The sequence below is a fragment of the Diceros bicornis genome, chromosome 32, assembly GCF_020826845.1.
Source record: "Diceros bicornis minor isolate mBicDic1 chromosome 32, mDicBic1.mat.cur, whole genome shotgun sequence".
NCBI lineage: Eukaryota > Metazoa > Chordata > Mammalia > Perissodactyla > Rhinocerotidae > Diceros > Diceros bicornis.
In genome coordinates this window covers 37,238,176-37,513,729 of record NC_080771.1, presented here as the reverse complement: position 1 = coordinate 37,513,729, position 275,554 = coordinate 37,238,176, and the positions used below count along the sequence as shown (strand labels likewise).

Below are 275,554 nucleotides of genomic sequence, written 5' to 3'. Positions count from 1 at the left end.
TGGCCTGTCCTTGGGTGCAGGGCCTCCCCGGAGGAGGAGGTTCTCCTGGAGAAACGAGCTGGGTCTGCGGAGCTCGGACACTCAGACTGGGCCCGCACCGAACTCAGGGCCCCGGCTGCTCCCCCGGGGTCATGAGAAGAGTTGAGTCCAGTTCTCCGTCTTGGATCCACAGAGGCTCCAAGAACATCCAGCCACACCAGGGAGCTCTGGGAGACCCAGAACGACAGCCCAAGTGAGGACAAAAGGAAATCCCCCAGAAATGGAACAAAACAGCTAGGGGATGGAAAACAGGAGAGGAAGAGAAGAAAAGGGGCCCATCCAGGAGATCCAATATGGAAAATATAGTAGTTTCAGGAAGAGAGAGCAGAGAAGACAGAGGGGAGGAAATCACCAAAGAAATTCGAGAAAATGAGCAGACCTGAGGGGCTCCCAGGTCGAGGGCCACAGAGGGCCTGGTGCAGTGAGTGAAAGTGGGCCTGCAGCAACTGGGGGCAAACAGCCTTGCAGTATTTCAGAACATGGGGGCAGGGAAGACCCTAAACTTCCCACTAACATCTCACTGGACATCCAAGACAGTCACACACCTAATGTGATCCCACCTGAGCTCAGGGTCTGTCCTGTTATGGACTGAAAGTTTGTGTCCCCCCAGACTCGTGTGTCGAAGCCCTAACCCCCAATGTGATGGTGTTAGGAGGTGGGGCCTCGGGGTGGTGCTTGGGCAGTGAGGCAGAGACACCACGACTGGGACTAGTGCTCTTATGAAGGAGACCCCAGAGAGCTCCCTTGTCCCTTCTGTCATGTGAGGGCACAGTGAAAAGATGGCCCTCTGAGGAAGTGGGCTCCCAGCGGACACTGACTCTGCCTTGATCTTGGACTTCCAGCCTCCGGAACTGTGAGAAAAAAATGTCTGTTGTTTATAAGCCCCGACTCTGTGATATTCTGTTTCAGCAGCTGGAACGGACTGAGACAGTGCCCTGAGCATTTGCCCACGGGCTTCCCATCTCATCCATCACTCCTGGTGCTCAGCCATACAGACCCCTCTCCTCCCTTCCCGCCTCACCTGTTGGCGTCTCCTTCAAAATGTTTCAGAAACCAACCACTTCTTGCCATCTCCACTGCAACTGCCCTGGGGGCCCTGGAAACCCTGTTTCACACTTGGTTACTACAATAGCCTCCTCCTGGCCTCCTTGCGTGCACTGCCCCCAGGTCTGTTCCCAGTGCAGCAGCCAGAGTGGCCCAGTTAAAACCTGAGTCGGAGCGGTCATCCTCAGGAAAACAACACTGGTGGGATATCTGGTGTGTTTGCCCATTAGAGGAGATTTGAACAATTGAGGGAGAGTTTGGGCATCGAAGAGGGATAAGTACATAGAAAACTGATCAAGAAAAGAAAAGGCAATGATGGAATCCTGGGAAAACAGAAGATGTGCAGCCAAGGTGAAGTAATCATGTTATTCTATGAGCCCTGGTCGCTAACAGCATTTACAGAATGACAATAATGTAAACAATGTGCAAACACTGATGTTGATCTAACCCAGTTTATGGCAGACTTTCGGAGGGAGAGATGGGCGTCGGGGGAGTGTGGAGTGGAGCACAGGGTGTGGTGGGAGAAAGTGAACCCTGAGTGTCCATCCCAGGAGCAGAGAGCGACAGCGATGACCGTGAGATTATTTAGACACGTGGGGGTAAATATCAAGAGAATCAGTTGCACATCGTCACCTCCGGTGATCGGGAAGGGAGGGTGGTTCCTTACACTGTGTGGATGTATAACTGTGTGTAACTGTGGTAAAAAGACTGTAACATAATTTTTAAAGGGGAGGTGGAATGAGGAAACACTCCGGGGGTGTCCACATCAGCCTTCAGGTGGCCCCTGCCCAGCACTGTCACCTCGGCTGCATTCTTGCCTCTGGTCCCCTAAACACTCCAAGAGGATTCCCAGGGGTTTGCTTTCCACCAGCACACGATGGAAAGGGAACTGGATCACTGTCTGCGTGCAGATCCTCTCATCATGGCTCCAGCGTCCACTGAGTAACGCCAGCCCTAAGTGCTCCCCTTGGCCTCCTGGTTGTTCACGAGACAGACAGGCGGGAGTTCCTGCAGGTGCTAACTGCCCTGGGCGTGTTCCCGGCATGGGGGTGTAGACAAGAACCCTTCCTTCCTGTAGCTTACACGCTCGTGGGGGGAGAAGGAAAGTGAATAAATAGACAAATAAACAAGTAGTATGCTGTGTGATGAGGTTATGGACTGAATGTCTGTGTCTCCTAAATTCACTAGTGGAAACCCTACCCCTCAATGTGACGGTGTTAAGAAGTAGGGTCTTTGGGAGGCAATTAGGATTAGACAAGGTCATGAGGGTGGAGCCCCCAGGGTGGGATTAGTGCCCTTCTGAGAGCTTGCTACCTCTCTCTGCCCTCCCCCCTGGGGCACACAGCGAGGAGACAACATCGACAGACCTGGAAGTGGCTCTCACCAGACGCCAGGTCCGCCGGCGCCTTGATCTGGGACTTCCAGCCTCCAGGACTGTGAAAAATAAGTATCTGCTGTTTAGGCCCCTTTCTGTGGTGTTTTGTTACAGCCGCCAGAGCTGACTAAGACAGAGGATAAGTGAGCTGAAGGAAAATGAAGCCAGTCAGGGCGACGGAGAAGGCATTCAGACCCGGAGGTGCCAGGGCCCCTCTGAGGAGGTGCTTCGGAGCAGGGCTCTGAGGGCAGTGGGCCATGTGACTGTCCAGCAAAGGGCTGCATTGTAACCATTTTACAAATGAGGAAACTGAGAGAAGTCACATCAGATGTCCACACTCACACTCCTACAAAGTGACAAAGCTGGGATTTGAACCCAAAACTCCACGTCCTGCCCACTGCTACATGCCTCTAAACTCTTCCCGGCTGTGAGATCCAATGAACAGACACGTGTGTCCCTGTGCTGAAGACCAGACACTTCCCTGCTCCATGCCATAACAACTCCTTCCACAGGGAATGGCCCTCTCTGCAGGCTACCTCCCCAGAGGTGTTACTCATGATAGCCGCAAACCAGAGCAACCTAAGTGTCCTACCGCAGGCTTAGTCAATTAGGAGAGAGCAAGATAATGAGAGATTGCATGGCCATCTCAAGGATAATAATGAAGTTGTATAGAAACCCTATAATTGCTTATAACCATCTATGGTTGAATAAAAATAGCATAAAAATAATTCCCTAAATCCTACAGTTTAAAACTTAGAACACAAAATTATGTATACAGTGGAATTTCCCACTCTGTATGTGGACAGATTCTAAGGATAGCACGAAGAATGGGAGCAGCTGTCTTACAAAGAGAAGAACTCCTGAAACTGCTCCCAGCACTGCCTCATGGACCCATGCATTCTCCCCACACCTTCGATTTGGTGGGGAGCTGGTTCCGCATGTAAGATGCTGAAAGCCATCCTGCACCTCGCTGGCTTAGAGCTGGGAGGCCCGTGTTACCTGGAGGAGATGACCTCACTGGCTGAGCTCCTCGCTGCTCCTGGAGCCCTCTGGAGGGAGTCCCGCCTGTTCTGAACTCAAGCTGTTCTTGAATCTTACCTGAGAGGAGAGGTGTCCTTGGGAGGGGGTCTTGGGTGGGCAGGGCCTCCGCAGGGCCAGGTGGTGCTGGCCGCTCGTCTACTCCTGCTTCCCATGGGAGCCCCCGTGAATGTAAGGGAGCTTTGCTGGTGTCCAACTCCTCTCGTCTATAATGACGGGTAATGACAGGTAATGAAGGGTAATGACGGCTCCCTCCTCAGCTCCTAGCTTAATCCTGCTGTGAGGATCAGGGAACCAGAACACTTGAAGCTCTTCATAGATATTAACTGCTATTACCCTTCTCCACTGTCATTATCAGTACCCCGGAGCAGGCCCTCAGTAGATGGACATTGAATGAATGTGATGGCTTGTCCAGAAGGGATTGTGGCCTCTGCATGGGGTGGATGGCTCCCTCCTGCCTCTCCAGGAGGCGGGCTGGGCCTCCTCACCCCGACAACTTGGGCAGAGCTCCGGTGCAGCTCAGTGGCCCCCCCCAGCCCCCCTGTCCACTGCCAACCCTCAGCCTTTCCCAGAGGAAGTCCTTCCAGCTGGAGCATCCCGGGAACTGGCAGAGAGGCAGGGAGGAATCATCTGCCTGCCCTTGATCCGTTTGCCTTCCAGCTTAATGAGCCCAAACTGCTGGGGGTGTGCGGGTCACACCTTTTCATTTGATTAAAGCAAAGCACAGATCTGGCTGGCAGCAGTTTCCTCACAAAGGGAGCTTCTGGGAACTGTGAACACATTACCTTCCCGCTGCAGGCTCTCGCAGTGTTCCTGGGTGCTGAGTCAGCTCTGGAAGGAATTACAGAGGATTGACCATCAGCTGTGGCTTGAGGCAGAGGTTCAAGACCCTGGTGTTAGAGTCAGCCAAGACCTGGTTCTGATCCTGCCTGTGGCCCCAGTGGACCCCCCTCCTGGTATCCGAGCCCACACGTAGTCCAAATGAATAGGGCTGACCTGTGTCAGCAGCAGGGTTTTGAGGAATGGCTGTGTGTGACTTCTGGGTGAGGTCATAAAGAACATTAAGCTTCCTCCTGCCTCTCTCTCTGACCACTCCCTTGGGGGATGCTGGCTGCCACATTGTGAGGACACTCAAGCAGCCTGTGGAGAGTCCATAGAGGGGGCACTGAGGCCTCCTGTCCACACCCCTGTGAGGAGCCACCTTGGACTCAGCTCCTCCAGCCCCAGCTGAGCCTTCAGATGTGACAGGGCAGCCCCTGCTCATGTGAGCCCTGGAGCCAGAACTATGCAGCTGAGATGCACCCAAATTCCTGACCTGCAGAAACTGTGAGATAATAAATACTTGTTACTTTAAGCCTCTAAGTTTTGGGATAGTTTGAACATAGCAATAGAGAACTAATATACTTCTTCTATCAGTTACAGCACAGTTATCACACAGTGGTGTGATATTGGGCCAGGTAATCACGCTGAGTCTCCGCTTCTCACCCAAGCATAAGAATGCCTCCTCCAATGGATGTTATAAAAATTAAATGAGCTGGTCCATGTAAAGCTCTTAGCACTATGCCTGGAATATAGAAAATGCTGAATAAATAGTTATCCTCATCATTAGAAAACATCTATACCTACATCTATCTCACAACATAGGAAGACCTCAGTTCAGACAGGTGGATTCCAGGAAGGTGCAAGAAGCGGCATTTGGACTGGCCCTTGAAGGACAAGCAGGGTGTGGCGAGGGTGGGGAAAGGGCAGCAGGTCTGCTGTGAGCAGGGCGTGCTCAGTGGAGACTCCGGGCTTGAAGAGGTGCTCTCGGAGATGAGACTGTGAGGGGCTGGGGTCAGGTTGGGGGGGTGGGATTAAGGAGTCGAGAATTTACACTGTGGGAAACGGGAAGCCACTGGTTCTGAGTCAGCCATGCAAAGCTGGAGGGAACCCCACAGCATGGCACTCTGTGGCGAGGCCATGCCTCGTTCCCTTGGTCTGCCCAGTGTGCTGGAGGTATTTGGAAGAGATGGATGAATGCACGAAAGCCTCCCCAGTTCTCGTATCTGGTCACCCCAAAGCATAAGCTCACAGATTCTGGCAGGAGCAAATGTTAAAGGGGGTGACTGGCATGGGAAGCAGCTGTTGCCAAAGCCTGCTCCACCAATCCACCTGTTCACCCCAGACCCAGGACCACAACCCTGGCAGGCCTGTTGACGCCCATTCAACAAACACTCACCACTCCACCTGCCCTCTTTCCTCTGAACCCTGATTTTGTTCATGTTCCCACCTTCCCCACAAGTCCCATGCTTCAGGAGGGGTGGGATCCAGACCTCCAGCTGCAGAGGGCAAACCATGATCGGCCTAAGGTGGTCACAGGCCTAAGGCATCTTGTTCTGCCTCCCCGGAATCTGGCCCACAAGACATGAGCGCAAGTCTGGGAAGGTTTTCCTCACCAACGAAAGAGATGTGTTGGAAGAAGCAGCCCCTCATTTTCCATGGTGGATATCGTGTGATGGAGTCAATGCAGCCATCTTGTAACCGTGAAGAGCACTGTCCTGAGAGTGAGTCAACAGGAGAATAGGTGACAGGGCCTGAGTCCCGGGCGACATCCAGAACCACTGCACTTATCATGTCAGGAGCTGTCCTCCCTCTGAACTTCTGCTCAGGTGACCTAAGCAGCTTTGGCCACTTTGAGTTTGGATCTTCTGTTATTTACACCCGAAGGTGCTGAAGGTGGCGGTGGGAGGAGGGATGGACTCACTAACAACCAGTCAACTCATCAGCCTTCCTTGCTGAGTGCTGATTAGGGAGGAAGAAGTGAGGAGGGAAACCAGGTCCCCACACTCAAGGAGCTTGGCCACGCAGCTGGGCTTCAAACCTGAGGCCCCACAACATGGCTAGGAGCAAGTGAATATGAAACCATGGGGCTGAACATGGGTGCAAAAGAGGCCCCACAGAGACGGGGTTTGAGGGCTGGGGAGGCTCCAGGTGGGGCAGGCGGACACTGCGTTGCAGCTGAGGCAGCATCAGGACGAAGGCCGGCCATCAGGGTCAGGCAAGAGCTGCTGGCGCCGGAGAGAGGAATTCCCCACGTGTTCCCTTGGGGAGGCAGTGGAGCTGGGCAGAGAGCTCGAACTGGGTCCTCTGAGCCAGTGCTCCTCACAGTCTACCCCTCTGGGGGCCCCAAGGCTGTTTCGGGGTCTGTGAGGTCAAAACCAGCTGCATGGTACACTCAGAAGTCATTGCCTTTTTCACAGGTTGACCTTTGCGATGATGGGGCAACCCTGCTGCTGCCAGAGCAGGATCGAGGCCGTGGCCCCACGCTGTGTTCACAGCACCGTGTCCTTCACGGCTCACGTTCGCAAAGAAATGTGGCTTCCCTGAGACTGTCCTCCATGTATTAGCAAAAACGATGATTTCTGTTAAGTCTCAGCCCTGCGTGGTCAACTCTTTCACATCTTCTGTGACACATAGGAAGTGCCCACAGACTGCTCCTCCGGCCCTAGTGGTGGATTTCATGCGTTGACTTGACTGGCTTGGGGACACCCGGGTACAGAGCAGTTCAAACATTATTTCTCGGTGTGTCTGTGAGAGTGTTTCTGGAAGATCAGCATTCGAATCAGTAGACGAGTAAAGAATATGGCCCTCCTCACTGTGGGTGGGCACCACCCAGTCAGTTGGGGGCCGAGTAGAACCAAGGTGGAGGAGGATAGATGCTCTCTGCCTGAGCTGGGACCTCCCTCTTCCCCTCCTGCAGGCATCAACACTCCTGGTCCTCGGGCCTTCAGACTCAGATGAATTATACGTACATATACACACGTATGTATGGGCACAAGTATGTACGCACATGTATATGTATTTATGGGCACACACACATGTATGGGCACATACATGTATGGGCACACTTAACAAGCACATCCTCAAGCCTCTTCCTGGTTCCTTCCACCGGCCTCTTCCTTTTCCACCCATGCCCACATGAAGGAGACAAGGATGACCAGGATCGCCTGCCCACCTGGAGTTGGGGAAAGTTCCGCATTAGCCCCAAACTTCCAGGTTCAGCCTCTCTGGCACCTTGCAGAGGGCCTGACTCCCACAGATGTTCACGCCATTACCTAGAGCCACGTAGACCGTAGGGACCAGGCCCCACGGCTGACCTCCCTCCCAGAGGTGTGATAAACAGGCTGACTATTCAGGGCTAACGCCCTAGATGCAGGCGCCAATGGGGGAGGCCCAGCGGGATGGTGCCCCCAGCATGGGCATGCCGCCCAGCCCCCTGCACGCAATGCCTCCCTGCACAGAGCTGGGAGAGACGAAACGGTCCAAACGCCAAAACACGTGCCTCCGGGCAGCCAGGCACTGACTTGGTGTCTGCCCACCACTGGGCCTGGCTCCTTGAAGGCAGCGTGGCAGCACAGCTGCCAGCTTTGCGAAGCAGCTGCAAGAGTGGCCTGGCCTCCCCTGTTGGTGCCAGTGGGGATGTGGCCACCTCTACTTCAGCAACTACCTATGGCTGGGGATGCGTTTCCTGGCGACTGGAAATTGGATCTGTTTCCAAATCCTTCTTCGTCCTGCCGTGCTGCACCTCCTTCTTGGGCTCTCCCTCCTTCCTCTGCCATATTGAGCCCCTGAGCCCCCACCGGTCCCCACCGCGTCCCACGTGCCTCTCACCGTTCAGCACCATCTGTACCTCTCGCCAGGCTGGGCAGATGCAGTGTCTTCCGGAGGGCCCTGGCCGAGGCCCTGCCTGCTGTGTCGGCCTGAGGTCCATGTGCCTGGGTTTTGCCCTCCAGAGAGGGACAGCCGGCAGGAAGGGACCTGAAGCGCCCTGAGAAATCCAGAAGCATCTCATGAGAAAGGAGACCTTGTGAAGTTGCAAGGCTCCTCCTGAGCAAGGAGCCCTGGCCTTGAATGGGAGATCCCCAGGAGCCAACAAGAGGGAAGCCCTGCAAGAAGCACAGCGCGTGCCAACCGGCTGCCGCTCAGCGCCAGGAAGTAGTGGAACGCGTCCTCACTTGGTCCTTCTCAGTTTACAAAGCTCTTTCCCAGATGCTGTGCCACTTGACTAGCTCTTCCCAGCATTCAGAATCACCCTCATCTCCACAGGAGGAGAAAGGGCACGCTGGGAGGGGCATGGGGTCTGTCCAGGGCACAGGACAGCATCCCATGAGCCTGAGTCTGGCCGGGTTTGGAGTGTCTGAGAAGTAAGACGCTCAACTCGACCACTGTGTGGGGCAGGGAGGGCAAGGGTGAGGATAGAAATGGGGTACCGCGTGAGATGGGGGTTGGGCCCAGAGGTGGGTCAGGCCCTGGGAAACAGTCCCATCTGCAGAATGTTCTGAGGATGCCTGTAGCCGCGGTAGAAGCTGGTGAGCCAGACAATGCATCTGGACACCTGGATGCCACGGCCCTTGTACCTGCTGTCGAACACGAACCTAGAGCTCCTGGAGGAGGACCGCAGCCTTGAGATTCATCCACTGGCCACGGTCCTCCTGGGTCCAGGAAGATCTTCAGTTGCCCAGGGCAGATCTGTGGGGATGAGCAGCCGGGGGTGTGGGGGGTGGTGTGGGGAGGTGCTTGGGCTCCAGGTTCAACCCTAGCTCCTCAGAGCACGTTTACTGCTGGGAAAACCAGAAGCTTCCAAACTGTTCTAGGGCCCAGCTCCACCACAGTCCTGACAGGCATTCCATATTGGGGGCCTGTGTGGACTACCGGCCCATCCCTGTGTCCTTGGAAAAGTGCCCTGGCAGGGTGGGGAGCAAGCGTGGCAGGCACGTGGCCGACAGCTCAACCAATAAGGGAGACCCTGGAGGGGGTCCTGCCCAGCTCTCGTCCACACTTCAGGCCCAGGCCAGGTCAACTGAGCGCAGTGTGGGCCCAGGGAGGCCCCGCCCCTCCCCTCCCAGGCTCCGCCCCTAGGCCCCACCCCTCCCGGCGCCCCCAGCCAGTACAGCCCCCAGCGAGTACAGCCCCCAGCAGAGGCCCTCGCAGAGCTCCTGGCCCGGCCGGGTTCAGCTAGGATTTGGTCTCCTCTGCCGTTCTCTGTCAGAATGACTTTTAAATTCAGGTCACTTTGGGCTCAATGTCCCATTTCCAGACCTAGCATGGAGTCCTTAGAAGGTGTCAGCCACATTTATCCATCCAGGCTTCACCCCAGGCGCGCTCGGGGGAGCAGGGTGACGCCAGGCCCAGTCCCAGCACCTGACTGGCTCCTGGACCCAGCAGCTGTGGGTTGTTCTAGTGGTCAGAAGCGGCGGGCAGAGGCGTGTGGGTGGAGGGGTCGCCTGGCATGGGGCCACAGGCCATTGGTGAGAAGCCTGGGTCTTCTGCAGTCCACCACTCCCTCCCCCAGCTCTCCACCAAGCCAGATCCCGGGAACACTTCTCCAGTCCTGTGCTTTTCATTTAAATACTCCCCAGAGCACACTTGCCTCGGTCATAAGGCTGTCTGGATTTAATCAGAACAACAGCTGAGTGGTCTTGGCCCTTCGCCCCTGGTGTTCTGGAGTGGGCTCAGTGCCAGCCAGTCTGTGGCACAGACTCCTGTCCTTATACCCTCCCTGCCGCCCCACTGGGTCCCTCTGTGCCTCGGTCTCCCTTCTCGGAGCACAGGAGGTGGGACCAGATGGTCCTACGCTCCCCCAGGGCCCTTCCTGCCTGGGACCCTGTCCCATCCCCCCAGACAGGAGCCGCTGCCCCTGGGATACCTGCGCTCAGGAGAGAGCACAGGAGCCAGCCCCCCACGCACCCTGTATGGTCACAGAGTGTGGGGTCAGGCCGATTCTTGGCCCAGGAGAGTGTCATCCAGGGAGACATGGAGCAGAGGAGGACGGGGGCGCTGCGTGTGGAGACTGCTGGGCCACTGACAGTCCAGGGCCATATGGACCAGGCCCTCAGGGAACTGGAGAAGGACAGGCAGGATAGGGTGACAGTGACGATGAGAGTGACAATGATGATGAGTGACAAGAGTGGCTCACCGGCTCTAACTCTGGGTCAGCATGGGCCAAGTGATCCCACAGAATCGCCCACAGAAGCTGTGACCTCTCTCCTTCTACAGTCAAGGACGGTGGAGCGGGGAGGCCACACGTGGTAAGAGGCAGGCAGGGCCAGGCGCCTGGCAGACCCTCCTTGTAAGGGAGACACGCGGCACCATTGCGTTGAAGTAAACAAGGCCTGTGATGGGAGGACGCATCCCTTGGTGGAGAGGCGGCAAGGGAGGGAGCCCTGCTGGCCAGGTCAGAAGCAGCTGCAGCACAGCCCAGGACACCCTCAGTGTCCAGAGATGGGAAAGCAGCCCCAGGGACGGGGAAGGGCCGCAGAGCAGAGATGCGGTCGTTGGGGTCCCAGCTCCACCTCTCACCATTCACTCCTTGCTGACCCTCAGTCTGCTCGTCCGCAAAATGGGTCCGACGAGGCACGGATCACACGGGTGGGAGGGGGAATGAGAACATCTGGAGGGAGGCAGGCTTGACCGACACGTGTCATTTCTGACTTTCCTTCTGTCTCTTGAGAGCAGGTGACTAGAAACCAGAAGCTCAGGGGAAGGAACTAGTGGGGCCCAGTGCCCAGCCAACATCCATTTTGCAGATGACACAAGTGACCCACTCTTTCCATCCTTAGGACAAGAAAGGGATGGGGTGGGTGGCCGCCGGGGCAAGTAGCTGACAGCCTGACTCACTGGCCTAAAAGCTGGCAGCCTGGAGACTGCTCTGCCCTCCACCCGGGGCAGCTGGTCCCCTGACTGTGTCCCGGGCAAAAGCAGAGGGATGCAAGTCCCTGTGGAACCCTAAACCTCACTGCCACCCCAGTCCAGCCAGTGGAGAGGTGGGCAGGTGGACATACTGCCTTCTGAGCTGGGGCCAGTCACTCCAGGAGGGCAGATCTGGGCCTTGTTGGTAAGGCAGAAAGAGACATGGCCGGCATTTTGGGCTGTGTAGTGGCTGGCAATTCCTGTGTGGGAGGGGTCCTGGCAGCCCCATATGGGAAAGGGGGTAAGGGCTGCAGCTGCCCCCCTGCAGCCTGGCCTCCAGCTCTGGGCAGGGAGATGGAGCAGAGCAGCCCTGGCGAGGCCCAGCTGCTCTGGGCAGCACACTTTGCAAACAAGAGCCACAGCTGTGGGGTAGTGCTGGGCACATGTCCTCAGTGCCTGGGCTGCCTGCCACATGTCTGCCTGCCACCTGGCCACAAAGAGCCTGGCCAAGGATTGCAGCCCCTCAGCACTGGGACACACACCAGGATGACAGCCCTCCATGGTGGCTGTGGTTCCAGGGCCCGGGTGCTACTGTGGCATAGCTGGCATGGCCTGGTCAGCCCCCAGAGCTCCCCCAGCAGCTGTACCCTCTCCTCCCTCTCATCTTGCTTAGACACAGGGCTCATGGGGAGACCTTCCCCCGAAAAAAACGAGACAAAATTCCCATTGAATGAGCCTCCCCTGGGCCAGCACTTTCACATGTACGATCCATTTATCCTCGCTCAGCATGCTGTCCCATTTACAGATGGGGACACCAAGGCTCAGAGAGGTCCCACAGCTTGCTCAGGGCCACACAGCAAGCCCATGGCAGAGCAGGATTCAAGCTCAGGGCCCCTGGGCAGGTCTGGCCTCGGCTCCTGGTGTGTCTGCCCAGAACATGGGGCAGGCGCCTAACGCTGGCCTGCAAATATTTGATGCTGGCGATACAGCGAGTGAGGGGTGCCCATGTCCACGTGTGGTGGAAGGAGGGCCTCCAAAGTCCCCGGGGTCAGGCCTGAGTGGCAGATCCGGTCATACCCTGCTGTGGAGGCGTTTATTTCGCCAGCACAACGATTACGTTTTTAAATTTGACTTTCTTTGCTAGGGCGTGACCTCCTTCCCCACCCCACTCACCTCCCGTTCCCCACCCCACTCACCTCCCGTTCCCCACCCCACTCACCTCCCGTTCCCCACCCCACTCACCTCCCGTTCCCCACCCCCTCACCTCCAGTTCCCCACCCCACTCACTTCCCGTTCCCCACCCCACTCAACTCCTGTTCCCTACCCCACTCAACTCCTGTTCCCGACACCACTCACCTCCAGTTCCCCACCCCACTCACCTACCGTTCCCTACCCCACTCAACTCCCGTTCCCGACACCACTCACCTCCAGTTCCCCACCACACTCACCTACCGTTCCCTACCACACTCAACTCCCGTTCCCCACCCCACTCACCTCCCGTTCCCCACCCCACTCACCTCCCGTTCCCCACCTCACTCACTTCCCATTCCCCACCCCACTCAACTCCCGTTCCCCACCCCACTCACCTCCCGTTCCCCACCCCACTCACCTCCAGTTCCCCACCCCACTCAACTCCCGTTCCCGACACCACTCATCTCCCGTTCCCCACCCCACTCACCTCCCGTTCCCCACCACACTCACCTCCAGTTCCCCACCCCACTTAACTCCTGTTCCTGACACCACTCACCTCCAGTTCCCCACCCCACTCACCTCCCGTTCCCCACCCCACTCACTTCCGGTTCCCCACCCCACTCAACTCCTGTTCCCCACCACACTCAACTCCCGTTCCCCACCACACTCAACTCCCGTTCCCCACCCCACTCAACTCTTGTTCCCCACCCCACTCAACTCCCGTTCCCCACCCCACTCAACTCCCGTTCCCCAACCCACTCACCTCCCGGTCTGCACCTGGCTGCGCCCTCCTGCACTGTCGCTGTGCCTGGTCCTTGGCTGGCAGATATGGGTATAGTGGCCAGGTGTGAGGGACAAGCTGTCATCTGTCACCTGTCCCTCCCTGACCAGGCGATTCCACACACAAGTCCTGCTCTCCTAGAGGTGACAAGCACCTGGCTATACCGCAACACAATCCCTGCAGGAGTCACACACACAGATGTGGAAGTGCCACAAAGGGCAAGTGGTGTGAGGCCCTGAGTTGGGGACTGCAGGTTGTGAGCTGGAGGGTAATTCCTGAAGAACTTCAGACTAGCAGGGAATCCCTCAAGCCCCTGACTCAGGAGATCAGCTCCAAGCCGTCCAGCCAGGCTCTGAGTGACCAGGCAGGGACCCGGCTTCTGGGTCAGCTCCGCAGCGTCCAGGAGCTCACGTCTGCTCTTGGGGTCTCAGTTTCCCTTATGTGGCAATACAGGGTTGGGTGAGATCCATGGGTTACTTTTTTTTTTTTTTGGTGAGGAAGATTGTCCCTGAGCTAACATCTGTGCCCATCTTCCTCTATTTTGTATACATGGCTTAATGAGTGGTGTGTAGGTCCGTCTCCGGGATCCGAACCCACGAACCCTGGGCCACTGAAGTGGAGTGCGTGAACTTAACCACTACGCCACTGGGCCAGCCCCACATGTGTCTCTTTGAACCACCCTTCCTCCAAAAATAGCTTTTTTTACATGGAAGTCCTATACTCGCTTATTCCAAACAATAATGACCAGCAATATGTAAACTCAACAGTTGGAGCTCCTGGGGGTCAGGGTGGAGGCTGGGGTTTTCTTGGCCACCCCACAAGGCAGCCTCTGAGGGGCCCACAGAACCGCAGTTCTCTAGGGAACCCAGTTTGAGAATGCCTGTACTGGGCTGAGCATCAGACACTCCCAGCTTGGCCTGGGGATGCGTGGCGGTCCGAGCTCCCACTGGGGATGGGGCTGAGCAGGAGCGAGACCTGAGTGCTCGGCAAGACTCATGAGGGCTGGTGCTTGGTCAAGGCTCAGTTGGCACCATCTTGAAATGCTTCATACTTTTTAAACAAGGGGCCGCACAGGTGACGGACCTGGTCCTGTCTCTAGGCCTCAGTTTCCCCGTCTGCAGAAATGGGTGGGTGGAGAGCGAGGACTGAAGCTGTGGGCTGTGCTGAGTGGCATATGCTGGGTGCTGAGAAAAGGCCCGGCGGCAGAAGTCTCACCACCTGGACTGTCTCCCGCCGGCTGCCCACGTGGGGACTCGGGACACGGAAGCCACGCGGGTGCACCAGTGCACTATGATCTATCTGCAGAATTGCCTCTTCCTTGCAGATGGTGAGCCAGTGGTCAGTGGCGTGTCAGCAGGCTGGGTGGGCGGGGGTCTCTTTCCCACCGCCCCTGGCTCCAGCTCCTCTGATCCTCTGCTGAGGACACCTGGAGTCCACCCAAGTGCCCGGGCAGAAGACCAGCCCCCACGCCTGGAAAAACCTGCCTGGTGGACCCTGCCGCCCCTCGGCCGCACTCCCGGTGCAGACCCAACGATTTCACTTCCCAGTCCTGGGGTGGGGGTGCTGCGGGCAGAACGCCCTGCGCCCACACACTGCACGCATCAGCTCAGGCACAGCTGGGCCGGGCCGGCCTCCGGGAGCCACTGCTGCCAGCACACGGTGGGGGTGCTGGAACCGTTCCTCCCCTCTCATGGGCCTGGGCTGAGCCAGAGCAGATGGTCCCTCCCCCAGGCAGAGGGCCTGCTGCAGAGCTGGCCCAGCAACAGGGGGACATGTGGGAGGGGGCTCGGCCGGGGGCTCCAACCAAGCCCTGGGCCTGGACAACCCACTCGGGCCAGCAGGCAGAGTGAGCATGTGATTAGCAAAGCAGGTGGCTCATCCGAGCATGCCTTCAAGTTCATGGAAACTTCTAGAAGCAGCGGCAGAGTGACCTGGTCTGGGGTGGAGTCCTCTCACAGGACATGGCCCTGCCCATCCTCAGGGCTCTTCACCAAACTCCTGCGGCCTCCGGGTCTTCCTGGGTGCTGAGAGTGTCTTGTAGGCCAGAGGGAAAACCTTCCGTGGGATGTGAGGTCTGGTCCACTCAGGGACAGCTGTAGATGTGCTGGGGGACCATGGACCAGCGCTTACTCTCTCTGGTTGCCGCGGCACTTCTGGCTCAGGACGACCATGGAGGGGTAGCAGGGGACTGCCTTAGTCCTGAGTCGCCAGGGGCAATGGTGGTGCAGACACAGGGCAGAGGTGGGGCAGACACAGGACAGAGGTGTGGCAGACAGAGGGCAGAGATGGGGCAGACACAGGACAGAGGTGCGGCAGACAGAGGGCAGAGGTGGGGCAGACACAGGACAGAGGTGGGGCAGACACAGGACAGAGGTGGGGCAGACGCAGGGCAGAGGTGGGGCAGACACAGGGTAGAGGTGGTGCAGTAACAGGGCAGAGGTGGGGCAGACACAGGGCAGAGTTGAGGCAGACACAGGACAGAGGTGGGGCAGACAGAGGGCAGAGATGGGGCAGACACAGGACAGAGTGGGGCAGACACAGGGCAGTGATGGTGTAGACACAGGGCAGAGGTGGGGCAGACACAGGGCAGAGGTGGTGTAGACACAGGGCAGAGGTGGGGCTCTGGGGCCAGGCTGTGCCTCTGATGTCCGCACAGGATCAGGGACTGCAGAGCGAGCGTCCGCTCAGAGATTGACTCGTCCAGCCCTGGGCCTCCGCCCCTGCTGAGGGGTGGGGCTGGGCCCCAGTGGCTGGAGGGGTCTTGGGTTTGATATATGGGCAAAGGGGAGCCACTGACAGGGCTGTGAGTGGGTGTCTTAGTCACAACATTGTGTGGCACTCACACTTGAAGGTTTGTACAGCTTGGAGGGCCAGACGTGACGGGCACTGAGAAGACACTCGCTTAATAAACATTTATCCTTGAATCACCACGTGGCCTCCCCAAAGGGACTTCACCCTTGGGAGAGAGGGGGAGAAGCTTCTCACATCCCTGAAATGATGCCTATGGAGGGTGGGGAGGGAACAGGGACTAGCATGGGGAGCATCTCAGATGGACCAGCTGTGTTAGAGACTTCCATTCCCAGCCAGCAGATGAGGAGACTGAGCTTCAGAGAGGAACACATGCAGCCAGTGGGGAGCAGGTCTTGAACTCCATTACCTGCCCAGCTGAGCCCCACCCTTTCCGGGGCTGGTTAGGGGCCTGGTGGGACCAGCTGGACTCCCTGGTGGCCAAGGCGTCGTACCTTCCTGAAGAGCACCCAGGACACCAGCGGTTGGCCATTCCCCACCCCTGCAGGAAGAAGAGAGGACTGGGCTGAGCTGTGGTGGCTTACGGGGCTCCGTGTCCGGGGCGAGCCAGAAACATGGCTCCTACAGCACGGCAGCAAGACTCAGAGCCACCGGGGCCTCTGAAGCTGCTGGGGCTCGGAGGGGCTGGGGATTGGGGGGAGGACTGAGTGTTGGGGAGGCCCCCATGCCCCTCCCCCACCCCACGCCCCTCGAGGAGCCGACTGGGTCATTGACCCGACCAGGTCAGAGTCGGGGCATTTGGGTGGCCTCCCTTCCCGCCTGGCCATGGGTGCTGCTGGGTGACACGTGGCCCCAGCCTGCAGGCAGCTGTCCTGCTGTCCCATGGCCTAGGGTGGGTGGGCCTAGGTGGGTCATAAGCTTGGCTCGACTGAAGGCCAGCCCACGTTTCCGGGGCCCCACTGGGTGTCTAATAGTGCTGGCTGTGTGGCCGGGAAACTCCCAGAAGCCGGCCCGCCCTGTGCTCAGTCTCCCTTCCTCTTTCCTCTGGCCTGGCCTGGCTAGACCACACCTGGGGGCTATAGCCTGGCTACCTGTGCCTTCTCTTTTCTCAGCTCCTCCAGCTCAGGCTTCCCTCTGGGGGCCCTGTGGACACATCCCAAGGGGTGGTCAGCAGCCTCTTCCTGCAAGTAGGCGGTGTGGGGTGAGGGTCCCTCAGAGACCTCTGTACTCTCATGGTGCCGAAGGGGAGACTGAGGCCCAGGGTATGGAGAACATCGGCCTCCAGCCACACAGCCAGTGAGCGGCCCCACAATGACCATCTTCAGACAGTGTTGGGCCTGGAGAAGCCATAAAGCTCACTGGATGAGGCTGTGAGCACTGGCTGCTGTCCAGAGAGGAGAAGGCATGGCTGGGCCCAGGAGCTAGAGCAGGGGCTGGGCCCTCAGACACCCCTTTAGCCTCCCAATCCCCTTTGTGCCTTTGCTCACTCGGCTGGGCTTCATTCCCACAACCAGGAAGCCTCTGGCATCTCCAGCCTTTGGGCCCGTGGTCCCAGCCCAGTGGGACTGGCCCAGAGACCAGGGCCCCGCCTGGGCACCCATCAGCCCAGTGGGACTGGCCCAGAGGCCCAGGCCCCGCTTGGGGACCCGTCAACCTGGGGGACTGGCCCAGAGGAGCCCCATGTGGGGACTCGTCAGGCCAGGGCTCCTGGCTCTGTCTTTGGGTCAACGCACAGCTGCCCAGGACCCTGTTCCACTGAACATGATGATGTCCTCCAGGACCGGCCTTCCCCTCCTCCACCCCTCCCTGGACACGCTCGGTGTCCACCCCCTGCAGATAAAGCCCTGACTGCAGCCCTCCAGGTGGCTTCCCACGAGCTCAGAGGAGACAGTGACGCACTCCTTGCCTTTTGGCCCCGTTTCCGTGAGGAACCTGCAACCCGGCACCATCAGCTTCTCTCGAGGGCCTTGGCACGCGTATCCTTATAAATGTTCTCAAGGCCCTGGTACCTGGAAGCCCTCCTGGACCCTCCCTCTGTCTAGCTCCCACCGAGCTCACTCCTTCCCTGGACTCGCTGTAGACCAGCTCTGGCCACAGCCCTCTCGGGGCTGCTCTGTCACTGTGGCCCCAATGACCGCACGCGGGGGCCACTTTCGCCATGCTCCTCCCACTCATCTGTGTCCATGGCACTGCCCGCCTCTGGGGCCTCTCTGCCCTGGACCCCCAGGACCCTCTCCTCGGCCCCCTTCACAGCCTCCTCTCCCCCTGCCCACCCATTAATTACAGGGCCGCCAGGCTCCACGCCACCCCTGGGTAGGGGAGGGTGGGGAGGGCGGCTGAGGGCCCAGGGAACTGGGGGTGATGGACGTGGTCAGCATCTCGGTTGTGATGATGGTTTCATGACTGAATACAGATGTCAGGACTTAAGTCATACACTTTAAATACGTGCACCTGATCGTGTGTCAATTACGTCTCAACAAAGCTGTTTACAAAATGGTGTTAGTGTCCTGGAGAGCAGACCTGAGGAATATGCTAGAATGCCGTGACAATGTCAGGGAGAAGATGGACGTAGGCAGGGCAGGGCACAGGTCCTGCTTGGGTGGCTGACGTTCCCATAAAGAGCGAAGATCACGTGGGACGGAAGCAACAACCTACAATGTGACAGAAGAAAACTTCCCGTCTAAAAGTGAAACGGCTCATCTGCGTCTCGTGAAATTAATGAAAGGAAAAAACCTTAGATGATTCTCAGAGGAAAAAATCATTTTACATGTTGAAACTAAAGAAATAATTCTATTAACTTCCAGGCAGAAAAAATTTAAATATTACATTAAACTCATCACTTCCTTAAAATCATAAATTCTGAAAAGAATAGGGCAGTATACTTAGAGTTTTGAGAGAAAATGATTCTGGTCCAAGATTACATATAAAACAAGATATCATCCTGTGTGGTGGCATCGGGAAGACATCTCAATTATGCAAAAACTCCGAAGTCAGGCCACAGGTGAGCCACAATCTAACAAAGATGAATTGGGGGAGAAAACCCCTAAGAATAAGGAAGTGGTTGTATGGAAGACTATCTGAGAGCCAAAAATCTAAACACACAGGAAAATCCAAACAATCTCTATGATGCGATTACAAACAGGATTCAAATGTCATACATATTTTAAAAAGAAAATGTAATATGCTGACACAGATAACATCCACCCACCAAGTCTTCCTTTCCTAATATGCCAGTAAAAATAGGGAAGGGAGGCAGCAGGAGTCAATGTGGGCAGATTTCCTCAAGCCACGGGGTGGGGGGTGGGACTCATAACTGATGCGGTGGATTAGAAAAGTAGGAGGTCAAATATGTTTTTAAAAATAAGGAAGGAAATTAAAAACAGGATGAATATTTCCCAAGCAACTAGTGAAAATAAATTAAATAAAATATAGTCTATCTATAGCAAACACACCCCCGCGCGCGCCCACACACATACACACAGAGCAAAACAAAAACAGAACCAGCATCCCAAGATGACAGGAGCAATCACAGACAGATCCGGGGCTTGTGAAACAATAACTATAAATGGATGTGACTCTTTCTTTAAAGACAAAGCCTCTCAGATTCAGTAAAAAAATCAAAATCTAACCGAAATCTGTAAGAAAATATCTAAAAGAAAGCAAACTAGAAAGGTTGAAATTTAAAAGTTAGATAAGACAGGCCAGGAAATGCCAACCAAAGGAAATAAAAGCTTCAGTGCTAAAAGTGGAATTCCACCTGCAGAGTTGTGAATAAGAGACAAGAGACTGGTTCTCACTGGGGAAGGGTGTGAACTGCAGCAATGAATTCTTCCGAGTCCTCATTAATGTTTCTTAACTGGACAAATGGGGTGTGTAGACCACGTTTCCAGTGACAATCCACATACTCAGAGTCCCCAAACCATCACAAACGGATTGTGTTCAAGGTTTTCCAGTTCTTAAGGCAGTTTTTAAAATTCAACTTTTTATTTTGAGATAATGTAGATTCACACATAGTCGTAAGAAATAAGACAGACTCTGCACGGTTTTTATGCAGTTTCCCCAATGGCACCGTCTTGAAAGACGGACGTGCACCATCACGACTAGGGTACTGACGCTGATGTGGTCAAGATGGGGAATGTTTCCACCCTCTAGAGGATTCCTCGTGTTGCCTGACAGCCTGCCTCCGACTCCCACCTCCTTAACCCGGCAACCACTAATCTGTTCTCGTTTCAAGGATGATACACAAATACAGTCACACAGTCTGTACCTTTTGGGGTTGGCTGTTTTTCACTCGCCATAATTCCCCTACAGTCCCTCTGAGGTGCCTCGAGCATCAATAGCTTGTTTCTTTTTACTGCTGAGGAGCATCCATGGTGTGGACAGACCACCATCGGTTTAATGGCTCACCTGTGGAGGGATGTCTGAGTTGTTTCCAGTTTGGGGCAATTACAAATAAAGCTTCTATGAATATTCACATACAGGTTTTACTCTGAACATAAGCTTTCATTTCCCTGGGATAAATGCCCAAGAGTGCAATTGCTGGGTCATACGGAAGTTGCCTGTCTTGTTTTATAAGAAATTGCCAAACTGTTTTCCTGAGTGGCTGTACATTTTACATTCCTAGCAGCAACGTCCGAGAGATCTGGGTTTTCCGGGTTCTCACCAACGTTTGGGGAGGTCACGTTTTTGTTGCAAGTGTTCCGATACATGTATAGCGACACCATATTGTCGTTTTAGTTGTTGTTTCCCCAAGGCTCAGGATGTTGGCCGTCTTTTCACGGCTTATTTGCTGTGTGCTCTTCCGTGAGACGTCTGTTCGTGTCTTTTTCCCATTTTCTGGTTGGATTGTCCTGTTACTCTTGAGTTTTGAGAGTTCTCTGTGTATGCTACATACTCATCTTTTGTCAGATACGTGGTTTGCGAATATTTCTTCCGGCGTGTAGCTTGTCTTTCCATCCTCCTAATGAGGTATTTCACAGAGAAAAAGCTTTTAATTTTGATGAGGTTCAATTCGTCAATTTTTTCCATTTATGGATCATGCTTTTGGTGTCAACTCTAAGAACAAAACTCTCATGTAGGCCTGAGAGATTTTCTCCTGTGTTTTCTTCTGCAAGTTTTGTAGTTTTACATTTAAGTCTGTGATCCGTTTTGAGTTAATTTTTTTTATTCTGGTAAAATGCACATAACACGAAATTCACCATTTTAATGTGCACAGTTCAGTGGCATTAAGTACATTCATGATGTTATGTAGCCACCACCGCCAACTGTATCGGTACTTCTTCATCATCCCAGACATAAATGTACCATAAGCAGTCACTCCCCATCCCTCCTCTCCCCAGGCCCTGGCAGCCACGCACCCACTTTCTATCTGTACAGGTTTGCCTGCTCTGGATGAATTTTGAGTTAGCTCTGTATATGGTGTGAGGCGTAGGTCAAGGCCCATTCTTTTGCCCGTGGAGTCCAGGTGCTCCAGTGCCGTCTGTTGAACAGGCTGTCCCTCCTGCAGAGTTGCTCTTATGACTTTGTCAGAGGTCAGTCGGGCACGTTTGTGTGGGTCTGCTTCTGGGTCCTCCATCCTGCCCCATTGATTTACGATCTGTCCCTCCACCGACACCACGCTATTTTGCTGCTGTAGCTATATACTAGGATTTAACATCAGGTCGAGTGACTCCTCCACTCTTCTCCTTCTTTTCAGGATCGCTGAAACTATTCTAGGTCCTCTATCGTTCCATATAAGTTGTAGAATAAGCTTGTCTATGTCTGCAAAATGCCTTGCTGGGGTTTTGATAGGAACTGTGCTAAATCTATAGATCAGTGTGGGGGGAACTGACATCTTCATTATGTTCAATCTTCCAATCCATGAACATATGTCTCTCCATTTATTTAGGTCTTTGTCTTTGATGTTTTCTCATCAACATTTTGTGACATTCAGCATATGGATCTTGTGTATGTTTCGTTAAATTTATACCTTAGCACTTCATTTTCTGGAGTAATTGTAAATAATATGGGATTTTTAATTTCAATTTCCATACGTCTGTTGTTTATACATATATAAATGTGATTGACTTCTGTGAGTTGATCTTGCATCCTGAAACCTTGCTGGGCTCACTAATTAGTTCTAATAATATTTTGTAGAATCCTTGGGATTTTCTACATGGACAATCATGTCATCTGCAAATCGGGGTAGTTTTGATTCTTTCTTTCCAGTCTGTATACTCTTTCTTTTTTCTTGCCTTATCACACTGGCTAGAACTTCCAGGACTGTGTCAAGTGAGATTGGTAAGAGTGGATAGCCTTGCCTCATCCTGGTCTTAGAGGGAAAGACTCATTCTTTCACCATTAAGTATGATGTTAGCTGTAGGGCTTTTGTAGATGCTCTTTATCACATTGAGGTAGTTCCCCGTTTATTCCTAATTTGCTGAGTTTTTGTCCTGATAGATGTTGGATATTGTCAAATGCTTTTTCTGCATCTATTGATAGAATCACATGATATTGTTTTCTTTAGCCTGTTGATTGATTTTCAAATGTTGCACCAGCCTTGTGTAGGTGGAATAAATCCCACTTGGCTGTGCTGTTTAATTATTTTTATACGTTGTTGGATTCAGTTTGCTAATATTTTGTTGAGGATTTTGCATCTAAGTTCGTGAGAGACGTTGGTCTGTAGTTTCCTTTTGTCGTATTGTCTTTGTCTAGTTTTAGTAACAGGGTAATGCTGGCCTCATAAAATATGTGTTCCTTCTTCTACATTCTGGAAGCATTTGAGAAGGATTGGTGTTAGTTCTTCTTTAAATGTTTGGTAGAATTCTCCAGTGGAAACACCTTGGAAATTTCCTTTTTGGGAGCTTTTGGATTATGAATTCAATTTCTTAAGTGGTCGTAGGGCTATTCAGATGGTCTGTTTCATCTTGTTTGAGTTTTAGTGGCACGTGGTTTTGGAGGAACTGGCCCATTTCTTCCAAGTTGTCGAATGTGTGAGTGTAGAGTTATTCACAGTATCCCTTGATAATCTTTTTACCAGCTGCAGCATCCACAGTGATGCTCCCTGTCCATTTCTGATATTGGTGATTTGAGACTTCTTTTTTTTTTCTTTCTTTTTTGTTTTTGGTGAGGAAGATTTTCCCTGAGTTTACATCTGTGCCAGTCTTTCTCTACTTTGTACGTGGGATGCTGCCAGAGCATGGCTTGATGAGTGGTGTGAAGGTCTGCGCCCAGGATCCAAACTAGCGAACCCCAGGCCGCCGAAGCAGAGCACATGAACTTAACCAATAAGCCACCGGCCAGCCCCTCTGAGTCTTCTTTCAATTTAGGTTTGTCAGTCTTGCTAGAGGTTTATCAATTTTACATTAATAGACTTTTATGTGAAAAATAACAGCATTCAAATATATAAGGCAAAATCTATGTGAAAAAAATTGATGGATACAATAGCAGAGGTGATAAACTTTAACACACTTCTCTCAATTTTTGACTAATCAAATTAGTGAAAAAATAGATATAGAGGAACTGAGAAATGTTATTAATTAAGTTAATGAAGTAGATCTAAATTTAAACAGTCAGGAAACACATTCTTTTCAAGTTCCCTTGTAGCGAGTACTAAAACAAGTCACATTTTAGGTGACAAAGTCTCAGTGATTAGGGTGACTGGCTCATTCCAATTTCCCCGGGACTAAAGGACCTGCATCCTGAGAACCCCTCAGTCCCAGGAAAACCAGGATGATTGGGCACCCCGGATATCATCCAGGCAGAATTCAGAGACCACAATACACTGACACTAAAAATTAATAATTTAATGTTTGTTACAATTCCCAATTTGGAATTTAAAACATAGCCCAATTGACTATTTTAACAAAAAGAAAACCAAAACTGTGCTTACAAAATATCTAGAAAATAACACATTGAGATTCCTTGGTTTTTAGACTTATAGATTACAGTATAAGCTGGACCAAGAGGCACAGCAATGGCCTGAAATATTTCCATTATTAAATGTGGAGTAAGAGGCAGCCAAACCAAAAGTTAGAAAAGAGAAAATAAACCCAAAGAAAGTAGAAGAAATACATAAATAAAGATAAAGCAGAAAACAAACAAATTAGGAAACAGAAAAAGTCATATTGATGGATGCAGCAGAGAGATTTGTTTCTTGATTAAACAAACAAACAATAAAATAGTTTGACTTCTACTTAATCTAATCCAGAAAATAAAAACCTTGGAAACAAAGTGAAGAATAAGAAAGGGGCTATAGCTACCAATTAGAAGACTTTAAAAATCACAAGAGAGTATGCATGATTCTACATGCATAGAAATACTAAAATATTCTAAAATATTATTGAAATACATAATTTCCTAGAAACATATATAATCAAAATTGACCTAAAGAAGTAGAAAATCTAAACAAACCAATAACTGTAACCAAAGAAGAAACTGAAAAAATAATTTAAAAGTTTCTCCAAAAAGGGTTCTCAGCTCAGAAGGGTTTACAGGCAAATTCTTCTAAGTAGTCAAGGAAAATCAATTCCCAATTTATTTTACGAAGCTAGCTTAACCCCGTAGCAAAATCAAACAAAGATAACACAAAAAAAGAGGAAGACCCTCCAAGCTGATGGAACAGCACGTGCAAAGGCCCTGGGGCAGGAGCTGGAGTGAGTGTTCCAGGAAGAGCACAGAGGCCCTAGTGGCTGGAGAGGAGGAGGCAGGAGGGGGACACACCTGTGGTTCATCTGCGTCATTCATTGCACCTGATGTTTCCTCAGGTCCTTCAGACAAATCAGGGCAGAAATGAGCAGAAGATCACGCCGCCTGAAAGGTCCACTTGCACTGGTCCTCCTGTCCTGTCTGGGGTGGCAGAGACAGGGACATGCACCAAGCAAGGCCCTGCCGAGCAGCATCTCACATCAACATGTCGCTGCTCGCACCCAGGGTGGGGCCTGGGGTACTTCAGGACTCATGACCACCTGCAGAGCTGGATGAGCTGACCCCTGAGATCTCTCCCAACTCCGGGACCCCGATGGTGGAAAGGGCACCCTCTCCCACTTGCTCACCCACAGAGGCACACGCTTTATCCCAGGCGTGCCACACATGAGTCTTGGAAGCACAGGTGCTCACATGTGCACATGTCTATATGCTCGCCAAGGCTGGCAGACATGCACCTCACAGTGCCCCCACTCTCAAATGTAAAAACAGTGGTTTTCACCATCCTGACAGCTGCTCCCACCCTTGTGTCTACAGCCGCACTGAGGCCTCACCTAGCCTTCAAGGAGCACTGTTCTACACTAGGGTAAACTGAGGCATGGAAAGGTACGGAAGGAGCAAGGCCGAAGAGTGGGGAAGCTGGCTCTGGACCGAGGCTGCTGGTCAGCGTGTTTCCGCATGTGTGGCCACCAGACGGAGCTGCAGACGGCCTCCTCCGCCATGCCTCCTGGTTCTGTCCATGGCACAGCCCCAGGGCCAGGGTGGCCCACAGAGCTGTGAGCCCGTTGGGGGATAGTGGACAAGCTGGGGCGCCCTGGGGAATGTCCCTCCCGCAACCAGACCGCCAGAAGCAGTCCCCTGCCAAGGCAGGCAGCGCCGGGTGGTGCCTGGCCAGGGTTCTGGGGGCTGAGGGAGGCAGGTGGGCCCAGCCACCCACTCATCCTAGCTGGGGAGGGGCTGGGGGCGAGAGGCACTTAGTGCTGGCTTGGCAGCCTCTGAAGGCATGTGCTGGGGCCACTAGGGCAGCTGCTGCAGCCGGCCCTGCCAGCAGCCCCCAGTGACGGATGAGGTTCGAGTCCCACAGGCAGCAGGGTGCCAACCCCAGCTGGGGGTCCCCTGACTCAGCCCATCCATTAGGGTGACAGGTGGAGCCCCAGGGAGCTGGAGGGCCAGTGGGAGGGGGAGGCGGGGCCTCAGGCAGCCGCACATACAGGTGTTTCGAGGAGGACGGGGCTCGAGGTCACTCTGTGGTCCCCGGTGCGTCTGAGGTCAGACAGTGGCTGCAGGTCCATCCTCCCAATGGCCTACCCACCCCTTGACCTTGCCCTATGCACAGCCAGTGCCAACCCCACCCTGGACGCCTGGTCCTTCATTGTCCCATGTCCACATCTGCTCTCCCCAGCCCAGTGGTCCGCGTGCTCATTTTATTTCATTTTAGTAGGACGTTCTGGATCCTTCCACCCTTCACTTCTACATGGACTGAGGGCAAGGAAGGGGCACAGGGAGATGGGAGACCTGCCCCTGTCCCGCTCCCACGACCACGCCCAGATGGCACCCAGCTAGGTGGAGTGGCAGCTACTCTAGTGGCCATGGACCTTTGGTCCCACAGCCCCGGGGTGCGCCCAGCCCCATCACGAATGGCAGGGTAATGGCGGCAGGTAGCAGAGTGCAGAGGGCGATGGAGTGCGCGTTCATCCATGGGGCGTGGGACTGGAGCAGGGTGACCTCCCCAAGCCCGAATGAGACGAGCGGACCCAGGGCTTTGCTTTCACGAGCAGGGAACGTGCCATCTTCCAGTCCCTTAAGCCACACCCACAGCTCGTGCAGTCATTTGACTGACCGTGTCCTCTGTGTTACTAAAGCTCTTTCATTCTCATCCAAAGTGAGTCTGGTCCTCGCCCGGCCGCGCCCTGCAGTGGCTGACATGGACGGAGTGCTGGGCCAGGCCCTGCTCCGAAGACACAAGACACGCAGCCCTCCACCTGTGGAGAAGGAGACAGACATGTGCCTGCGAGGAGGATAAACGGCTGGGCCATTTACAAAGGAACCAAATCAACCAAGAAAGGAACGAAGAAGCTCTGACACAGGCCACGGCGTGGATGGGCTGTGTAAACACCACACCAGAGAGAGATGCTGCATGTGGATGATTCCACAGATGAGGCACATCCAGCAGGCAGATCCACAAACAGGAAGTGGATCCATGGTGGCCGGGGCTGGGGAGGGGTGACTGTTAACGGGGACGGGTCTCTTTTGGGGCGATGGAAATGCTCTAGAATCAGATAGAGGTGGTGGTTGCACAACACTATGGATGTGCTACATGCCACTGAATTGTGCATTTTCAAATGGTTACAATGGTGACTGTTATGTGGATTTTACCACAATTGGAAAAAAAAGGAATGGTCAGGGAAGACCCCATGAGGAGGGGCATGTGAGCAAGCTTTGAATGAGGAGGGGGCACTGGCCCATGTGACGGAGGAGCATGGGGCGAGGGAGGGAGTAGCTGGAGCCTCAGTAGGAGCTACCAGAATGTTCCGGAAGCAGTGAGGAGGCTGTGTGGAGCAGGGGAGCTGAGGGAATGTGGGGAAGTGAGGCTGAAAGGCCAGGCGGCCCTCCAGGTGAGGCCATTCCTTCCAGAACCTCCTCCAGCCTGAGGCCTGGGCACACCCTACAGAGAGAAAGACCCAGTGGCCTAGAGGTCAGAGGTTGCCCCTGGAGATCACCTCAGAGCCTAAATGCCACCTGTGACCAGGAGCAACCTGGATGGTGCAGAAGGACACGCCCTGGTTGAGTAGAGGGAGGTGACAACCTGAGGGGGGTGACAACCTGAGGGGGGTGATGACCTGAGGGAAGTGATGATCTGAATGAGGTGACAATCTGAGGGGGCGACAATCTGAGGGAGGCGACAACCTGAGGAGGGTGATGCCCTGAGGGAGGTGATGACCTAAGGGGGGTGATGAGCTGAAGGAGGTGATGATCTGAGATGGGTGAGGATCTGAAGGAGGTGATGCCATGAGGGGGGTGATGACCTGAGAGAGGTGATGATCTGAGGGAGGTGATGGATGACCTGAGGGGGGTGATAATCTGAAGGGGATGATGACCTGAGGGGGTTGAGGATCTGAAGGAGGTGAGGATCTGAGGGAGGTGATGACCAGAGGAGTGTGATGATCTGAAGGAGGTGATGACCTGAGGGGGATGTTGACCTGAGGGAGGTGATGATCTGAAGGAGGTGAGGATCCGAGGGAGGTGATGACCTGAGGGGGGTGATGATCTGAGGGAGGTGATGACCTGAAGAGGGTGATGTCCAGACGGGGGTGACGATCTGAAGGAGGTGATGACCTAAGGGGGGTGATGATCTGAAGGAGGTGATGACCTGAGGTGGGTGATGACCTGAGGGAGGTGATGACCTGAGGGGGGTGATGATCTGAGGGGCGTGATCTGAACTGACAGGGTCTCGATGGGGTTGTGGAGCAGAAATCGCAGGCAGGTGCCCCCTCCTTCTGCTCATAAGGCTTTAGCGACCAGCGGGAGTGGCGGCTCCGCGGTGATGCCTGAGGGCCTCACAGGAGAGAGGAGGCCACGGCTCAGGAGGGAAGGGGCTGTCGGGGAGCAAGTGGGGTCCTGGGCAGCTGGAGCCCAGGCGGGCGTTGACTCTGGGCATTTATCCGAGTTAGAACTTCCCCGCGGTCACTGCCGAGTGTGGTCACCCTGTGGTGACTTTTCCTTCATGTCTGTTTGGGGACTTCAAGGAGTTTTGAAGCTAATTAAGGTTAAGTCCTAAGGAAGGTGATGGTAAGGAAAAAAGTTAATACCCAGAAAAGCAAAGTGACGCCTGAAGACAGAGGCTCACGAGAAGCTCCCACCACCTGCGACAGCCGCCCTGCAAATCACAGCTGAGGTGAGTGGTCGGGTAAGGCTCAGGGTGACCTCTGACCTAGAGCCAATCTGGCCCAAACGGAGGTTCCCAACAGACCCCCAACAGGACGGCCTGGCATGGCCCCGGACGGGAGAATGAAGATGAGCTGAGAGGACTCATCACACCTGCCCCCCGGCCGAGACACCGTCTTGGTTCCTCCCGCCCGCCAGTGTCCGCGGGTGACTGCCTACAGGATCATGGAGGTCCGACTTGGGGACTCGAGGAGCAGGGGTGATGAGAAGGCAGGAGGCAGCAAGTCCAGGTGGAAAACCACCCACTCCCGGTTCATGAGGCCCAGTTCCTTCTGGTTCCTTCCGGCTCCTTGCTCTGCCTGGTGAAGGATCGGCTCTCATGCTCTGGGCCTCAAGGTGCCAGTGTGCACTCAGGCAGGGAGGGGCGAGGGCAGGGGGGCGCAGGACCTGCGTCTGTCCCCATGCCTGGCCCGGACACACCAGAGTGGCCACCTTGGCTCCTGGGTCAGAGGCAGCCGCCTGACCCGGGGCCACGTGAGCCATGTGCTCACCAAGTCGTTACCTCAGCCAGGAGGGGAGCCTGGGCTCCAGGCAGGCTGCTGCCAGCGCCCACCCTGCTCCCTGTCCATCGGACTCTCACCCAGGACCCTCTTCCCACACCCCGCCCTGGCCCAAGGCTGGCCTTGACCTCACATCCTCTTGGGACCCTGAGCTGCCCCTCAGTGGACTCGGTCGCTCCCACAGCCAGCCCCGCCACTGCGGCATCAGCGCATGTCCTCGAAGGGTGGTTAGTCATGTCCCTGCCTGGCGTGGGCTCCAGGAGGCCAGGCCCACGTGCGTCTAACTGACTGCCAAGCACATGGCCTGGAGCCAGCGCTTTGGAAACAGTATCCTTGAGGGAAGGGACAGTCCCCGCAGCACGGGGGACGATGCGGGAGGCCGGGGCTGGGCCGGGGCCAGGGTGCGTGGAGGACCAGGCAGGTGCCTCGGTGGACCCAATCGGGAGGCTCCAAGGTACGACGTGAACGTGACTTCCTTCCTCCCTCCTGGCACCTTACGGACACGGGTGGCGACGAGGGAGGCAGGGGCGAGCCGGGGCTGGGGCTCCCATGGCTGGCAGCCCTGCTCCCCGCCGCCCGCCAGCTTCTGAGCTTCTTGGCCGCGGCTGCTCCTGACAGAAGGGATGCGTGTTGCTGGGGGCAGGGGGCGGCGTGTGCGCGTGTGCGTGTGCGAGAGTGTGTGTGTGCGCTTAAAATACAAAAAAAAAAGAAGCGTGGCTACACTCAGCTGCGAGAGGCTGGCCGGGCTTGGTCGGTGCCAATTCCCTCCGAGCTGGCACTGCAGGGACCGGGAGGGGGAGAGGTGAGGGAAGATGGACGCTTGCCATGGATACGCGGCAGGGCTGGGCGCCTCCTGGGTGTCAGCGGGCACACAGGGCGAAAACTCACAAACAAAACCCATAGCAGATCGCTGGCAGCCCGTCCCGGAGAGGTGGCAGCCGCTTGGCAGAGGAGCCATGGAGGACCCGGACAGGAGCAGGTGGTCGGCGCACAGGTAATGACCGCGTGGGGCTCATGGGGCGGGCGGCCAGGGCTTGGCCTGGGTGTGGATGACGTGGCATGGCAGCTGGTGGGGACAATTGCATCCAGCAGGGTCTGGGCCCTCCTGTGTCAGGGCCAGCATGGTCAACCTTCTTGCCCCAGATTCCCTGAGCACTGCCCTGGGCACAGGAGATGGTCCACCATCCTGGGAGCCTATTTGTGCCGGTGTGGCGGTCTTGAGTCCTCCGGGTGGCACAGGAGCTGTCGCTGCACAGAGGAATGAAGCAGGGGCAGTGGGGGTGTGAGGGGACAGCAGCCATGGCCAGTGTCCCCCACATGGGAGCGCCTCTGGCTCTGGCGCTCGGGCTCCTCCCTCTGGGGTCTTGTGGCTGCGTCACCTCCACCCCACGCCCTGCTGGCTCTCAGGGCTGGGTCCTCTCTGCCTCATTTTTTGGAATGTGTCCCCAAACCGTCCTTGAATGTCTGCTTCTTCTCGCAGGCGAACCTGGGGACGCAGGTGGGGGCTGGGAGGAGGGTTGGAGGACAACACCTGGTGGGTTGGGTGGTCCCAAGAGAAGCATCTCTACTTCCCTCCCACCGTCTGCCCAGAGTCCCACAGCCGACTCGGCACCGCAGTGCCTGCGTGCAGACCGGTGGGACCGCAGCCAAACGTGCCGTCAGAGGGAGCTTGGGCAGCAGTGCCAAGGAGCCCAGCTGTGAGGGCATGGGGGCGAACTACCTGGGTGGGGAGGAGCCATGCCGGGGGTAGGGAGACCCCAAAACAAAGTGCTGGTGGGCATAAAGTGACAGGGCAGCAGGAAAGTCTGCGCGGACACTTCACCCACTGGAGGTGGTGGTAGGAGGGCGTGTGTGGAAGGGTGCCCGCCCAGGTGCCCAGCTGCCCCTCCCTGGGCAAGACCCGCGGTGACGGTGGGAGGGAGTCTCTAAGCGCATTGAAGGGGTGCCGGCTGTATGCCTCGGGCCTGGGGCAGAAGGCCAGTAGGGTGTGGGTGGGGACCCGCGCAGCACCTGTGCTCTGGGCAGGGGCCGTGCCAGCTCTGCCGAGTTGGGAGGAGCTTGGCCTGCAGGAGTGTGAAAAGCTGCTGTAGAGCCGGCTGGGCAGAGGGTCCTCTCCTTCGGGGCAGCGAGGGGTCTCCGAGGTCTGGGCTAGCTGAGGGGCAGTGACATGGGGGTGATCTGGTGCCAGGGGACCCAGAGGACCAGGGTCTTGGGTCAGGAGGGTGGAGGTGGAACGACAAACCCAGGGGGGTCTCGGCTGCACTTTGGGGCTCCAGGTAGGCTCAGACCCTCGCAGAGGCCCAGGCACGAAGTTGCTCGGGCAGAGGAATGGAGCCCCCAGCGACAGGCCATCCACCTGGCCAGGCGGGTGATGCGGGTTCTAAGGAGTGTACCCCCTCAGGGCACTGGTGGGCACCACTCTCTAGGGCTCTGGGAGCACTGGGTACCAGCTGGGCTCTGCCACTCAGCAGGGGTGACCAAGGTCTCCAGGCCTGTCTTGTGGGCTGTGAGGTGGGTGGGTGCCCCTCAGCACGCAGGTTGGTGTAGACCAGGTGATCCTGTGGAGGGCTTTCCAGCTCTGCCGGGACCACGGCCCAGCACTGGCGCAGGTTTGCCTGGGTCTTTGAGGCAGGCGGTCCGTCTGTGCCCCAGGACTCTCCATCGCCTGCACCAGCAGGGCCCTGCTTTGAGCACCCAGCACGGGGTTTCAGAACCCAAGGGGCTGTGGCAGCCGTGACGGTCCACTGTGCCCCCCGCAATGGGGTGCAGGGACCCCCCCACCGCCCTATTCCACAACCTACCTCCCTATCAAGCTCCAGTGGGGCGCTCTCTGCCTCTCCAGGCCACTCCCAGCCCCAGGGCCTCATCTAGAGATTCAGACCCCAGGTCTAGACCCTCTCTGGGTCCCCTGCCCTCCAAATGGCTCTGACCTGGCCATGGGCCTGGTAGGGGCAGGGGAGGCAGTGCAAGCTGTGTTGCGAGGGGAAATGAGGAAGCTGGCCCAGGACGTCCGCCCCCATGCCGGCAGGCCTCTGTTCATGGAAACGGGGTGGGTGGCCCAAGCCAGGGAGAGAGCTGCCCTGAGCAGCAGAGGCTGGCGCCCCCCCACTGCCTCTGAGGCTCCTGGCCCCTCCGCCTCCGCATTTCACAGTCCTGCTTCCTAAATGGGCTCCCAGCCCCCTGGAGACTCCGCCAGATGTTCTTCGAAGCCGCCACATTGCTTTCCTAATGAAATATTCATGGAGTCTTTCTGCCTCTTGACAGAAAAGCCTCTGCAACATCCACCACGGAAACTGAGCAGGCCACCCACCTCCTAGAAGGGTCCCGGGAACGAGGGGGCGCCTGCCAGTCCCCCACTCCCATCTGCTCCCAACCCTGGCCACCTCGTATGGGCATTGGCCACCCCACATGGGGACGGGCCGTCTTACTTTGCAGCCCCAGTAGGAAAGGGATCTGTAGTTTCCTTTGACTATTTGCCCTGTTGTCTGATGGCCCCTACCCCACGCCAATGAGGCCTGACCCATAGCCCACCAAAGGCCCCCCTGTGTGTGGTGGGCAGCAGGGAGCCAGAACCTCTTCCTGGCAGTCCAGTCACCTGCCATCCATCAGTCCATCCGTCTGTCCGTCCATCTGTCCATCCGTCCATTTGTTCAGTATCAATTGAAAACCTACTATGTGCCAGGTTCTGTACATGGAGATTGGGCTTCCTAATGTTGAGCAAAACAGACCCAGCCCTGTGCTCTGGGCCAGACACACATGACATCCTCCATGTGCTGGTCACATGGACACCCCCAGGCCCTTGCAAAGTCCATGGAAAACCCCAACTACTGTCTGTAGCCTCGCAGAGGCCAGTGTCCCCCCAGGTCTGCCCACCAGGTCCCTGAAACACGATGGACTGGATCTCAGTCACTAAGCCCCTCCCCAGCCATGCCTCGTGGGAGCAAGGATAGGAAGGCAGGAGGCCCTGGCAGGGGCCGGGCATGGGGGCCGGCTGGCTGAGTGGCCTTAGCGAGGTCACTTCTCCAAGTTGCAAACAGCTCACACAGGTGGGCCACGTGCACGCATCCCGCCTGGGGTGTGCTGGGCTGCTGTGCCTGGCCTCGCTGGTCCCCTTGCCCCACTGCAGGGTTCCATGAAACGGGAGACAGCTGGGGTTCCAGGCCTGAGCCCCTTGGGATGGCTGGCAGTCCTGCCCTGTGTCAGCACCTGGCTGAGCCCTGGGCCGACACTCACAACAGTGCCAGGTGCCTCCCTGACAGCTCTGAGGCCTGCCACCTGTACCCTCCTGTCTGGCCTGGCCCCTCAGCCAGCACCTCCGCCACTCTGCTCAGGCAGTGACCACGCCTGGGTGCCCACACCCCCCGCCCCAGACTCTGACTCGTGCTCAGAGGCACGACAGTACTCCTCCCACCTTGGAGATTCATGGGGTGTGCGTCTGCTCGATGGCGAGACTCCAGTGGTCCTCACGGCTGAGTTGTTGGATGAGAGGGTAGGGGCTGGTCAGAGAGATAGAACAGGAAGGGCCCCATAACGGTCCACGAGTGTGGGAGGCAGCGCCAGTCCTGGTTCCAGCCCCAGTACTGTGCTTGCTGTGTGACCTCTGTCCTCTCTGGGCCTCCACTTTCTCATCTGTAAGACGGGGGGATGGTCCCAGACACGCTCAAGTCACGCAGGCCGCACTGGCCTTGGTGTCTGGCCCGAATCGCCCAGGAAACGCCACTGCCATGGGCCACCCTGGGTCTAGACACCTCTCTGCCACCTCTTCCCCTGGGGCCACCCTCACGGAGGACCAGGGAAGCCCTGGGCCCAGTGGAACCTTCCTGTCCAGCTGCCTCCACCAAGGGAGGGCAAGGAGCCATCAGTGCTGCTGGCAGGAAAAGGGGCTCAGAACCCTTGAGAACTCTGGACCAGATGTCCCTCTCTGAGGAGCCCCCGAGATACCCGGCCCTCCTGTGGGGGGCATCTCCCTGGTTGGGGACGGGGTGCTGAGACACAGGTGGCTTCTCCAGGCCCGGCTCTCTCCGACCTCACACCTGGGGGTGGAGCAGAACGCGCTCCTCGAGAGCCGGGACTCGGGCAGCTCGGGGGGAGGGGGAGAAGCGGCCAGTCAGGGTCCCATCCAGAGGGGTCCTTGTGGCCCTAGGCCTAAGGAGAGGAAGTCGGTGTGCGGCGGGTCTTAACGAATTCCTCTTCGCACCATCTCCATGGAGCCGAGCGCTGCCCTCCTGCGCTTGGTCCCTCTGCCCGGCCACGGTCTCCTGGGTCTGGAGGGAGGGCAAGTGGGGCAACAGCTGCCCCTGAGACCTCCACAGGGGGCAAGGAGGTGCAGTGAAACTCACTGTGTGAGGGTTTGCGAGACCCCGGGCTCCGGTCTGCAGCAGCCGCGGGGAGGCTATACCCACGGCGCCTGAGTCTGGCCCCACGGGCTCCTGGCAGCACGTGTCCTTGGGCGATCTCAGGGTCCACTCTTGTAGAATCTGCACAGGGTCAGAACCACGGGGCTCCCCGCTCCCCCTGCCCACACGCAGTGGTGGGTACTTCCTGAGAGGGGCTCCCCAGGCCCCAGGGCTCCAGCCCTCCCCTCTGCATGGGGGCCTAGCCCGCCTGCCCTGGCCTCGGGGTGGGTCTTTGTCGTTAACTGCCTGCTCTGACCTTGATAACTGTCACCTCCAGTGACAAGATAAAAACTCGGTGACTGTGCTGTTTACCAAGAGCCCAAGCACTGAGCACGAGCTTTGCCAGAGTGGTTTGTCTAATGGTCTGGGGGGCAGGCGCGGGGGCTTAGAGAGGTCAAGTCACCTCCCCAATGCCACAGATCTGAACGGAGCAGGAAGGAAGCTGCCCAAGAGTGTCAGGCCTGGAGCCCTGGGTGTGGCCACCAGGATGGGCAGACAGGAGCTGGGGTCTTCCGGCAGGAATGATCCTGGGGCTGAGCCCAGCCGTTCCAAGATCACAGTCCAAGGATCTGGCGCCCTCCTCCATGCAGGCGGTGGGCTTGGGAGGCAGAGGGGCCGGACCTCTCTCCCTGCGCTGCCAGCTATGCGTGTAGTGTAGAAATAAAACACGTTCTGCAGAACAAATGGTGTTAATTTGCAGCAAGCTCCGCAGCCTGGCATTACTGAGCGCCTGAGGGGCGGGGGCTGCAGCTGCACCAGAATTAACAGCCGTGTACAGCGAATCAGTGGGGCTATGCATCTTTGTCAGAAGGACAAAGCCCCCAAACCCCAATTCGGGCAGCCCTGCACCTCCCAAGAGGCGGCCAGTTCTGGGAAGGCGGGAGGAGCGGCTTTCCTTCCCCGGAGCTTCCTTCCCCGACCTTCCCCTCCTAGAGGTCCCTGCTCAGAGTGGTCAGCGCTTACCACTGGGCCCACCCACCAGCACCGCCAGGGTCAGGTGGGGGTCAGGGCTGGGATCAGGTGTGGCCGGCCATGGGATCCCCTCCTCTGGGAGCCTGGGTCACGCCTGGAGGGGCTGGTGGCCTTGTCCTGTCTCAGGGGCTGCCCCACCCACTGGGCCTCCAAAATGCATTCGGGGCCAGCCCTGTTCTAGACCCTGTGCTCTCAAGCCCCACTTCCGGTCTTCTTCCTCACCCGAGGTTCGTGCTCCTGGCCTTTCTCCAAGACCCTCCCACCTGGGCCTAATTTATCCGCCTGTCTGTTTGCTCCTATTGATTACTATTGGCTGCTCAGAGCTGCAGGTCCCTATCTATCGGTAGTGACATTGGTGGGTCGGAGATGTGCTGCTTCTCCTGGGCAATTCATCTTCCTCGGCCGCCCCCTGTCCGTCCCACTGACGAGTGTCAGCTCAGGTGTGAGGGGGAGCTGCTGCTCACCTCGGCTTCGTGGGGGATGCCAGCCCCTTTGCTGCATCCACTGAATATCTAACGTCATCCATCCATCCTTGTCGGGACTGGTGGGGCCTCGTGCTTCTGCTTGCCTTCTAGACCCTTCTGACTCTGGGAATCGTAGCTGTTCCCTGGGCTGGGCAGGAAGAGGGCAGGTGTGGAGGGCAGGGGTGTTGCCTGCCCTGCTGGTCCTCGCTGGACCTGAGGGGCCGAGGAGCCCGCATTGTGCTGAGTCCAGTTCCTCTGCCTTCTCATCTTGCTGTGGCTGTAGCTCCTGTGTCCCTTCTCCTTCATGGGGAGGAGGGTCGTTCTGGAGCCACACATCCCCTCTCGGGAACCCAACCCCCTCCCTCTGCTGAGGTCACTGCTGAGCACCCAGAGGCCTTCCGTGAATGCTCATGGGGCACGGATGATGGACAGATGGACACGTTAACTGATAGGGTCCTGGACTCAGAATTTACCCAGGAAGCGTCTTTGGAGGGCATCCAGTCCACAGTCCCATAGTGCAGAAGGGGAAACTGAGGCCAGCACAGAGGAAGTGACCTGCAGGCCCTGTCCACTGCCCACTCCTGTATCCTTCAGAGCCCAGTCCACACATCTGCTTCCAGGTGGGGAAAGTGGGGCGTCCGCACTGCTCTCTGATCCAGAATCCCCCAGGGCCTCGCACAGCATCCTGAGACCCCAGTGCCCCTCCTGCCTGCCCAGCAGGGGTGCCCACACTGGGCCTGCCGTCACCTTCAGGCTGGTCACCCACCCACCCATGTGCCTGCCTCCAGTCTCCTCTGACCTCCTGGAGAGGCGAGGGTCACTCACTCAGGAGCTGCCTTCTCCTCTGTGGCCAGCGTGTCCAGCGGGACAGGGTCCCTGGTCAGTGCTCTCGCAGGCTTCTCAGGGGGCAGATCCTCAAGCACACTGAGTGAGGGCCGGCACCGTGGGTGCTAGAGTCCCGCACAGGTGCTGTCCTGCAGGGGCCGGGGGACGAGTCTAGAAGACACTCTCAGACTCGGGGAAGTTACCCTCTACACTCGACAAGAGTAAACGGAGATCAGGCCTCCAGGGTAAGCGGCCCAGAGGGTGGAGGGAGGGGCAGAGGCTCGGGCTCGGGCACCAGTCTGGAGCTGGGCCTTGGGGTTGGTGACTGAGGTGGAGGTGGGGGAAGGACAAGAAGAGGGAGTCCCATGTGAGCAACCCGAGACCAGAGGGCCACTGGGCATGTGGGAGGACAAGGCTGCAGGATGGGTTGTGATGGCCCCGGAGGGCTGGGACTGACGGGCAGGGAGCTCAGGCTTCATGGGCAGAGAGAGGATGAGGACTTTAAGAAAGGGGATGTAGGGGGGTGTCTGGCCCATCTTCAGCTCCTGAGCTGCCTGCTTCCCGCTGACACCATCCATCCTGGCGTCCAGGCGTGTTCCCTGCGCTCTCCTGCTGTTCAAACTCCCATTTTGCAGAGAAACACCTTTTTGAGATGAAATTTTACCTACAACCGTGATATATAAAACAGCTTGTGAGAGGCGCTCTGCTGAGGGTGTCAGAGGTGAGGGTCCCAATGTCAGCCTTCCCCTGCCTGCCCTGTGTGAAGGCCTCTCTGTGGAGCCTGAAGTCATTGTCCTAGACCCAGCCCAGCGGAGCTGACCACCTGCCCAGCTCTGGCCATCCCATGGCAGCCATCACTGCAGCCCCCCAAGGTCCTGACCACCTGTACTGGCACCAAACCCGCCTCTTGTTTGTAGGGTGGGAACGTGAGGTTTGGCTGGTGGGAAGAGGGACGGTGCACAGGGTTCCCACTCTTCTCTCTCCCCCGACCTGGGGCCAGGGTGCAAGGGGACACTGTACCCCCTTCCTGAGTCTGGGTGGCTGTGGTCATTGCCGGGTCGCATCTGCCAGGCACGCGAGAGTGGCTGCAGATGTACCAGAAGGGCCCCGCTCGACCGTCAGCTCCGTCTTCCCACAATCATCTCAGCGTCCTCTTAGCACCAGAACACAGCCTGCTCGTTTGAATACATAATCAGCCCGAGCAGTCTGCCTCGCTAATTTCGAGGCAGGGAGGGAGTGGAGGGGGTTAGGAATTTGCATATTAATTTAGCCTAGGGAGAGAAAAATTGTTTACCACTTCCTTCACACAGAGGACTTAACTCTTTCCTGCTGGCTGTCCGGAGCGTGGGGAGAGGGTGTGCACGGGGGTGCAGCCAGGCCCCCAAAGCCAGGCCTCCCACTGCATCCCACCCCCGGGGCAGCCCCTGCACACGCCCGGCTCAGCCCGCAGCCCCCCACTCTTTGCCAGGCCACATGGGGGCACCCCAGGGGCCAGACAATGCGGGGACTGGTGTTGCTGGGGTCCTCAGCTGACTCTCTCCTATGCTTTTAAGGAGTTGGAGATGCTTGGGTCCCCACTGTCTTCATCTAGTTATTTATTCCACAACCTCCATGCACAGCAAGTCCACTCTCAGCACAGTGCAGGGGGCCAGGTGGGGTACACACGGCTGCCCCCGACCAGGGCAAGAAGCCTGTACTTCCAGAGTGGTGGGCTGGCAGAAGGTGAGGTGCTGCTGAGAGCCCTCTGATTTCAGAGGGAAGACATGCTTCCACTGGAGTGGTCAAGGTGGGTTTCCTGGAGGAGGTGGCCTTTGCCCTGGGCCTTGAAGGAGGAGGGTTTTCTCAGGCAGAGGAGGATGTCTCTGCAGGTGATGGAGCTGCTGACAGGAAGGGCCTGGGGGGCAGGGGGCACCCTGGAGATGCTTGGGGAACCGGGTTCTTGTTCTGACCGGGTTCAGGGTTGTGAGGTCTCAGAAACCGGGAAGGCATGTGAAAGGCCCCAGTGACAGGCGAGCGAGGCTGGTGCCAGGCCAACAACGACGTTCCACTGAGCCTCCGTCCAGTTGGTAAGGTGGGTGATGATGATTCCAGGGGTGGCTGCCAGACAGGAGGAGGCGCTGGGACGTGTTCCGCACGGCTGGCAGTCACCTCTTCAGTCAAAGATGCCACCGCTGTGCTGTCGTCGGCAGCGCGTTCCCTTAGGAAAGTCACCACGCACCACAGCAGACGTGGCTCCTGATGCCGCACGTGGGACAACTCGGAGCGAGTGGCACTGACACCGCCTATACTGCAGCTGGTCATGCGGGTCCATCTTCCTTAGGACTGGGATGGGTGCCCATGTCGGGAGGCAGCCAGGAGGGCTCGAGGGCAGCTGCTGTGGACACCTGAGGACCCATGGGGCCCGTGGGCATGAATCACAGGATGGGGAGGCCCGGGCAGAGGGCAGATCATATAGACGCAGACCCACATCAGTATGGGAGAGTCCAGGCCATGCCGGCCACTTCCCTCTGGGAGACTCAGTTTCTCTGTCTGCACTGCAAGAGGCCTGGCCCGGTCCTGAGCCGGGCAGACATCACCAGTCAACCACCAGCAGTCAACCACTGTGCCCTCTCCCATAGCCCGGACAGACATCGCCAGTCAATCATGACGCCCTCTCCCACAGCCTGGGTAGATATAGCCAGTAGACCACAGTGCCCTCTCCCACAGCCTGTGGGAGCTCCAGGGAGGTGCTGTCCATCAGCTGTTTGCACCTGGATTGGGCGAGCTCCAAGATGCCCATCTCAGGGCCAATCTACACTCCACATGCAGGTCTCCATGGAGCCCACGTGGCTGCTGGCATCGAAGGGACCTGGACCGCAGACCCATGAACGTCCTGCTCCACCAAGCTTTCTGCAGCCACCAGACCCGCCAGCAGCTGGTGAATGGTGCCCTCCGGGGTCTGCAACCTGGTGGGCTGGCAGATGGGAGATCTGCCCTGCACGCGCCCTAGGCATCTCCCAGCTGCACCCCGCGCCCCCTGCCCCAGCTCGGCAGCGCGTTGTGACCAAGAACACAGGCCTTAGGGTCACAGAGGTCTGGGCTCTCCCACTCCTGTCCTGTGGTCCAATGAGATGCCTTCCATGGGGTTACATGTGGCGCCTGGCATGTGCTCAGTAGTCAGTGCTGGCGGCGTTAATACACGTCCTCGACTGACGAAACTGACAATGACAAGAGTGCAGAGCAACAGGCCAGGACTGCGGACACAGACTGTAGACCTCTCTGCACAGGAGCCTGAGGACACAAGGACATGGCTGAGGATGGAGAAGGAAGGCGATGGGAGCACAGGAGCGGAGCCACTCCACAAAAGCGCACATGGGTGCCAACAGGCCAATGGCCAGCCCGGCAGGATCAAGGACTTGATGACAGCCAGGCCCACAGCTGTTGGCTGTAGTGAGAGGAGGTGGCCCCGGTCCACCTGCCACACAGAAGCAGACATCAGCAGACCCCAGAGCCAGTGCAGGTGAGTTAGAGCCTGGGCAAATCCTTGGTGCCCCAACCCGGCCAGGCCCCAGGCTGGCCCCTCACCAAGGACCCCTCTGCTAGGGGAGCATGGAGTGAGGAGCTGCCACCATGGAGCCCTTACACCGCTCAGCCAAGCTGCCAAGATATGTGCTATGGTGCAGGAGAAACTGAGGCACAGTGGGCTCGGTAACCTGCCCGAACCACACAGCCAGTGTGGAGCAGCTCGGCACGTCTGCCTCCTCTGTGCCTCAGGGTGTCCCCCGCGAGGACTCTGGCAGACGGCGGGTGCTCTGGAGGACTCTCGGGGGCACAGCCAGGAGCCTGGCGGGCACAGAGGCAGAGTCACTGCCTGCCCACCCCGGGGGAACATGGGAGGCCAAAATTGCTGCTGCATCTGGGAGCAGGAGAGGGAGGAGCCCCAGCCTTGTACCCTGTCCTGTCCAGGCCAGCAGTCACCTGCTCCTTCCTCTGTCTCCTGGAGAAGGAAGGTGATGAGGCCCAGGATGCTAGGGGCAGTAGCACTGAAGGGTGGGCACTGCTGATCAGAGGATCCTCCTGGGTGGGTGCGGGCTGGCGGGGGCCTTTCTGTCTTTGCTGGGCAAAGGCCCAAGGACCCCAGGAGTGCGGCCCACAGGGCTTCTCAGGGTGGTCCCGGCGACCCTCACATTGCTCCCCGTGCACCTGCCGAGGATGCCAATTCCTGGGCAGGCCCAGGCCCAGAGAGTCCCAGCCACCTTCAAGGGTCCCACTGCCTGATTGTTGGGGCCTTCCCAGGGTCATTCCCCACCCAGGGTCTGAGAGCACAGTGCCCTCAAGCCTCACGTGGGGTTGACGGCCTCTCCCTCCTGCACCCCTTCCTTCAAAAACAGCAATGGACTCAAAACCTGAGCCACAGCCCAGGGGAGAGGCTGTCGCTGGGGGAGGGAGGCCAGCAGAGGGCGGACCCCTGAGCGTGTGGATGCCCACCAGTGTGGCAGGAGGGACTGTGGCACCCGGGGGACCATGCCCGATTGGGCACTCTGGGAGGGTGGGAAGAGCTTGCTTGGCCCCCTGCTGTCCCTGCTCATCCAAGTGAGCCCAGACAGCTCCTTTGTTCGGATCTGTGGGCATCGCAGTGGGCTGGGTCTGGAGGTAATCTGTCTGCCTCTTGCAGCTGGCTGTCAGCTCACATCTGGAACCAGCTTCCTTTTCAGTCATTAAAAATCCCAGGTCTGACAGGTAGGGAAAATCCGACACAAAAACAACCACCCAGGAACCAACCGCGGCTCCAGGGGAGCCCGACTTCCAGTCCAGGGGCCAAGGCCCTCTGGGAGACGGGTGGGGAGTCTGCCCTGCGCCCCATTGTTCGGGGGTGGGCGGGCTAAGCTGAACAGGTGTTGCCCTGCCATCAGCATGGTAGGACCAGAGGAGAGACATGGAGAGAGAGGCAGAGGGAGGGGACAGAGGAGGAGGCACGTGAACTGGGCAAAGGCAGTGGGGTACGGGGGCAGAGACCCGCCCTGGGCCACATCTGCACATCCATGGGACGCTGGACACCTCGGAGGGTTGCCCAACACTGCCCCATTGGCAGATGAGGAACGGAGACACAAGAGTTTGTGCGACATGCAACAGTCACATGGCTGGAACCCGAGACCCACCTCAGACCGCCACTGGGCCTCCCGGGAGAGGCCTCTGGCTAGAGACCCGAGCCTGCCGTCCTGGAGACTTGAGGCCTTTCTGCCCTTCTGTGGGGGAGGTGCGCCTGTGGGTGTCTGCTAGGGCCCTGGGGAAGAACCCAGGTCTCTCCCTGGGCACTAGAGGAGGCCCCAGTGCCCCGACTAGGTCACACAGCCCCGTGGGCACTCAAGCAGGTCACAAGCACAGACGCCAGCCCTTTTCTTGAGATTTCTCCATCACTCAGGCAAACCCCTCGCTCTTCTGCACCTCCAGGGCCACGACTATAAATGGTGGTAAGTGGGTGGATGTGCCTGGCTCGGGGCACGTGAAAGGCATCGGGCCCTGGCCTGCATGGTGGGCCTGGCTCTGCAGGTCACCCTGGGGTTCTGCCCTTACTTCATCCGACCAGGCCATAGCCTGCAGTGAAGTGCTCAGCTCTCCAGGGAGCCCACCATCATCGCTTCTCTCACAGGGTTGTAGCACATGCTGGACACCAGCCCTCGGGTCGTGGATCTGGGGAGTCCGTCCTCAGCACCCACCACGCGGAGGACTCCTGCAGTAGGATGGGAGTGTCAGGTCTCAGGGATTCTCTGCTGCTGCACTTGGGCCTGGCTAGGGCCACTAGGAGCCTTGGTGAGGCTGGCCCCTTGGAGTGTCCAGGCCTGGCTAGGGCGACTGGGAGCCTGGGTGAGGCTGGCCCCATGCAGCACCCCGGCCTGGCTGGAGGCCCCGGTGCGCAGGGCTTTGGCTGGAGCCCGAGGCAACTCAGAGCCTGGGTCTCCCCACGGTGTTGGCACTCATGTGGTTGTTGTCATCTGGAAAAAGAGGTCATGGAGGCTTGGGAGGACACGCCCCTCCCAGTGTGGCTAGCCCCCTGGCACGCGGGGACAGGGAGACCTCTGCAGGGCCCGGACCACCCCATCCATGCCCTCAGAGCTGAGGAGCGGGTGCCGAAGAGCCCGGCACACAGAGGGTTAAGCCCTGATTATGGCTGTCTCTGCATCGGGTGCATAATGTGCTCATTTGCATACTGCAGTGTGCGCTCAATTAAAATGAACTTTTAATTTCTTCTAAGTAAATTACTTCTTGCCAGTACGTGACGCGCACAAATGTCAGAGTAATGGGAGAGCCTTAATGAGCTGGGGAGTGGGGTGTGGCGGGGCTGCTGGCAATAACCCCAGGAACACGCGTGTCCACATGCTGCACAGACACACACGGCTGGACCACAGACCTGGACCCACCGGCGCGCTCACCCCTCCACACACAGCCCACTCCCTGCACGCCTCAAGTGTGGGCATGCACATTTGCACACATGCGTGTACAGGATCCCACCTGAGGTGGACACAGAAGCCTCATCCTCCCGTCCTGCTGTTTCTTATTTACGTTATAAATAAGGATGTAAGTCTAGAGGAGTCAAAACAAAAAAACAGGGTCCAGAGCAACAAAGGCTAGGCTACTCCCCTGCCCCAAGGACTAGAGGGAGCCCTGGGGCCGCACTGGGGGCAGGCGGGGAGCCAGGGAGTCCCAGGCCTGAAAACCCAAGCAGCAAACGTCACTGCCTCCACCCAGGCGGCCAGGAGCCTGAGCCCCGATCGCCATCATCCCTCCTCCTTGCAAATCTGCGTGGGGTAGCGGCATTATGCCCACTGGACAGCAGGGGAAACTGAGGCTCAGAGGGGATGCAGTTGGCCTGGGGACACAGCTCAGTCTTGTGAGGACAGCGGGGGTCTGGTCTGTCTGCCCCCAAAGCCTGGATACTTTCTCTCCTTGCCCTCTGGGTGCCAAGACGGGAGAATATGCAGGTGGCATCTGCCTTCCGCAGATCAGGCGGGAATAAGGGGCAGTGAGAGGCCTGAGCCCTGAGCCTCAAGCGGGCTTGAGTTACCAGGAGCACCTCTAGAGAGACTCTGGCCTCTGACCGAGTCCCGCACAAGGTCTGTCCCTGTCCAGAGGAGGCAGCAGACACATGGGTGCTGAGTCCACACGGACCTGGGATCAAGCGTTGGCTCCAGCTCCCATTAGCCGAATAGCTCTGGACAAAACATGGAGCCCCTCCACCACCCAGCTGTCTCCTCTGCACCTGCCTGGGGCTGCGGGCTCCCTGAGGCCACGTTTAACCCCTCCCTGTGCTGTGTCGAAGCCAACGCGGGGCAACTCTGCCACCAGCAACCACCCTGTGGAACTGCTCAAGAGCCACTGCCTGACACCCCGCAGAACCACCGCTCAGCCGCCCCGTGGGCAAGCGTCCCTGTCAACCTCCAGTGTTTGAGACTTGGGGAGGCTGGCCCTCTCCTCGGATCCCGAAGAGTCAAAGGAGAGTCAGTGATGTCAATAATGAATCTCAGGACATACGGCCACGGCTCCCGAGAGGATGGAGAACAACCAGGAGCCCGTGGCACATGCTCTGGGCCTGCAGGGTACCTCACAGCATTTGAAGAGGCCCGTGCCCTGTGGGGAGGAGCACAGAGATCACTGACAATGCCGGAGGAGCGCCTGCCCTTCAAAGGGTGGTCAGGGAGGGCTTCCCAGAGGAGGAAGGCTGAGAGCCCGACACATCAGGAAGAGAACTAGCCTGGGGAATGCAGGGGCTGGAACAAACCAGACCAGTGGAGGGTTCGTGTTGGGCACGTTTGAGGTTGAGGTGGGGGGTGACCAGGAGTGCGCCAGGGAGAGGCGCACGGCAGGCAGGAACTGCTCACAAAGGACACGGGGCGTGGATATCCAGGCTCAGAGACACACACCAGTGTGCTTGAAAGGGACATGCTGGAGACCACCACGCTGACGGAAGTGACGGGAAGGCTCAGCGTCATGAAGATGCCACAGGAGATGGGGGCAGAGGTGCTGGGGTCCGAGGCTCAGGCCAGAGCCTCCCAGTTGGGACATGGGTGATTCCTCAGCCGGGGAGGCAGGGTAGGGGGGCGGGGGGGTGCCATGAGAAGGCAGCAGGGCTGCATTTATGAATAACTTGTCATTATTTGCAGGCTGGGGGTGAGGCAGAAGCTTCCAGGCCACCGCCCCCTCTTCTGATGTAGTCCCAGGCACCCAGGGCTCAGATGGAAAGCCCCTGCCCAACCCTCATTGAGCAGACGGGGAAACTGAGGCACAGAGGGTCTCTCAGCCAGCCTAGACTGGTGGAGGGCAGGATGAGAGGGGGCCTGGCCTGGCAGGCAGGAGGGCCAGGCTGATGCTGCGCAGCAGGAGACAGTGCCTCTGCCACATCTGCTGCCCCAGGGACCCACGGTCTCTTGTGAGGGGTCGCTGCGGGGGTCCCAGCAATGAGCTGACAGGTGGGAGGGGAACCAGGAAGGCAGCAAGGACAGGAGAGTCAGGAGAGAAAGATGCAGCCCCTAGCCCGGAGCTCAGCCAGAGGCCTGCTCACACCCTCCCCTGCTCAGGGGCTCTCCCTGGCTCCTCACCGCCGCTGAGCAAGCCTCGCCAGGCACCCGCCCTCAGTGCACCTCATGATCAGCCAAACAGCAACATGTTCCCAACCTGCGCACTCCTGCCTCCCTGCCTCACTCACGGGGCCCCCGCACCTGCAGTGCTCCCGCCCGCCCGGCTGCCTGACTGAACCCCCAGAACCAGCAGAACTGCTGTTTCCCAAAGCCCGCCCTTCCCCCCAGCAGGGCATCTCTCTAAGGGACATCACACCATGCTGGTGGCCCCGAGAAGGGCGGCAGGCAGAGAGCCCGGCAACTAGCTCTGTGTGCATCCATCCTAAGCCAAGGGCAGCAGTGTGATATCGAGGGCAGAGATGGAACCCTGACCAGCTGGACGTCCTGCTAACTTCCCGCCTCCTCCTTGGGAGAGGGCATTCTCCTTCCGCCCATCTGCGTCTGTGCCTTTAAGAGGACGAGCCCACCCTTGGCCCCCTTTCCCCCTGTTTTTCATGCCAGTCTCTCCCTGGATAGGTTCTGACAATTACCACTTCCCTGGCAGCTGGGCTGTGCTGCGTGTATGTGTGCGTGTCTATCTGTGCACATGAGGTGAGTGGAGCCCAGCTTTCCCCCATCACTGAAATTTACACTGAACCACAAATTAATTTCATAATTTTTTTCCTCTCTAATTATGCCAACATCTGCTGCAAAGCCAAGCTGTGCACATGCATTTTAATATTCTCCCCTCTCTCTCCTGCTCACAGCATCACTGTCTGTCTCTGCGCTGAACTTTTCAATAATTACCGCCAAGAGATCTTTACTTCCATTTCTCTTGTGTTTCAAGAGGGGGAGAGAAAGTGGGGAGATGAGAAGGGACAGAGAGAGGGAGAATGAGGGAAAGAGAGGAAGAATGAAAGAGAGAGTGGGGGTGGGATACGGGGAGAGAAAAGATAAAAGAGAGAATGAGGGAGAAGGAGAGGGCAGGGCAAGGCAGGGGAGTGAGGAGGAGAGGGGAGGAAGATCGCAAGTCAACAAACAGGACTGCACATCTCATCTGTGGGGTGGGGATGGAGGGCGGCGACAGTGATTGCTTTGTTGCTGCAGGCAGAGAGGGTGGGTCTGAAGGGAGAGAGAAAGAGGAAAGGACAAAGGGAGAGAGAGGAAGAGAAGGAAGAGAGGAGAAGAGAGAACTGCGGGTGGAGCAGGGAAGAGGGGTGAGGGGAGGGGCAGGCCCAGCCAGGAGGATGCATGTTCGAGGGCACACCCTGCACCCCAAGAATGCAGCCACCCTGGGGCCAGGGACAAAGTTGTTTTCCCCTTCCTGTGAGCACGGGGCCAGGCGCGGTTCTGGGGACCCACCCATTCTTACCCACTTTCCTAAGAGGGCTGGTTTCCCCCAGCCCCAGGCACTGCCGCGTAGCCTCAGCACTGCTGCCATGGGTGCCCAGGCACCTTCACCAAAGACGTCCTGGGGGGTCCCTGACAGGAGGGCTGGCCTGGCATGTGCTTGTGGGCGCCCACACCTGACAGGGAAGGTGCTTCCAGATGTGCACCACCACCCACCTGCCATGCTTTCCTCCCACCCTACGCTACGCGCACCCAGCCTTACCGCCCACTCAAGAGTGTGGGCACATCAGCCCTCTGCCAGGACTCAGGGGCTGGGGCAGCTCCCCAAACGATTCCCCTCCACCTGAACTCAGAGTGAGTGTGTGCACATGTGTGTGTGCACACATGTGTGTTCACGTGCAAGTGTGTGCACATATACATGTATGCATTGCATGCACGCATGTGAGTGTGGGAGTGTGGGTGCACATTGTGAGAATGTGTGCACACACGTGTGAGTGTGCTCATTGTGAGTGTATATATGTGTGCACCCGTGTGTGTGTGGAAGTGTGTGCACATCTGTGTATTGTAGAAGTGAGTGTACATGTGCAAGAATGTGTGTGTACATGTGCGATTGTGCAAAAGGCACGTGAGACTGTGCATGTATTCACGCATGCACGCGTGAGAGTGTGTGCACTGTATTGCATGAATGTGTGTACATGCGTATTCACACATGTCACACAGTTTGAGTGCATGGTTATGCATGTGCATGCATGTGTGACAGTGTGCATTTGTGTGTGTATGCATGTGTTCATACACGTGTGTATGAGTGTATGAGCATGTATGCATGTGTCTGAGTGTGTGACATGGGAGTGACAGTGTGTGTTTATGTGCATGTGTGTGCCCGTTCATGTGTGTGTGCATGTGCAAGCATGTGTGTGGAGTCTGGGCCCACATATTCATCTCCACTCAGCCCTGCAGTGTTGGGATGGACACCCAAAGACAGAGAGTGTGCGGCAGAGCACTGGACGGGAGTCAGGAGGCGGGGCTCTGGCGCCAGCTCGGTCAGTTGTACTGTGTGAAGTCGGGCCAGACACTGCCTGTGTGTGAGCCTCCGTCTTTTCAGGTGTCCGGTGAGAGTAAACATCCGTCTGCCCACACGGACCACCTGCCCACAATAGGAGCTCCACAACACATACTGAGTGAGAAGTTGTGAAGCCCTGCTGTCCTCTGTGCCCTTGGCCTGGGTCTCAGCGTGGGGACAGCAAGCTGACACTCAGTGAGTGGATCTGGTTCCCTGGTCCCCCTGGAGCCCACTCTCTCCTCTCCATCCCCACGGCTTTGTGCTGTAAGAGCTCCCAACGCTCCCCCAACTTCCTAGACTCTCTCTCTTCCAGCCCATGGTGGCCGGAGTGAGACATGTTTGACCATGCTACCCTGGTTTAAAGCTCTCCGCGGCTCCTCACTGCCATCCAGATAAAGTCCACCCTCCTCATTCGGGCACACAAGGCCTTTGCCCCAATCCTCGGTGAGCCCACATGTGCACCCTAGAGGCCACCCTCTTGGGGCCTCCCCCTGGCCTGGCCACACGCTCTTCCCTCTCCTCTCCGTTGATGACTCCATGACTCAGCTCCAACCTCCTTCTTCCAGAAGGTCTTCCATGCCTGCACCAGGCTGGCTGAGGCCCCTACTCGCCCACCTCACAGGGTCCCTGGAGGGACATCACTTATTTATTCCCCTATTTCTCCCACCTCACCCCAATCTCAGAACCTTGTGAGGGCAAAGCATTTTATCTCTAGCCCCAGAGCCTCACACGTGGTTGATGTTCAATGATATTTTGTTAAATGAATAAAGGAATGACACAATTGAAATACATCACTCGACTTCCCCAGGTCGATTTCCCCATATAGAAAATGAAGGGCTGGATCTCCTGTAGCCAAGGATTCTCATCCTAACTCTTCTCCATGTCCACTTAAACCTGACTGAGAGGTCAGCAGTGGAGGGAGAGCAATCCCCTCTGCTTTAGCAGTCACTCAGGTAAACCGCACTTTCTGAAGCTGTGACGAGCCAGACACTGCGAGGGCTTACAGAGCACAGCGCACCCCGGAGCTTCGAGGCACTCACTGCACGGAAGAGGACGCACAACATCCAACTGAGATGCCTGCGAGAATGTGATAAGGCTCATTGTGGGGACTGCTCCACCCCAAGGGACCAGGGAAAAGTTACTGATGGTGTAGCATCCGAATGGAGTCTGGTGGAATGAGGGGGCTTGATGGGACTGGGGTGTCCTCAGGTAGGGCATTGAAAATGGAAGACAGTAGGCTGCAAAAGTAGAGAGTGGGCTTCTGCTTCCGGCCATGATATAAATAATGGGCATCAGACTTGCCCTCCCGTTGTCAACGACTATTCAATAGGGCAGAATATGTGCATGCAGAGAGCTCCGCAGCCACCCCAGCTTCCTGTCTTCCCAAACCAGCACAGGGAGCAGAGCCCCAAGGTAGTGCCGTGGTCTCGAGGCAGAGGAAACAGGTTGAAGTCCGGGCTACAGAGGTGTCAGCAATTTGCAGAGTAGAGAGGAGGAGGCTGTGCAGGAAGGAGGCCCAGAAATCTGCACAAGCATTCCCTGAGTCTTTGATTAGCAAGCTGCACACGTGCAGGGCGGGACTCCACAAGACCCGGCAGAAAACCGATAAGGGCTGTGAGCTGACTGGAGAGTCTGGAGTCGACACAGAGCCAGGAGACACTGCACAGTCCAGACAGCTGCAGTGGAGAGTCTGCACCAAACATCCCAGAGGGGCGTGTCTCAGAAGTAGGACTATCCTAGCCCTCAGGTGAGGACTGCCTGATACCCTGCCCCAGCCAAGCCCAATCCAGCCCTGACTGTCAGGCCACACTGCCAGTGAACTGACTCTGTGCCAGAACAAAACTTAACACTCCTTAAAGAAGATGACATGAGCCCAACCCTCAGCAATATAGGATGCACAATGGCCCGCATACACTCAAAAATTACTGGATACGCAAAGAAGTAGGAAAATTTAGCCATAAAAGAAAAAAGAAAAACCAGTCAATACAACAGACTCAGAGATGAGACAGATGTTTGAATTATGAAAGAAAAGATTTAAAACAAAAGAAATTCATGAATGAGGATATAGAGACTCTCAATAGAGTGGAAATCATTGGGGGGAAATCTAATGGAAAATATAGGACCAAAAAACACAAAATCTAGAATGAAAAATCCACTGGATGGGTCTAACAGCAGGTTGGAATACAGAAGAAATGATTCATGAATTTGAAGATAAGTCCATAAAAAATTCCAAATTTAAACAGAGAGAGAAGAAAGCCTCTAAAAAAACAACAAAGGCCCTCAGTGACCTGTGGGGAAATATCAAGCAGTCTAATTAGATATAAACTAAGTCCCAGAAGGAGAGGAAAGACAGGAGAGCAGAAAAAAATATTTGAAGAAATAACTGAAATTTTCCCAAATTTGAGCAAAAATATCAACCCACATATCAATAAAACCCAAGCAGCATAAACATAAAAAAATACCTAAGTATATACTGAAACCAAAGATAAAAGACCACCTTAAAAGCAGCCAGAGGAAAACGGAGACATCACAAGGGAGCAAGGACGAGAAATATGGCTGACTTCTCCTCAGAAACGAGGCAAGCCAGAAGACAACTGAATGACATCTTTAAAGGCTTAAAACAAAATTGTGAAGCTAAAATTCTATATCCTGCAAAAAAAAGTCCTTCAAAAATGAAGGTGAAATACAAGTATTTTCAATTCATCGGGAAGGCATAAACAATCATACACGAGTACACAGTAAGAGTTTCAACATATGTAAAGCAAAAACTAAGATCAAAGAGAGATAAATCCACAATCATAGTTGGAGATTTTAAGACTCTCTCTCAGTAACTGATTGCATATGTAGACAGAAAACCAGCAAGGCTTTGAGGACTCACACGACACCATCGACCAATGATGCCCCACCCAACAGGAGGAGGACACACATATTTTTTCAAATGCACATAGATTATTCACCATAAAACATGTCTCAATAAATACAAAAGGATTAAAATCATACAAAATATATTCTCTAACCATAGGTACAGCTGGAAATAAGTTACATTAAGATATTTGTAAAATTCTCTCAAATAATTGGAAATTAAAAAACTTCTAAATAACCCATGAGTAAAACAAATCCCAAAGGAAATTAGAAAATATTTTTAACTAAATAATAATGAAAATATGACATAACAAAGTTTGTGGGCTATCGCCAAAGCAGTGTTTAAAGTGAAAATTATAGTGTTCAATGTTTGTGTTAGAAAAGACTAAAGGTTTTAAATAAATGATCTAAGCTTCCACCTTGAAAATCTAGAAAAAGAAGATCAAATTAATCTCAAAGTAGAAGGAGGGATGTAATAAAGAGCAGAAATCAATGAAATAGAAATTGAACAAATAAGAGAGAAAAATTAAAAAACCCAAAGGTTAGTTCTTTAAAAAAACTGATAGCCTCCCAGCTATGTTACTCAAGAAAAAAAAGAAAAAAGCACAAATTACCGGTATCAAGAATGAAATATAGGACATCACCACAGATCCTACAGATATTAAAAGGGAAACAAGAAAATATTACAAGCAACTTTATGCCAATAAATTTGACAACTAGAAGACATGGACAAACTCTTGAAAGACACAAATTACCGAAACTGACACAAGAAGAAATAGAAACTCTGAAAAGACACATATCTGATTTAAAAAATGAATTCATAATGAAAAGCCTCCCCACAGAGAAAAAAGTGGAAGCTGTTTGGTTCTGGGACAAGCGAGTCACGGGGTTTGGCTGAAGGACGTGAGTGTGGAAAGGGCTGTCCACACGGCCATGACGATGAGGGGAATCGTGACGCCATCCACCCTTGTACTGAGCCTGCTGCTGGCACCCTCCACCCGCGCAACAACCTTAGTTTACAGATGAGGAGTAAGAGGCTCAGAGAGACCTGTTTCTTGCCAATGTCACACAGGAGGTGGCAGGGCTCTCTCCCGGTGCCCACGGCAGGGAAGGTACTCGGAGCTGCCCAGAGCTTCCTTCCCACTTCTCCTTTTCCTTCTCATCCTCGAGCCTTGGAGACAAAGGACAAAGGCCCCAAGAGCTGTGCAGTCAACCTGCGTCTTAGGAAGCCAGCCACATCCTGCAGACAGCCTGCCTGCTCTCTGGACTTGTGTCTTGTTGACTCCTTCCTAACATGTGTTCCAGTGGTCAGCGACAACATTTTACTACCTTATTAGCGACACAGCAGAAATACAAACACATGCATCAACACACATAGATACAGTAATCAAATAATTTATCCCTCAAGCCAAGACACTCAGAGGGTGAAGGGTGCTAACAATGTCACATCAGGACAACGGCAAGATGGGGATGGACCTGAGAAAATCAGGAGGAGTGAGCGACCTGAGCCAGAGGAATGAGGGCATCCTTGCTCTCCAGGAACATCGTGTAATACAACAACCATTATAGCCACAGTGCCACGGGCACGCCGCCGTCTGCATTGTGATTCACCACCGTCTCCGAGCCTGCCCACTGCTGGGAAGCAGGCAGCACCATTATCATTCCTGCACCGGCAGGTCAGCTGATCTTCTTGAGGTCAGAGGGCCAGGACCCCTTCCAGGCCTTTCACAGCTTTCCCTTGAAAGCTCCTTCTTCTCCTAGAGAAAAAATTCCTCCTTTCCTGAAAAACTCGAACATATGAACAAATCTATAGCTAACAAACCCCTTTTGCCCTAGGTTCCAGGAAGTTCAGAACAAAACTGAAGGCTGATTTGGATCTAACAATCTACGCAATCAACCTGCCACTTCTATTTCCACAGCTCCATTGTTTTCTTGCATTTCCCAGAACTCTTTTGGAAGCAGAAGGGGTATAAGTTATAATCACATTTTTAAAGGAACCATCTGTGTGCACAGGGGGACCTCAAAGGCCACTACCCAGTTCCTCCCAACACCGAGTCTCCTGGACACTGCCTTCCTGGGGTTCGTCTGCACGGCCGGCCACTCTCTCAGTCGACTTGGCGTCTGCTTCCTGGAGGCGCCCCACCCTCACCGTGGAGAGCTGGTGGGTGTCTCTGGTGCAGTGAATGGGGCACTAGCTTAGGAGCCAGGCCACTCCCCGGAACTCCAGCCCTGCAGGGCTGGGACTCAGGGCCCTCCTGGAGCCACCTCTGCAGAGTGCAGGCTCCTTGAGCAAAAGGATCCTTGGCACCCCAGGCTGTGAGCCCGTCCAGGGGATACTGCTCGCTCTGCGGCTCTTCCCAGCCCCCGCTCCGGGCCCCTTCTGCTGGCACTGCCTGCAGCCCCACTATGGAAAGCCAAGACATCACCGAGGGTAGCCCCTCCGATTTCGCCACAGCAAATCCAGGGCTCTTCCACCCCACTCCCGAAGCACATTGTGTGTGCACCTCAATCGCAGCTCGCGTGTCATTCTGCCTGGACCCTGGGGAGCTGGGAACATGCCTGTGACCTGGACGGCCACACCAGGGCCCGGAAGGCCATACAGGCTTCTGGAGCTGGGCCTCCTCACCTGCAGAGCAGGGCTGCCCATGGCCCATCTCTCGCACAGCGACAGACACAGAGGCACCTGTAGGCCGAGGCCCACCATCCCAGTGGGAGGGATGGCGAGGACTGGAGGTGTCATACCTGGACTGGCCAGTGACAGCCAGGACCTGAGGGTGCTAGGGAGCCCCCGTCCCTGCCTGCCTTTTCACATCCCCTCCTCTGCTATTTGCTATTTTGTTATTGTTGTTAATTCCTCACCAGGTGGCACCTGGCACTGTGGGGCTTAATAAGCTCCGCCACCTGTTGCCAAACACAGGGAATGTGATGTGCGGCAGAGCCAGCCTCAAGTGGTGGAGGGGAGGGCGAGGGGCGACGCAGGGCGGGCGCCTCGGAGGCCCTGGGAGGCGGGGAGCCCCAGGCCCAGAACAGAATGGGGTCTGAGTTTAGGGGACAGGAAGCCGGGTTGACGGGGGCAGCCTCTGGGCAGGTCCAGGATGTGGGTGCACCATGCCCGCTACCACCCCCACCCCCATTGACGCAGAGACCCCCAGCTCCTAAGAACCAAGACCCCAGAGGACAGAGGGAGGCTTTGCAAGGGGAGCTCCTGTGCAGGGGGACAATTGCCAAGTGCTAGCGCTAAGGCTATGCTGCCCAGACGCTGGATGGCAGCCCCCCGGGAGCATGCGGTGTGGTGTAAGTGTGTGTGTGGTATGTGTGCGTGTGTGTGGTGTGTGGTGTGTGCACGAGACTGTGTCCACACGCCCAGTCTCCAGGTGGGATTGGACTGAGTCGGCATTTCCCACTCTCGTTTCACAGAACAGGATTCACGACTTCCACATGACGTTTACAGACGTTCCACAAAACCGTGGTCAGGTGAGTGTGCAAAGCCCTCATCCAATAGAGCTGAGCTGGCCTGTTTGCTGCAAGCCTTCTCCGAATCACTCACGCGAGTTGTGAGCTCCGTCTGTGCACCATGCACACCGAGGAGCCCTTATTTGAGGGCCCTGGTTGCGCACACACACACTGGGAAGTGCTGGGTGCTATGAATGGTCAGTGTCGGGCTGGTGCTGGGCGTGGGCCTGGCAGGGCAGGAGGAAGGACCACCTGTGTCACACCTCCTCCCTCACTCCCTGCAAAGGGAACTGACCTCCCCTCGAATAGCTAACGAACTCCTACAAAGCAGTCAGAACAATAGGCGATAGATTTGAACAGACCTTCACAAAAGATCTCCGAACAGCCAATGAACATGTGAAAGTTGTTCAGGCCTTGCTGGGACACCACTGCTCACCCCCAAAGTGGCTACAATGAAAAAGACCAACAAACCAACTGTTGGTGAGGACGTGGGGCACCGGGAACTCTCGCACGCAGGCAGCGGGGCTTCCAACTGCTCACCCCACTCTGCAGGACCGCTGGTGTGTCCTACTCATGTTGGACATAAACACCCCTGTACATCTTCATTTCTCTCCTGTCCTCCCCCCACACCTCTCCCCTGTCAGTCCGTTCAGGCTGCTATGACCAAATGCCCCAGACAGGGGCTTGAACCACAACCACTGATTTCTGGAGGCTAGAGGCCCAAAATCAAGGCACTGGCAGATTCAGTGCCTGGTGAGGACACTCTTCTTGATTCACAGATGGCCATCTTCTCGCAGTGACCTCACGTGGCAGAAGGGGAGGGTGAGCTCTCAGAGGGCTCCTCCATAAGGGCACTAATCCCATGCATGGCGGCTCCACCCTCATGATCTGTGCCCCACCTCCTAACACGTCACACTGAGGGCTGGGTCTCAACATATGAACCTGGGGGGACACAACCTTCAGTCTATGGCATCCACCTAGTAGACCACCAGGTGCCTCTGCCTTCTCTGCCCCACAATCCCAATGCCCCCCCGACCCCTAGCTAGTTGTCAGACCTCTCTGATAAAAGTTTACCGAAGCGGGGCTGGAGTAGGGCTCCTCCTTCCTAAACTTGCGTTATTTCAGCTGTTGGAATGAAGCACCAGGAAGTGAATTCAGGTCTCAGTCTGCGCCCGGGAGGAGTAGGAAGAACGGAGATAATCGTGTCTTCCTTCCGATAAACTCTGTGGTTTGCCGAGCACTTTGCCAACAGAACTTCACTCGGTTCTCACCACACCCTAGCGAGATGAGCAGGATCTTAATTCCGTGCCGCAGCTCACACTGTTAAAGGCAGGCAAGATAGAGGGAGAAGCAGGTGGCCTCGGGTGCTTTTGGCTGTACACCACAAGCTTCAACAGTAAGGAAATTTTACCTCCACAGAGAAGTCCAGAAGTGGGCAGAAGCCCACACGGGTGGGTTCACCAGCTTCACGGTGTCATCAAAGACCTGTATTCTTTTCACGTCTCTGCTCTGCCATGGTGTCTCATGGGTCTGTCACACTCCTGCACATCCTGCAAGCAGATGCACTGACAGCTTTGGGTCAGGCCATCTTTACAAGGATGCCCAGTTAGCAAGCAGCCATGGTGGAGAGAAAGCAGAGGGCAAAGCTGTTTGTTCTCTGGGGTGAAGGTTGGGCAAGTTTGCTTGCGGCCCATTATAAAAGCTTTGGGATCCCTACCTCAAACACCTGCACGCACAGCATCCACCTGGACCAGCCACGGGACTTGGAGGAGAAGGGAAACCGACACACCAGGAAGCTCAAGGTTCCGGCCGGGCCAGGAGTGACAACATGCTTTGGCTCTGATTCAGGAAACTCGTGTCTTCTGCCAGCATCTTCAAAACCAGGGCAGGCCAACTCACTAGCCTCAGACCTTTCACCTAGCTGGCGTAAGACGGCTCAGTGACTCCGGCCACCACACCAGACTGGGGTAACTAACAGAGGAAGGTGGTTGGTCCTGTGGACCTCCCATACAAGCCAGAAAAATGTTTCCCAGAAGTCTTCCTCCTGTTGGGCCACGTGTCCATTTCTGAACCAAGCACTGATGGGTAAGTGGAGGATGGAACGGGTGAGCGGCCATCAGTGTGCACCGTCCACTGCAGGAGGGCTGGCAAAGCCACGGACCACGGCAGCAGCTGACATCTAGTCCTCGTCGAGAAAGCTAACATGAATGGAGCACTTTCTGTGCATCTCACTCCCAAACACGACCCTCACTCTGAATGAAGCCTAAAAGCAGCTCACGCCAGGTGACAAAGCTGGCAAGTGGCAGCACTGGGGCTGCAAGAGAGGTCAGCCATCCCCCACACCATGTTCCTGCTTTGAGGTGACACAAGGCCACGTGTCTTAAACAGGGGGGTCACCATCACCCTGGGGACAGGGAAGGCCGGGCCAGCAGGCGTGAGCACTGCAGGGTCCCGTGTTTTCAGACATGGAGGCCTCACACGAGGCTCCTGGGAGTGTGTTAGCCATGATTCACACCTTGTCACCTACCATGTAGGCTCCAGTTGGGGGCCTGGGGACCCAGCCAGCTCAGCCTGACCTCCACTCCCTGTCATTGTCTTTCCAGGAATCATCACCCCTGGCCCCAGGGTCTTCTTGGAGACCTCCCCTTTCTTGGGGAGCCTCTCCAGCGGCTTCCTCACCAGGACGTGCCCTGCACCACCCTGGATGTCCTTGTCAGGTGGGAGAAGACAGCAGCCCTGGCGCTGGGACAGACTTCGGACCCCCAGACCCTACCGAGCCCCCTCCCCATTAACCGCGTGTAGCGGAAGGAGCAGGATGGGGGAGAGGGAGGCTGAGGAACCAGCCGCTGACGAGGCCCAGACCAGGGGAAGCCCGTCCCTCTGGGTGCCCACCTAGAACCTGGTGGTGGCCTCACCTGTAACCACAGCTGGGGAGGCGGGCTCTGACCTGTCGGCCAATGGCCGCCTGCCCCACTACCCTTTGGTGTAAGCCCCTCCCCCACATGGGATGATTGACACATCCTGGGCCCAGTGAGCATCAGGCCTGCTCCTGGAGGCACTGCGCTTGCGCGGTGGAGGAGGACCGTCCAGAGCAGGGAGCGACGCGGTCGCGTTGTGTAGCAGGAATGGCGTATTAGGGTGAGCTGCTTTGGGGTGAAGGAAGGCCTGGAGGGAGGCAGGACGCAGGTGTCCGCGCGAGCAGTTAGTAGCAACGCGGCAGTGAGAGGAGGGGGCGGGCAGGGCCACTCAGCGCTGCTCCTGGAGCAGGTTGTTACCGCAGGAGGGGGCTGGGGGACCGCAACCCTCAGCCCGGTCTGACCCAGAGACGCCCTGGCCGTCTGGAGACCAGGGGCACGGCCACTACTGTGTTAGCCCCTGCAGAGTGGTGTGCAGGGCTGGGCAGCCTTCCACATCTGGCTCCTGGCGAGGTCCCACGGAGGCCCGTTTCCTCTCCGTGTCCTGGCCTTCAGGGGCTGACGGAAGGTGGCGAGCAGCAGAAGCCTGCTGAACACCCTGCTTCAGAGACGGCGCCTGCAGGGTTCTGCCATCCCCGCCCGCGGCTCTGGAGCTCTCTTCTGCCATCTGGGTCCTCTGGCCTCCAGACTTCCCTCCCTCTTCCAGAGGCCGGAGGCTTGGAAGCCTCCGGAAGAATGGGGGCTCTGCACTGGGGGCTGCACAGATGGGGCCGTGAGCCCACCTGCCCGCTGCAGTCACTCCTCCCCGGTGTAAGCCTCTTACATTGTACCTTCTGCCCTCCTCTCAAAATACTCCGGGCCTCCTCATTGCCCTGAAAGAAGTCCACTCCCCACCAGGCCCTGCAAACCCCCGGCCCGCAGCAGGCGTCACTACTTCCACCAGTGTGGACACTGCTCTCCTGCCTGCGGTGGGCTGGGGCCATGTGGCTGGCTCTCCTGGGAACTCTGAGGAGAAGCGACTGTGTGCCCTCCTGTGTGTGGCTCTCCCTCACTCCCTCCCTGGTGCCCATTTAGAAGGTTCTGGCTTCCAGATGGCACATCTACCCCCACCCCCAAGCCCTCCCCTTTCATCTCAGTCCCTCCTCTGGTCTCTCCTAGGAAAAGAAACAAAAACCATTTAGGTCTTTGTAGTAAAGATGTGCTGTGTTGACCAAGCCCGGGGCCTTGCCCTTGGGCAGGCAGGAAGAACAGATTTCTGCACCTCATCACTGTTGGGGGGCTGGGCCAAGCTCTGGATGTAGGATGGGGTGAGAAGCATGCAGGCGGCATCTAGGCCTGGCCCCTAAAATCTTGCGCTGGAGACAGTTGTGTCTTGCGACTTTGCTCATGGCCAGGACTTGTCCACCGTCTGTGAAAGCAGTTGGTGGGGCCTCGTCTGCATCCAGGAGCTGGCTGCAGGGAGCCCAGAATTGACGTCGGCTCTTCAGGCTTTCCAAGTAGAGGGTGGAGTGGAGGCTGAGAGAGCGATCTAAAACACCTGCCCAGGCCGCACATGACTGCTCGATGGCCATACACATCCTTATATTCAGACTCGAACTTCCAAACAACATTAGCAACGGAACATGCTCCCAGCGAACGCAGCGCGGCCTTTCCGTGAGCCAGAGAGAGGACGCTCACCCTCTCCGATGCAAGACTAGCCATACTCTTCTGAATAGACTGACATAAAGAGACAATATCTAATGCCCTTCAGTCTGCCAACTCCACTTGCAGGAATTCAGGATGTGCTTGCCCAGGGGCACATGGCGTTGTGTGCAGTGGCAGAGAACCAAGAACCTCGCAACGCTCCTTGCTGAGGATCAGCTGTGGATCAAACACAACAAAAGCTGGGTGATGGAGAGAACTGTAGAAACAGGACCAGGCATGTCAGAAACCAGCAAGTCACACAGGGAGGCCCCATGGGGTTCTCAGTGCTGGCTGAGTGTTGACTTATCTGAGAAGTTAAAAACACAGAGTAGCTCCTGCCCCAAACACCTCCCGGGATGGGCCCGAGCCAGGCCTAGATGCCACTTGCATGCTTCCCACCCCATCCCACAACCTCTGGGGGCGGGGGGCGGGCACTGGGCTTCTTGCCCTGGGGGGTGACAATGCGCGGCCAGAATTGGACGCACTGTTGTGAAGCTGCTGCATTGGGGCAGGTCCAGGATGTGGTGTGCCAGACATGCTCGCATGAGGGCAGGTAGCTCACACACTCAGTATCACGTGATCACACACACATTCGGGTATCATGTGACACTACGTGGTCACACAGATGCTTGCGTGTGCACGGCTGTCCCTGGAAAGGTGTGGGGACACCAAGGCGGACGCACCTGCTCTGGGCTGGGCCCTGGGGAGACAGCCTCGGAGAACTCTCAGCCTGGGGTTCAGCGCCCATAGCGCACAGCTTTGGCCCTGCCTGCCAGTGGACGGGGGAGGAGTGTGTCTGAGATTCCCCAGAAGCCCGTACACAGGCTTGCTCCCTGCTGGGCACTCGGATGCAGAGGCGCCCTGGCTGTCCTCACCCTGCTCTGTGCACTGGCCACTGCCCAAGATCCCTCCGCAGCATGCCACCACAGAGCCTCAGGCTCCTGTGCAGCCGTGGGCCAGGCCTTCTCTCTGGCTGCAGGCTGATCCTCTCTGGAGGGAGGGCACTCAACTGGGCCACTAGCCACCAGCATCGCCTGGGCTTCCTACAGATTAATCGTCCCCAGATCACCAGCCAGGATGAGTGGGGCCAGCAAAGCCGCATTTAACAAGCACCTGGTGATGTGCACGCAAGCGTGAAGGTCACAAACTCAGGGGTCTGGGAGCAGCGCTGAGTGAGTGCATCTCTGACGCTTCTGGCTTCTGGCGTCACTGGGAGAGAGCAGGACTTCCTGGGCACCCAAAGGGGGAAGGGTGGGCGTAAAGGAGCCCCGGGAGGCAGGAAAGGATGGGGCAGGTCCAAGGAGAGCGAAGCCTGGGCCCCCGCAGGTGTTGGGGGTGCCTGGCCTCCTTCGTTCCACCTACAGGTCCAGCTCTCACTCGGAAAACAGGAAAACCACGGCCTGAAGTCCTCAGAATTCCCCCCATGGTTCGTTTTTAATTGGATTTAATTATCTTCCTTTCAATTGCATTTTTAAAAGCTCTCCCCAGCGGTTTCTCGATCTGAGGATCCCTCCTCTCCTCTCTCCTCTCTCCTCTCTGGGCTGGAGTCTTGCCCGGGCGGGGATGAGGAGATGCAGCTGGGGCTGCCATGGGGCGGTGGTCCCTCGAGGCTCCCTGGGGACCTGGGGAGGGCCCACGGCCAGGGCTGTGGGGATGGGAGCCGGGGCTGCCCCGCGTCCCTCCCCGGGCCAAGCAGTTCCCTGAGGGGACCCTCACTTGCCAGCCCGGGCCCACCCACTCCTCCTCTCTGCCATCCTCACTGCCCCCAGGTCAGCCCCCACTGCTCATCTGCCCAATCCTATGTGTCCATCCCCACCCCTGCGCCTCTTGCCCAGAAGACTTCCCCTCCCTGTCACCCTCAGAATCACATCCAGAGTCTTCTATGTGGCCTCCTTTCCTCCCCAAACCACCTCCATCCTCTGCTCCCTCCAGCCCCCGGCTCCCTCTTCTTCTGCACCCCCGCAGGCGCCCACCTCGCCCCTCTTCCTGCAGCCTTGCACAGAGATGTTCAGTAAATGCGTGTGAGCACTTAGCAGACACTGTCCAGCACTGGGCTACTGTGCTCCATGAAATGTGGCCACAAGGGATTTGTGGAAACTCCCGTGAAGAGCTGGCATCTCCCACCCCCCAGCCTGGACGGGCCTCTGACTGGCCTTAGCCAATAGGATGTGGCAGAAGTGATGTCGTGTAAGTTTGGAGCCTTGGCACTAAGAGGCTGTGCAGTCTTCACTTCACCCTTTTGGACTGCCACCCTGAGGACACCATGGAAGGAGGCTGGTCTATCTCTTGGGGAGCCCAGAGGGGCTCCACGGACAGCCAGGACCACCTGCCAGCATTGAGTGAGGTCATCTTGACCCGTCCAGCCCAGCAACCTCTGGCTGAAGCAGCGGCAGGTGTAAACCCAGGCAGAAACAGCCAACCCACAGAGTCATGAGAAACAGTAAATCACTGTTGTTTGAAGCCACTGAGATTTGGGGCATTTTGTTACACAGCAAGAGTCAGTTGATGCACCACCACAGCATGCAGCACTTGACATTTTGTACTTCGTTGAATACTCCTCCTCCCCCAGCAGTGCCAGCCTCCCCTTCCTCCTGTCCCCACGGAACCTCACACACATGCTGATGGAGGACACCTGATCCCCTCTTCTTCCTTCAATGGCTCCTGTCACCCACCAGGGTGGAGTGCAAGCTGCCTGGCTAACCAGCATCCAAGGCCCTGTGGATCCCACCCTGCACCCTCCTCCTGCACCCCCAGTCCCAGCCCTCAGCAACCTGAGCATCTCCCCCTTCTCCAGCCATGCTGAGCCACAGCACATCTTGTCCCTGCTTGTGCTGGTTCTGCCCCTGGAATGTTCTTCACCAACTTCCTCATCTGACAAACTCATCCTCCAAGACCCAAGTGAATCCTCCCTGCACCCTCCTCCTGCACCCCCACTCCCAGCCCTCAGCAACCTGAGCATCTCCCCCTTCTCCAGCCATGCTGAGCCACAGCACATCTTGTCCCTGCTTGTGCTGGTTCTGCCCCTGGAATGTTCTTCACCAACTTCCTCATCTGACAAACTCATCCTCCAAGACCCAAGTGAATCCTCCCTGCACCCTCCTCCTGCACCCCCACTCCCAGCCCTCAGCAACCTGAGCATCTCCCCCTTCTCCAGCCATGCTGAGCCACAGCACATCTTGTCCCTGCTTGTGCTGGTTCTGCCCCTGGAATGTTCTTCACCAACTTCCTCATCTGACAAACTCATCCTCCAAGACCCAAGTGAATCCTCATCTCCTCCAAGGAGACCTCCTAGGTCTCCAAACGCCCTTTGTCCTGCAGCCTCACACTCCTGTCCACAGAGGCTCTTTCAGTCCGAGTTGCTACACTTTCTTACTTACCTGAATGATCTTCCCGCTTGCTCCCTAGACCGCAGCCCCCAGCAGAAAGATGGGGCTGAGCACCACCCCATGTAAAACAGAAATACAGAAGGAGTCATTTAAATGATGAGATGGAATAAATTTAAAGGTGCTAATATCTCCTGCCTGCACCCCAGGGGATCACTTTTGTAGCCCTTAGGGTGGGTGCATCCCTGCCTGAAACCTTGCCTTAGATTGGAAGCTTCAGGGTAGACATGGGTGTTGTTCATTGTTGTACTTCCCAAAGGCTGACAAAGTGCCTGGACACATGGCCCAAACTCAGCAAATATCTGTGGGTAGATGGATGGGTGGGTGGGTGGATGGATAGTGGATGGATGGGTGGATGGGTGGATGGATGGTAGGTGGATGGATGGATGGTGGGTGGATGGATGGATGAGTGAATGGATGGTGGATGGATGGATGGGTGGGTGGGTGGATGGATGGATGGATGGGTGGATGGATAGATGGATGGGTGGATGGATAGATGGGTGGGTGGGTAGATGGGTAGATGAATGGTTAGGTGGATAGATGGGTAGGTGGATGGATGGGTAGATGGGTGGATGGGTGGTTGGATGGGTGGATTGGTGGATCGATGGGTGGGTGGATGGGTGGGTGGATGGATGCGTGGGTGAGTGAGAGTACGGATACTGTGTGTCCATGAGAACAATGCAGAGGGTTAACATCCCAGAATTGTAAACTGTCTACCATGAAATGCTAGCACCCAGCCTTGGACAGGCTGGTTTTAGCTATGTGTGCTTTCTAAGACACAAAGGAGATGAGCTGAAACCACAGTTCTGCAAATGCTCTCCTCTCCCTGATGCAGGAAAAGCAGTTTAGCCCTAGGCCCTACCTGGGATGTCAAGACACACACTGGATTCCTCTGAGCCCAGCCCTTTCCCCAGGGACAGCCTGTGAGCAGGTTCCTTCCAGTGCCTTTCCGGCATTCCTGCCAGTAAGTGCTTCTGGGAATGGCTGAATCAGTCTATGGAGTGAAGCCTGGGGCGTGGGAGTGGAGGCGGCAATTGGAGGGTCTTTTTTCTTTTTTCTTTTCTTTTTGCGAGGAGGACCAGCCCTGAGCTAACATTTGATGCCAATCCTTCCCTTTTCTCTTGAGGAAGATTGGCCCTGGGCTAACATCTGTGCCCACTCTCCTTCACTTTGTATGGGACGCTGCCACAGCATGGCTTAGCAAGCAGTGCGCGCCCGGGATCTGAACCTGTGAACCCCGGGCTGCCGCAGTGGAGCACGCTCACTTAACCGCTGTGCCGCCGGGCCGGCCCCTAGAGGGTCTTCTTAAATTTTATTTATTTATTTATTTTTCCCCAGAGCCCCAGTAGATAGTTGTATGTCACAGCTGCACATCCTTCTAGTTGCTATATGTGGGACACGGCCTCAGCATGGCCGGACAAGCGGTGCGTCAGTGCGCGCCCGGGATCCGAACCCCGGGCCGCCAGCAGCGGAGCGCACGCACTTAACCGCTAAGCCACGGGGCCGGCCCTAGAGGGTCTTCTTAAGCCGCTTGTCTCAGGGAAACAGTTGGCAATGTTGAGGGTGAGGCCCTGGGTAGCAGCAGGGGTGACTGCAGGAGTCCAGCTGTTGGTTTGCACTATGTCCTCCACCCTGCCCCGTGGGCAGGCTGAGCTACATGAGGGTCAGGAATCAGCAAAGGACGGCAGGCCCCGATTTCCATTCATCCCTGGGTCTAACTCACTCTAGAATCCACTGTGATGTCTTGGAAAGAATCTAAATTAGGAGAGAGGAAGGCGATTTCTGGTCTCAGCCCTGCAGATAACTTGTTCCAGAACCTTGAACGAGCCACTTCAACTTTCTGGACCTCAGTTTCCCCATAAGGCACCCACATCTGGCATCCCTCACTCCACACTTCCCCCAGGACTGCGCCTATGCAGCTGTCACTGACGGATCCCTGTTCTCTTTGTGACAGTCTCTAACAACCCCACAACCTCTCCTGACACAGTTTCAGGCGCAATGAACTGACTGGCACGTGAGACGGCTCCTGTTTGCCATCCCTGAATTTCTAGGGCACCGTCCGGCCATGATACTCAAGTGTAACATCCTATTGACTTTGTCCATCTTCCTCACGACACTGGACACCTGTGCTCTGGACTGTGTCTTTGACTCTGCATTTCCCTAACACACTGGGATGGGCCCCAGGAAATGCTGGTGGAGAAAAATGAATGAGTAACTGTTTATAATTCTAAGTCCTTTCGCCTCTGGGCCTGGGGAGGACATTTGTCGTCCCAGCACCCCCACCCACTCCTGATGCAAGCAAAGCTGATGTATCCTGTCAGGAGCCCCTGGTCTTACCCACGTGCTTTAGGTAACTGGGGGATGGAGCACATAATGTGAGCCCCAGTGAACCATCATATCACGTCTCCTTAGCCATATTTCAGCTCAGGGGTAGGCCCACAACACCATCGGAGCAAATGAGGGGCAACAAGTTTCCCCCACCCCCTGGGAATTCTTGGAAGTGGCCCCTCACTCATTGCCCGGAATGGACACTGGGAGCGTAGAAGGGGTCAAATCCAGCATCTTGCAACCGCAAGAGGGCTGAGAAGGTAGAGAGAGAAACCAAGTCCTGGATTAACCTGTTCCTGAAGCTTGATTGATCCCATGATCACCCCAGTATGTGAGCCAATAAATTGGCTCTTTGGTTTAAGCCAGTTTTGGATGGATTTTTCCATCCTTCACAACAGAAGAAATCTGTTAGAGAGCCTGGCTCCCCTGCATCTAGGATGTGGGAAGGCTCAGTCCACTCTGAGTGCCCTGCCCGTTCTGCAGACAAAACAAGAGAAAGGACTAGGTGCCGTTGGTGGCAGCGAGGGCTCAGCCACTGTCCGACTCATCGGCCCATGGGTCTGTCCTTACTGGAGTCAGGAGGAGTGGGCAGAGGCTTCCAATGCAAACTGATGAGCGGGAAGAGGCCGAGGTCCGCTCACCATGATGGGGCCACAGGCTGACGCAGACGGGGGCAGCCTCCCTCACTGGGCTGAGGTTGCAGGCTCAGAAGGCACAAGGGGCTCAGCGGGGTGGGGAGGCCAGGCCTAGCGTCAGCCCCAGAGGGGCACAGTTGGTGGGCACGTTGGTAGTTCCCACCTCAAAGACCGTTAGCCGTGACACCAAGGAAAGCTTGCAAGCCGGGTGCCCAAGGGTGGCCTGCCAGGCCTCGGCTCCCTGTCACCTCCCTTGCTGTGATGGCTTTGTCCCGAGTCAGCCGGCCAGGCTGGGCTGCATTTCCCAGAATCCCATCCCTGTGGGTTCCAGACCAGGTGGGCCCTGAGGGAGGGTCTTGTGAGGATCTGGAGGGAAAGAGGGAGCCCCCACGTGCCGTCCCTGATCTGCAGTTACCTGGAGCATGTGGCCAGGCTTGCCACTGCGCCACCATCCCCTGACCCTCCTTCAGCAACTCTGATCCTGGGCAAGTGCATGTCCAGCTCCAAGGTGTGGCCCTGGCCTCTGCAGGACCCCCCAGCCCCCAGGTCACTACAGAAGCATGAGATAACCTAGGGCTGTCCTCCCGGGGTCACGCGTGAGGTACAGCTGTCCCTCCTGCACTTTACAGCCACATCCCTGTCCAGCATCAGATGACAGCCCTGCAGAAGCTGTTTAACCAGATCCAAACTGTGTGTGGTCAACTCGCTGTAACAAATCCGCAGATATCTGCACTTATATACATCCACACATCCCTAACACACACACCTACACACACGCACCTGCATGGTGGGCCTCCTTCTCTGACTCAGTTCTGGTGGATTCTCGCACAGATCTGCTTGGGGACCCAGAAGTGAAGCATGTGGGAAGAACAGTGGCAAATAACCATACGAAAAATCTCCTTAGAAGCCATGATTGTTGAAAAATGATGTCAAAACAAGACTCTCCTTTCTCAGGTGATGTGTTAGTGGAGGGTCCTCCTTCGTCTGATTCTCAGCCCATCACTGTCTCTTTGTCTCTCTCTGTGCCACTCTCTCTCCGAGTCTCTCCCTTTCGTCTGCTCTCCCATCCTTCCTGACGCTTCTTGTCTCTCACCTGGCTCTGACTGTCTGGGAGAGGTTGGACGGGTGCCTGGGTCCCAGATGGGGGAGTGACGTGTCCCAGAGAAGGTGGTTCAGCACCACGGACAGAGGAGCAGTGTGGCAGGGACCATACAGATGTCCCCAAAACCAGTCTCACAGTGTTTACTTTTCCCACGGGCAACGCATCCTAACAGTTTTTTAAAAACCTCTGCTGCCTGTAGTGGAAGAACTCCACCTGGAAGAAGAGCGCCTGGGAGCCAGAGCCTGGGACACACCTACCTCCCTCCAGGGTCTGTTCTGCTCTGCTGGGGGGATGTGGTGTTTGTTTTGGAAAAACATGCTCCCTTCCCCTTGGTCCACCTCATGGAAACCAGGTTATGATAAGGAGAATCTGGGAGGGTGGAACAGGGAGAGCAGCAGCCCTGGGGAGCAGTGCAGGTGGGCTTCAGCGAGTAGACTCGTAGGTCTTGTCTTTAGGTGCACTTAGTAAGACCACCTTGTCCACTCATTTGACAAACTTCACTGGGATTGGGATTCGAGCAGCTTTCACAATGTGGAGACACCACAGTGCTCTCCCATCCCTCTGTCCCCGGGCTTTTCAGTGCGTGGCAGCTGGGCATCCGCCTGCCAGTCCCAGCGTCTTTTCGCCTGGCTGCTAGAGCCCACCTGTGAACATGCTTCTGGGGGAGCCCAAACCAAGAGAGCTGAGCATGAGTGTGTGCTGGGGGCTGTGTGTGGGGGTTCAGTCAGTACGTTGGGGGGCTGTGTATGTGGGGACTGTGTGTGGGTGCAGTCAGTATGCCAGTGGCCGCATGTGTGGGAGGAGCTGGACATGCTCTCACATTGCTCTTGGGAAAAATCCCCCAGTCGTCCAAGGCCCGTGGTCCTGTCTGCCTCGCGCACTGACTGCTGCCTCTTTTCTCTCATACTCTCCTCCAGCCACCTTGACCACATGAGAGTCCACCTCAGGGCCTTTGCACAAGCCAGTCCCTCTGCCTGGAGGTCCTTCCTTCCACTCGCTGGTTGTTTAGCCTGGGCTCCCTGTCCACTCCGCGATTCCACCTTCCCAGCCCCCAGCATCTAAACCAGGTGCCCAGTGTCCATCTTTCCCTTCACTCAGTGAACATGCATGGGACACCTACTGTGCGCCAGGCACTGTTCCAAGCTCTGGGGTCGTGTAAAATGGACACGAGTCCCTGTTCCACGGTGCTTACACACTGTGAGTGGTGTAGGGGGCACAATGTTGTAAAGGGGGTTCGGGAGGCAAGGGAGTGGTTAAGGAAGGCCTCTTGGAGGATGTGGCAAAGACCTGAAGGCGATGAGGGAGACGCCGAGTGGACCTCTGGAGGAAGAGGGCTCTGGGGAGGCAGCACAACAGATGCCACCAAAGGCCAGGAAGGGAGGCCTCTGGGGGCTATGGGCTTGTCACTGAGGAGGGGAGCCTCGAGGGCTCTGAGCAGCCCCTGTGGACGTCCTCCGCTCCAGCCGCTGCTCTGCCCCGGTCGCATCTCTTACTTTCCCTTTCCCATAATTGTGCATTTGTCTGTATGGTTGTGTATTCAGCCTGCGTCTCTGCCAGCGGCTGACAGCTCGGGAGGAAGAGGCCACACCCTGCACACAAAGGGCTCAGAGGACGAGGCTGCCCGGGGCCCCTGCCCATGCGCAGAGTCCCCTGTGCCAACATCAAGCCGTTTCCCTCTGGAATCACTGCAGCCCCCGTAGCCTGGCTGGGGCTGCCACCCGCCTGCCTCCCCCTCCCCGGGACCCTCCTCCGTCAGGTGTCTGCACCTGCTCTCCCCTCCTGGTCCTCCACCTGCATCTGGAAACTCCCTTCCAAGTGGAATTCGAGTGCCAGAGACAACGGCCAAGGAGAGGGTAGAAAGGGGAGAGTGCGATGGAGTGTCATGCTCCTGATGGCTGAGCTCTCAACTCAGTGTTTTCCACGGCGTTTAAATGCCTGAAGTGGATTCATAAGTTCTCGGCAGCAGCAGCAGTCTATATTTATTCTATCTGGAACGCCAGTTGGTGGGCCTGTGAATGTTGATGGCGGGAGGGAGGACAGGCAACAGCCGGCCTTATCTTGTGGGCACAGGCAGCCGGGCCCTTATCAGGCCGCCCCGCTCTGCAGCTGCGTCTTCAAGGGCCTGCGCCCCGCCTCCCGCTGCCTGCTTTGTAATCAAGAGAGAAGTTGCTGCCTTGATATTTCCATTTTTATCTCCTTTATTTACTTCATTTTAATGTCTTTCAGGGAATATTTTCTTTGCAACAAGGCAAGGCTGCCAGTTGCTTACATCTCTCTGCCTCTGCTGCCCTGACCAGGCTGGGGAAGGAGGAGGAGGGGTGAGGACTGGGGTAAGGGTCCCGTCCCCTCCCTGTCCCCCCATCTCCCAGTCCCTGCCCTTCTCATCTTCCCTCTCCTCGCTCCCGCTTTGGGTGCCTCATCTTCTCCCTGCTCCCCCTCCTGCGTGGGGTGCTTCCCAGATTCACCCCTTCCAGATCCAAGCCCCCGGCTCTCCTGTCCTCACCACTCACCACGTCTTGAATTCCGAGCCCAGCCCCGATGAGGGATCAATTACAAGGAGCCTTAACCCACAGCCCCTGAGGGACCCCGGATGTCGTGGGAGCCAGGGTGAAGAGGAGCCTGTCCCAGTAGAGGAAAAGGCCGGGTCCAAGCCGGCTTCCCCACCCCTGTCTCCACTGATCTGGGGAAATGTGATTATCTTCCTTCCCCAGACGAGGAAGCCGAGGTTCCGAGAGGTTATCAGTCTCCGCCACCTTGCTCTGCGCTGGCGACTCATGAAGGAGAGGAATTGCAGAGTGCCAGCCTTTGGAGCCGCCTCTGCGTCCGGGGCAAGGCTGGTGCCGAAGAGTGTAGAGGGCTCAGTTGAGCTCACCTCACCTCTCTGTGTCTCCTTCCCTCCTCAGGAGCCGGAGGATCATGTCCCTGTTAGGACAACTAACCAAGACAGCAGGTGAAGTGGCTTATAGTAAAGGCCCAGCCCATAGGAGGGACCAGTCCTCCATGTCCCTGGTCTAGTATCATCAATGCCCCTGTAGTGGGTTGAATAGAGTCTCCCAAGAAGATATGTCCACATCCTAACCCCCGGAACCTGTAAATGTGACCTTGTCTGGAAAAAGAGCCTTTGCAGATGTGATAGTGAAGAACCTCAAGATGAGATGGTCCTGGATTAGGGTGGCCCTAGCTCCAGTGACTGAAGCCTTTATAAGAGAAGAGAGCGCTTCATACAGGGGAGAGGCCATGTGAAGACGGGGCAGAGATGGAGCGGTGCGGCCACAAGCCCAGGGGCGCCAGGAGCCCCAGAGCTGGAAGAGGCAGGAAGCACCTCCGCTGGAGCCTCTGGCCCTGTATTTCAGAATTCCGCCCTCTAGAACTGGGAGGGAATAGATTTCTGCTGTTTTAAGCCTCCAGTCTGTAGTCATTTGTTACAGCAGCCCCAGGACATTCATGCCTTCCCCTTCCTGGCTGAGATTCTCTCGCAGGCTTGAATGGCAGTGTCCCCACCCACTCCAGATCCGCAGCAATGAGCCCGGTGCCGCCTCCGCAAAGGCGGTTGGTGAAAGTTTGTTGAAGGAGGAAATTAACCCAAGGGTGGGAATGGGGCCTGAGTACCAAGGAACGCAAGTACGGGAACCTGGGCACGAAAGGCTCCCTGGCGCTGAGCTCACCAACCCCAAAGGCAGCAGCACGGCCGTGCTGCCCCCAAGCCCCATGCGCACCCACGTTTCCCAGCCCTGCATTAGGAGGGCACGAACCACTCCAGGGCCCCAGCTCCACCCTGAGATGCCGAGGTGGTGGCTGTGGGAGGTCTGAGCAGCCTCAGCTGGGAATCCCCGCAGGAGGATGCTGTCCTGGGGGAGTGGGGGGCTCCACTCACAGCCACATTTGTGTGAGAAGAAAATAAAGTTTGCTTGTGCCAAATCGCTGAGATCTGGGGGTAATTTGCTCCAGCAGCAAGCCCAGCCCACCCTGACAATACAGCAGCCGACCCCCAGCGACCCAGGGACTTAGGAGGGCCCCATGTTCTCAGGAGGTGGAACCCCACCCAACCGGATGTGGGCACGTGCTCCAGAGACTTCTTTGCCATCTTCTTCATAAACAGTGTGATAACCAGAGGCCACCCCAGAAAGGGATGGAAACGGCAAGAATTGTTCTAAAAAGTGGAAATCAGAGAATCAGGGAGGAGGGCGGCCGTGTGCATTTGGGATGTTATTTTCCAGTATTCATGCTGAAGAACACGGAGCTGGCGAAGATCAATGTGGTTTCTGTCACTGAAAAAAGAAAGGTCAAGGCTGCAAGGACACATTGCCCTCTCCACCTGGAGACCCGAGGCACCCGGTTAAGCTGATATTCCTGCCAGCTGCCTAGAGAAGTCACGTGGTGTTGGGTCAGCCCCTGCCACAGGCACCCTGGGCCGGGCAGGAGGGACACTCAGGCCACTCTCAAGGGGCCCCGGTGATTGCGTCTGGATTGGGGAGGCAGACACTCAGAGTACAGACTGAGGTCAGAGCAAGAGAGAAGCCCCTGGCCCAGATGGCAGGGAGACCCGGGGGGGATTCTGGTGGGAAATGCCTAGGACCAAGGTATCCCTGGGGCAAGGGGTGTTTGGGGAGTTGTCCGTCTGGCTGGGGTGGACACATGAAGGTGAGAGGGAAGACGGGTCAGAAAGGATGGGTATTCCCAGGTGAATCCACGTGGTGCCAGAGGAGGATCTGCTGCTGGGCTGGGGGCTCCCTGGAGTGGCCCCAGGGGAGGTGCCCCCATCCAGGTTCCTCCCTCCCACATCCGTGGGTCCCGCACCAGGAGGGCCCTGGGTGACAGAGGGGCAGGTTCAGCAGGCCCAGGATAAAGGCTCAGAGGAGGCAGGAGCTGGAAAAGTGTCGAGGAAGCTAAAGGTTGGCCATGTCACACAAGGCGGTGACTTTGTGACTGGATCAGGCCTCCCGCAGCCCAGCAGCAGTGTCGGGAGGAAAGACAGCCCCAGGACCCCACCCACCAGCCTCCCGCTTCCTCACAACCAGCGTTCAGCAAATGTTGTCTTCACCCCATTGTGCAGCCAGAAAGGCTGAGGCCCCGAGCTGGAGAGACGCTGGTCTGCCAGGCCAGGGCAGGCCCTGGGGGCAGCCCTGTGGCTCCCGGAGGAAAGGCCAGGGCCCCTCCGGCAGAGCCATGAGGCCGCTCAGTGAAAAGCCCTCGTGCTCCCATGTCGCGTCATTAGTGGGAGCCAGGACTTCAATCCAGCTCTGCCCAAACTGCGAGAGGCCACAGCTACTACAGCCTCGCCCTCTGCCATCTTCCTCACCCCTTTCCACGACACCCCCACCACGAATGGGGAGCAGAAGCGGCGTGGGTACAGGCTCCAGTCCTGGCTCATCTAATGTGACTTGGGATTTTCTGTTCTTCTGGCTAAACTTAAACCTGCCTGATCCTCCTTGGGAGCCCCGGCCCGTCCACCCCACACCCCTCTGGCCTGGCCCTCTCTTCTCTCCTCACCATGTTTGACCCTAGGGTCTCCCTGGCTAACACTCTGGGTTCTCTCCCCGCTGCCCCTCGCTCCTAGGAACCAAACCGCACTTCGAGGCCCCTCCAACTTTCCTTCCTCCCTCGGCTGCGGGAAACGATGGCAGATGGGGCCATCCAATCTCCTGCCCTGTCTTCTGACCACACCCCGACATCTTGCCCATGTCTCACACCGCAGCCAACAGGCCTCGCTGATTCCCCTTGCACACACCCCTCGGGTTGGCCCAGCCGCTCCATCTCCTGGGCCGGAGCCCAGACCAGGAGCCACTGCTGCTCGCCTGGGCCCCCAACACCTTCCGGCCCCAGAGTTGTGAGAAAAGACATTTCAGCTGCCCAGTTTGTGGTCCAGTCTGCAGCCCTGGCACTCATCCAGTGAGAAGACTTAGCCAGGCCCAGTCTGCTGACTAGCCTCCTGAGCACTGTAGGTGCGGACACCTGGGGCCCAGGCCGGGGTGTGGCGAGGATGACCGAGGCTCAGGACAAGGAGAGATGGCAGTGCCCGCCCCGTGGCTTCTACAAAGGCGCCAGGGAACTCAAGGGAAGGGGCGTTCCCTTCACACCGGGGCCGAGAGGACTGGTCTCCACTGGAGCCTCAGGCCACAGGGAGAATGCTCGTGTGGAGTGGGGCGTAGACTGATTTGTGGAAGCTAATGGTCTGTGACTTTTGGGAGGAAACAGGAGAAAAACCTACCAGCAACGATTCCTTAGTTAGGACACAAAAAGCGTTCTCTGTGGAAGAAACAACAATAAAAGCACTTCATCAAAATTAAAGCCTCTGCTCGTCAAAAGACACCATTGAGAAAATGAAGAGGGAAGCCACGAAGAAAATAAACACCATACATATATATGATGAAGAACTTGTATTGATAGGTTATAAGGACCTCTTACAGCTCAATAATAAAAATGCAAACAACCCAGTAAAAAGTGGCCCAAACACTTAGACGCTTCAGTAGAAGACGTATGAACAGCCACAAGCACGTGAAAAGATGTTCAACGTCATCGTCATCAGAGAAGCGCAGTCAGAAGCCTGTAGGCTATCGAGGCACGCCTGCTAGGAAGGCTGAAATTTAAAACAGAAAACAAGAAACCTGACAGCGTCAGATGTTGGCGAGGACGTGGAGCAACTGGAACTCTCGTCTGTGCTTGTGGGAATGGAACATTAGAACAACTAGCTGAGAAAACAGTTTGGAAACTTCTTCTAAGAGGAAATCCACTTGCTAAATAACCAGCACTTTTACACAGAGGGACGTCGCTGGAAGGAATTAAACTGCGTGCCCACAGAATTAAACTGTGTCCTGTGCACAGACATTCATGCAGCTCCATTCGCTTGTAAAGGTGAAAACTGGAGACCCCAGCGTGCGTCAGCGGACGGGTGGATGCATGGGTGCAGTGAGCAGAAATACTGAGATGGCTCAACAATGGAGCATGAACTGGTGACACACACATGTGTCTCTGAGATGCCGTGAGGAGCTGAGCACAAACAGGGCGTGCCAATGACTCTGCTTGTATGAAGTTCCAGAAACGGTAAGACTTACCTTATAGTGATGGGAATCAACCCGTGAGTGAATCGGGGGTGGTGAGGAGAATTGATTTTAAGGAGGTACAAAGTGATGGAAATGTTCTGTATCTTAACTGGAGAAATGAATGCAGAGGTTCACACATTGAACTGTACATTTAAAATGAATGCATATTATTGTACATAGATTACACTGCAATAAGGCTGGTTTGAACACGTGTCGGTGCATCACAGAGGAAGCTCATCCTGCAGTATATCGGTCAGCTTGGCTGCAGGAACAAACAACCCCACCTCTGCGGCCTTCACCCGCATATTGACTGCTTGCTCACATTTCTGGTCAGTAGCGACAGGTTGGCTGTGGCTGTTCCCAGTCCGGGTCGCAGAATCAGCCCCACAGGTGACGTTCTGTTCTCAGATAAAGGGGTGAGAGTGAGCTGGCAGTGGAGACTCCTGGTGACTCCTGAAGCTGCTGCTCGGATGTGGCGACCGTCAATCCCCCACATTCCACTGGGGCCAGGCCACGTGGCCACACCCAGCACCAACAGGGCAGGATGTATCCCCCTCCAGAGAGGGCAGAGGGGTCCTTGGAGTCACAGGTGGGGTGAGGTGTAATCCTGTTCAGGGAAGGCCAGGGAGCGAATCATTCGAGACACACGACCTGCCACCCGGGGAAGCCACCCAGGGCTCTAAGCAGGGGCTGGGAGGCCGGGTGAGAAAGAGGCACAGTCCGGGTGGAGGGAGGGTCCCCCAGGGCAAAGCCGAGAGGATGAAGGTGCCAGTGGGTTGGGAACGATGGTGATCCCCACGCCTACGGAGCTCGCCTGCCCCAGCCTTTGCCGGGCACTCAGCATATGTCTACTGTGTACGTCCTCACAGGGCGCTTTCCAGAGGAGGAGGAGGAAGCACAGGCAGCTCACAGAACCTGCCCAAAGGTGTGCGGTAAGCAGAAAGGCTGGTGTGAAGCCAGGTGGCCCAGCAGGGTGGCTCATGCTCCACTGGAGGGTCTTGGGGTGTAGACAGTAGAGAGGAGGCTGGGGCCACCCCTAGGGGCTGGCACACAGTGTTGCCACCTTCCTCCTCTGCCATGGATGCGCTGGGGTACACCGGGCCATGCGAGAGCCAGCCCCAGCTTGCCCGGCCTGCTGCCAGCAGAGTGAGCTGCCAGGCTGGCCAGCTGTGTGCCAGGATGCCGGCGGCCGGGGGGGCACCACTTCCCATCTGTCTCCTCTCCCAGGTGGCACTTATTTTTAGAGCCAAGTCTTCGCAGCTGGGACGGAAGCAAGGCTTCTGTGGGGTGGGCTTGGGCTCGGGCACCGGGAGCCTTGGCTGGCGGGGAGCCCACGCTGGAGAGAGCCCAGCCAGCCTGGGCCGCCCAGCCAAGAGGCAGTAGGCTGGCAAGGGTTCATTGCTGGGCCCGCTGCCTCCTTCTCTCCTTGGAGGGGCCTCCATTTCCCCAGCCAGGAGTGTGCCTGGCTGCCTGTGGGTCCGCTGCCCCCTGCTCCTCCTAAACCCCACCTCTCTCCTTCCTGCCCCCCTGCTCCTTCCTTTCACTCTGGAGATGCCTTTGCCACCTGGCCTCCAGGGTGCCACGCTGTCCTGGCTCTCCCCACAGTCTCTTGACTGGCCCCCCAAAACTATGGAAGGTCCGGGACTCGGCCGTTGGGTCCCTTCCCTCTCACTGGCACCTGCTGCCCTGATGGCAGCTAACACCATCTCCCTTCTGGCAACTCCCATAGTCATGGTCAAGACCGGAGCCAGCCCTGAGCTCTGCGCTGCAAGTCCTTCTCTGGGAGAGGCATCCAACCGAGCACGGGGAGCGAGCTCCTGCTCCCCTTCACTGGCCCGTCTCGTCTGGGCAGCCCACCCGCCCACACACCCCGGCACACTCCTAGCCCCCCGCCCCCCACATCCCATCTGTCGGCTCTATCTTAACCCACTCAAGAACCAGCCTCTCCCCGCCCTGGCACCACCAGGTCCAGGCCACCATCAGCTCTGGCCAGGATTCTTGCCACGGCTACCTCGCTCCCTCGTCCCAGCCTGGCCAGTCCATGGCTCCACCCTGGTGACAGCCCCGCATAACCTCTGACCCCACCTCCTACCCACCTCCCTCCCTCCACTCTGCCCACCCTGGCCTTGAGCACCAAGGTCCTCTGCTGCCCCAGGGCCTTTGCAACGTCTGTGCCTTCTGCCTGGGCCACTTGCTCTCTCACCTCCTTCAAGTCTTGCTCCATGTTTGTCCCTGGGGAACCCCTGGCCAGGCAGCCCCTGTGCCCCCCACACCCCCCGTTCCTGGCTGTAAGTTCTCCCATGGGTTTACCACCCACTGGCATCACATAGATCTCACTTGGTCAATCTAGTTCCTGTCTCCCCTCGAGGGGGTTTGTGCCTGTTGTGCTCACGCTGCGCCCCCAGTGCCTGGAACGGCACCTGACACAGAGTGGGTGCTCGTTCAACATTTGTCGTGTTAGTTACTCACAATCACGCAGACCGGGAAGGGAGGTGGATGTGCAGAAAGACTATTTCCACATGTTGCAGAGTGGCAGCCCCCCCCCACCCCGGGAAAGAACCCAGAGAGGAGGGAGCCGGGCAAAGGAGGTCAACCCCAGAGGCTCAGCAGGGCGTGTCCTATGCAGAGGAAGAACCGGGTGGATGTGGACATGGTGAGACCCTCAACCTCCCGGATTCCCCGAACCTGCGGGGCCCACGGGTTGTTAGTGACAATGGCCCGTCCTGCTGAAAGACCAGGCAGGGCCCTCAAGATGATGCCCACCACCCCTATCTCCCCACTCCCCTCCTGGCTCAGAGCAGTGACAAGGGCAGACCTCAGACCCTGCCTGCTGAGGGAGGGGACCTGGCGAAGCAGCTGTGGGGTTCAGCTGACAGGTGCCTATGAGGGCTGGAGTGGGGCAGGACAGGATCGGGCCCTGAGGCTGCTGGACGGGGACGGGGCGTGGGATGACAGGAGCTAGTCAATATGGACACAACCCTGTAACACAGGATTTGTCACCCTGGCAAGGACTCCAGAAGGTGGTTGGTGCTACCCTCCTGCCAGCATGGTGCTGGGCAGCAGAGAGAAGGCAGAGCCACACCAAGTGCAAGAGAAGTGTTGGACCTGCTGTGTGGATGGATCAGAAAGGCATCAACGGCCCCAGAGGAGGGCAGCCGGGGCCGATGACACTCTGTGTGCAGTGACAAGGGAGGCACAGTTGAGGGACACCAGAACCCAAGGGGAGCAGTGCTGGCTGTTCTCTGTGGGCCGGCTGGGAGGTAATGCCCAGAACTGGCCTCCCTGAGAGCCACGGGGACTGTAGGAGCCAAAATACCAGCGGGCAGCTATGGCACCTGGCCATCAGAAGCCAGGTGGGAGCGACGAGGCCGCAGGCGGCAGGTCGGAGCGGCAGGCGGGTCCCAGCTGCAGAGAGCCTGGAGGTCAGCAGGACGCGGCGTTCCGCAAGAAGACAGAGGGATGCCAGCCGGTACTGCTAATTCATGAGGACAGGTGACCAGGGGGCTGAGAGCAGCTGCCCTCCCCCCAAATACGTGGCGCTCCTCTGCCCAGTTTTCGAAGCTGAGCCAGTTCTTAGATCCAGAAGCCACTGACAGAAGGAGCGGCCAACCAGACAAGGAAGGCCCTGCCAGGCCACGGAGAGTGTATCCACTCAAATCTCCCAGGCCTTCCCATGGGCCATCTATCAAGTGCCTGGTCATTGAGGAAAGGGAGTACCCAGTCTGAGGATCATTGGAAACAGAGCCCCCAGCACCACCAGTGCCCTGTGAGGTGGGGACACTTGGAGGCTGTGTAAGCCATGGAGTCCACGCACCCGCCTGGTGGTCATCTCCCTGGCCTCTGAATGTGTGATTGAGTTGCCACACTTAGGAGGCATGGAGCCCTCACATTGGTTCTTAGTGGAGAAGGCCAAGTGGAAGTCTGAATTTGCAAGCCTCTGACTCCGTCGCAACACAGTAACTCAAAGACAATCTCAACGTCTGGGAGAATGGCAGAGATTTGTGCCACACTCAAAGACTTAGAGAATGTAGGCACATGGCCCTGTCTTAGCTCCATTGAACCCACCTGTCTGGTCCCTACAAAAGCCAGATTGTCAATAGCAGATAACAGTGAACTACACACATTTAACCAAGCAGCCAAGTTTTAGATAATGTGCCAGCAGTGGTATCTTTGCCGGAGAACATCACTGCAGCCCGCACCACGTGGTCAACAGCTGCAGACCTGGCTAATGAGGAATTTTTTCACACCCGTCAAGAAGGAGGGTCAAGAGGTATGGATAGCAGTGATGTCTCGGTTCTTCCCCAGGGCTACGGCAACTCTCCAGCTCACTGCCTGTCTCATCTGGATGTCCAGCAGAACACACAGTGATCTGTAGATCAGTGACACCGTGCTAACTGGACCAGAGGAGCAGGAAGCACGCGGGAGGCCAGAGTAAGATTCCTGCACCCCAGAGGGTGGAGATAAACCATAGAAAGATTCGAGGGTGAGCCACATCAGTTGAGATTTTAAGGATCAAGTCACCTGGGGTGTGTTAGGGTGTCCCCTCCAAAGTAGAGAACAAATAATTGTTTCTTGCTCTTCCCACCACACGGAAGGAAGGCTTGGTAGGGCCCTGAGATAAGGAGACAGCACCTTTGACACTTGAGAATCATGCTGTGACCCATGTTCCAGGGACACAAATGCTGCCAGCTTTGAGGGGGGCCCAGGCAGGGAAGGGCTCAGGAGCAGGTCCAGGCTGTGGTGTCAGGAGCCCTGCCACTGACCATATAGCCTGGCACGTCCTATGGCGCAGGGGCATCTGTAGTGAGAGGAAACACTGTATGGCATTTGTAGCAAGTTCCCACAGAGAACCAAAATGCAGACCTCTGGGTATCTGGAGCAAGGACATGCCATCTGCAGCAGAGAACGACACACCTTTCAAAAAGAAGCTCCCACATGCTGCTGGTCCTGAGAAAGAAAGAACAACTGACCACGGTGCATCAAGGGACAATGCAGCCAGAGCTGCCCATCATGAGTGAGGTTGCATACACCCTACCAAGACGTTAGGCTCAGCAGCCATCCATCATCTGACGGAAGTGGTACATCCAGGACTGGGTGTGAGAGAAAGCTGCATGAAAAGTAGACCCCCATCATCTACCAGCGCCCCCCTCTCAGTGTGCATCTACGGCTGCATGGGGGCTGTTATGGTCAGCTGGCAGAGGACCTTCTCAGATGGGTCATTCCAGTGTGTTGTTGTGAGGTGACAGTGGCAGGCCACTGCTCTACAGCCCCACTCGGGTGTCTCCTTCACAGACGGTGGTGAGCAGAGTCCTCCTGGGGCAGAGCTGTGGACGGGGCACCTGGTCACCCATGTAGGGAGCAGCAAGGACATGCGTGAGGTAAGAATAAACAGGGACTCATGCACATTGGAAAATGGCCTGGCCTGGTCAGGGGCCTTGAAGGAGAAAGATTGGAACACTGAGGCAAAGAGATCTGGGGAGAGAAAAGGGGATGGACATGTGGGAGCAGGTATGAAGTTTGAAGGTTTGTTCCCCCAAATGCAACATGCTCTTTTTCTTTGGCTGCTTTCATGATTTTCTTTAGCTTTCAGAAATTTGAGTATGATGTGCCTATGTGTGGTTTTCTCTATATTTATCCTGTCTGAGGTTCACTGAACTTCTTGGGTCTGTAAATTGATGCTTTTCACTAAATTCAGGGAAGTTTTGACCATTATTTCTTTAAATATTTTTTCTGCCCCAATTTCTCTCTCCTCCCATTCTGGGATTCCAGTTACACGTGTATTAGACAGTTTTATATTGTTCTGCAGATCACTAGGCTCTGTTCCTTTTTTTCAGTGTTTTTAAAATCACTGTTCTGGGCCGGCCCCGTGGCTTAGTGGTTAAAGTGTGCACGCGCCGCTGCTGGCGGCCCCAGTTCGGATCCCGGCTGTGCACCGACGCACCGCTTCTCCGGCCATGCTGAGGCCGTGTCCCACGTACAGCAACTAGAAGGATGTGCAACTAGGACATACAACTATCTACTGGGGCTTTGGGGAAAAAATAAATACATAAAATTATAAAAATAAAATAAAATCACTGTTCTTTAGAAGAGATGATTTCTTTTTGTTTTTATAAAATCTCTTAGGTGTTTTCCTTTATTTACTTATTTTTTGAGGAAGAGTAGCCTTGCACTAACATCTGTTGCCAATCTTCCTCTTTTTTTCTTTTTTCTCCCCAAATCCCCAGTACATAGTTGTGTGTCATAGTTGTAGAGTTGTAGTTCTTCTATGCGGGATGCTGCCTCAACATGGCTTGATGTGCGATGAGTAGGTCCGTGCCCAGGATCTGAACCAGCGAACCCCAGGCCGCTGAAGCGGAACGCTCAAACTTAACTGCTGTGCCACCAAGTGGGCCCGGAAGAGATGATTTCTATTGCTCTGTCTTCAAGTTCACAAGTCCTTTCTTCTGTGGTGTCTAATCGATGTTAATCCCACCTAGTGAATTTTTTTATTTCAATATGTACTTTTTAGTTCTAGAATTTCTATTAGTTTCTTTTTTAGTTTTTATTTCTCTGCTGGGGAATCCTGTGTGTTTACTCATTATGGACATCTTTTTGTTAAGCATTTGAACACATTTGTAACAGCTGCTTTAAAGTCCTCATTACTGAGTCTAATCTGTGGGTCATTTGTCATCTGAGTGTCTACCACCGTGACCTGATTTTTCTGTTGACTGTGGATTGTGTTTTCCTGATTCTTCACAGCTGGTAATTTTGTTATTGTGTATTGAGTATTGGGGATGGTGCATTGTGGAGACTTTAGATTCTATTTCTTCCTTTGAAGAGTGTGGATTCCCCCATATTTTCCTGCCTTCTCTGATTTTAATTGAGTATTGATATGATTCCTTCTATCTCCTCCCCTAGCATATCAATAATACTTTAAAAAATTTTAGTAGTTGTTCCAGAGTTGGCAGTACTCATTTTTAATTAATCTAAGCCCACCTTCAAATAACACTATGTTGCTTCATGTGTATGGCAGGGACCTCACGTAGTGGGAGAATTCCCTATTGCTCCCTCTCATCCTTTGTGAAATGACTGCTGTGCACCTCAGTTATCCATGTGCTATAGTTGCCCACACATTATCACTATGATTTCTGTATGCAGTTCCTTTAGATCAGTTAAGAATTAGAGAAACAGTAGATTTTGTTTTACCTTTGTTTATTTTCTTCTTTGATGCTCTTCTTTTCCTTCTGTAGACCCAAGTTTCTCACCTATATAATTTTATTTCTGCCTGAGGACTTTTTAAAAAACATTTCTTGCAAGGCAAGTCTGCTGGTGATGAGTTCCCTCAGTTTTTGTTTGTCTGAGGAAGTCTTTGTTTTTCCTTCACTTTTAAAGGATAATTTCACCAACTTATAGGTTGGTGGTCTCTTGTTTCTTTCTTTTTTTGTGTGTGAGGAAGATTGGCCCTGAGCTAACATCTATTGCCAATCCTCCTCTTTTTGCTGAGGAAGATTGTCCCTGAGCTAACATCTGTGCCCATCTTCCTCTACTTTGTATGTGGGATGCTGCCACAGCATGGCCTAATGAGTGGTGCATAGGTCCAAGCCAGGATCCAAACCGGAGAACCCTGGGCTGCCAAAGCAGAACTCGTGAACTCAACCACTATGCCGCCAGGCTGGCCCCTAGGTTGGTGTTTTTTTTCATTCAACATTTGAAAATTTCACTCCACTCTCTCCTTGCTTGCCTGGTTTCTGGCAAGAAACCCGTTGTAGTGCTCATCCCTGTTCTTCTCTAGGAAGGTGTCCCCTCTGGATTCCTTCAAGATTTTCTCTTCTCTTTGGCTTTCTGTGGTTTGAGTACAACATGCCTGGGTGTGGGCTTTTGGCTGTGGTGCTGCTGTTGTTTTCATCCTGCTCGGTGTTCTCTGAGCTCCCCGGATCTGTGGTTTGGTGTCTGTCGTTAACTTTGGAAAGTTCTTGGCCATTGTTGCTTCAAATACTCCTCCTGCTCTGTCCTCCCTTGCTTCTCCTCTGGCATTCCCATTACTCACAGAGTCCACCTGTTGGTATTGTCCCACGGTTCTTGGATATTCTGTTTTGTTTCTTCTCTTTTTCTTTTTGTTTCAGTTTAGGAATTTTCTGTCGACCTACTTCAGGTTCACTGATTCTTCTCAGCCCTGTGGAGTCCACTACACACGTGTGGACGGCTTCTTCATTTCTGTTACCGTGTTGATTTCTAACATTTCCTTTTCCTTCTTTCTCAGAGTTTGCATCTCTCTGCTCACATTATCCATCTGTTCCTGCATGTTGTCCTCTTTCCCCGTCAGATCCCTTAACATACTAATCATCGTTATTTTAAACTCCCCATGTGTGTCTGAAGCCTGGCGTCTGTGTCACATCGGTGTCTGCTTTGACACCTGCTCAGTCTCGTCAGCGAGGTTCTGCTTTCTTGTTGGTCTGTCTTGTAATTTCTTTATTGTTGGAAGCCAGACGTGCTGATTGATAACTGCTCCAGAACTTCTGGTGGGTGTCTTATCTGAGCATCGGGAGATGGGGTGCTGTAAGCCAACAAGGGCAGAGAAGCACCCGTGTGCCCCGGGACCTCACGCTGCCCCTGTGCCCGATTTTAATGGAGACAGTGCAGCAGCCATGCCCACGAGGAGCCTGGCGGCCAGGGGCTCGTTCCCTTAGGAGTGGGGTCTGGGCAGCAGAGACGCTCAGCAGGGGTGAGGGGTCCAGAGTGGGTGGTGTCAGCCGTGGCCCCGGGATCCCCCACAGCGGTGGTCAACGGAGTCTTCCGCTTCTTCTCCTAAGACTTTCCCCAGAAAACACGACCAACCACACTTCTGGAAGAGTTTTCCTCAGTCAGGCCAAATTTCCCATAAGGAGCAAGTGGATTCAGCAGCTCAAGGGTGGACACTCTGCTTCCCTAAACCCTGTCTGCAGGGCTGACACACTCACCCCCACCTGCGGGAAATATTCGCTGTTGACAACTCACAGCTGTACCAAGCATGGGGAGCACAGGCGACAAAGCATGACAGACGGCGGGCTCTGGCCCCAGAATAGCTGCGACCAACCAACATGGGCCTTGGGCAGGTGCCTCTACTGTCCGGGCCTCAGTCTCCTCATCTGTAAAGTGGCCATAATGGTGACAGTGCCGCCCACGGGCCCTGCAGAGGCCCCAACACTGGGCGGGCTTCCAAGAGGCTTCTCTTATAATTCCCAGTCGTGAGAGAAGGTCAGCTGAGGCAGGTGGCCTGTCAGAGTGAGGAAGGATGACACAGCAACGGGCACTGCAGCTGGGAGGGGAGAAAGTGTGGCAGCGAGAGAGTGGGAGTGGGGAGAGATGGAGAGACAGACAGGCAGAGACAGACAGACAGAGAGACAGAGACAGAGAGAGTTGAGGGAACCAGTTCACACAGAGGTCAGCCCCCTCCTACAGGTGGGCAGGTGTCTAAAGAGCCCCACAGGCCTTTAGAGGGCCCAGAAGGTGGGGAGGCCAGCCTGCTCCCCAGACCTCACAATCAGGCTGTGGGCAGTGTCGTCCAGGGGGAGGGATAGTATACACAACGGTTCGCGATCAATTCTACAGAGCCCATCCACTCTCCACTCTGACCACCGTGGAACCTCCAGGCAGCCTGAGGCGGGACAGGGGGACCTGGCTGACACTCTCTGGAATCCTGGCCTGTCCCGGGCAGCAGCTCCATCTCAGGGCCCAGGGGCCTTAGAGGTCGGTCCTTAAACTGAGTGCAAGCAGCCTCCCTCATAAGGGAGGGAAAATGCATTCGCACACGGCCCCAGGAGGGATCCCACAGGCTGCTGTGCGGCTGGCCTCTCCCAAACTCCAAACTCGAGCAGGAGATCTGCATCCTCCTCCGTCACGTCAGTCCAGGGCCGGGATCCGCCAGCAAGGCTGCTGGGCTGGGGCTGCCACCAGGGATCATGTGCACGGCACCCAGATGAGTAACCTATTAGGGGCACCGATGGGGTAAATTCAATCGATGCTGCTTTTGACTCCGTCTCAAAACCCGTATTATTGGCCCAATAGAGTGTGACCGGCTCCTGAAGGGTCCGTCCAAGCCGCTTGGGTGAGACTAATATGAAAGGCTGTGAGGCGAGCAGCCAGGAGAGCAGCATTGGGCGCAGCGGGTTTACCGTGCCTGCAGCTCAGCTTGTTGACTGTGCTCACCTCCCCCCCCCCGACCCTCCTCCCCACCCCGGGAAGCCCAAGCCCATCCCACCAGCCAAATCCTACCCCATCCCCACTCTGCGTGGACTCTCTGGGGAGCAAGGGTTGGGGCAGGGGTGAAATTTGGGATATTTAACTGTTATGGGTTGAACTGAGTCCCCACCCAAATTCATGTTGAGGTCCTGACCCCTAGTACCTTATTTGGAAATCGGGTCTTTGCAGACGTAGTCAAGTCAAGATGAGATCAGGAGAGAGGGCCCCAACCCAATATGACGAATGTCCTTATAAAAAGGGGAAATTTGGACACAGAGAGACATGCACACAGGGAGCCCCGTGAGAAGATGGAGGCAGAGATCGGGGTGGTGCTTCTATAAGCCAAGGAGCATCAAACCAGTGGGCATCAAACCTCTCCCCCAGCAAACCAGTGGGAGCTGGGAGAGAGGCCTAGGACAGATTCTCCCTCAGCCTCAGAAGGAACCAGCCCTGCCAGTGGGAGAATAGATTTCTGTGGTCTGTGGGACTTTGTTATGGCCACCCCAGGACACTCACAGATACACCATCAGAGCCGTCAACATGGGGCTAGAGCAGGGTCCCAGAGGTCCCCCTGGACCTGGCACCACCCGTTTAGCTACTGGATGGTGGGGGGGTCTTGGAGGGAGGTTCTGGAGTGGTTGGAGCAGGGTGGGGGTACCCGGGGCCTGGGAGGGCTGGGTGCAGCAGCTGTGCATGAATGAGTCAACATGTTTGCACCAGGAGCAGCTCTATCTGGTTCCAGAACTTTTTCATCATCCCAAAAGGAAACCCAGTACCCACTGGCACTCACTCCCCATTTTCCCCAACCCCCAGCCCCTGGCAACCATGAGTCCACTTTCTGTCTCTATGGATTTGCCTCTTCTGGACATTTCGTAGAGATGGACTCGCACCACACGTCGCCTTTTGTGACTGGCTTCTTTCACTCAGCACATGTTTTATGACCAGCATTTTTTTAGTGAAATAGAATAAAATGGAAAACATGAGAGCTGGGAAGTGCAAACCCAGAAGCCAGCCTGTCCTCCCCCAGAGCCAAACCCCGGAGGACGCCCCAGGCACCAGGGGGCGCGCGGTTGGCACTTGTAACAGTGGAAACCCGGCACGACCAGGAACGGAGCGGCAGGGCGAGGTGACTGCTTACAAAGCTTGTTGGGCAGAAATGAACAAACACACACAGCAGCGACACTCATCAACACAGACCGAACACGGGAAGAAGGAGGCAAAGCCCAGGCAGTCCCAGGCACCACCCCACAATCCTGCGCTCTGCCTCTGGCGAGGATGTGGAGGTGGCAGGACTGTGAGACAAGGCAGAGAAGTGAGCATCGTGGAGCCAGAGCGGCTGCGGGAGGAGGTGCTGACCGTGGCCACGTGAGGTCTGTTTGCCTCAATAAAAAGGTTAAGAATCGCTAAGACATGTGACATAGAAGCACTGTGTCGTTTACGCAACGTTTTCAGTGCATGCAAGCATAGACTTTTTATATACGCGTATACACACACACACACACACACACACACACACACACACACGCAGGTAAGTAACATACGTGTTATTTACAAAACATGCGTGAGCATGTAAAGATCAGGCCAATAGAAAATGTGTTTCTCACTATAGATTGTACTCAAAAAGGCTTAAAAACCATGGATCTGGGCAATTCTTGATAAAAACACCAGAATTCTTCCGATTCCCATTTGACAGATAAGGAAACTGAGGCTTCTGAGGGGTGGGTGACAGTCGGGGGTCCAGGTCCCCTGTGTGGGGAGTCCTTGTTCCCAGCCCCTCCGAGGGTCCTCAAGAGATCTGTGTCCCCCGACTCTTGCCTCTCCTGCTGGCTCGGGGCCGTGACCGCAGCCCAGCCAGGAGGATGCAGCCGGGGCGCCTGGTCCTGCTGCTCAGCAGAGCGGGGCGGGCCTGGGACCCACATCTCAGCCATTTGGGGACCAGAGGACATGGATGTCTGGAACTTGGCGGAGGCGCTGGGTTTGGATTCCAGCTCTCCCATCTCCGTCTCCTGCGTGGGAGACCACGGCCCTCGGGGAGAGAAAAAGGTGCCTTTAGAGGGGACTGCCTTCCTGCCCACCCACAGCCCCCAGGGCCACCGCGAGAGCCGCTGGCACATCCACGCCCCCTGAAAACCCACGGCGAGAGCTGAGGGCCAGGGGACGAGGCCCCACTGTGCCGTCCGGGTGCCTGGACACAGGTCTCCCCACCTGTGCAGTGAAGGGCTACGTCCCCGGGACTCGGCCACAGTGGCCCATCTCCCTCTGGGCAGGCCCTGTTCCTACCCAGCCATCCAGACCCTTGGGCCTGGGGCCACACTCACTCTGCTGTCCCTGGAACTGAACAGGCTGTGGCCACAGAGAGCCACGTGTGCAGGTGCCTGGCGGAGGCCGGGCCACCTCCCCAGCCTCCGTTTTCTCATCAGACTGACAGTCCTGTTGTTTCTCCCTCCAGCTACATCACATTCCACCCCCACCACTGCCTCCCTGGTCCAGCTCCATCCTCAGACTCCTGAGTCACAGCCTCCACGCTGCTCTCCCTGCTTCTGCCTTGTCCTCGTGGGAGGGGAGGGGGAAACACCTGCCTTTTTCCTTTCTCTTCCCCTCTTGAAATGACACCAGTGAAGACGTTCATCACATGAAGTAGACAGGTCTTAATGTGAATCTCACAGCAAAATACAAAGTCATATTTTAGTTCCAACCTCGTCTGAGCAAAGATCTGGAGGAGGTCGGGGAGCGGCCACATGCCCCCTGGGGGGAGGGCTCCAGGCAGAGGGACCTGCGGGCGCAGATGCCCTGAGGCAGCCGTGCTGGGTGCCTGGCTGCTGTCCGTCTCCGTTCAGCGCAGGGCCGTGGCCCGTCCCTGCTGTAACCCCATGGCCGGGTTCACAGTGGGGGCTCAGGGCAAAGGCACGCAGCTGGACGTGGGGTCCCAACTCCCAGCTGCGGGGTGAGGCTCCTTGTAGGTCCTACCCCAGGATGCTCCTCCTGGGCGGTGGGGGAGGAGCCACCCTTCCGGAGGAAGGCTCGTGGGGCTGGGAGGGGCAGCGGAAGGGAGAAGGGGGCAGCAGGTGCCTCTGTAAACAGCCCTGACTGCTGCCAGTCGCCTCGGCACTCCGGAGCACATCTGTGTTCATCAGTTGGCCGACAGATGGGCCCCGGTGAAATATTTTTGGATTCGGTTAGACTTGGGGTGGTGGGAGCCCATACGGAGCGCAGGTGTGAGAGCAGAACAGCGTCCTGGGCCGGGCCGGGGGGAGAGGAGGGGAGAGTCACCAGGGGCAGAGGGAGGGGACATGGGACCAGCTTGGGGCACTACCCGGAGGCTGGCTGGAGACACTCCAAGTGCCTCTGGGGGAGGGTCCTCATTTTGCACCTCGGGTTTGGCTGAGGATTTTGGGAGAAGCTTCTAGCAAAGCACTGGACCCTAATCCTCTCGTCCACTCTGGGAGTGATAACGGCGGCCAGCAGGGCTGGGCCAGGGGAGATAAATTAGAAGGGAGGCAGAGCAGGGCCGGGCAGGGCCAGATGGCGGGTGTCGAGGCTGATTTTCCCACCAGCAACTGCTTTTGTTACTTAATCTTGTCACAGGCAGGAAAGCACCCCCCACACCTGGTATCTCTGGGGCCACCCTCATGGCCGCGGGGAAGTTCCCGGGAACCAAGATAAGGCTGCCGGATGCGGCCTCGGACTTCAGAGCTCCAACCAGGATCCTGCAGACAGCAGCCCCACAGCAACTGTTTGGGATGTGAATGGGGAGATGACAGCCACCGAGGTGCCTCGGGAGCCCAGTGCAGGAAGATGGCCCCGGCAGCCCCCCGGCCCGCCCGGCCCAGGGCTCTCTCTGCACTCGGGGCTCTGCAGAGGACAGCTCACTTCCTCTCATGACACCCTGTTCTCCCTGGCTGACGACGGGGAAACTGAGGCCCAGGGTGGTCAGGGAGCCTGCCCAAATCACAGATGTGCAGGCCAGGGCCACAGACGCAGCCATCAGGTGGTGTTGCGTCCCTCACCGACCGCGAGGGTCCTACGAGCCGCGCCTCCTGTGTGCGCACTCCCCTGTTCACAAGGAGGGTGACAGTCTCCAGCGTCAGCCGGCCCGTCTGTCTCCCAGGGCCACGACTGCAGCTGCGGGAGGGTCTCAGGGGTGGGGAGGCATCAGGGGATGAGTTCCTGCCCAAGGGGCTCCAGTCGTCCGGGAAAGAAAAGACGCGCACGGCCCACCACGTCCAGCTTCCTGGGGCTGGTACGGAGGAGGCTGCAGCTCACTCACTCGTTCCTTCGTTCATTCATTCAGCAAGTACTTGTTGATCACCCACTATGTGTCAGGTGCGGCTCCCGGTGCTGGGGACACGGTGGTGAAGGGACAGACAGATACCTGCCTTCATAAATATAAATATCAGTATTTGGTGCATGAATGCGTAGCTACAGGAATCAAGGATGCTTTGTTTTAAAAGTAAGAATTCAGATTTTCAGTGCAAATAATAAAAACTAACCTCTTTTGGGGTCTTAGTGCGCACCAGGCGTCAGACACGCATTTACATGAAGCTGCCCGACCCTCTTGGCGGCCGTGGGAGGAAGACATCGCCAAGGGTCCCCGTCGTATTAAGAAGGGACAACGGGCTCCTGCGGCACCCAGCACATGTCCCCACCCAGCAGTGGCTGGCAGCAGGGTGGAGTCAGGCCAGGGGGAGGGTCGTCCCGGGCCGAGGGAGACGCCACCACAGCTCCCCAAGGAGCCTCTGGAGTGGAGAGCATACGACGCTCACAGGCAGAGAGTTTGCGGACTCCAGACCCCCGCCCAGGAGGATGAGGGCGCCTTCCCTCCCCAGGTGTGAACTTGCTCCCTGGCCTCTGGTACAAGAAACGGCTCACGCTTCACTTGTCTAAGTCCCTGCAGAGTTGCCCTGAGCCCCTCACCAGGACAGGCCCCTCACCCCGTCGTCACCATTTCAAAATGTGCTGTCCATGCCCAGGGCACACCACGAAGTGTCCAGCTCTGAGCCCCAGGGCCCAGCAGGGCCCAAGTGCTGTCCCTGAGGCTGGGGGCCTGGCATCACCCCCTTGACACACCCACAGCCTCCCATGGTTCTGGGTGCTGATTGCCAGCAGGGTCCAGGCCTCCACCTTTCTCTCCTAAACCCAGCCCTGCCCCAGCCTCAGGGAAGCCCCACCTCTCCTTCTGGTCCTGCCACCTCTACCTCCTCTGAGCCCTGACCTCCATCCTCTCCATCCTCTCCCTCCCAAGGTGCATACTGAAAGCTCATCTCCTCCCAAAGGCAGGGACCACATGGGATGTTCCCAGCCTCCCTTGCAGCTGGGCACAGCCACGTGATCCATGTAGCCAATAAGTTGGAAGGGGAGATCTGCCCGGAGGTTTCTGGGAAAGATTTTCCTCCCTGGCAACTTTTCTTCCCTCCTTGATTGAGTGGTCAGAAGTCATGAGAGTTGGTGCTATAGCAGCCATCTTGGAACCATGAGGCAATGAGCCAAAAGACAACAAGCTAGCACAGAGGGGATGGCAGAGCACAAGGGTGGAAAGAGCCAGGGTCCCCGACAACATCGTTGGCTTGCCGCACCTAATCCAGCACCCCTCCTCCAGATCTCCAGGTAACTAAATGTCTGTATTTGTTAACCACTGTTAGCTGGATATTCTGTTACTTGCAGCTGAAAGCATCCTAATGGAAATGCAAAGCTTTGTACCCATAAACCCCTGGGCTCAACCTGGGCCACCACCAGCCCTGCTTTGGGGCCAATGGTGGAGGGGGAATGTGAAGAGAAGGAGACCAGGATGGGTCTGCCACTCACTGCCTGGTGGCCTTGGGCAAGCCACTGAAGCCACCCCCACCAGACCTCTGTTTTCCATTGGAAATTGGAGAAGGCCCTGCAGCCCCCCCCACTGAGCCCCCTCCAGTGTGCCTCAGTCTGGAACCACAGCACTGGGCCCTCTCTGAGGGCTTGCTCACATCGCCCGTGACCCATGACTTTAGAGAGGACCCTTGAGCTGGCTGTGAGGTGAGGGGAAGTGGTGGGCGTTCTAGGGGAGGGGGATTTCATAACAACTGCCTGGAGCCACAGCGGTGGAGGTGGGCATGTTCAGGGCCTGTGATGCTGAGCTCCCACGTAGCCGTGCTTCGATGGGGTGGGGGAGCTGGTGAAGGTTCTCGAGTGGAGGCATCCTCCAGTTCAGTCTGAGTCCTGACTCTGCCTCCGGCTCCCCGGCTCCCGGGGATCTCCAGCTCTGCTGGGAGGAGGCTTGGTCTGGTGGGGGAGGACGCAGGAACTCTGAGGGCCTCCATGTGGCCAGGGGAGGCTCTGAGCTCTCCTTCTGCCCTGAGATGACGACCCCGCGACGGGCCGTCTGGTCTACCCGTGGGGCCACAGGCGAACACCTGGCTCTTCCCTGGTCTGGGCCAGAGCCGAGAGCGAGGAAGAGAAAAATAACAACAGTGCTGCTGCTGGGGCTGCCAGGCATGTGCATCCTGCCTCGGCCGGCACGGGGCCAAGCCCCTGCACTGCCCCCATCTCATCCTCACGACCAGGGCTCTGTAACGCCCACTCGGCAGATGGGGAAAGTGAGGCTTGGGGAGGTGACAAGGCCCCATCGAGAGGCAGGGCCAGGACCCAGGCCCAGGTCTGTCAGACTCAGACATCCCCAGGGCCTGGGGAGCCGCTAACTTAACAGGTGGAGACACAGCCTGGCCTGCGCACGCCTCCTTCCCCACCACGAGGGAGGGAGGGCAGCTTGAAGCGGAGCCATATGGCCCAGATTCCCAGCTTCAGCGGAGCTGGAGACGCGAGGGAACAAGACCTCATCTCCCAGCTACTCACACGGCTGAAAATATTTACATCCAAATACATCCCAATGTGCCATATTTTTGCCTCAAGCCAGCCTGGGAGTCTGTCTTCACCACCTGGGAGGCAGCGACGCCTGGTTAGGGCGGGTCTGGCCTCCCCTGTCTTCAGGGGAGCTGACAACAATCTTGCAAGAAGCCTGTGATAAAGGAGCAGCCAGCACGGGGGCGGGTGGGGGGGGGTCCTCTGGGCCTGAGACACGATGGGGCCAGAGGCCAGCCTGCAGGGCCCTCCTGCCTCGGGGCCTTTGCACGTGCTGCTGGCTCTGCTCAGAGCCTCTTCCCACAGAACAGGCACCTGACACACACCCTGGGTCATTGGGGGCCTGCTCCACTTCTCTTTGGAGAAGCCCTCTGACCTGAAGTGGCGTCTTTGACGCCCTCAACTCCTGTCTGCATGTTTTCCTTCCCAGCAGCCTCACTATGCAGCATGTCACATTTATTTCATTTCTTGTCTTGCTGTCTTTCCCCCTCACGGTCACGTCAGACCCGTGAGGACTTGGCCTTCTTCACCCCGGTTCCCAGCATAGAGAACAGCATCCAGCTCACGGTATGCCCTCAGTAAACACTTGTGCAACACACCAACAGCCGAGTGTGTGGAAAGGAGCGTGCATCGGGGTTGGGAGCTCCCACTAACCCCGGTGTGGAGCAGGGAAGGTCACCCAGGTCACTGGCCTCAGGCCTCCTGTCTGTAAAATGGGCATGACCAGTAACAACAGCCACATGTGCCCATCGTGTCAGAGGGGCCTCTGCAACAAGCTACCACGAGCTGGGGCTTAAAGCAACAGACATTCATTCTCTTGGAGTTCTGGAGGGAAGAAGCCCAAAACCAAGGTGTCAGCAGGGCCGTGCTCTGTCTAAAGGCTCAAGGAAAAATGTTCTGTGCTGAATCGCCTCCCACAAGATTCCTGTGTTGAAGCCAGAACCCCCAGTCTCTCCGAATGTGGCTGTGTCTAGAGACAGGGCCTTTCAAGAGGTGGTTCAGTGAAGAGGAGGCAGTTGGGGTGGCCCCATCCTCTCTGCCCCGTGTCCTTGAGAGAAAAGGGGATTCGGACGCACAGAGAGACACCAGGGGCGCGGACACACAACGCCTGCACACAGATGTTTACAGTGGCTTTACTCATAACTGCCAGAACCTGGAAGCAACCACGATGTCCTTCAGTAGGTGGATGGATAAACAAACTGTGGCCCGTCCAGGCGATGGAATATTATTCAGCACTAAAAAAAAGAAATGAGCTGTCAAGCCATGAAAATGCACAGAAGAGCCTGAAACGCATGTTACCAAGTGAAAGAAGCCAGTCTGAAAGGCCACACACCGTATGGATCCAACTCTGTCACATTCTGGAAAAGGGAAAACAAACTATGGAGACTGTACAAACATCAGTGGTTGCTGGAGGTTAAGGGGAGAGACAAACAGGTGGAACACAGAGGACTTTTAGGGCAGTGAAACTACTCTGCGTGATACTACAACAGTGGATACATATCATCATACGTTTGTCCAAACTCAGGGCACGTCCAACACCAACAGTGAACACTAATGTAACTGTGGACTTTGGGTGATGATGACATGTCTATAGAGGTTCATCAACTGTAACAAACGTACCACTCTGGTGGGGGATGTTGACAGCAGGGAGGCATGGGGAGGGGAGATGTATATGGGAAATCTCTGTACCTTCTGCTCAATCTTGCTGTAAACCTAAAACTGCTCTAAAAAAATAAAGTCTGTTTAAAAGAAAACAAAAAACCAAGCCCCATGGAGCTGACCTTATAAACAAAATTAATAAGCAAACTATTTATCCCATCAGAAAGTGACACCCGCTATTTGGGAAGAACAAAGTTGCGGGGTGGGAGGAGGCGCACTTTTAAACAAGGGGGTCAGGGAGGGAGGCAAAGATTCGAAGAGGGAGGGGGTGAGTCGAGTGGATAACTGGGGGAGGGGCACTCCAGGGGAGATCACAGAGCATGCAAAGGCCCTCTGTGTGCAAAGGGCAGCCCTACGCCTGGCCTGTGCACGAAACAGCAAGTAGACTGCAGGGACCAGAACTAGAGTGAGTGAGGGGAGCACGGCAGCAGATGAGGTCTGAGACCCCCATAGAGAGGATTCCTGCATCCCGCCCCTCCCTCAGCACACCTGTTGAGCCCCTGGAGGCCCCAGGGTCTCGGGGTTTATTGAGAGACCTGCAGCCTTCCTGGGTTTCTGGGTGCCCCAGGGCCCTCGATGCCCTGCCGTGGGTCCCAAGGCCCCTTCCCAGGACCCAGCAGCCAAACTCCCTGGGGACAGCAGACATGGAGGCTTCCCAGAGGAGCTGAGCAGGAGAGGCAGCTGGGAGCTGGGAGAAGCCAGGATCGGGCTGGAGAAGGTCCCGACACGGGGGCAGCTGGAAGGTCAGTTAAGGCCAGAGCCCAGCCTGAAAGCCAGCCTCCAGGTGGCTGAGTGACAAACCCACCACATTCTGTGATAATGGGGGAAGGGGAGCTAGTGGGCGGCACCTGGCCCCCCCGCCGGGCCTGCTGTGGAGGGCCACCTCCCTCTTCCACTCCTCCCCTCCGTCCCCCCTTCCTCCTCCATCCTCCCCCAGTTTCCTCCCACGAAGCCCCTGTGTCCCACCTCCACGCTGAGCACCAAGTGTGCTCAGAGCTCGGCACCTCCTGGGACAGGGAAGGGCACCCAGGGGACCCCAAGGGTGCAAAAGGGGAAAGTCTGGGCCTGACCCCCAGAACCTCATCTGCAGCATGGAGCTCCCTGCAGCCCTGAGGGGCAGAGGCGACTGTGACAATGGAGTCCCGGTGCTGACCTCAGGTTGCCCACACAGGCCCAGGGCACATCTTGTCCCTCCAGGTGTGACCAGCTCCCACTGCAGGGGCATCAGGGCATGATGGGGGCAGAAGCACTCCTGTGGCCCGGAGTGGACGGGAAACTTGCTAAGGTGGAGCCAAGGTTAAGCAGGGCTGGTGAAGGCCATGGAGGCTCTGAGAAGCGGCTGGGACACAGAAGTTAATGAATACGTGAATAGACACCTCACCACGGTATGACACCTGTTACTCAGGGCTGCCTTCATTGCTGTGTCCAGAACATAATTCAAACTAGCTCAACCGCAGGGAGGTTTTAGTGCCTGTAACGCTGATGTCCCGGGGGGGTTCAGGCACAGCTGCATCCAGGGGCTCAACGATGTTGTCAGGATCTGGCGCTCCAGCTTCTGCTCTCCTTGTCTCCATCTTTCCACGTGGAGGATCTCTCCTTGGGGCAGACACGATGGCACTGCAGCTGCAAACTCAGCCCACCACCACCTGGAGGAAAGAGAACGTCTCCACCATGTCTGTGGAATCACCCCAGGGGAGATTGTGACAGGCCACCCTGGGTCACGGGCCCTCTCCTTCGATGGCAGGGGTGGGTAGCATGATTGTGCCACCATGGGGGAGGAGTTCCCCAAAAAAAGAAACGGGATGGGGAGAGAGCTGAGCAGACAAAGTGTAATTTCCAGAGTCGGTGCAGGCACCGTCTCCCAGCTCCTCCTTGCTGCCCTGCCCCATGTTCCAGGTGAGGAGACTGAGGCACAGACAGGATGAGAGTTCCTGTCAGTCACACTGGGAACTATGGCCAGGCCCTCAGTGCCCCAGGCCAGGGCCAGGGTGTCTGGACACAGGGAAACGGCCAGGCTGCATGCAGGTGAGGGCGTGCAGACCTGGGGCCCCAGCAGACCCCAGAGGACTGTGCCTAGACAGCAGCTGCTGGGGGCACCAAAGGCAGTCGGGGCTCATGGGGGGCCAGGGGTGGGTAGTCCTGCTCAGCTCCCTGTGGGTGGGCTTAGCCCTGATGGGACCCTCCAGGGCGTGTATCCACGAGGCCAGAGCCGGCAGCATCCAGGGCAGTCAGGGACAAGTCTCTCCACCGGCCTCTGCGGCCCCCAGAAGTGAGTGGCCGCCTGTCCCAGAGCCCCCGCAAGCCTACCCTCACATCTCATCTGCCAGAGTGGGTCACACACTGTCCCAAACCAATCGCATCACGTGAGGCGAGCCCCTTGGCTCAGCAGTCGGGACCACTCGGGCCTGGGGTGAGGGTCTGCTTTCCCTGGGGTCCAGGGCCACACAGGGGAAGGCTCCGGAAGCAGATGGTGGTCCGTCCCTCAGGAGACAGGGCGGCAGGTGCTGGGGGGCAACCAGCGGCAGCCCCTGTGAGCTGTCTCCTCAAAGGCGTCGTGGGTTCAGCACCCGGAAAAGTGTGCAGCTGCTCAGAAAGTGAGAGACCTGCTCCTCTCCTGGTATTTACCCTGCAGAGGTGAAGGTTACATTCCCCCAAAGACGTGTGCATGAGTGTTCCCTGCAGCTGCGTCTGTCCTATCCCAGCACCGGACACAGCCCAGACATCACCAATAGACAGATTCCAGAGTGGCCACCAAAGGAGGACCCTTCAGTGATAAAAAGGGACGAACTATTGGTCCTCAAAACCTCATGGACGAATCTCAGAAGAACTGAGTGAAGGGAGACGAAGAATACACACTGATGATTCCATGGATAGAAAATGCCAACTACTCTGTAGTGATGGGAAGCCCATCTGCAGTTGCCAGGGGACGGGAGGAAGGATAGTAGAGGGAGGTACAGACACTTTTGGGGTGATAGAAGGTTTACTATCTTGACCGTGGTGACAATACCTGGGAAGCACAGATGTCAAAACTCAGCAAATGTGCTCAGACTTGGATCATTCGTCGTGCGTCGATTATACTGCAATAAAGCTGTTTAAGGGGGGACGTGGTGGGGACTCCCTAACGCAGTGTGTCACTCCACTCCATCCCTGCCCTCTGGGCCTCTTTTTGCCCATCTGTGAAATGGGGCGTGGGCTCTGGCACCAGGGCTCTGGCTGAAGGAGGGAAGGTCCCAGCTAAGAGGTGGGATGGGGGGGCTTCCCCGGAGGGAGGGCCTGTGCCGTAGAGAAACACAGGTCCCAGCTCTGCCACGACCTCCCTGTGTGGCCCGAGTGTGTCCCCGTCTTAGACCACAGCTCCCTTAGACAGAGGGGACGTGGGGCTGCAGACGCGGCCCTCAGACCTCCTCCCCATCAGCATCCTCTCAGGCAGCACGGGAACAGAGGGCGTATGGCCCCCAGGTGTCCCATTTGGCAGGTCCCAGGGGGCTGAGATTTTTCCAGCACGATCCCAGAGGACACAGATGCTGCCAGTCAGGGCCTCTCCCCGGCCCTCTGCTCCCAATGCTGAGGTGTCTAGAACCGGGCTGAGCAAGTGCGGACCGGGGACGGGGTTTTGGGTGATGGGAGCTGCAGGAGCAGAGGCAGAGGTGCTCGCCTCGGGACCCGCAGGCGTCGGCACAGCAGCTGCCGGCCGCACCTCGTGGTCCGGGCTTGACGGCCTAGGAAAAGGCTGCAGCTGGAATTTGAGTTTCAACAAGAACAGTTTGGGTTTTAAAGAAAAATGTAAGTAAATAGTAGCAGAGATGGGGGCCTCCTCCAGTGAACCCCAGCCTCATGGCCAGCACAATAAACCTCCTGTCCCTGGGCCGTCACTTGTCTCAGGTCACTGTCCCCAACACCCGGAGGGTGCGTGGCGCGTCCATGGCTGACGGACACCGGATTCAGGAGGTGCTGCCTCCAGTGGATGCAGAGTCCCCATCTGCTGCAAAGTTTTCTTCCTTAAAAGAAGGAAAGATCTGACGTCTGAGACATTGCCGTTTGGTGAGGCTGAGGGTTGGCGCGTGGGTGCGTGTTATAGTCTCTAAACACATGTGTTTGAAAAAATGTTAATATGAACTTAAATTTAAAAAACAAAGAAAATAAAAAACACCAAGATTCTTTCCTGGCGGCTGCAGGCCAATCTGCACTCCCGTCCAGCTCAAGGCCGCGTCCACATCACGGTGACAGGGGTGCTAACAGTTGTGGTGGAGGTTGTGCAGCCCCTTCAGCACCCACCAACGCCTGAGGCGGCCAGCGACCTGGGGAAGGTCCGGCCTCACGTCCTGTCTCCAGGAGGCTCCCGGATCCTTCCGTGTGCTGGGGTAGCCTGCTCCCTCCAGCCTGGCCTGGCTGGGCCCTCCTTGGCCCCCAACCCCACCGTTGCCTGGAACAGCCAACAGGTGGCGACTGTTCACACTGGGTCTGCTGTGGAGCCGCACCCCAATCTTGGTGGGCGTTGCTACCATGAGGGGGGAGTGGGATGTCCCTGAGCTGGGATGGCAGGGAAGGCCTGTGTACCTGAGTCCACCTGGTTCCACTCGTCACGTACTGTTTACCAGGTTATCGAGATTTTCCTTGTGTTGATGCTGCTGCTTTGGCCAGATTTATAGTTCTCAGGCTCCAGGCTATGTGGGTAGAATGTTCTAGAACATTCTAGAAGGTTGGTTGCTGGGCCAGAGCCAATCTCCTCCCCTTTTAAGTTGTTGCCAACCCCAAGGCAGGATGGAAAGGAGGAAAAGGGCAAAAAGGAAAAAACGACGTCCGTGCCCAGAGGAGGGTTTTCCCTTTTCTGTTCTTTCCAGTTCAGACATGCTGTGCCCAGGTCAGCCGAGCTCATGGCCCATGGACTCAAAGGAAACATGATTAGAGCCAATTGTTGAAATGGGAGGCCGGACTCAGGCTTCCGTGCTGGCAGCAGCTTGGCCCCTTGGGGACATGGGAAACCTCAGCCCAGAGAGTCAGAGAGAAACCGGGACCAGGACGGCGGCCACCGCTGAGGCATCTCGCCCCACCCCCACCTCCACCTGGGGCTCCTCAAAGGGAAAGTGGCCTGGGGGGGGCTTTCCCCCTTTGCAGCATGGCCGCTCAAGGGAGCAGGGAGGGCCACACCCCAGCACTCAGAGGACGCCACTGAGCCGGGCGGGGCCCGGCTGACTGGCCCCCCAGGAGTGTTGGGGTCACACGGAGGTGACTCTCCATCTGCCTGCAGTGGCTTCCCTCTCTGAGCCTCGGTTTCCTCTCCTGCAGAAGGGCCAGACTTACTTGGGCTTGATGCCAAGGGGTGGGGGGCTGGTGGGGAGCAAAGAGGCCAAGGGTGGGGTCCAGAGGGGCTGTGCCGGGAAGTCGGGGTCCTTGTCACAGTGGGATCCTCCACCCAGCACCCCCCCAGCTACCCTCTGGGATCAACCGGGGTCCAGGCTGGGTCCCTAACCCCAGGCCCCCGTGCACCAGCTGGTGACACGGGCAGGTTGCTTAACCTCTCTGAGCCTCTTGGTGATGGGGTATTAACAGTTCCAGTCTCATCAGGGTCTGAGCAGACTTGACAGGACGGTGTGGAGCGCCCGGCATGTCTCGCGCTCAGTAGTGGGAGCTCTGCTGTCTCAGGCATAGCTGTGAGCTCTCCTGTTTCCTTCTGCAGACTCTGCCCTGGCAGGCTCAGCCCCAAAGCCCCTTCTTGCTCACTGATCGAGCGACGTTCAGAGGGGGGACACTGGCCCAGGTCACAGGGCGAGTACTGCTGGGCGCGGTTCTCCTTGCTCCACACCCACCCAGCCTTGGGAAGCCATGCCGTCCTGGCACAGGCCACCGAGCCACGCCTCCTCGACCTCGGGGTTGCCTCCCCTGTGCCCAGGCTCCCGAGACCCACCCTGAGCAGCTGGGCCTGGAGCGCACCCCCTTAGCGCACCATGGTCTTCAGAGGCAACCAATTCAGGGTCCTGGGCCCAGTGACCCACTTCCCCTGAACCAGCCAGACAGCAGGGGGTCGGGGGGCTGAGGAGGGCTGGCCACTCCCTGTGTCCCTCGGACCTGTGTGTCCTGAGGGGAGGAGAACGTAAACGCACAGCAGAGATGTTACAGATGGGGCAGGGGCAGGGTTCCAGAGACGGGCATGTGCACTCACTCAGACACCCATCAGACTTGAATGGAGCCCGGTGCTGCACCAGGGACACAGCCATCACCAGAACGGTGAGACCCCACCCTGGTCCAGGGAGACTAGCCCACAGCAACCACAACCCAAGGCGCTAATGCTGTGATGGGGCATCCAGGGGCTGTGGAAGCACAGGAGGGGCATTTCCTGAGGGCGCCAAGGGATGTGTAGGAGTTTGCCAGGTGAGGAAAGATTCTGTGGGGGGAGTTGGGGAAGGCCCGGAGGTCATGAAAGCACCTTGGGGGGAGAAGCAGTTCTGAACAAGAGAGATGAACGTGGAGGGGAGAGGAGCAGGGTGTGGGGGTCTTCTGTGTTGCCTTTGAAGTCTGGCCTTTATCTTGGAGGCATAGACAGCCACTGAAGGTTAAGAGGAGGAATGGGGTGACCACAGAGCAGTTTGGGCAGATCTTTCTGCTGTGGTGTGGGGGTGGAAGGCCAGAAGCCGGGGGCTGGGAGGAGGGAGGAGGCTGCTGCAGACACGAGAGGGAGGTGATGGGTGCAGCCAGGGTGACCGGAGGGGCTTCCCCACTTCCAAAGGGCCGTCCTGGGCAAGAGGCCTGGGCTGGAGAGGCAGGACCATCAGGGAAACCGACCAGAGCTCAATTAGGAAGAACTTTCTCGTGACAACGTGCCCGCCTTGGAGGTGGGCCTGACCATACAGGCCTTCCCCTGGTGGGCCCTGCCTGGCTGGGGGGTGTCTCACAGGGACCACAGTCGACCTTGACAGCAGGATCTGTGTGTGGGTTGTTTCACTGCATCCTCAGCATACCCTGTGAGGTCAGCCCTCTGGTCCTCTTATTTTCCAGTTGAGGAAACTAAGGCCCAGAGAGGTTAAATCACTTGCCCAAGAGCACTCAGCAAAGACAGCTAATGTGGGGGTGTGGCCCTGGGGGTCTCTGACTCCAGGACCCTCACTGCAGCAGGTTCACCGGGGCCAGAGGGCCCTGGCCCATGTGGTGGATGGGGAGGTCTTTGAGATGAGCTAGAACCACGATTCTTCACTTAGAATTCGGGGAGTCCGTGAACTTGGATGGAAAAAACTGCATCTTAAAGTTCACTGCCCTCTCCCCAAAGTGCAGCATTGTCTTTAACCACCACCGTGGGAGTGTCAGCCAGGCCCGGGACCTCGGCCCTGGCAGAACCGTCTGCACCGGCCACTTTTGCGAGTCAGCAGCCGAGTATTGGGCATTTCACGGGGTTCAGCCTAATATTCCGTGTCCAGGGTCAGTGTGGCGGCGTCTCCGAATGTGGTTCACCCCCATCGCTGCTTCACAATCACGGCCTTGTGAAGAGCCATGTGTCGCAACATCGGAATTGTCTAATGTTTTGGCAGCTATGTTTGAATATAAGGGGTTTCCTTTGCAATTCTATGAATGTTTTTGTGCTCTCAAAAACATTGTTTTGAGAAGAGGCCCACGGGTTTTACCAGAGACCCCAGGGGCCTCGGCACCAGAGGGGTTAAGACCTGCTGACGCTGGCTGGGGATCTCCTGGGTTGTTCCCCGTTCGGGCTCAGCCTCCGGACCCCAAAGGGCAGAGCTGCCCTCCTCCTGCCAGCAAGTGCGCTGTAACTAATCCTGCATCCACCCAGCCACGCGCGTGGCACCTTCCCCGTGGCTCTGGGTTTGCTCAGCAGCACCCTGAGCTGGGGAGAGCAGGTGGGGCATCCAGCCCTGGGCTGGCCTCATCTGTTCTGCCCTGAATGAGCCCATGGGGGCAGGTTTTTTCCTGCCCCATCCCTGTCATCCACCACCATCTGACCACACCTCTTTGGGGACCTGGAAGCAGAAGTCAGCCATCTGCCGGGCACTGGGTTAGAGGGCGCTGGTCTGGTTTGGCTCATGTGGAGCTGCCCACATCTCCCTGTCTGGCCTCCTCTGGGGCTGCCTTGTGACTTGTATCCCTCTTCTGGGGGCTTTGTGACTGGGGACCTCACCCCTGTGGGCCCCAGTGCTTCCTCTGTAAACTAGAGTTGACATGAGACTTGCATAGAATCATGTTTACACTGATCCATCCACCCACCCACCCACCCACCCATCCATCCACCCACCCACCCATCCATCCACCCACCCATCCACTCACCCACCCACCCATCCATCCGTCCACCCACCCATCCATCCATCCACCCACCCATCCACTCACCCACCCACCCATCCATCCGTCCACCCACCCACCCATCCATCCACCCACCCATCTACTCACCCACCCATCCACCCACCCACCCACCCATCCATCCATCCATCTACCCATCCATCCATCCGTCAATCTATCCATCCATCCATCTACCCATCATCCATCCGTTCGTTCACTCAGCAGTCGTGGGGCTCCTATGCACCAGGAGAGGAGGCAGAAATAAGACACTCAGCCTGGCTGACTTCCCCGTCCACCTCCATCCATTGTCGTCTCTCCCTCTGTCCCCCATTGGCTTCCCTCCAGCTCTCTGGCTGTTCTGCAGATTCCTGAAAGCCTGTAGGTGAGACACCTCCGGGCCCCTCTACCTGGAATCCTTTCCCCTCACTTCCCCAGAGGCAGCTCCCAATTGATCCTCAGACACAGTTTCCAAAGGACCTCCCTTCACTGCCCCACAGGCCACATCTACCAGGGGCTCATTGATGGAAAGTCTGTCTCCCACAGGTTCCCAGAGAGCTGGAATGGAGCCGTCCTGGGACCTGGGTAACCCCAGCGTGGGCCCTCATAGTATTTGCAGGGAGGAAGGAAGTGGGGGCAGGGAGGGAAGATCCCTCGCTCCCTCCATGCCCCCATGCAGACGGGCAGCGGTCTCTGGAGGGAGCAGCCCTGGGACCAGGATGGGCAGGCCCGGTGCCCCACCCCTCCTGCACCCCACCCCTCCTGCACCCCCCCTCTTGCAGCCACTTCCTCCTCAGCTCCTTATCTCCCGGGCCACCCAGCTCCGAAAGCCACAGCCAACGTCCGCTTCCCCACAGGCGCCAACTGCCCGGCCCGGGGGGAGCAGGCCTCGGGCAAGCACGCTCGAGATGGCCACCAAGGGGCCAGGGAAGCCCCCACTCCTCACTTGTGGGCAACTCTCTTCTCTTTCCAACCTGACCTCTGTCGCCCCCGCTGGTTAGAGAACCAAGCAGGACACGAGGCCTCCTCACGAAAGTGGAAGTGTCCCGTCTGTGGGGGCTGCTCCCACAGGTGCGAGCTGCCCGGACATCTGCCTGGCGTGGGGGTGGGGGCTGCCCCCCCAGGCTGCCATCCTGTTGCCTTCACAGGGGACCTGGGCCTCCCCAAGACCCTCTCACTTCCCGGCTCTGAGGTGCCCCTGGAAAACAACAACGAGGACCTTGACGAGAATACTAATACCCGCGGTCGGAGTTGCAGCAGCACAGCTGAGTGCTACCCGCATGCCAGGCCACGCTCAGCGTCTCCTCTCCTGGGCACAGTCTGGGACCTGGGGCCACTGCAATCACTGTATCATGCTGAGGAGGAAACTGGCCGGGGCAGGGCTGCCAGGTTGACCCCAGGACTCTGCATCCCGCCCTGAGTCAGAGCACAAGAAGCAGGGAGGGGAGCCATGGGGACAACCATGACGCCCAGGGACTGGCCCCTGGTTCATGGATCCTCCTATCCACCTGGTCCCCAGGGCGTGGGGCAGCCCCCCTGTGCAGGGAGGGCACACACGGGGCAGCCCCCTCCAGGAACAAACACGGCCTAGTTCAAATTGACATGCGCTCGTCCCTGCAGTGACTCTAGAAGGACGCTGTGACGGGATGGCCTCTGGAGAAAGACACCAGGAGACATGGCGGGGTGGGTAGTTCTTACTCTTCCCTGCCCGCCCTTCTGCACTGCTTGATTTATTCACCACGTGAGGCATTCCCTAAAAATTCAATTTGAGTCAATCAAATGAGCACAGAAGCCTGTGCACCAGCCCAGGCCTGCCGGACGCACACCTCCAGCCTGTGCGAGACCGCAGAGTCGGCAGGCAGCCGTGGTTGGGTCCCAGGGAGCCAACTACCAGGCAATCAGGGGGCACAGGGCACGTGGTCTCCTTCTTGGGGCCACTGCTCTCCCGCCGTCTGCCCACAGTTGTCACACCTTCAGTAATTGGCTTTATTAGGGCCTAGGATGTGTCTTGCCTCCTCTGCTGGGTGCCTGGTGAGGCGGGGCTCTAGGACACCCCCCAGGGTCTGAGTGGTCACAGGGAGCTCAGATGTGGTTTCTGGAATCCCTCAGACAGGGGAGCAGCCCCAACACCCCCAGCAAATTCCAGCCGTGGACCCAAATCGGCCACTGCCCCCCCCAAGACTTCCAACGGGAAGTGGGGGAAGGGTCTCCAAGGAGCCTCAGCCAGGAGGCTGACCCCCGGAGCACTGCAGGAGGCCAAGCACAGGGCAGCCCCGCGGGCAGTACTTCCCGGGGGGCCAGTGACCCTAGGCAGCAGCAGGGGAAGCCCAGAGGGGGAGGGGGCCTGGCCAGACCTGCAGACCAGGACCAGCCAGGACTCACCCTGAGGTCTGGCTCAAGGGCGCAGCTGATGCCCACAGACAACTGACCCCAGGCAGGGTGCTCTGGGGGAAGTCTGGCTGAGGGCAGGAGAGGGAGGCGACCCCAGACCACCCCAGGCTGAAGGAAGGTCCGGCCCCAGGGGAGACAGGCGGGTGGGGTGTGTGGGGTGGAAGGCTCCGGCAAGATGGACACTGCCCCCCACCAAGGTCGAGGATACACACCCGAGGCCAGGACGCCCGGGTTTGGGGTAGGTGGGGTGTCGCAGCTGGGCGGTAGGAGGAAGTTGTTGGACAGTCAGACCGGAATGGCCGTGAGGAAGGCCCGGCAGGGCTGGGCCCAGATGGTTCCTGCGGAGGAAGCGGTGGGCACAGCTGCGCGCTGCGTCCCGGCCTGTCGCACTATCACCGTGACACAGCTGGCCGCCTCGCCTGCAGGCTGTGGGGAGACCTCCCCCACCACGGCCTCCCCAAGCCCGCCCCCGTCACATGAGCCCTGCGGCCCCCCGCCCCTTCCCCAGGTCTCAGGCAGCGGCTGCTAGAAGGCCCAGAGCTGCCTGGGGGACGAGGCCTTCGGCTCTGAGGAATCCAGGCTGGCCGCGGCCCCTCATCTTTCCCTCGAGGTCCCACGAGGTTGGGCGAGGCACTCACAGCTGTGCTTGGGCCCCGGCCCCACGTTGGCCCCTGGAGGGCGGCCCGCCTCACACCCAGTGTCGGGATTCAGTCTCCTGGACCCAGCTCCCGCTCCATGTCCCGGGCATCTCCCGGGCAGGAGAGCGGGCCCCTGGCCTCCACCAGCTGCTCGGCGCCCCGGGGTCCCAGGAAGGGCGGCCCAGGTAAGGGGATGGGGGCGGGGGTGGGGGGACAGCCGGAGCAGGTGGCCGGAGTGTGACATCTCCAAGCTGTGGCCCACCGGGCGCTGTTGACAGTGGGAGCCCGCCGTGTTGACTCACCTCAGACATCAACACGGCCTCCCCACAGGGCACAGGCCGGCACAGCTGGGGCAGGTGGCCCAGGAGGACCTGGCAGGTGCCAGGCCAGGCGTGCGGGCCCCACCCAGAGGCAGATGCTGGAGGCGGGGGCTGCTCAGTCCCGTCCAGGAGGGGGTGGGCTCTGTCCTCCTTGGTGGGCAGGGTCCCAGGAGCCGGTGAGGAAGGTGGTGTGCAGACTGGTGGGGGCTGTGCGCAGAGCCCTCCTCCTGGGTGGCCCCAAGACTTGGAGGTTGGATGAGGAAACTGAGGCCAGAGGGAGAGGGTCTGGCCAAGGCCCTGTGGGTGAGGGAGGGTCCGGGACTCGACCCCAGGCGCCCGCCGAGGAGCCATCCTTGGCAGGGCTCCCGCCCTTCGGAACCAGTGTCAGAGAGAAGTGGGGACACGGAGGACGGGGCCTCTCGCCTTCCCATGGGCGCTGGCGCTGGGAGGGGGCCCAGGAGGCTGTGGCTCTCCTGGCACCCCCCGACCCCAGGTGCAGAGTCCTGGGGGCCTTACAGGGCCTTGTCCCAGGGTGTGCGGGCTGGCCGAGAGGCACGCTCCCCAGCCCACGGCCACGTGGCCATGCTCCGAGCAGCCTTGGGAACCTTCTGGGGCTCGCAGACCCAAACCCACTGCTGCAGTCGCATCCAGGGGCCCAGCGGGCCTCTGAGGCCCGTGCCCAGCACCCAGCCCAGGGCAGCCCTGCCTCCTCTGCAACCGGCCCACTGCCCTGAGCAGGGCCCGAGGGCCAGCCTGACCCCACTGTCCTGGAACCAGCATCCTGGTTCTGCCACCGCCCCTATGCCCTCGGGCCAGCCCTTCCTGACCTGGGCCTCAGTTTCCTCATGTGTCAAACCCGTCCTCCTGCTCCCTGATGGAGTGTGGGAGCGGTTTCTCAAAGGCCGGGAAGGGAGGGGAGAGGCAGGTGGGGGTGAGAGCTGCTGGCTGCTGCTTTGTTTGGTTGCGGGGGTGTCAACCGTGGAAGGAGTTTGAGGCCAGAAGGTGGCGATGAACCGCACGGTGCTTGCAATGTCACCTCTTTGGTCAGGCTGCAGGTGCCTGGAACAGATGGTGTGGGTGGACCTCTGACGCAGAATTCCAAACACTGGTTTATTGAGCCCACGGTCACTGCATACCCCAAGCGGGGCACTGCTTGCTTGGGGGGTTCACTGGGAGGAGGGAAAGCAGTGAGCATTTGCCGAGTACGTTGGACATGGGGGTCCCAGCCCTGGGACACTCTGGATCTTAGGAGCTCACATCCTGTCTTTTCTAAATCACCCGGCCCCATGGGACAGCCACAGCCACACCAGGAGACATTCTGCTCCTCATGGCTCCACAGGGGACTAATGCTCAGGCCTACAAGGCCAGAAGGCACCACTGGGGGAAGCAGCAGGCGGGACCATGCTGGAGGGAGCCCTCGGGGGGTTCTGGGGGTCCAGGTCCAGGACAAGCCCGTGGGCAGCGCAGCTCCACCGTGCAGCTTCCCAAGAGTCCGTGCAAACCTTTGAGACCCCAAAACGTGTTAAGTGGCTCTAAACCACAAAATGAACAGTAAGTCATATCTGTTAAAGCTGGAGTATAAGATCCTCTTGTTTGGGAGCAAATGTGGGTGCACACAGCTGCGGCCGCCCTCCTGTTTGGTAGGAGGTGGGGAGGCAGGGGCTTCCAGGCTGAGGATGGGGAGGGTGAAGGGCCTTCACCCTTCTGACTGTCAAATCCCCACACAAAGCACAGGGCAGCCCTGAGCACCTGGCCCCTCCCTGGTCCGTGCCCCTCAGCACCGCATCGGGGCCCCAGACCCTCAGCAGCCCCAGACCCTCAGCAGCCCTGTGGCAGAGGATCCGGGCCCAGTCAGGACCCACAGCATGGAGCCCTTGAGGGCAGGGGGAAACCAGACTGTGTAGCATGGAAGGAAGGGCCCCGTTTAGAGGAGAGTTTGCTGCGCTCAGATTTATTAGGCGCCTACTGCATGCACTAGGAGCTGTGCAGGTACCAGGGGACTTGTTCCAACAAGCCCACTTTCCAGAGGAGACTGGAGGTCAGGGGTGCTGGGCCCCCACAGGAATGAGAGGTGGGAACCAGGACACCCGGCAGAGGATACGAGGATGGAGGCATTGAACAGATTTAGGCTGAAGCACGGGAGGGCCGGGGGCAGTGTACTGCGACCACCCTGGGGGAGAGACCGGGTCGGGCCTGTTTGGTATCGCCTGAGAGGGACAGCGTGGGGTCCAGGAGGCAGATTTCAGCTTAAGCATGACCAGGGTGGTAATGAGTGTCCCAGCACTGGAGGAGTCCAAGCGAAGGCAGGTGGGATGTTGGGGGTGTTGGGATGTGGAGGGTGCCGTCCTGCGAAGAAGCCTGGAGCTGACCAGAGCCCAGCCTTGGGCCACCTGGTTCAGGAGGGTGGAGTTCAGAGGTCACTGCTGTGCCTAAGTGGCATGGGCTCCTCCCACTCACCCCCCCCATCCTCATCCTCTTGCCTCCAGCTGCCACTTGACCACAGACTCTTCTCCAGAATGGTCTCTGCTTGGAATGCTCCTCCCTGCTGTATTCATCTCCTGGGGCCGTGTAACAAATGACCACAAACGAGTGACATAAAGCAGCAGAAATCTATTCCCTCCCAGTTCTGGAGCCAGAAGTCCAAAATCCAGGGGTCGCAAGGCCGTGCTCCCTCCGGAGGCTCCAGGGGAGGGTCCTTCCCGCCTCTCCCAGCCTCGGTGGCCACATCACTCCATCTCTGCCCCCGTCTTCACATGGCCTCTTCTCTGTGTCTCTGTGTCCTCTTCTCTTCTTATAAGGACACTTGTCCTGGGATTTAGAGCCACCCCAACCCCGGTGACCCGAGCTCCAACCGTCCAGCCCGCGTTCCAGGGGGCAGGACTGGGGGAAGGTGCCCAGAGCCTGCACAGCCCGCTCCTGTCACAGCCCACAGCCAGCACTTGGGCACATGGCCTTCACAGGAGCAGGGCTCTCAGGAGCCCGCAGGGTCTCTGCCCCAACCGGCAAAGCCCCGCTGTCCATCCAGCCGCAGCCCCTGGGCTGTGCTGGTGGGGCCTGTCAGGAGACGGGCAGCTATGGACACTGGTGGATTCACACAGGGAGGGCCCGGTGCACCTGGGGTTGTCATGCTCGTGAGAGGAAGGTGGAGTCCACAGCCCATCTCTGCCATGAGGGTGAGGACAGAGCCCCACAGTGACCATCTGACCTGTGACGTGGCAGTGACAGTGTGGTGTGCAAAGTACCGTCAGTGCCATGTGGTGTGACCTCGTCTGTGCTGTCACTCTGTGCGGGATGGCTCTTCTGTCCCTGCTCTGCCCACACCCTGCAGAGGCTTCTCCCCTCGCTCAGGCCTGACACGGACCCGAAGTGATAGGACTCGTCTTCCACTGCCCATTCCCCTTCTTGTTGACCACACAGTGCTGGGGCTTCTGTATCGGGATCACGGCTGGGGGCCTGCCAAGCCCCACATGCTACTGTGACTGCCATTACAGAGGAAGACACTGTGGTTCCAAGGGGCACACAGCAGGCAAGAGCAGAGGTACAATTGGACCCAGCTCTGCTGACCCTGCAAGGTGGATGCAGGGGCAGATTGGTATGTGGGCCCATTTAGAAGCTGGCCCCAGGTCAGTCAGTCCTAGCAGGGTGATGGCGCGGACAGCTCGACAAGGAACAATTCACGAAGGTCAGACAGAGCAGCAGGGACAGCAGGGAAGTCTCAGGGCTGAGAACCCCTGGCCTGAGGGGTAAAGAGGGGAGGAGGGGAAGGAGCTGAGAGAGGGGTCAGGAGAGGGCATGGAGTGGGGGCTGTGGCCATCCAGGGAGTTGGAAAGCCCTCAGGAGAGTGGACAGCAGGACAAACACCCACCTCTCTCCTCCCCCCGCATCTCCCGAGGCCACCTGGGCAGGGCCCCTGGGGCCAGCCTCCAGGGCCCAGAGCAGAGGAGCAGGGACGTAGCCCAATTCCAAGTGCAGAGCCTCCGTCCCCTGCGTCCTGACATCAGGACGGAGAGGAGCCTGGGGGGGGACTCCGATTCACCCCAGATCCTGGGACAAGTGGGGCTCCCCACCTCCCTCATGTAAACGTGCAATGTTCTTCCCCTGAGACCCGCAGCTTCTGCTGGAACTCACTCGTTCCTTCCCTACACCATCCCCAACCCGCGAGTCTGTGGGCAAGACTTCTGGGGCCAGTTGCAAGAGGACATCAGCCACTCGTGTCCTCCCGTCCATTGGACAACAAATCGGAGCCTAGGAAGACAGAGCCACAGGGCAGGTGATGCCCAGGAGACAGAGTGCAATCCAGGCCAGCTTCCTGGAGGAAGTGGTCCAGCGGGGGGGCGGCTGGAGGAGGCAAAGAGGACTTTCACTTCTCGAGAGTCGTCTTGACTGAGAAGAAAGGCATCCGTGTTAATCTGCCTTGGCCGGGAGCCCTGGGGCTTTCTCACACTTTCACTTCCTTGACTGCACTGGACCTGCAGGCACAGCCGGGAAGAGCGGCCCCAGGAGAGGCCCAAGGGGGTTATAACTGAGCTAGGACTCTCTGTCCAGTCCTCCTCCCTGGAGACGTCTGCTCTGATGGAACTCTAGGCTGGCCGAGGGGCCTGTGGGTTCCAGGTCTTTCACACCGATTGTTGTGGAGCCTGGGGCCAGACAGCAGTGGGCACTAACGAAATTCTTGTCAGCAGAGCACCATGTGCGCATCCCGCTGGCACAGCCGGGAGGGGGCAGGCAAACAGACACTGGGCAGGTGGCTGCTTGGAGAGGGATGGTGACCCTCAGACAGCTTCCCAGGATGGAGGTGGGCGTCAGGGGACCCCACCTGGGAGGCTTCCTGGGCCCACAGACGCTTCTCGTGGCGCTTTGTCATTATGTCATCTGTAAGAGTGAGCGATGGAAAGTGAGGTCAGATGGAGTCACGCCTGCGCACACAACCCTGGGGCTTCTCCCCTCTCTGCCTGCCGCCATCCCGCCTCCTCTCTCCTCTCCAGCCCCCTGGCCACCTGGCTGCTCCACAAACATCCCAGGGCCTTTACACGTGCTGTTCCCACTTCTGAACTCCTTCCCGGGTGCCGGCCTGGCTCCCTCCTCACCTGCTTCAAGTCTGCTCAGGTTACCTTCTCGGCCACACCTCCTTCACCCCTCCCTCCCAGCCAAACCCCCTTTCCTGCTTCATTTCTCTCCTTCCATTTATTATTCCAACAAACTAGATGTTTCCTGAGTTTACGTGCTCATTTATCGTCTGTCTGCCCACTGGCGCGGGCGTGCAGGCTCTGCGGTCTGCTCGCTGTGGTGCTCTCAGCACCTGGAACAGTGCCGGCTGGCGGCGGCTCTCAGCATGTGACGTGAGCGAGTGCACCCATGTTCGGACCAGACCAGACCCCCACAGCGAGTGTCTGCTGACACCGTCATAGGGGCCGTGGGAGCGTCTCTGTTGGTTTACAGACCCATCATCACGGCCACTGTCAGACAGGAGCTAAGGCCCAGAGACAGGGAGCAACACGTGTTTGGTCACACAGCAGGCAGGGCCAGGTTGGAGCTGGTATTGGCCTTCAGGCCTGGGGTCCAGACCACCCCGGTCAGCCCTGTGCCAGACTCTAGGACCTGAGGGTAAGGGCTGGGAGACTGACCTGGAGGGGACCTGTGCTCCCAGCTGGGAGCCCCATGGTGGGCTGTTGGGGCCATCGAGCATCTGAGCTTCCTAGAGATGCTGGGATCTGGGCGGGTCCAGGGGCACCTCTGCCCAGAGCAGGCTCTGGGGTCAGTCACCAAGTGACCATGGACAAGGCCCTTCCCCTTCTCCTCCCCAAGATGGCCAGCAGGTGGTCTGGGTCAGAGGTCAGCTAAGGGCCTGTCCACAGAGAGGTACAGCCTCAGCCAAGGCTGCCCAGCCCGTGGGTGGCTGCTGGGTCCCACCAAACCCCCTCAGCTGTGTCCTGGCCAGGTCGAGCCCTCCTGGATTTGGGGGTCAGCCCAGAGCCTGGAGCTGAGGCTGAGGGGGCCCAGGTGACCATGGTTGAACCTTCCGAGAGTGTGTCCACATGGGCCTCAGCATCCCCCCTGGAGATGGGGACAGGGACACTGTGGCCCCTGCCAGCCCCTCCTAGCCTGAGGACATCCCCGCAGGAGCCGGGGTCTCTTGCCTAGAAGCCCAAGGCATCTCGGCGTGGGCGGTGCTGGGCAGCAGGAACACAGGCCACCTGCCTTCCCGTCTTCTCTCACTGTGTCCTCTACAGAAGGACACAGGGCCCAGAGAGGGGAAGTGACCCCCCAAGGCTGCACAGCGCATCCGGGCTGCGGGTAACTGGATACCCCAGACAGGGGGCTTACGCACAGCAGACACACTCCTTGCGGTCGGGCGGCTGGGAGACCAAGGTCAGGTGAGAGTTGGTGAGGGCTTCCACAGCCCGCTTGCTCCCACACCCAAACATCACTCCAGGGGAGACCCAGGGAAGGGGTGGGACAGGGACGGCCACAGGGTGTCGCAGACTGGCGGGAGGACGGGCAGCTCCTCCATCCCATTGGGTCCCAGATATGGGTCCTGCTCTGCCCCTCCGTCCCAGAAACGGAGGAACGGCTCCCTCTCTTCCTGCCCCCTCGTCCCGGTGCCCACTCGGCCACAGGGCCCCGGGTGTAGGCACACCCCTCACAGCTCTAGAGCCGGCGATCGGGACGTATCGGGTGTGGTCCACCTTAGGGCTCGCCCACCTGGGTTGGCGTCTGAGAAAACTGGGGCAGAGTCCCTCCTCAGGCGCGACCCCCTCTGCCCGGGGTCAGAGGGCTCGGCCATCCTCGCATGACGAGGCGGGTGTGCGCCAAGAGGCCTGTCCCTCACCAGCGCAGGTCTCCCCGAGGGGCCCGTGACCTGCCTCAGGACACAGGGCCAGGGGCAGTGCCGGGGCGGTGAGCCCAACGGGGGGGACCCAGGAGCAGGTCCCTGAGGTTGTTCCCCAGGAACTCAGGCCGCTGGGCCCCTGGAGGGGAGGGGCAAATGGGCGGTCCCCTTCCAGACTCCTTCCTGGCCCTGGGGACGGCAGCTTCTTCCTGGCAACCCTTCAAGGCATCACTGGCCTGGTTGTACAGATGAGGACAGGAATCAGAGAGGCCAAGAAACCTGCCAGGGTCACACAGCAAGTCATCTGCAGGGCTGGGGCCTCCTTGTCTGCCCTCCCTGGGAGGGAATGCAGCCGAGGTGGGACCTCAGGAAAGGGGTCCCTTTTGCATCCACTGCTCCACATGTGGAAGCTGCACCAGGCAGCCCACACCCTCGGCTGGACCCTTGAGCCTACAGTGGAGTCTGCCTGCCCCACGCGAGGGAGCCCAAGGCGGGTGCCGCCTGACGCCCTGCAGCTGACACCTAGGTCAAGTGCGTCCCCTGCCGACGCCCGCAGAGCGGCCCGCCAGGCCTGGGGTCCTCCGGGTGAAACCACCCCCTGCTAGCGGCTGCTTTGAAACCTTTTGAAAAGTGGGCGGACACTGCCCCAGTTTAACACCACCCGACACTGAGGTGTAAGCGGGTTTCTGAGCGCCTGGTCCGTGCAGCTGAGGGTTTGAGGAGGGCGTGGGCCTCTGGGTGCGGCTCTCCCTCTTGGAGGGCCAAGTGCAGACAGTGGTCTCTCCCCGAGAGGGAGCAGCACCAGGCCACCTGCCAGTGTGGGGCTCACGGCCTTGAGGGGACACATGCAGGAGGGTGCAGGCGAGCAGGCAGGTCAGACGGCAGAGGGTGGGGCTCAGCCCATCACAGTCCCCCAGCGGGGGAGTCGCCAGTCCTTGCCCTGATGACATAGCCAGTGTCCACGGGGAGGGAGCCCGAGGGCCTGGCCTTTCCGCTGGCCGTGTCCATTCCCTGGCAAAGGCCACTTGGGACGGCTGAGAGGGCGCCAGTGGAGAAGGAAGTGGGGAATCCACCCCACCCTGTGGCTCCCAGGGCTTCCTCCTTCCCTCCCTAATCGGGCACGTTTTGAGTGTGTGGAAAGCCCCGACTTCACAGACCTCAAGAGGGGGGAATGGAGTGGGAGGATGGAGAAGAGGGGGGCAGGAGGACCTTTGCACCTTGTCCCACCTGCTGTGCCCCTCACTCAGGCTGCCGGGACCCTCGGAGCCCAACCCAGCCATGTCCAGGGGCCCTCAGAAATGGGGCCCCTCTGCCGAGCTCTGGGCGGGGCTGCTGGGGCATTCTCACGGTTGGGCTTCCCCCGGCCCTGCCGTGTGCAGGGCCGCCAGCGCCCGGACGCTGGAGCTCAGGGTCAGAGCTCAGAGAGGTCTCAGTCTGCCCGAGGGGTCCGAGGGCCCATCCCCCCGACACTGCCACCGCCCTGCAGCCCCCTTTGCCGGCCATGCACCTGCTCCTGCCAGGCAGCGCTTCAGCTGCGAGACAATGAGGCTTCCTCCCCTGGGCCGTGCGCCCCAGCATCTGCCTCCTCCCACTTGCTTCCCAGGGGCCCTCAGTGAGGGGTGCTGCCTTGACGTTCCTACAGCCTTGGACAGATGGACAGACAGACAGACATCAGAGCCCCTCCAACACCACAACATTTTCTAGACCGAGGGCTGGGACCTCACATCCTTAAAGCAGGTGACAAGCAGGTGACAAAAAATGCAAGTCAGAACCCGTGTGGCTCCCCTGTTCACAGCCCGGGGTGTGGCACCCCCACGTCCCCTGAGGCCCAGGAGACCAGCAAGGGGCTGAGCTTGGGCCTGGCCCCCAGCCGGGGCTTCCTCGTCTGCAGCGTGGGGCCGTCCCCACCTGGGGGCTCTCCGGGCGGGGCTGCCACCCGGGGCTGCGGGGCAGAGAGCGCAGCTGGTGCGAGGGGGACAGAAGCAGGCGGCTTCCTGTCAGAAACCGAAACTGCCAGGTGCTTCCCTCCCTCCCTCCCTCGGTGACCCAGAGACAGCTGGACCCGCTGTGTGCAGCCCCGCCCTCGTGCTGTCCCCAGGCGGGGCATGCAGTCCCTTTCCAGGCAAACACCCACAGTCCACCCGGCTAGGCTCCTCGCCTCTCACCTCGCGTGCCTCTGAGCCCTGTTCAGCACCTGTGAATTGGCCGAGTTGGCCCTGCCCCCAGGGCGGACAAGCGTGGGGTGCGGGCGGGGTGGAGGCTTGTGGCTCTGCAACCTCCTGCAGCTGCCGGTCCAACCAGAGCCACACCCTGGCGCAAGATTTCAAATTCTTTGTGCAAAAACAGGACGCAAAATACCCTAATAATTTTCAACTCGAAAGAATGTGAAAATGATAATGTTTCAGAGAGATCAGATTTAACAGAAAACAGCGTCAAGGCCGATTCTGTTATCTCTTCTCACTCCTTTACTCTGGCTGCCAGGATATGAAACACTGCACATGTGGCTCACATCCACTTCCTACTGGACGGGCTGCTCTGAGCCCACGGGACCCGGGAGACGGGAGGGACAGGTCTAACCCGTTGCTGGCAGCGAGGCGTCAGACGTGCTCCCTGCTGGCCATCCCTTTGTGTCTGCTGCCAATGTTTAATTTAAATTACGAAATAATTCTCACACACCAGAAAAACCCCATCACAGAGCACCAACAGGGTGAGCACGTGCGCCCTCATTTCAGAGCCTGCTCCCCTTCTTCGTAAAATGAATTATTATAGAGTCAGTGCCCCCACCCCCGGAGGCAGCTGTACCCTGGGCTGTGAGACATGATCAATCAAGAGCTGTTTAAAGCCAGCCTGCTGGGGCGGGACACAGCTCCCCGCTCCCCGTCGCCCGGTCCCCGACTCCTCCTCCGTAAACGGGGCCAATAGCACAGTCAGCACACAGAGCCCGCGTGGAGACCACCCAAGAGGCTGTTTTCATCTGTGCGTCGTTCCCAGATACGTTGTGATCATCTGTGTTTTTAAATTGTTGCATGTTCTCTGTATTCCTCTGCAATTTTCTGTTTTCTCTCCACGTCGTCCTTTTATATGGCGTATGTGCCAGTGGTTCCCTCACGCAGTCACTGTGTCCCCAAGAGCCCAGGTAGGGCCAGAGCAGGGAGCAGGAAGAGACCCCCTCCCAGCTCCTGATGAGAAAGGCCTTTCGTGCCGTCGAAGGGTCCGGCCATGGTGTAGGACGTTTCTAGAGGTCATGAGCGCCCCTGGCCCCCGGAGGAGTTCCCTGTTCATGGAAACTGGCACCGGCTGGAGAGGCGAAAGGTGGGGTGCTGGGCGCCTGGGCACTTTTGCTGGACCCACCACTGAGCATGGGGGCCCTTGTTGCTCAAGCCCAATCTTTCTGCACGAGGGCTCCGTGGGCAGCTCGGGTGAGGCCCTGAGGGGAAGTCTGCCTGCGGTGAGCGGGCGGGAGAGAGGCCAGGGACCCCTGGAGTAAACCTGCCCCATTCCGGACTGAGTCTCAGGGAGGTCCCAGTGGTGGAGGGTCCTGGCGCCATGTGGGGCCAGTGAGCAATTTGGCCTTCTGAGCATGAGGCCTCCGAACAAGCTGGGAAACCCCGCCCCACTCCAGGATGCCAGAGACCAGTTCCGAGTGGCCAGGGGGTTGCCTCGGCCCCCAAGACGCTGCAAGGAAGAGGCGGCCTGAGGGGACTTCTGTGTCTGGCCATTTGCTGGCTGAGCCCCTGGCCGCCTCCCCCAACTCACTGCACAGAGGAGGGTCAGAGGTCTGAGCTGTGGAGCAGACACCTCCATCAGTCCCTTGATGAGGCCAGGAATATGTGACAAAGCCGTGCCTCACACTGGGGCCCGACATGTCCTCCTGGTGACGCAGACCTGGCTGCAGAGAGTGGGACAGGGGAGGAACCTCTGTCTCTGGCATCAGAGCAGCCCAGCTTGGGGCACCGGTGGCCGGAGGCAGGTGGAGCCTGGCGGGGACCCAGTGGGGGTCCTGGGGCAGCGGTGTCATAATAATAAACGGTGGCGAGTTGCCGAGCTCTTTGAGAAGGGCTTTCCCTGCATCCTCTCGTTTCGGGTGAGGGGGGCATGGCGGCATCCCCACTTTGCTCCCACTGCCCCAAGATAGCACAGCGGGTGGTTTACGGGGAGGGACCTGTCACACGCCGGACACCAGGGCCCATTCTCGAAGTAATTCGTTCAGGCCTTGTAAATTTATTTTTGCTTGCACGCCCCTGAAACGTTTTTAAAAAACCATCTCCCTTTAAAATGATGTTTCATACAAAACGGCCTCACCCAGCTCAGTCACGCCAGCCCCCGGGGCTGCTTCTTTTTTGGCAGATAAAGCAGCCCTGTGGCCACCTAGGGAACTTTGTGAAGGTGATGGTTGCTACACCCCACAACCTGGCCACGGGGTCACGGGAAGGGCAGGCCTTAGCATGCCCCCAGCCCCATGCGGACATGTGTGAGGCATGCCTCAGCAAGCAGCGCAGAGGGCACACCTGTTCACAAACTCTGCCCTGTAGGTGCCCAGCACACTCGGTGTGAAACACAACATGGCAAAGGCAGGATTCTCAGCCTCTGGGGGGCATCAGGGCACGAACATCCTTCTAAACCAGTGGCTGAGGCAAAACCCTTGGCCTTGGTGCCAACGGGCCAGTTTGGAGCATCTAAACATTGTTGTTTAAAGTCACAAAGGTTGTGTTGTCCAACATACTGTATATTTTATACTGTACACGTGCTTGGGACCTATTTTCATGATAACCTTGAAGCCACAGATTTAGTGGAAATGTTGCCATAAAACCAAATTACCATGCTGTTCTTCACTCGAAACCAATCCACCCAGCTGACGTTTGTCAGCTTTTAACTCATCATGTTATTAAATGACTTGACTGTCTCACTTTGGAATTCCAGTTCTGATATAAGTGGATGGACAGAATGATAGATGGTGGATGGATGATGGATGATGGATGGATGGTGGATGGATGGATGGATTGAAGGATGGATGGATGGTGAACGGAAGGTGGATGGATGGGGGGAATGGATGGATAGATGTGTGGATGGATGGTGGGTTGATAGATGGGTGGGGAACAGATGGTGGATGGATTGTTGGATGGATGATGGGTGGAAGGTGGATGAATGGGGGTAGATGGTCGGTTGATGGATGGGGGAAAGGATGGATGAATGGGGGATGGTTGGATGGAGGGAGGGAGGGATGGGTGGATGGATGGATGGATGGATGGATGGATAGATGGATGTGGGATGCCGGATGGATGGATGGAAGGAGAGATGGTGGATGGATGGATGGCTGGATGGATGGATGGGAGATGGATCAATGGATGGGGGATGAGGGATGGATGGATGGAGTGATGGTGGATGGATAGAGGGGTGGGTGGGTGGGTGGATGGATGGATGGATGGATGGTGGATGGATGGTTGGTGGATGGATGGGTGGATGGATGGATGGATGGATGGATGAATGGGTGGTTGATGGATGGGGATGGATGGATGGATGGATGGATGGATGGTTGGATGGTGGATGGATTGATTGTTGGATGGATGGATGGTGTATGGATGGATGGATGGGGGATGAATGGTGGATGGATGGTGGATGGATGGTTGGATGGATGGATGGCAGATGGAAGGATGGATGGTGGATGGACGGATGGATGGTGGATGGATGGTGGATGGGGGAACGGATAGATGGACAGGTGGGTGGGTGGATGTATGGTGGATGGATGTATGGATGGTGGATGCGGGATGGATGGTGGATGGATGAATGGATGGTGGATGTGGGATGGATGGTGGATGGATGGATGGATGGTTGGATGGATGGTGGATGCGGGATGGATGGTGAATGGATGGATGGATGGTTGGATAGATGGAAGGTAGATGGATGGATGGATGGTGGATGGATGGTGGGTGGGGGAAAGGATGGACGGTGGAAGAATGGGAGTGGAGGGATTGTTGATGGATGGACGGATGGATGGTGGATGGATGGATGGATAGTGGAAATGGGATGAATGGTAGTGGATGGATGGATGGATGATGGATGGATGGATGTGGGATGGGTGGCAGATATATGAATGGGGGAATGGATGGGTGGATGGATGGGTGGATGGATGACTGATGGATGGATGGGGGATGGACGGTCAATGGATGGATGGGTGGATGGATGGATGGGAGATGGATCAATGGATGGGGGATGAGGGATGGATGGATGCAGGGATGGTGGATGGATAGAGGGGCGGGTGGGTGGATGGATGGATGGATGGTGGATGGATGGATGGGTGGTGGATGGATGGGGCAATGGATGGATGGATGCGTGGATGGATGGATGTATGAAGGATGGATGGATGGATGGTGGACTGATGGGGGAATGGATGGATGGATTGGTGTATGGATGGATGGATGGATGGATGGATGGATGGATGCATGGGTGATGGATGTGGGATAGGTGGCAGATATATGGAAGGGGGATGGATGGGTGGATGGATGATGGATGGATGGGGGATGGATGGGGGATGGATGGTCAATGGATGGATGGGTGGATGGATGGGTGGGTGGTGGATGGGTAGATGGATGGTAGATTGATGAGTGGTGGATGGACAAGTAGAAAAGAAAGAAAGCAGGAAGACAGGCAGGAAGGAAAGTTTAAAAAGTTAAAAACATAAGCCTTAAATGAACATATGTGAACTACCTGTCTAAGATGTGTCTCCCTAATTGATGAGGGAACCAGCAGGATGGCAAAGTTGAATCAAGGGAGGACGTGGGCAGTTCTAGATGCTGTGAGGAAGGAATGCCACACTAAGACAGTCAGTAAAGTGCAAACTTTTCTACAGAACAAAACAGTTTACAACTTGTCCATTTCCTGCAAGCTAACCCCTAGCTTTACAGAGTCTGGGACCCAATCAGTGTAAATAGAAAGTCAACGAAGACTCATCCAGCGCCACTAACCTGCGGCAGCCTGGCTGACACCAAGAGGATGCGAAGTCATCCTTTTGCCTCTTTGCACATTTGGGACAGTGGTGTCCTAATAGAGGCAGGTAGGGAGACATGGAGCCTCACTGGGCTTTTATTCCCTGAGGCAGAGCACTGCGCTCAGATTCAGGCTGCAGGAGTCGTGTGAGGTATGAGAGAGGAAAGGAAGACCAGGAAATGTGAGGTGAGAAAAAAGGACAGGCAGACCACAGGCCTGATTTTTGGCCAGAACAATCTGGAAGTTGAGGACTTCACTGGGAAGTCTCGTGTACATGCCCGTATTGAAGACCCCGGCTAGAGACCAAGAGCCTGCTGCCTGGGGGCCAGGCTCAGGGGCGGAAAGTCTTCTCTGATCACTAGAAGACAGACCATCTTCTTTCTAAGGATAAGCCAACTGCCCTCTGTCCTCAATGTCCCCCTCATGGTGAGGAGACAGAGGGTCAGGGAGACTAGGAGCCCACGACCTCTGTGGCTGAGTGGGAGGTGATGTTCATTGGGGTCTGAAGTTAGACTGGTCATTTCACAGCCCAGACAGAGCCTCGGACACCCCAGGGGCTCCAGAAGCACAAGCTAAGAGAGAAACTGGGAGAATGGTTGCGCTGGTGGAATCTCGATGCCTTCAAAGCACCTCCCTGACAAGTGCCACAGCGTGGACGGACTCCGAGACGTCACACCCAGTGAGAGACCCAGAGAGAGGCCACACATTGTGATTCCGTTCATACAAAGTCCAGAGCAGGCAGATCCACGGATATGGAAAGTACATGAGTGGTTGGCCAGGCTGGGGCACCAGCGATACAGAGTGACTGCTAACGGGGACAGGGTTACTTTTGGGGCAATGAGGACGTCCTGAAACTAGATAGAGATGATGGTTGCACGACAATGTGAATGTACCTCCTGCCACTGATTTGTTCATCTTAAAATGGTTAAAACAGTAAAATTTGTGTTCTGTATCTTTTCCCACAGTAAAAAAAAAAAATCTTGATTTTCTTAAAAAAAACAGAAAGCATGCAAGATGAGCACTTAATCCAGGCCTCAAAGCTCCCGCTGATCCATCCAGTGTTCGTCCTGCAGACATGGAAACTCATTAGAGGCCTCACTCCAGGACGCCCTGATTCACATCCCCTCCTGGCGCCTGAGCCCATGTTCCCTCCCTCCCCCTGGGCCTGCGCCCCCTTCCTCCGGCTGCCCCACTCCCCTCAACAGAGGAGTAGGCCTGCATCCTGCCCCCCTCCCCCACCCCAGGAGCTTATCTGCCCAGGGCCTCCCCGATGCCAAGGCTCTGCTTTACCTCCTCCTCTGCAGACCCCAAGAGCGTCTGCTTGTGCGTGTGGTTCCGTCCTCCCAGAAGCTCCTCTGCACACCTGCGATGGCAGGGCATTGGTGCCTGTGATCCCCGGGGTGCAGGGTGCCAGGGTCCACCCCCGTGGTAACACCAGGCTTCTGGGGACGTCTGTGTTGTGGGTGTGCCAAGCGCCACCAACACCAAAGGTCGCTGAGCATGAAGATGCTCCACAGGCCTCACCAAGTGCCACCCCCGAGCATGGCTGCCAGAACCTGGACGTCTGCTTTCCGTCACTTCAAGGGGACCTTTGGGGCACCGGCCGCTGACCAGCCCGGGCTGCAGCTCACCCCTCCAGTGACCTGGGCCCCTGCACCTTCTTTCAGGGCTCACAGCAGACGTGGCTGATGTACCACAGAGCCTTTCTGCTGAGCGTGAATGAGGCCTCCGCACCCTTCTCAACACAGTGCTCCCGAGGGCCTGCAAACGGAGCAAGGAGCCAAGAGGACATTTGCCTTCGAGTCCTGGGCGGCAGCTGCATGCTCTCCATGGGGAACACCCATCCCCCAAATCCACTGACAACTGATCCTTCTGACAAATGCAATTAAAATGTCTCTTGTCTGTGTACCACCCTTAGCTGCTCTGTCCTGGAGGACGAGCCACGTGGCTTTTATGAGTCTCCTTTGAGCATCCTTACAGCAGATTTAAAAAAGCAATAGCGACACGACAGCAGGAAGAAAATAAGGGAGGTCCCAGAACGCAGGGGAGGGAGACTGCACCCAACAGCTCACTCACAACGAGACCTCGGACAAGTCCACAACCTTCCTGGGTTCCCTCACTTTATCCACGAACAGGGTTGTCATTAAAGTTAAATTTCAGATAAACAATGTTTTAGTATAAGTATGTCCCAAATATTGCCTGGACACATTTATTCTGAAAAATTATTCATTGTTTATCTGAAATTCAAATTCATCTGGCACCTGTATTTTTGTTTCCTAAATCTGGCACCCTATCCATGGAGGATTTGAACCCTGTATTCCATAGGATTGTGTTCAGCTGCACATAGCAGTAGACACAAGGTTTGCTTGGTTTTGTCTAGGTGACAAAAGCCGAGAGGCAAGTGGCTCAGGCTGGTGCAGCAACGATGCCATCTGGGAGGCAGGCTTCTTGGCTGTTTCTGTTCCACCATCCTCTTACTTGTGGCTTCCTAGCTGCAAAGTGGCTGCATAACTCTAGGTATTACATCTTCGTTCCAAGAAGGAAAAAAGAGGAGGAAAGAAGGTGCAGAGGACAAAAACTGGCCCAGCCCCTTTTCTAAGGATGCCAACAGGAACACGAGCACCACAAGGATGGGGTTCTTGCTCTGCTCACCTTGTGTTCCCAGCCCTGGATGGTGCTGACACTCAGCTTAGGGTGGCTGAGCAGATAAGCACATGGCAGGGCTCGGCTGGGGTGGGGGGCTCAGAGAGGAATCTACATAGTGGGCCCGTGGCCTGCAGTGGGGGGGGCTCTGACCTGGACACACTGGAGCCTGTGGCCCAGGGCCCTGGGGGAGCGAGTTTGCTGCCCCTCCAAAGGCCACAGCTGGCCAGTGGGAGGACTGAACCCTCTGGCTGCCCCCAGGCCTCAGTCCCCCAATCTGAGAAATAGGAATCTCTCCCTCTGCACCATCAGATTCTTCCACACACAAGTGCCTGGAGCCCAAGGACGTTGAGAACGTCAGCATTTCCGTGAGAGTCCTTTCCTCCTCCATCCCCACCACCCGGCTTCACCCTAACAACCCCCCCAAATAAAACTTCTCCTTTCCCTCCACGAAGTGTTCCCCATTCGAGGCGACCACACCACCCTCAACTTCTCCCCAAAGTTTCGAGTTCTTAGAGTTATTTTCGGTCTTCTTCCCCACACGGCCTGTCTGGAGCCTCTCCTCTCCGCAGAGTCCCCGTCCGGTGGTTTCTGGGACTCTGGCCTAGTCTATCTTCCTTGAGCCTCCTGGACGGATGCCTTGCTGCTGCACCTGGCCCCTCCCGAGGGTGCTGGCCCTGCCCTCCCACCCCTTCTGCACTGGGGGAGCCTCCATCACGTCTCCCTTGAGCGAGGGGAGAGTGCATGCAGCTCAGAAGGTGCTTTAGTGCTGGGTCTACACTGATTTTAAAACAGCTTTCTGGAGATAACTCACATGGCATACAATAGACCCATTTAACAGGTACAACTCAGGGGGTTTTAGTATAGTCACCGAGCTGTGCAACCATCATCACGATTTAATCTTGGAGCATTTTCATCTCTCCTGAGAGAAACCCTGTGCCCCTTGCGGTCACCCCATTCCCTCCCCCAGCCCTGGCAACAGCAATCTGCTATCTGTCTCTATTGGTGGCCTGTTCTGGCTGTTTCACATAAATGGGGCCACACGATACGCGGCCTTTGTGTCTGGCTTCTCTCACTGAGTGTCACATTCTCCAGGCCCGTCCACGTGGTAGCGTGTCAGTGCTTCACCCCTTTTTCTCGCTGAATGGTATTCCATTGTGTGGGTGGCCCATCTTTCGAGGTAACTTTGCTCAGCTGGGTGCGTGTGACAGCCCGGGTGTGACCCAGCCCTACCACCTACACACTGTGTGTGTCAGGCGACTTACCGCCCTCTCTGGGCCTTGGCTGGCTAGCCACACCACGGGGACAATGAGAACAGCCCCATGGGGCTGGGTGAAGGTTCAGCAGGAGCACGTGGGTGAAGTGTCCCACACGGGCGGGAGGTGACGTGCAGGTGCTGACTGTCACCTTCGCCGTCCCCTCCCTGGGCTGGGAGCGGCGATGAGCAGAGCACCGAACTCTGACCCAGTTTGTGCTCCGTGCTCAGCGCCGTGGTCCTCGTCACCTTCCAGCCCCGACGGCGAGTACTCAAGTTTGCTGGCAGCTGGGGACACAGCCCTGACAGGCCGCGGGGTCAGCCCAGGTGCCCGGCCGTGGGGCAGAGGTGTCTCAGGAGCAGGCGATTCTGACCAGGAGTCCCCGGGGAGAAGGCTGGGTTTCTGCACTTGCGAACTTTAGAAACTTCCGGAGCACTTGGGGAAAGCGAAGATTCCTGGGATTCGTCCTCAGCAGGTCTGACCTGTAGTTGCCCCGGGCTCATGTCTGAGGGGGCTTTTGTTCTGGGGGAGAGGGTGACAAATGCCCAGAGGGGCTCCCGGCTACCATGGATTTGGGGTGAGCCTTGTATTCTGTGATTTGTGTTCCACGTTTAAGGTGCCCTGGCTGGATTGCGGTGATGAAAGAAGGTAGACCCCTTGGGACTAAGGGGGACCGTGCGTACGAGGCCCCCACAGAGGCTCAGGGTCTTCCCGTCTCCGCCCTGGATGGCAGCAGGACCAGCTTTGGGGTCTGACTGTGCTCAGCAGGGTGGTCCCTGTGGCCAGAGAGCCAACCCCGAGACCCCCAGGGGAAAGCGAGGGCACACTGTGTCCACGGCGCAGAGGCTGGGTGGAGGCCCCCACTGGGGTCAGACGAGCCGTGTTACCTCCCCCTTTGCTGCGAGCTCTGCTTTTGCCAGATTTTCCTGGGATGAGGGTTGTCGTAAAACCAGCCCTGACTCGATGGTCATCCTGCACCGAGGACACAACACGAGGCTCTGGCCCCCAGGTGTTCTGACCGCACCACTGGAGGTTCTGCTTGGCCTCCGTGGGCTGGGACCAGGCTGGAAGAGCCACAAGAGCCCAGGCAGCCGTCCTCTCAGCCACACGGCTGACGTCCCAGAGCCCCCTCCCCACATTCCCAGGGGACAATACCCTGCCAGGCCTGGGTCAGGGACCAGTGAGCTGTGGCTGAGGGGCCAGGTCACAAGGCGAGCCTTGGCTAGGGGGTTGTCATGATGGGTGGGCCGCATCGTGGGTGGTGGCATCTGTGGGAGGGATGTGACCACACTCAGGCATCTCTGAGGTGCATCACACACAAGAAACAGAAAGAACGGGATGGTTTCGCTCAGAAGATAAGAAGAGGCCTTAGGGGGCATGACAACCATCCTAAAATGCTTGGAGTGACCAGAAGGAGGAGATGTGGCTTGTTCCAGATCGGCCCGGGGGACAGAAGTAGAGCCAGCGTGTGCAGACAGGCCTCCTGGTGCAGCTGACCACTTGTTCCCCCGCAGCCTCGATTCTGCAAACCAGCGCTAGCCCCGCAGCAGGCAGGCGGGTACCGCGGGCACCCCCCTCGAAATCCCCCGCTCAGACACACAGCAGAGGAAAACTTATCTTCCTCGCTCAATATTTGATCCCAGGAAGGTTCCAGGTGTTGCTGGCCAGCCCCAGGGGGCCAGAATGATGGTGTCCTCCGAGTGGCCCTGTCTGGTCAGGGGCCCACCCTGTGGCCAGAGGGCAGGTCTGTTTCCAGCAGAGGAGAGGCCACCATGCAGTCTGGGTGACCCCAAACAACACACCTCCTCCCAGGAGCTGGCCACAGGCCCTGTGACACACAGGGACACTGAGGCTGGGAGAGGTGCTCCAAAGGCCAGAGCGAGGCTAGAGCCCATCCCCTTGAGGGAAACCCGGAGACTCCCTGCTACTAAGATCCACGGGACGTAGTCACAGCAAAACAAAGCTGAATGTGTATTTTCCCAGGAGTAAACTGTGACTTCAACAGGCAGAAATCACGGGCCCTGGGCACCTACCAAGCAGCAGTGAGAGGCGCTCGGCCGTCGCACCACCACACGCGGCCCAAGAACAGAGAAATCTCGCCCCGTCCACGCCCCTGCCCCTGCCCCCAGGTGAGCCCCCACCCCTGTGCCATCCCTGCCAGGAGCCCCCACCTCGAGTTCAGATCCTGCCGGGTCCTCAGGCTCCACCCGTCCCACCATACCCAGAGTCGCGGGCTGGGGGCAGGAGGCCTTCGGCTGTTTCTAGAATCCTGCCGACCGCTGAACACAGCGTCTCAGGGGCGGGGCCTCTCCGGGGGGAACGCGGATGCACTGGACCAGTTTTCCATGGACTCAGGCATTTCATGCATCCTCCAGCCGGCATGGACCCCACACCGGCTCAGGCTGGACCAGGACCTAAGGCAGAAACAAGGGGCCCTGGCTCCTCCGTTGGGAGCGGATCTGTCTGCATGTAGCAGTACTTCGGGGACATAACCAAGCCGGAGGTCTCTTACACAGGAGGAGTGGGTGGGGCCAACTTTGGGAGACCTGAGTGCCCGCTTCTGGTCTTTTCTGCCACCCTTTGTCTTTCGGGTGCCTGGGCAGGAAGAAGTGGGCAGGCGGCTCTCACCGTCCACAACTAGTCTCTTCTGGTGAGAAAACAGCCCTCCTGCCGGCCCTGCGGCCCACCTGGCTCCCGGCTACGCCCCATCTCACAGCCGGTCGCTCGCAGGGCCAGCCACGCTGGCAGGTGAGAGGGCGGGGAGCAGACTGCGCCCTCAGACCCCTGCTGTTCCCCGCGAACACATCGGGGCCTCTTAGCAAGGATAGGCTGCTCGAGGTCCCACTCCCCTCCGGACCCCTGCAGTAACCCCTCACAGAACTGACAGACACGGGTGCCTAGTGGGGGAGCAGAGCCCTAGCCCAGACACGGTGCCCCCTCGCTGAGGCTCAGTCTCCCCAGTCGTGACATAGTTCACTGAAAGACAGCCCTCAACCCGCCCTCCCGCAGAGCCAGGGCAGGGGGCGGGAGCATGGTTCCTTCTCTGTGCCTGCTGTTGAGGGTCACGGACCCAGGACGTGGGGGGTGCCCCTGGACACACTAGGGACACTGGGGGATCCAGGCAGCCAAGGGGAGGAGTGACCACCCCCCGGTGCCTCATCCTCTGTTCTTGCCCATGGGGCAGGGGCTTGTTCGGGGGAATGTTTAACAGACAAATGGGGCACGGGTGGGTTTTTCTCTGGGGGCAAGGATGACCATTCATTCCACCAGCTGCGCAATCAACAGCCAACACAGCAGAGTGTGTTGACAGAGCCCTGTGTGTGAGTTCTGGACATTTCATAGGCAGGACACAGTGGGGCAGGAAGCCATGGCCGTGCGTCCAGGGTCCTCTGCCACCTGGGAGAAGCCCCAGATCCGTGAGTAGCTGTGACCGGCTGTCACGGGGGTGCAGGAGGGCAGGATGGGGAAGCCTCACGAGGAGAACTGAGGCCAGAGGAGCTTCGAGGCAGAATGTTCCAGGCAGAGGCCTTATGTGTGCACGGAGGGGCTGGAGCACGAGGGCGGCAGTGCGGGCGGGACTCTGTCTCTCCGGCGGAGTGACAGCACAGATTCGTCTTGCAGAAAGCTCTCCCAGTGCCTGCAGGAGGAGCATGGGAGGATGTCCTGGATCCTGTGATAATAAACGGCGCTGTGGGAGGGGGAGATGCCTGTGGGCCTGGAGAGCGTCCACCCTGGGGCCTGAAGGGGCTGGGGCTGATAAGTGGACTCCAGCACCCCGGCACCGCAGGGCGGGCCTGTGCTCACCTCATGCGCCCTTAGAGACCTCCGCTTAGCTCTCAGTGGGCACAGCAGGCTGCTGGGGGCCGAGGGAGCAACACCCTCTCCCCACAGGGGCTGTGGGGTGAGGATGCTGTGGGGGCAGGAAACAGAAGTCTCGCTCAGGGGAGCTCAGGGGGGGTGCGAATGCGTTGGCTCAAGGGACAGGCTCCAGGAAGAGCAGGGTGGGACTGCCTCATGGGCCCCAGGGTCCAGCCCTCTCCCGCCCTCCCGCTCTGGCTCTTGCTCTCCCAAGCAGGTGAACTCAGGCAGCTCTGGACACGCCCGCTGAGCAGAGCAAAGAGCCAGCTCCTCCTTCCCTGTTCCCAGTCAGAAACTTCCAGGGAAGGACTGTGATTGGCCTGGCTTGGGTCACATCTTCGCCCAGTCACTGTGGCTGTGGGGTGAGCTGCTAAGAGTGGCCTTCTGAGGCCCATGCCTAGCCTGGGGCCGGGAAGCAGCCTGGATACAAGGGTGAACAGAGAGGCATGCCCCTGCCCTGGGGAGAGAGAAATAGTGAACAAGGACGCCACAGACAAATGTTCTGTAAATGCAGTGAAGGGAAAGGACAGGACCCATGAGAGCTCAGCAGGAGGGACCCTGGCCTCTCTGAGGCTGCAGCAAAGGGCTGGAGAGGTGTTCCTAGTGGAGGGCTCAGCCATGCAAAGGCCCCGAGGGGGGAGAGCAGCTGGGCTGTGATACAGGCAGTGTCCCAGTGTGGGGTGAGCGTCCCAGAGCAGGAACTCTGTCTGTGTCATCACCATCAGACCAGGGAGTGGGGCCCGCTCCCATCACGGGCTAGGGCGACGTTGGAGGCAAACCCAAGAAATGAAGGAGTTCATCATCTCTTTCGTATTTCTTCCTGTGAGATGTGCCTATTCATATACTTCACCCATTTCTATTTTGTGTTTATATTTTTCTCGTTTCTTCATAGCGATTTTTGTATACAGTGCTATTAGTCCTTTGTTACACTTGTTGCTAAAACCCCCTCCCCACCTCTCTCTCACCTTCCCGGCTTCTCTCCGGCCTCTTTTGGCCCAAGGTTGTGAATGCTCGTAGAGCCACGTCGGGTTTCTGGGTTTCCTTTGTTACGAAAGAACATCACACGAACGCCCTGAATTTTCTTCTAACACTTTCCCTGCTCTGTTTTCCACCTTTTTTTCTTTCACACAAGTGCACTTTATTTTTCCCAGTGAAGTGAGGCACATATAACTGTTTTCCCAGCATGAACGGTGAGTTGTCCTGATCATGGATTGGAGAGGGCCTGCTTCTCCAAGGTTTACACGCTGCCCCGGCCCGCTGACGTCCCCTTCATGTGTCATGGCGGCCGAGCCCTCACAGGTCACACTCCCCCACTCGGCCTGGTTCTGGTCTGAGATTGAACAGAGATGAGCGAGATCTCAGGGCTCATCTTCCAGCCACATCACAAAAGTGTGTGCCCGTCAGCCATCGTTACCCTCATCTTACAGAGGGGGCAGGTAAACATCCTGCCCACACTGGATGTTTAGCTTTTAAGATTTGGCTTTTTTATAGGTGAGAAACAGTCCCTGACGAGTCAGCCGAGTCCTTGGGTCACCAGCGAGGTTCAGGCTTCCCCACAGCCTGTGGTCTGGCCACTTCTCAGATGCGGGAGAAGCCTGTGGAAACCTCCCTTCTCCGTCCTCACCTAGGCTCCCTCAGGAGGACGGGGCTGACAGTGCTACCAGGAGCAGGGCACAGAGCCAGCTGCTGGAGCAACAGCGTCCACTCCCTGCAGCCACAGTGCTACCACCCGGCCCACTGAGGCCACGTCCCGGCTTCCGGCCCCTCTGAGAGCTGCCCCCTCCTTGGGCTGCTCATTCTCGGTTCCTCGCCGCAATCTGAAAGGGAGATGGGCTGCCCTTTCGTGTCCTCCTTTCTTGTGACTGTTGCTTGCGGTGTGGACGGTGGGCGGGGGTGGCAGGGTGTGAGTGGCCAGACAGAAGGGCAGAAGCAGGTGGGGTGGGGCCGGCAGGGCAGCAAGAAGGGGAGTGGGCCCTGAGACCCAGCAGGGCTGCCTGCCTCCGTCCTTGGTGTCCCCGGCCTCAGCTTCCTCATCTGCAGGAACGTGGTTCATAACCCGCCATGGGGTTGTTCTGGGGTTGGGATGCGAGCGTGTCTGAACAGCAGCGGCCCTGCACCCACACAGGTGGGCGACGGCAGGTGGCCGCTCTTCGGAGGCGAGCTCCTTCTCTGAGGCCGCCTGGCTGGAGGCTGCATTTGGCCAGCCTGGGACTGGGATTTTAGCCACCTGGCTTCACACACACAATAATTAATGACATAGCCTGGAGAAGCTGACTTCACGATTCTCTCAACGTGACTGCCATCCCAAAGCTTTACTTGATGTTCCTAACTCAAGCTTCAACAGAGGGAGAAACAAATGGTTGGAAACCCCAGAGGCACCTCCCGGGACGCCAGCATCCTCAGGTGCCCTGAGCCAGGTGGAGGGAGCCCACAGAGGAATCAGGAGTCGGGTCTGGGGGGTCTTTCCAGGCACTGCAGGTGCCAGCTCTCCCGGAGCCCACCCATACTGCACGGCCCACCCAGTCCCTCGTCCCCACTTCTGCACACACCCTCTGGTTCTTGGCCACCAGCCTGCCACCAGCCCCCACCACCTTCATCTATGGCCCCCCGTGGCCCCTGCACAGGAGGACGCAGGCGGGGAGGGAGGGTCCCTGGAGCAGCCTTCACTCAGAACGGACAGGAGCTGCCACACAAGTACCCAGACCTCAGGCTTCTCGGGCAGGATGGCTCTGAGGGCATTCCCGAGGTCTCTCTGGGGTTCCCAGACCATGAAGCTCCAGTGGCCCTTGGTGGCTGGGCCGCCTTGGTTGATCCCCTCCCCTCCTGTCTCACTCTCACTCCCCACCCGGGCCTTCTGCAACACCACCCAGCCACCCACTGGCCTCGGCCATGTCCACCTCGGGGGAACCAAGGATGACAGTGCCTGGCCTCTTGTTCACCCCTTGCCCCAGGACAAGGCATTTCGCCTTCTGGAGTCTGTTTTCCGTTCTCAGAAACTGGGCAGGAGTTCAGCCGGCGCGCCTGCAGGGCTGGGCGTGAGCACAGAGAGGGAGCCTGCCTGCGGGTGCCTGGTGACGGGCTTTGGGGCCCCGTGTCCCAAACTGTGGCCTTAGACCACCCAGAATCCCCGGGAGGAAAGGTGGACGGAGGAGCACATAATGCGGGCTGCAAGGCGGTTGGCCCTTCTAGTCCCGTCTCAGGGGCAGGCGTCCGGGCAGGGCCAGGCTGGGCCATGCGGGAGCCTGACCCACAGTGGGAAATCAGTAACAGCGATCCCGCCTTTGTTTAAAGTTTTGATATTTTGCTCATCATGGATTTTTGTCATGGATTCTAATTTTTTTTTTTTTTTTGGTGAGGAAGATCAGCCCTGAGCTAACACCCAATGCCAATCCTCTTTTTGCTGAGGAAGATTGGCCCTGGGCTAACATCCGTGCCCATCTTTCTCTACTTTGTATGTGGGACACCGCCACAGCATGGCTTGATGAGCGGTGCATAGGTCTGTGCCCAGCATCCGAACCTGTGAACCCCGGGCCACCGAAGCGGAGCACACGAACCCAACCACTACGGCACTGGGCTGGCCCCATGGATGCTAATATTTTTAAATATTGGGTTAAAATGTGATTTATCTCGAATACTGAGTTTATTGGTGCCAGCTTAAATTCCATCCCCATCCTGCCGAGTCTTCATTTTCACAGTCGCCCAGGGTAATTCTGATGTATATTGAAGTTGGAGACCTTCTGCATTGTAGGTGATGGTTAATAAGCCACAGTGGCCCTCAGATGGCTAGGATCAAGGCCTTCTGGAAAGGAAGAGGTATAGTCAGGATGCTTTTGGTTGCAAGAAACAGAAACCTCCACTAAAACCAGCTTGAACAATAAGGAAATTTACTATCGAAATTGCGAGTCCAGAAGTAGAGTGGGCTTCAGGGTGGGTTGATTCGGCAGCTCAACGATCCTCCAAGGGGCCCCGTCCTTTCCATCCATCTGCCCCCCATGTCAGCGTCATCCTCACGATGGTAGCCACAGGGCAGGGAAGGTCCAGGTAACCTGCAGACACTGCAGCAGGAGAAGCCAGCAGAGAGCGGTTTGCTCTGGGCAGTGGGAGCCAGGGAAGTCCCCGGGAAGCCCCTCCCCTCACATCTCATTGGCTGGAGTTGGAGCCAATCACTGGCAAGGGAAGGAGCTTCTTTCTGAACCTGCAGATGGGTGTGGGCTGGCCAGGCTGTGCTCAGGGTTGGGCAGGGTCATGGAGTGGCCATAGTGGGGAGTGATGGAGACCTAAGCCAAGTGGGGGCTGTGTTCACGAGGGAGAAGAGAAGGGTAGTGGGGTGGGTTGGTGGGCCAGGGGCCCAGGCAGGCAGGGTTCCCCATGGAGGCCCCAAGAAGGCCTTTCAGATAAGGCTGATGGCAGGCTCCCTGGTGACAGGCAGAGCTGACTTTGTGGGCACAGAGGAAGGCCCCTTTGCACCCTCATGTAGCCGCACCTGCCTTCCCTGCTCGTTCGCTGGTGCTATGCACTCCCTGCACAACCTTATGCTGCAGCCCTGATGCCAGGTGGACAGGATGATCTCACCGCCCTCTCCCTCGGCCTTCCTGGTGTACCTCTGCCTGGGGCTCTGGGAGGGCCTCCCCTTCTTCAAGAGGGGCCATCCCTGGATCGAGGTTGGGCCAGTCTTAAGCCAAGGGCCAGGGGAGAAAGCCAAGAGATGCTCCTGGGGCCGGGAAGCTTCCTGGCTGGAGCCCAGACTCCCTCTGCGTCAGGTCTCTTTCCGTGCCTTCGTGGTCATCTGAAAGCCCTGGAATCTGGTGCCCACGCCAGCTTCAGCGATGGCCAGGGTGGGACACGACACATTTGGTCCCGTGTGCTGTCCCTTTTCCCAGTGTCCCTTGCAGAGTCACTCTCTCTCACTTCCCAAAAAAAGGCCAGCGTCTCGCTGTCTGGGCCCAGCCACGAGGCCTCACCTCCATGCCTCACTCGCAGCAAACACATCTGATTGCAATTCTGCTGGTTTGCAGTCTTTGCTTGCAACAAAATTGAAGGAGGACTATGGATTTGTCAGCTGATAGGCATTAAAGATCATTTTTATGACCAGTCACCATGCGGTTGGGGCAGGTCACTGCCAGAAGGAGGCCACAGTGATATCACTGACCTCTTTACTCATGTGGTTGAGGTTTCTCGGGATTTCACATTAAAAACTCACAATAGGCATGGAATTAATGCCATACCCTGTCATTTCCTAGCAATAAGTAATATTTATGCATGAATACACAAACTACTCAAAAAAAAAACTGCCCATCTCTCTTTTTAGGAGAGGTATTTCCAATAAAAATTTACTTTTTATGTTTAATAATTCTTAAAATGTATAATAAATTCACATTGTTGGTATCACTTTATACTACTAATGATCATGATAACCCAATCCAGAAGACAAACAAATTTTAACACAAGAAAATGTTTAAATCTTGACATTCCAATTTATTTACCTAGTTCTGTATAACAAGGGAATCAAAACACTTTCAAATTGAAAATATATTAGGATAAAATTCTGCTGAGTGGAATAGAAATAAACACTATGAGAGAAAGGCTGTGTGAAAAGTCGGGTATCACAGAAGAGGCTGGATGTCCTTCCAACTGTGCATATCCTGTAATTTATATAAGATGTTTAAAATGTCATAGATATCTCTTTTTTCCTTGATCTGCTGTGTTTTTTTAATTACTAGAATTTATTTTTAGAGTAGTCTTGGGTTTACAGAAAAGTTGAGCAGAAAGAAAATATTCCAAGTATCGTTCCCCCTCCAGTTCCCATTATAAACACCTTTCATTGATGTGATATACTTGTTACAATTGATGAACTGATATCGATACATTGTTATTAACTAAAGTCCATAGTTTACCTTCAGCTTCCCTCTTGGTGTTGTACATTCTGTGGATTTGGAATAACGTATGATAACATGTATCCAGCATTACAGTATCCTACAGAGTAGTTTCACTTCCCTAAAAATATCTGTGCTCGGCCTGTTCATCCCTCCCCCCAATCCCTGGCAACCACTGATCTTTTTACTGTCTCCATAGTCTTGCCTTTTCCAGAATGTCGTATGGTTGGAGTCACAGTATGCAGCCTTTCAGATTGGCTTCTTTACTTGCAACATGCACTCAAGTTTCCTCCAGGTCTTTTCACGGCTTGACAGCTCACTTCTCTTTAACGATGAATACTATTCCATCGTCTGGATGTATACAGTTTGTTTATTTCTTGACCTTTTGAAGGACATTTCAGTCTCTTCCAAGTTTGGGCATAAAGCTGTTATAAACATCCATGTGCAGATCTGTGTGTACAGATAAGTTTTCAATCCTTTGGGTAAATACCAAGGAGCATGAATGCCGGATCATACAAAAGGAGCACGTTCCACTTTGTAAGAAACCGCCAATCTGTCTTCCCAAGTGGCTGCACTATTCTGCATTCTCATCAGCATGAGTGAGAGTTCCTGCTGCTCCACATCCTCGCCAGCATTTGGTGTTGTCAGTGTTCTGGACTTTGGCCATTCTAATAGGTGCGTGATGGTATCTCATTGTGGTTTTCGTTTACATTTCCCTCATGACACATGACGCTGAGCACCTTTTCACGTGCATATTTGCCATCCGTGTATCTTCTTTGGTGAGGTGTCTTTTCAGATCTTTTCCCCATTTTTTATTTGTGTTGTTTGGTTTCTTACTGTTGAGTTCTAAGCATTCTTTGTCTATTTTGGATTACAACCCATTATGGGATGTGTGTTTTGCATGTATTTTCTCCCAGCCTGTGGCTTGTCGTCTCATTCTCTTAATAGTATCTTTCACAGAGCAGAAGTTTCAATTTTAATGAAGTCCAACTTATCAAATTTTTCTTTCATGGATCGTGCTTTTGGTTTATATCTAAAAGCTCATTGTTTCAGCTAAGTTGCTATGTGAAAATTCAGGTGTTGAAGCAGAATTCATTCGTGTATTTTTAAGTGGATGCAATGGCATCGAGCCCGTCAGCCACCCTTTAATACAAACATCCATGTTTACAGGAGGTCAGATTTTATACTCTCGGCAGCCCTTTGAACTTCTGTTGAAGACTACTAGCTACAACAGAAACATGTCGAAGGAGTCCACAGTCACTCAGAATTCCTTTTAAAGACCAGTGGGTCTGTGGTGGCCAACAGCCTGGACTCCCAGGCCAGGCTGGCCTGGTGGGATCCCAGCTCTGCCAGAGAGCAGCCTGTGACATTCAAGTACCCAACCTCCCCGGGCCCTGGTGTCCTCATCAGGCCATCAGGGCTGGTGGCAAGACCCACCTCTCAGGGTGGTGGTGAGGGCCATATGGAACTGGCAGGGGAAGCTCACTGCACCTGGCCAGGGCTCCAGACGACAGCTCCTGTTGGGTGTCAGGGTGAACAAAGGCCCTTTGTTGCAGCAGAGGGAACAGGGATCAGGGACACCTCTGACAAAAATTTGTAAGTTGCATCTTTGTCAAAACCCTGAGCTAGGAGCTGTGGGGGTTGAGAGAGAAATCAAAGTGGGTGCGGCCCTCTAGGGTTCCTCATCCAGAGGAAGGACCAACACGTGCAGAAGCAACGGAAATTGCAGTTGGAGAGGACTGGGTAGGATGGGGTTGTTTTCCTAAGAGGACCCAGAGAGAGGACCTGACTGCAAGTTAGAAAACTTGAGTGCTGGCCCAGCTTTGCCACTGTACACCTCAGGCAAAGCATGTCGGTCTTGCTGGGTGTATGCTGGGGGACTACATGCTGGCAGGGAGCTGGCTTCACCTGGAGAGGCCGCAACACCAGGAGGCAGGCGAGCTGGTTCCTTTTCGGTGAATTGGACTCCTGCCTCTGTAGACACTGGTGCCTTGGAGGCTGCACAGGGACCCTGATTCCCAGCTCCACGGCTCTCTGCTGCTGCAGGCCCTCCTGCTCTGTGTCCCTCCTGCCAGCTCTCAGTGGGGCACCTGGCCTTGGTGCCCACCTGCCCATGGCCTGGGCTCCTGTAGGTGAGTTCTCCGTGCCAGCCAGACTGCCTACATCTTCTGGGCAGAGATAGGATCCTTCTCCTTACAGGTCACCTCGCAGTGCCCAGGAGCTGTGCCTGGGCCATTTCCAGCGTGAGAAACCAGTCCATGGGAGGCAACAGGGAGACCTGGCAGGTGAGGGAGCAGTGTAGGCACCCACCTGTGTGGCCATGCCACTTGCCGGAGCCTCAGTCCCTCCACCTGTCAGACGGGGGGTTCCAGTAGCATCTGCCTGGCAGACAGGTGAGCATTAAGTGGGAAAACGCAGAGGCCCCACTCAGTTCAGTACCTGCCCCCACCAGCCCTCCTCCATGCCGGCTACTGTCACGACTCACTGTGACTATGATGTGGCCACGCTGGACTGGCTGTCGGCTGACCCAGCCACAGCACAAGAAGGAGCCCTGACTCTGCCGCCTTCTTCCTCCCCAGCAGCTGCAGTTCTCAGCGGGGACGAGGGAGCCTGTCACACTGGCACAGGGCTTAGAGCACAGTCTCTGATGATTGCAGTTTTATTCTCAGGGTTTGGGATCTGTCGTGTCTCAAATGGTTTTCAGCACCCTGCTTAAATCAGTGAGGTTGCAATTGGTAATTTAACACCAACAACCAAGGCAAGGATGTGCTGTTTGCAGGGGGTCAAGATGCAAAGGACCCCAGGCCCAGGCTGGGTCCAGCTAATGCTCCATGTGAATGCAGTGGTGGTTTGGGGCTGAGAGCCCCACGGCTGGCTTTAAGGCTCCACCTGGCCCACTTTTTGCATTTTAATGTCTCTGAAATCCAGAGGTATTTTAGGGTTATAATGGGGAGCATATTCTCCTTTCTTAGTGGCTCATCAAATAATGGTGCATTTTAAAATCAATGGTGCCTCCAAGTCCACGAGGTAAAGAAGTCGGTATCAATAAATATTGGTGCATAAAGTCTGTGGACTTAAGCAACACGTCTGATGCTTTTAGATCCACATTCTTTGGTGAAATGGGCTCAGGACCCTTGCCCTTCCCCAAGGACTGGACTGAGTCCGTATTTAAGCACATTCTGAAAGCCAGGGGACGTCGATGCCAGACATTTGTGTTACAATTAAATCATTCACCACACCCCCTCTTATATCCACCAAAGACAGGAGCCCAGGAGGTCAAGGGGCCACATAGGGTGCTGGTGACCAGCTGACCAGACCCTGGCCAGTGCCCCTGGGGATGGCACGGGAGGACCGGGCAGGGGCGGTCCTCCCTCTCCCAGAGGCCCAAATTCCGTGTTTCCATCAGCTTCCTCTGCCCGGTTCTGCCTGAGCGAGCAGAGCTCAGTCCAGGAAGAGGGACAGGGCTGGGGAGAAACAGGCAGGTGGAACAAACCCGAAGGAGAGGGACTTTTTTTTGGCACATTGCTGTATTTTTATACTTGGGAATTGGAGACCTTGGACCTTCACATGCAGATTTATGCTAAATGAGATGCAAATCAGGGCCCTGCTGTTCTGAAGTTCTGGCTCCTCTGTCTCCTAAGACCGCGACCCTGGGACCCCAGCTGGTCTCTAAGAAATGAAGCACGTGCGGGTTGGGGGAGGAAGGAGGGAAACGGCGCCGATTTTACTAAAATGTACTAACCGGGCAAACGCATCAGATAAGCCACAAAGCGCTTTAGGGAAAGAGGCGCCGTGGTGAGGTGGGCGGTGGCCGAGGGCTGCAGGCTGGAGGGAGCGGAAGGTGCGGAGAGGCGGGGCGGTCCCCGAGGTGACAGGTTGCGCGGTATCCAAATGAATGCAAAGCGCGTGCAAATACCCCGGGCGGGCGCCGGCCCAGTGGGCGCGGGACCCGGACGCCGCAGGCGGGAGGGGAGAGGGCGCCCCCTGCCGGCCGAGTGCGGAGACGCCCCGGCCCTCCCTGGCCCCGCGGGCGGGGGGCGGGCGAGGGGAGGAGGGGCGCGTGCCCCTCGCCTCCTGCCCGATGTCCCGGCTGCGGCTCCCAAAACTGCGAGCGGGCGGCCCCCGGCTCTGAGGTGGGTGTGCGCGGCGGCGCGCTCCCTCCAGGCCCCCACTCGCCGCCCGGGGGTCGGCTGCGGAGCCGGCGGGGTGGGCGCGGACGAGGGGCCCGCTAGGCACGGCCCCCGCTCCCCCACGGCCGCCTGCGCTCCGCACACGCTCTGCGCTCCCCTCTCCGCGGACCCCCGCGCTACCCTTGCGAGCACCCCACTACAGAGCAGCGCGCATCCTCTCTGCACGGCCCTCCACGACCCCCGCACTCCGCTCTCCGCACACTCACCCCGCTCACACCCGCCCCCGCGCCCCGGCCGAGATCGCAGGTCTGCCCGGGGCTCCACGGCTGCCCGGGTGGAGGGGACGGCGGGGGCGGCTCTCGGTCGGGCGGCGGGCGGAGCCCCTCTCCCGCGCCGGCCCCGCACCGAGCGGGGCGCTCTCGGCGGCCGGCGCCCCGGGGCGGAGCCGAGCGCGATGGGCGCCGGGCGGGAGGCAGGTGGCGCAGCCGCGGCGGCGGGGGGCAGGAGGCGGAGGCGGAGCGCGCGGGGCGGGGGCCGCGGGGCCCCGTGAGACGCTCCGGCGAGCGCGCGGCAGCCGGAACCCGGCGCCCGGGAGCCACAGGCGCGGCGGCCGGACCGCGCGGGCCGCGGAGCCGGAGACCGCCCGGGGCGGCGTGCGTGCTTTGTTCCCGCGCGGGCTGCCGGAGCGAGCGGCTGGAGCGAGCCCGGGCATGGCCCCGGCGGCCGGCCCGCGCGCCCCGGCCCCGCCGCGCGCCTGAGCCTGGCGCGGAGCGAGAAGACAGCGCGCGGATCGCCCCCAAGTTACTGAGGCGGGGACCGAGTTCAAAGGAAAGGCCACTTCAGGAGCCCGGTCCCGAGAGTGCGATCGCAGCCCGTCCGCCGGACCTCCGGACCGTAAGTGCCCCGCGCGCCCCACGCGCCGCCGCCGCCGCTGTCACCCGACTCCGCCCGCGGCTGCCATCCCAGGGTCTCCCTGCAGCCGCGCCGAGTGAACGGTCCGCCCCGGGCACACCCTCTGCACTTTGCAAAGTTGGAGCCCAGGGAGGAGTAGGGCCAGCCCACTCAGCGCCCACCCACTTGGGCCGAACGCCCCCCCCCAAGGTGAGCCAGGAGATTGACCTGCCGGGGGGTGTGGTCATACTTACGGTGGGACTGCACGCGGAAGGTGGGGAGTCCCGCAGGCTCCCCAGGGGTGCCTGGGCTTCCCGACAAAGGCCCGGGCCAGGTGACAGGGGGCTGCAGGGTACAGAGGGCAACCCTAGGGGAGACAGAGGTGCCAGTGGCCCGGCTGTGGAGGAGGGCCGATGCTCCCTCTACCCCTCCCCTGTTGTTTGGGTCCCTGGTGCTGCCGCTGAGGGGAGGGACCGTTAGCAGTTAAACAGTCTTGCTGTGAAGTCTGACGAGAGCCCCCCCCCCCCCCCCCCGCCCACTACGGTGGGTGTGGAGAGGGGTTTGGACTACCCTCCCTGGGGTCTTGACAGCCTGAGGTGCTTCGGGCGCAGCCCGGTGGCAGCGATTATGATCACACCCTTTGGGAACCATCCATCTGTGTTGGGCAGGCCAGGAGCCAGGCTGTGGGAACTTGGGAGGGAGGTGTGAGCCGACGTGGAGGGACAGATGGCTGGAAATTCAGCCCTAGACAAGCTTACGTGGAGCAGAAGGCAGCAGGGCTGGTGGCAAGCCACACTCTGAGCTGCTGGGCTCTGAACACACAGCCCCAGGCTGTCCCTCCTTCCGGCCTCTAGGAACCGTGGGTGTGCTGGGCCCTATAGCTGCAGAGGAATGGGCAGACCCCTATAAGTGTAGAGACCTCTGCCTCACCCCAACCCCAAGAAAAAAACTGTCTTCCCCACCATTTAGGTTGAGGCTGACTGACTTCAGGCCTGTTCCAGCGGCCAGGGAGAAAAATATTTCCTTTGAGAACAGAGACCTTGTGCCCCTGTGTGTGGGGTGACCTGAATAACTGTCGGGCCCCGTCTTTGACCCTGTGGCCAGGATGCCACTTCATTATGTGTAACTGGGCGTGCGTTTCCTCCACTGGACCCGGAAACAGGAGGTTCCCAGGGTGGCTGCTCTCAGAGGATGGGGGTTAGCTGGGGACAAAGGATGGCAGCTATTCTGTGTCCCAGCATTGCTCTTGCAAGTTGCTGTGAGGTTTGAGAAGCGTCTTGAGGTTGGGACCTCAAGGGGAGGACTGGGCTGTGCCCCGGACACAAGGCGGCCCCTGGTGTCATTTCTCGGGCAGGGGCAGGGGCAGAGGCAGGAAGGGCCTGTCCACAGTTCCTGGGCACGTTCTTAGAGAGCTGGTGCTGTGACATGCACTGGGTACGCTGTCATTTGCCCCACTCCCACCCGCCTTCTGTCCTCCAGCGGGGGGAATCCGGAAAACTCAGTCGGTCCCAGGGAGGCAGAGGGTTCTGTTCTGTGCAACTGACAAGCCCAGCCTGGGCAGCCATGCTGTGTGGGGCTGTGTTGCCAGGCCACTCTTGTACGTTGAAAAGGAAAAAGAGAAGAAAAGCTTGAGCAGTAGGAACAGATGTGGCATTCCGTGCTCCCTGAAAGCTAGACAGATGCAGGGCGGGAGGAGACTATCTATCACATTAGGACCAATTTTCGGGCAGAGTCCGTGTCTCTGGAGGTGCCTTCATCTACGAGTGACCGGAGGAGGGGACAATGATGTGTGTGGTACCTGGTTGCTCACAAGCCCAGCCAGGGCTGGCAAGCTGGAGGATTTTGGCCTGACTTCTCCCTCCAGGACCCTCTGGGGCCACGTTGGGTCCACAGGTTCTTCCTCTGTCACTAGGTTATCGGCATAATTGAGTTACCACCTCCAGGAAATCTCTCTGATTTGGCTCCACATATTTTCATTTCTGCATGACTGGAAGAAATTAATTTTCCTTCCTACGCAAGGATCTGGAGACGCCGGCAGGCTGGGTCACTAATCCATAAGATCCAAGCCAGCAGGGCTGCCACTGTGGAGGGAGGGCCAGCTCGAGCTCCTGCTCCCCCTAGGGCAGCAGGGGAGAGTGGGGCCTGTGCGAGGCATTTCCCCGCCACCTTCTGGAACCGTCCTGGGGCTCTGGCTGGCCTCGCCTCCCTGCTGCACTGTAAGCCGGTTGAGTTTCGGGTTGTCTGATTCATCCTCAGCCTCCCACGGCGCCTGGGTACGCAGGATGGGGGTTGACTTCAATTGATCTGAGTTCCCTTGCCGGTCGGTGTGTGCGTGCACGTGTATGTGTTCAGAATCCGGAATGTGGGCCTGGTGAAGAGCTGGCACACAGTAGGCGCTCAGTAGTGGCACCTCCCTCAGGGAGGGGCTGGCATCTCCACGGGGCATCTGTCCTGCCCGCTGCACTGCTTTCACCTGCGAGTGTGTCCATCTCCCGCCACGTGTCAGCGCTCCCACGCAGCGTCAGAGTCTGCGTGACGGCCTGCGAGGGTGCTGGAGCCTTTCCAGTTTCACAGATGCCCCGAGAGATGCAGGCCCGTCAGGCTCGTGAGGGGAGTCCGGGTCTGCTGCTGGCCGCTGTCCTTCCCCACATGGCCTCTCCAACAGACAGCAGCCGCCTGGCCTTGGGTTCCGGCCCTGTGTGCTGGCCCGTGGCCCTCGTCCTTGGCCAGCCTGTCAGCGTTCCTCTACACCTGCGGGGGCTGGCGGCTGACTGCTCTGTGAGGAAAAGGGGTTAATGCCCCTGCTGTCAGAGCCCTCACCTGGACACGGCCTCAGGCGTGTGGGCGCGTCTGTCACTGGCATCAGAGGCGCCACCTGGGGTCGGGGATGGGCAGGAACACCTCTGCCCCATGCAGGTCACAGAGGCCCAAGGCCAGTCCTGTCCCAGCTCTTCCCAGGTCTCTCTCGGCTCTGGCCAACCACATCCCCCCTCCAACCACCCTGGGTCAGGGAGGGATAGGAGCTGGGAATCCTTGTCATTCAAGACCTCCCGGAAGCCACTGGACATTGGCTGTTATGACATGGTGTCCACACACGGCATCACTGTTGGGTAGCTGGTGTCACCTCCCAGGCCAGCCGCAAGCCTGGGGGCAGTGGGGTCCTGAGCTCTGTGACTTGTAAATGCACGAGTGTGGCCTTGCCATGATTGCACTCACTGGACAAAACTGGCCCCGGAAAACGTTTGTCATCAGCTGCTCATTCAGGGGGCGGAATGATTGGACCCCTGCGTCAGGCAGGCAAGGGGCAGAGTAATAATAACGCAGGCCGTGCCAGGCTTCTTCTCCCATGACCTCATGACAGCTGTGAAGGCAGGTACCCTAGCTGTCCCATTTTCCAGATGGGAAAGCTGATGCCCAGAGAGGTTCACCAGAGGCGGGGGCAGGCGCCACACTGTGCGCCTCCTGTAACACAGAGGTGGACAGGCCCCTGGAGCTTCCCACTGAGTTCTGATTCTGGAGTGCCAGTGTGGGGCCCTGGGCGTGTGCTTACGCAGAGCCCCCTGCAGATTCTGAGGAGCGCCCACACCTGGATCCACTGTGTCTGAGGGAGGGGCGGAGGAGGCTGGAAGCTCGTGACTGATGGGTGTCCATCGGGGCACAGCCTTTGAGGATCAGGGCTCACTGGGGGCAGTTCAGAGGGGGTGACAGAAGCTCCTTGTCTTGGCCACGTCATAGCTCGGGAGACGGGTCTCTGGGTCCAGGCTAGGCCGAACCGGCCCCACCCTGTGTGTTCCAAGACATCGGTTGCTTGCCAGCTGATCCTTGTGGCTCTCGTCTCCCTGGGACTGTGTGAGCCGCTGAACCACACCTCCAGATCCTTTCCTGGGGTCGTGCCCCCAGACCTCTGGGCAAAACGAGCGGGGCTGACTCCACGCCTAGCACCCGAGGCTGGGACCCTGCTTTATTCGGGGCCAGGACGAGCTGTGCAGAGGCCGGGCTGCAGGAGATGACCCAGCCCCCAAATGCCTTTGAGGGCCACCTTTAGCCCAGAACACAAATGCAGGCAAGCCTCTGGAAACAGACTCCTGGATGGAAACCGCCCTTGAGCATGGGTGGAAAGACCCAGGCAGAGCCCTGGCATTCAGCGTGGAAACTCATGGTGATGAAAGTGATAAATAATTGGTTCCTGGTTCCCACTCGGCTCGACCGGGCGTGGGGTGCATGGTGGAGCTGGAGCCTCAGATGGTCCAGAATGCGCTTCCCGCCCGGGCGGTTTGCAGCAGTTCCCTGCAGCAATAAAACAGAAGACTTCTGCTTTTTGTAATTCGTGGGACCTCACGGTGAGCCAGATGTCACTGGGAAGGAAAACAAAGATGCATTTGGCTGCAATAGGGCCGAGGCGCCAACAGCCCCGCTCTGGGGCTCACCCACGCCCTTGGCCGCCTGCATCAGCCCCATTTGCCATCCGCACACACTTTCCCAGAGTCTGGGGTGCTCGGAGCCCCCATTGTGCCCTGAGGCCGGGAGCATGGTGGACGTGGCAGGAGGTTTGGGGAGGATGTCCGGGCACTGGGGCGCTCTTCTGTTTACTTGGGCAGGGAAAAGTCCACAGGGGGCAGAGCAGAAGGAGGGCGGGGCAGGAGATGCTCCTGGACCTCCCAGGGGAGGTCGAGAGAGGGCTCCTCGTGCGCCCCGATGGCCCTGGGTAGCATGTGGGACTCCCAAGGATGTCCTCGCCTGGTGGTCCTGACCTGGGAGCACCCAGGAAGGCCGAGGGAACAAAGGCCAAGAAAGGAAAGCCCTCTGGCTGTGGTGGACCCCTCTTACGGGCAGGTTGGGGAGGCATGGAGAGGTGACGAGGGTCTGCAGGACCAGAGGAGGCCACAGCCCCCAGCCCTGCTCAGGGAGCCCTTGTCCCACTCACTGAGGCAGCAGGAGGGGATGGGCGGCATGCCAGCTTCTCTGAGCCTCACTGCTTGAATTTGAATCCGGCTTTCAGCCCAGTTGCTGTGTGACCATCAGCAAATCACTCACTCTCTGTGTCTCCAGTTTCAAATGCAAAATACAGTTACACAGGCTCCGCCCTCTTCAGGTGGTGATGAGATGTGCAAGATCCATGTGTGTCTGGCCTGTGGTACATACTTGCTGATTCCTGGCTCGTGGATGTAGCTGTCATGTCCACTCTCTGGGGGACCCTAATGCCATCCTGGGATTCGCTGTTGGGTGTGGGTGTCAGGGAGCTCTGAGCTCAAACCCTCCCAGCCAGACCTGTGTAGGTGCTCACTCTCCCTGTGCCTGTGTCCTCCTGTGCAAAACGGGGTGACCCAGAGCAACAGCCATGTCCTCCAGCACAGCCCAGGCCCCCACGCCTGTTCACCCTCCTCCCCACCTTTGGGACACAGCGAGCTCGGTGCCAAGCACTGGGCTCTGTGCACTGTGCCACCTGGGGACACAAGCTCCATTGCCCTCCCATTTCACGGAGGGGAAACTGAGGCTGGGATCATCACATCCCATAGCTTCGTGATGACAGAGGTTGGATTCCAACTTGGGAACCCAGGTCCTCTGACCCCAGAGCCTCTGTGTTTCTGCCACAGCTTTGTCCCCAAACAGCTGGTGGTGACTTCTCACTGGGCCTTGGGATTTCGTGGCCCTTCCTCTACCCTCAGTCCCCCTCTCAGCCCCCCACAGCCTCCCTGGCCCAGCCTGGATGCGTGCGCAGTAAACACAGGGCCCTTCCTCTCGTCCTCCCCTGCATCTGAGAAGTCAAGCCGGGGCACGGCCACCCAGGGAAGAGGGCAGCATTGGGCGTCTGAGCCCGGTGGTGCCCAGGACAGACGGAAGTGGCGGCGTGTGCCCTCTGATGCTTGCACGCCAGGCTCTGCAGCCACACAGTCGTCGACGGCAGTGTAGCCGTGGATCTGGCGGAGTGGCCCTTCTGCTGTCCTAGGGAACGTGTCATTCTGACATCCAGGGCGTGGCCGTCCATTCACTCGCTCACAGATGTGGTGGTGTCCACCCCACCATGCTCCTGCCTACAGGCAGGGAACAGGAGTGACCCCAACTCACCACACCCCTCAGAGCCTTGAGGTCCCTTCTGCCACGTGCCTCAGAGCACCTATTGGACGGCACCACAGATGTTGCCCGCTTCCCGCCTCACACACAGGAAGATCACCCTCTCGTGACGGCTCAGGGTCGGGGTCTGGGCTGGGACCCTCTCCACGTGGCCCACCGATCTCTGCATATCTTGTCCCCTCACCTGCTCTTTGCCCAGATAACTAAATGTTGTCAACTGGGGGCAGAGGGGGAGTCCGCAGGCACCAGACACGACCCCTCCAGGTGCCCATGTCTCTTCAGATCATTCGGAGGCTCCAGAGTTTGAAAGTTTCATTTGCTTATTTCGTGTGATCTGAGCAGCTGTTAGCAGCGTGACTTACCACACGCACCTCTGGGACCCCCGAGGCCGCAATCCTATAGGAGGTGTTCTGAATGGCGGCTCCTTTCAAGAAGCCTTGGCTCACACGGGCCTCGCGCGGCACCTGCTGGCAGAGCAGACGTGGCGGTGCTGACCACACGAACAGGCTACAGGCCACCTGTGTCGATTCAGATTGTGGCCACATTGAAAAAAAGGAAAAGAAACCGGCACAAGTTTAGTAATATATTTTATTTAACCCAATATATCCAAAATGTTGTCATATCAACATGCAACTGATTTTTTAAAACATTGAGATCCTCTATTTTTTTTAAGACTGATGTTCAGGTGTGTTTTACACTTGCTGTGCACCTCAGTTCCTGCCAGCCACCTTGGTTGGCTCCTGGCCGCCACGTTGGACAGAGTGGGACAAAGGGCACGGGGAACTCCCAGTGGCCACTCAGGTGCGGGCTGCTGTGCTGGCCCTGGGGAGGCAGGCATGTGGCACTGTGAGGTGTGAGTCAGTGACGGCCCCATGGAGGCAACAAACAACATGAATGGGAAGGAGGAGCACAAGGCGGGGCCAGGTGGCTGGAGCCGTCATGGGGGGACTGTGGGGTGCGATGGATGCAGAGGGGACTCTGGCCTTTGTCCCTGGAGTCTCGAAGGCCCTGGGAAGCCCCCTGAGCTGCGCTGGGTGGGATGGGGGCTGATCAGATTTGCATTGTGAGGTGGTCATCCTGGGGGGTCAGAAGGTGAGGAGGCAGGGCCATGAGAAAGTGATGTCCAGACTCGGGGCACTGGGGAGGGCTGGGAGCGGGTGTGGGTGCCAAGGAGGCATCCAGGGTGACCCGAGTCCTGGTCAGTGTCTGGACGGTATGCAGTCCAGGAGAAGCTGCACCTTCTTCCTGTCGCCCTGCACGTCTCACCCTGAGCTCCCAGGACTGGCCCGAGAGGCCCCTTCTTTCTGACAGTCAGGGCGGTGGCCGACCATCTGAAGCCCAGGGCATTTCTTTCCTGCAAAGATGAGCTTCCCAGCAGCGACGACACTTCCCGTTTGCCTGCTGAGGAGAGCGGGGCCAAGCTGTGGGAGGTCCCTGGATGGGGAGAGTCCGTCCAGCCGGGCAGCCGCTCAGCGTGCACCCTGGAGCCTTAGGAGCCTTGTGTGCAAGTGCGAGTGTGGTGTGTGCGTGTGGAAGTGTGCATGCGTGTGAGTATGGATAGGGTGCGCACAGATGTGGAGACAGGCAGAAGAGGGAAGTGGGGCCTCAGCTGCCCTGGGCACTCACAGGGGAGCCCCAGCCAGCCTGGATGTCCAGAAATAAGGACGATAACTCATCCTGGCCCAGCCACGCTGCAACCCTGTGGGAACTTGGTGTAAAATGTGACCAAGGCTCAGGTGGACCCAGCCAGAACAGACCTGCGCCACCCAGGGCCCCGCAACCCGGACTGAAGTCAGCGTCCACGGAGGGGACTAGGGAAGGCCTCGGAGATGGGACTTTATCCCCGGATGCCTGTCACTACACAGGTATATGGACTGTCCCAGGACGCCTGTCACCACCCAGGTACATGGACTGTCCCAGGACGCCTGTCACTACATGTGTACGTGGACTGTCCCAGGACGCCTGTCACTACACATGTATGTGGACTGTCCCAGGACGCCTGTCACTACACAGATACATGGACTGTCCCATCTCAGGACGCCTGTCACCACCCAGGTACATGGACTGTCCCAGGACGCCTGTCACCACCCAGGTACATGGACTGTCCCAGGACGCCTGTCACTACATGTGTATGTGGACTGTCCCAGGACGCCTGTCACCACCCAGGTACATGGACTGTCCCAGGACGCCTGTCACCACCTAGGTACATGGACTGTCCCAGGACGCCTGTCACTTGACTTCTACGTGGATTTGTCATAGGGGAGCCTGGTTCTGCGGGTGAGACACCTGCATTTGAATCTCAGCCCCCGTGCCAGCCCTTTACCTTGGCATGTTGTGAGGCTTCTTGGAGCTTCAGTTTCTCTGTCTGTGTGAACCCTTCTTTCAGAATTTCAGTCATCCTCATCATTAAATACCCTGCTGAGGGGCCCTGCACGGCACCTGGCATGGGCTGGTCGGGGAGACATGATTTCCCTTTCCGAGTCAAGGCCTGGGGCTTTGGGATAAGGGGATGGGTCGGGGCAGCCATGATGTCCTGGACTTGAGCTAGTCTAACCTCATGTGTTCTGAGGGCTTTTGTCTGATTCTCAAAGGGGCAGAGACCCCTCCAGGTACCACCCGGCTGGCCCCCTTCCCTCTCTCACACCACAGAGGCCTTCGTGGTTTATGAAGTTATTGGGCAGATCCTTCCTCAGGGTCCCCCCGGCCCCCTAAGAGCATGCGTATGTATATGGAGTGTGTGTTGGAGGATAGAGGGCGTTAAGGCCCCCGTGGCACCAGCCTGCAGGGCCTGGCCTCGCCCTCCTCGTTCCCAGGACTGCCAGCCCCAGGGGAGCCGGGGTGAGGTCAGCATGGTTGCTGCCCTCCCTGCCCACTTGCAGGTGGTCGAGAGCTCAGAGCCTGGGAAGAGGGAGGCTGTGGCCCTCCCACATTAGTGGGCCTTGGCCGCTAAGGGAGGAAGGTCCGCCTGGCCCCCTCACACAGCACACTCGAGTCCCTGCTGGGCTGGGACTCCATAATCCTGTGCTGTTAGCAGTGCGGAGGGGCGACTGGAAGAAGCCGGTGGGGAGGTCGCATCCTGCCTGGCCTCCTCTGGGTTTTTTTAAATTATGGTAAAATGTGCAGAGCATAACATTTACCATCTTAATCATTTTTAAGTGTCCAGTTTAGTGGCATTAAGTTCATTCACGTGGTTGTGCGACCATCCCCACCATCCATCCACAGAACTCTTCATCTTCTCAAACTGAAACTCTGTCCCCGTTAAACACCCACTCCCCATCCCCCTCCCCCAGCCCCTGGCACCCACCGTCCTACTCGCTGTCTCTATGAATTTGACTCCTCTAGGGACCTCATATAAGTGGAATCATTCAGTATTTGTCTTTTTATGTCTGGCTTATCTCAGTTATCGCATAATGTCCTCAAGGTCCATCCGTGTTGTAGCATGGGTCAGAATTTCCTTCCTCTTTAAGGCTGAATAATATTCCATTGTATGTATATACCAAATTTGTTTATCCCTTCATCCCTTGATGGACACTTGGGTTGCTTCCATCTTTTGGCTGTTGTGAATATGCTGCTGTGAACATGGATGTGCAAATATCTCTTTTAGACCTGCTTTCCATTCGTTTGGGTATAAACCCAGAAGCAGAATTGCTGGGTCGTATGGTAGTTCTATTTTTAATTTTTTGAGGAATTGCCATACCACCATTTTAACCATTTTTAAGCGAACAGTTCAGTAGCATTTAGCACATTCACAGTGTTGTGTAACCATCACCACCACCTAGTTCCCAGACACTTCATCCCCCTAGAAAGAGACCCCACACCCATTAGCAGGCACTCCCAGCCCCTCCCCCAGCCTCTGGGGACCACCAACCTGCTTTCTGTCCCTGTGGGTTTACCTATTCTGGATGTTTCATATAAATGGAATCCAACAATATGTGGCCTTTTGTGACTAGCTTCTCTCGCTCAGCACATTTTTGAGGTTTGTCTCTGCTATTGTGTGTCCATGCTTCACTACTTTTTAATGACTGAATAATATTCCATTGCAGGGAGGTACGTGTTTTATGCATCCTTCACAAGTTGGTGGACATCTGGGTTATTTCCGCCCTTCGGCTGTTGTGAATAATCTGCTGTGAACGTGCTTGAGCAGGTTGTTGTGTGGACGTGTGTCTTTGGTTCTCTTGGGTACATACCCAGGAGAGGAACTACGGGTCATGTGGTCACTCTAGGTTTAACTTGTCCACCGGGTTTCAGATGAACTAACAAGAAGAGCCGCCTGCCCTGGTGGCCCAGGCTTCCCCTCATTGTCACTGGGTCCTCCCACAAGCCTGTGAGGGTGGCCACCACCACCCCCTTCTCACAAGTGACCATGCTGTCGCCTGGGGTGGTGAAGGCAGTTGCCTAGGGCCACTGGCTGGTCAGGGACGCCCTCACCGGGTGCTTGGAGAGCGTTGTTTGAATAGCAGTGCCCGTCTGCCTGCAAGCTGTCACTGTATTGGGTTCCACAAACAGTGCTGAATCGCCCCGGCACTTGTCTCTCACCTTCGCAACGTGAACAAGATTCTGCACCTGGCCTCCTGACTTCATCCTTACATCCCTACATGGGAGCCAGAGGGGTCCCCTTAAAAGCCAGTCAGATGTGGCCCTCCAGGGACAGAGCCAGATTGTCGCAGTGGCTTCACACCCTGAATTGTTCCCTCCAATCCACCTTCCTTGCTGTTTCCCAAACACGCCAGGCATCCCCCCACCTCAGGGCCTTTGCACTGGTGGCTCCCTCTGCCTGCAGCACTCGCCCCCCGACACCTGCATGGCTCCCACCTTCCCCTCCTTCGAGTCTCGCTCAGAAGTCCCCTCTCCGGTGCGTGCCCGCCGGCCTCACCCTCCCTGCTCTGCTTCTGTGCAGCACTCCCACCCTCCACCGCCCGCGTCACTGCCGTCTCCCCTCCTACAAGGTCACCTTGCGAGGGCAAGACTTTGTCTGTGGTCCCCCAGCCCCCAGATCCCAGACGAGCGCCTGACACACAGGAGGCGGGGGGACAGGGACATGGCTCACCTGAGGGCCTCCCCGCGCCACCTCACAGACGGGGACGCCCTCGCTGGGCGTTTGGAGAGCGTTGTTTGAACAGCCAGTGGCTCCTCTGCCTGCAAGCTGTCGTCGTATTTGGTTCCACAAACAGTCGTCTCCTCCGAGTCTGCCTTCTAGCCCTGGAGTGGGACCGGAGTCTCGCCGGCCGGCTCGGGCTGAGGGAGGCGGGTGGGGCGGCCGGGCAGCCTGTCTTCACGCCTGACATCGTTTACTCCCTTGAAGACGTTTCTCCAGGGTTCACCCCAGGCCAGTCCTTGGGCTCCGGCAGCAGACGTGCTCAGGGGAGGAGAGGGTGCGTCCCGCAACCGAGTGATCCCAGAAATGAGAGCAGGCACCGCAAGCTCAGGGAGAAGTTATCCCCAAACTCAGGGCACAGGACAGCCGTGTACCGCGCTCTTGGGCTCCGGGGTCTGGCGTTCGGACAGGGCCTGGCAGGGTCGCTGTGTCTCTGCCTCATGATGTCCGGGCCTCGGCCGCTGGCCTTGACAGTTGGGGCTAGGGGCACAGGAGGCCTGGCCGGGCGGGCTATCCTGGGCCGGCTGTCGACAGAACACCTGTGCGTGGCCGCTCCATCTGGCCGCCCAGGATAGGGCCTCCTCGTGCACAGGAGCCGTGCGGCGCGGGCGGAGGGGACTGGAGCCCGCCTCTGCAGGGAGACACCCCTGATGAACGGGCCGTGACAGAGTGGGGAGTCAGCACAGGCCCCTGGGAGGTGGCGGGGGCAGCTCCCCACGACCCCACAGACCCGGGGCCTGGGGAGGAGGAGCCGAGGGTGGCGAAGACTGCTCCAGCCCCCTCTGTTCCCCAGTCTTCCCAGCTAGACCTTCCCCACCCCGGGAGCAGCCGAGAGATGAGGCGTTTTCCTTCACAGCCCACTCGGGAGACCAGGCCTCTGGGGCGGCTGCAGAGCCGGGACCATGCTGGCACCTGGCGGTGGGGACCCCCCCATCAGCTGATGCAGCCGCTGTCCTCCTGTGTGCCCCCCATGCAGGGCAGGAGGCCGAGAAGGAGGTCCCTGGAGAAGGATGATGGACCCTCCCCTCCCAGAGCTGCCGGCCCCTCCCCCGCCTGTCTGGACGCACAGAATTGGAACCCAGACCCCAGCCAGGGTGCACGAGATGATGACTCTTCATTTCTGTCGAAACCAGAGGACAGTGTTGCTGTCAACGTGCCACAGTGATTCAGTCCCTTCCTCCTCCTCTGACCCCCCGTGACGTCGGAGGTGGGACGGATGGAAGCCACAGTGACTCCAAACCCCAGCTGCATGGGGGTCTGGGGGTTTGGACTCTAGCCGTCCCCCCTCCGCTCACATCTGCCTCTAGGGTGCTCCTTCCTGCGAGACCCTGGTTTCCAGCTGACGAAGCCCGGAGGCTGACCCCGGGGTGGGGCCCCTGCTCCCCGGCTCAGTCCCCGCCCAGCCCCTGTGGAAGGCTGGTGTGGCGCCGCATGACGCCGAGCTGAGGCGTGTGGTCGGGTAGAAGGTAACCTGCGGTGCTTACGCGTTCCTTTGACACGTAAGCACCTGCCGCGGGCCGGGCTGTTCCGGAGTCAGTGGACGGACGCAGCCCCGTGGGGCTACTGCTCTGCTTGCAGAGAGACAGACAGTCACTGAGGGGATGGTGGTATTTCCACCACCAAGGGCCGAGGGGAGGGCCTCAGGCTGGACGAGGTTGCTGTCCGGTCAGGTCAGGTCCAGCTTCTCTGATGAAGTGACATTGAGCTGAGGCCTGGAGGGGAGGGAGCCAGGTGGCCGTCTGGGACAGCCTCTGTGGCATCGGGGACAGCCAGTGCAGAGGCCTGAGGCGGGAGCATGAGGCACACCCGAGGAGTGGCGGGGGCCTCACGGGTGGAGAGGCGCAAGGTGGGGGGCGTGACGGGCCACAGGGGAGCTGCCCGGTGGGCGTCAGAGGGGGGGCATCAATGCGAAGGCGGGAAAATCTCGGAGTTTCCAGAAGCCGGCTTTGCTCTGACACACTCAGTGGCCTGGTCCGGCTGGAGGGCCTGTCACCCCGGGCAGTCTGCTGACCGCCCACCCTCACGCCACAGCGGTCGGTTGTCCAAGGGACATTCCCACGTGGAGCTGTGCCTTCCCCGGCCTTGGGCCTCCCGGACGGCATCCCCAGTTCACGGGCTGACAGGGGCCTCCGGTCACTAAGCCCCTGGGCACAGAGCCCACGGGGAGGCCCCGCCAGTCACCCAGGTCCAGCTCCATCCCGTGGCTGGCGGTTTTGCGCTCGCCCACGTGCTTCCTCAGTCAAGCCCGGTGGCCAGCCGCGGGTCACCCGTCTGGGTGTGATGAGTGGGACACCGCCTGTCAGATCGCGTCCTGAGCTTCGCCTGGTGGCCATGGCCAGTGGGAGGAGGCGGGGCAGGCAGCTCGTCCCGGACACTCGATGGCTCAGAGGACGGACGGACGGACGGGTCAGAGAGCAGGGGCCGCGGGGTGTCCTGAAGGAGCTCGGTGGTGGGGGGAGAGCTTTGTCAAGTCGGATAAGGAAGAGGGATTTGTGAATAGGAGCCAGAACAACCCCGACCCGAGCCGACATTCGCTCTGGGACGTCGGGTTTGACTCTCCAATCGGACCCATGTGTGCTGCCTGGCGGGTGACGGTGGCCTGCCCCGCAGCGGCTCATCCCCACGCCGCGGGAGGGGAAAGTGAGGCCCCCAGACGCTCCTGCGGCGCTCGTGAGGTGGCAGCCACTGCTCGTGGAGCCCCCTCCTCCCGCCTGGAGCAGACCCACTTCAAGGGGACAGGGCAGGGGTGAGGAGCCGTGTCTTCCTGCCCACGCTACTCCTTAGCCTCTCTCTTAGAAAACGTCATCGTGGAAACTTGCCCACTCCACGGGGGGCAGGGTGTGGCGTGGCTCCAGTGCACCCACGGCCTCGGCAGCAGTCAGGTGTCCCCACTTCTCAGACTCTGGAGGCCCATCCTGAGGGATACACGGGAGTCCAGGGTGCAGCGGCTCCCACAATCCGATGCAGCTCTCGAGCCCCAGAAAAATGCTCCACCAGATCCTGCATGTGCCGCGGGGGCTCACGGACAGGCCCTGGCCTGCCCGTTGGGGCTCAAAGGGGAACTCCCAGAGCCAGTGGTGTGGCCTCAGGCATGTCCCCAACCTCTCCGAGCCTCAGTTCTCCCTGCTGTCAGATGGGGAGATCACCTCCTCTGCCAGCCTCAGAGCCTCCACCCTGGCATCAGCGGGTAACTTTCCACCAGAGCCGGAGGAAGGTGCCCCGCCCACAGAAAGTCCCCAGGGCTGTCTTGACTCAGCAGGGCTCACCCCCAGATCTCCTCGAGGTTCCCTGAGACCATTTGGTGGAAGGAGTCAAAACATCCAGAAGGTTCCTGCTCAGGAGGGAGGCGGTGCAGCCTGGCTCCTCACTCGCCTCCCCAGAGCAGCTGCCACCACGGCTGCACCAGCACCAGGCCCATCTGCCGGCCTGGCGCCTTCCCAGGGCTGGGGGGAGGGGGCCAGAGAGGGCTGGAAACAGACCCTCTGCCGCTGTGGACGTGGTCTGTGATGCCGGGGTCAGGGGAGTGAGGGCTCAAGGATGAGGCTGCCGCTGTGTGACCCCGGGCAGGCTCCTGACCTCTCTGTGCCCCTTGGAAGCGGCACAGCAATTCCACCTTGGGGCTGGTGCAGGGCATGGACACTCTGAGCCCTGGGCTTGACCACAGTGCACATTCACTGACTGGTGGCTTATAGCGTCTCCCAGGACTGTCCTTCTGTTATGACTGTCCACCCCTACAGCCCGTGTCACTCCTGTGGGGGTGGGGAACGTGGTTCTGCGACTTTGAGGAGAAACATTTAGTGAGGTGGGAGGAGCCAGGTTTTGGGTAAGGTCAGCCGCCAGGAATTCATTCATTCAACAGGTGGCTCCCTGCTCCAGTTCATTCATTCATTCATTCATTCCACAGAGAATTCCCCAGCTCTAGTTCCTTCATTCATTCTACAGGGAATTCCCCACTCCGGTTCATTCATTCACTCTACAGGGAATTCCCCACTCCGGTTCATTCATTCATTCATTCATTCTACAGGTGGCTCCCTACACAGCATCACTCTCATTCACACAGAGGTTGTCTTTGACCAGGAGTCTCTGGACTCTTCCCCACAAGTGGGTGAGGCCCCACCACCTGGACCACCTGGGGCTGTGGTGCTGCCAGCGAGGTGGACAGGCCTTGGGGACCGATTCTGCTTCCTGGCTGCCCCTCAGAGAGCCTCCCGCGTATGGAGACAGGGCTCTGGCTTCGTCTGGGTGAGACGGCACCTGCGTCAAAAGCAGGACTCTGCTTGTCAGGATCCTTGCCCCCCAACAGGCCCAGCGGCCCCGACATGCTGTAGGCATCCCCCATCCCTTAGTGACTTTGCTGCTGTCAGATGCTTTTTTTTTTTTTTTTTGGTGAGGAAGATTGGCTCTGAGCTAACATCCATGCCCATCTCCCTCTATTTTGTACGTGGGACGCCGCCACAGCGTGGCTTGACAAGCAGTGCGTCGGTGTGCACCCGGAGTCCAAACCTGTGAACCCTGGGCTGCCAAAGTGGAGCACACGAGCTTAACCACTGCACCACCAGGCTGGCCCCCAGATGAGTTTTTTTGCTCAAGTTGGTTAGAAGGCCCAAGAGACGTGGCCCAGACCCTTGCGATGGCTGGTGGGTGTTGAAGGACACCTGTGTTGCAGAAAGAGGCCTCTCCACGTGGGCCAAGGTCTGAGGGAGCAAGTTCCCCAACCGTGTGCAGGGTGGGCCTCAGCCCTCAAGCAGCTCAGGAAGCTGCCATGCAACACACAGGAGTTCAGCCTGGTGGCCTGTCTGGAAGGGGAGGCAGGTGGGGAGCAGGGGGCAGAGAGACCTCCAGGAAAGCCCCAGAGTCCTGAGGCCCAGCCTGCGAGGCAGAGGTGAGGGTCCCCCATTTCTCGGGGAAAACACTGAGGGCACGCCAGGTAAAGGTACTCGCTCACGGCCCCAGGACAGAAACAGGTGCCCCACTAAGACTGTGCCACCCCCACCAGCCTGCTGCTGGTCTGGGGCACCTTACGAGGCTCCTGCGGGTCTCTCCTCCCCGTTTGCCAAATTGGGGGTACTTGGGATCTTTGGATCCAGGCACCTGTGTGAGCTCAGGCTAGACCCCAGCGGAGCTGTTTGGGCTGGGTCAGAACCCCAGCTCTGCCCCTCCTAGCTGTGTGCTGTGGCCAGTTACTTAACCTCTCTGAGCCTCAGTTGTCCTATCTATAAAGTGGGAGTAGTAACATGTTTTACGTTCTCATTATTATTTTTAAATAACAGAACAACCTCACAGGGCCGCTGGAAGGATTCAATTTAATATTTTGTTGGCCACTTAGCATTGGCTGTTTCCCTCTCCCTTCTCTGAGGCTGGTCAAGATTCTAGGCAGGGCCTTGCAGCTGGTGTCTGAGGGCTGCGAGCTGGGACCAAGCCTTGGAAGGGATGGCGTGGGGTGGACTCTGGCCTGTCCATTTGTATAGTTGGAGAAGGTCCCGGGTGCAGGCAGCCCCTGAGCAGGTGCCCACAGGTAATAGGACAGGCAGACTGTTCTAGAACACTGTGGGCCTCAGGTTTCTCATCTGTGAAATGAGGGGTGGACTGGATCCTAATGTGCCAATGCGTGGGGTACCTTCCCCCTCCACCCACTGTGATGCCCATGGCAGACATTGCTAATCAATCTCTGCCCAGTCTGACACCCATGGCAGACATGGCTAATCAATATCCACCCAGTCTGATGCCCGGGGTAGACTGGCTAATCGATGGCAGCACTCCTTTCCCTTTGAGTCTGCCTGAAACAGCAGCATCCTTCTAGGGAGTGGGTCTGGTGCCCACTGCTGGGTGGGATTTGACATGCGAGTGGAAACCTATTAGCCGCTCTGGCTGGACAGGCTCTGAGGCCTAGCCAGCTCTGACTGTCTCAGCATCTATAAGCCGTGGCCACATGCGTCTGTGGGAGGTGGGTTATGCCCTCCCAGGGGGAGCAAGGACCCAGAGACGCCCCTGCAAGGAGAGACCCCAGCGTGGAGGAGGACCCCCCGACTGCCCAAGTGTGGTGGGAGCCCGGGGTCCCCTGGGACCTGTCTGACATGAGACTTGTCGGCATGTGAGCTGGGCTCGCTGTGACAGAGACAGTTGGGGTCGGGGGTATGGATGGTTGTGCGGCTCCTCACAAGCCCTGCAGTCAGAGTCCTGGGTTCAAATCCTCCTCAGGCAGGCGAGAGCCATGCGACCTTGGACAACAGGTTGTCCTCCCAAGCCTTCCCTCTAAATGGGAGTAATGATGCGTCCGTGCCTCAGCGAGTGCGTGGAGTGTTTCCTGGTTCTCTGGGTGAGCATGTCCTGAGCGCGTCCTGCATCCCGTGGGCCGGGCAGAGTAGGGCCGTGTAAGTACAAACCGCAATCTGGGAAGGGAACCGAATGGAGGCTGGCGAGGGAGTGGGGGAGGGGTGCTCCCAGGAATGGGCTGTAAATGGGGCCTCTAGCCTTGCATCCAGGGCACTCAGCACACAGAGTCTGGCTCCAGTGTTAATTTGCAGTGGTGCCGTTTGGGGGGACTTTGATCCCCCTCCCCTAAGGCAGGCCTTCCTGGAGGAGATCCAGGCCTCCACCCCTTTGGCCACCTCCCTCTCCCGTCAATATGTGGTCAGGAGTGAGTGGGACGCCCTCAAGGCCCCTCCTTCCTCTCCAGTGACAACGAGGCCTGAAGGCAGAGTCGTGGGGCTGCAGGAGGCCAAGGGGCAGGAGCCACGCAGGAGGGGGCTCCACCCTCCCAGGTGTGAGCTGGGAGCCCCCAGGCCGCCCCTCATGGGGACCCTGGGAAGAGGTGCCCACTTGGCAGCCCTGGATCGGGGAATCCCGGCTGGCACTGTGCCACCACCTCCCTGCCACCCCCCTCCCCCAGGAGCCAGGCACATTCCGGATCCTTGCCAAGCTAGGGGGAGGGACCGCACTCGGGTCCCCTACTCCCTCCTTTCTGCTGCCTGCATGTAATTAACAGAGTAATTAAAAACAGGATGAGTTAATTGGTATTCATTTATGTGGCAGATGTTTTTAATTGAGGCAGGAAACAATTTACCTGTTTACATAAACAATGGCAAAGGCAGGCTTGTAAAACACATTTTTTAAAATATTTTCCTCCCCCTTCCTAAAAAGAATTGAAATCACTTGGTCTCTGTGCCTCCCTGTGAGAGCCAAGCAGGCTCCGCCTCGGGGCGCGGGGGGGCGTGGGGTGGTGGGGGGGAAGGTCCGGGCTGGGAGGCTCATGCCAAGAGGAAACATCTGTGTAAGAGGTTTGCTTCCAGAGGAGGCTGTTTTCCTTAAATTCAGAGAAAGGAGGTGTTGTTCCCAGGTTGTGGGGACACCAGCTCCTGGTGACGCCTCCTCAGACATTGGGGCGGGGAGCCTGTGTCCCTTTAGTGTCATCCCCAGGGCCCGGCTGGGTGGGCCAGGCTTGGGGGAGACCACCCAGTGGAGTGGGGGGGATGAGGCAGGGCTGGGAAAGGGGCCCGTCCTGGCGGGACAGGCCAGTGTGGTGCCCCTGGCTCCGTGGTGCATGACAGTGCCCCGCTGCCTAGTCACCACGCACCACACGGAATAAAATGAAATAAACTGAAGACTCGGTTCCTCCATCACACAGCTGCCCTGCCTGGTCATGCATGGCACAGACCTAGAACATTCCATCGTCGCAGAAATTCCTAGTGCCGGGTTAGGCCTTCTCGGTAACGAAGGAGGGTATCTTGCGTTCCCCGCCTGTGGTGGGGCGAGAACAGCTGCCCTGGGGCCTGACCTGCCCTGTGCTCATGGGGTGCGACCCTTTCGCCATCTGGGGTCCAGGAGACGACAATGAGCCAGTCTGCACAGAGAGCACCAAGGAGTGCCTTCAGGAACAAGTGTTCAGGGAGGTCCTGTTTGCAGACTGGCACTAATGCGGCACTTACTGTATGCCTGGCTGCTGCAGCAGCTCTGCGGGTGCTTGTTGTTACTGTGGGTCTCCCGGTAACTCGAGGGAAGGGCTCGTCACCCACACAGCGCCGGGGAGGAGACCACAGCCCTGCGGGCGAGCACAGCCCCCAGGTCGTCCCTGGAAAAGACGGGCCGGCATGAAGCGGAGGAACACAGATGACAGGACAGTCTGACTTGTAGGCGTGCGTCTGCCTTTTCTTAAAACGTGACGCACACAGCACCGCACTTACACAGAAGCACCTGGAAGGATCCGCGAGAACGGTCAGCAGAGGTTCCTCCGGGTTGAGGAGCCTGCCCCCATCTTCTGTCTCTTTCTGGGCCGTGGAGCGTCCATTGCCAGGAGCGGGTTTTTCCTATGCGGTGATGAAGCCCTGGTCTGGGGCCAGCTGCCAGGCTCCCCCTGGACACACTGCCAACTTCTCTGAAGTGGGGTGCGAGGTGAGGTGCTCTGACGGTGAGTGAGGTGATGCAAGTGGAAAGCTGGGCCCCAGGCATGCGGCAGATGTATGAACAGCCCTTCTCACCGAGAGCTGAGGGCGTGTGGCGCCCTGAGACTCTTGGCGCCACCTGCACTGGGGGTTTGGGCTGTGCCCTTTGGGTGACTTATGATTGGAACTTCTGGGACATTTAGACAGTTCCTGGGGCAAGAAGATGGAACATTCCAGAATCTGTCAGCGAGAAGGGCCCTGGGAAGACAGCGCCCCAGAGCTCAGAGCTCAGGGTGCCCGAAGAGTGTGGTCAGCAGCCACCCCGAGGCTGGGGCTCAGTTCTCTCCCTCCAGGGGGTGGTGTGAGGCCACCCTGCCTCCAGGGCTCTCCGGCATTGCTGGGGTTAAGTCATAAGACCAACCACAGCCATGGGTGTCGGAGGAGGTGAGCATCGACCCGCACGCTGGGGCCAGCGGTGCCTGTGGTGCCCCTGGGAACTACAGCCCTGCACCAGCGCTGTGTGACCTCAGGTGAGGACCTGGACCTCTCTGAGCCTCCGGGAAGCGAGAGCAGTAACGGCCTCTCCAGTGCTGTGAGCTTTGACCACAATAATGACGTAGCTGAGAAGACCCCAGCATGGGGGTGGCCCCTGGGGGGCCTGCCCTCCTGCCTATCGAGTTCTGTGCACGAAGAAGCGAGAGCTTTTCCAGTGGCCCCCAGCCTCCTCTGTGAAGGCAGAGGCAGGAGGACCACCCTGTGATGCCAGGGGCAGGAGGGCCTAGGGCCCCAGGGCTGCTGCCCCCTTGGTGGTGGGGTCTTCTGATGGGCCTGGCCTCGTCTTTGGGTGTTTAGGGTCAGGGAGGGTCCTGGTCGGTGCCTTCAACGTCCAGGAACCGAGAGGATGCAGAGAGCGTGTTGGGTGCATGTGCCACTGGGTGGGGTGAGGGTGCCCCAGGCCAGCCCTTCCCAGGTCCTGGAACCATGGGGGCTCTCAGTGGGCGGCAAGGGGGTGCCACGTGGGGCCAGCTCTCGCCACAGCTCGGCCACTCCAGCTCACAGGTCATCCTCACCTGCGGGGAGGTGAGAGGTTAGAGACAACCGGGGGCAAAGCCAGGCCGAGCCTCCACCTCACTCCCCACCTCTCCTGGGTTATTCTAAACTCCCCTTTCAGGGGCCGGCCCAGTGGCTCAGCGGTTAAGTGCGTGCGCTCCACTTCGGCAGCCCAGGGTTTGCGGGTTCGGATCCCTGGCGCGCACCGACACACTGCTTGTCAAGCCATGCTGTGGCAGTGTCCCATATAAAGTAGAGGAAGATGGGCATGGATGTCAGCCCAGGGCCAATCTTCCTCAGCAAAAAAGAGGAGGATTGGCATCAGATGTTAGCTCAGGGCTAATCTTCCTCACCAAAAAAAATAAAATCCCATTTCAGCCGCTCGCTCATGTTTGAGGACCTGCGCATACCTTGTCCCCTGGGGTCCCCCAGGCCCGGTCAGCAGGGGGGTGTGTCCCCGCCCCTCAGCAGAGGACGGTCACCACGTCCTGGGCCACGCCCCCTCGTCTGCGATTGTTTCACCCGGCACAGGTGAACCACGAGCGCAGGGTCGTCCATGGCTGGGGCGGCTGCCCTGTGGCTGGGGCTGGCAGGGACTCATGCTGCTTGGGAGAAAGGCTGTCACTCCATTGGACGCGCATGCGGGATACACCACCAGGCCCTAATTATTACTTAGCACTCACAGGAGCAGCGTTCTTAGTTTACATTTTGGCCATGTTCCTCCAGAGAGTTCCAGGTGACGTGCAGCCAACTGCACGCATTTTAAACAATGAAAACATTTTGGGAATCCGTTGAGCCTTCAGTGGCGCCTCATTGCCGGCAGAGGAAAGTCCTGACCGCTGGCCTGGCTTTCCAGACCCTCCACAGCTGGCTGGACCTCCATCCAGCCTCCCGCCCACTCCCCACCTTCATACAGGCGCCACTTGATCCTTCTTGTTTGCTCCTGAGTTCTGGCTGCTCTGCCTTTGGCCAGACGCTGTCCCCTCCGCCTTTCCTCAGGTGTGCAGATCCTGCTGCCCTCAGGACCCAGCTGCAGTGTCGCCTCTCAGAAGCTTCTCTGACACTGTGACCATCTGCAGGACTTCCCGCTTCACGTGGGGCTCAGAGCGCAGCCCCGGCCAACTTACATCCATGGCTCCACGAGCTTTCTGGATTTCGTCAATTCCTTTTTAAAATAAGTCATCTCTACTAATGTATCTGTTTATTAACTTTATTAACTTCTGTGACAGTGTAATTATCTGTTACTCGTTGTCCCTGTCTCCTTCATTCACCTGAGAGCACAGTGCTGGTGGCAGCGGCCGTTGAACAGTCGGTCAGGACGCGGTCAAGTGGGGGCTTGTACAGAGGGAGTCAAGGGGAGAGGGTCTTGCCTCTTCTTCCCAGGGGCAGCTTCTGTTTCTTTCTAGACAGATTCCATGTCCATATTGGATCATCTTTTAAATATTCCAGTGGTATTTGGCAACCTTTCTTGGGGTCATGCTCCCTCCCTGTAGGAAATGCCCACACAGACACTCTCCACACACACAAACTCTGCCTGTGCCGTGCCCGTGCCCGGGGCTCTGCTGCAGCCCCTTGTGGGGGACAAACTCTACCAGTGGGCTCTTCCGTCCAGGTCTCAGTGTAGGTGTCCTCTCCCCCAGGAGGCCTTCGCTGACTTCCTCCCGCCAGGCGAGGTGCCCTCCTGGGGTCCCTGGCCCCACATCCCATCACGTCCTATTCACAACATCACCGCCCCCCCACATCATGTGCAGATGAGACAACCAAGGCTCAGAGAAGCAAGGAGGCTTGCCCAAGACCACCCAAGTGATGAGGCCCGGAACTGAACTTGGGCTTTTCCCACTACTGCACGACTGTGCGTGGTGGCCTGTGTATCCACCACCCCCACCACCTGTGAGTGCCCGGGGAAGGGACTCGTCTCCATCACACTTAGGTGACCGTGCCATCATCTAGTTACCACACATCTACTTATCCACCCATCCACCATCCACCCACCCACCCATCCACCCACCCATCAATCCATCCATCCATCCACCCATCCACCCATCTATCCACCCACTCGTCCACCCATCCACCCACCCATCCATCCACCCATCCACTCATTCATCCATCTACCCATCCACCCACCCATCCATCCACCCGCCCACCCATCCGCCCACCCATCCATCCACCCATCCATCCACCCACCCCCCATCCCCCCACCTATCCATCCACTCATCTGTCGAACTATCCATCACTCATCTATCCATCCATCTACCTAATCATCCACCATCCATCCACCCACCCACCCACCCACCCACCCATCCATCCATCCATTCATCGAACTATCCATCCACTCATCTATCCATCCATCCACCTAACCATCCATCCACCCACCCATCCATCTATCCACCCACCATCCACCCATCTACCTATCCATCCACCCATCCACCCACCCACCCACCTGTCCATACATCTCCCACTCACCCACTCATCTCTCTATATATGTCTACCTACCCACACTCCCTCATGCCCCCACCCAGGCAGCCACACCACCACATTGATAATCACAGCCCATTCACACTCAGCCAGGTGTGCCAGTCTGCAGATGGGCCACTTCCCTTGGTCACAGGTGTGCATGGTGGGGTGGGAGGGGTCTCCCAGTGTGCCAGGACCAGTGCAGGGAGAGGAGAGCGCCCCTTCCTCCCACCGCCCCTGCCCCAGCCTGGCACCCACCCTCTGGAGAGGGCGGCCCAGATGGCGGGGCGCCTCCCGCTCAGCTCTCAGGGAGCTGCCCTTGGCGGTGCAGCCCAAGCAGCTGGGTGAGGAATGTGCTTCCTTTGTGCGCCAGCCATAGGGCAAGCGGGCCAACATCTGGGTCCCGTTTTGCGTTTTGCGGCCCTTGGAGAGATGGAGTGTTTTCATTCCAGCCGCTTTGAGCTCTCCACCCTCCCCCGCCTTTTAACCCTTTGCTCAACTCCAGGATGCTGAGAAGACCAGGCCTGGCACCATCCGCAGGGCCTTGGTCCGAGGGCTTGGGGCATCTGCGTTGGTAGGAGCTCTGGGCTTCGAGGCCCAACTGAAACCCCAGATGCTTGACCACATGGGCAGGAACCCAATGGCTCTGACCCACTTTCCCCCCAGGAGCCACAGTCACGCTTCATTTCTTGTCATTTTGTGCGCATTTGTTTATTTACGGGGTAGACTTGCATCCTTGGTCACCTCTTGGTTTTTACTCCTGAGCCACTTCCACACCATTGGACAGTGTCCTGACACTGACAGCATCAGTTTTGCTAGTGAGCAGGTATTTGAAGTACAACACACACATGGAAAAGTGTACAGCTTGAACTTTCACAGAGTGTGCCAGATGACAAATATCACCTGCCCTGCCCCCAGGCCCCTCGCCGCTCGTGGTCACTCCCTGTCAGGGGAACCTCTGTCCTGACTCTAACACCATCGGGCAGTTCGGCTGTTTCTGAAGTTCACATCAGTGGAACCACAGGGCACCTGCTCTTTCGGGTCTGGCATCATTCGCTCAGCCATAGGTCTGTGAGATTCGTCTGTGTTGGTGCAAGTGGCTGTATGTGTCCTTTTTATCTGCTGTATAATATTCTGCCGTATGGATCTGCCACACTCATTTGCCTCTTCAGTTCTTGATGGGCGTTTAGATGGTTTCTAGTTTGGGCCTTTGTGAGAAAGTGGCTAATGAATTTTTTTTGAGGTAACATTGGTTTATAACATTACATAAATTTCAGGTGTTCATCATTATACGTCGACTTCTTTGTAGAGGGCATCCTGGTCACACCCAGGCAGACCAGCTTCCTCTCACCACTGACGGGATATCGTGAGCTCATGCTGATGATGACAGACAGCCCAGCCACTGCAAAGTGTCCCCTCTGTGGCTGTGAGGGGGCTTCCCTGTGCCCCTGGCACATTATCTTGTGGACCCCCTCACTCTCGACAGAGGCTCACTGTCACCCCTCTGGGCTGGCTCTGAGCACAGTGAGGGACAAGCTCTGCATGCAACCAGCTGGGTACGTCCACCTCAGGGCTGGACACACATGAGATCTGCTGCATGAGGGCTGTGTGACCTGGGCAAATGTTGTCGCTACTCTGTGCCTCGGTTTCCCCATCTATAACTCGGGGCTCTGACACCTCATGGCTTTGTCAGGAGGAGTTGAATGAGAGAAGGGGTTTTGGAGCCTGGGCACATAAACAGCTCTCAGCAAAAGAGAGCTGGTTTAAAATCAAAGTCACGCACGTGTGCCAAGGACAAACCTTCCTCCTGGGAACCCCACCCCCAGGCCTCCTTGGTGCCCCATGTCTGCATGTCTTTAGAAGGATGCCGCTTGCCGAGCACATCACATCCCATGAGTGCTGCATGCTTTCGTGGGTGAGCACGTTTCTCCCTTCTGCAGCTGTGGGGTGGGCTCTATTCTCACACCCATTTCACGGGTGGGAAAACTGAGGCCCAGGGTAGAAAAGCTGCTGATGTTCCGTCCTTGAGACTGAGACGGGAGGTGGAGGATGGGCAGGAGCCACGGCAGGCTGTCCAGTTTATGGAGACCATTTGGATTCCTTATCTAAGACCACCCCCGCCCTGAGAAGCAGGAGTTATGGGCCCTGTTTTACCGATGGGTAAACAGGCTCAGAGACATGCCAGGGTGATTTCCCCGAATTCACAGTTAGTCGGTCCCAGAGCGGGTGGGAACCCAGGTTTCCTGACTCCCAGCCCAGTGTTGTTGCCATGGCAACCCACGTCCTCCGCATCATCACCCACAGGCCCAGGGGGTCAAACGGTCCCTAGGACTAGGTGGGCTGGGGTGGCTCAGTGCTGTGCAGTGGGAAGGGTGGCGGCAGGCAGAGTTAACGGGATGGGGGACAGTCCGCCCAGGTCAGGCCCCAAGGACCGGGAGCGGCTAGGCCAAAGGATCCAGATGGACTGATGTAGCTCAAGCACCGTGGGGATAGATCCGCCCGGACCAATGGAGGGAAAATACTAACCCTTGTATTTTTATATGATTACTTATTCATCGGGCAGCAGAGGTCTTAATAGAAACCAGATGTGGGAAGCGACTCAATTCCAGCGCCTGGGACTCATTAGGGCTGTGCCCTCCCCCTCCCCTGAAAACGCCCATTGCTTTGCAGAGCATCAGGGATCAAAGAGAGCCATCCTCCGACTTTGGCCTTGGGGGTGGGCGGGAGGGGTCAGCCTCCGGGTCAAACCTGCCCGTCTGGATGTGAGGGGGTCACCCAGTGTCCTGGGTTTGCCCCGAACATAGGCAGCCTCCCAAGTCCCTTCGCCTTCGGCCTGGGAGCCCCCATCTGTCACTGGCCACAGACCCTTCTGAATGTGGCTGCTTCCCAGGGGTTTGTGCCCAATTTTTCCTGCTTATTCCACACCAACCCCTCAGGAGGCTCCAGAAGAGTCGTCCCCACCCCAGAAGTTTGCCCTCAGTTGGGGGATCATCCGGCTTACTGGAGACCCCCAGGGTCCAGGAGCTGTGGCTGGACCACAGGGTGCGGGAGAAGTGCCACCCCGAGGCCAGGCCCCTGGGAAGGCCTGTGAGGGGGTGCATTCTGGGGGGATGACCTAAGCGAAGGTTTGAAGTTCAGACGCCCCCTCCTCAACGAGAGAAATCTGCCCTCCACTCTCCCACCCCCCACGCCTAGCATTCTGGCCGCTCTGGGGACAGGGGCCCCTGTGAGCTGGTAGCACAGCCTCTTTCCCCTTTGCCCGAGCCCTGCATGGTGGCCGGTACACTGTGGCCAGTGGCCTCAAAGGAGGCGAATCTACCACGGATAATGGGGCTGACCTGGTGATGGGGGCATCGAGGGCTTCCGTGCAGGACTTCCCTGCACCGCCCAGTGTCGCCCTGTGTCTCTCACGGCTTTCAAGGTCCTGCCTGACGGTTATGAGGCCAGCAAACCTGCCCGGGACCCCGTGAGCCAGAATGACGTCCCCTCTTTGTGTGAACACAGAGGGGCCCCATAGTTGCCGAGCACTTGGGGGGTGGGGGGCTGTTCCGTGTCCTGAGGGGCCTAGCTCCGACCCTCACAGCTGCTCGCTGCTCGAGGGATGCATCCCCATGGCTGTCCCCAACTTGGACCCTGCACTGCGTTGGCGTCTGTTGCCCCCCACACGGTGTCCGCGTCTGACGACACCCTTGTGTCTTCCAGTGGGTCCTGCCCGTGAGGGCCGCCCTGAGGTGCGTGTGACCAACGTGTGCCTCCCTGCCTGCTTTCCTCTCACACACACTCGTGCTCTCCATCACTGTCACCTCCGTGAGTTGAGTGTCAGGCTTGTAGGGGGTCAGGGGCGTTTTGCAATGCGAAGGGGGCTTTGGGCCTCAAGGGTCCGGAGCTATTGTAATAGGAGGTCTGTAACTGGAAGGGAGGGAAGGAGGGAACCCGGGGGACTCTGCGGTGTGGGGAGTCAGGACTCGGGGCCTTGTGGAGCTGTGGTCTCAGATGAACCCCTGACCTCCCTGCCCCTCGACGTCCTCGTCTTTTCTCCAGGGCAGTGACGCCCGCTAGACTAGGACTCTGCCACGCAGAAGAGGCACCCAGGAAGGTGGCGGTACTTGGGAGCCAACGGGGGCTTGGAGGACATGGGGATGAGGCTGTGCCAGCAGCTTGGGCGGGATCGCACGGAGCCCGAATGCCACATGGCAGAGTTGGACCTGACGGGGAAGGAGATGGGGAACCACGGTGGACTCTGGATGCTGGAGGTCCCTGCGAGGCGTCGCGGTCACTGGCTCTGGGCCTCGGCGTCCCCATCTGTAAGGTGGGCTGAGGGCAGTCTTGCTGGGGTGCCGTGTGTGAGGACGGTGGCATCCCCGCGCTCTGTTCAGCATCTTGGAGGCCCAGGCTGGGCCTGGACGGAGGAGGTGCTTCTGACGGGCAGATCCACCCTAGCTAGTGGGGCTGCCCACAGGGGTGCCCAGGGGATCTGCGGACACAGGTCACTGCTCTTCCCTTCCGAAGAGCCCACCTGAGCGGGACCGGGCATGTGGGGAGGGAGCCCGGAGGACGGTGCCCATGTGCCCTCAGCCGTGGCACCGGGCTCCTCCCGCGGTGGGGGAGCCAAGCCGGGATGCCCAACGCCAGCCAGTTGCTGCTGCCCCAAGACCTCCCGGAGGACACAGCTCCAGAGGGCGCCCAGCCAGGGGAGGCTCCCCTGAAATCTCCAGCCGGCAGCTCTGACCAGACTGAGGCAGAGGAGTCAGGACTCGCATCTGCTGAAAGGGAGCCCATGGGGCTGGGGAGGCTGCAATGATTCTGCTGTCAAGGCACTGTGTCTCCCTGGGTCCCCTTGGTTATAATCAATAAGTATTTATTGGGTACCTACTGTATGCCTGGAACTGTTCTAGGCCCTAGGTTTCACTGAGAAAGAAGGTAACGTTTGGGCAAAGACGTGGAGGATGCGAGCAGACCATGCAGGTATCCAGGGAAGGAATTCCTACAGAGGAAACAGCCAGTGCAAAGGCCCTGAGGCAGGAGAAACTGAGCAGACGCCAGAGGGAGAGTGTGGGCTGTGAGGGCAGAGAAGGGTCGGGCCATCACAAAGGACCCTGCGGGCACTCTGAGGGCAGTGGCCAAAGGGCGGGGGAGCCATCTCATACTGGTCTTAGGAAATATGTCTTAGAGGGGCTGGCTTGCCCCTCTGGTTCCCAAGAAAGTTAAGTGCACAGGTTTACCTTGGCAGGGGTTTCAGAATGTTGGCCTGCTGCCCTGCCGAGGGAATTCAGAAGCTGGTGATTCAGAGACTAGGGTCCGCCATGCACAGCCCTCCCGCCCCAGGGCACAGTGGGGACAGGCTTGTCCATCTGGCCGGGTTGTGGAGGCCACAGTGAGGGTGGTGTTGGCTGGACACCCTCGCAGGGGGGTGCCCTGCCTCTTGTTCGTCTGCACTGTTCCTACGAGGAAGGTGCAATATTTGATGACACAGAAGGAAAATTATTAGACGACGGTTTAAAGGCTAGTTCGCTTTTGTCCTGCCACCGTCAGAGCCATGATATGGCCCGTGACTGGCCCTGTGCACGTGCTCTCTCCTCATCCCTTCCTACAGATGTGGAAACGGGGCTGGGGCAGTGTCTCAGAGTCCTCGCCAAGCTCCCGGGTTCCACCCGTGTACAGAGGAGGAAACTGAGGCACAGTACTCTTCCTCGGGGGGCAGGACCCTGTGCCGAGCCCCCCGAGCCCTGCCGCACAGCAACCCCCACAGAGGCTCCTGCACTTGCTACTTCTGGGGCCGGCCTCTCCATCATCCTGGGAACTCGAGGGGGCCTGGAACCTACAGGGCCACCCGGCCTCCCATGGGCCTCAGGGACCCCTGCCTGCAGGTCAGCTCCCGGAAAGGGGTCGAGGGTGGGGCTGTGTCCATCCAGGGACAGCCAGGCCCTGGGAGCAGCGCCCTGCCCAGTCTCCACACAGGGGTGCATCCCAAGACCCCACAGAGAGAGTGGCCTCCAGGGCCAGAGGGCCTGAGTTCAAGGCCAGCTCCCCTCCCTATGCCTCAGTTTCCTCATCTGCCCACCTCATAGGTTGTGGTGGGGGCAAGATGAAGTGTTTTGTGCAAAGTGTCAGGTCAGGGACACTGTAGCTTTGTCACCTGTCGGCACCTGTTGGCCTATCGGTACCTGTGCAAAGGGCCTGAGGCAGGTTACCTGTCGTTACCTGCCCACCTTCCTATGTCCAGTGGCTTTTGTGAGGGTCAGATGAGGTAACCGCAGAAATTGGACCATGAAAGATCAAAGCAGGGGCTTGTTCTTTCCTGAGGCAACGCGGATTTGAGGACGGCTAAGCCGGGAAGCTGAGCTGTGCTGATGCTGACAAGCCCTCCTCCCGTGGAGGGTTCTACACTGCGGGGCTGGGAGCGCTGGGCTGTGGCCAGTTCTCAGCCTGGCAGGGCGGGCTGGGAACCGCAAGCAGACAGGAACAGTGATGGATGGAGTGGCTTGTTCCGGCACATTCCGTGTTCTTTCCCACTGGCTCCGCCCGGCCTTGGAGGGCTGCTTCCTCTGTGGACGGATTAGAGACATTTAGCTGGGAACTGGATACGCAGTCTGGGAGAGACTCAGGGTCTCCCACGGGCCCTGGGGAGCACTGCCAGGGTCTGGGAATGTTCTCGACGGGGGGAAGCCATGGGGCAGCGGGTGGGGCTTCGATGACGGGGCTGGAGGAGGAAGTCCAGGTCTCAAGGGACGCCTCCACTCACCCCGCTCGCTAGCACGTCATGCATCGGTCCTGCACGCAGACTCCACATCAGGACGCCAGCTACTCGGCCACCAGCAGGCGCCCCCAGCCCTCCGGAATCCGGGGTGGGAGAGGGACAAAGAAAGCCCTGTGGGGGGGCGGGGCGGACAATTAGAAGAAGAGCAGATGAGGGAGGGACGGCGCTCGGAGCAGCAGGCTTTGAGGGAGTAAGACGCCAGGGTCCACATCCAGCGCCCTCTCAGCTGTGTGAGCCGGGCAGGTCGTGAGCCTCTCTGTGCCTCGGTTTCCCCATCTGCAAGGTGGAGAAGAGTACCGGCTGCCTCGGAAGGTTGTGGAAGGTTATGTGAGTCGGCTGGCTGGGCCCTTCGTATCAGGAAGGTTCTTTTCCTTGCACGTTGAGGCTCCCTGTGCTGCGGGCCCCTCGCCTCCCGTCTGCCCACCTCTGAGCCAGGACCACAGGGTGAGGGGTCCAGCACCCCAAGAGTTGTCCCCTGCCTGCCACCAGCACAAAGGCCGCTGTTCTGGCCGAGACATGGTGCAGAGCCCCAGGAGAGTGGCAGGGCCCCCCGAGTGAGTGACCAGGCTTGGTGTCTCTTCTCCAGCTCTTCGCTTTCTTCCACACATGTGAAGTTGGACCTTCGTTTCACTCAAGCAGGCTTCCCCACCTGCAAAGATGGGCCTGACGGGCTGTTTGGAGAGAACCAGGATGCCCACTGCCGTGGACACTGGCTTTGCCTCCTGCTGCTGACGGGGCTGGAGAGATGCAGGGACCAGGTGGCTGGGTCTCATTTCTTCTTCCTGGGCACTCTGGATCTGGAAAGAGCCCCATGGAGCTGGGCAGATGGTTCTCATGCTCACCTGCCCCAGAGCCGGGGCGTCACCCATGACTCAGAGCATCCCCGCCCCCAACCTCAAATCCCAGGCAGCCACCCCCTCCGTGTTCTGGTCAGCCGTGCGCGGCCTTGCGGCGCAGTGCGGAATCAGAGCCCTGGCTGGTCCGGCTGCAGAACTCTCTCGTCTTCCAGATGACTGTGGTTCACAGGGAGCTCAAGGCCCGATGCAGGGGCCCTGGGCTCGGCCCTGCTGCCATCAGGCTCTGTGCTTCTGGCTCTGACACCCTGAGCAAGTCACTTGCCCTCTGTGAGCCTCAGTTTCCCTCTGTGAAATGGGCATTGTAAAGGGACCTGCCTCCTGGGGCTGCTCTGAAGGTGTGGTGAGCCCACGAGCAGGACTTGGCTTGTGGAATTCCTAATAAAAGTCAGTCCTGGGGTCGCTCCGCTTTTCCTGACCTGAGGGGCAGGTGAGCTAACTCGTGGGGCATGTGGTAGCCCCACGTAGGGGGCAGCTTTTATCCTCACTGTTATATGTTAATCTTATATGAAAAAGTTAACTTAAAAGACACACATCCAGCAGCCTAGGTCCCCCGCAGGACCTGCTGAACCAGAGCCCCCTAAAGGGGGGGTTGTCTAGGGGGACCCACGATTGGGGGGAGGGGCTGTGGGGCTGAGAGGCCTAGATGACCCCAGAATCAGGAATGGTGGAAACGGAGGCCCGGGGTAGGTGCGGAGGGGACAGCTCAAGCTCGGGGGCGAGGGGATGGGGTCAGGCCCAGTCTGCCTTTCACAGGCAGGGTGACCTTGGGGAGCCAGGACACATGGGGCCCTGACATGCTTTCTGGGGAGGGCAAGAGGATTCCACGAGGTGCTGTGTGGACGTGCAGGGCACAGGGTCGGCTCCAGCCAGGGCTGAGGACACCTGGGAGTGGACACCGGGGGGGACTCGAGAAGGAGGAGGGAAGAGCTGCCCAGGTCTTCTGGGAGGTGGTCTGTACCTTGCTGAGCTGTGCCCGCTGAGCCAGCCGCCCTGGCACCCTCACAGCCTTGGCGGGAAGCAGGAGCTGTCCCCCTCACGGGCTCCCAGCACACAGCATCTCCTGTGGGGCCCCTCCCTGAGCTGCCTGCACCCTGGCAGCTGCTGCCCACCTAGCTTATGGGCCCAGGGTCCCACCTGGACGGCCCTACACTGGCTGCCAGCCGGTCAGGGAGATCATGCAAGAGCCACCGGGGGCCGAGCCTCGCAGTGGGTCTTGGAGGGCCAGGCAGTGGCCCCCGGCTTGGCAGGGGCCTTGAAAGGGGGCCATGCAGGAAGCCTGCACCCGGAGAACAGGATGTCCCTGTTGGGCAGCGTGTTGGCTGTTGGCCCTCAGGCTGCACAAGCCTGCAGGCCAGTCAGGCGTGGCTCCAGTGCAGGCTGGTCAGGCCCCCACACAGCTCGGGGTGCAGGGGTAGGGACGGGATAATAATTAATAATAATAACTAACGGCTGCTGCCATTGATGGTGGGACTGTGGTGGGCGGCAGGCCCTCCAGTGACCTTCTTTCGCCCTCCATCTCCTTTGATCTGTCAGCACCCCATGGAGGTGGGTGACCCTCGTGCCCACTTGAGAGGCGAGGAACCGGCCTCAGAGGGGCAGCGACTCGTCCTAGGAGGGACGAACTCCAGCTCCCTCACAGCCTGGGCTGTGTGGTTGACCAGCCCTGCGTCCTCGCTCGGCCAGCTCCGAGGAGGGCGAGCGTCCCGAGGCACTGTGTGCATACCCCCCACCCCGATGTCTGCTCGTCCTGGGGCGGGGCAGCCAGGCCCCTCTGGACCTGCCCCTCCAGGCCCTCGGTGGGGAGACCCCAGAGAAGCACTTTCAGACTGCTCCTCTCGGAGGGCTGCCTCGTGGCGACCTCCACCCTGTGTCCCTCTCGCATCAGCAAATGCGTGGCCCGCCTTCCGGAAGTCCCAGTCCAGCGCTGAGACCCTGCAAACAGGTGACCGGGAAGCAAGATCATCCCAGAGTGGGGTGACGTTCTGGAGGAACTAAACGGGGGAAGTGAAAGAGCTTGAGTGCGGGGGTCTCTCCAGAGGAAGTGAGGTCAGAGCTGAACCCCCAAGACGGAAGGAGGGGCGTTCCAGGCGGGGTGTGCACGGCCTGGAGCCAGGGCGCTATGGGTGTGGGAGGAAGGGCAAGCACACAGGTGTGAAGGAGGGGCCCAGCAGGGGTGGGCGGGGTGGCCTGGGTCAGGTAAACCCTGTGAACCCCATGTCATGGGAGCTGCTGAAGGGTTTTGGGCGGGAGAGACGATGCACGAGCAAGACCTGCTCTGCTGCTGTGCAGAGCCCTCAGTGGCTCCCTGCTGCCCGTGTAGCCAGGCCACACTCGCCAGCCCGGCCCCACTGACGCTGCTTCCTGACTCCCCTGCACATGTCCTGCTCAACTAGAGGCCCTGAACACTCTCTCCCTGGCCTTTGCACTCTCTGTTCCTTGACCACAAATGCTATTCCTCGCCATCTCCACACCACCTCTGCTCTTCCCTGAGGGCTGCGTCATTTTCTGCTTTCTGGGGTGGGGGCAGCCTCGAGAGCAGGGTCCCGACCCACAAGTTGCTCCATAAAACTTTGCCGAATTTCATTGCGTGCTCGCATGTGCAGACTGGGAAGGGGCTTGCCCTCACCGCATTTACAGAGGAGTGGGCTCAGAGAGGTGAAGTGACTTGCCCTAGGTCACACAGCCAGGAGGCAATAAAGCTGGGACTCAAATAAGATTCAAGAGGGGCCGACCCTGTGGCTTAGCGGTTAAGTGCACGCGCTCCGCTACTGGCGACCCGGGTTTGGATCCTGGGCGCGGACCGACGCACCGCTTCTCCGGCCATGCTGAGGCCATGTCCCACATACAGCAACTAGAAGGATGTGCAACTATGATGTACAACTATCTACCGGGGCTTTGGGGAGAAAAGGGGAAAAAAAAAAGGAGGAAGATTAACAATAGATGTTAGCTCAGGGCCGGTCTTCCTCAGCAAAAAGAGGAGGATTGGCATGGATGTTAGCTCAGGGCTGATCTTCCTCACAAAATAAATAAATAAATAAATAAATAAATAAATAAATAAATAAGATTCAAGAAAGGCTCATGAGGTCCCATACTGTGTACCTGTGGTCCCACTGTGCGTGGCCTCCATGACCCACAACTCCTGGAGGTGGGGCCTGGGAGAGCTGGGGGGGGAGCCCCCTCCCCCTGCAGCCACCTGGATTTGACTTCCAGAACCGCTGCCTCTTCAGGAAGGAGAGTGCACATGGATGACAACCAGGGGCTTTGAAGCCCTGCAGACCCACGTGACCCTGCGGAGACACACCCGTACTTGCTGTGTGCCCTGGGCGGATTACTGCCCCTCTCTGTGCCTGTAAAACAGGGCTGGCAGCAGCGTCCCCCTCACAGGAGTTCGGTGAGAATAACAGGAGCAATAACCGTTGAGCAGAGCCTGCAAGCAGCGAGCATTTTCCGTAGGTGGGCAGCCCCAGGTCCGCGCCGTTTCCTTCTCTGCAAAAGGAGGTCCCAGGCACCAGCGGGGCACCTCCCCCTTCATCCTCAGGGCCCAGCAGGCACCCAGAGGATGAGTGTGTCCACGAGCCCATTTCTCAAGGGTCACTCTGGGTCACCCTCAGTCTGCTTCTCCCTGACGGTCCAGTTCTTTCTAGACAAGCCCCCTGTGAGGAGTGTGAGGCCGGCCTGGTGCTGGCAGGTGCCCTCCGCCCTCCCCAGTGGGTTTCTCCTTCTCTGCTTTTCTGGTTTGTCCCATCCGTGTGGCCCCAGTGAAGCCCCACTGTGGAAGGGCGTTGAAAAGTTGGAACAGGCTCCATGTCCTCAGCGTCCCAGCCTGGCATCTGAAACGCCCTCTCAGGCATGCGAGGGGACCGCCTGCCCCAAGGCATCCTGGTCAGATGAAGGGCTGGCGGGACGGGCTGCACCCCACAGGGGTGGCCCAGGGCCTACGGCAGCCTGCCACATTTGCCTTCTTTGGTTGTCACCGGGGACTGGCCACCGGCCTGCAACCAGGCATGCTGTTGACGGGCCCCCACAGCTGCGGCGCACGTGTGCCCGGCCATCAGCCTCCTGACAGGCAGGCTGCAGGGGGGCAGGGCGCCCGGCGGGAGGGAGGCCAGCGGCTGCAGCTGAGTGGACAGCAGGTGCTGTGCGGCCAGGGAGGCTGCTGATTGCCGGCTGCTGCCCCATGGAGGGGGCCCAAAGGGGGGGGTGCGTCTCGGCTCTCGCCCCACGCGTGGGGCCCTGGGGTGTGGAGGGCTGTCAGAGCCCCGCCCCAGTGCTGCATCCCCACGCTGGCGGGGCAGAGGGAGAAGTTTGCACACCATGGGGCGCGAGACGATGGGAAAGGCCGTTTGTCGGGTGAGGCCCCGTCGGTGTCAGCAGCAGGAGCTTGGGGCAGTGGCGGGGGCAGCGCGGGCTGGGCCTCTGTTGGTGACAGATACAGGACGCCCACCTGATGGCCCCGAGCAGCTGAGCCCCCGAAATCCCATCCCCTGCTCCCAGGGCTTTGCAGCCTGCCCAGGCGCTGGCTGCCCCTGAGTTAAGAGGGAGGGAGGCCAGGGGCTTGCCCCTCCAGCTGTGAAGAGTGCCTGGGCAGCTGCCGGCTCAGGGTTTGTGCGGCCGGTCAGACGCGCCCGAGGCCTTTTCCTCAGGGTCCTGCTTGGTGGGGCCAGGGGCCCAGGGCCCTCCCAGGCTATGGTCTGTTCTCGCCATCCCCACCCCCTCTACGCACACCTGACCCACAGCAGAGCATCAGACCACCTGGGACTTGACCAGTGTCCAGGGACACGACCCGCTGGTCTGTGGACCACAATTTGAGTGGCCAGGCCCAGGACAGCCTAAAATGGACTGTGTCCTTGGCCTGTCTGCTCCCGGGAATCCTCTGGGCAGGAGATGGTTTAAACAGAGGCTTCTGCTGCCCCAGAGGGTCTGCCTCACAGTCTCTGCTGAGAAGACCCCTAGACCAACCTGTCAGCCTCTGAGAACTGGCGGGGCCCTGGGAACTGTGGTTCCCCCGAGTGGGGCCCCAACCAGCTGCTGCAGCCCCACCTGTTAGGGACCCTGTTAGAAATGCCAATTCTCGGGCCCACCCAGACCTGCTGAACCAGAAGTGGGGTGTGGAGGCTGCACCTGTGTCTGAACACGCCCTCCAGGAGCTGCTGATGCAGGCAGAGCGTACGACCGCTGCCTGAGGGGGTGCTGCTCAATTCCGTGGTCTGCAGGAGAGGAAACTCAAGCTCCCCGTGGCCACCCCACAGTGAGGACCCCAAGCCCCTTCTGGCTGGCCCAGGGTTCCCACAGCTCCCCCTCCAGCACACCTGAAATGGGTTGGCCGAAGCCCGCTGTCTGGCCCCAGGTGGGTGGGATGTCAGCACCTGTGAGCACACCTGGGGTTGATCTTGGGGCTGGGCCCTGGGACCGGGACTGGCTCTGTGGGCAGAGCCAGGAGCCACCTGGGCCCCCAGCAGCACAGGCCCAAACCCAGTGGCTGGGGGGGCCTTGGCTGGGAACCAGGTGGGGCTGAGTCGGCGGCTGGTCCTCTTGGCCCCTCAGCTGCTTCACTTCTCTCTCTTTCTCCAGCGGACAGGAAGGAGAAGGCCGCAGAGATGCCCGACTCCCCAGCCGAGGTGAAGACGCAGCCCCGGTCCACACCCCCCAGCATGCCGCCCCCGCCGCCCGCTGCGTCCCAGGGGACCCCACGGCACCCCTCCTTCACGCCCCACACAAGTGAGTAACCTCAGGCTGGGGCGCCAACCGGGGCAAAGCGGAGAGGCACCTCCGGGAGCCCCTCCAGTTGTTTGAGGCTCCGAACCCCGTTGCGAATGGAGCCGGTGCTGCAGTCCCTCTGCCCTGAGCCCAGAAATGCCCACCGTTGGGCCTTTGAGTAGGGAGCTCTCATCATGGCTCAGAGCCCAGGCTTTGAGGTTCAAATCCCAGCTCTCCTACTTTATAGCTGTGTGGCCTTGGGCAAGCTACTTGACCTCTCTGGCCTGGCGTTCATCATGCATAAAGTGGGGCTGGGCATAGTCCCTGCCTCACAGGGCTGCTGTGAGGACAAGTGAGTTAATAGGAATTCTTACCCAGTGGCCGGCACATTGTGAGCCTTCCATCAAAGTGAGCTGTTATACCTGGAGCTCAGAGAGGGCCAGGGTCTTCCCCACGGTCACACAGCAGGTTACTTGAGTGCAGGTGAATTCCGTCGGTCCTGCACCCCACAAGAGGGCCCATCGGAGGCGGCTCTGGCCTTGGAGGAGCTCTGGGCTCGGATATCAGGGACTCTGCAGCTGGGCCTCAGCACAGGGTGAGGACTGGCCAGGAACTGGGGCCAGCAGGGGCCTCGGCTGCTGGTGATGTGGCAGACCAGACCCTCAGGCCGTGTCTCGCCAGCCCTGGGCAGACCCGGGTTGGGATCTTAGCACGCATGACAGCCCTGGGTGGGCTTCCGGGGTCCACAGCCACCATGAGAGCCCTGTTCCTTTGAGTCAGAGAAGTTGGCAACTCGGTGACTTTGGGTCCTGAGCAGCTGGGAAGAAGGAGGCCCCAGGCTCGGGCCATTGCAGGGGACAGTGTCCCCTGCCCCCTGAGATCAAGGGCTTCGCAGTGCATCCCCAGCGTTTCTGGCAGGCAAGGAGAGGATCCAGATGCCACCCCCAACCCCATGTTCAGAGGCTAGAGGCCCCACACCCAGGGACCCTTACCAGGCTTTGGAACCCAAGTGAAGCCCCACTCTGGGGAAGGAGGCTCAAACTCCGCAGCCTGGTGGCTCCTGGTCCCCACTGGGCCGAGAAGTAAGAGCTGCTTTGTTGGGTCCCCTTCTGCCCACCCAGGGCCCAGGGTGGACTGAGGGCCCAGTCTGGCTCCCTTATCCCTGGACATGAAGGATGCTGGTCCTGCCATCCAGGGCCCGGCAGCTGGCTCCATCAGGCTGGGGTGCTGGGCTATGGGGTCAGGTGGCCCAAGTTCAAGGCCAGGCTTAGTCCCTTGTTTGTAGGATATTGGCTTTGAGCCAGTCTCCTGACCCCTCTAAGCCTTGGTTTGGTAAATGGGGTGACACCACCTGTTCCAAGGTGTGGCTGCCTGAAAGCACACGGTAGGAGCTTCACGGCCAAACACCCCTTCCTGCACCTTTGCCCGGCACAAAGGTTCTGGCTCTCCTTCATCTCGGTGCCCGTCTGAGCCAGGGTCCCCAGGCCCCACGTGTAGTGGACACGGGAATGGGGCCCCTGGCCCTGCTCCCTGCACCAGCACGGAGCCGGGAACCGTGGAGGGCTTTGCACTCCGGCGTCCTCAGCGGTTCTCCCGAGGAGACTGTGGCCGGCTGGGCACCCCACCCAGCCCTCACCTCTGGGGTGAACCGCGGGCAGAGTCTCCGTCCACTACACAGGTGCCACCCTGTCCGGCCCCCGCAGGTCAAGAGGGGCGGCTCCTGCCTGGTTCCGCTTCAGCAGCAGCTCCCAAGAACCGCCAAGACCCCAGGCACCCACCTAAAACGACGCCCCTGCCCCCGTGTTGTTCGGTTCCAAGCAGGAGAAACCAGCAGACAGCTTGGCCATCTGGCCAAGGGCTCTGAACCAGGTTCCCTGACCCTTGTGGGCAGTCTCCCCTAGCCTACTTTCCCTCTTGGTCCAGGAGCCCATGTTCTGGAAAGCAGTGGTCTGGGAACCAGATGTTCCAGGTCGAGCCGGGGCTGGAATCATCTGACACTGCCGGGCCTGCTTCCATGAGGCCTGTGAGCAGATGTGCGGTGGCAGGCCTGTGTGAGGCTCGGGTCCCCCGCGCGCCCCCACCACCCCGCCGGCTCACGTCTCTGGAGTCGGGTCCGGCTTTATGTAAAGAGCGTGGAGATTACGAGAGACAGGCTATTCTTTCTCTTCTCAGTCGACACTTTAGTTCCCTCGGGCTGCTGGGAGCATCCATCTGAGTCTCCAGCCACCTCCAAGGTGGCCTCAGATTTGTTCTCTAACCGTGGAATTCCCTGAAAGCGGGGTGGTTAAGCGCGTCCGTGCACCTGGCTGGTGGCAGCCCAATGGTCAGAGCCTCTGTGCTCAGCCGAGGATTCCTGCCCGAAGCCTCCCCATCTTCCCCAGGACTGGCCTGCGAGCCAAGCTGCCCAGAGACTGACCTTGAACGATGGCCTGAGGGCTGTGGGTTTTTTCCCAGTGACCACCCTGGGCAAGCTCATTCTGGAGTTGAAGCTCTTCTGTGGCCAGGGAGGTGGGCAGGAGGGCTGAGAAGACTCTGGGAAGGAATGCAAGGAGCTGCTCTGCAGCTGGGAGGACCCTCAAAGGGCTAATGCTCCATCCTGCCCTTGATTACTCTTGTGACAGGGGGCTCACTCTTTGCTTACAGTGGTACAGCCTGTCTCCTTGAGGCTTCTGCCCACTAACCCAGCTCACAGAAATCAGATCTCTCTTCCTGTTCGGTGCTTCCTCCCCTCACAGTGGCTCCGTCCTGGACCTCATTTCAGAACCACTATTGGCTTGTCTGTTGATGGAGACTTCAAGCCCTGTGAGCTTGAGCTCAAGGTCCCTTGAGGACGGTGCCGAGTGGGGTCACCAGACACCTTGCAGGAAGAGAGCTTTTTAAGAACCAGGGTGTCCCACCCATGCCGATGGAGACACCGAAAGTCTTGTAGAGTCCTAGAAGGTCCCATAGAAATGGCCCTAAGAGATCCCCCGATCCCACCCTGTCGCTTTACAGAGGAGGAAACTGAGGCCCAAAGAAGGGAGTGGACTGGCCCAAGGTGGTGACAGAGTTCCGATCCCCAAAACTGCTGTCAAGAGGCAGAGGGGGGAGGGGCCGACTACAGATGCCCTGTGGGGCCGAATCCTGTCCCTGCCGGCCCCTTTCCTGACAGCGTGTTTTTCTTATTTTGCTTACAGATCGAGAGGACGGGCCTGCGATGTCTCTGCCCCACGGCCGTTTTCATGGCTGCTTAAAATGGTCTATGGTCTGTCTTTGTAAGTAAAATAACAAAAACCGCAGGTCTCTGGGAGGTCCTCACCCAGCACCCGCTGCCTGGGAAGGCCGCCACAGTGCGCCCCCTGCCTGCATACCCCACTATTGCGTCTGCCTCCCTCAGAGAGGAGAGGGGTCTGAGGGGCAGGCCCAGGAGAGCAGAGCAGACGGGGTCCCCAAGTTCACACCCCAACCCTGTCCCTCACAAGCTGTGTGACTTTGGGCAGGTGGATGGTCTCTCTGAGCTTTCTTTTCCCCAACCACAAAGCAGGGCAAATAAGCCAGCTCCCAGAGTTGTGAGAAGGTCCCTGTTGATGGCGAGTCCGTCGCTCGGCCATCTCCAGGGCAGACCCCAGCCTGGGTCAAGTCCTAGCTCCTGCTCTTCCTGGCAGGGTGACCTTGGGCAGGTACCACCACCCGTGCCTCAGTTTCCCCACCTGTAAAGTGGAAGTCATCATGCAGCTGGGTGATTACAAGAGGCCATGAGATGCTGCTGGTCGCGTCGGCGAGAGGGCTGGCACGCATGGGGTGCTCAGCGGACACTGGTCACTAGTGGACGTTTCTGTCAAGGTGCTTGGGCCGCAGCTGGTGTCCGTAACGGAAGCTCTTATGGGGCTATGCTCAGCGAGGGCAGCCAGGCTCGGCTGTCAGGACAGGCCCCGACTCTAAGCCAGTTGGGCTGCACAGCGCAGGTGTGGCCGCCGCGTGGCTCGCGGCTCCCAGGGGGTGACGTGACAGTTGGGCGTTATTTATGTCCTGTGAGGCTGTCGCCCTCCTTGCCATTGTTCTGCGATGCGCCTGGCCTTGCTCTGGTGCCCGGCATGTCTGTGGAGCTGTGGCACTGTCAGGACCGTGTGACTTGTGTTGACGGTGACAATGGTGATTCCCAGCACCCAGGAGCCACCCTCGCAGCAGGGAGAGGGGCTGTTTGTGGGGTTCCTCATCCCAGCCCAACCCCTGTGCAGGACCCGGGGCTGGGGTAGCCATGGGGGCGCTAGCGTGTGCCCCCAAACCTCAGCTGGGGACACGTGTGTGGTCTAACTTAGTAACACACCTGTTGTGGGAATGGAAGCACTTGTGGCCGGGCTATTTTCGGCGTTCCTTTAGCAAGCTGCTGAGACTGCCCGGCAGCCCGCGGGAGGGAGCACGGGCGAGCGAGGGCAAGCAGGCTGCGGGAGGACCTGGGCGCCGAGGGCAAGCTGGTAAGGGAGCCGCAGGGAGGCCGGGCCCAGGCCAGGCCAGGGCCGGCGGGTGGGGGCCCAGGCGGCATGGACAGCCGCACGTCTGAGAAGCCTCTGGAAGAAGGTCCAGACCCCAGATGATAGCCCAGCTCGCCGGAGAGCAGCAAGCCCCTGCTGTGGTGAGGTCTCCTGTGGCAGCAGGCTAGCTCCTGGCCTGGCTGGGTGACCACCAGTGGTTGTCATCAGTCTTGACCAGGGTGTGCGTGTATGGGCGTCCACTGTGGGGTCAGCTGCAGCTCACCGTGAGAGGGAATGAACACAACAGCAGGTCTTCTGGTCTCTCTGAGGGTCCTCTGGATGGCGCCTCAGAGGGTGAAGGACAGGGCTCTTCATGTCCTGTGTCCGGTGTTCGCTGTCCATCCAGAGTGACAGGGAAGGCCGGAGCAAGGCGCGCTGCTCCCGCGGGACTGTTCTAGAGCCGGGTGTCACATCTGGGCCAGAAGTTGCTTCTAGGATCATCCACACCAAGGGGACAAACAGGTTTCCTCTCGCACAGCGTCTCAGGGGAGGGAGCCTGGGAGAGGACTCGGGCCCAGGAGCGGTGCCAGGCTCCATTCCTATAGCCCGCCCTTCTCAGGAGAGGGGCAGCACATCGCTCGCCCTCAATCAGTGGTTTCCACGCTTGTGCTAAGTAGGGGCCACTTATTGACGAGCGATCATCCAGCATGTAAAACCAATCAGGTCGAGTGTTTCCGGTTCCTTCCAGTGGTGGAAGGACAAGCTGGTGGCTTCTGTGAGCCAGGGAAGCACAGAGCAGAAGGGGCCCAGGGACCCTGTCCTCTGGCCCCTGAGGCGCCACCTCTGGTTTGGGCCAAGGGCCATTTGCAGATGAAGAAACTGAGGCCAGGCCCCGAGTCTCACCCACGCAGCACGTCCAGGCTACTCCAGGTGGGTGCGGGCCTCAGGCAGGATGCCCGCTCCCAAAGGGTAGCTTATCTCTTGGCCACAAGGGCAGAGGGCCATGTCTGCTGCTGAGGGCCTACTGTGCGCTGGGGTCAACCATGGGTGGGAGGCAGTCTTGGGAACCACATGGCTTGTGTGTGATGATGGCGAGCCTCGTCACCTGCGGATTAGGAGCCCAGCCCCTGGCCTGACGTAGCTGCTCAGTGAGTGGGGGAGGGGCCTTTGCAGGTGTCGCTGGCAGGCAGGTCAGCGGGGGTGATCTGGTCATCGAGGCTAGGGTGCAGGCAGTGTCTGGGCAGGGCAGAGCCGGCCAGACGGTAGCCTCAGGGTTAATAGAGGTCATTTACTGAAGGGCTCAGTGTGTGCGGAGGGGTGGGCTGGTTCCGGAGCCCATGGGGGACAGTGCAGCCCCAGGGCTGGTGACAGTGGGAGCCATGTACCCCTGGCCTGCAGGGGCGGGTGGAGAGAGTGACTGGGACCCAGGAGAGCCACAGGGTGGGAGTGCGAAGGCAGGAAGGAGGGGCCAGCATATGGGCCCCCCACCTCGTGTGCTCCTACCCTTCCAGGCTGGGTGGGGCCAAGACAGTCAGCAGAGGTCACCCCCCAGGCCCAGGTCAGGATGGGCAGGGCGTGCATGGTCTGGAGGGACAAACTGGCACCCGCACCACCCAAAACAGGCAGGGTGAGCAGCAAACGTTCGTGGTGGCTCAGGAGGAGCCACAGCACAGAGCCGAGCCTGGTGGGGTCCCCATCCTGAAGAAAGGGGCTCCTGCTCCCCCATCTCCGCACACACAGGCCTCAGCCACAGGTCAGAGGAGATGGCTGGAGCCTCAGAGGAATTCAGCCCTGAGGGGGCAGCGGCTCTGAGCCGTGCCTCACTCCCAGACCCCACACTTTCAGCAAGGTGTGAGAGCAGGTGTCCTGTGCAGGAGGGGCAAGGCACGGGCCTCGTGGGCCACGGCTGAGTGACCAGGAGAGGTGTGTGTGCACACATGTGGACATGCATGTGCACAAGTGTGCGTATATGTGTGAGAGAGTGTGCACAGACGTGTGTTGTGCATGTGCATGCGAGTGTGCATGTATGTGAGTGTGCGTGTGTGGGGCTGCACTGTACGTGTGTGCATTTGTGTGTGCACATGCATATAGGCATGTGTGTGCACGCATGCATGAGGGTGCATGTACGTGTCTGCACATGTGACTGCATGCATTTATGTGTGTGCATGCATGTGTGCGAGTGTGGGTGTGCAGGTGCTGACGGAAGGCATGGAGTTGGGGAGTGGAGAGCATGTGCAAGGGAATGGGGGTTCGGAACAGTCGCGTAGGGAGTACACACATGTACAGGCGAATGAGGGTGCAAGGGCCAGAGTGTGCTCATGTAAGCAAGCCAGCCTGGAGCAGATGCTTGTGTGGCCGGCCAAGGGGGTGAGGCATGACTGGGCACCAGGTTTAGCAGACGTTCCTCCAGCCTCCCAGAGGTGTCCAGTCTCCCATCCCTTGTCCAGAGCCCCCTCCACCATCACCAAGGGCCCAGGGAACCCATGACGTCTGAACTCCCTGCAGACCCTGGAGGTTGGGGCTCCAGCTCCTGAGACCAGGGAACCGGGATGCAGATGACTGGGCACAGGAGGGCTCCCCCAGCTTCCAGTGTGAAGGCTCAGCCTTTCCCTCCATCACCTGAGTTTGAGGGACAGCGTCCTGCCCCAGGACCATTTCACAGCAATCCGGCATCTGCCAGCCCTGGAACACTGACCCCGGTGGCAAGGCCTCGGTGACCGACAGTGCTGCCCTGGGGCCCCTGTAGTGTGCTCATCGCGAGTCCCTTATGCTACCCGCTTATCCTCCACACACAGCCAGGGGCCCATGTGCACGCATGTCTGCACGCACTGCAGCCCCAAAGAGCAGCTGGCCCAGCGCCTCCCCTGCCAGGATCCAGCATCACTTGTCCTGGGGAGTCCTGGTCCCTCTACCTCACCCCGAGCCCCGTCCACCTGGGCATTGGGGCCCTCGTGCAGGCAACAGTGCCTGTGTGGGAGTGGGGCACTGCTCATGGCCATCATGGCAGAGGTGGGGGTCACTGGCCTTTAAGGGGGGACAAGTGGCCTCTCCCTGCAAGAGGGGAAGTGGACTGGTGGGTCCCTAGTGGTAGAGAAGACCTCTGCCTGCTCACAGTGGACATCGAGCAGCCTGGCTGAGAGGTGGGCATCTGCCAGGCTGGTGTGGGGGCCCTGGTGTCCTCCTGGGTGTGAGGGGGCCGGGGGCTGGCCCGGTGGCGCAGTGGTTAAGTGCGCAAGCTCTGCTTCGGCGGCCCGGGGTTCGCAAGTTCAGATCCCAGGCGTGGACCTACACACCGCTTGTCAAGCCATGCTGTGGTGGCGTCCTACGTATAAAGTAGAGGAGGATGGGCACAGATGTTAGCCTGGGGCCAATCTTCCTCAGCAAAAAGAGGAGGATTGGTGACAGATGTTAGCTCAGGGCTAATCTTCCTCACCGAAAAAAAAAAAACAAGGCCAAAGGGACTGTGCCACGTCCCACCCACTGGGGACCTGGGGCACAGCCATGCCTCTGTAGACCCTGGTGTGCACACCTGTCAGCGTGTCGGTGCCCCCGTGGCAGCTCCCCACTGTCCTCACGCCCCCCTCTCCCCACAGTGATGAACGGCAGTACACACTCGCCAACAGCCATCAACGGCACCCCGTCCACGCCCAACGGCTTCAGCAATGGCCCAGCCACCTCGTCCACAGCCTCGCTGTCCACGCAGCACCTGCCCCCAGCCTGCGGGGCGCGGCAGCTGAGCAAGCTGAAGCGGTTCCTCACCACCCTGCAGCAGTTCGGCAGCGACATCTCCCCGGAGATCGGGGAGCGCGTGCGCACACTGGTGCTGGGGCTCGTGGTAAGTCGGTGGCCAGGCCACGGAGGCTGTGTCCGGGCCATGCCAGCCCTCGGGCCTCCTGCCCCCTGGGCTGGCGGACGGGGCTCAGCTCACGCTCCGTGCATTTTGTCCCCTCAGAACTCCACGCTGACCATTGAGGAGTTTCATTCCAAGCTCCAGGAGGCCACTAACTTCCCGCTGCGGCCTTTCGTCATCCCCTTCCTGAAGGTATGGACAACCCATCTCCCCTCGTGGTGGGGGCCTCCCCCAGGATCCTGAGTCCACTCCCTGCTGGCTCTGATCGGGCATCTCTCTCAGCCTCCCCAGACCTGGTGGCTCCCCCGTGCCCTGGAAGATGGTGCTAACCAGTCAGGACAGACTCCTACTAGTTAAGGCTGCAAACTAGTTGCCAGACTGGATTAGTGGCCACCAAACCCAGTGCTCTAAGACAGAGCTCCCCAAATCAGTCCTGTTATGATTGGCCAAATGCAGTCATCCACTTGACAGCTATTTTTTGAGTACCTACTATGTGCTGGATACTGTCAAGTCTCAAGGATCCAGCTGTGAGCAAAGAGGCCAAGTCCCTTGTGGAGCCAACACCCTGGTGGGAGAGAAGGCGGTCAGCCAACCATGGCTCTAGGATCTGTGGAGATGTGTGCCAGGACCACAAGGAGGGGGCATTTTGAGGAGGGTGAAGGAGGGAACCAGGTGGACAGCAGAGAACAGAGCCTTCCAGGTACCAGAGATGGCACGTGCAAAGGCCCTGAGGCAGGAGGCACAGTGAGGGGGCCGTGTGGCTAGAACAGAGTTGGGGGAGAGGGACAGATGTGGGGATAGGTGGGGGGTGGTTGTGTGGCTGGGCAGACAGATGGACGAATGGGTGTCAGGTGAAAGGAGGGTCGTGTGGTCAAACACAAAAGATAAACAATGGACCATGGCCTCTCAGCCAGAATAATTCGTGTTGGACTGGGAATAGCAGCACCAGGCGCTTGTGAGCAATGCAGGCTCCCAGGCCCAGCCCAGAGCCACTGAATCAGACTCTGCATCTTAACAAGGTGCTGGGCATGTGAGTGCACACAGACAGGACAAGCACAGGTCCCGGCCGCGTTGGACCAGTGTCTTCACTGCGGGACTTCTCAGGGCCTTCACTCCCCCAGGGTCATGCATCTCCCAGGGAGCGTAGAGATGAAACGCTTCCCAAATGTGATTGACCCTGCGACCCTTCGCTGCCATCCCTTGCCCGAGGTCAGGGTCCCGCGGAGCTCACTTGGGAGGTGCCCACCTGGAGTGTCACCGGCCTCCCCCACGGGGTTCTCATTTCCCCGGGGCCTGCGCAATGCCCGGCCATGGGCCCTGCTCACCTGCACGGCTGGGCCCTGGTGGGGGCTGCCTTCCAGAGGGTCTTGAGGACCAGACCAGACGCTCCCAGGCTTGAGCCCCGACCCTGCCACTTAGCCCCCATTGGTCTGGGCCAAGCTAGTTCCTCCCTGGGCCTTGGTTTCCGCAGCCCCGCCGGGGGAACCACTCTCGGGCTGTGGAGAAGGTTGCGTGAAGTGTCGCATGTAAAGAATTTGGCTCACGTTTGTTCCCCTTGTATGTCATCATCCAGGGATTTCAAGCATTCCCCAGGCAAGGCATGCTGTGCAGAGCTCTTTCACAGCCGCCTTTGCTGAGCCCCCAGTTGCCCCTGGAGGGGCAGCCCAGGCCCAACCACTGTTCCCAGTTAACAGCGGGGAAACGGAGGCGCTGAGGCCCCCCTGGTGCTGAGATGGAGCCGAGGCTGGAACCTGGATCCCTCAGACTCCAAACCCACTGGCCTTCTCAGGGCACGCCCCAGGCCGCCACTGTGTCCCCTGCGGTCCCTCGCCAAGAGGACCCCACTTTGCATTCCCATATCCGCTCCCTCCCCCCTCCTTCCTGCCCTCTGCCCACACCCTGCTGTGCTCACACTCCTGAGCTATGACAGAGAAGCTGCTGGCTGGGACGGAGTGAGGGTTTGGGCCCATCTGGCAGTCACTGCAAGTCATTACGAGCCCTCCCTTCCCTCCGCTCCTCCTCTCAACTCACTGCGGGCCCCACCGCTCCCCATCTTTGGGAACACAGTGCGCTTTCTTACTCCGTCAGATCAAATATTTACAGCAGATATCCCGCCCGTGTCAGCTGACCTTGTTTATCTGAGGAGCCAGGGCAGGGAAAACATACCGAGTCCCCGCTCTGCCCCCTGTCCCCTGCGTCGTCGCACCCCAGCATCTTCCAAACACGACGTGGCAGCACAGCGCCAGACGGGAGAGGCCCGGCCTCGCAGGGCCACCGGGGTATCTCTGCCCACAGCAGCCCTCACAGGGCTATTGGGGCTTTCACGCCTGAATTGCTCTTATGGTAATCAGGGCCAGCTGGGGTGAGGGCCCCCCAACCCCCGCCTTGCCTTGTGCCAGTGACCACACCCAGGGCCCTGGACATGGAGTCCACTTGTCTCCCTGCCGTGCAGCAACTCGGGCGCCACCAGTTCTGTTTCCAGGGCTTGTTGACAAGGCGCCAGCTGGAGCCCTAGCCCTGAGGTCCTGCCTGGGGAGCAGCCCCCACCCGGCTCATTGTGGGAGCCTCGGCGGTGTTAGAACACAGGGCGCTCGCTGCAGGGAAGCCAGCGCACAGCCCGCTGTGCGACCTCGGTTTCCTCGCCTGTGACCCGGGCTGCAGCAGTGGTTGCATCTTCCTGAGGACTCTCGGGGTACCAGGCCCGCTACATGGGAAATAGCAGCGCACCCTCGTGGCGGCCCTCGGAGCCTCATCCCATTCAAGAGGCAGGAACCATGCCGCCAGTGCAGCTCAGGCTGCCCACCTGGCTCAAACCCCAGCTCCAGCTCTGGGTTTCTGAGAAACTCCAGACCTTATTCTCTCTGATCACCGGGGATGAGACAGCCCACCTCATGGTGGGTGGATGAGTTGATTCCTACGGAGCTCACAGGAGCCCTCACCCCAGGGCAGGAGGAAGGGGAGTGTCCCACAGCTCCAGTTGCAGATCAGGCAGAAGTCAGAGAAGTTAACTGACTTGCCCAAGGTCGCACAGCAAAGCCAGGGTGGGCTGACCACAGAGCCCACAGTCGCGCAAGCTGTGTGGGCATTCTGTAAGGCGCTTGGCGAAGCAGTGGGAACACCACAAACCCTTGGTGAGTGGGAGACGTCAGCTCAACAACACCAGATTGCGGCTATTTTTGCAAACACCAATTTCCCTCTGGCCTGAGTTCCCATCTGTGACGAGGATAGTTCCAGGCTTTTCCGCATCATCAGAAACTTCGTTCACACGTGAAGTTGGGGTCCAGAGGGCTTTTGTGACCAACCACAGTCTGTCCAGCCTCTCAGTGGCAAGACCTCCCGGGCGCCCTGGGCCCTGGAGACAGAATGAGGACCGCTGCCCCCAGGAGATCTGCGAGACGAGGCTCTCCGCAGACTCAAGCCATTTCTTCTGGGCTGGGGTCCCGCTCCCCCAGCCAAGGGCCTGGGGTCCCCTGCAACCCTCCGCCACAGAGCCCGACCCTGTGCACAGCCGAGTAGTGGGGCTTTCCAGAAGCCAGGAGACGCTGCCCCGCCCGCCTGGCCTCCACCCTCGGCCCCGGCTCCCAGCTGGCCCCAGCCGGCCAGGAATCCAGATGTTTCCACCGCCCTGACAGCGACCAGCCGGTGCCAAGGGGAGGCCATGTGGGAGAGGAGGGGCCGGCAAGGGAGAGGAGGATGTTTGGCGTCTTCAGACCTCCCGGGACCTCCTTTCCCAGCTCACGCTCCCAACGTGTTCGACAGATGGCGGGCTGGCCCCCGTTCAGCTATCCAAATAGAAAAACAGACCCGGCAGCAGGCACTGCTTGACAAAAATGCCTCGGCTGCTTGATCCGGTCGGGTGGATGCGCTAATGGGGGCTGGGGAGGCAGAGGCTGGAGAAGGCCTCCGTGGCAGCTTTGAAATGCCATGAGAAAGTTGGGGAATTGTCTTTATTTACAAATACTTAGAACTCTGGCTCTCCCAAGTGGCCTGCTGCTGGGCCCCCATCCAGCTTGCCCCCTCAAGGCAGCTCTGGGAATCTCTGTGGTAGGGGCTGAGGAGCTGTTGCAGCCCAGCAGTGCAGGCCCGGAGGCCCCGGATGCAGGAGGGCACAGCGGTCACACACCGGCCTTACAGGCGGGGTCTGTGTTTGAACCTTGTGACCACCCCCCATGTCATTCCACCCCTGTGCCCTCATGTCCTTACTCATAAATGTGGAACCAGGTCATCAAGTCCATCCCCTATGGTTGTGAGGACCATGGGAGGTGACAGGCGTCACCACTGCTCAGAGCAGTGTGGGCATGCTAATGCACATAGTCCAACCTCCAAGCTTGGTTCAGGGCCTGGCTGGGGACCCGCAGGAAGTGGGAGGGCGGGGGCTGACTCCAAGGGTCTTCCCACAGGCTCCCATTGGGGTCCTGCTCCCAGCTCCTCCATTTACAGTTAGCTGTGGGCAGGGCTGCCTGCTGCCCTTCTCTAAGCCTCGGTTGCCTCCTCCACACAATGGGGAATCATGCCTGCTTCCACGGGCACAGGCCAGGAATCCCCGTCATGATGCCCTCCTCACCGTCTCCAGACCCACCTTGGGAGGGAGGGAGCCCGGTGAGGTGGAAAAGCCCCAGCCTGGGAGTCCGGGATCTGGGCTCCATCAGCAGCGAGTCCAAGGCCCCTTTCCCCGCCCCCACAGGCAAACCTGCCCTTGCTGCAGCGGGAGCTCCTGCACTGTGCCCGCCTGGCTAAGCAGACCCCCGCCCAGTACCTGGCCCAGCACGAGCAGCTCCTGCTGGATGCCAATGCCTCCTCCCCCATCGACTCCTCAGAGATCCTGCTGGAAGTCAATGAGAACGGCAAGAGGAGAACCCCTGACAGGTACCTCTGGGGTCTTTCTGTGGCGAGGGAGGGAGACAGCAGAGGGCTCCCTCCCTGCCTGACTCTTGACTCTTGACTCTTGAGAGCTACCTTCGGTACCACAGCTCAGCAGGCACCCTAGTTCCAGGGCTGAGACAATGCAAGTCGATACGATGTTGCATTCTGTGGCCAGTAGCTAGTGGGCTGGTAAAGTTCAGCCTTACCTGCAAGGCCGCTGCACAGGCTGAAGCACCAAGAGGCTGCGCTGTTGGGCTTTGGGGAGGCCTCCTGAGGACTCTGATGCCCCCCTGGGTGGGCAAGGGAAGAGGCAGGAGGGAGTCTGTCTGCAGGAAATTCTCTGGCTATTCCCTTTGGGCTAGTTGTGAGCCAGAGTGTCCAGGAGCCCGAGGTCCCAGGCACCCGAGCTGGCCCTTACTGCTGAGTGACAGAGTTGGGTGTCTTCCTCTCCTGTTCTCTCAACAGAGGCTCAGGCTTCTTAACCACTGGTCCCCAGGAGCCCGCACACCAGGGGCAGTGTTCAAGGCTGGCAGGAGCCACAGAGAAGGAGGGAGGGGAGTCTCATCTCTCCTGTTGCCCATCTCTCTGTCTCCCTCTCACTCTGTCTCTTTCTCTCTGCCACACCCTCTGTCTCCCTCTCACCCTTCCTGCTGGATCTCTGTTCATGCTCGTGGTCCCATGACCAATTGCTTCCCGCCTGCTCTTTGGGCCAGGACCAAAGAGAGTGGGTCAGACCGCGACCCGTTGCACCCCGACCACCTCGGCAAACGGCATTGCACCCTGAGCCCCGCCCAGCGATACAGCCCGAGCAATGGGCTGCCCCACCCCACGCCGCCACCGCACTACCGCCTGGAGGACATGGCCATGGCCCACCACTTCCGTGACTCCTACCGTCACCCTGACCCCCGGGAGCTCCGGGAGCACCACCGGCAGCTCGGTGAGCAGCGTGCTGGGGGGCAGGGGTGTGGGCATATGTGTGCATGTTAGCTGGAGCACGCGTGTGCTTGCCTGTGTGTGTGGGGAGCATCCAAGAGCTGCCATGTGCGCGTGTCTGTCTGGGAAGGACGCTGAGGAAGTGGGTGTAGTAATGGATTTGAGTGGGGAGCCTCACCCTGGCTGGGCTGTGCCCGGAAGCCTGAAGTAGAGCCTCCAGACCTCTGTCTAGGGGGCATCCCCACCTTCAGGGCCTGGAAGGCCTCTCTCTCCCCAGGGGTGGGCTGTGGCTGTGCCTGTCCTGGGGCCCAGCTGGGCAGGGGCAGGTACAGGCTTAGGGAACCTAGAACCACTCACCTTGAGGAGCACTGGCCACCTGCTGGGCACACAGCCTTGAATTGCCCACAGTCCCTGCATAGGGTGTTCATCTCCTTATAGAGACAAGAAAAGGGAGGCTGCCGGGCTCTGCATGGGGCACAGGGACGGTGGTAAATTAGGTTTCTGGACCCAATTTCCATGTGCCCTACAATTCGACTCAGATCTGACACTGTCTACCTGGAGATAGTGTCAGATCCCCCACGTTAAGGGTTCTGTCTACAAGACTGCCTTCAGATGCCAGTCGTTGCAAGTCTAGGTTGTCACCTGGGCTTCTGACAGACTGGCTCTGGATCAGAGGTTCCCACGACCCCTTCCCCAGGTTCGATTACTTTGCAGAGCGGCTCACAGAACTCACAGAAACAGTTTACTCACTAGATCACCGGTTTATTTTAAAAGATGTGATTCAGGAACAGCCAGATGGAAGAGATACAAAGGGCTATGTATGGGGAAGGGGTGAGGAGCTTCCATGCTCTCCAGGCACCACCCTCCCAAATCTCTACGTGTTCACCAACCTGGAAGCTCTCCAAACCCAGCCCTTTGGGTTCTTATGGAGCTTCATTGTGTGTCATTGGCCATTGGTGATGGACCCAACCTCCAGCCTCTCTCCACTCCCGGAGGTCAGGGGGTAGGGCTGAAAGTTCCCACCCTCTGATCACCTGAGTGGCTCCACTGGCAACCAGCCAGTCACCCTTCAGTGGGGTCCAAAAGTTGCCTCATTAATATAACAAAAGACATCTGTGTCACTCTCGATACTTAGGAAGTTCCGAGGGTTTTGGTAGCTGTGAGCCAAGAACGGTGGATGAAGATCAGACATATATGAGAAATATATTTTAGTCATCTGAATGACCAAATATATATTTCTCATAAATCACATATCTCAGGTGGGGTGGCTGGGCCAGCCAGGAAGACACCCATTTATGGGCGGGTGGGCGGGCAAGGCCTGGCACGTGAGGGGTCCCCAGGTCACAGGAGCTGCAGCCCCTGCCTCGAAGGCACTCGTGCAAGGCCTGTGGTTGAGAGCAGGGCTCCAGAGCGGACCGCCTGGGCCTCCAAGCTCTGCAGATCCCGCACGGTGAGCCCTTCGCAGGTCACATGATGTCCATGCCTCAGTTTCCTCCTCTGTCAGCTGGGTCTAACAGGAGTCCCACCCCTTAGGTGGTGTGAGGACGGAGGGAGTTAACACAGGGCCCAGCACAGAGCGGGCGCTGAGAGGCCCAGCTGTTCTGGGTGATGGCAGTGGCAGCCTGGGGCGGAGCACTCACTTCTCGCCTCCAGTGTCCTCAGTGCTCAAAGGTGGCACGCCTGAAAGGTGCTGGTACTGTGTGACATGTTAGCACACCCAAATCACAGATGGGGAGGCTGAGGCCCAGAGACGCAACTGACATGCCCACAGCCTTCTAGCCGCATCTGCCTGACCCTGCGACCTTCCTTTGTGCTGGGGACAAAGATGAATAGGACTGCCTGCCCCAGGGCCCCCAGTGTACTGTGGGGGACAACTGGGAACAGCCACCCCTGAGACAGAGGCCCAAGGCACTGATGGGGGCCCAGAGGCAGGGTCAGCAGAGGCCTCGCCCCCTACAAGGCTGTCTCCCTGCCTCCACCCTGCGGAAGCTTCTAGGGCCCAGGCCCAGGTGGCAGGTGACAGCGTCTGGCTCCCTGCAGCCGGGTCAGGCAGGTGCTAAGTACCCCCCCCCCGCCCCCCGCTTCTGCTAATGCAAAAATAAACGCCAGCTGTTGGGCAGATCACAGCCACTATTTTGGTTGGGGTGTTGGTGTAGGCCTCCGTTCCTTGGGCGGCAGGGCAGGGCAGTGGACAGCCAACTGTGGCCGCCACCTCCCACCCTTCTGCAATTTGGGAAGGCATTTTGGGTTTGGGGGTCTAGGAGATCCTTAGAGGCTGAAAAAGGCCTAAATAGAGAGACCTCAGCCGAAAAGCATCAGTAGTGCTCGGTCACCCAGCACAGGCTTGGGGCACCGCCAGCGCGGGAACACCCGAAACACTGGGAGTGAGAGCATTTGATATTCCAAAAATCGTAGGCAGGGCCATCGTGAGGGCAGTCGATGCCGTTGCCCCCACGCCCATTTCTCAGCGCACAGCTGATTTGTTTCTGATCACCGGGGTGGGGGCACCCAATTGTTTCAGTCCCTGGAGCTGAACCAGCCAGGGGCTGAGGGTGCGCTCGCTCCGGCTCAGGCCAACGGCCCTTCACCAGCCTCGGTTTCCTCATCTATAAAAGGGGAGTGACAACAGAGAGCCCCTCGGAGGCTGACGCAGGGGTGGAAGGAGTGGGGCACTTAGTACAGCCTGCTCAGTACCCGGGATCCCCCACAACGTGCCTCCTGAAGGTCTTCTCCCACCCCCAGGGGGTAGGCAGGGTGGGGAAACTGAGTCACAGAGAGGTGAGAGGAGGGGCCTGGGGCCCATTGGGAATGAGTGTGGGGACATCTGGCTTTGCTGACCCACCATCTTCCTGTGGAGCTGGCAGTGTGGCCAGGAGACCACATTGGACCAGCTCACTGAGACCCAGCAGATAGGCTGGAGCACCTCCTCTTGCCTGGCCGGAGCTTGGCCCAGGGGACACAGAGGTGAACACAGCATATCAGCCCTGTCCTGGGGACTGACACAGCCTGTTGAGGGGACCAAGAATAGACAAGGAAGTGCCTGCAATTACTAAACAACCAGAGATACATGAGGCTCAAGGAATTTTAGGGCCCATGGCTGCTGACGGGGAGGGGCCTATGACCGGGCTTTGAGGGATGCATAGGAGTCCAGCTGGCTGAGAGGAAGTAGTAAAGCATGGGCTGGAGCTGGGCAGCCACAAGGAGCCCCTGAGGGCTTTTGAGCAGTGGTGGGGCCCTCAAAGTGAGGTCTGAGGCAGCTTTGGTTCACAGCAGGGGACAGAAAAGTGAGGGTGGCTGGATTTGGATGCAGGGAGGTGGGGAGGGATGGCCGAGGCTAGACAGAGGGGTGGGGAGATGGTCTCTTCTTCCCAAGCGTTGACTAGAGGCCAAGCCTGTTCCTGACTGCCCCCAGGGCAGAGGGCAGAGGGCCAGTGCCCGGAGTCTCCTTCCTCACTCTCTCCATCTTCCCTAGGTGGGCACAGCCCAGAGACAGGGCCTGGGGGCACTGGGGGTGCTGGAAGCACGAGGCGGGGCCTGGTGGCACAGGGCAGGGCTGGGGAGCACTGGACGGGGCCTGGGAGTCCTGAATGGGGCCTGGAGGCCTGGGGCTGGGCCTAGGGGCACTGGCTGGTCCTGAGCGTCAACTCTCCTCCTGTAGCGGTGCTCGGGTCCCGGCAGGAGGAGGTGATCGACCACAGGCTCACAGAGCGTGAGTGGGCCGAGGAATGGAAGCACCTCAACAACGTGAGTGTCCAGGCCCGGGGCCCACTGGTGCCACAGCAGCTTCGAGGGCTCTGCCCAACCTGTAGGGGCCTGGGGCTGTGGGGGACAGAGCTTGGTGTGGCTCCCTTGGCTCTCTGCCCCCATCTCAGCCCACCCGGCCACTTCTGATGACCACTCAGAATCTGCCCTTCTCTGCCCCGCAGCACGTCTCCCGCAAGAAGGGGCTTGGAGTGGGGTGGGGCCCCTTCAACACCATTCTGGGGGTCCCCTCACCCTGCTCCCTTTTAGGGGGGAGCCCAGGCAGAAGGTGCAGTCCTCAGAGAGGGGCAAACCACACCTTGAGGGTCGAAGGAGAGCCCAAGCCCCTGCCTTTGAGCGAGCTCTCCCGTGAGTCTGGGGCCCCGACTCTCAGGAGTCCGGGCGGAAACTAGGTGGCCATCCCCAGCCCCCATCCCAGCTGCTCAGGTGTCTTCCAGGCAGTGGAAGTGGGTTTTCATGCCCTGCCCCACAGACGGCAGGCTGGCGGAGGCCCAGGAGTGTGGGACTAGATCCCCTGGCTGTCCTCCTCCGTGCGGAGCGGCCACACCCGGCCCCGGCTGCTCACAGCTGCCTGCGTGCTCACGGCCGCCCACAGCTCCTGAACTGCATCATGGACATGGCGGAGAAGACGCGGCGGTCGCTGACCGTGCTGCGCCGGTGCCAGGAGGCTGACCGCGAGGAGCTCAACCACTGGATGCGGCGCTACAGTGACGCCGAGGACACCAAGAAGGGGCCCGAGCCCGCCACGAGCCGGCCCCTTAACAGCTCCACAAGTGCAGAGGGGTCTCAGCTAGGTGTGTGCTGGGGGCAGCGTGGGGGCTGTGGGAGGGGTGCTGCGGGGGCCCCGAGGACCGAGGCCAGTGCCCGGGAGACCAAGGCCCTCGGGCTGGTGCTGCCATAGAACGCGCCCTGGACAGTTTCCCTTGGAGAAAAGTGCCCTTTCTGCTCTGTGCAGACACCGCCTGCCCTGCTGGAAGCCCAGACTCATGGCTCCAGCCCTTCCGGGGGCTCAGAGCTGGGAGCCCTGGGTCTCTGCTTTTCCCTCTGGATGAGACTGTGTAAACTGACAGGCCCAGCTCCCAGCCGATTCCACGGTCCATCGGCCCCAGAGCAGCCCCTCCCTGACATGGCCCTGCCCCCACCCAGCCACTGGTACAGGGTTTCCACCCGTGGGTACCTCAGGGACCCCCCCAAGAACACAGAGCTGCCCCTGTGGCCTGTCCTATGCATGACGCTGGCCCCCCGTGTTTCAGACGTCCACCGGGAGTTCATGCCAAGGACCCTGTCCGGCTACATGCCAGAGGAGATCTGGAGGAAGGCTGGTATGTGAGCACAGCCGGGAGAAGGGAGCTGGAGGGGGGCTGGGGCCCCAGACCCCATCGCCCTCTCTGTCTATGAGGAGCTTCTGTCTGCGTAGGGGCTCAGCTGGGCTCCCAGCTCATGACAGAGCGCACAGGACTTTATAGACCCTGTCACACAGGGCTACTGGGAGGGGTCGGAGTGCGTTCGGTATTCAGGGCAGGACGATCACCACCAACATCTGCCAGTGAACAAGCGTGTCACTCAGCAGGACAAAGTGGGTCCTCGGGCCCAGTGCGCACTTGCGTGTGCACAGACACCCAGACACGTGAGAGAGGCCCTTAGAGCTGGAGTTCCTGTGACCTTCTGGGTGTAGCATCGAGCACGGTCCCAGGGGAACAGACTGTGGGGAGGGCCGGGCAGCAGCAGGAGCCCAGGGATGGAGAGGACCAGGCAGGGTCGGACGAGTGGCAGCAGTGGAGAGAGGAGGTAGGGTCACACGTGCATTGTGATTTGCGGGTGGATTCACCGTGTAAGGAAGAGGAAGGAAAATGTCAAGATCTAGAGAGCAGAGAGCGTGGAGGATCCCAGCCCAGAGCTGGAGGCTGAGGGGCCACAGACGGGCATCAGCTGCCTAGAGCGAGGCAGGAGCACGGGGGTCCTCCCTTCCCTTCTCCTCTGTCTGGCCCATGGCAGGGCTTTATGGGACCCTTGGTGACATCCACGTCGAGCTCAGGTGGTGACGTGGGGGCAGTCGGCCACAGCCAGCACTGCCAGCAGTTCAGCACACACCCAGTGTGCATACACTTGGATGCGAGGCTCGTGGGCCATCTCGGCCCCTTAAACGGGAGCACTACTTAATCCCACCCCAGCCTCCCTCACACCACGCTGCAAGAACAGAGCTGCTAGGTAAACAGAGGCAGGCCTGAAAGCCCTTGGGGGGGTCAGCGGGGGCTGGAGGCCCTGTCGTTCCCAATGTCAGAGGGTATGGTGCAGTCTGAGCAGACACTCCAGCCTCAGCGGGACAGCTCAGCTCAGAACAGCGAACACCAGGAACAGTGCGCTTAATCTTCAGACGGAAGCAGCCAGAGGTAGCGAGTATGGGGGAGATGAGTGGGGGCTGTGGGGTAATAACAAGGCAGAGGCCGGATGGGGTATTCCCTGACCACTTCTGGATGGGCTGCAGGGGAAGGCGGGCTGTCTATGGGGCAAAACAGTACAGCTGTGGTTCTCCAGGTGGATGCTGGGACCCCCAGCATCAGCAGCACCTGGAACCTGTTAGGAATGCAGATTCTCGGGCCCCCAGGCCTGCTGAGTCTGAAGCTGGGGGTGAGGCCAAGTGAATCCTCGCCCTCACCCTCGAGGGCCCACTGCGTGCTGGGGTTTGAGAACACCACGGTAGAGGACGAGCTTTGGAGAGTCCCTCACTAGCTTGCACACACGTGCTGGGAGGCACAGGATCATTTGTGCACAGGCCCTGCCCCCAGGCTTGTGGGCGGCGAGGCCCCACATGATGATGGCCATGGCATCGTTGCAGAGGAGGCGGTGAACGAGGTGAAGCGGCAGGCGATGTCGGAGCTACAGAAAGCCGTGTCGGACGCGGAGCGGAAGGCCCACGAGCTCATCAGCACGGAGCGTGCCAAGATGGAGCGGGCCCTGGCCGAGGCCCGGCGGCAGGCCTCAGAGGACGCCCTGACTGTCATCAACCAGCAGGAGGACTCCAGCGAGGTAGGGCCGCCCGCCCACCCCATACCCTGTCCCCGCCTCTTGATCTTGGGCCAGGACCCCCTCTCTGCTGCCTCCCAGTGGAGTGACCTGAGCAGCCCAGTGAGCTCTCTGGGCCTCCTGACCACACACCGCCTGGTGAGGCAGGTCCTGTGGGCGTCCCCACTGTACAGATGTGGAAACTGAGGGCTCCAGAGAGTAGGCACTCCCCCCAGGCCACACCTAGGAAGCAGTGGGGCCGTTATCCAAACCTAGGCTGGCAGAGGCCAAAGCCCGAGATCTCTAAGCTGTGAAAGCAGGAGGCACACAGAGAGGTGCGAAGACCCCAGGTGGTCTCAGCTCCTGGCGCACATGTACACAGGAAGGGCGAGAGAGTTATCGTCATGCTGGTGGGCTGGGCTGGGCCCAGCAGGACGGGTGCAGGCGACCCCTCAGTGACCCACTTCCTCCTTGTCGGACAAGAACTCGGACAGCAGAGAAGTGGGGGAGAGGGAGAGACCCTTCCCAGGGGGGTCCTCAGACTGTCCTTCGGGAAGGGGCACTTCTCCAAAACCCCCTGGATACGCCAGTGCCTGGCCAGCCCTGAGGCGGGGAGCAGAGGAGCGGGTTCCCCATCGATTCAGGCGTCTCTACACCAGCTCTCTCAACAGACGCCCTCAGCTAGAACAGAACAGACAGCTCTCGGGGAGGGACATCAGTGGGGGAGGGAGAGTCAGCTGTTCCAGGCGGTGACCACACGTGTATAGGAAGGTGGGGTGGCAGGGAAGGCTCACGCAGGGACATCTGAGCATCCTGGAGGAAGTGAGCTGGCCATGCAGGAATCTGGGAGCACAGTTCCACCCCTGTGGAGGGAGCGCAGGGACAGAGACCAGGGTGGGGGCATCCCTGGAAGAGTGAGGACCACAAGGAGGCTGGTGTGGCTGCATAGAGCAAGCCAGGGGAGAGAAGGAGGGGCTGGGGTCTGAGAGGCGTTGGAGGCTAAGTAGGTGCTTGGACCTTTCTCCCAGGGCGGCGTGGGCTTCCCTGTCCCACCACCCGGGCTGCCTACCTTCTGCTCACGTGGGCGGCTGAGGTTACTGCTCATTCCACGGAAAGGGAGCAGAGGCCCATGGTAGGGGAAGGACGTGACCCAGGCAGGCCTGGCTGTGCATCACGTGGCAGCCTGGCAGGAGGGCTTCCTGGAGGAGAGGGCAAGGGCTGTGGCTCCCTGCCGTCTGAGGACCCCGTGGTCCTGTAAGCACACCGTGAACCTGTCTGGGGTGGGCTGGAGTTGTGCGACACAGTAGCGGGAGCCCGTCCCCCCAAAATGGCCCAGCCAAGTGGCTGTGTCCGTTGAGGGTCACCCGCAAGCTGTAGTGCTTTGGGGTTTCTCTTTTTGCTTGATGACCGTGGCTGGGTCTGAGTGGGTTTGTTTGGAGCGTGTACTTACCTATTCTGTGGCCGGGCTGGTACCTTGGGGATTTGGGGTGGCCCAGCCCTGCCCCATCCCTGACTGTCCCCTCTCGCATCCAGAGCTGCTGGAACTGCGGCCGCAAGGCGAGTGAGACGTGCAGCGGCTGCAACGCGGCGCGCTACTGCGGCTCCTTCTGCCAGCACAAGGACTGGGAGAAGCACCACCATGTGTGCGGCCAAAGCCTGCAGGGCCCCGCGGCCATAGTGGCCGACCCCGTGCCCGGACCGCCCAATGCCACCACCGGCCTGGGCCCCTGCCTGCCCACAGGTGCCACCAGCCCCAGCGAGGCCAGCTCTGCAGGGCCCTCCCGCCCTGGCTCCCCGGGCCCGCCCGGCCCACTGGACGCCGTGCCCCGCTGACCCCTCCGGGACCCCGATGCCCAGCCCATGGACGCCCGCCGACCCCACCTGGCCCCGGCCCGCTGGACACTGCGCTGGCCCTGGGAGCCCGACTGTTGGAGTCACTGCTGCTACTGCTTCTCTCCAAAAGAAAACACAGAACCAACAAGACTGCATCCAACGCAACTTCCTCAGCTACTGACGATCTCACGCACGACCTCCTGAGCATCCTCAGAAACCGCCCACCGAGCTTTAGACAGCAGGGTGGGCCGGCCGGAGCACAACCGGCCGTTCACTGCCTGCCTCTCTCTCTCTGTCTCTCTATTTTCTGTCTTGATGAGTTTCACACACTTTCTCTTTAAGGAAAAAAAATCTAATTGTTTAGTGGCTTATATTTTCAGTGAAGAATTTTGGGGGGTTTTGTGGCAAAACAGCTACTCAGAAATGGACAAAGAAAACTGTGGGGTTTTTATCTCCTTCCTGATTAAAAAGGGAAAAAGAAAATGTATTTTAGAGCCAGAGATCTGAGCCGCTGTCTCGCCGCAGCCACCCCAGGGGTGTGTGCGTCGCGGTGAAGACGTAAAAAGGATTTCAATTTCTGACTCAAGAAGCATTTTTTGGTTTCAGATTGTTTTTTTTCCTTTAATGTCAAACTCTTTGGCTTTAAGTAGAAATCCAAAAAGTTTTTTTAAGAAAAGTACAGGAAGCATGCCTGTAAACTACCTTGCCAGCTAGCCAGCCAAGGACGCCGGACACACCTCTGCTCCAAAGGAAATCCAAAAAGCAAACACAAGAAGTTAAAAATCCAAAATGTTTTTGTCACTGCCAAAGTATTTTCACTGTTTGACTCTGTTCTTGGGTTGGTTCACCCGTCAGTCTGTCTCGCGTCGATTGTCTCTGGAGTGTGGGTACCGGGCTTTGGAGGGTTTGCCCAACAAGAAGCAACTTTGTTTTCTCTGCCTCGATGCAGGTGGGGGGACAGCGCGGCCCAAGATGGCCTGCGTGTGCACGTGTGTGTCTGTGTGTGCGCTGGGGGCGCGCCTGGCTGCACATCCACTCGTGTGCAGGGGACGATACCTCTGTCTGTCCTCACACCTTCTGTGAATTTTGATCACATTTCATTTTTCCCACTCGTGTAAAAAAGTGCTGATGTGTCCTTCCCAGAGAGAGCATGATCCCGAGACAAGACTGCAACAATCTGTGGGTTGATCCTTGACCGCTTTTCAAAGCACGAGGAAACAGCACTGGCCTCTGACTCTTCCTCTCCACGCTCCTCCTCTACCTCCTCTCCCGGCTCCACGAGGCCGCCGCCCATCTCGCCCACCCCAGTGTCTCCTGCACCCACTCTCCTTTCTTCACACTTTTGCAGAAAAAGAAAAAACTACCAACAAGAACAGTTGCCCTCAGGGCACCCTCTGGAGACTTGATCGGCTGTATATAACCCCGCACTGTGTCCAGCTGCTCCGCAGGGGATGTTCCCTCGGACGCCCCCGCCCAACTCCCCGGCCATCTCAAGGAGGACATGAAGGAGTGGGACATTCTCACCGGTGCTCAGCAGGAGAACAAAGAGCAGACACGGCCCACGAGCTGCACTGTCTGGTGTCGCTGTGAGAAGTGCCCAGGACTGGAGTGCAATATGGGGAGCGGCCAGCTACTGAAACCAGGGCTCCCGGCGGGGCCCCACCAAGAGGCAAAAAGTCAATAGTGTACGTTAATGTGAATGTATATAGTCCCTGCAGAGGTCCAAATAACGATATTCATGATGATGATAATAAAGAAGATGTTTGCCAAATAAAAAGAGAAACCTTGGAAACATGTAAACTTTAGGAAACAGATTTTCAAAGAAATCCGAACTGTGGTCCTACGGGGAGCAGTGGGTTTGTTTGATGGCTGTTGTTTTTTCAGAGTTGTAAGAATTCATTCTCTGAGTATTGAAAGGAAGGCTTCCATCTAGCTGCCGCTGACCAGGTGCCTCCCCGAACCACCTCGCCTGACAGCAGAAACCTACTTCTGAAGGTCGAGATAGTTGTCTTGCCCTCCAGAAAGTTCCCTGGCTCCAGCCACCACCTCTGTTGCCCAGTGTCATGGGCCCGTCGGCCGCTCAGAGGTTTGCTTCTGTGGGTTTCAGAAAAGCCAGGGCCAGCTGGGCTCTGGGCTCCCGAGAAGACTGCGGAGCCCACCTCTCCTGCTTCCAGCCTGCTGTCTTGCTCTCTTGCAAGCGTTGAACAGGTTAACATGGTGTTTTCAGACGTGCAGTGAGATGACCTGCCCCCTTGGAGGAGGGCGCTCTTGGACTCTGTCCCACGAGGTGGTGCTGGTGAATGGGTGGCTTCACTGGGCGTCTGGGCCCCTGAGGGCTCGCGTCCCTGACGTCAGGACTTGGGGGTGAGGCTGCCAGTCTGAGGCGAGTGGTGGAGGAGCCCCTCACCTGGAGACCCGCTGGTCTGCTTTGCTGGCCTCTGTGTCCCTTCCCCTCACAGGGTCCCCTTTTGGGGACAAGCAAGCAGAGACAGTAGCATGTTGGCCAGCTGGCAATGTCCAAGCCAGACCAGCCTCCAGGGCCAGACCACAGGCTGAGGGTCTAAGGTCTGGCGTCCCCTCCACCCCAGCTGTTGGAAAGAGGGTGCCCTCAAGCCAGCTATAAACGGCTGTCCACCAGTGTGGTTCCCACGTCCGTATCCCGTATACCAAGAGCGGCACTGATGGGGCTGCAGAAATCTGGCATGAGGGGTGGCGACAGGCCGACCGACGGAGCCCCTGTGGGCCGGGAGTGTCCACAGGATCGGGATGGCAGCTAGCTGCAGTGGGGCGGGGGGCTTGCAGTGAGGAAGCCGAGGTCCAGAGTGGGTGAGAGGGGGATGTCCTGGTGAGGGCTCCTCCTCCCAGGGGGGCCTTAGGGGTGCTGGGGCTCCCTTCCAGGCTCCGGGAGCAGGCATTTCTGTCAGTCACTGTGCTCAGGCCTCATTTGTTCGGCCAAAGACCTCACAGCAGAACCAAACACACAATCAGTAGCTTTGTGGAGGGGGAGGGGCAGTGGGGCTTTTGCATCAGGAGGTGGACAGTGGCAACAAACAGCGAGGGTTTCTGCACCTGGAGCACCTGCCTTTCTTATGCAAAGAAGGGATCCAGACAAAAGGGGCTCTAGCTGCCTGCTGTCTGCTCTGAGGCCATCCTGCCCTGCTACCTACTGAGCTTACAGACCATTGACCAGCGGTGCAGCCTGCGAGGGTCTCCCCGTGGGCCACTGCCAAGATCGGACACGCAGGTGACTCAAAAGCTCTGAGATGCGGCTGCTCGCAGAGCCTCCCTCCCCTCAAATCCTGAGGCCAAAGCTACAACAGGATGGCAGGGCAGCAGCCAGAGCTCCCCAGCCCACAGGGCCAGGCCAGGGATGAGGGACGGACGGGGGACGGCAGGACGGATGCTGGCACCCAGGCCCTCTCTGGAAAGTACTGTGTGACCTTTGACCTCCTCTCCTTGTTTCCCATCCTGCCCTGGACCCAGCTGGGCCTTTCTCTTAGGACTCATCGCCGTCCCCAGGTGGTGTCTGGGGGGTGTTCTGTTGGCCACCCACCAGGACGAAGGCAAAGACCAGGGCCTCCCATTCCATGCAAGGACAGGCTGATAAAGCCCAGACCCCATCTGAACAGAGAGGGTCCCCATCCCCACCGCTCACCAGGACCAAAGGGAAGCCTTGGGTGTTACCGGGGTGGGGCAAAGAGGAAAGCTGGAGAAAGCCTCGGGGGTCCAGGAGAGTAATGGCCATGGGACGAGAGGAGCTGGCTCCCCAGGAAGGGGGCTTCCTATGGGCTCAACAGGTGGGGTCACTCATCAGGGCCCAAGAAGTTCAGTGGCGGAGGGAGACAGATGGAAGAGGGGGCTGTTGGTTTGGGTTTCATTGCAATGACGTGGTGGAGAGGGATCAGGACAGGTCCTAACTTTCTCCTGTTTGCAAATTTTTCCAAATATATCCTCAAAATGACACCAAAGGCCCATCTCTGGCATCTACCCACCTTGCCTGACCCAGCATGTCTAGCCAGCATGTCTGGCCATTATTCTGCCCATTCTCTCAGCCTACCTACAGTTATTTATTGATTCTTTTCTTTCATCAGTTCATCATTCTGACCAGTTCAGTCATCTATCTCGCCATCCATCCACCCACTGACACCCATCCATCCATCCACTCATCCACCATTCATCCATCCATCAACTAGTCCATCCAGTCACCATCCATCCATCTATCCACCTACCCATCCCATCCATCCACTCATCCACCCATCCATCCACCCACCCATTCATCCATCCGTCCATCCATCCACCCATCTATCCACCCATTACTCTGTCCCAACTATCACTTAATCCCATCCACCGCCCCCCACTCTTTCACCCATCGACCTGTCTCTTCACCATTCACTCCTATACACACCATGTGTCTGTCCATCCATTCTCCAATCTAACACACCCAACCACCTCTCCATCCACTGAACCCAGAGTAGCACCACCAACTCCCTCAGTGTCCAAAGCTGCAAGGGTGCTTTGGACCGTCCCGTGACCTCAACTGCCCTAAAGGAAACTGCTTGTGGGCGCAGCCACCCACTCCCAGCCATCGGTCCAGGCCTGCTCCAGGCATTGTGGGCAGATTGGACCAATGTCCTAGCAACAGCTCCAGCCAGTCTGGGCCTGCCTGGCAAGTGTGGTGGCCATGGGCCAGGAGTGCGCGCTGGGAGGTGGCCCGCACACCTGCTCAGGAGCCCTGTGACTGGGGCCACAAGTCAGGGTGAGCACATTCCCTGGCAAGACCCCAACACTGCAGAGCAGGGCTGCCCTCTCCTCTCCGTGTCTCCAGGTCACTGCCCAGAGGTGGTGTCCCCAGGAAAGCAGGGGAGGGGAGAAAGAACCCTGTGCTGGGCCTCTAGGGTCCAGAGAACATCCACACCATCGGCTGAATGCAGCTGGGCAGGCTCCGCCCCTACGTCTACGCAGAGCTCGAAGGGTTCATTTCCAGCCCTCTGGGACCCCAGGATGGAAGGGGGTAGTGGGAGCGAGGCCGAGCCCCCACCAGCTCTCCCTACCCGAGCAGTCGTTCCCACCTGCCTCCAGGCTCCCATGCCACACGGGGCATTTTCCAGAAAGGGGCTGGGAGCCAGCCCCAGATCATGGTCCCGCTGGCAGGAGAGGAAGAAGAGAAGGAAAGCAGAGGGGAGGCAAGGAGGAGCTGGGCTCTGGGGACCCATCTGCTCCTCTGGACACTTCACAGATAAGGCCTGGGGAGCTGGAGTCTGTGACACCAACCCACATTGGTCCCCACAATTCCGGAAAACTCCATTTTGCATGCTTTCATTCCTTTCATTTCAATTCAGCTGGCCCCTGGAGTGCCACCCAAAGAGCCCGTGTAGCAGTTAACACAACATTGGGATTCAAACCGGAGCCCGGCTTTTAAGGATCAGAAGGAAAGCACTGGGCGGCCTCACTCCCCAATGGACAGGGGCCCGGCCAGGCTGGCCTCCGGCTCACCTACTGCGGCCTCCGCGGGCCCAGGGGTCGGTCCGTGGGAATGGGGCCAGGCACAGCCATGCACAGCCTTGTGGGGAGTGGGCTGACTTCCGACTTCCTCTTTCTTCTTTTTTTTTAATTCCCAAAAGGAGAGCGCTGGGTGGGTCTTTTGCAGCGGTTCCTTGGCACTGTGTAGGATCCGTGGTGTGTGCCCCTCGCGCGTCCCCATGGACTCTGCGTCTGATCTGGGCACTGAGAGAGGTCATAACTCAGGTCCCGTCGGTTATCTCTGTGTAGTAAATAAACCCAGAGTTTGCCATCGCGGGCTCTGCCTCTCCTTGGGTTCCAGGTGACTCCAGCTAAGCCCTGTTTCACACATTTATTCACCCAAGACGTGTTGGGGACCTTCTTGGCGCCAGGCAAGAGAGACAAGGCCCTGCCCCACGGCGGTGGACAGACAGACATGGGATGTGGGTTGAGGTGTGAACATGATGCGGGTGGATGACCCTCTGCTCAGTCCACCCACAGCCTCCTATGTTCTTGCTAGCAGGGTGAACTTCTGCAGGCTGTCTTCAAGGTGGTCTAGACAACCTTAGACCCCAGATGACAATCATGGCCTCAGGGCCCCAAGCCCCACTGCCTGTGGCAGTGCTGGACACATCCTGCAAGACCCTGAAGATGGGCAGGGGACCTGAAGATGAACACTGAGGGAAGGGATACCTTGACCCCGAGGATCCAGGGTGTCATAGCCGTGGTGTCCCAGTTCCCAGGGCAGGTCCCGTCCAGGGTCGGGTGCCCAGGACTTGGCGCTCCCTGGAGGAAGGGATGTTATTAATACTGGGGCCCAGGCTTGGAACACGGTGTATTTTGAAAGGCGTCACTGGAAAGGCCAGCATGGGGGCGAGCCTGTCCCCACACCGGGCGCTGGCAGGAGCCTCAGCTGGGCCTGGTGTGTCAGCAATCTCTGCAGAGAGCGGGTGACCACGTTTTTCCATTGCAGAGGTCTGAGCTCAGAGGAGGCTGGCTGGGGCCAGGCCTGAGTCCAGCCTGCTCTTGGCTTAGACAGAGCCACAGGGTGTCCTGGCTCCCACATGGAGGGGGAGGGAAGGGCCCAGACCAGGAGCCCTCCATGGGGCCTCAGACCCACAGGAGGGAGGAGACCTGACTGCCTCACATTACAGGAGAGAGACACGCAGCGGCTGCACTTCTATCCTCATCCAGCCGGCCTGGGGCTGAGGCCCTGTCCTCAGCGCAGACATGGCTGCTGCCCCTGAGGTCCCCTGGCCTGCCGAGGGAGCCCTGGAGACCGGTAACTCACTCAGGACAGACAGAGGGTGAGGCCCGGCACCCTGGCCACCAGAGGGAGCAGGAGGCATCAGGGAGGCCTCCTGGAGGCAGCAGTACAGTGGCAATAGTGCCCCTGGGGTTGCACACACGTTAAGTGCATGTGGCTGTGTGGGGATGGGGACCAGCATTTGAGGAGGGCGGCAGCCGGGAGGCCCGAGGCCCACGGCCAACTCGAGGCAGGTCTTCCTCCCAGGCCTCGAGACTGCCTGGAGATGGCCCTCCCTCGGGGGCCCAGGGGCACCATGCAGTCTTCAGTTCAGCCTCTGTGGAGGTGAGAACAACCGGTGCAATAAGGGAGTCAGGCCGAGGAGGCAGCACAGGTGTCCCCTGACCTCAGCCCCCGGGGGAGGAATGGCTGCCGGCTCCCGGGTTTCAGCTCCACCCCCAATTCCAAATTCCCATGGACAAGATCTCGAATGGCCTAACTTGGACCTGCCAGCTGTGCCTGGAGGGCGGGCAAACACACCCACAGGGTCCCCCATGAACGGGTCTGGACAGAACAGGCACAGCAGAGGTCCACCCAGACCGAGCCAGGGCCAGCCAAGGAGAGACGGAGGAGACCAGGGCACACAGGGATGCAGGCCAGCAGCCACCCTCCAGGGGCGAGAAGAGGGGAGTGGAGGCCAGCAGCAGAAGCAGGAGGCTTCACAATGTACACCTTCAGCCCCGAGGCCATTGCCTGAGCTGCAGTAATTCAACCACTGTGCCTGTGACCAGGGCAGGATTACGGCTTCAGTTAATTGGCTCTACCTAAAAGCAGGTCCAGAGTGGGGTGGGGGAGGGGAGGGTCCATAGAGAATCGGCGGGGGGGGGAGAGGAGTGACAGAGGCAGCTGTCTCTCCTCCAGGCCCAGGACCCCGCCCTGGCCCAGTCCACGGAGCTCTGACTCCCGTGGCACACTCCCTGCTCTCACCCCTCAGGCCTTTGTTCAAGCTGTTCCCTCCACCTAAGCTGTACACCACCCAGCCTCAGCCTGACCCAATCCCTCAAGGCCAGCTCAAACACCACCTCCTCTAGGAAGCCTGCTGTGATCGCATGTGCCATCTGCTTCTGCACACTCAGATAATTTGCTCATGCCCATGTCATCCTAACTGTGGCCCACCACTGGAGATCTAACACTGAGTGGTGACCCCGGTGAGCTTTCCCGGCTGTCACCACCCCTAGCTCAGCCACTGTGGCCAGCGTGGTCTCTGCCTCAGCTGGGCTCCTCTCTCCACCTTGAGTGCCCTGGAAGAAGGGACAGGGGCAGGGATCCGTGGCGTTTGACCCCTCAGGGCCCAGAAGCCAGGGCTGGAAGCTTGGCCCCAGCCCAGAGGGAGGCTCTTCAGAGCTCTAGTGGGAGCAGCTGGCCTGGGGGAGGGCTTAAAACCCTGGGAAGGCACAGGCAGGTGCTGGCGTGGAAGTGAGCAGCGGAGGCCTCGAGTACCTACCTTCCTCGTCCCGTCCACCATGTGGCCCTTCTTCAGCCAAACTCTCTTCCCACCCCCAACCGAGGCCTGGCTCCAGAGAGCTTCCTCGGACCCTGAGGCCCAGGGCTGGGGGGCCTGGAGCAGGACTGAGAAGAGCCCTCTGGGGCCAGGGGGTGGGGATGAGGAGGAGGAGGAAACAGGAGAAGCCAAAGACGACGATGAGGAGGCAGGCTTCCTGCTGTCTCTCTTGGGGAGGGAGGACCTGGCCAAGTGCCCGGTACCTGACCAGGTAACAACCACGTGGAGCGCCCAGCAGAGGTGGGTTGGGGACCCAGGGACCCGGTACATGGTGGGGGGGCAGGTGATCTTGAGAACAGGCAGGGTCTGGGCCTCCTTCGAGAGAGGAGCCTGGGGGCCATCCTGCCTCTGGGCTCAGCCGGGGGCTGTGTGCTGGCAGGAGCTGGAGGCCGTGAAACTGAAGCTGTGGGCCTTGGAGCGGGCCCAGGGACCGGAGCCGCCCGGGGCGCAGGCCCAGACGGGGAAAGAGGAGGGCGCCGGGGCGGTGCTGGCCGGGCAGCTGCTGAGCCCCGAGACAGGTAGGAGCCAGAGGGCCAGGCCGACCCCTTCCCTGTGCGACTGGCCTCTCGAGTCCTCAAGCACGCGGCTCTAAGACCTGTTTCCCCTGTAAACTGGGGTGGGCTGTGAGCGACTGCAGGAACAGTGCCAGCTCACAGGGTGAGTCGGGGTTTCCACGAGCATCAGCTTCCCGAAAAGCCTGGGTGACCCTCTCCCCTTGAGGAGTGAGGAAGGAGCTACAGATGTGAGGTGCCTGCCCTTAGCAGCTGCGGGGAGCCCCCCTCACTCCCCCACCCCCTAGTCCTGAGGCTGCTCCCTCTGCAGGCTGCCCCAGCCCCGGGACCCCCACAGAGAAGGTGCAGGCGGACCACAGATCCATCTACGTGGGCAACGTGAGTGGGGTGGGGAGCAAGCTGGGGTCCCTTCAGTGGGCACCCCGGGTATGCCACCTCCCGGCTGCTAAGATTGAAGGGGGGACACATATGGGGCGTGGCCCCGGAGAGAGAGGACGAGGGTGGGGTCTGATGGGGGGCTGTCCCCAAGAGGGACTGGGGCCTGTGTCCTCAGGCGTTCTGATTTCCCCACATGAGCTGGGATTCGGGATTTCCATGTGAAATCTCCCAGTTGGCCAATCACTGGCAACGAATTCCTCTTTAAAAAGCCACACACACTTTGCACAGGCCAAATAAACTTGGGGCGCTGCCTAACATGTGGGGAGTGGTCCTACCAGTCTCCAGTCCACCCCCAGCAGGCCTCCCTCCAAGGTGTCTGCCCCCCACCCTGGGTCCAATAGATTACTCTCCACCAAGAAAATGCGCTACAGGAGACTCCAGGAGAGTGAGGCCTCTGCAGGGGGCCCCACACCTGGCCATGCCTGTGTCAGGTGGACTACGGGGGCACGGCTGAGGAGCTGGAGGCCTACTTCAACCACTGCGGGGAGATCCATCGGGTCACCATCCTGTGTGACAAGTTCTCTGGACACCCCAAGGGGTCAGTGCAGGGTCCCAGGGAGAGGGCCGGGTGCCCTGGGGTGCTGCCAAGGATAGGTGACCCGGGGTGGCCCTCACCTGCCCCCACCCCTGCCCCAGTTATGCCTACATAGAGTTTGCCACCGAGAGCTCAGCCCAGGCCGCTGTGCAGCTGAACGAGAACATCTTCCGAGGCCGGGTCATCAAGGTGCGTGCCCCCATGAGTCACCGTCATCATGCACCTGGAGGTGCCGAGGGGTGGGGGCTCTGCTCTGAGCCTCTCTACATTAACCCGTTAATCCCCGAGAGGCCCCGAAACAGCAAGATCAGGGAGGCTGAGGCACTTGCCCAAGGACACACATACAGCTGACCCAGCCTGCCCCTTCTCTAATCTCCTCTCCAACCTCCTCTCATGTCTCTGGGCACATCCACTGGGGGCGGGGCAGGATGGGGGCACCTCAGACCCCAGCGGGTTTGGCCTGGGTGTGGCACTGGGGAGGCTCCCCGCTGAGCCAGACCTCCCGCCCGCCCCCCACACACACACACACACAGGCGGATATGTTGGCTTGACAGGGGCACAGCACTGGACCACAGCTTGTGACTGGACAGTTGAGGCCCCAGTGGGGATCTTGAGAAGGTGGGGGACAGGTTCGGTTCTGATGCCTCAGATGGCCCCATGCCCTGGGGCCTTGAGGGCCTGGTGGGCGCTGGGGTCTGTGCACACTTGCCTGTGAGCCTCCAGCAGAGAAAGCTAGGAAGGCTTCCTGGAGGCAACTTGGGGGGGAGGGATGTAAGAATAGGGATCTCAGACCGGCATGGTCTTTGGTTCTAGGTGCTGCCCAAAAGGACCAATTTACCAGGCATCAGCTCCACCGACCGCGGGGGCCTGCGGAGACACCCATGCGCCAGCGGGGAGCCCTTCCCACGCAGCAGCCTCCAGGGCGGGGCCCGCTTCAGACCACGGGGGCGGAGCCGGTGAGTGGGGGCGGGGCCCGGGGAGGGCGGGGGCCGGTGGGAGGGGGCGGGGGCCCGGGGAGGGCGGGGCCGGTGGGAGGGGGCGGGCCTGGTGCGGAGCTCACCTCCCTCCTCTGTCCGTGCAGGGCGCGTGGAAGATGCTCACCGTGGTATTCACCGTATTGAAGGGATGCCCAGATTTTGAGAGTGGGGCTGGGTCAGGAGTAAATAGCTGTTTCCATGTGGGACCATTTACTCCAGAGGACCGGGCCTGCAGTGCTGTGGGGTCGTAGGGCAGGCTGGCAGGGCACGGGGGAAAGCTGCAGCCGCGTCCTGAAGAACCAGCCCTGCCCCCTCCACTCAGGTGGGAGGATGGCCCACTAGGGAGTGCCACTCAGGGTGTTGGAGGGCCCTGGGCAAAGCTTTGGGCAGGTGAGGCCCAGGCAGCAGAGTCAGCTCAGGGTTGGCATACTCCAGGCTCTTGGACTAATTCCTTTTAAAGAAAAACAGAAATGTCTTAATGGTAAAACATAAATTATTAAATTTGAATATTTTTTAAAAGCGCTTGACAACAGATCTCCCCTTTTATTCTCCTTTCTCGGGCACCTGTTCACTCTGCAGCTCCCTCAGGTGGACTCCACAGAAAGGCAGGTGTTGGGGTGTGGCTGCGGGTCCGAGAGAGGGCTGCACCCCACTTCACTGCTGACAGCCAACAGGTTTACGCTGTCACCACCAGCCCCCGTGCTACACGGAAGCATAGCTAACCACGTCTTTGCCCCAGGTCTGGTGGCCTCTGGGGCACGTGCTCCCCCGCAGTGTGTGACAGACACCTGTCCCTGTGGGCCCTCACCTGTGAGGCACTGTAGAAGGGCACTCCCCTCAGGCACCTGGTACAGGCCTGGCCCTCGTCAGGAGTTCAGGAAGCAGAAGTGGCGTTTCTACGCTGGGCACCCTAACTGCCGGCCCCTCCACTCGGAGACTCACTGGCTTTCTCCCTGGCAGGGCAGTATGTTCCTCAGTGTAAACACTTAGTTCTGGCATTAAGTAACTAATGAACACCCCCCTTGACCTTTCTAAAGCCACTCTCCTAGCCTTGTTGTGCTTACTTATCAGTTCCTTAAGCCGCAAACAGAGCTGCTCTGTGCTTCAGTCCACAGGTGGTTGTCCCGCTCCCCCTTCTCCAGCACTGGCAAAGACAGCATTCTCTGGGGAGGGCAGCTGCCTCTTTGCTCTCCACTCACATGCATCTTTGACTTCCTCACTCAGGCCAGGTTCACACTCCCCGTGGTCTGAGGTCAACGTTGGCCCTTGTAGTGGGATGAATGAAGGCCCCCCCAAAAAATGTCCACCTCTTAATCTCCAGAACCTGTGAATCTGACCTTATCTGGAAAAGAGGTCTTTGCAATGTAGTTGAGTTAAAGATCTCGAGATGAGAGCATTCTGGATCATCTGGGTGGGCCCTAAATCCAATGACACACCCTGGATACGAGAGACAGAGAGATGTGCCAGCACAGGCAGAGCAATGTGTCTATAAGCCACGGAACTGCAAGGATCACTGGCAGCCATCAGAAGCTGGAGAGCATGGGACAGACCTTGCCTCAGAACCTCCCAAAGAAGCCAGGCCTGCTGACACCTTATTTCTGGCTCTGGCCTCCATACTGTGGGAGTAAATTTCTGTTGTTTTAAGTTGCCAGATGAGGTGGGTAGGAGGGGCTGAGTGTCAGGGCCGCCCAGCAGCTCAGGTGGAGCTGTGCATGGCCTGACCATTCGTAGGTGGGGGGCTGCAGGAGAGGCACACACCAGGACACACAGTTCACGCAGCACCGCGCAGATGACACCAGCTCCAGCAGCACAGCACCTTGGGCTGTCCCATGTCCCACCCCCACCCCAGCCCCCCCGGCCTGATGTGGTCATGGCACGTTGGCTTTTCCACGAGATCCCCAGCAATCTTCTACCTCGAGGAGTTAGTTCTGTTTCAGAAGCATTTTCCTGATCCCTCTGTCTGGCCACTGTGAGGAGAGTGAGCCCAGGAGTCCCTCCTTTCCAGTGGGTTTCAGGCCTGAGCAGGCCAAGGGCGGGGAGACAGAGCATTCCTGACATGGCCGCCACGTGGGTGGCGAGGGCCTCGAGGTGAGGCAAGGAGAAGACCCGCACAGACCCGCACAGGCCGAGACTCGGCCTCCCCTCACCACGCCTGCTCTGGGTAGGAGGAAGGGGAGAGAGCAGTGCTGATGCCTGAGGGAAGAGACTGCTGGCGTGAACTTCAGCAGAGAAGTCACCTGCAGCAACAGCCAAGGGCCAACTAGGAGCTGCACCCAACGGGGCTCTGCTCTGCTGCGGAGGGACGGGGCAAGGGCGGGGGCAGGGGGCAGGGGCAGGCAGCCTGCAGTGAAGCCAACCTCACTTATAGAGATGCGAAAAGATAAGGGGAAACTGCCCTCCTGATGGTTCCGTTGGCAGAACAAAGGCTAGCAGATTACTTCTAACCTTTGATTTTCTCAGGCTTAAAATTGGGATGCTACCTAACAATGTGTGTGAAAACTCCCCAATGTAAAAAGTATGGGTTGGTCTGGCTGCACCTACAGAAAAACCCAAATAGGAGTAGCTTCAAAAGATGGGGGTTTGTTTTCTCACATAAAAAAAAAAAAAAGCTAAACATAAGTAGTCCGGGGCTAGTATGTCACCAAAGACCCAGGCTCCTTCTAGGTTTCTGCTCTCATCCTTAGGGGGTGGAGCTTGTCCTCATGCTCTCAAGATGGCTGTCAGAACTCCAGCCATCGCGTCCAAGTTCATGGCAGGAAGGGAAAAGATGAAGAAACGGTGCTCCGTCTGCCAGCTGAATCCTCTTTTAAAGTATCCTTCCTGCAAGTTCCTACCAACACCATCCATTTAGGTACCGTAACTACCTACCCCTGTATGCTACAGAGGGTAGGAAATATCTTTTGTCTAGTCAATTGCCCCCAATAACACTGGGGTTCTGTTAGTAAGAAAGCAAGAGAGAATGGACGTTGGGTCAGCAACTTGCAGTCCCTACCACAGCCACTCCCCAGGCAGGAGAGACTACTGAAGGCTCCACCAGAGATGTGAGCTAGACGGCAGGGAAGAAGTCCCGTGTGCAGACAGCCTGCCGTCCACTGGCATCAGAAACAGCGCCTGCGTTGTGGTTGTTCTCAGCCCTCCTCTAGGTCAATTCCACCTGTGGCGGGGCGTGGGGGGTTGGGGGTGGGGCGGGGGACAGGGACTTGTGTTTTTAACACACACTCCCAGCTGACTCGTTCCTTTACTTCTGTAGTGTGAAAAATCAATCCTGCGCTGGTTAGAAGGGCAGCAAACCCAAAAGCGTGCAGAGGTGAGTCCTGCTCCAGCTCCAGCCCGGGGCCCACAGAGGCTGACAGCCTTCCCGGTTCCCCCAGGGGTCTGAGCTGCCTTCCTGTGGTCAGAGAGCCTCTTCAGAGCAGTTGAAAGGAGGAGAGGGGCTCACAGCTGTCCTGGGGAGCCAACTCAGAGAAGCCAGCAGCTCTGAAAACGAGTAGACTCGTTGCGGGCGGGGCTCAGACCCCGAGGGCCCTTGGCACCTCTCCCACTTCATGGACCACATTGCCAAATGACAAAGGGTGCTGGAACCTGGGCCACCTGATCCCAGAGGAGCTGTCACCAGCTGTGGCCAGCTAGTTAGACCGCCATCTGAACTTGGCTGAGGCGGCTTATGGGGAGGCAGAAAGCAGAAATCCAATTACATCAGCCTCTCCTCAAAAGTAAGCCCCCACCCCACCGCAGTGTGCCCAGAGGCCTGGCGGCAGCAGGAGAGGGCGGACTTATCTCCTAATCTCCGTCTGGCCACGAGGAACCACTGCGCACTAACAGGTTCTTGGAGTTTGCTCATTCGGCTCAGAAAGCAGCAGCCAAGGAGACGCCACGGTCACGAGCGGCTTCCTGGATCTCGTGAGGGCTGCCTCCCAAGGCTGCGGCTGAACCCAGAAAGAGGACTTCTCCCCAAGGGGAGGGCGTGCAGGCTGTCCCGTGTGCCCCTCTAGATCTGGCCCTGGGCACAGACACCCCACTGGTCAGCTACTGGAGGGCGTGGAGGGCGAGGAGGGCAGACGGCGGAGCAGAAAGGCCAGCCCATGGGTCCTGTGCGCCTCCTTCCGCCGCCCCCCTCCCCCTGCCCCTGCGTGCCTATTGGGCACAACAGCTCCCCGCTCTGTCTGGTACCGGACCTCTGCCCCCGTCCCCCAAAAGTCCTGTGTTAGACTGTCTTTAGCCAGACCCTCTGCTGACACAGATGGAAAACACCACATCTGATCTCACAAGACCTTTAGTTGGCACGCTGCTCGAGGCCTTGCCCCCAGCAGCATATCCGGGACACTCGGCAAGAGGCGGATAACAATAAATACACGTCTAAACACTACAGTTATGTACAGAAGGCTTCTCCTCCAGACGACGGGCAACAGAGTTCTCGCTCAGCAGACCTGTATCATCATAGAGGTCACCATGCTGTCAAAGGTCCTGCAAAGAGAAGCAGACTTATTCAAGAGGAGCAGAGCCAGCCCCGACCCTTGCCGGCAGAGAGAGGCTCTGTGCACCCCTCATCTCCCAGGACGCTTGGGGCGTTGGTCTCTGAGGTTCAGATAACCAACTCAGCTGAGGCCAGGATGTGCGTGCCACCACACCCAGGGATGAGACCTGTCTCGTGCCCCTCACTCCCGCAGTTCCCCCAGGTCTGGCCCGCTCAGCGCAGCCTTGCCCTGGCCGGGTCTTCAGGCAGGGGTGCAGGAGCTGCGCGTGGGCACACAGGGCTGGGGTGCAGCGAGAACAGCAGCTGTCGCCGCCCTGCACAGCTGGAGACATGGGGCTCCACATGATTCTGCCACCAGGACAACCCATGACACAGTGTCACAGCCAAGGAAAGGTAGCATGGGAGGGGCCTGGCTCGGTCACTGCAATGTCCTCTCACCCGCTGGCTATGAGGAGCCCTTGGGAACTGTGTCTAGGAGTGCCGGAAACTCCCAAGAGCAAGTTCAAAGTGTGTGCACACGAACGCTTCTTTATGAGGCATCCTCATGACGTTCCCATGTTAAGACTGTGTTTATTTGAAAGCTATTTGGAAGATACCTCCAATCCGATTTCCTAACTGTCCAAGTTCAACATCAAAGACAGAAAGGGGTGAGCGACAAATGCATGTTTTCTCCCCGACGGCTCCTGTCCACATGCCTGGGCCCTCACTGGGCTCCGTGGGGGCGCCCTATACCTCCTGGGTGCACCTGGGAAACCAAATGGGCAAGCTCTGCACGTACCCCCCCAGTTCCCCTCTGTCTGGTTTCTGTGTTGGAGATCCCTCTAAAGTCTGTTTGGGGGCTGGCCCAGTGGCGCAAGTGGTTAAGTGCGCACACTCCACTGCGGAGGCCCGGGGTTCGCCGGTTCGGATCCCAGGCGCTCACCGACGCACAGCTTGGCAAGCCATGCTGTGGCGGCATCCCATATAGAGCAGAGAAAGATGGGCACGGATGTTAGCCCAGGACCAGTCTTCCTCAGCAAAAAGAGGAGGATTGGCAGATGTTAGCTCAGGGCTGATAAATAAAATAAATAAATAAATAATAATAAAATAAATAAAAAAATAAAAGTCTGTTTGGAAAAACAGTGTTCTGCTGCTTCAAAATCGCTGCCTTAGGGAACAGTGTCCACCCCTCTCTGACTCGTAGAACAGTGCCTTTTAGCAGGGCAGAGCTACAAAGAGAGGGCGGCAGACCCAGGAGAGCAGCGGCCCACCTGGACTGAATGCGGTCCCCTGGATTGTAGAAGGGGTTGCACATCACGTCTGTGTAGGAGTTGTGCAGCTTCCGGAACATCTGAAACAAGAACCAATAGCGTTCTTAATTCACACGTACACCTAGCGATTGCCAGGTTTTTGGCTTCTCAGCATCTCCAAAGGGAAAACGAAAGACCAAGCGGCCGGGGCCTGGCCTGCGCATCCCCTGGGCTTACACTGCGGATCTCGTTGTCACGGAGCGCCGTGTTGGAGGAATCCACCACCATGACGAACTTCACCCTGGAATTGGTCACGTAGCCGTAGCTGCACAGCTGGTTAGGGAACGTGCTTCAACCCAGGGACTTTGTGACAGCATGAAACACAGCATCAACGAGGAAGCGTGTGAGGGAGGGCCATTTGTGCACATCCCCTGGCTCCAAAACCACTTTGGAGAAACAGGACAGCCTTGCATCACACGAAGTGCCCCAGAGGCTGTCCCAGCCCCAAGAGGACCAGCCATTCAAGGTTATCTCATCCTACAGTACACCTCGGGCCACTGCAGGCCGAATCCCCAGATGCAAAACCCTGAGGGGAGAGACCCCTGCTGACAGGCCCCCCACAGCGTGAAGGATACACCTTGTAGTCCTCTGTGGGGTACAGCAGGCCCAGGTAGAGCTCCCTCTGGTCCACCAGGGCCTTCCCCATGGCCGAGATCTTCTCGTCCACCACGTCCAGGGACGTGTGCACCATGTAGTGGAACTTCAGCTCGTTCTCTGTGGGGACACTGCGGATGTAGAGAGGGTAATTCTGCAAGAAAGGATGACGGCAACTGTCGTGATGAGAATCCACCCTGTCTGCCCCCACGATGAAAACGAGGCCACAGAGCATTCAGAGGGAGAAACGACCAAGCACCAACCAGCCAGGAACACACTCTCATTCTCTAAAACCTGTTGTCTGATCCTCCAAACGCTGTGGGCACTGCCTTCAGGGGACCCACTCTAATCTGAGAAGGTTTACGTATTGTCTGCAAAGGGGCATCACTAGGGTGGGCAGAAAAGAGAAGATGGCTCAGAAAAACAGATTTGAGCACAGCCTGACAACTAACCCTGTCACCTGGACAGGTCACCCACCTTCCATGTGGGGCCCAGTCCTAGCACGGGCTCTCCTCTTGGCCCCAGAATACTGGCTGTTTCCCAATATGCAACCTACCGCACTCTCTTCACCTGGGCAGGGGCACTGGCAGGCCCCTCACTAAACCCTTCAGGGCTCGGCTCACACCTCCCTTCATCTCTCTGCACAGCCTTTTCTGACCATCCTGACTGCAGAGATAATAGTGTCCTCCAAGGGCTCCCCCATGCCACAATTCACTGCTTCTGTCCCGCACCTGTCACTGCCCAGACAGAGTGAATGAACGCTGCCCCTGCCCTAATGGGGCTGACATCTGGTGAAGGAAACAATCACCAAACCTGTCAACAAATAAGTAACGCGTTATAGGGGAAAACACGAAGCGGGAAGCCGGCACTCAGAAAGCTTCGCAGCGGGCCCGGGCTTAGGAGAGGCAGAAGCACCAGGACAGCCACCCAACGCAGTCTGCAGTCTTAGGATTCAGAAACAGCTTTCTAGAGAAAATGAAATCTATGGGGACGAGGAAACGGATGGGAGTCGGGAAGGGGGGTTCCCAGTGCAAAGACCTAGAAGTGAGACAGCAGAGCCTGTCGAGGAGCTGCAAGAATCCCGCTGGGTTGGAGTGGAGGGTGTCAGTGGTATGGGGGACGAGGAGGAAGCGACCACGTTATTCAGCCGTTATCCTAAGGCAGTGAGAAGCCACTGGAGAGACTTTACGCAGCGGCGTGACACGATCTGACTTGTTTTTCAAATAGCACTGTGGCTGCGGTGTGGAGACTGTCAGTGGTCCGGGGGAACGATGGAGTGGCCGGCGGGGGTGCGCGGTGGAGGAGTACGGAGAGGAGTGGACGGCCAGATTCGGGGGCAAGAATCCAGAGCCCGCGCACGGACGGCTGGCCCTGGACGGGAGAGGAGGTCCTGGGCTGTGGGCGCCGGGGGGACACCCCGGCAGCTGCAGATGCGGGTCTGGGCGGCGCCTGCCCGGACCGCCCGGGACCACCGGGGCTCGGCGAGGCCGCCGGGCCCGCCCTTCCGGAGACCGCGGGCAGGGACGGAGGGGAGGGCGGAGAGCGCGGGCGGGTCCGGGAAGGGGTCCCGCGGCCGCCCTCCCGCTGCAGCCCCTCCGCGGGGCCAGCTGAGCGCCGGGGCGGGCCGGACCGCCGGCCTACGCACCTCCTTGGCGATCACCGCCACGCACACCGCCATCTTGGGAAGCCGGCCTGCCGCGTCACGTGACCCTGCCGCCGCTCACGCGACCGCCCGCGCCTCGGGGTTGGCAAGGCCCCGCCCCTCCGGTCACGCGGTCGGCCTGGGCCCGAGCCCAGCCACGCGGCCGACTTCGGCCCCGCCCCTCTGGTCACGCGGTCGGCTCTGCCCCGCCCCGCGGCCCGGCTGGACCGGCCGTCAGTTGGGTTCGAGCAGCTGGCCGGGTCTCGGCTGTGCCCGGCGTGGTTGCCATGGCGGCGGTTGCCGAGGTGACGAGGTGGCGGCTGCTGCTGGTGCTGAGTGTGGCGGCGCTGGGGGCCACGGGCGCTCCGCGGCCCCCCAACATCCTGCTGCTGCTCATGGACGACGTGAGTGCGGGGCGGGGCGGGCTCCGAGAGGGCTGCCCGCAGGCGGCCGTGGGGGCGGCCAGCGGTGGGGCAGCGCATGGCCCTGCTGCCGGAGCCTCGCGGGCGGTGAGGCCGAGGTGAGGTATCGCGTCCAGGCGGGTCCAGGAGACCCTTCTTGCACTGCTCCCTTTCCGCTCCTCCCGCTAGGGAAGGCCAGAGGGCCAGCCCAGACCAGCGCGGCCCTGGCCGGTGTGGACAGCTCCTCAGCACCTCTGCTCACCCCTCACCCCCAGTGCAGGGGTATCTGGGGCAAGGAGGGAGTGCAGAACTGACGCACACTCAGGGCCTGCCTGCCTGCCTGCCTTGGAGGTCAGTTCCCTCTGCCTTTGCCTTCTGCACCTGCCCTGCTCAGGGGCTGTCCCTGTGCGCCTGGGCAGGCTGCTCCGGCCCTGCGGAGAAGTCTGGCCATAGGTCAGGTCTTTCTGGGTCCGGGAGGAACTGACCCGGGAGGAATGTCTCTGGTTGGGTGTGTGCAGCCCCGGGCCCCTGGTCACAGCGGTCACACTGGTCAGCCGGCCCTGTGGAGGTTAGCAGGATTCCTGGCTGGGAGCTGAACTGTGCACTCATCCCTTTGCGACTGTGTCCCATGTTCCTTACCCGAGGAAGCCAAGTGATCCCATGGAGATTCTGAAATTAGTCAGCGTGAGGTGTGGGGGTAGAGCAGGAGCTGCACACACTCAGGTTCAGATCCCACTGGGCTCTGAGCTGCGGGGAGGTACCGAAGCTCTCTGGCCCCTATCCCTCTGGCCAGCTCTCCTCACACAGTGTGGGGAGGACCGAGGCAGCACAGAGGGCAGAGTGGGCACCTGTGCTGTCAGGTCTGGTGCACAGCTCCTAAAGCCCTGGGAATCCACAGTGATAACAGTGTGTGGTGTGCTAATGAGACCACAGGTGGCTGAGGCCCTGGCTAGCCAGCTTCAGGATGGGGACTCTGGAAAGGCCAAAAGTTGAAGCTTTCGGCACCAGGTTGACCTCTATGGAGGGGAGAGGGGGTGGAGCTTGAGTCCCATCACCAATGGCCAGTGAATTAATCAATCATGTCTATGTAACCTCCATAAAAACCCTAAACAGTGGGACTCAAGGGGTTCCAGGTTGGTGAACACGGGGAGGTGCCGGGAGAGCTCCCAGATGAGCAGGGGAGCTCCACGCCCCTTCCCCATAGCTCGCCCCAGGTGTCTTTTCCATCTGCTGTTCCTGAGTTGTGTCCTTTATAATCAACTAGTAATAGTAAATACAGCACTTTCCTGAGTTTTGTGAGCCATTCTAGAAAGTTATCAAGCTTGGAGGGGGTTGTGGGAACCTCTGACTTACAGCAGGTTGGTCAGTGTGTTGGGGGCGCAGGACTTAGAGCTAGCGTCTGAAGGAGGGCCAGTGTTGTGGGGCTGAGCCCTGACCTGTGAGGTCTGGTGCTGGCTCTGGGTGGATAGTGTTAGAATTTAACTGGACTGTTGGACTCTCAGCTGGTGCCTGGAGGTTGGAGAAGTGGTTGGTGTGGAAACCCCCCTGCATTTGGTGTCAGAAGTGTTGTGAGTAAAAAAAGCTTGGAGTTCCCCAAAAGGCCAGCAAAGATGCTTACAGGAGCCATTGGACCAAGGCCACGAGCCTCACGTGGCTGCTGGGCAGGCCTGGCTGGTTGGAATTGAGAGGTGCTGTGTGTGTAAAACGCATTCACTCAGTTTTCAAAGACTTAGTATGAGAAAAAGACTGTAAAATATCTCATTTAATAATTTTTTAAATATTAAAATAATTATTATATAAAATTAACAGCATTCAGATAAGCCTGAAAAGATCGTAGAAACCCATCTGTGATTCCACCACGTGGAGAAAACACCGAGCGTGCTTCTTTTTAGTCTAATGAACTCATCCAGATGATGACCCTTCTGAAACAGGTCCCAAAGCTCCTCCGCTGGCCGTGTCCTGGTGGCTGGAAGGGAAACTTTGCTTAATAACGAACGACACGTCGGTCTTAGCAACGCTTTCTGTTTCAACATTCGGTCCTCTCGTGGCTGCCGTCCCCGTGAGGGTTCGGTCAAGCGGTCTCTCTGGGTGGCTAGCCTCTCATTGAGCCCCTTCCCCTTCTCTTCCAGGGGACAGTTGGGCATGTGAAGCGGATTACCGCCCTCCTGGCAGTTCATTAGTAATGTTTTACATTGTAGGTTTGTTGAGATGATAGTGTTTTGGGTGTATTGGATTAAGTAAAATACAGTGTCAGCCTTCATTCACCTGTTTCTTTTTGCCTTGTTAACGTGGCTGCTGGAAAAATGCTGACTTACACAGGCGGCTGCGTGTATTTCTGTAGGAAGCATCGTTTTAGGCCCAGGAGGCCCTGAGTGTTGGAGTGTGACCAGCGCTGGGAGTGTCTTTACTTGAGGGGGCCTGATGTGGGGCCACACCACCTGGGTGCCCCAGGGTGGGGCAGCAGGAAATGGGAACCGCCGGCTGGGAGGCCCAGCACTGGGTCCCTCCCGTGCAGGTTCCTCTTTGTGGCTTCGGGGTTCTTTGGCAGCTGAAACCCAAAGAGACCTGGCAGACGTTTGTCCTGGTCAGCGAACGTGGGTTAGTCAGGACTTTTTGGTGGCAAATGAGAGAAAACGTACTCAAAGAGACTTAAGCAAAAACAGGAACCCTGGCTGTCCTGACTTGGTGGGCTAGAGCCAGCTTGGCCTCAGGCCGGTGAGATCCGGAGGCCCTCCCAGCTCTCTGTCCTCACCTGGCCTCACCCACCACTGATGGTCAGCAGGCCCAGTGGGCGGGCACGCTGCCCTGATGGCTCTTGTTATACCCTTGAGCCAGGCTCTCTGGGGGAGGGGTCTGCTGGCCTGTCCAGCCGGGTCCTCGGGCCCAGCCCTGGGAGGACCGTTGGGGAGCAGGATGGGGACAATTATGGCGAGGCTTGCAGACCTCTCAGCTGCCCAGGGTGGTGCCTGGGGAGGGGAGGAATGGCGTCTGTCTCCTTCTTCCTCAACCTGTCCTTACACGCAGCACAGGCCCCTGGTAGACAGGCGTGGAATGAGTTTATAAGACATTGAAAACCGCTTCTTCAGTGGAGCTGACTCATCTCTGTTCTCTAAGGCCAATGGGGCCCTGGGGCCGGGGCGACAGAGGCTCCTTCCTGGGGTGTCCCAGCCTGGCCGGGCCCAAGACTGCTCCTGCTGCAAGGGCCTGGGCGCTTCCTTGTTTTTAATATAGGACTAGGAAGGACCACCCTGCCTACTGAGGAGGTTTAAAGTCGGGCTACACGGAGGCCAGCTCAGGTGTGCCTACTGTGGGCCCATTAGTGGGAGCCCCAACCTGAATCTCCTGAGCCAACCAGTGGAGCCTCCGTGTCCTTCGATGTATGTTGACATGGACAAGCTCACGGCTGGAGTGTCTTTATAATCGTCCCTCATAGCCAGCAATGAGTGACGCTTGCATTGCTCAAAAGTCTTGAAGTTCTAAGTAGAGGAGAAGCCAAGGGCGGGAGGATGACGTAACTCCTGGGTCCCGGCTGCTTTCGCTCCTATGAACAGTCACATAGGAGAGGGGAAGAGATACTTATCACTGCCTCACAGGGTGCCTTTCGTGCTGGTTTCATTTCACCCTAAGAATTCTGGAAGGTGGATGTGAATGTCCGTATTTTTATAGCTATGAAAGCTAATCGATTAGTAATAATAGAATGGTATTGAGCAGAAATGAGTTAACACAGCAGGCCAGTGACTGCCAGCCTCGGAGACGCCCATGAGGAGGCAGGTGGGCCCTTGGCCGGCATTGGGGACCTGGGATTTGGGGAGTCTCCCCCACTCCCTGATAGGAGGGGCTCCCTGTGCTGAACTGTTCTTTCCTCCCGGAGGCCGGAATTTTGGTGGGTGCCAGGCAGGGGGGTGCCCATGTGGCCAGCCCCCACTGCCTCTCTCTGCTCCTCCGACCTGGGATGTGCCTGCCTAGAGGTACAGCAGCCCCCCTGCGCCCGTGAGGACAAATCCGCACACTGGGGTGCTCCTACCCGCCTCCCTTTCTTCCTGCCAGCTGCACCTTTTCCAGGCGTGTTTCATTCCAGCTCCCGTTGTCACTGAGTATCTTCAAAATAAGCCATCTCCAAAGGGACCCAAAGCTGAAAGGGCCAAAGCCAGGGCTGTAAGGCTGGAGGGGCCTCTGGGAGCAGACTGCATTGTCCGAAGGCAAACCCCCAAGTTGGCTGTTGGACCCCTGTGTGTGACTCCCGGCCTCAGGCTGGGAGACGGGAAGGAGTGAAGAAGGCTGTGCCAGAGAAGTGTGGAGCCGGACGTCACCGAGAGGCAGTGTCACGCTCCCGGGCTCCCCTTATGGGGAGAGAGGGTATGTCATCTGTTGTCCAGTGAAGGAGGACGTTAATAGTTATAGTCAGACAACAGACCTGACTGGGGCCGTCCCAGGCTGTCCCATGTACAGCCACCCACGTATGGCCCAGAGTTGCCAGACCTTTTCGTGAGATCACCAGGCCCCAGCTCTCTGAAACTTCTGCAGAATCCACCCAGCATCATCGGCATTCTCTGGGTCAGCACACTAGCTGTGTCCAGTCCCGGGTGGGCACTTTTCTCTCAGTTCAGACCCTGTCCTCTCTCCCAGGCCCGAGACTTCCTGTTGGCTGAATCACCAGAGCAGGTGAGTCAGAAGAGCTTTAAGGGGCCCCCGGAGAGACAGGGATGGCCAGGGCCCTACTGGGTCCCAATGGACAACCTGGACCCCCGGAGAGAAGGGGATGGCCAGGGCCCTACCGGGGCCCAATGGACAACCTGGGGCTGCCCTTCCTCCCTCACTGCTGTGCTGAGATGTGGCTCACATTACACGCAGTTCTCCCCGTTAGAGTGTGCAGTTCAGTGGTTCCTAGTAAGTTCACAGCATTGTGTGCCCATCACCCCAGTCAACCTGAGATCATTGTCATCACCCCAGGAGAAACCCTGTCCCCATTTGGCAGTCACCTGCATTCCCCGCGTCCCCAGGCCCTGGCAACCACTCATCTGCTTTATGTCTCTGGATTTACCTTTTCTGGACGTTTCTCATAAACAGAATCATACAACATCTGTCCTTTTGTGATTGGCATCTCTCACGTAGCAACATGTTTTCGAGGTTCCTCCACATGGTCGGTGGTTCAGTTGTTTTTAATGCTCAACCGTGTTTTCAATCGTGTTTTGCTGTGTGGATGGACCACGTTTTATCGGTTTGTCTGTCGTTGGATACTGGTTGTCTCCACCTCTTGGTGATGTGAGCAGTGCTGCTGGGAACACACGTGTGCACGTTTTCTCATGGACCTGTGTGTTGGACTCTGGATTCCCAGAGTAGAATCGCTGGGTCAGATGGGCACTCGGTTTGGTGCTTGGAGCACCTTCTCGGGGGAAGGGATGTGTCACCTGTGAGGGAAGGCCTCACTCTCACTGGCTGCGGCTCCCTGGGCCCAGCTCCACAGCCAGAGCCCCTTCCCCCACCCCCACCCCATTCTCCAGGGGAAGAGGGGATAGCATTGAGTCACCTTGGAGGCGACGCCCTTGGGGTTCATGCTGAGCAGACATTTAAGGAGACCCAGCTTGGAGGGACCTTGTCGCGGTTGATGAATCCAGAGGAGAAACATTGCCGCCAGGCCATGTCCTGCCCGCCCGTGGATGCTGAGGGGTCCTGGGGTCAGGTCTCCCCCCTAGGACATGGGCTGCAGAAGGATGTGTTCGGTCACAGAGCAAAGTCCACGTGCCATTGTCCCTTTTGAAGTATTTTTTAAAAACATTTTAGGACAACAGTTCTCAAACACACAACCAAGTTGAAAGAGTTCTGCAGTGCACACCTGCTCCCCAACCGGATTCACCTCCAGTTCTCCCTCTAGCTTCGTCACTCGTCTGTCCGGCTGCCTGTCCCTGCCCAGGTGGTAACACATCTTACCACTTGGCTTGTTTGATTTTGGTACAATGCATTTAACATAAAATTTACCATTTTAACTTTTTTTTTTTTAAGATTTTATTTATTTATTTATTTTCCCCCCAAAGCCCCAGTAGATAGTTGTATGTCACAGCTGCACATCCTTCTAGTTGCTGCACGTGGGACCTGGCCTCAGCATGGCGGGAGAAGCGGTGCGTCGGTGCGCGCCTGGGATCCGAACCCGGGCCGCCAGCAGCGGAACGCGCGCACTTAACCGCTAAGCCACGGGGCCGGCCCCTTTTTTAACTATTTTAAAGTCTGCAATTCAGTGGCATTTAGCACATTCACAATGTTGTGCATTCACCACCACGATCTAGTTCCAGAATATTTTCATCACCCCAAAAAGAAACCCTGTCCCCATGGGCAGTTACTGCCCGTTCCCCTCCTCCAGCCCCTGACAACCACTAATCTGCTTTGTCCATGGACTTGCCTGTTCTGGACATTTCGTATAAACAGAATCAGACCAGAGGCGGCTTTTGTGTCTGGCTTCTCTCACTGAGCATCACATTTTCCAGGTTCGTCCAGGCCACAGTGTGTCAGTGCTTCACTCCTTTTCATGGCTGAGTAGTATTCCATAGTGTGTGCATTAGTTTCCTGGAACATAAGTTACCCCAAGCTTGGTGCCTTAGAATAACAGAGATTTATTCTCTCCCGGTTCTGGAGGCCAGAGTCTGAAATCAAGGGGTTGCAGGGCCGGTCCCTCCTCAGGTTCTGAGGGAGGGTCCTTCCTGCCTCTCCTCCAGCTTCTGGTGGCTCCAGGCGTCCTTGGCTTAGAGATGGATCATTCCAGCCTCTGCCTCCATCGCCACACGGCCTCTCCCTGTGTGTCTGTCTCATCTCTCTAGCTCCCTCCTATAAGGACCGCAGTCATTGGATTAGGGCCCACCCTACTCCAGTAGGACCTCATCTTAGCTAGTTACACCTGCATTTCTTTTCTTTTTTTTTTTTTGTGAGGAAGATCAACCCTGAGCTAACATCTGTGCTAATCCTCCTCTTTTTGCTGAGGAAGACTGGCTCTGAGCTAGCATCTATTGCCAATCCTCCTCCTTTTTTTTCCCCAAAGTCCCAGTAGATAGTTGTATGTCATAGTTGCACATCCTTCTAGTTGCTGTATGTGGGACGCGGCCTCAGCATGGCCAGAGAAGCAGTGCGTCGGTGCGTGCCTGGGATCCGAACCCGGGCCACCAGTAGCGGAGTGTGTGCACTTAACCACTAAGCCACGGGGCTGGCCTGTACCCCTGCATTTCTAAATAAAGTTACTTTCACAGGTTCCGAGTGGACGTAAATTTTGGGGGGCACTATTCAACCCGGTACTGTACAGATAGGCCACATTCTGTTTATCCATCTATTAGCTGACGGGCACTTGGGGTGTTTCCTGGGCTCATGACTTGTGTTGCTGTGGACGTCCACGTCGATCTCGTGTGGCCCACGTTTCAGTTCTGGTGGGTAGAGAGTTAGGAGGGCACTGCTGGTTCCCATGGCCATGCTGTGTATAGCTTTGTGGGGAGCTTACCACCTGTGTTTAAATCTGAATCTCCCAACAGACTTGGGAGGGCTGGCTTCTCTGTGTGAAGGCAGATACTCTCGGTGAGCGTATGGCGCTGGGCAGGACCTGGAGAGGGCGGGCAGGGGGCTGTGCCTGCTGAGAGGAGCCTGCTCCGCAGAGCCGCTGACCGAGCTCCGTGTGCCCGCGCCGCACTGGGGCTCCTGGCTGTGTGCCCTCACGTCTCCCCCGGGACGGAAGGAGGTTCATTCCACCTCTCCTGGCTCTTTCCTGCAGATGGGGTGGGGTGACCTGGGGGTGTACGGAGAACCTTCCAGAGAGACCCCGAATTTGGACCGGATGGCCGCGGAAGGGATGCTTTTCCCAAACTTCTACACGGCCAACCCCCTGTGCTCACCATGTAAGTCGGGCTGTCTCCCGGCTGGGGCAGGGACAGGGCGCAGCGTGGCTCCAGTGCCTTGAGCACTGGCAGGCTGGGCACTCCTTTCCCTGGGATCCTGGCGCTTTGGAGCACCTGGGCTCTGTGCTGTGCGGGGCATAGGCCCGGCAGAGGCTGCAGGGGGCTGGAACCTGTGAGGACTTTTGAGGCAAAAGTCGCTGCCTGTGGTGGTGGCTGCTGTTTTGATTCGCGGAGGTGAGCGGCTATGGCTGGTTCAGGAGAAGCGCTTGGCTGGGGAAGTGACTCTGGGCCCTAGGGGTGGGAGTCGTGGGGCAGGGGGCAGCGTATCCCTCCCTCAGAGGGGGGAGAACCACCGCTGCTAAGAGGCAGGGACATACACGCTGATCTTGAGGAAGAGAAGTAATGCCCACCGGGGCAGGGGGTGGTGCGTGAGGAGAGGCCTGTGGACCCCACAGTCCTGGTGGCCCACCTTGACCCGTCTGTGCAGGGTGGTCTGCTCTTGGGAGGCAGGCGGGATTCAGAGGCACTAGGAACACAGCCAGTGGCGGGTCTGACAGGTGGCGCCGATCTCATTGCCCTTCTCTTTTATCACCTCCGTGCAGCGAGGGCGGCTCTGCTCACTGGACGTCTGCCCATCCGCAACGGCTTCTACACGACCAGCGGGCACGCCAGGAACGGTACGCTGTGCACTCGGACCGCGCCTGCAGCATGGGAGGCCGAAGACGAGAGGGGGCATGGAGGGGCTATCTGTCACCCGGTCACGTGTGACCATCCCTCTCCAGGGCGGCGCTCGTTGCCGGGCTCACAGGCTTTGTTTGGGTTATAATGTGTCATTTTAAAACAGATTGTAGCACTTCCACCAAAAACAGTGCCTTTTAGGCAAGTAGAGAGGAAGGTGAGGTTAGTGTGAGAGCTCTGGGTTCGGGGTGGGCCCGGCCTCCTTCCCGGCTCCCGCTCTGACAAGGACGGTGAAGGCTGACAGTCACCGCTCACAACTCCTTCCCTGCGCCCGTCCTGTCCCGGTCCTGTCCCCAGAGCTGCCTGCCGGGCATGGCCTGGCGAGTTGGGCACCACCCAAGGAGCTGCTGCCCATTTGTGGGGCGAGCTGTACGCCCGCAAAGAGACCTGAGGAAGCCAGGTGCTAGGAGGTCTGCGCAGGGAACAGGCTGGGACGGTTGTGCTTCAGGGGTGGCCTCCCAGATGAGAGCAGTTGCGCATGGCCCCTGGAGAAGGGGAACGTGGGAAGCCCCAGGAGAGGCCTGGCGAGAGCGGGCCCTCGTGGTGTCAGATGGCATGTTCCCGAGATCCTGGGGGAGGACCAGCAGAGGGGCAGGAGATGGGGGCCCTGCCCTGATGGTCCAGAGCCCTCTAGGGCCGTGGTTTGCCCGTCCCCACCCGTGAATGGTGCTGACTTTGAGGGAGGTGCCGGGAAAACCCCAAAAGTGCTGTATGGCAGTGGTGGCTCCTAGCCAGGGCTTTGCCCATCGACACTGATGGTCCAGCATTCAGATACGTTACCTTCTGTAGCACAGCCTCCTCTGCGTGCACATGGTTCACATGCTGACTTGCTCCTCCAGCCTACACGCCTCAGGAGATCGTGGGCGGCATCCCAGACTCGGAGCACCTCCTGCCTGAGCTGCTGAAGGAGGCCGGCTACGTCAGCAAGATCGTGGGCAAGTGGTGAGTCCCGACACTCGCCGGGTGGGGCGTGTTCCGCACAGGGTCCTTATGGAACACTTCCAGACGGGGAAGCCTTCTTGGATGGGCAGTGGAGCCTCTGAATTCCAGGTCCATTTAGAAGTCTAAAGCGTGTCTTTAAAAGCTGGCGTGGCCGTGCTGGTGGGACCTCCTGTCTGGAGGCTGAGGCGACAGCAGTGAGTCTGTCCTCCTCGCACGTCACGTGTCCCAGCCACCCGCCCCTTCCTTCCGCTCTTCTCCCTGGGCTGCCTGCTGCTGCAGCTTCACCAAAGGAGCCACATTATTGCACACACAGCACCATCGCAGATGACACACTGGGTCAGCAAGCGCAGGGGCTCTGTCTGGTGGTGAAATGAAGAATCCACCAGGAGGTAGAGGCCAGTTGTGCTGCGGAGTCGCTGGATCGAATTATTGTGATCGTAACTCACAGGGCTGTGCACGCTGTTTATGCTGTTTTAAGCACGTTAAACGGTTTCTCTCTCTTACTCCCATGGGGATGCCCAAGTGCACAGCTCAGGAGAGTTGATGTAAAGGTCAAATGTCCTCTCTTTCCTTTCCTGAGTGTTGGGGCCCTTGGAGAACAGCAAGCCCGCTTCCTACAGGAAGCCTTCCTTGATTTTCCAGCCCCTTGTCTCTCCTTCGCTGCACCGTGGCCTCTCTGCTCTTAACCCCTCTGGCACTCGCCAGTGCTGCTTTCTCAAGGATGAGCGCCTCATCTGCACCCCGCGAGGACAGCTGCTCCACGCACGTTGACAGTCGTGGCAATGGCGGGTCCGCGGACACTGAGAGAATGGTCATCAGAAAATCCCCGGTGACCTGGAGAACACTTAACTTATGCTTTCTCACTCCTGAGACAAGTTGGAGGCCATCCTGCCAAGCAGATGGGCTCCAAGCAGATGGTGGCTGCAGAGCAGAGCTGATGGGGGTGCCCTGGGCTGCGGGCACCCTCATGGCCTGCACAGTCTTAGGCAGTGCTGGGAAGGCCTAGGGAGACTGTGGCAAAGGCCGGCTGTGAGGACTGCCAGAGCCAGTCAGGGCCGCACTGACAGAAGGAAGAGCCCCCACGGTGACCGGAGCTCTCTGTGCTCGGCCGGCAGCTCTGTCCTAGGTCCGGTGGCCTCCCTTTCACAGTCGTTGGCTTAGGGCAGCCAGAGCTGGAGTGGGAACGTGCCTCCATGAGCTCCTGAGGTTCGTGACCGTCAGGGAGAGAGGTGAACACAGGAGCAGGAGAAGGAGTCAGGCAGGGCCTGGAGAAGCAGCTCTGTGTGGACTCGGGGCGGTGGATGCAGTGCTGGTGGACCGGCCAGTGTCAGGGCGGCCGTGGCCAGTGCGAGGATGGGCTGTCAGAGGCCTGGGGTGGAGGGCTTGGCCTCTCCTCGTCCAGGTGGGGGTCTCAGCAGAGTCCCATAGGGCTGTAGAGGGTGTTGGCAGCCACACCTGTGACTGCCCTAACACCCTGTCTCCGGACCATGGATCAGGATTTCCTCGGCCTAAGCAAGTCCTGGGGTGGACAGAGCCTGGACTCCCTAGGAGGCTGTGCCACAAGGGACTGTGACGTGCTGCTGCCCAGCTCACTTGCGGGCAGTGCTGGCCCTCTTGCTGTTTTGGGGCAAGTACTTTGAATTGACAACTTAACGTGAGCAGGACCTTGGCCAGGTGTTCCTGTTAAGCAAAGGCCGTTTGAGCTGACGGCTGTGGGCACGTAGGAGTGTCGCACAGGCAGTGTGACTTCCTCCCAGCGAGTGCAGGAGCAGGCCAGTGAGAAATGACAGGCGTTGTAGCAGCGGGCCAGAGAGGACGTGGGACACGAGGGAGCTTGAAGCACACAGCCGGCAGTGAGGTTCTGCAGAGGGAAATCACACAGGCCGATGCTCATGCACCTGGCGGGGGGCTGGGTAGCCGTCAGGAGGCAGAGAATTTTAGAACCAGCAGTGGGGAACCAAGGCCCCAAGAGGTGCACTTACTGGCACCCAGACTCAGTTGCTGGCTGGCTCGGGTCTGGCCCTTGGCCAGCCCAGCCTCGCCCACTGCCCCATGCCATGTCCTCCCTGACCGAGTGACCGAGCTGTGCAGTGAGCTCACGGTGCCCTGGGATCTGTGTGGCCAGTGCAGAGCCTCTGAGTGGTCAGGGTGGGGCCTGCAGCAGAGAAGAGGACCCTCTGCTCCGGGGCCGCTGCTTTCACACTCGTGACACCACGAGAGGTTTTGTGCGAATGTAAAATGTAAACCTAAGAAACCGACCCATTTCTCAGGTGGAGTCACTTCACTCCACGGTGCCCGTGACCTGGATCCAGCCACACCCCAAAACCACTGTCTAAGCCAAGTGTTCTCAAGAGCAGGTGGGGCCGTGCTCCAGGGCCGGCCCCTCCCATTTGGATGGGAGCCTGTTGCCCCCCCAGTTGGCAGGAGGACCTGATGTTAGGTGCGCCCCAGGAGACGGGGGCGTGGGGACGTGGGAGCACATGGCAGGGTCTGGCAGGAGGCTCTGCACAGCTCTGCCTCACGCCCGCAGTGCGCGGGGGGCCTGTGGACGGCTGCTTAGCTCCACGGGGAACCTGGGTCTCGAGAACAGCTTGGCAGTTGTCACCCTGTGGGCACTTGCCATGTTCTCTTCCAGTTATGCCATGCCCGTCATGGCCGGGACGCTGGGTCGGTGAGCAGCACTAGGGGGTCCCGGCGCTGTCCCAGTCTGGGGCAAGCGTGGTCCAGGGCGGCAGCTCACCCAGCCTCCCAGGCCATCTGTCAGGTGGTGATTATCCTGAGCTGGGAGAGGAGGCTCTTAGCAACCTTAACCGGAGACGCTTAGTAATTACCTGACAGGAATGTTTCCTTCCTCGCAAACCCAGAGGAAAATCACTCGTGTTTTGAGGCAACCCACAGAGCTGTTCTGCGAAGTAATAAAACACCAGAGGAAATAACGGAGTGTGGAGATGGCGCTGAGGTTGGAGTTGTGGACGGTCACCAGGCGGGTGTGAGATTTCTCATCATGTGTCTTCTTCCAGACCCCCTCCCAGTGTTCCTGGCAGGACACCTGAACACTCCTTATCCTCCTCTGTACCCGGACACCCTTACTGTGCCTGAACACTGTCCTCTGTGCCCAGATGCCCTTACTGTGCCTGGACACCCTCAGCGTGCCTGGATCCCTTCACTGTGCCCAGATACCCTCACTGTGCCTGGAGGCCATCCTTTGTGCCCAGATGCCCTCGCTGTGCACGGACACCCTCACCATGCCTGGACACCTTTCTCTGTGCCTGACGCCCTCGGCATAGCCTGGGCAGTGCCTCACCCGGGGAGGGCAGGGTGGATCCTGGCACTCTTCTGAAGGGTGAGGTCTTGATATGTCCGGGGCTCAGCACACACTCAGTGTTGGAGGGACACTTGTTTTGTTGAAGGTTCTGTGAAGGTGGTGGGGTGTTGCTGCTCGGAACTTTGGGGTGTCCCCGTGCTGTGTGGCGTCCCTGAAGTGTCTTCGGTTCCTATTTCTAGGCACCTGGGCCACAGGCCTCAGTTCCACCCCCTGAAGCACGGATTTGACGAGTGGTTTGGATCCCCCAACTGCCACTTCGGACCTTATGACAACAGGGCCAGGCCCAACATCCCTGTGTACAGGGACTGGGAGATGGTTGGCAGGTAACGAGTCCCTCCCCTTCCCGCGCCCTGCTGCTGCACCGCGAGTGGGACGGAAATTCTGGAGCCACCTGCTCGTCAGCGCCGGCAGCCCAGTGCACTGGGGCGTGGCTTTGCCAGCTTGTTCTGCCCAGAGCCTTGCAGGACTCACCGCCTGGGGCCACCACACCAGCCACGCCCACAGGAGTTTCTGACCTCTTTAGAAAATATGAGGTGTGTGCACACGGCAACCGAGTTCACGTGGTTCACGGGGTTCGGCCCCGTGCAGCCCATGGGCGGGTCCTGGGCTCCAGCTTGAGAGGCCATGGGCCTCCCCACGCTGGCATGCCGGCTGCCCTCAGGACGTTTGGGAATTGCAGCGTTACAGAGGAGGGGTGGACGAGACCTGACTGTGCGCCTGCCGAGGGCGAGCGCTGTCTGAAGGTGGTCGGCTCTAGGATGGACCTGGTCTGGCCCACGGCCCGGCTGTGGGGTGCCTGCAGGTGGACACGCGGGGTCAAGACCCTGGTCTTTGTTGAGTTTTGCTTGGCTTAACTTTTTTATTTCTTTTCCCTTTTTTATTATTTTTATTTTTGGTGGAAGCCCTCATTACCCATCACTGGACCAAAGAGCTGAGCCGACTCCTTGCCTTTTCCAATAAGAGCTTCACTGAGATAAAATACACACACCACGCGGTCACCATCCACAGTGCCAGTGGTTCCTAGGACAGCCACGTGCAGCTGTCCCAGCGTCGCCTCTCAGAGAAGCGCCGCCCCCACGCTCCACCTCCACCGCCTGCCCTTGTGGGTGCCGGGGTCACCGTGGCGCCTCGTCTTAGCTTCGTGCTGCACGACCTGTGATCTCAGGAGCCGTGCGAGCTTGTTTCGTGTGTTCAGAAATCGACATGGATGGAACAAGATGCAGATCTTTCTTTTACATGAGGCCCATGACGTTGCCTGTGAAATGAGGGAGAAGGGGGCTGTCTTGGCCTGTAGTCTGATTTCTGTCTGAATCTATACTGTTTTCAGATATTATGAAGAATTTCCAATTAATCTGAAGACTGGAGAAGCCAACCTCACTCAGATCTACTTACAGGTGATGGGAGCCTGGGCTGGGCAGCCCTGGGGTGCGGGACGGTCAGCCTGTGGGTGGAGGAGGACGGTGTGCTCTCCTCCCCAGGAAGCCCTGGACTTCATCAGGAGGCAGCAGGCAGCTCGGCGCCCTTTCTTTCTCTACTGGGCCGTCGACGCCACACATGCACCTGTTTATGCATCCAAGCCTTTCTTGGGTACCAGTCAGCGAGGGCGGTGAGTCTTTGGTAGTAGAGACATAGATCCCACCAGGGGGTTCAGCTGTGCTTGATTACCTCCTGGGACAGGGCACTCAGTACCCTTAAGTTTTTAAGTATCAATTGTAGAAGAAGATGGCAGCATCTGTGCCTCTCTGAAAGTATCCGTCAGCACAGGGTTAGTGGAAGGAGGGCTGCGGCGGTGTGGCTGGTTCTGTCCTGGATTAACTCTGACAGCTTGAACTTGGGTTTTCCTCTTCCTCTTCTGTGAATTCAGCCAGTCCATTTTGCTGTCCATCCCTGAAGTTATGATTTAGCTGCTCTGCAGTCACACTGATGCCATTGTCCCCCAGTGAACGTCCTGTCTTTCCCCACAGGTATGGGGACGCTGTCCGGGAGATGGATGACAGTGTGGGGAAAATCCTGCGCCTCCTTCAGGACCTGAGGATCACGGAGGACACGTTTGTTTTCTTCACATCTGACAATGGCGCTGCCCTCATTTCTGCTCCCAAGCAAGGCACGTGTTGGAGCATTCCCCTCTGGTCGTCATGTCACCCGGCCAAACGTGGGTTCTTCTGGGGAGCTAAATCAAACTGCACCAGAAGTAGTTTCCCAAAGTAGAATTTTTTTTTTGCAGCATGCAGCTAAGAAAAATGCAGACCTTAGAGAATAATTTCACAAAGCTATGGCCCCCAAACACAGGGGGAGGGTATCTTTATTTGGGGTAGGGAATGAGTATTCAAAGGGGAAGTTTCATCATTGCGTGTAGAGGTGGGTGTAAGCTTGCACGTGCATGGTTTGACATCATGCCTCTGCGTACACCGCGTGACCTAAAAATGGCTGCTTCAGGCCTCCCAGAGGAGGGAGCTCACGCCGTTGATGAGGGCAGGTCACTTTAGTCCAGCTCTCTGCCTGTCTGTGCAGCTGGCAGTCTCCTGGTTGCGGTCTGGGCTGGCAGGACAAGAGCAGCAGGTTAGGGTCCATGTCTGGTGACAGTAACAGCCACACACGAGGCTCTGCCCCGGGATGCTTGGACCCTGATGCTCGCTCGGTCCCCTCAGCTGCTCGCCATGTGGGGCAGAGTGTGGAGGGGGCTCAGCCTGGGGCCGTCCAGTGGGAACAGCTCTCCAGTGGAAAAGCCCTGAGAGCTTCCCGGTGGCGTTGGCTTGGGCCTGGTCACAAAGTGGCCTGGTCACACCTACGTTCCGTGACACACTGTCATTCTCTGAGAGGATGGGCATCTCGGCCATTCCTGGCCCAGGAAGGGTGTGTCAGTGCGTGGAACAGTGAACGCCCGGTTCCAGGCTCGGTGCCCCCTCCCGAGTTGTTTGGGGTTTCTGGCTCCCTGGAGGTGCCTGGTCAGGAGGGAGAGCTCAGTGGAGGAAGACGAGACTGAGGCCAGGCCCTTCACCCTCTCCTGGCCCTGCCACTGCCTGGCCCCGGGAGCAGGTCACTTCTGCCCCCTGCACATTTAGGGGCTGAACGAGATCACTTCTGGGCTCTCCCTCTGATGCTGTGATGTTCCCCATCACCGTTTTATTCTAAACTCAGATACGACGCAGGGCCATTGGTCACTTGTCTGGCCACATTTGCACCTTTCTCTGTGTTTAGGGAGCCTCCCTTCACGGTGGGGGCAATGACCGCCTCCCTCTGGGAGCTAAAAATGCAGGAGATGGGCTTCCCAGCCTCCCCGGCAGCCAGGCCCAGGCTTGGGGCCCACACCTGCCCCTTAGAAGCTCCCAGCCCAGGCCTCTTGGGGGCTGGTGTCCAGGAGGGAAGGGACCGAGCCCCCCACCCCTAGAGTGCTGGCCAGGGGCGTTACCCAGAACCCCTGGTGCAGTGAGGGGGCCACACACCCCCCAGACCAGCTCTGTGTGCTGCTGTGGGGCCTGCAGGCCTCTCAAAGGCTGTGATCAGGTCCTCTCCGCGAGCTCCCACGTTTTCCCATGTGTGGAGGGAGGCGCTGATACCCGGGTGTCCCGTGTCCTGGTGTGCCAGCTCTCTTCATCCCATGGGGCCCCAGCAGGGTGTGAGTCACTCAGCTCGGAAAGGAAGGCACAGGTAGCAGGAAGCCCCCGGGGACAGGCCTGCACGGGGCGGCCCTGGGGGACCCTGCAGTCGGGGGGCTCCTGCACTGGGTGTCCAGGGGGCAGGGGGGCTTCAGGATCTCAAGCGACAGAAATGGCACAGCTGGCTTAAGCTGAGGAGAAACTGTTGGCAACAGAACAGTGATTCAGGGTCTGGGCCTGGCTGGTCGGGGCCCCAATGGTGCCATGCAATGCCATCCATGGCCCAGCCCCACTCCCCGTGGAGGGCGTGGTTTTCACACTGACGGTGCCAGAGAAGGGGCGGTACCCCCATATCGCTCCGAGCAAAGGCTCGGGGCCCAGCTGAATGTTGCTGTCAGCAGCCGTCACCGCCCAGCAAGGTGCCCTGGAGAGCCCTCCCCTGACGGCCAACTCAGTAACCGCCAGCCTCCCAGGGCCCAGGACTGGGTTTCAGCACCCAGTCTTCATTTCTAAATTGTGGAATAGTTTGCATGTACGAAAGACTCTGTGTACATATTTGCAAGGCATAAATAACGGTAAGTAAGATGAAACTCCGTGTACCCACCAGCTGGCTTGAGAAACACAAGTAGGAGAGAAGTGGACCCTTGTCAGCCCCTCTGAGACTGGGACCTTCCCCAGAAGGAACCACGTCCCGAGCCTGGTGCTTCTCACCTCCTCGCTGTCCCCTGTGGTGACATACGTGCTCGCTGAGTCTGCCTGCGCTCCCGTGTTGGGGAACAGGGTGCCCCTCCCGTGTCCCACGCTGCTTTTCCCGTGTCTGCTGACACGTGGAGGTAGGGTGCAGGTGACAGCACAGGGACAAGCTACAGAGGTTACTGCCAGAAGGACACTGTCCTGTTTTGTTATTTTCCCCCATTTTTTGGGGAGCCTGAGTTTGTGGGAGCCTCGGGCAGCGGGTGCTGGTGCAACAGAAGCACCGTCTGTGCCCCTCAGATCTTTCTCTTTGTTCTGGGAGCCCGCCGGGACATGCGCCTAGCAGGCTGGCGTCTCTGCTCTCTGACACTTCCCACGAGCGTTGTTCAGGGACCACCTGCTCAGAGCAGGGCTCGTCAGAAACAGAATCTGCACCCCCTCCCCGATGGAACCCCCACGGGGCCCAGGGGTCGATGCATTCACCTGGAGCCCCCAATCCTGAGCACACGAGGACGCTCATGGACACAGACGTTTGGGAACCGCTGTACCTAGACAGCAATGGTGACCCCCAGTAACCTGCCCCCTGGAACACGTCTTGTGGCTCTGCTTAAAGAACTTCTGCGTCTTTTGCTACCAGTGGGCACGTTCCCGTTTCTCAGCAGCCACTCTTCATCAGCGGCTCAACGTTACAAGCAGAGCATCCAGGGCGATCACCTGGGTCAGAGATACTGCGAGGCCTCTGACCTTGAACTTGAGGCCTGAACGCCTGGCTGGTCCTTTGTCTCCATGGTGGTCTCAGTGACCCACTGTTTCAGCAGCGTCACCTCTGAAGGGCCGGGCGGGAGCAGGGTGAGGGGCAGAGCGTCCCGAGGGCGAGTGCCCTACCGGGTGCATGTGGCCCTGGGAGTCGGGGTAGATGGTCTGATGGGCAACGACTCTACCTCCCCAGGTGGCAGTAATGGCCCCTTTCTGTGTGGGAAGCAGACCACCTTTGAAGGCGGGATGAGGGAGCCTGCGATCGCGTGGTGGCCCGGGCACATCCTTGCTGGCCAGGTGAGTCAGAGGTGGGCTGCATGCCCCAGGCCTGCGGCCATCCTGGGGTATGAAGGCTTGGCGCCCTTGCTGGCCTGCCCCCTCCACTCACTCTGCGTTGCCTCACCGCTGAAGGAGACTCACCACTCTCTTTCAAGCCGGCCCCTCCCAAGGGAGGCAGCTGGCGTAGGATGCATGGGGCTGGTGCTAGAACACTCTCCCATGGGGCATCGCATGGGGTGTGAGTAACTACCATTGGAGGGAGGCTTCCATGGTCAGCCAGTGTGTTGGTCCGGAGTTAAACTGAGTTAAACAGGATTCTTTCCTGCAGGACTTGTCAGAGCGTTTAGTGTGCTAATGAGTATCATGAACTTCTGGAAGGGGCGTAGAGCTAGCTGAGTTTTTAAAATCTTATTGGGCCACAGTGTTTTTTTCCAAAGTGCATCTCCCAGGCGCTGTTCTGTGGGCGCACTCTCAGAGACAGCGGTGGCTCGACTGCATAGATATCTGTCTGCAATGCCCTGTGCAAACTGCAGGGCTGAGGGACCTGGCCCTTTGGCTGGGCATGGCGTGTGTCCTGCTGCTGTCTCAACCAGCTGTCCTTCCATGCTCCTCAGAGCCCCTCGCTCTGCCCTCCTTGGCTGAGAACCTACAGACGGGGTCTCCCCTAACTGGGCACCCGATTCAGGCCCCTCATAAACACGGGGTGTCGAGACTGGTGTTTGTAAACGTGCGTGTCACTGTCTCTTAATTGGTCTTTTCCCTTCTGACGAGCTTCTCCAGAGAATGCTGTTGGGCACTGGTGTCAGCTCAGCCCCACAGCAGCACCACAAGGAGTGGCTGCGTGTCCCATGGCTGCTGGAACAGTTACCACACTGAGTGGCTTAAACGTGTCGCAGGGCTGGTTCCTCCCGGAAGCTCCAGGCGCGAGTCTGTTTCCTCGTCTTTTCCGGCTTCTTGGCTCGTGACCTCTTTCTCCCTCGTCCAGTCTGTGTGGCTGGTTGTGTGTCATCCCATCACTCTGACTCTGACTCCAACCCCACCGCCACTGTTAGGACCCTGTGATGACATGGTCCCCACCAGGGATCCAGGATCATCTCCTGTTTTAAGGTCAGCTGATTGGCAGCCTGGATCCCCCTTTGCCGTGTAAGGAAACGTAGTCACAGGCTCTGGGGATTGGGGTGTGGACATCCCTTGGGGGGCGATGTTCTGCCTCCCATCGTCATTGTCATCCCCATCCACACGTTAGCAAACCGATGCCCAACGAGAGGAAATCGCTTGTCGGGACCTCCCAGTTAGCAGGTGGCAGAGCTGAGTGCAGACCCCCAGTTATGGGCGTGGAGCCCACCTCCCCCACCCTGCTGCCACGGCCTGTCCTCCTGGGACAGTCTCCAGGGAGACCTGCTCCCTACTCCCGCCCTCGGGAAGGCTCCAGCCTGTGGGACCTTCGGCCCTGCCCGCCTGGCCCTGCTCCCTGGAGGAGAAAGGACACACGCACAGAGCTGTGCTGCGTTGTCCCTCCCCACATCCCACAGGAGACGCTGAAATTGAATTAGAGGGGCTATTGGGCCTGTGCCCTGTGATAACTGTGAGAGGATTTTATTGAAAAACATTCTGCCATCTGTCCACCCAGCGTCAAATCTTTAGCCCTCCCTGTATGCTTGGGGGGGCGGCTTTATTAATTGTAGCTTTTGATTCAGAGTTAAGTCTTGAAAGTGCTGATAACAGCCCGGTGCCTTTCCGCCATGGCCCAGCACGGATGGATTGCATTTTTCCTGAAGACAGACATGCAGGTCGCAAGAGCTTCTATTTTTTTAAAGAGCCTCCCCCAGGAGAGCTCCTGGCTGCTGCGCGATGATACGGGGACATGAGATATCCCTCCTTTCTGCTCCTCCCCACCTCACATGGCAGGCTCACCTCCTGATGTATTTCTCCCAGACGTTTAAGAAAAAAGTGAGCAGGGAGGGAGGCCACTGGGATGAGAGACTACTGTCATATCTCCATTCTCCTTGCAAGGCCTCGCAGGATGTTTGAACCAAACATCCACCTTCACATCCCCCCGGGGCTGTGGAACCAGATCACATGTGGCCAGGACGTGTCCGCTTGGTTTCCGTGCAGAGTTGCTCCTGTGTGGAGGAATGGCCTGTGAGGGCTGAGGCGCCCCGGGCATGGGAAGCTAAGTTGGACAGTGGCTCGCGCTCCCGGCCCACAGCAGGCATGGGGGACACCTGCCTCGCCAGACTTGCCAGCGGGTTCACCCCGCTGACATGGCCCACGCCCCCAATCAGGAGCGTGGGTGGCGGTCATTGCACACAGGCAATGGAGGGAAGGACCCCACTGGGCTCCAGACGAGGCAGAGCTGCGTGCAGGAACCAGGCGTGCGTCCATGGAGGCCAGTGGGCCGCCCCTTTCCCAGAGCAGTCAGCTCCTCAGGCCTGTCCGCAGGGCCGCCTCCTACTGGCTCTGTGGAGTTGGACCATTAAGTTTGGTCCCGCGCAACCTCTGGGAGGAAAGGCCGACCCTGCCCACCGCCGTCTGCTCCCGTCAGCCTCAGCCAGCTGCCCCCCTTCCCTGGTGCTCTCCAGGCTGCTTTGGGCCTCAAGGGTCCTTTTTCCACCTGCGCTCAGACCGGATTTGGAAAGTTCGGTGTTACAGTGACGGTGACAGGTGATTCAGAGAGGGCGGGCCTCGAGGGGCGAGACCCTGCTGGCCGTCTTCTCCCTTTTGTCTGGTTCTGATTCGCAGCCACAGCAGAAGTGAGGGCTCAAGAGCAGAGGATGGGACAAGGCCTCAGCCTGCTCTGGGGTCAGATTGAATCCCCACGCAGCCCCTGACCTCCCCGCCGCCACTCTCCCCATGGGGGGCTGGTCACTCCCTCGTGGGTCCCCAAGGCGGGAGAGTTGTGTGCGGCCACACATGTGCCAGCCTGATCCTCAAGGCCCTGAGGTGTTCCAGGAGAGCCCGGGGTCAGTGGGGCTGAGGGGCCCTGGCCAGGGGAGACTGACCGTGCGGGAGGCCTCTCGTGTACTGGTGCTGGGGACGGGCGTGTGTGGACGTGGGGTGGCGAATGCCTCTGTGTTGTGTGTGTGGACACGCTGTAAAGGAATGTGACCGTGTGCGTGTGTGTGTGTGAGCACACACGCCTCTGTAGAGCCAGCCGGGCAGCAGAAGGGCACACGGAGGCCTGGTCTAGGCAGCCGTCTGGTCGGGGCAGGGCGTCCTGAGTCTCCACCATGTCCATTTCAGGTGAGCCACCAGCTGGGCAGCATCATGGACCTCTTCACCACCAGCCTAGCCCTCGCAGGCCTGGAGCCACCCAGCGACAGGACCATTGACGGCGTCAGCCTTCTCCCAGCCATGCTGCAGGGCCAGCTGACAGACAGGTGGGTTCCAGCCGGACACTTGCCACTGCCCCAGCCCCCGGTGCCGAGCGACGGAGCCAGAGCTGGCTGGCAAAGCCGCTTCCTTGCCCAGCTGGCTTGGGGCGGAGGGAGAGCCAGGGGCAGGCAAGACCCCTGGGACTTCCCGGCATGAAGTGCATCCTGGAGCGTGAGACCTGGTCCTCCAGGACCGTGCCCATCACTCGGGGCGTCCGGGCGCACCTAGGTCGGGGTGGAGGGGCCTTGTTCCTTCGAACAGTGTCCATCACTCTGGTCTCAGGCCATGGCAGGGAGGAGAGGACGGCCCTCTGCCAAGTCAGCAGCCACGACTGGAGCTGGAGCCTGGCCTGCCCTGTGCTCCGCTCTGCACCGGAATTCTCCATGTCCAGAGTCAGTTTCTGTCCAGCTCGAGGCCAGCGACCATTCTGCCCAGACAAAATGAGTTTTCTGGGCTGCTCTGACGAGAAAAGGGTTTAAAATAGGAAATGGTGTAGTGGGGGCAGGTGGCCCTGCTGCCCTCAGAGTTGCATGTGGTCTCGGGTTCAGGGCAGGGGTTAGACAGGTTTTCTTTTTTTTTTTCAATATTGCTTATTTTTCTCTCTTGCACTCTGGTGCGTGAACTTGTTTGCTGCTGGAGAGAGAAGGTGCCGGAGCTGCAGTCTCCCTGGCAGGCCCATCTGCCTGGGACCTGGGCCGGAGCCTCTGCCGCCAGCTTCACTCCACTGCGAGCCTCCCCAGGGCTCAGAGTGAAGGGTGGCAACTGTGGGGCTGACCCAGCAGCCTCAAGGACGATTCCACACTGCACAGAGTGACCTCAGCACGGCCGTTGCTGTGAAGTTTCCACCATAACCCACTTGGAGGCGGAGCCGTGCCCTGCACCGGGTTTCTGGCGTCACCTGACCCCTCCCCCCACAGGCCGATATTCTATTACCGTGGCAACACGCTGATGGCGGTCACTCTCGGCCAGTACAAGGCCCACTTCTGGACCTGGACCAATTCCTGGGAGGAGTTCAGACAGGTAAGGGTCTCGGGATGCCATGGACTCTGCACTCCTGTGTCCGTCCTTCAGGAGGACGTGTCTGGCCAGAGCAGGCCGGCAGGCACCTGAGAAGGAGTTGGGGGCGACACGGCGTAGCTACAAGGACAGCCCCTTAGGAGCCTGGACACCCCCTGGGACACCTCACCCTCTCTCAGGCCACCCAGAGCTGGGGAAAGGAGGCCTCAGGGCAGGCTCAGCCCCAGACCCAGGTCAGATGCCTCAGGGGCCCAGGCCAAGCCAAGCACCTTCACCCTGCCCCTGCTGACCCCTCTTGCCTCATCCCACCCGGGCCTGGCCAGGTGCTCAGCAGCCCCTCTGAGCGGGGCTGTCTCGTGTCTGCATCACAGTCTACTCTGAAGGCCTAAGGGTGAAATGCCCAGGGCCACGGAGTGCCCCACAGGGTCAGGGTTCCTGCCGCCCCTCGGGGCACGGGGGGCCTGTGCTGTGAGGCCTTCTCTCTGGCAGCTGCCTACCCTTCCCTCCTGTTGCCCACACCCATCCTCAGCTCCACCCCCTGAGTCTTCTTCCTGCTTCTCCTGGGTCTTTCCGCCCCCACCCCTTACAGGGCACTCGGGGCCTCGCCCCCACCCCTCCCAGCGTCTGGGTCTTTAGACACAAGAAACGCCTGCTAATGTGCCTTAATTGGGAGGAAAAGCAATTTAAGTTAATGAAAAATCTAAGTACCAGAACACTCTGCACTGCTGGGGACACAAATTACAGACTTAGTAGATCTTAAGTCTGATGCCCAGCTGGGAGGGGCAGGCAGGGCCTGGCTGCCAGACCGAGTGCCTCGTGTGGATGTGGGGTCACCTCCCCCCTGCCCCGGGCGCAGGCAGAGCCTCAGGCAGTGTGCGCTTCCTCCCTCTTGTCCCGGTGCCCGCCGGCATCTCTGGCTTGTGATCAGAAGCAAAGATTGGCCTTGGGGGTGGGCTCAGCTGGACCGAACAAGTTTTTGCTTCTCTTCTGCCCTCTGGCTCAGGAGTGAGCCTCATGTCAGCCCCGGAGTGTTCTGTGGGCCCTTCAGACTCACTGTGACAACAACCCCCAAGCTGGTCTCTTCCGGAACTCTCTCAGTGAACGGCACAGCAGAGCCATATCCCCTGGCCTGCACTCTTGTCGCCGGCCTCCCCAGGCCCCACCCAGCCCACCCAGCCCTCCCAGCTTGTGGCCACCCACTGCCTCCTCTCCATGTGCCTGAGGCCCCCCGCACCTGCTCCCCGCCCCCACCAGCTAAGCCCGCCCGCCCCTTAGGTCCCATCTCAGCGGTCACTGCCACCGAGGGCCATCCTGAGCAGCTGGCGCCCTGTCCCCCGACAGGCAGTGCCGCGACTGGTTTTTCCCTTTAGACACCCAGTGGCTGAGAGGCACAAGAGCATCCAAAAGGGGCCCAGGGGCTGGCAGTGTGGGAACCCACAGGGACAGCCGTGTGGCCTCACTTCTCCCTCCCTAGCCTCCCCCATCACACACAGCCCCCCAGGGTCCTCTAGGGTTCCCATTGCCGGCTGCCCGTGCCTCCAGGTGGTACGATTGCGCACGTGCGGCTGGTGTTCTGGAAGCTGCCCCTCAGACTGCACGGTTCTCCTCACTGCGGCTCCCTGACCTAGGGGCTCTCGGGGCCTCTTGGGGCAGAGTCCAGTCAGCCCTAGCCTGAGTGAGACAGTCCAGCTTTCACCCAGGCCAGAATCCAGGGGTGCCTTTTCCAGAAAGGGCGCTGGAGAAGTCCAGAAGGTTCTGTGGGTGGAGCAGCTACCTGCACGGCTTGTCCTGACTTAACCGCATTTACAGTGGGGTCAGAAAGTATCAGAAAAGGCCACCTTGGCGCAGCGGAGACACCTCTGCCCACACGACCCCCGGTTCCTAAGGGCTGTTGGCGAGCTCCTGGGATGGTTTCGTCTGCTCGGCTTCTGTCTTCCTGGGAGATGAGGAGACAGGGTTCTCTTCTGCGACCGTGTAGATGTTAGGGGCATCCTTCCCTGGGAGGGCGGCAGCCCCAACACAGGATGGGGGCAGCCGGCGTGGCCCTTCTCCCTCCAGGGGTCAATAGGCCAAGGGGGTGCGTGAAGTTGGAAGGACCTCACAAACCATGACAGCAGTCCCCATGCCCTTGACTGCTCTCTGAGCACCAGGGGAGGCGTGGATCCCCCTGTTCCCGTCACCTCCAGATGGCTCACACATTTTGTTCAGAGGCCAAGTGGGGCCCTCCTGGGGCCACCAACGAGTCCTGGGCCCGTTCTGCCCTGAGGGAGAAGCCTGGGGTGCGGCTCAGCAGGACTGCATGGGTCTGTGGCCCAAGATTCAGGGTCCCCTGAGTGGACCTTATTAGCTTCCCAGCTCTTCGCTTGTCCAGGGTGTCTCTCACCCCCTCGGCACCCCCATTGCCTGGGGTCCTGCCGTGCCAGTAGGCCCTCTTGTCTGCATCCCAGGACATGTAGCCAGCTCTCCTGGTCACTCACAACTGCTGGACGGTGGTCGAGGGGACGGAGTGAGCATCTTCCCTGTGCCAGACCTGGTGCCGCTGTCCCCACCAAGCCCGGGACTTCCCTGCCACGGGCCATTTGAGGCCAGGGAAGAGGGGGAAGGGTGGGTGCTTGTGTGCAAGTGACCTTTGTTTCTGGGCTGCACCCCACGAGCGTCAGCCGACATGCACACTGTTTCCCTCCCGTGTCCTTCCCACCCTCCGAAATGCCAGCGCTGTGCGGGCAGGTCACGGGAGGAGGAAAGGGGCCGCGTGGGAGCTCAGTGCTGCCTAAGAGTGAGGCCTCCCTCACGGATGGCAGTCGTGAGAGAAGCTGCTGAACTGATTAGCAGAATCTTAATTAAGTAGTGTGTTGGATTTGATCCCGATTGTGATGTGTGTCTTGTGTCCAGACTTGGACGCTTCTCCATTAACTGCTTGGCACTGTTGTGCTAGTGTGGTTGTTTCTCCCACTGTATGTCTCACATCCGTATTGTTCACTAGCATTTCTGCTCCCGGAAAGTCAAAGGGTCACCCACTGTGGAACCCCCCCGGCTGGGTATTGGTCATTAGCCACCCTCAGCAGCTGAGATCACAGCCCCTTATTTTTCTAGCCACTGACTTGGGAATCTACAACTCAGTGCAGATGAATGGAATTTCACAGGCTCCTAACCTCCCTGCTTTATTGAAAAGCAGAGCATTAACTGCTCCACTGAGCAGCTGTCCATTACAGATGCGCAGGCGCTAGGAAACAGTTTGCCCGTTGGAGCACTGACGCCTGCAGAAGCCCTTGGTCACTCGTGGTTGAGAAGCAAGTGGTGCAACCTTGTCCCCCAGCCCCCAGTCTTAGGGTTGACATGCAGCGGTCACAGCCGCCTCTCCAGACCCTGTAAACAGTGTCCCGTGTCGGCTAGACCCCAGCCCCAAGCTGCTTGCAGGGCCACGGCGTCACCAAGGCCTCAGGATGGGGAGCTGCTGGCCTCTCCCCATTCCCCCTGGACGGCAGGGGGCTCTTCCCTTTCCCAAGTTGAGGAGCCCTGACAGGCAGCCTTCAAAGTCTTTGGGACAGAACTCCAGACTGTGGGCCGCAGTGTCTGGAGGAAGCCCTGACCTTAGGCTGCCCTGGGGCTTCAGGGCCATCCCAGGACAGGACAGAGCTCAGTCCGCACACTGACATGCAAGCCCACTTCCAATGAGAGGCCACCGCGGGCAGGGGTGGCCTGGGGAGGGCCGGAGCAGGAGGCCGCGGGCTCATACCTGAGTGTTGAGGGAGCTCAGGGTCCCTGCTCTCTGGGTGTTCCGGTGTCGCTGACCATGTCAACCGTAGTCGTAAAGTCTCTGCCTGTTAGCTTCGGCATCCGGGTCCTCTGTGGGCCTCACTGTGTCTGCGTCGTCTCTGGCTTGCAGTCATGCAGTCCCTCCTGCCCTGAGGAGCCTTGAAGGAATGCCGAGCACTGTGCACTTCACCTGCTGTGGGGCAGATAGAGTGGGGTGAAGAGCTTTGCTCTAGAAGTTAGTGGTGGTCAAGGTATGAGAAGGGCTGGAGTAGTTTAGAGAGATTCACCCCCCCAAAACTAGAGGCGTTCTGTGGGGCAGACGGCTCGGCAGCTCCAGGGCCCGGGTGGGGCTCCATCCCACAGGATGGCCGTCGTGGTCCCGCTCACTCCTTGAACGCTCGGTGAGCACCCGTGATGCGCCACGCATGGGGGACGCCGCCCCAGGACGGGATGGGCTGGCCTCCCTGGCGGAGATCTGGCCGCTGGTTCCTGGGCTCTGACGGCACAGCACGCAGAACACCCACGCACCCCCCACCTCTCCTTCCAGGGCATTGATTTCTGCCCTGGGCAGAACGTCTCAGGAGTCACCACCCACACGCAAGAGGAGCACACAAAGCTGCCCCTGATCTTCCACCTAGGACGCGACCCGGGAGAGAGGTTCCCCCTCAGGTGAGCGGGGCATAGGGGGGCCTTCGAGCTGCCGAGAAAGTTAGCTGGGCCCTCACCGATGGGTGCACGTTGTGAGCATGTAGAGGTGCATGTATGCACATGGGGCAGCGGGGGCCTCCCTCTGCACCCCTGCTGGGCACACTGGGGCCCATCCTTCGAAATTTTCCCTCAACACACTGTCTCGTCCGTCTGGCGCGGGCTGTGTCAGGCCGGCTTTCTTCTCCTGGTGCACCCCCACCTGTCCCCCAACTTGTCTCCCTTGCCTGCCAGTGCATGTGGCCCAGGATGTGATGCCCTGCCCGACCTGCCTTCAGGGACAGCTGAGGTGGAGGGTGAGGGTTGGGCATGGAGTGGACAAAGGACCTCTCCGCACGGCCGCCCCCTCGCGCACAGGCAGCACTGAGGACGCGGAGAGTTGCGACACCGCCCAGAAAGATCCCCCTGGGGCTCCTGCGTCCTTGACGGGGTGGCCCCCTGCCTCTGGCCGTCACTGAGCTCCTCCAGTGAGGCTCCCTGGATGGGGCCTCTCCCGTGCCATCGGGGTGCTTGGGTGCTTCTCACCTCCCTTTCTCTGGAGCTTCATCCAGCTCAGAGGCCTGGGACTATGGGAAGGAAATGCAGAGATGGGTGCCATGGATGAAACAGCATCCGAGTCCAACAGAACCGCATAACGTGGCCTTGTTGGAAATAAGGACTCTGCCAGAATAATTAAGGTGAGGGTCGAGATGAGGTCATCCTGGATCAGGGTGGCCCTAATCCAGTGAGAGTGTCCCTACAAGAGACCGAAGAGGAGAGACACAGACACAGGAGAGAAGCCATGTGATGATGGAGGCAGAGATGGAGTGATGTGGCCACAGCCAAGGGACGCCTGCAGCCCCTGGGAGCCTCTGGAGGGAGCGTGGCCCTGTGACATCTGGATTTCAGACTCCTGGTCTCCAGGACGAGGACGAGTCCCTGTTGTTTAAGGTCCCCCCGCCCCAGTCTGTGGCGATTTGTTAGGTGGCCCCAGGACACTCACATGGGCGAGGAGCCTCCTCAGGCCATCACAAACCCCAGGAGGTCTGGAGCAAGGCCACACGCAGGCGCCGGCTGGAAAGTTAGGACTAAAGGACAGCCGGGCTGGGGAGAAGCAGTCGGTGAGCCCCGCCCGCCCCCAGAAGCCCTTTTAGAGTGGAGACCCAGGAAGACTGCGGGCGTGGGTTGCAGGCATGCTTACCCAGGTGAGTGCCACACACCTGTGCCCGCCAGGCCCCTGCAACCTGATTGTCTCCGGGCCACCAGAGGTTAAAAGTCAGTTAAGGTGACAGCCCTGCTCTGTTCACTCGGGTCAAGTTTGGTGTAATTTTATGTCCACGGGGGATTCTTCTCAGTCTTGCTTCCCAACGACACCTGTTCATTGCTCTCAACTTCTCCAGCTAAGCTGTGATGAGCGGCACCACAGGCCGTGGTGGGCAGCCCCTGAGACCTTCAGCCATCTTGCAGACGCCTCCACAGCAGAAGCAAACCTGGGTGCCCGGGGTATGGGCTCCCTCGAGGTGGGTCAAAGGAGAGAGATGGCGGCTGAGCCTCTGAGAAGCCCACCCTGACAGCAGACCCACGTGATATGGCTTCTCAGACACACCCACAAGAAGGATGAAGCAACGAGCCGGTCATAGTGGAAGCTCGGTGCAACTCCTGCCCTGCCCCTCGCTGGCTGTGAGACCATGGCCGGACGGCCCCCCTCCCTCGCCTCAGTGTCCCCCGAAATTCGCAGTCACGGTGCCTGCCTCGCAGGGCTATGCAGAGACATGCAGAACACACCCGCCTGCAAGTGCTCTCATTAGATCCACATCCTTGCTACTCGGGGTGTGCTGCGGCATTTGGAGTCACTACCCCAGAGAAGACGGTCCCCTCGGGCAGCTGCCTGCAGCCCCCTGTGCTCCAGATGGGGAGACCTAGACCTAGGGTGGGATGTGACTGGCCCAGGGTTACCCTAGGGGGATGCAGAGCTCTGGGCAAGAAGACCCTGCAGCCGCTGCCTGGCCCGGAAGGATTCGGGGTGAATTTGGGGCCTTCTGGGGCTCCCCACATACACTCACCTCACATCACCACCGAGAAGCCTTGCCACCCAAACTACTGAACTTGGTTAAGCCCGTCCTTTCCAGTGAACTTGGCCCAGAGTCCTGGAGAGACATGAGACACACCTGAAACCCTGCGTGGCCCGTGGGTAGAGTGGGTGCAGCCAACAGCAGGGAGCCGGCGGGTGTGGAGGCCCGAGGAGCGGGCTGGCCTGGGAATGACAGTCTCAGAGGGACCCAGAGACAGGGTGAATGGGGCAGGAGCAGCCACTCCTGAAACAAAGCTGGGCCAGAGGGCTTAAGAAGGGGCACAGGAGTGGGAAAGAGGCAACCGGGAGCCGCAGAGCCCTGGTGCAGCTCAGGGACACTGGGTGATGCCCTCGCTGGTTCTGGCTAAGGCCGAGGCCCTTGCGGCTGCCGTCCCTGTCACGTGCCTCTGCCTGAAATCTCCTTTGTAGGGTAAGTTCCCGGGTGCTCGCCTGTCCCCAGGTGGGTGGGGTGGGGGTGGAGGCAGCCCTGGTCTCTAGCAGCCGTCTCTTCCCAGGAGACTGCTGGATGGTGGCCCATTGGGGAGGGGTCCCCTGGACCCCCAGGCCCCTTCTGGGCCTCCCTCGGTGGCTGCCCCCACCCAACTTGTCCCTCCACTGCCCTTTGGTGACTTGTGCTCTTGTCTGTCTCTAGCTTTGCCAGCACCGAGTATGTGGATGCCCTTGGCAGGATCACCCCGGTCGTCCTGCAGCACCAGGAGGCCTTGGTCCCTGGACAGCCACAGCTCAACGTGTGCGACAAGGCGGTCATGGTAAGCAGCAGGCCATGATTCCTGTGGGGGAGCGTCCCCAGGGCTGTGGGAGTGCTCAGGGTCTGCACACCCCAGAGCATCCCCCGCATCCTCCCCACGGAGATCTCTAGGGTTACAGCGAGTTCTGGCAGCCGAGCACCTCGTGAAAGGACTGCCCTCCTCTCACAGGCAGGGTGACCACTGGGCAGTGTGGTGGACCCTGGGAGAGCATGCTTCCCTCCTGCTGCTCTGTCTCAGACCTCACAGGGGTGGCCGGAGGCTCATGTGATCCCTCTGCAGGTGCAGGACAAGCCAAACTCGAGTGGGCTGTGGACACACTGGGCACACGGCCTGGTGTGCGGTTGGCTCGTGGGACCCACCTCCCAGCACAGCTGATGTGGGTCCCAGTAGGGGCAGACCTCCTTGAACCCCGTGGGGGACCCGCCGCGAGTCTGTCCTTATAATGGGACATGTTTCTGTGGTGCCCTGCTCCACAAAGATGGGTGATTCTCATGTCACCGTGTCAAAAGCTCTGGTGGTACCCCAAATCCCACAGAGTAAAGCCAGATGGCCTAGCCTGGGTTCCCAGCCCATCAGCCCCTCTCCCCGTGCACCCCATTCCCCAGCCTGCCAGGCACGTGCTCCCCGTAGCCACAGGGTGAGTCGAGTGCTGAGGAAGGATGAGCCCCCCGGCCTCGAGGAGGAGGAGGACCACTCTGGGAGAGGCATGTTCAGTAGTTCACGAACTGGTGAACTTGGGTTCCTTCTGTGTGGGAGAAGACTGAGTTCCGATCCACTTCCAGGGTCAGACAGAGCTGCAGCCGTGGGAGCTGGTGGACAGGGTGTGGAGTGGGGCGTGATGGGAGGAAATCGTGCAGGGAAAATGGAGTTGGGATGTTAGCAGAGTTTTCCTAGCAGTGATGACTGTTAGAGGGGCTGAGGGGCCCAGGGGACAAGGCTGCCATGTTACCGGAGGGGGGGGGGGGGGCGTGCGGGTAGGCCTTGTCGCTGTTGTCCACGTCTAGGGCTTTATGTCCCAAGGCTCACCACAGGAGGACAGTCAGGCGGGGGCCAGCAGGGCATCCCCCTTCCTCAGAGGGGCACCAGGAGGCACCAGCCTGTGCACTCACAGCAGTGGAGCAGGGCCCTCTGTCTCAGGAACACCCACCACCGCTCCGCGGGTGCAGGCTGAGTCTCCAGGTAGCAGCTGCCTTCCCAACGCGTAGAGACGCAGAGACAGAGGAGTTCTTAGTGATGGGAGGGGACGGAGCAAGGGCGAGGCAGAGGGACCTGGCTGGGGCACTGCTGCCATCTCCTGGGCGACACAAAAACTGCCGCAGCCCGGCCGCGCCCTGGAACAGGAGCAAGCGGGGACCCCGCAAGCCCCAAAAGTGAACTGGAGACCAACAGGACCAGTGTGGGTTGGTCTTCAGACTTTACAGTGAGCACTGCCGTCAGAGAGGTGCGTGGGTTTACATGTGTGAACATGCATGGGCATGTGTGTGAGTGCGCAAAGCCTGAGGGGCCCCTCATTCGTCCACTTCACACCCCTGCCCCCCTAATCCCCAGATGTTGGAAAGGTTCCGCTCTCTGCCCTCGGCCCCTCCTTCACACACCCCCAGCTCAGCCTGGCCCCCCACATCCAGCCCCCAGCTCAGCCCGACCCCCCATGTCCAGGCCAGCTGGGCTAAGGACGCAGTGTGGTGTCCTCCAGTCTCTGTGACAACATCAGTCCTGTGCAGCCTGTCACAGTGGTTGGCTGTCACGCTGTGCATCAGACACCTGAGGAGCCTTTAAGAAACACGGGTGTCGGCCCTCTCCGATCCCCCCGACTCGCAGGTGGGCCCAGAATCTGTTCTGCACACGCCCTTCTGCTTTCTCTGGTTGCCTCAAAGGTTGGGAGCAGCTTCCTAACCAGACCTGGTCCCTCTCCCCAGCAGCCGGGGCCTGCGCGATCACAGGGCCACGGATGCCATCCAGGGCGGGCAAGGGCTCTACCCGGGGCTCTCGGTCGTCGATGCTCCGAGTCATTAACACACAGACTCGGTCCAGCCCGCTCCAGAGTGATTCTGGGTCTGCCAGAATCTGGGTGGACAGGGGCACCCCCTGGGCAATGGGGGACACGGCAAAGCCAGGAAGGCTCCCTCTTAGGGGCATGGGTCTCCCCTTCTGTTGCCAGGAGAAGTGTGGCCACATAAAGCAAGTCTGCACGTTCACGTGCACACCCAAGGGAGCCACCGTGGAACCTGGCTCCGTGGGGCTCCGTGGAACCTGGCGCCTCTTATCACAGGTTCCTTGAGTTGGAAACCAGGTCAGGGGTTACAGGATGGTCAGCAGACGTTCCCTTTGATAACAGAGGGGTCAGGCAGCAGGCCCGGCACCCAGCCACCCACACCCTGGGCCTGGGCCTCCTGCCCTCCTGGCCAGCCTGGTGAGAGGCACTGAGCTGCCTCCTGGGTGGAGGTGGAGACAGGCGGTTTCCTCATGGCAGCCAGTCAGATGGGGCAGGGCGTGGCCCCAGCCGGGCAGTAGTCTGGAAACTGCTGAGTCTGGAAGTGCTTGGATAACTGCATATTCTCTTTCCAAATTTTTATTTCCCAGAACTGGGCACCCCCAGGCTGTGAAAAGTCAGGGAAGTGCCTGACGCCCCCGGAGTCTGTCCCTGAGAAGTGCTCCTGGCCCCACTAGCACCTGCCTGAGCCCACTGGCCCTGCAAGTGCCTGGGGGCAGGAAGGCTCTGGCCTCGGGGCTCCCAAGCTGGAAGAGCCCCAGTGGCCCTCTGCCCTGCTCACAGCCAGATGGATGTCACCTGCAGCCAGCCACAGGACCTGCAAGACCACACTTGCCTGACCCGGCCCTGGAGTCATTTCTCAGCCCTCCTCCTGGCCAGCGTGACCCTGCCACCTTGGGCCCACGGCCCATGTCAGCCCCAGCTGAACGCAGCCTCGCAGGTCTCAGGACCCTGCCCGTCTCACATCCTCCCTCTCTGGCTCAGACCACTCCCAGACTGGCCTTGTCCAGGACCGCACCTCCATTCCAGGACCTGGGGGAGGGGTGACTCACAGCTGCTGCCCCCGGCTGTTCCTCTTGTACTTCCTCCCCCCCTCCCTGCACCACTCCAGGCCGGCAGGGTCGTTTGTGAATGTGGAGGGGGAGGAGGCAAAGGGCCTTCCTGACCTGGATCCTCCACAGCTAAGGCCTCCCTGGCCCAGTGGGGACAGCTGATGCTGCCGCTTCCCCGGGAGACATGAGGATGTCAGCATGCTCAGTTTTCCACTTTCCTTAGGGATCCAGACCCTGACCCCAGCACACTGTGAGGCTGTCTGTGCCTCACAGCCTCCCTGCCCGCCCTCCTCCCCTCAGCGCCCCTGTGGCGGAGCATGAGGATGAGCCGTTTTCACTGGCCGAAATCAGAAGAGCCCAGGCGACCAAACGCTGACTCCGGCCTTTGCACCCTGAAGGCACCTTGGCCGCCTGCCATTGAGGGGTTTTCAGGTCCCTGGGGCGACTGTCATGCCAAAGCTGTATTGTTGTAAGAGTCGGAAAATTATGGAAAAAACAGTTTCAAAACAAAGGAAGACGGGCAGTTTAGCTTTTTTTTTTTTTTTTTAAACAAGATTACGTTTAGGGGACGTTGTTCTCCCTGGGTACCGCGGTGCGGGGGCTGGAGTGAGATTGGTCTTTCTGCCCCAAGGCTGAGGGGTGCCACAGCCGCCTCCGCAGGCACGGGGTGGGCCTCCAGTAGGCCATGGGTCCCAGCATTCCCTCCTCCCCACTGTCCCCGAGAGTCCGGCAGGCAGCAAACACCCAGGCCCCCACCTCTGTTTCGGCCCCTCGCTGACCAGTCTATCCCAGGCCCGCTGCTCCTCCCTGAACTGCTCCCCACTCGGACCCTCCGCTCCAGGCCTCTGCAGTGCGCTCTGAAACGCCCCCTGCTCCCGTCCGCATTCACCCGGCGCTCTCCTGGACCGAAGGCCCAGGACGCGCCCGTGCGTGTGCACCCCGTGTGTCCCTGTGTGCGTCCATGTGTGTGCGCCCGCGTGGCCCGCGCAGCAGGACCTCAGCCGAGACCCGCCCAGGAAGGAAGGAAGAAAACGGGCGCGGCGACGGCGAGGCGGGTGCGCGCTCGCCTGAGGCCTGGGGTCCGGGTCAAAACTGCCCAGAGGACCGCGGGCGCTCACCGGCCCCGCCAAACTGCGCGACGATTTCTCGGAAAGCCCGGCCGGGCCTGCGTGGACGCCGTATTCCATCGACCTTGACTCGCACCTCGGCCCCGCGTGAACGTTCCTTGAGGCAGGGACGCGTGTGTTCAGGGTTCAAGAAATAAGCGCGCGTCTTAAAATCGACAGCACCGAAGATTCGATGAAGTACGGTACTTCCTACAGACGACGGCGGGCCCCGCCCACGCGCAGGCGCCCCGCCCCGCAGACGCGCCGAGCCCCGCCCCTCGAGCTGGCCCCACCCCCGGCCCCGGCCGGGCACGAGCGGACGCCCCGCCCTGGCCGCGCACGAGCAGACGCAGCCATGGCCGAGTCCGAGCGAGAGCTGGTTGCGCGGCGCATCCGCAGCTTCCCGGACTTCCCCATCCAGGGCGTGCTGTTCAGGTGCGCGCGGGCGCGCCATGTGGGGTCACGCGGACGGGCAGCCGTCGGACGGTGTGAGCCGCGCGCGGGTGGCAAACGCGGAGGGACGGCGGGCCTGGGCTGTCGGCGACGGTCCCCGGGGCGGGTCCCCGCCCCACCGGGCTGTGTGCGGGTTTGACCCATCCTGCTCGCGCGCAGGGACATCGCGCCCGTCCTGAAGGACCCCGACTCCTTCCGCGCCTGCATCAGCCTCCTGGCCAGTCACCTGAAAAAGACCCACGGCTCCAAGATCGACTACATCGCCGGCAAGTGGACAGGCGGCGGCGGGACCTTGACTCCCGGGGGCTCCTCCCGCCGCCGTGCCCTTCGGTGTCCAGGGCCAGCCCTTCCTGCCTCCTTGTCCTCCGCCCGCAGGCCCGGAGGGGTCTGTGCCAGACCCGTGAGGGCGGGGGCTGCCGAGCAGGGAAGGCGAAGGGCCATCCACCCTTGCTTGGAGAGGGCTCTGGGAGGGGGTCCTTCAGGGGACACGCCCGCGCAGGTGCTTGCGTGGCAGCCCTCACGTGGGTTGTAAGGATAGACCTGCTGCCCCCACTTAGCAGCCCTGAGAGGGGCGGCAGGCCCCCCCCCCCCCGCGGCCTGGGGAACGGTCTCTGCCTGGTGGGTATGCCCTTGCGGGGAGCGGAGCGGAGGGAAGGCCCCGCCAAGTTCCTGGTCCCCAGCCCTGGACAGGTGAGGCCACGTGGCTGAATTTTCCGGGGACTTCTGACCAGAGCCCGACAGTCGGACCAGAGTCCGTTGCGCTGAGCGCTCTCTCCTCTTGCCTTTCTTTTCTGTTCCTGTGTGACACGCGTGTATTGAGCGCCTGCTGTATGCCACTCACTTTACCCAATATGGGGCTTCAGGAAGGCGCAGAGGAGATGGGGGAGGACCGTGGCAGCCTTGCCTCTCCGTGAGAGCCCCACCCCCCTGCGCCTCCCGTGGCTCCCGCTGCCGCCAGGGGCCCCTCTTCACGTGGCTGTCTTAGGGAGGGTTCTTCCTGCCTCAAATCCTCCCTCCCTCACCACACTTCCGGGGGGGCGGGGGCCCTGAGCTTCCCCATCGTAGCTCAGTACACCACAGAAGATGGCTAGTGCCCTGTCCCTGCCTCTCCTTCTGGACTAGAAGCTCCCAGGGCAGACACTGCCTTTAGAGATGACAAGAGCTGTCTGCTGAGTGCGTTTCATAGGGTACTGCCAGCCCGGCTACAGATGGGCAGCTGAGCTGTGGAGGGAGGTCAAGTGACTTGCCTAAGGCCACGCGCCTGTTCACGCAGCCGTGTAGAATGGACCTAGGCCCTGGCCTCAGCTCCTAACTCCCACCTCTGGCACCCAGCAGTCCCTGTGCATGGTGGGTGCTCAGTCAACATCCCCTAAATGGATGGATGTCATCAGCCTTTTAGGGGGAGCCAGCAAGGCTGGGCACCCTGTGTCACTGCAGTGGCTATGCATCACTGGCCAGCCCTGGCCCATGGGGAGGCCTCTGCTCCTGTGCCACGTAGCTGCCTTTCAACACCCAACTCTCACCAACAGGCCTAGACTCCCGAGGCTTCTTGTTTGGCCCCTCCCTGGCCCAGGAGCTTGGTGTGGGCTGCGTGCTCATCCGAAAGCAAGGGAAGCTGCCGGGCCCCACCGTGTCCGCCTCCTACACACTGGAATACGGGAAGGTGAGTGGGCTGGGCTGTGGCTGTGGACCCTCCATTCCCAAAAGGAGAGTCGTGGAGTCAAGTGGAGCTGCCATGGTTGGAGTGGATGTGGGAGCTGAGACTGAGACACTGGGCCAGGTGCACACGGCCAAGAAACAGGGTGGTTTAGAGCAGGGCCTAGCCGGTAGCCCCTTGTCAGCTCCCGGGCTCTGTGCACCAAAGCTCTTTTTGGAGACGTGTGGACCACGTGCCCACTTCCCATCTGCAGGCTGAGCTGGAAATCCAGAAAGACGCCGTGGAGCCAGGCCAGAAGGTGGTCATCGTGGATGATCTGCTGGCCACTGGTGGTGAGGGTCTCCCCTGAGCCAAGGGGGCTAGTAAGGGTGGGAGAAAGTGCCTCACCTTGTGCATGAGAGCGGATTAGGGGTTCAGCACTACAGTTGACCAGTGAGCAAGACCCTGCACGGCCATGGCCATGCCACCTCCTCCCCCGCCCCCAGTGGCCCAGGCTACCAGGGGGCCTCACTCGTGTACCACCCCCACCAGGAACCATGCGGGCAGCCTGTGAGCTGCTGGGCCAGCTGGGGGCTGAGGTGCTGGAGTGCGTGAGCCTGGTGGAGCTGACCTCGCTGAAGGGCAGGGAGAGGCTGGGGGCAGTGCCCTTCTTCTCCGTCGTGCAGTATGAGTGACCCCACGCCCCCACCAGCTGGAGGAGAGGCGAGTTCCAGCCTCGGCAGCTGCATGACCTCCACCAGCCACCCGCCTGGACTCATTGTTCTGCCTCTGGTTGGGTAACTCTCCAGCCCCTACCTCTGCCTGGGGTCCCTCCTGCAGGTTCTGGAAGTGCCAGCACGTGGAGCTGATGGCCCAGGCAGAGCCCAGCCCAGGCCATAGTCCATTTACAGTGAAATGAGATCGTGAATAAACAACTTTGCTTAAGAGACTTTCTTTATCCAGGTGCCCCGGGGTGGGACCTGGGCCTGGGAGGTGGTAAAGTGCCAGGGTGCTGTTTGCTGCAGTCTGTGGTCCTCTCCTCCCTGTGAGCCAGCTCACAGGGGAGCAGGCAGCTTCAGGAGGCAGGTGCTGCCAGGTTGGTGTCCCACTGCTGCTGTGACAAATCATGCCAACCTGGTGGTTTAAACGTCATCCTTTGGTTCTAGGGGTCAGAAGTGCTAATGTCAGTGTCGCAGGGCTGGTTCCTCTGGAGGCTCCGGGGAGAATCTGTTTCCCGCCTTCCCCAGCCTCTAGAGGTGCTCACACATTTCAGCTCACAGCCAGCGGTGTACCATCTCCCAGTCTCAGAAGGACCCTGTGATGAGTCTCCCAACTCCAGGTCCTTAGGTGGACGCCTGGGGTGTTACTCTGCCCACCACACCACCCCAACCTGTGCCGACAGCAGAGCCCTCTCCCCACCCACTTCCCCGCACCCCCAACAGCCGCAAGGACAGTCACCAACAGAAACCAGTTTAATGACCACATGCTGTACAGGGGTGGGCCCACCACCCACCTTGGCTGGAGACCCTCAGACCATGCAGAGCCCAGTCCAGCCTCTGACCGCCGTGGGGACTTGGGAAAGGGAGAGCAAAGTGCATTGTGTTCGTAAAGGAGATAAAACAGGCAGGGGGTGGGGCAGGCAAGGGAGCCTGGAGCCCACATCTTGGTGGTGGCTCACGGCCGCCAGGCTCACAGCGCCGCCTCGGCATGGGCCAGGCGAGCCAGCCGTGCAGTGATGCCTGACAGGTCAGCAGCCTTGTCCAGCTTGATGTAGGTGTCAGTGCGGATGCGGTGGAGGCTGAGCCAGTCAGGCAGCAGCTCAGAGAGAAGCTGTACATGCTTCTCCATCTCCCCTGCAGAGAGAAGGGGCGTGAGGCGGGGCCGGCAACCCGGACCTCTGGGCTTGTGTGCACATCTGTAAGGGGCGCCTGCCAACAGGCCTTCCTTAGGGCCAGCTCCCACCCCCGAGCCCCTCCCCCGGACCCACCATGAGCCAGGCCTGGGCTGGACCCATCTGTGCCCTCAAGAAGTGAAAGAGTGAACAGTGATGATGGGAAGGGCTTGAGCCAGGGCAGTGACCGCAGCCTCGCCAAGGAGGTAGCCCTCCCAATGAACCCAATAGGAGTCCCAGCCTGCAAACACCCCACAGCTCTGAGGGGCCAGAGACCTTGGAGAGAGCGGGCAGTCCCATGGGGCCTCAGGGCCAACTGAGGGACTGCAGGGGCAACAAGGCCCGGTGTGTGAGGGGAGGCAGCCTTGTGAGGCCACAGGGGCAGAGGGGGCTGGGTGGAGGCTTGAGGGCGCTGAGCCCCCAGTGCACATAGCAGGCACTGAAGGCACATGCAAGGAACAGCAAATTATGAGCCCCACCCTGACCTGGAGCTCAGGGACACGGGGAGGGAGCCCAGCCCCCGCACGCACCAGGGCTCATGGCCGCACGGTAGCTGCCCACCATCCTGGCGCAGGCCACCTCCATTGTGAGCGCTGGCTTGCGCTCAGACACGAAGACACTGCGCAGCACGCGGGCCAGCTCCGGCAACCGCTCAAGCCGCTGCAGCCGCTGCTCCTGCTCTGGGCGCCGCGTCATCTGTGCCAGCTGCTTCTGCACCTCCTTGGCCCGGATCTGCAGCGGGCACGGCGAGCGATCAGTGGTCAGCTGGCCCTCGGCCCCCCCATGGAGACCCAGAATACTCACCCGCTCCAGCAGGGCCTGGGACACCCCCTTTAGGGCAGTGGGCGGGGTGGCAGGTGGAGTGGCTGGCAGTGCTGGGCTGGGGGACCTGAGGCTGCTGGGGTCGGCTGTGCGCAGGGCCAGGTCACTCAAGGCCTTCTCCATCTGGGGCAGATCAGAGGGGAAAGGTCAAGAAAAGCCTCCCCCAGCCCAGCCACAGGCCTGTCTGCATGGACGCCCCTCCCAGGAGTCCTTGTCTGTGCAGCTCAAGCTCACCCAGTGCATTGGGGCCTGTGGGTGTCACCCCAGGGAGAGCCTGCCGGTGGGTGGCACATCCCACCACCCCCAAGGGTCACGGCTGAGGATGGAGCCTGTCAGGTGCCCGCCTGCAGGAGGCCCGCCTCACCCTGGGTGACATCAGGCTGCGGGCGCGGGCCAACACCTCCTGGGCCGTGGCCAGCTTCTCCATAGTGGGCGGCCGGGGCAGCTCGGCCGGCTCGATGTCAGGCACTTCGTCCACGTTGAAGTGGGGATGCCAGCGCATCAGCTGGTCTTCGGGCACCACCACGGGGGGGTGCAGGGAGGCCAGGAAGGCCTGTGTGAGGAAGAGGGGTGCCAGGTGACCCTGGGCACATCTGCATGGGGGTGGGGCAGGGCTGTCCGGGTTCCCCTCCCAGCTGGGCGACCTCAGTGAAGTCACTTCACCTCTCCAGGCCCCAGGAGTTCAGCTGGACTGAGGTGACTTGGAGCACCCACTCAACTCACCACGAGCCTCCTGGGACCTGAGGCTGCAGCCCTGAGACCCCTGCTCCTCAGCTGGGAGCCAGGGCCAGGGTCCCCGCCCAGCCCCAAGCCACCCATCTGTCTGAGATGGCCGTGGAGACTGGTTAAGAAGACTCTAGAACTCGGCCTCTAGAGAAGGGACTGTTCCCTGCTGGGTAATGGGGGGCTGTGATGGCCGGGAAGGCGTGAGCACTGAAGGAGAGGACAGAGAGCAGGGCCCAGCACAAGGCCTGTTCCGGAAGACACCCCGTACCACAAGGACCAAGCTGGTCATCTCAGGACCGCCTGCTCACCCTGTGGTGCTCCCGGACACGCTCGACCAAATTCTGGCTGAAGACCTGACGTCGCTGCAGAAGACGCGAGGCTGTGAGCTGGGGGGCCGCGCCGCCGGCCTCTGCGGGGAGAGTCCAGGCCTGAGCCCCTGGGCCAGGCCCACCCAGCAGCCCAGCCCCACGAGGACGGGTCTCAGACAAGGCCCAGCCCCCGACGCCTCACACTCATGCTCAAGATGGTGCAGGGTCACAGGTGGGGAACCAAGGCTCAAAGATGAGGAGACTCGGTCACAGCACACACCCTGCTCCAGCAGCGGCTCGATGGTGAGCTGGTAATCAGACTTCTTGATGCTGTCCTTGAAGGTTGGGACATCACGCTCCTGGCGGAAGCGGTACGAGGCAGGGTACACAGTTTTGATCTGACCCACGTTGCGTTCCTCAAAGCGCCTGTGGGCCGAGAGTCCCAGGGTCAGAGAACCCAGCAGGTCACAGACTCCACGGTCAGGGCAAGCCCCGCCCCCCGCAAAACAGCCCACTCACTTGCGCATCATGTCCTGGACGCCCTGCTTGACCTTGGCGAAGGTCACAGTCTCAGAGCGGTTGTAGAGCATGCCCACAATGGTGTCCATGCTGCGGAACATCTCGGCCAGCACCAGGTACTTATAGGGCAGCACGAGGCCCGGGGGTCCGGGCTGGGCCAGGGTGTGGAAGCGCTGGTAGGCGGGCACCTTCTCTCCACTGCTGGGGGGGAGCTGGCCTTGAGAGAAGCACCAGACCACCCCCAGCACCCAACTGCAGGCCAAGAGGCCGGGAGACCCCAGAGCTGGGGCTTGCAAAACCAACCCCACAACACACCGCGCACAGTTCACAAAGCCTTGCAAGCTCACTGACTCCCCATCACAAGCACTGTCAGGGATGGAGACAGAATCGTGGCTTCAAATCAGCCCTGCCATGTCCTGCCTGTCACCCACGGAGGTCCCTGGCCACCCCCAGCCCTAGTTTCCTTATCTCTAAGAGGTACATGGTGGCAAATACCCAATAACCACTGGCTGTCGATATCATTCGAAATTCACCAGGGCCCCCTGAGGCAGGAACTGGCGCCCTCTCACAGATGGAGACAGAGGGCGCAGAGCCAGCCAGCGGCAGAGCTGGCATCTGAGCGCCCTGCCGACTGCACTGCCTCCCTGTTAAGAGCAGCCCCTGGCCCTCTGCCCGGTCCTGCCCCTGCCAGGCCTCGCACCAGCCTACCCTTCCTGGGGTGCCTGACCACCCACCCAGGACTCACCATGGCCCCAATGGGTGCCCCTCGGCCTCTGGCGCGCTGGGTTCCTCAGCATCCTTCCTCTGGGCACTTGTTCTCAGCTCCTGGACCCGTGCCCCCAGCTCCCGCGCCCGCTGCAGGCACGACTTGAGCTCAGAGAAGGTGACCTTTGACGGGACCTGTGGACACAGGCTGCTGTCAGCTGGCTGGTCACCCCCACACCACTCCACCTCCCTGGCCCTTGTCCCGCCTCCTTACCTTGTCCTCCTCAGCTGCTAGAGGGGACAGCTGATCTGCTGAGATGGCGGCCTTCTTTGTCTTCTTGCCTGGAGAAGAGTGCTCTGGGGAGCCAGGGACAGCCGGGGAACTGGGGCTGGAGACCTGGTGGGAAGGACCCCAAGGGTGAAGGAATGGCGAGACCACGTGGTGCCACCAGCTCTGCAGAAAGAGGCTTTTCTGCTTCCCTCAGTTAACCAGAAAACACACAGCCGGAGCCAGGCTCTCAGGGCACCCCTGTCCAGAGAGGTCTCTGCTAACGTCAACCGGGAGGGCCTGGCCCTCCCGTGTGTTCTTCTGGAGACAGTCGCCCACCCTAACCCCTGACCAGCCTTGCAGAGGAGCAGCATTCCGCAGCCCGCCCTGCTCCGGCCCCCTCCAGCATCAGTCATGTGCTGCTGCCTAGAAGTCCTCTCAAGCCGAGTCCCTGCGGTGGCGAACAGGCCCCGCCACCGGGTCCCATGACCGGGTCCCAGATCCTCCTCGGACTGTCCCCTGCAAGGCCTCCCGCCCGGTGTCTCCGCCCAGGCCCGCCCTCCCTCGGGGGCCTCGGTTGACCCCTGCACCCGCAGCCGGCCCTCACCCCACCCCCCCGTGTCCTCCTGTCCGTCCCCACCCCCGCCCCGGCCTCAGTTTCCCGCCCGGCCCGGCCCGCGCCCTCACCGCCTCGGCCGGCAGGCGCAGCCTCCTGCGCGCGGGCGGCGCGGGCTGGTCGTGCGTGGGCTCGGCGGGCGAGCGGGCGCGCTTGCGGCTGCCCGGGGCGGGGGCCGGGGCGCGGGGCGCGGGCTTGGCGGGGCTCGGGGTGCGCCAGGCCAGCTTGTCGCGCGACGGCGCGGCGCGGGGCCCGGGGCGGCAGCGCGCGAAGAAGTCGGTAAGGCGGCGCTGAGCCATAGCGGGGCCGCACGGGACAGGACGGGCCGGGCCGGCGGGACCGCGGGCGGAAGTGGCGCCGCGCTTCCCGCCGATTTTCGCGCGGCAGCCAGGCCCCGCCCCGCCGCCAGGCCCCGCCCCGCCGCGGCCGGAACCATCCGCGCGAGGACGGGGGGAGGGGGAAACGGGACTTGGACGCGCCCGGGCGCAGGCGCGCTGGCGCTCTCGGGCTGTGCCGGCCGTGCGCATGTGCTGCAGCGCGGCCTCTCCCAGGGCGTGGGGGCGTCCGCGGTCTCGCGGGGTCGGTCGGCGCGGCGCGGGGTGCACGCCAGGCGAGGGCCGTCCCGGCAGACGATACTAGGTGTTTAACAGGAAAATGCTAGGCTGCTTCCAGCTTGAATTTACAGCGTGATGAAACGTGAGCGTCCCGCTGCGCAGGCGCGCTAGGTCAGGAGGCGCGGCCGGCACGTGACCCGGAGTCTGGCGCCCGCGGTACCGACGGGGACACTGAGGCTGGGTCGCGGGCCGCTTGCCAGAGGCCACCCGGCGGGGGCCGGGGAATTCACCTCAGGAAGAAAAATGTTCTAGAATTAAGCGAATATACTAAAACCACTGAAGTGTACACATTTTCTAAAGGTGAACTTTATGATATGTGAGTTATATCTCAGTCAAGCTATTATTTAAAAAAAAGAATGGCGGTTAAGATGGCTAAATTGAAGAGAAGTGCTGATTCTTAGAGCCTAAAGCTTAACTTGTCTGGACACTTGAGACCCTGATGCCAGATGAGCAGCTTCGGTGCCCGAAATTCCCGCGGAGGAATGTGGTCCGGACGGTCCTGGGTCTGCAGATCGGGGTCGGAAAAGAAATCTAAGGGTTGTCTTGGGAGGAGGTGAGGGTTGAGGGGGGCTTCACTCTTCCATCTCCTCCAAGTTTGCTGTAAAGAGCATGACTTGTGCCTATTAAAACAAAAAGCTAAAGGAACAGAAGCGCCGGTTGCGTGACGCCACTGACGGCCGCAAAATGACAGGAGAGAAAGTTGGGGGTTGCTGCGGCCGGTGGGACGAGGCCTCGAGTCTCCCGTAGGTAATAAAGGGGGTGGGCAGCTAGACCCGGATCGTGTAAACAGCCAGTAGCAGGTTACTAGCGGCCGACAGTGCAGAAGGTTCCGGCCAGCGCTTTGAAGGCTGCGTTTTGGTACAGCCCTGTTTTGGTGTGTTTGCTCTGGGCCGCCACGTGAAATGTATTTCTTAAAACAGTGGCTGGGGGTTGGAGACAGGAATTGACGTGAGTCCAAATGGAACCCTCCACATTCGAGCCTGCTATGCGTTAAAGAGGGGAAGCTTGTCGGATTCTAGAACTGTAATTGGGGCATAAATTACAGGCACAGCTTCTTCTTAAGGGGAACTTGTAAATCTTTTGGCTCATAGCTGCTCCTCAGGAGGGAGGGCGCGGTCTTCTCTCCCAGCGACGAGACGGTTTTCCACTCTCTGTTTCACATTTAGAAAATAAAGACCTGGTCTTGGAAAGGTAGAGGCAGCTGGACCTAACCACAAGTGACTGTTCAATATCAGGCTTCCGGCCAGCTGTTTGGCCCAGCCCCTGCCCTCTGTAGATAAGCTGGTGGGGAGGATGCGGCTGTGAGGCCTCTCTGGGGCCTCCAAAATGCTGAGCAGGCTCCACCAGCATTTCATTTGTCTTGCCACCTGCCCACCCGCCATCCTGGAACCACAGAGTGCTGCGCTGGGCTCGTGCCCTCCCAGGGCTGTGTGAGGGGCCCAGGATCGGCAGAAATCCAGAGAGACCACCTCGGGAGGCTCCCCACCCAGCCACCACACGGCTGTGTGACCCCTCAAGGGGATTCCTGGAAAGGAAAGAGGCTTGTACAAGTGGTTATGGTTTGGACCAGCCCTGGGGCAGGAGCCTGGAGGCAGAAACAAGCAAGTCCTGAATGCCTCTGGGGATGAGCTGAATCCTAGAAGGATGGTTCATCTGGGTCTTGCAGAGTCCAGAACGGGAATCTGGAATGTGTCTGCCCCGTGTGGGGTAAGGGGCCAAGTTTCAGCAGTGTTGCAAGTCTGGGGACCTAAGAGTGTGGTCTGCGTTCACTGCTCACAGCCAATGGGAAGGGGGCATGGGGCATGTCGCGCAGCAGAGGCCTCAGGACACTCTGTGCTCCGGCTGGTGTCCGTGCAGTGGTGCAGGGTCTGGCTGGGCCAGTGTCACATATTTTTAATGTGACCCCTGAAGAGTAGGCTTTTGGGGAGACTTCAGTCTTGGGGGCGGCTCCTTCTGAGAAAATTGTCTGGCCCACCTCCGATGATGGAATTCAGCCGTCGCGTCCACACTGTGTGACCACCCGCCTCCCGGTCACCGCTGGTTAGACCAGAGGCACGCAGCCGAGCCAGTCAGCTCCTCTCGTGGGACCCAGATTCGAGCTGGAATCAACTGTCTGTCTCCTCTGGTTGCAGGAAGTGAGATGGAGTAGGATGGTCACTGTCCACTGTGTGTGGAGACAGAGTGAGCACCCTGTGTCCCAGGGGCAGACAGCCAGAGACAGCAATGAACTCAGATGGTTTTTAATGGTTTCCGATTGGGTCTCTTGTGAGGCCTGGCAGCCCTTCGTGATGGCTCAGATTTTTACAAAGTAGCCTCGATTCCTTCCCAATACTGTATTGCTTACAGTGCCTCTGAGTGGGTTGGTTAAAGCATGGCCAGAAAGATTGATCCACGTGAGGCTGTGTAAATAAAAGTATGGAGTCTAGAATAAGGGAGGTGAAAGCCCTTCTCTGCTCTGTTCTGCTCAGGTTCCACCTGAGGTGTCATGTTCGCTTATAGGCGTGGAACGCTGAGAGGATATAGCCTGGCTAGAATGCCTTGAAGGGAGAGAAACCAGATGGGAAGGGGCTAGAATCCTGTGTGTGGATGTTTCCCCTGGAGAAACTTGGTGATCAGGGACTGTGCCTTCATTCCAGTATTTACTGAGTGCCACTGGGAGCCTGCCTGCTGAGAGCCCATCACAAGCTGGACAGCGAGGGCCCGCTATGCAGAAGGTTGAGAACAAGAGAGATGAGGCCCCTGCTCTCAAGGAGCTTACGTTCTAGTGGAAAGAGAAAGAAATTAGTAAAAATAATAATAATAAAAAAATCAAACCCAGCCATGGGATTGAGTGACTGGGAGCCACTTTAGACCTGAGGGGTCAAGGAGGCTCTTGGAAGAGATGACATGTGAGCTGAGACCTGAATGGCAGGAAAGAGCTGCCATGGGAAGGTCTGAGGGAAGAGAATCAGAGCAGAGGGAACTATGTGTGCAAAGGCCCTGCGGCAGAAACAGAAACAGAAGGATGACTTGGTGGCTGGAGCAGATTGAAGGAGGTGGGAAGGCAGGCCTAGTCACACAGGGTTTTAAAAGCCACAAGGGGAGTATAGTTTTATTCCATAAAACCTGACACATAGTAGAAAATATTAAATCAGTGAATGAATAATCAGGGCTGTGCCTTCATTTAACTTATTTCTGGCACGTTGTAAGCACCCAAATATCTGCTGAGTTTCTGTGACTCCAAAGAAGGTGTGCTGGTTCTCTCCTTGCTGCAGAACAGCTCGCCCCAATGCTGAGCAGCTTAGAGCATCAGTCACCTTCTGTTATCTCGCGTGGCTTCTGTGGGCCAAATGCAGGGGAGGCTCAGCTGGGAGGTTCTGGCTGGGGTCACCTGTTGCTCACCTGTCTGGCACGTGGGAGCTGGAACAGTGGGGCCTCTTTCCCCGTGGTCTCTCCAGCATGGCACCCTAAGGGTGGCTCCAGGCTCCCCAGGTGAGGTGGCGAGAGCAGCACGTGGGCCATCTCCCCTTTTAGGACTGAGCCCTAGAAGTCCTGCAGTGCCACTTCTGCCCCACCAGTGGGTTGAAGGGGTTGCAAAGGTCCACCCAGGCTCCAGGGAGGGAATGGAGGCCCTGCCTCTGGATGGAGCAAGGCCAAGGCCGCCTTGCAAAAAGAGCTGTCCAGACGGGAGGTAGCAAGCTCCCGGGGGTGGAGCTCCACCAGGAGAAGGGATCCAAGCACCGAACATTAGCAGCCAGAGCATATATGCTTGCCATGTGCCAGGGCTGGTCCTGAGAAGGTGACACATCTGGTCCACACAGCACCTGGGACGTGGGTGCTGTGAGTATGCGCATGTCAGGGATGAGGAAGTGGAGTCCACAGAGGCTGAGCCACTTGCTTCAGGGCACACAGCCTGACGATGGTGGAGCTGAGGTTCAGTCCCAGGCCCCACCGGGCCAGGCTGCCCTGCTGGGCTGAGCCGGAGCCTGCCTGCCTACCCAGGCGGTCACTATCCTAGACGGGAAAGACCTGGGTCTGTCCCTCACAGCAACTCCTTGAAAGGCCCATTGGCTCCATCTCTTTGCAAGCAGGGCCTGTCCTGGGTCTGGCATACAGTTGGCATTCAGTAGTTGTGGGATGACCTAAACTGTTGACCCAGAGGTTGGCCTGGGGGACAGGTGTGGTCTCTAGTTTGCTTTTCCCGCGGACATCCTCAGCCCCGCGTTCCGTCTCGTGTCAGTGCACAGCTGCACCTTAAGACCTTGGGAATCCAGGGCCGGCCCGGTGGCTTAGCAGTGGAGTGTGCGCGCTCTGCTACTGGCGGCCCGGGTTCGGATCCTGGGCGCGCACCGATGCACCGCTTGTCTGGCCATGCTGAGGCCGCATCCCACATACAGCAACTAGAAGGATGTGCAACTACTACATACAACTATCTACTGGGGCTTTGGGGGAAAAAAGGAGGATTGGCAATAGATGTTGGCTCAGGGCTGATCTTCCTCACAAAAAAAAAGACCTTGGGAATCTGGCACTTCTCACGTGCTCTGTCCCTGCGCCCTGGTCCCAGGCAGCCTCATCCCCCACCTGGACAGCTGCAGTCGCTCCTCACCATGTCCCTGCGGTCACCTCGCTGGGCTCAGCCCTTAATTAGAGAATCTGTAGTTTAGAGAGCATTTACTGTAGTTTCATTATTGTAATAATATAATTACAAAAATAATTGTAATATAATAAACGTTATTGTAGTAAATACACACAGCAAGAGTGCATAGTCTGCCTTTGAGCGCCCCCAGAAGCACACGTTGACACGAGGATTTGGGGAAATCATTTGTTTGGGAGATGGTCCCAGGAAGTAGGGATTGGGGAAGTGAGACAGGGAAGGAGCCAATAGAAGCTGTGTTCATGAGCAGGTGACCGCCGAGGGTGACTGGCAAGGGCAACCGGGCCTCCATCCCTTCTGGGATCTCTGGGGGATGCAGCCGAACGCTCTCAGCGTTGTCCCACCTGGACGGAGGAAGCTGGGAGTTCACACACCAACTCCATCCTCACTGGGGGAGGGCTGCTCCCAGGGGCCTTAATCAGACCCTCCCGCCCACTAGGGGCGTCTGGACTGCTCCACCTTCAGGCAGAGACCCGGGAAGCCATCGCTCACTGCCTGCAGTGACCTTCGGATTAGGCCGAGGGGCCTGGGGGGCTACATGAGTGCTGCACACACGTCTGTGTCTGCACAGGAGCATGTGTGTACAGTAGAGCTGTGCTCAGGAGCCGGCCATGGGGGCAAACTGTTTCCATAAACTTATCAGAGAAGAGTGTCCTCAACTCTCTGCAGAAGCTGCTGAAACACTCTTCCTCTTTCCAGCTCCGTCTCTGTGTGAGATGGTATTTTCTTCATGTACTTCACCAGAACAACTCATGCCGGCAGACTGGATGTGGAGCGGCTGTGAGGATCCAGCTGTTTCCTGGTAAGCCAGACAGCAAAGAGACTGGCAAAAAGTAAAAGAATGCCACTCTTCTCACTAAAATTTTTTTTGTTTTTTTGAGGAGGATCAGCCCTGAGCTAATGTCCAATGCCGATCTTCTTCTTTTTATTTTCTGCCAAGGAAGACTGGCCCTGAGCTAACATCCGGGCCCATCTTCCTCTACTTTAGATGGGACGCCGCCACAGCATGACATGACGCGCAGTGCGTCGGTGCGTGCCCAGGATCTGAACCTGCTAAACCTCAGGCCGCCGAAGAAGAGTGCGCACACTTAATCGTTTGTGCCACCAGGCAGGCCCCTAAAATATTTTGTCTTGGAAGATACAATTAGTTTTCATTAAAAAAATATGGGTTTACTATTGTTATTTTTAATGATTTAATATGTGAATGTTTTTTAAAAGTCTTAGTTTTAATTTTTAAATGTGGCGAATATTGCTAGATATGGCCCACATCAATAAAAGCCCTTAGGGTACTCGGTAGTTTTTAGGAGTGTAAGCACATGGAGCAGAGCTGGGGTCTGGATTCGAGACCTCTGACTTGTAATGAGGAGGAGTGTGGGCAAAGGCCAGGACCTGCAGTCACCATCCACGTGGAATCTGGCTGTGTGACTCCACACAGGGACTGCACCTCTCTGAGCCTCAGTCTTGTCATCTATAACAAAGGGTGATAATGATCGTACTTGGCTCATGAGGAGCTTGTAAGATTAAACTTGGGTAAAGTGCTTAGCACAGTGCCAGGACCACAGCCAGTGAAAACAGATGGGGCTTGCCATCATCACCACCATCACCATCACCATCATCATCATCACCGCCATCATTATCATCATCATTACTTTAACCACATTCCAAAAAATGATTAGAGTTTTGGTAGTTCTAGGTTTGGACCACAGCCGTGTCTGACCGTCCCTAACTTCCCTAGAATCCATCCCATCTCCGTGGTCCTGCTCCTGCCAGTCTGCCACCTCAGTGCATGCGTGATATAAACGCCTGTTCCTCAAGAGCTCTATCCTGGTTCCATTTGCCTGTAACCACCACCACCCAGGAATATGCGGTGCCTTACAGTTTTCAAAGCACTTTCACAAAATAGTAATAGCTGGCCTCTGTTGTGGTGTGCTGTGTGCAGGCCCTGTTCCCTGTGATTGGAATCCTTCTCTGTTTCACACTCAGAGCAAACCTACAACCCACTTTTTGGGTGAAGAAGCCAAAACTCACAGGGCACAGAGCTGGTGCACCAGGGAGCAAGCTCTGCAGCTCCACCTCCTCCTCTCAGTTGGCTTCTCTTCCTTCCCCAAGAGACCAGACAGGAGCCAGAGACTAACGGTGGGATTCAGGCTTTCGGGGATCCCCCAGGGCCCTGCAGAGAGCTGGTCAGCTGCAGCCACAGGGGAGCTGTTCATAGTCTTGGCTTATATAATGTGAGGTCCATGGCCAAGTCTGTAGAGAGCTTTCTCCTTCAATGAAGGCATTTGAGTCTCAGCCAGGACCCATCTGCACTTGGCTCACTGTCCACCAGACAACCTTGGATCATTATGGGATGGGACAAAGCAGGAGGGTGGAGAAGTGCTGCTGCCTGTGGGCTGATTGACCCGGAAGTCTCCGCTCCTCCCCAAGCCTTGGTTTCCTCATCTGTATCGGGGGACTTCAACAGAACCTGCTCTCAGCAAAGCTGCTGTGCGAGTCCTGGGAAAGTGAACTGAGCCTCAGACTCCCTCGTGATCATGACGAACACCATCCCCACACACGTGGTCCCAGAAAACACCAGAGTGGGGAGAGGGTGCCCTCTTGATCCACGTGTGAGCCTCCGGAGCAGCGCCGTCCAGTGGAAATGTGTGGGAGCTACAAGTGTAATTTAAAATTTCTGGTAGCTACATTAAAAAGATAATCAGGTGACCGTAATTTTAATAATATATTTTCATTTCAGCCTTTATATGCAAGATATTATCATGTCAACACATAATCAATATAACATGTACTAGTGAGATATTTCATATTCTTTTCCTCACCACCACCACCATCACCATCACTAGTACTAAGCACTAGTACCAATCACACTAAGTGTAGTGTGTAAGTTACACTTACAGCACATCTCAATTTGGAGTGTGCTAAATTTTCATGGAAATACTTGATCTTCATCTAGACTTCATGACATTCACAGTTGGAAAAGTGGACTCCCATGCCCAAGTTGTTCTAGACAGACGTAAAAGTTTTCCAGTTACTCCAGAGAGTGTTTAAAATTAATTAAGTATCTTTTTTGTGTGTGTGTGAGGAAGATCAGTCCTGAGCTAACATCCATGCTAATCCTCTTTTTGCTGAGGAAGACCGGCTCTCAGCTAACATCTATTGTCAATCCTCCTCCTTTTTTTTCCCCCCAAAGCCCCAGTAGATAGTTGTATGTCACAGCTGCACATCCTTCTAATTGCTATATGTGAGACATGGCCTCAGCATAGCCAGAGAAGCGGTGCGTCGGTGCGCACCCGGCATCTGAACCCAGGCTGCCAGTAGCGCAGCCTGTGCACTTAACCACTAAGCCACCAGGCCGGCCCTGTTTAAAATGTAATTGCAGGGGCTGGCTGGCAGCCTAGTGATTAAGTTCAGAGCACCCCACTTCTGGCCCAGTTTGGATCCTGGGCGGGGACCTACACCATTCATCAGTCATGCCGTGGCAGCGACCCACATACAAAATAGAGGAAGATTGGCACAGATGTTAGCTCAGAAAAAACAAGAAAGTAAATGCAGGTTCAGGCCCAGTTCGCAGGGAAGCGCCCTGGTTTGCCAGACAGTCCGGACAGGGGAACGCCAGCTGGGGCGGCACGGTGGGCATCCCTTCCACTGCAGGCGCCCCTGACAGATGGCCGAGCCCGTGGGAAAGACAGTGCGAGACCCCGGAGCCGCAGGAAGACGCCCTTGGAGATGGACAGCAGACCCCGGCGCCCCGGCTCCAGCCCCAGCTGCGCACGATCGCGCATCCGCGAGGGCAGGCCAGCGGCACAGCCTGGCGCTGTCGATCACGCGGCGGCGGGAGGTGGAGTCGCGGGGCGGGCCTTAGTGCCCAGGGGGGCGGAGAAAGGCTAGCGGACAGGGCGTGGAGCGTGGAGGGGGCGGGGCTGGTATGACCCGCGGGGCGGGGTTGGAGGCGGGGCGGGGCTCTGGGAGGCGGCATGGCCTGGGTGGGGCGGCACAGCCATGAGAGGCGGGGCTAGATGCGGAGCTTGGCTCCAGGAACGAGGCGAGGCTCGTGAAGGGGCGTGGCCATGGGCGGAGCGGTGTGGTCGGAAGAGGCGGGGCTAGATGCGGGCGGGGCTCCGCAGCGGGGCGAGGCTGAGGGAGGAGGCATGGCCGTGGGGGCGGGGCGGCGTGATCTATAGGGGCGGATCTCCAGTGGTGGGGCGGGGCTGTGGGGGTGGGGCTTGGGGAGGAGGCGTGGCTGGGGAGGGAAGGTGTGACCGCGCGGGGCGGGACTAGGGCGGGGCAAGGGGCGGGGCTGGGCTCACAACCGGGCGCGGCCGGGGTGAGCCGCGGCGTGGGGTTGGGTCGTGCGCAGAACCGGGAAGATTCCACAGGCTGCCGAGTTCCCACTCTCCAGACAGACCCAACCGGGGCGCTGGCCACCAGGAGTCACCCTGGGTCACGCTGGGTCACTGCAGCTGGAGGGTCCCGCCAGGCAGATCTTGTCTGCTGGTGTTGCGCCTCCTGCCTTGACGCCTGCTGCCCTTCTGGGCACCGTTGGCCGCAGGGTTGGCTCCTCCATGACTGTAAGAGCCCAAAAGAGAATGCCTGGAGCCACGGGATAACCTAAGAAACTGCACAGGCCGGGTGAGACCCAGGGGCTTGTTCCTGGAGGAAGGGGAGAATTGCCCCCAGCCTCCACCAAGTCCTATAGGTGAGGGAGGGCATCTGCCCTCCTAACGGGCACCCCTTGTGACTGTTGCTGTGGCCCATGGACCACGCTTGAGGGGACTGTAAATGTCCTTCCTTTGACAACGACTTTGAAGGCCCTGCCACAAGCCACTCCTGATTCTGGGTGAGATGGATGTGTCCTGCATCCCCAGAGCTCATGGCCTGGCAGAGTCCAAGGTTAGTTCGGTCCCTAAGAGCTCAGACTCTGGAGTGAGACCATGTGGGTTCAGCAACATTAGATGATCTCCCACTACCCGCTGGGCACCGTGCCAGGAGCCTGGGGACCACAGTGAGCGTCCAGTGAGGTAACATACCTTGAGGTTTATAAACAGGTCTGTGAAGTAAACTCCCCCTGGGAGAGCCTTACCTGACAGAGGCCAAGTGGGTGGGAGCGACATTTCTACTGGAACCTGGAGATGCAGATGAGCCACAGGGAGCAGCTCTTGGGAAGCCAGTGCTGGGGTTCGCAGCAGGAACCAGGGACCTGGACTCAGGCAATGAGCCTGGTGTGCAGATGGGAGAGGATGTACGAGGTTGTTTCAGCCTCAGAGAGAAAAGACTGTCCTGGCTGGAAGGAAGCCTGAGTGAAACCAGGATCCAGAGAGAGGCTGATGCAGTTACCTGGGCAGAAGCCTAGGACGTTTGGATTAGAGAGGGGGGTGGACTCAAGATAAGGTCAGATGCCGGCTGGTCTACAGACTGGCATGTGTGGCCATGGGCACGTGACCACACTTACCCAGGAGGGCATTGTGAGGGTCAATGGGGCAAGCCTGCAGTGTGCCTTGTTCAAGGACCAAGAACTGACTGGCTATTAGTAATGGTGGCAGAGTCCGATGTAGCTACATAGAGGACGAGAAAGGCCCAGACCCGGAGCTTTGAAAGTTGAAGGGAGGGGCAGCGTAACTGTACGGCTGGGACGGGAATGGTCACCAGACCGTGAAGGACTTTGAACTTCTTCCTGAGGCTGGTGGGGAGGGAAGTGGCGGGCAGATCCGTATCGAAAGGAGACGTGTTGGTTGCTGTGGCGAGGCCCAGAGGAGGCCCAGAGGAGGCCGTGGCCACCCTGCTGCTGAGAGAGGGCAGCAGTGGGAAGGGAGGGATGAGCGCAAGGCCCAGCAGGGCCTCAGGTGACCGGCACGGGGCCTCCAGTAGCTCTGCTCTTCTTAATTCACTTTGTTTGAGCGGCCTGTGGTGAGGAGGTGGGGACCTCAGGATGGGAACAGGGAAAGGGGAGGTCCCAGGGCCTCTTGGGGGCTTCCCACCTTGACCTGTGAGGGGCACAGCCAGCCAGGCGAGCCCTGAGATCTGAAGAGAGAACCATTCACCACCCCCAGCCCAGATGCTGACAGATTTGTGTGAGGGGCTATGAACCCCTGGGAGGGAACATCTGAGCTCAGGGAACCCCCAGGTGCTGGTGCGTCTGGGGAGGAGGATGGAGGAGATGACCTTCGCAGAGAGCGCAACTCAACTTTGCCCCTGTGTCGAGGCCTCTCGGTGTAAAGGTGACTTCAAAGAGCGATCCCATATATTGGGAAGCCTGGCTTATTTTCTTTTTGTAAGAGGACCAGAACGCTTTCCAAGCAAGCCTCCTCTGGACGGTCAGGTTCCACAGCTGTGATGCCGAGGTTGTGCAGGGCACTCTCGGCTTGCAGGCTGCTCTGACTCTGTCGGCGAGCCTCCCTGTGATTCGTGACTCTGCCACAAATAATGACCAGCTAGTAGATTAGATCAGGAGGCTCGGAGGAACCAAGAGGGGGCTCCTAGTGAGTGGGGGGATCCATGCGGTCAGTGTGTCTGTGGGGAGTGCCGCCCTCTGGGGGAGGGGGGCCAGGGGCTCCTGGCTGTGGGGTCGTCCTGTCCTCAGACCAACCCCTGTTGGGACTGCCTTGGAAATCACACATGTGTTGTTGTGGGGGTGGGGGGGTCTCTGCACCTGGACCATCAGAAGGCAGAGCCTGAGGCAAGGCCTGGTGTAGGATTTTGCTGGGTGAGCGCTGCAGGGAGTGAGGGGCGAGGAGAGCCTTGATGGGGACGGAGGAGCCAGTGGATGCCCGTCCCCCAAAAAGCTGAGTAGATCACATCTCAGGACTGTCCAGGGGAGAAAGAAGCATTTTCCACTGGCTCCCATGGGTCAAAGATCAGCTACACTCCCCTTCTGCATTGTGCACATGTGGGCACGGTCAGGATCAGGGGTCACAGAGCTCTGGGCAGGAGGGTGGGCATGGGAGGGGCACCACCGGCGGCGGGGCCTGTGTGACATCGTTGTCTATCACTACACTGAGCTGGTTGCTCCATGGTCACTGTCTGTGGTCAGCCCTCCACAATGGCATCTGATAAAGGCACTGGCCTTGCACCCACTCTGGAGGGCTGGGTGGCTCTGGGGGTGCAGCATCACCTAAGACAGAGCCCAGGGGAGCCCCCAGGCTCATGGCCTTAGGTGGTTACACCCCGAGAGGTCAGGGCTGTCACAGAGAGACACTCGAGGTGCCGGGGGCAGCCAGAGCAGAGCACGGTATCCACCTGGGCAGTCAGGAGGGCTGGCAAAGGAGGGCCGTCTGTGGTGTTTCCAAAGAATGAGGAGAAGTTTGCCGGGGGAGTGGGGGTTGGCATTCCAGCAGAGTGTGACAGAGAGCAGGACACTTTTTCAGTGTCAGTGAAATCTCAGTTCAGAGATTTCAGCAGCCCTGTGTGGTTGGCACAGGTGTGCGGGGATGGGGCAGCGTGGCAGGTGGCCATAGCACCAGAACAGGGTGCTGAAACCCTGGGGTGGCAGGGCCGACGAAGACCATGAGGAGAGGAGTGTGCCTGCCTGTGCCTGCCCCCTCGGGCCTGATGCTCAGGGCCTCCTGTCTCCCTCCTCTGCTCCTGGCCAGAGCCCCTGGGCGGGAGAGGATGCTGTTCCACCTGCTTGTCCTCAGCCAGCGCTCTGCTCCTGAGAGCCAGGGCCTGCTACCCACTGTCCACCTGTGGCTGGCGAGGGGTGCTTTCCTCCCTTCCCTGAGCCTGAGTGAGGAGGAAGGTGACTTCCATCAGCAAGACCACCGCCAGGAGCCCGTGGTCAGTACCATGCCAGTGACATTAAAGAAAACCAGTAGTACTGGTGGGCCAAGATGAGCAAGCAGCAGGAACCTGAAAAGGGCTCAGGCTGAGGGGAGCAGGGGCTTTATCAAGTAAACCTCCGTCATCGGGGAGCTTCCTGCAGATGAGGAAGGCACAGGCCATGCCCAGCACCTGCTCCACCCTGAGCTGACCCAGTGGCTCCCAACCCAGAAGTGTGGGCAGGGAGAGAGCAAGTCCACGGGGCAGCCAAGTTTGCACACAGGGTGGGCATTCCTCTTTCAGCTCCAACCAGGCCCCCAGGAGAGCCAGCGGCTGTGGTGACCCCAGATGCGAGGGTGGGGTGAGTCAGCAAGGCCGGAGGAGGCCAGTGAGCATGGGCCAGGGCTGGAGAAGGGGCAGGCGGCATTTAACTGGGGCCAAGACTCCTCCGGCTCACCCAGTGATGCCCGCCTCGTCCTCCCGGCCTGGTTTGGAAAGTGGGTTGCTAAGGCTACCCTGCCCTCGCCCAGCCTCACAAGCTGCTCTGCTGGTGGCAGGGATTGGGTGGGGGGTGGGTGTCGGGGAGGAGCTGCCTAGGAAGTCCCAGGTTTCTGTCCTGGCTTTCCTCTGGGTGTTGCTTGGGCGGTGAGATCTCGGAATTTCCCACGATGTGTTTCTCGGCTGTTGAGAAACACGTGTCTTCTCCCCCTCAGTGTCTAGCTCAGCATGGCTGAGTGGACCCTGGAAGGAATGAATCCTCTGCATGGAGAGGCCCCACAAGGCCTTGCCAGCCTGGGCCTCCCTCCTGTGGGTCTCCTGCCTGAGCCCTGTTTCCAGCACCCCTGGGATCGGCAGAGGGTGGGTAGGCCATCCACAGATTGTCCTTAAGCTGGGCACTTCCCTTCTCTGCACTCAGTTTCTTCATGTGTTATAAACCCTTGAGTATTATTGGTTTTCCTTAAAACCACTGGTGCACTCTTGACCCCTGGTGCCCAGATCCTAGTTGGTGGATGAGGTGATGGACCGTCTCATGCATTCTTTTTTTTTTTCTCGTGAGGAAGATCGGCCCTGAGCTAACATCTGCCAATCCTCCTCTTTTTTTTTTTTTTTTTTGCTGAGGAAGACTGGCCCTGGGCTAACATCCATGCCCATCCTCCTCCACTTTATATGGGACGCCGCCACAGCATGGCTTGACAAGCAGTGCATCGGTGCGCACCCGGGATCCGAACCGGCGAACCCCAGGCCACCACAGCAGAGCGCATGCACTTAACCACTTGCGCCACCAGGCCGGCCCCTCATGCATTCTTTACGTCTTTGCACCTCGTGCTGGGTGCTGGCTGGGCCATGGGGATGAGCAGAGCCCAGCCCACCCAGAGGACGGCCAAGTGGGAGGGACTCCCTACTCTCACCAGACAAGGAATTTCTCCACGTTTCCACTCCAGCATTAACCTGTTTCCTCTGGTCTTTCATTCACTTGTTTTGTGCAAGTTTTTTTTTCCCCCTGTGAGGAAGACTGTTGCTGAGCTAACTTCTGCGCCAATCCTCCTCTATTTTGTATGTGGGACGCCGCCAAAGCATGGCTTGACAAGTGGTGTATAGGTCTGTGCCTGGGATCCCAACCTGCGAACCCCAGGCCACCAAAGTGGAGTGCGTGAACTTAACCACTACGCCACCGGGCCGGCCCCAGCTTTGTGCAAGTTTTGATGCTAGACATTTTTCACAGGCCTCCCCCCAATATAATTCTAAACACCATCTGGACGGTGGAAATAATCCCATTTCACGAGGGGAGCCATGCTGCAGGCGGCGCTCCCTGACCTAGCCTCTGCTCTCGGCCGCTCCCTGGCTCCCCTTCATCTTCACCTCTTCCCCACCGCTGCCGGGGATGGCCATCCTTCCGCACCTTCCCAGGCACAGCTGGTGAGGTGCCAGATGCTGCTGTGGCTCAGGCTGTAGAGGACAGTGCAGAGCCGTCAGTCTTAGCCGTGTGTGTCACCTCTCTGAAGCCCCTTACCCTTACTGGCCCCACTAGCCAGTCAGCTTCAGGGGACACTAGACACCAGTCAGGTTCATCACTGCAGGTGCGGGCAGCGTCCGCTGCTCGGGTCCAGGCCACCAGCCCCTGCTCCGCTGTGGTCCTCCCATCAGCCCACTCAGCTAGACTCTGGTTTTACTGCCAAGATGGGGGTAGGGAAACCACTGACAAAGTTCTAAAAGCTGGGTTCATATGGAAAACACACGTTACTCATCAGGCCACCTTTACCCGCAGCTCCCTCAGCGGGCTAGGGTTTAAGTGCCTGCCTGATTCCTGGTAGCAGTTAGTAAAGGGCTCGGCCAAAGGCACCTGTTGCCACGTTTCTGCCTGGTGGATTCCAACCTCTAACCTTCCAGCTCAGCCACCCTGAGGCCAGCGGGTGGGCTCCAGACCCACCTTGGAGGCATGGGTGTGGAGCCAGGCACCACTGCTGACTCTGGTCGAGTCCCGTCCTGTGTGGGGACAGAGCTGAATGCTGGGCCTTTGGGCAGCAAGGACGCAGAGTCACCAGGCTGATTCTAGGTGGGCAGGTGGGTGGAAGCGGACAGTTCTGAAGGCCAGCCCTGTGCCTGGGTGGGACGAGTCCCTTAGAAGAATCCTGGGATCTGCTGACGGGAGCAGGATGTGGGCTAACTCTCCACTGGATTGATGCCTGTTCTGTCTCCAGGAGGGGGCTGGGGAAACTCAGTGGGAATGTACTCAGGGAAATAAACAAATAGTTCTCCCAGTCTCATCAGGTCTCTGGCCAGGAGTCAGGAAAACAATATTCAGAAGAGACAGAGAATGCGGTTGCCTCCAGGGAGGCTCCTGGGTGGGAGGAGGACATAGCATGAACTGCTTGAAAATTGTCTTAACTGTGTGCATGCTTCCCAAGTTAGCTCTTTATGGTGATAAAATTTAGCATACAAAATTCATCATTTTAATAATTTTAAGTGTACAATTCAGTGGCATTAATACATTCACAGTGTTGTGTAACCACCACCACTATTTCCTGAACTTTCTCACCATCCCAAACAGAAACTCTATACCCATTAAGTAATAACTCCTCATCCCTGCTCCCCTTAGCCCCTGGGAACCTGGAATCTACTTTCTGTTTCTATGAGTTTGTCTTTTCTATATGCTTTACATGAGAGGAATCATACAATATTCATCCATTTGTGTCTGACTTCTTTCACTGAGCATCATGTTTTCGAGCTTCATTTACGGCTGAAATCATATTCCATGTGTGGATGGACCACATTTTGTTTACCCGTTCATCCATTTATGTAGAGTCAAGCAAGGATGACTGTGTTACCCTTGGGGACAAATTAAACCTGAGTGACCAGGTCCCCCCTCAATGACACTCTTTCCCTGGCCCTTCCACTCTCCCTGGGGGACCTGACAACTCTTCCTCCTCCCCGACTAAATTTCTTTGCTTGTCTTTTTTTTTTATAATTTTGTTTATTTATTTATTTTTGCCCCAAAGCCCCAGTAGATAGTTGTATGTCATAGCTGCACATCCTTCTAGTTGCTGTATGTGGGACGCGGCCTCAGCATGGCCGGAGAAGCCGTGTGTCAGTGCGCGCCCGGAATCCGAACCCGGGCCGCCAGCAGCGGAGCGCGCGCACTTAACCACTAAGCCACGGGGCTGACCCCTAAATTTCTATTTTAATCCACAACAATGAGCCTAGTAGGGCCCCAAGCTGTGGTGTGGCAGGACAGAAATGGCTTTGGACTTGGAATAGGGAAAGCTGGCCTCGAGGCCTGGCATGTCCTTTGGCAACGACTTTCCCTCCTCAGGTCCCTGGGTCCTCATCTGCAAAGGGGGTCCGATTAGAACAGAACTGAACAGCCAGGCTTCGGAATAGGCAGGGCTCCCCGCTGCCCCCTCCCTGGGGAGTAGGCAGGTCGGGACGTGCTTCTTCGGAGAATCTGTCCCCGCTGTGCTCATTTTAAATTTATTTTGTGAATAGATGATACATGTATATAGCAAAAAATTGAAAGAGCACAAAAGAGTATTTCAGTGACCATATGTTGTCCCTCCCAGACACAGTCCAGGCAGGGGGGGTGTGGGCTCTACATGTTGCTTTCTCCCAGTTGTAATATTGTATCTTAGAGATTGTTCCATATCGATACATGGAGAATGTGGATTCTCCTTAACAGCTGTGCAGCAGTATACACTGTAACTTATTTCACATCTTCTGTGGGTGGACAGTTACTTTTTTTCTAGTCTTTTGCTACTTACAATTCTTGGGCACATACATTCTGCTCCTTTGTGAGCACACTTGCAGGGCGAGTCTGAGGCTTCCATCTCTGCGGCAACAGTTTGGAGTGAGACCAGGGTGGGAAGCACTGTGAGCCTGTCCCCACGCTGCCATGGGTGTGGGGACTGTGGGCCTGCCTGCTTCAGGGCTCTCATCCTCTCATCCCCGTGCTCCGAATCCTCCTACCTGCCCCACCCCAGCTCTTGGGAAAGAGTCTAAAACTTTGTGTCCTAAGCCCTAGAAGGACTTAGCTTGAAGGACTGGTTTTTAAACTTTTTTTTTTTTTTTTTGCATTTAAATCCTTTATACAAACAAGGTTGTCTTATGCCCCCCATATGTAAAACAGCTGCTCCCCCTGACACACTGGAGTGGGTGGGGTAGAGGCTTGCGCGGGTCTTCCTTCCTACCTGTGCTCAGATTTGAAAATCCCTGGTTTAGGGTGTTCTGTAGAACTTGCTAATGTTGAGTGGACAGCCCTCTGAGATCGTCCACCTCAGGCTTCTTTTTTTTTTTTTTATATTTATTTATTCCCCCCCCCCCCCAAGCCCCAGTAGATAGTTGTATGTCATAGCTGCACATCCTTCTAGTTGCTGTATGTGGGACGCGGCCTCAGCATGGCTGGAGAAGCGGTGCGTCAGTGCGCGCCCGGGATCTGAACCCGGGCCGCCAGCAGCGGAGCGTGTGCACTTAACCGCTAAGCCACGGGGCCGGCCCACCTCAGGCTTCTTATTTTACTCCTGAGGGCAGAGCCCAGAGAAGGGCTCCCACAGAGGTGGGAGTGCCTGCCCAGGACTTGTCTCGCTGCCACTCTGCCCTGGGAGGCGCTGCTTTCTGACTCTGTGGGCTCTTCACTAGAAGGTGGTGTATCTGGGGGCAGGGTTCTGCCCTGAGCTGGTGAGGGCGAATTTGGTGGTTGGGATTGGGCTCCATGGACCTGGGGACCAACCTTCAAGGCCCTGTGCAGGTGGACATTAATGTCCTGAGAGGGGAGCCCCCCGGCTGCCCCCATGATTACCCAAGGGCCTGCCAGGCAGAGGAAAGGTCGAAGGGAGCCCTAACCTGATGCAGTGTCTGTTCTGCCTGTGTCCTACTGCTGGCTTCTGGGCGAGCCTTTCTCTCTCTTTTCCTGCCCTCCCTGCTCAGTCCACAGCCCGATTAAGAATGATGATGGGGGATAACTGAGGGGACAGAAGGTAGCCCCTCCCCCAGTGCGTGTTACTTCTAAGTCCACTTTGACATAGTCTCCTCTCAAATCTTCACAACTCCGCAGCTTGGGGCCCCCACCCCATCTCATAGATGCTCCCCGAGAGGAGGGAGGCCTCCTGAGGCCATACAGCCAGCAGCTGGTGGAGCCAATGTGGGCTGGCCTTTTGGTCATCTCTGTTGATGCTGCTGCTCGGAGACCCTGGCCACAACCCCTGCCAAGGGATGACCCAAGGCAGCGAGATTCGGGCCTTACCTTGAGCACTGGTGGCTCCAGCCATCTGTGCCAGAGGCTGGGACTGGCAGGTGGGTCCCGGGACTTGCAATCAGGAGGACCCCATGTCTCCAGCCTCCTTCAGGCTCTGACCTTGCAGAGGAACTCTGAGGCTACCAGTCTCAAGGCATCTAGAAAAAGTCCAGGGTCAGATACTACCCCAGTCGGGAATGAAGACAGGCTCCAGCAGGCAGAAGGAGAAGGCCAGTCAGCATTTAAACACCAGACTTCATGGAAGTCCGCATTTCCGGCTCTTGAAGAGCGGGAGGGTCTGGGCCTGCGGTCAGGCTGGCCTGAGTCTGCCGTGAGAATCTGGTCAGCACTGGCTGCAGGCTCTCCCGGCCCACCACACCCACCAGCCTCTCTCCTTCCCTTATGCTGCTGTTTGGAGTTTGGGACCCTGGCCTGAGTGCAGCCACACCGTGGGCTCTGCCTCTCACTCTGTGGGGCCCACCTCAAGGGTGGCTAAGGCCAAACCTAAGTGGCCTGGGTGAAGTGTCCAGCAACCCTGGACTCAGGCCCCCCCCCCCCGGGTCCCCCTCCCCGCCCCTCACCCCCGGTTTACCCAAGAGGACAACAGCCCTCGCGGGTGCTCTGGCTGTCATGACTCCGTCTTGTGATTAGAGCCAAGCCGGTGGTGGCGGCAGGCACGGCTGAAGCGGCGAGGCCTCCCGTCCGACCCCGAGCCTGGCTGCCGCGCTGGCCCTGCGGGCGGGCCCGAGCCAACCCGCGGTCCCCAGGTGGCGCTGCGTCCTCACGTCTGCGGGTGCAAAGCGAAAGTCGCTCCGACCACGCGGGGCACAGTCGGGCGTGGGGTGCTGCCCGGGGGGCCGG

At 58.5% G+C, this 275,554-nt stretch overlaps 6 protein-coding genes across 14 annotated transcripts; 4 read left to right on the top strand and 2 right to left on the bottom strand.

Moving 5' to 3' along the window:
- The first annotated feature begins 102,809 nt into the window (after positions 1 to 102,809).
- On the top strand, positions 102,810 to 197,669 carry CBFA2T3 (CBFA2/RUNX1 partner transcriptional co-repressor 3). Of its 3 annotated transcripts, none has more exons than XM_058528479.1 (12): positions 102,810 to 103,185; positions 172,019 to 172,165; positions 175,321 to 175,398; positions 180,189 to 180,430; positions 180,548 to 180,637; positions 185,130 to 185,311; positions 186,022 to 186,245; positions 189,900 to 189,985; positions 190,599 to 190,797; positions 191,257 to 191,325; positions 192,840 to 193,030; positions 194,540 to 197,669. In XM_058528479.1, the coding sequence occupies exons 1-12, from the start codon at positions 103,098 to 103,100 to the stop codon at positions 194,837 to 194,839; spliced, it is 1,896 nt and encodes a 631-aa protein (XP_058384462.1). In that variant the 5' UTR covers positions 102,810 to 103,097; the 3' UTR covers positions 194,840 to 197,669. The 3 variants fall into 3 exon arrangements, with proteins under 3 accessions (XP_058384462.1, XP_058384463.1, XP_058384464.1); XM_058528481.1 differs by lacking the exon at positions 102,810 to 103,185 and adding an exon at positions 135,533 to 135,787; XM_058528480.1 differs by lacking the exon at positions 175,321 to 175,398.
- A 5,416-nt stretch (positions 197,670 to 203,085) lies between these two features.
- PABPN1L (PABPN1 like, cytoplasmic) lies at positions 203,086 to 205,953 on the top strand. Its single transcript, XM_058528477.1, has 6 exons — positions 203,086 to 203,356; positions 203,525 to 203,663; positions 203,968 to 204,035; positions 204,527 to 204,633; positions 205,444 to 205,586; positions 205,712 to 205,953. Exons 1-6 carry the CDS (start codon positions 203,108 to 203,110, stop codon positions 205,768 to 205,770), a joined length of 765 nt encoding a protein of 254 aa, XP_058384460.1. The 5' UTR covers positions 203,086 to 203,107; the 3' UTR covers positions 205,771 to 205,953.
- Positions 205,954 to 209,864: 3,911 nt separating this feature from the next.
- Positions 209,865 to 213,712, bottom strand: TRAPPC2L (trafficking protein particle complex subunit 2L). Of its 4 annotated transcripts, XM_058528476.1 has the most exons (6): positions 213,610 to 213,673; positions 213,003 to 213,335; positions 211,946 to 212,118; positions 211,548 to 211,635; positions 211,332 to 211,411; positions 209,865 to 210,071 (listed from the first exon to the last, which is right to left on the bottom strand). In XM_058528476.1, the coding sequence occupies exons 3-6, from the start codon at positions 212,059 to 212,061 to the stop codon at positions 210,026 to 210,028; spliced, it is 330 nt and encodes a 109-aa protein (XP_058384459.1). In that variant the 5' UTR covers positions 212,062 to 212,118; positions 213,003 to 213,335; positions 213,610 to 213,673; the 3' UTR covers positions 209,865 to 210,025. The 4 variants fall into 4 exon arrangements, with proteins under 4 accessions (XP_058384459.1, XP_058384457.1, XP_058384458.1 ...); XM_058528474.1 differs by lacking the exon at positions 213,003 to 213,335 and having other exon boundaries at positions 213,610 to 213,712; XM_058528475.1 differs by lacking the exons at positions 213,003 to 213,335; positions 213,610 to 213,673 and adding an exon at positions 212,696 to 212,989.
- Positions 213,713 to 213,812: 100 nt separating this feature from the next.
- On the top strand, positions 213,813 to 247,447 carry GALNS (galactosamine (N-acetyl)-6-sulfatase). 3 transcript variants are annotated; one of them, XR_009216460.1, is made up of 14 exons: positions 213,813 to 214,010; positions 221,752 to 221,875; positions 222,478 to 222,552; positions 223,453 to 223,555; positions 227,060 to 227,203; positions 228,208 to 228,274; positions 228,359 to 228,486; positions 228,845 to 229,032; positions 232,119 to 232,222; positions 235,448 to 235,584; positions 236,497 to 236,599; positions 240,900 to 241,021; positions 242,437 to 243,537; positions 243,760 to 243,847. XR_009216460.1 is itself a non-coding variant. In XM_058528470.1 (14 exons), exons 1-14 carry the CDS (start codon positions 213,894 to 213,896, stop codon positions 246,542 to 246,544), a joined length of 1,617 nt encoding a protein of 538 aa, XP_058384453.1. In that variant the 5' UTR covers positions 213,815 to 213,893; the 3' UTR covers positions 246,545 to 247,447. The 3 variants fall into 3 exon arrangements, 2 of the variants coding, with proteins under 2 accessions (XP_058384453.1, XP_058384454.1); XM_058528470.1 differs by lacking the exon at positions 242,437 to 243,537 and adding an exon at positions 246,458 to 247,447 and having other exon boundaries at positions 213,815 to 214,010; positions 243,760 to 243,877; XM_058528471.1 differs by lacking the exon at positions 242,437 to 243,537 and adding an exon at positions 246,458 to 247,447 and having other exon boundaries at positions 213,816 to 214,010; positions 228,845 to 228,984; positions 243,760 to 243,877.
- A 904-nt stretch (positions 247,448 to 248,351) lies between these two features.
- On the top strand, positions 248,352 to 251,061 carry APRT (adenine phosphoribosyltransferase). The gene is made up of 5 exons (XM_058528472.1): positions 248,352 to 248,460; positions 248,638 to 248,744; positions 250,008 to 250,141; positions 250,389 to 250,467; positions 250,667 to 251,061. The coding sequence occupies exons 1-5, from the start codon at positions 248,381 to 248,383 to the stop codon at positions 250,807 to 250,809; spliced, it is 543 nt and encodes a 180-aa protein (XP_058384455.1). The 5' UTR covers positions 248,352 to 248,380; the 3' UTR covers positions 250,810 to 251,061.
- Positions 251,062 to 251,563: 502 nt separating this feature from the next.
- On the bottom strand, positions 251,564 to 256,317 carry CDT1 (chromatin licensing and DNA replication factor 1). 2 transcript variants are annotated; one of them, XM_058528468.1, is made up of 10 exons: positions 256,041 to 256,317; positions 255,360 to 255,482; positions 255,126 to 255,280; positions 254,381 to 254,581; positions 254,142 to 254,287; positions 253,862 to 253,962; positions 253,192 to 253,380; positions 252,810 to 252,950; positions 252,536 to 252,737; positions 251,564 to 251,967 (listed from the first exon to the last, which is right to left on the bottom strand). In XM_058528468.1, exons 1-10 carry the CDS (start codon positions 256,266 to 256,268, stop codon positions 251,804 to 251,806), a joined length of 1,650 nt encoding a protein of 549 aa, XP_058384451.1. In that variant the 5' UTR covers positions 256,269 to 256,317; the 3' UTR covers positions 251,564 to 251,803. The 2 variants fall into 2 exon arrangements, with proteins under 2 accessions (XP_058384451.1, XP_058384452.1); XM_058528469.1 differs by having other exon boundaries at positions 254,381 to 254,578.
- Between the last annotated feature and the right edge of the window lie 19,237 nt (positions 256,318 to 275,554).

Excerpts from the sequence above, each read along its gene's own strand:
- CBFA2T3 (XM_058528479.1), top strand. The coding sequence starts at position 103,098 with ATGTCCCGGGCATCTCCCGGGCAGGAGAGCGGGCCCCTGGCCTCCACC. Across the intron at positions 175,399-180,188 it reads ATGGTCTATGGTCTGTCTTT|TGATGAACGGCAGTACACAC; the intron begins GTAAGTAAAATA and ends CTCTCCCCACAG. Across the intron at positions 193,031-194,539 it reads AGCAGGAGGACTCCAGCGAG|AGCTGCTGGAACTGCGGCCG; the intron begins GTAGGGCCGCCC and ends TCTCGCATCCAG.
- PABPN1L (XM_058528477.1), top strand. The coding sequence starts at position 203,108 with ATGTGGCCCTTCTTCAGCCAAACTCTCTTCCCACCCCCAACCGAGGCC. Across the intron at positions 203,357-203,524 it reads AGTGCCCGGTACCTGACCAG|GAGCTGGAGGCCGTGAAACT; the intron begins GTAACAACCACG and ends GTGTGCTGGCAG. Across the intron at positions 203,664-203,967 it reads GCTGCTGAGCCCCGAGACAG|GCTGCCCCAGCCCCGGGACC; the intron begins GTAGGAGCCAGA and ends CTCCCTCTGCAG.
- TRAPPC2L (XM_058528473.1), bottom strand. The coding sequence starts at position 212,199 with ATGCTCTGTGGCCTCGTTTTCATCGTGGGGGCAGACAGGGTGGATTCT. Across the intron at positions 211,636-211,945 it reads CCCACAGAGGACTACAAGGT|CTACGGCTACGTGACCAATT; the intron begins GTATCCTTCACG and ends CCAGCTGTGCAG. Across the intron at positions 211,412-211,547 it reads GTGACAACGAGATCCGCAGT|ATGTTCCGGAAGCTGCACAA; the intron begins GTAAGCCCAGGG and ends TTCTTGTTTCAG.
- GALNS (XM_058528470.1), top strand. The coding sequence starts at position 213,894 with ATGGCGGCGGTTGCCGAGGTGACGAGGTGGCGGCTGCTGCTGGTGCTG. Across the intron at positions 223,556-227,059 it reads AGCAAGATCGTGGGCAAGTG|GCACCTGGGCCACAGGCCTC; the intron begins GTGAGTCCCGAC and ends TCCTATTTCTAG. Across the intron at positions 228,275-228,358 it reads TCACTCAGATCTACTTACAG|GAAGCCCTGGACTTCATCAG; the intron begins GTGATGGGAGCC and ends TCTCCTCCCCAG.
- APRT (XM_058528472.1), top strand. The coding sequence starts at position 248,381 with ATGGCCGAGTCCGAGCGAGAGCTGGTTGCGCGGCGCATCCGCAGCTTC. Across the intron at positions 248,461-248,637 it reads ATCCAGGGCGTGCTGTTCAG|GGACATCGCGCCCGTCCTGA; the intron begins GTGCGCGCGGGC and ends GCTCGCGCGCAG. Across the intron at positions 250,142-250,388 it reads ACACACTGGAATACGGGAAG|GCTGAGCTGGAAATCCAGAA; the intron begins GTGAGTGGGCTG and ends TCCCATCTGCAG.
- CDT1 (XM_058528468.1), bottom strand. The coding sequence starts at position 256,268 with ATGGCTCAGCGCCGCCTTACCGACTTCTTCGCGCGCTGCCGCCCCGGG. Across the intron at positions 254,288-254,380 it reads GTCCAGGACATGATGCGCAA|GCGCTTTGAGGAACGCAACG; the intron begins GTGAGTGGGCTG and ends CTCGGCCCACAG. Across the intron at positions 252,951-253,191 it reads GCAGCCTGATGTCACCCAGG|ATGGAGAAGGCCTTGAGTGA; the intron begins GTGAGGCGGGCC and ends GATCTGCCCCAG.